The sequence below is a fragment of the Hyperolius riggenbachi genome, chromosome 3 (assembly GCF_040937935.1).
Source record: "Hyperolius riggenbachi isolate aHypRig1 chromosome 3, aHypRig1.pri, whole genome shotgun sequence".
Classification (NCBI taxonomy): Eukaryota; Metazoa; Chordata; class Amphibia; order Anura; family Hyperoliidae; genus Hyperolius; species Hyperolius riggenbachi.
The window spans coordinates 155,865,757-156,072,111 of record NC_090648.1 but is presented as its reverse complement, the minus strand read 5'-3'; the positions used below and the strand labels follow the sequence as shown (position 1 = coordinate 156,072,111).

The 206,355-nt window shown below is 44.2% G+C and overlaps 1 protein-coding gene, 1 long non-coding RNA gene and 1 other non-coding gene across 5 annotated transcripts; all 3 read right to left on the bottom strand.

Moving 5' to 3' along the window:
- Positions 1-65,026: 65,026 nt before the first annotated feature.
- Positions 65,027-172,067, bottom strand: CHD2 (chromodomain helicase DNA binding protein 2). Of its 3 annotated transcripts, XM_068275145.1 has the most exons (39): positions 171,579-172,067; positions 171,107-171,251; positions 146,417-146,639; positions 142,821-142,907; positions 139,294-139,352; positions 138,093-138,230; positions 132,938-133,084; positions 132,042-132,175; positions 127,168-127,393; positions 125,475-125,575; positions 122,779-122,823; positions 121,485-121,663; positions 120,452-120,576; positions 118,505-118,721; positions 118,297-118,386; positions 117,345-117,535; positions 115,666-115,854; positions 115,303-115,465; positions 114,252-114,404; positions 112,520-112,591; positions 112,226-112,375; positions 111,590-111,738; positions 110,401-110,497; positions 109,865-109,957; positions 109,535-109,708; positions 105,534-105,709; positions 104,336-104,377; positions 104,106-104,245; positions 102,448-102,586; positions 98,194-98,344; positions 94,568-94,687; positions 94,299-94,424; positions 90,007-90,129; positions 87,337-87,471; positions 84,032-84,210; positions 80,762-80,861; positions 73,894-74,083; positions 73,289-73,547; positions 65,027-72,482 (listed from the first exon to the last, which is right to left on the bottom strand). In XM_068275145.1, the coding sequence occupies exons 2-39, from the start codon at positions 171,169-171,171 to the stop codon at positions 72,170-72,172; spliced, it is 5,460 nt and encodes a 1,819-aa protein (XP_068131246.1). In that variant the 5' UTR covers positions 171,172-171,251; positions 171,579-172,067; the 3' UTR covers positions 65,027-72,169. The 3 variants fall into 3 exon arrangements, with proteins under 3 accessions (XP_068131246.1, XP_068131245.1, XP_068131247.1); XM_068275144.1 differs by having other exon boundaries at positions 171,107-172,067; XM_068275146.1 differs by having other exon boundaries at positions 146,561-146,639; positions 171,107-172,067.
- On the bottom strand, positions 76,217-76,346 carry LOC137564868 (small Cajal body-specific RNA 14). Its single transcript, XR_011030931.1, has one exon. It is a non-coding gene; the product is annotated as a small Cajal body-specific RNA 14 (non-coding RNA).
- Positions 172,068-173,374: 1,307 nt separating the features above from the next.
- LOC137561197 (uncharacterized) lies at positions 173,375-205,880 on the bottom strand. Its single transcript, XR_011029920.1, has 5 exons — positions 205,479-205,880; positions 204,061-204,116; positions 203,915-203,959; positions 194,468-194,498; positions 173,375-173,633 (listed from the first exon to the last, which is right to left on the bottom strand). It is a non-coding gene; the product is annotated as an uncharacterized lncRNA (long non-coding RNA).
- Positions 205,881-206,355: the final 475 nt, after the last annotated feature.

Below are 206,355 nucleotides of genomic sequence, written 5' to 3'. Positions count from 1 at the left end.
CAAGGGTTAAAGTGGATCCGAGATGAACATTTACTCGTTGCATAATTGTGTTCCTTTCCTATTGTTTATAGGGCATTCCTCAAGCCAAATACTTTTTTTGTTTTTGTTTTAATACTATTAATTCCCTATAAACTAAACAAGCCACGCCCACAGGTTTTCAGAGAGCCAAGGCACTTTCAGACAGTAGCAAGGGCTCATGGGAGCTCAGTCTGGGCAGGAGGAGGGGGAGGTATTACTAGCCAGAGTTTTCAGAGGAGGAGGGGGGATTAGGTTTTTTTGCTCAAGATGCAGATAAGCATGCCTCTGTGTAATGTTTACAAACAACATGGCCGCTGTCATTGTATCACAGGAAGAAATAATCCTATTCTATTGAAGCTGTGTGTAAAGTATCTAAACTTTAGATAAGATATATAGACAAGTTACTTGTTATAGTTAGTTTTTCATCTCTGCAGTCAGGATAGCATAACTCTCACTGATAATTAATTACAAGTCATAAAACTCCTGTGAGGCTGAGAAAAGCACGAGAGCTCAGAACAGATAATGGGTTCAATAATTCAAGATTTGTCTTAAGAGCTGAATAAACATCACTTGCCTGTCAAAACTTAAACACATTTAACCTTTCAAACCAAAACACTATGGGTTACCAGGACAGTCCTATTTAAAGTGGATCCGAGATACAATTTTACTCCTTACATAATTGTGTTCCTTTCATATAGTTTATAGGGCATTCCTCAAGCCAAATACTTTTTTGTTTTGTTTTAATACTGCAATTCCCTATAAACTAAACCAGCTTCACCCACAGCTTCTTTTGTGCCTTGGCTCTGTAGCAAGGGCTTATGGGAGCTCAGTCTGGGCAGGAGGAGGAGGTTACTAGCCATTGATTTCAGAGGCAGAGGGGAGGAGGAGAGGGGACTGAATTTACACACAGGCAAGCTGATAGCATCTCCAGCCCTCAGGCTGTGACAATGTGACAAACAGAACATGGCTGCCCCCATTGTATCACAGGAATAAATAATCATACACTTTTGAAGCTGTTTGCAGCTAGATATGCTGTGTAAACTATCTATACTTTAGATAAGATATATAGACAAGTTACTTGTTATAGTTAGTTTTTCATCTCGGATCCGCTTTAAGATTAAAGCTATAGATGCGGTTTGTTTCTCATCTGTTTATTTTTACTTCAGGTTTGCTTCAAAGCACTAGGCTCAGGCTTCAATGGGAATCCAAAGTGAGTATACGGTGGCTGCCATCCTAATTCCCTTATAAACAATGCCAGTTGCCGGGCTTTCATGCTGAGCTTTTGGAAGTAAGTTCTTTAGAGTGACACCTGCAACAAGTGTGCCGCCAGCGGAGTCAGACCAGAGTCACAGGGCCCATTATGCAAATGACTTTCTCCTGAGTTTTTTTCCTTGGCGATAATGTTTCATCTTCTATTGAAAATAACTTTTCAGCACTTTGTAATTGAAAATGTACCCAAAAATAAGTGATAAAGTACCATCAAAACTATTCAGTATTTTCTTGCTTGCTGGTGATTTGAAAAGGCATTTTATTGGCAAGTTTGAAAATATCACTTAGCAGAGAACTCTGAAGTAAAAGTGACTTCCATATGGGCCATAGCATCTGATTTAGCTATTAGGCGGCCAAGGAAGGAATGTGTTCACTCCAGTTATGGACGCCTTTTGCGGCCGTTCGTTTTGGCCAGAGAAGATCATTTGCCACACAAATGGGTTTTACCAGCTGAAAGGAAACCCAAAGTGAGAGCGATATGGAGGTTGCCATATTTACTTAATTTTAAACAATACAGTTGCCTGCCAGCCATTCTGATATTTTTCACTGCAGTAGTGTCTGAATCACAATCCTGAAACAAACATGTGGCAAATCCAGCCTGATTCAGTCAGAAACCTCTGATCTGCATGTTTGTTCAGGGACTATGGCTAAAGGCATTAAAGGCAGCGGATAAGCTGGACAGGAAAGGAAATAAATATGTCAGCTTCCGTATTCATCTCACCATCACCTGGTAAAGCACTGCATACTATGCTTTATGCTGTTCATTGTTTCTCACGGCAGAGGTACCAGTGTGATAGCCCCCTTTGTGATGTGATTATATTGCCTGTTGCCCCATGATGCAACAGGTATAGGTTGTTATATTACAGTGCACAAACAGCGCATGGCAATATTACCATCACTACTGGCAGCATGTACCCTGAGTTACGCTATTAGCGCAGGCGTTTACAACAGTAACACGCATTACTAACAAGCGTTACTGTTGGAATGGTCGCACTACTCAGGGACCGTGGGTCATGCTAATGATTATAATATTGCTGTGCGCACTTTTGTGCAACAACTTCATTGTGTGAAAGAAGCCTCTTAAAGTGTACTTGAGTCAAAGCTCCGGTGTAAAATCACATACCTGAGAAGAGGAAAGCCTCTGATCCTAATGAGGGTTCCCTGCTGTCCTTTCACAAGACCCTCCTACTCAGGCTCTCTTTAACCACTTAAGGACCGTGGTGTTAACCCCCCCCCCGTGACTACGCCATTTTTTTTACCAATTAGGCCACTGCAGCTTTAATTAAGGCCTCGCTGCGGGGCTGCATAACACAAGTTATTTTCTCCCCCCCCCCCCCCTTCCTGCACACCAACAGAGCTTTGTGTTGGTGGGCAAAGATCGCTGCCAGGATGTGTTTTCTTTTTAATATTTGTTAATATTTTTTTTAAATTCTATTTTTTTATTTTCATAATGCCCCCGCCAGCCAATCAGTGCGATGGGCTGTCATAGGCTTTGGCCTATGACAGTGGATCGCCTTTGTGCCTCTGGAGGGGACAGTCGAGTGACACAGCTTTCCTCTGTACAGTGCTGCCTCAGATCGCAGCGCTGTACAATGCTAATAGACTGTTTTGCCGTCTTAACAGTCTCCGAGCAGCGAACCGCATTCCAGCGGGGATGCATGCACATCGGCGCACACGATCCCCTGCAATCGCCGCCCAGAGCCATTCACTCCAATTGGCGTGGAGCGGTCCTGGGGCTGCTGCCGCGTTCACTCCAATTGGCATGGAGCAATCGGCAAGAAGTTAAGGTAGGTACTTCCATGTGGTGCGATTTTAACATTTTTCTATGGCAGGAGAAAATTGTCAAAGCCTTTACAGAGAACCTGAACTGAAAATGAAAAGTCAAAATAAACATACACAGGTCATACTTACCTCCCATGTAGTCTGCTCATCAATCTTTCTCCTCTCCTGCGTCCTGTTTGTTCACTGAGATCAAGAGAATCCTCTGTCCTCCATTTCGAAAATGGCCATTACCCCATAACAGCTTCCTGGTCAGCACACTGTTAAACTGTAATATCGCCCACTTGAGCCGTAGGGAAGCATTGACATTACCTTGCACATTCAGTTGTAACTGACAGCAGCTGATATACAACTGACAGCAACAGTATATTTCAGTTGTGACAAAATATTGTCACAACTGGAAGGGATCACTGTAAGAAGAAAATGGTGAGCTTCTGAGCGGAACTGACGGTGAGGTAAGTATGTAATCATTTGCAGCTACATCTTGTGTTTTATTTAACCACCTTAGCGGTATGGACGAGCTCAGCTCGTCCATTACCGCCAGAGGGTGCCGCTCAGGCCCTGCTGGGCCGATTTGGATCAAATAAAGAGCAGCACACGCAGCCGGCACTTTGCCAGCCGCGTGTGCTGCCCGATCGCCGCCGCTCTGCGGCGATCCGCGGCGAAAGAGGGTCCCCCCAGCCGCCTGAGCCCTGCGCAGCCGGAACAAATAGTTCCGGCCAGCGCTAAGGGCTGGATCGGAGGCGGCTGACGTCAGGACGTCGGCTGACGTCCATGACGTCACTCCGCTCGTCGCCATGGCGACAGGAGAAGCCAAACATGGAAGGCTGCTCATTGCGGCCTTCCGTGTTACTTTTGGCCGCCGGAGGCGATCAGAAGAACGCCTCCGGAGCGTCATCTAGTGGGCTTTCATGCAGCCAACTTTCAGTTGGCTGCATGAAATAGTTTTTTTTTTATTTACAAAAAACCCTCATGCAGCCGCCCTGGCGATCTTAATAGAACGCCAGGGTGGTAATTTTACTCAGTTCAGGTTCCCTTTAAGACTTCTCATACCCCCTCATTGCATTTATCATTTGTGAATACTTGCGTTAGACAGTGTCCTGGCTCTCGCCCAGATTTTCTTACAGCTTTGAGAATATTTGTAAATGTACCTGTGAAGATCTTTACAGTGTTTTTTAATTTTTTTTTTATTTTGAAGCAATCTGCGCCTCATTTGTCTGAGTGCCTGAGGTAATAGTAGATGAGTGAGAGAGACTAATGGGCTGCTTTAGCTAGCGTTGGCTGCCTAAGGCAATTCTTACCTCGCATGCTTTGACAAATGAGGCCCTCTCTTTCAACAAGTCTATCTTTCTTTAAGGTTTTTGTGAAGTAGTGAACACATTTATTTAAAAAGAAAACTCTGGGATGTGTAAAATTAAAGTACAGCTAGTCCCTGACTTATGCTGGGTACATATCATGCGGTTTCCTGCTTAATCGGGATCGATTCGACTATTTCCCACGTGCTCGATTCGGGCTTCGATCGTTCCTGCCGTCTATTTGCATGTTAAGTATGCAAAATCCACTGCAGGAATGATCGAAGCCCGAATCGAGCACGTCGGAAATAGTCGAATCGATCCCGGCGGATCGAGCGGGTAAAACGCATGGTGTGTACCCAACATTATGAATGGCACAAAAATGGGAACAAATTAAAAAAAAAAAAATTCAATAAGAACTTTTAGTTTTAGACAATCAATTTTAAAAAATTCAAAGAAAAAATAGCTCTGTTAAATCACATTTTTGCTCCAATACACTGAGCATTACAGTAGGTTCTGAATTGTTACACGTTAGTCCCCACGTCCCCAAGTTCGGTCAAATACTGCCACTTCCGCAGCCGAAGGGAGCTTTCAGAAGCCTTTGGGAGCACTCGGGCTCCTGAAGACGGGCCGCTCCATACTACGCATGCGTGAGCGCCCTCTATGACGCTCTCGCGCGTGCGTAGTATGGAGCGGCCCGTCTTCGGAAGCCTGAGTGCTCCCGAAGACCTCCGAAGTCCCTGCGGCGGCGGACGCGAACGGGGGAGCTAGCGCAGCACCGAGGGCCCCGGGAGAGGAGAGGGAAGGCTCATTAGGACCGAGCCTTCCCTCTCCTTAGGTGAGTATCTGACTTTTTATTTTTTAATTGGTAACCACTGGCTTTAAATATCAGGTATGTAAGTGGCTGACTCAGACAGGAAATGACTACAGTGTGACCTTCACTGATAAGAAATTCCCCTTTTTATCTCTTTCTTGCTCTGAGAAACTATTTTCTGCTAGGAAAGTGTTTTATAGTTAGAATGTCTTATCAGTGAGGGCCACACTGTCACTTCCTGTCTGAGTCAGGACTGAGTCAGACACTTACATAGCTGATATTTAACTCTTTCAGGCAGATAAAGAAAAAAAGTAACAGCATAGTTATTTGTGTGTTAGGCACTGTACATACACGTGTCTATCTCATCATGTCACTTTGGGTATCCTTTAACATCTATTAACAGAAGGTCGGGACTAAATAAATATTTGATATTAATAGTCCTGGCTGCAGCTTGTTCCTCTGTGTCAGTGAATGTGAAAGTGTTAGCTGTAGGAGGGTCACTGGTTCTGAGCATTACTATCTTGGCTGATATGCCTTCTATGCAACAAGGAGATCCTTATGTAAGGCTAATACTACTGGATCACATAAGTTTTACGAGAAAAAAAAAAGTGTGCCCAATAAACTATGCATGCATTGTGATGGTGTTAGAGGACAGATTCCTATGTAAACTAGCATTTTAATAGCCTTTGCAATTTTCTGTGTATTCGCAGTGTGTTTTTCCTAGGTTTTTATCCAGCTTTACCAAGCATTCACTTCCCGACACTGAATTAGGAGGCCAAGATACATAATCCTGTACAGGAGATGGAGAGCTGCAGCTGTAAAAGGCTCTATACTCAGTACAGACTTGTAACACTGCCAAATGGTTAATTAAGTATATACTGTATCTTATAACATTCAGCAGCTTCCCATGTTCTAGTCTGATGGATATTGCCCTCTTATTCAGTGGTGCAGCAATAGGGGATGCAGAGGTGGTAACCACACTGGGCCCCTGGACCTGTAAGGTGGGGGGGACTGGGAAACAAGTATTAGTGGTAGGCACTGTGATGCTTGGATACGATAAGAAAGACACTAACTTTGTGTTACTGTAGTAGTATGTGACCACATTCATGTCTGCCAGGAAAAATAAGGACGCTCCCTGCTACCCAAGCTGGGCACATACTGCATGCATGATCTGGAGGGCCTCTCCGCTCTATGTACATCATGCCTGAAGATGCCCATTAGCTCCATGGGAGTAATAAACTAGCGGTAAACCTATCGCTGTCATCTGCATGTGTGAAGAATGGACCCTAGAACTGAGAACACTGAATGCAAGTGTACAAGCTAGCAAAAACTTAAAGATAGTTTCTAGGGAGTGTCTGCAACACCTCAACCAGATAACTGTGTGTGCTAGGGCTCAAAACAAGAGCAATTATATGGTAGAGGAAGAAAGCCCTTAAAAAATAGCACCTCCCACAGCAAAATTTGAAAAAGTATAACAAAAATGTTTATTCAACATTGGGTATATTAATAATCACAGTACTGATGATTCAATAAAGAATAAAACCATTTAAAAACCAAGCAAATATTCCAACATGATCCTTGCTGCGTATGAAACAATCACTCTAAATGCAATATATTGTATAATGACACAATGCTGCTGTCAGATATAAAACCCCACAGTAGGCTCAATATTGAGCCCAACAGGGGGAGAACCCGGGTTCAGTATACAACCTAGTGTGATGCAGGACCAATAAACACCTGTGCAATGAAAAAAAAAAAAAACACAAATAAAAACACAAATAAATATTGCATATATAAGATTATGAAATAAAGTGCACAATTGCTATCCAAGTATACAGTATTACTAGTGATAAGATGCCTAGTAAAAAATTAAGGCAAAGGAGCAGCCCATAGGGAAAAGAGCATAAAGTGGAGTAGTGAAAAAAATAGGAGATACTTAGCCCAGAAATGGTGAAGTCAATCTCAGCAGCACAGCAGGGAACAAGGAATCCCCTCAGAGGACAAGATCCCACTAGTTCCGCGAGCGTCACCTCGCTTTATCAAGGAGAGAGGATGCATAAAGCGAGGTGACTCGCGGAACTAGTGGGATCTTGTCCTCTGAGGGGATTCTTTTTTTTTTCTTCATTGCACAGGTGTCGTTTATTGGTCCTGCATCACATTAGGTTGTATACTGAACCCGGGTTCCCCCCCTGTTGGGCTCAATATTGAGCCTACTGTGGGGTTTTATATATAATCTGACAGCAGCATTGTGTCATTATACAATATATTGCATTTAGAGTGATTGTTTCATATGCAGCAGGGATCATGTTGGAATATTTGCTTGGTTTTTAAATGGTTTTATTCTTTATTGAATCATCAGTACTGTGATTATTAATATACCCAATGTTGAATAAACATTTTTGTTATACTTTTTCAAATTTTGCTGTGGGAGGTGCTATTTTTTAAGGGCTTTCTTCCTCTACCATATAATAGCAAAAACTTAAAGCACACCTGTAGTGAGAGGTATATGGAGGCAGCCATATTTATTTCCTTCTAAGCAATACCAGTTGCCTGGCTATCCTGCTGATCCTCTGCCTCTAATACTTTTATCCATAGACCCTGAAAAAGCATGCAGCAGATCAGGTGTTTCTGACATTATTGTCAGATCTGAGAAGATTAGCTGCATGTCTTTCAGACACTACTGCAGCCAAATAGATCAGCAGGGCTGCCAGGCAACTGGTATTGTTCAAAAGGAAATAAATATGGCAGCTTTCATATTCGTCCCACTTCCGTTTTCCTTTAGGGCCCTTTTACACTGGCACGGTGCATTGCATCAAATTGACGCACTGCTAGTGCAGACTAATGAAAGTCTATGGGGCAGATCATATTTCCCACGTTGCAGTACACTGCGCCGGAAGTTCCTGAATTAACGATAGGACATACCTATGTTACCGCGCAGCCCCTGCCGTGACCTGCAGCGATCTGCGTCAGCCCGGAAGTCATGTTAGTCTATGGTGACGCAGGCTTTATTAAAAACCTTGGTGTTGCGGCAAGCAAACGTATTTTTATGATACGCTTCTGTGCACTTCCGCATACCTGAAGCAGGAAGTGACCACAAGCATGTCACTTCCTGCTTGGCCCAATGCCAGACAGGGAACACAGTGTACTAATGCAGTGTTCCCTGATGGTCTGTTTTTGGCGGTACAATGCGGTGAGGCAGGCGCGACGCACCGCATCACTAATGCCAATATACAGTGTGAAACCAGCCTCAAGCCTCATACTATACGCACGCTAGACCAAGAATCTAGCATGAGTACCAGTGTCCAATGACGTGCCACCAGATCGACCTACAGATAGATCCCTCTCTGATCTGATCAAAGAGGTATCTAATTTTGCCCACACACTGCACAGAGGTTTGAATTGATTTCAGCATGAAATAGATTCAAAGCCTGTGGAGCCACCACTTGCCGCCCCCCCCCCCCCCCCCCCCCCCGGCCTCCCCCGGCCAGCAGCAATACATCACCTGTCCGACCAGCGCGAGTCCCCGGGATCTGTGCTGTCACTTCTTCCCTTCCTGTCTTGTCCTGTGACCAGCGGAAGTTCATACAGTAGAGGGCGCTTTACTGTTTGAACTTCGGCTTGTCACAGGACACGACGGGAAATGAAGAGGAGAAGAAGGCCAGCTGGAAGAAGTGAGATTGCACGTATCCCGGGGACTGGAGCCAGCCGGACAGGTGATATTATTGCTGCCGCTATGCGTCGGTGGTCGCCGAATCAAAAGCTGCTAGCGACACGCTCCGGACCCGCCGGCGATCGAGCAACATTTTCTGTCCGGACCGATCGAATGAATCGAGCGATGCCGGTTAACTATTTCACAGCAGATTCAATCACAGTGATCGAATCTGCTGTATATCGGCGGGAATTCGATCCAGTGTATGGGTACCTTGGCTTAAATGACACAGTATACTCAACCAGTCACTGGCATTTATACCTTAGGGGAGAGGAGACGGGAAGGGGGAATTTTCAGGGCAGCTGCAAGATTTTGAACATGCCAGATTGATTGTCATTTAAAGGTAATACACTAATACCAAAACACATTAATTCATTACCTACTGCTGGCAATAAGCAGCTTATCCGTTTCCTGCATATTTTTTCTCACTGTTTTTCTCAGCCCCTAATAAACAAACCTCAGCAGAACAAAGAATCAGGATCTTATCTCCCTGTGAGAGTTTCTCTGAACTCTGTCCCCCTCTGTACATTAGCAGTATCTTTTTCCCAGTTTGTGTTACTGCCTGGTGGTGGCCTGTCTACACCTAGCACAGAAAGCATGAAATCTGTCAAATCTTTTCTTAAAGCGGACATGAATTTCCTCTCTGCTCTAAAAGATAAACATCATAATAACCTTTAATCCAAATCCTGAAAAACATCTGCAGTGTGTCTACAGCCTGCTTTCATTGCAGTCATAGGGTTAACATCCTGTGTTTACAAATTAGGTGCTCTGCTGAGGCAGCCAGCTGACCGAGATGATAGATAATCAAATTACAGTTGTGATTAATAACATATGAGGGGGAATTAGACAGGCTAAACTCTCTTAAAACATACAGCATGCATTTCTCTCTGTTTTCCTTCTGTCCTTTGCAACAATTCAGGTCCACTTTAATACATCTGCTAAATGTTGGCTTTCCTGCAGAAATGAGGTTACAGTGGTTTCTTAAAATCTAGAAATTTTGACTAATTTTAAAAGAATCTGGAAGTTCCCTTTATGAATTGAAAGTTTAAACTATTTTGCTGATAAGTCGCCTTTTGCCAGAGAGTTGTCAGCAGCATTAACAAGCAGGTACTACACTAACACGCCAGTTCTTTGGTGGCTGCCACAGCTCACCATTAGATTCACTGTTTTAGCAAGCTAGTATCACTCTCAGCTGCTACTGAAATAGGAGTGATTACAGCAATTGTTGTGTACACATCCCCAGCATGGCAGATAGAGAAGGTCAATGTGAATCAAATATTGACTTGCTTAAAAATGTGATATAAATTGTATACAGATTGAAATGGACTAGAATCCAGTTTCAAGCTGCATACAATTTACAGGAAATCTGAATACAAGAAAAAAAAATGTATGCATCTCATTCACTATCTCTGATGACAGGACCTGGCTAATCTATCCTCCCTGTGCAGTAAATCAAAATTGGCCGGAAGTTACTTTGATTGGTCCATTTTCAAGTTGCATACAATTTACATGAAATCTGAAACCAAGTCTGAGTCTTTGTACCTCATTGATGATCTCCTCGATGACAGGATCTGGCTAATTTATCCATCCTGTGCAGTAAAAAAAGAAATTGCTAAGATTTGTATAGGGCTTTTCTCCTGTTGGAGTGAAAGTATTTGGGAGCTGCAGCCACTAAGCAAAGTAAGTAAATTAGGCCCATGGCCCGATGGCTAAAATAGGCACCACCATAGACCACAGTGTTACCTCGACTATGTAAATTGCAAGCTGGTAAACTGGCTTCATCTGCAGCGGTGAAAATGTTCCAGGGTTTGGCAATGAAATAGTCGAAGTTCCGCAGCGACGAGTGGCCACGGCGAGACTCCAGAACTAGTGACAATACTCTGGCTATATTAGGCAGTGGCTGCAGCGAGACTCCAGAGCTAGCGGTAATATTCTGGCTATAGGCAGTGGCAGCAGCAAGACTCCAGAGCTAGCAGCAATATTCTGGCTATAGGCAGTGGCTGCAGCGAGACTCCAGAGCTAGTGGCAATATTCTGGCTATAGGCAGTGGCAGCAGCGAGACTCCAGAGCTAGCGGTAATATTCTGGATATAGGCAGTAAGACTCCAGAGCTAGCGGCAATATTCTGGCTATAGGCAGTGGCTGCAGCGAGACTCCAGAGCTAGTGGCAATATTCTGGCTATAGGCAGTGGCAGCAGCAAGACTCCAGAGCTAGCAGCAATATTCTGGGTATAGGCAGCGAGACTCCAGAGCTAGCGGCAATATTCTGGCTATAGGCAGTGGCAGCAGCGAGACTCCAGAGCTAGCGGTAATATTCTGGATATAGGCAGTAAGACTCCAGAGCTAGCGGCAATATCCTGGCTATAGGCAGTGGCAACAGCGAGACTCCAGAGCTAGCGGCAATATTCTGGCTATAGGCAGTGGCTGCAGTGAGACTCCAGAGCTAGCAACAATATTCTGGCTATAGGCAGTGAGACTCCAGAGCTAGTGGCAATATTCTGGCTATAGGCAGTGGCGGCAGCGAGACTCCAGAGCTAGTGGCAATATTCTGGCTATAGGCAGTGGCGGCAGCGAGACTCCAGAGCTAGCGGTAATATTCTGGATATAGGCAGTGGCAGCAGCGAGACTCCAGAGCTAGCGGCAATATTCTGGCTATAGGCAGTGACAGCGTCGAGACTCCAGAGCTAGTGGCAATATTCTGGCTATAGGCAGTGAGACTCCAGAGCTAGAGGCAATATTCTGGCTATAGGCAGTGGCGGCAGCGAGACTCCAGAGCTAGCGGTAATATTCTGGCTATAGGCAGTGGCAGCAGCGAGACTCCAGAGCTAGCGGCAATATTCTGGCTATAGGCAGTGGCAACAGCGAGACTCCAGAGCTAGCGGCAATATTCTGGCTATAGGCAGTGGCTGCAGTGAGACTCCAGAGCTAGCAACAATATTCTGGCTATAGGCAGTGAGACTCCAGAGCTAGTGGCAATATTCTGGCTATAGGCAGTGGCGGCAGCGAGACTCCAGAGCTAGCGGTAATATTCTGGATATAGGCAGTGGCAGCAGCGAGACTCCAGAGCTAGCGGCAATATTCTGGCTATAGGCAGTGACAGCGTCGAGACTCCAGAGCTAGTGGCAATATTCTGGCTATAGGCAGTGGCGGCAGCGAGACTCCAGAGCTAGCGGTAATATTCTGGCTATAGGCAGTGGCAGCAGCGAGACTCCAGAGCTAGCAGCAATATTCTGGCTATAGGCAGTGGCAGCAGCGAGACTCCAGAGCTAGCGGCAATATTCTGGCTATAGGCAGTGGCTGCAGCGAGACTCCAGAGCTAACGGCAATATTCTGGCTATAGGCAGTGGCTGCAGCGAGACTCCAGAGCTAGCGGTAATATTCTGGCTATAGGCAGTGGCAGCAGCAAGACTCCAGAGCTAGCAGCAATATTCTAGCTATAGGCAGTGGCAGCAGCGAGACTCCAGAGCTAGTGGCAATATTCTGGCTATAGGCAGTGGCTGCAGCGAGACTCCAGAGCTAGCGGAAATATTCTGGCTATAGGCAGTGACAGCGGCGAGACTCCAGAGCTAGCAACAATATTCTGGCTATAGGCAGTGAGACTCCAGAGCTAGTGGCAATATTCTGGCTATAGGCAGCGAGACTCCAGAGCTAGCGGCAATATTCTGGCTATAGGCAGTGGCAGCAGCGAGACTCCAGAGCTAGCAGCAATATTCTGGCTATAGGCAGTGGCAGCAGCGAGACTCCAGAGCTAGTGGCAATATTCTGGCTATAGGCAGTGGCTGCAGCGAGACTCCAGAGCTAGCGGCAATATTCTGGCTATAGGCAGTGGCTGCAGCGAGACTCCAGAGCTAGCGGTAATATTCTGGCTATAGGCAGTGGCAGCAGCAAGACTCCAGAGCTAGCGGCAATATTCTGGCTATAGGCAGTGGCAGCAGCGAGACTCCAGAGCTAGCGGCAATATTCTGGCTATAGGCAGTGGCAGCAGCGAAACTCCAGAGCTAGTGGCAATATTCTGGCTATAGGCAGTGGCTGCAGCGAGACTCCAGAGCTAGCGGCAATATTCTGGCTATAGGCAGTGGCTGCAGCGAGACTCCAGAGCTAGCGGCAATATTCTGGCTATAGGCAGTGGCTGCAGCGAGACTCCAGAGCTAGCAGCAATATTCTGGGTATAGGCAGCGAGACTCCAGAGCTAGCGGCAATATTCTGGCTATAGGCAGTGGCAGCAGCGAGACTCCAGAGCTAGCGGTAATATTCTGGATATAGGCAGTAAGACTCCAGAGCTAGCGGCAATATTCTGGCTATAGGCAGTGGCAACAGCGAGACTCCAGAGCTAGCGGCAATATTCTGGCTATAGGCAGTGGCTGCAGTGAGACTCCAGAGCTAGCAACAATATTCTGGCTATAGGCAGTGAGACTCCAGAGCTAGCAACAATATTCTGGCTATAGGCAGTGAGACTCCAGAGCTAGTGGCAATAATTATGGCTATAGGCAGTGGCGGCAGCGAGACTCCAGAGCTAGCGGTAATATTCTGGCTATAGGCAGTGGCAGCAGCGAGACTCCAGAGCTAGCGGCAATATTCTGGCTATAGGCAGTGGCAGCAGCGAGACTCCAGAGCTAGTGGCAATATTCTGGCTATAGGCAGTGGCTGCAGCGAGACTCCAGAGCTAGCGGAAATATTCTGGCTATAGGCAGTGACAGCGGCGAGACTCCAGAGCTAGCAACAATATTCTGGCTATAGACTCCAGAGCTAGCAACAATATTCTAGCTATAGGCAGTGAGACTCCAGAGCTAGTGGCAATATTCTGGCTATAGGCAGTGGCGGCAGCGAGACTCCAGAGCTAGCGGTAATATTCTGGCTATAGGCAGTGACTGCAGCGAGACTCCAGAGCTAGCAGCAATATTCTGGCTATAGGCAGTGGCAGCAGCGAGACTCCAGAGCTAGCGTAGAGTGACCAGACGTCCCGGATTGCCCGGGACACGTCCCGGATTCGGGGTCCGCTGTCCCAGGCTTAATGAGGTCCCGGGAAACGCCCCGCTTTCAGCAGCAGGATGTCCCGGCCTCGGGACTCTGGCCACTCTCTCCTCAATGAACTGGCAGCGGCGTCTATAGACGCCGTCCCAGTTCATTGCCTGCAGCCCCGCTCCAGCCTCCTCTTCCGGTGTCTGTTTCCGACACCGGCAGGCGAGCAGGGCAACGGCAAGATGGCTGCCGAAGCCCTGTACTGGAGACCTATTTGTGTCTCCAGTACAGGGCTTCGGGCGCCATCTTGCCGTAGCCCTGTCAGCGTGGGAGAGAAGAGCAGGAGGAACAAGACGGTCCCGGGACGGAGCAGCGCGCCAGAGGCCGGACACTTCTGCCAGGTGAGTAAATCATTGCTTTCTTTTCCAGGTGAAATGTTTGCCCACATTGTTTCTTTTCTAGCGAAATGTTTGCCCGCATTGCGTTTCTTTTCTAGCGAAATGTTTGCCCGCATTGTTTCTTTTCTAGCGAAATGTTTGCCCGCATTGCGTTTCTTTTCTAGCGAAATGTTTGCCCGCATTGTTTCTTTTCTAGCGAAATGTTTGCCCGCATTGTTTCTTTTCTGGTGAAATGTTTGCCCGCATTGTTTCTTTTCTAGCGAAATGTTTGCCCGCATTGCGTTTCTTTTCTAGCGAAATGTTTGCCCGCATTGTTTCTTTTCTAGCGAAATGTTTGCCCGCATTGTTTCTTTTCTGGTGAAATGTTTGCCCGCATTGTTTCTTTTCTAGCGAAATGTTTGCCCGCATTGCGTTTCTTTTCTGGTGAAATGTTTGCCCGCATTGTTTCTTTTCTAGCGAAATGTTTGCCCGCATTGTTTCTTTTCTGGTGAAATGTTTGCCCGCATTGCGTTTCTTTTCTGGGGAAATGTTTGCCTGCATTGTTTCTTTTCTAGCGAAATGTTTGCCCGCATTGCGTTTCTTTTCTGGTGAAATGTTTGCCCGCATTGTTTCTTTTCTAGCGAAATGTTTGCCCGCATTGCGTTTCTTTTCTAGCGAAATGTTTGCCCGCATTGCGTTTCTTTTCTGGTGAAATGTTTGCCCGCATTGTTTCTTTTCTAGCGAAATGTTTGCCCGCAGTGCGTTTCTTTTCTGGTGAAATGTTTGCCCGCATTGTTTCTTTTCTAGCGAAATGTTTGCCCGCAGTGCGTTTCTTTTTTAGCGAAATGTTTGCCCGCAGTGCGTTTCTTTTCTGGTGAAATGTTTGCCCGCATTGCGTTTATTTTGTACCGACATGTTGCCCGCATTGCGTTTATTTTGTACTGACATGTTGCCCGCATTGCGGTTATTTTGTGCTGACATGTTGCCTATTGCGTTTATTTTCTGGTGTCCGGGGTAACTGTTACTACATTTATTATTTAATGGTCATAGATGGCTATGTTTGCTGCTTTGTGGTTACGGTATACTATTAGCATCACACAGTTTCTGCACACCCATGATGCAAAGTCTCGTTTGTCCACATCATGGCGTAAACACTGCTTTCTTATGCCTCGCTGTTACATCATTACGTTAGCTCCGCCCATACAATGTCATGGCCACGCCCATTTTTCGGCGCGGCGCGCAACCCCCCCCCAGTCTTCGCCGCTGCGCGCTCAGTCCTCCCCACTGTTCGACGCGGCGCGCACGCGCGCCGCCCCCCCCCCACGCCCCCCTCCCCGTCCCAGGTTGGACCCACAAAAATATGGTCACTCTAGCTAGCGGCAATATTCTGGCTATAGGCAGTGGCAGCAGCGAGACTCCAGAGCTAGCGGAAATATTCTGGCTATAGGCAGTGACAGCGGCGAGACTCCAGAGCTAGCAACAATATTCTGGCTATAGGCAGTGAGACTCCAGAGCTAGTGGCAATATTCTGGCTATAGGCAGTGAGACTCCAGAGCTAGTGGCAATATTCTGGCTATAGGCAGTGGCGGCAGCGAGACTCCAGAGCTAGCGGTAATATTCTGGCTATAGGTAGTGGCAGCAGCGAGACTCCAGAGCTAGCGGCAATATTCTGGCTATAGGCAGTGGCAGCAGCGAGACTCCAGAGCTAGCAGAAATATTCTGACTATAGGCGGTGGCAGTAGTGGATCTCCGGAACTAGTGGTGAAGGTGCACCGAGGTTTGGCTATCATATAGCTGAACTCCAGCTACCTGCAGAGGCAGTGGAAGGGGTCAGTAAGCAGCGCCTGGGATTTGTAACTAAGCCCAGAAGACCATCGGAGCTAGCGGCGAAGGTGATTAATCAGGTAATCACAAGCGGCAGGGATGGACAGTTGGCGCCCAGGGTTCGGCTTCTATCAGCCCCCTGTAGCAGTAATGTCTCACGTCGTCCTCCTCCGATCCGCCGTTCCCTGCTGCCAGCCCTGGTCTAGTGCGGCACGCCGTCCAACTGCGCTCGCTCCCGCCCACGTCACCAGAAGCTTACTGCGCAGGGGCAAGACAAGAAAACTTCGTACTGTGCAGTAAGCTTGTGAGGACGCGAACGGCAGCGCGCATTATTCGGCTATGTCAGACGAATAACGCGCAGTGCCGGCGGTGGGGAACGGCGGATCGGAGGAGGACGGCGCGGGAAATTACAGCTACATGGGGCAGATAGAAGCCCCAGGTAAGTGGCGGTTTTTATCCTCAGGTTCCCCCCACAGAACCCCTTTAAGGTAGGTGGGGTTAGTGTTATGGTGACCATACATGGTGCAATGTTTTCATCCAATCTTACCATGCCTATGTAATATAAGGGAACTGCCTAAATTATCCTTTCAGTATATTCACTTAATTTACCCTAATACTACATAGAAATGGTAAGATTGGATGAAAACATTGTACCATGTATGGCCACCATTAGGCTTAGCTAGGGAGGATTAGTATTAGGTATAAGGATGGGGGTGGTAGTGTGAAGTATAGGTAAAAGAAGCCGTTACTAGAATACTATTATCATTATTTTTTATTTATATTGCACCAACGTCTTCTATAGTGCTGTACACAGTGCAAACCAAATATTGAGGAACATATATACATGAAGAGTACTTAGTTAATGTGTGGATTTTCACTAAAATTGGTAATCCATGCCATGCACTGATGAGGATCAACCAATTTGATATGTCTGTGTGCAAGTTGGATTCACTTGGCTCTGTACAATTAACAAGCTGCCACATCATTGCATTCTGGCAGTTCTGGAGGTGTGTTTAACTGTCAGGGACAACAAAGAGATGATTTGCATATTGAGCAGTGATGCATTGTGGGACACCTCAGAGCTCACTCCAACCTGAATAATCACCAATAACTTCTGTTTTAAGAAGGCAAACATCTGTTTTTCATATCATTTTTAGTAAGGGCTTGTTCACACTTAAGGCGTTTTCTTTTTTTTAAGTGGCGGCGATTTTTAAAATCACCCTAAAGCACATGTGCAATGATTCCCTGTGAGAGTGTTCACTTATGAGCAGTTTAATTCTGCTCCACTCACCAAAACGCTGCCTGTACCATTTTCAGGGCGATTTGCCTATAATGGAAGGTATAGGGAAATCACAAAGCTTTTGAAAAATCGCTTTGTATAGCGATTTCCCAAGCGCTTTTAAGAATATATACATTGTATTTATTCTTTTCTGGGTGGAATTTGCCTTCTTAAAACAGATGGAAATTTGCAATAATTCAGCTATACGTGAACATTTGTGGATACCCACAATGCACTACTACTGAATATGCAAATATCCCTTTTCGCCCTTGTAAGCAAGGCTAGCATCCAGAACCGCTGGTGAATAGCAAGCCTATAGCTTTAAATATTACACAGCCACACCAACCCCACATGTAGACAGCCTGTTTCGGGCTTTTGGCCCTCATCAGTACATGGTAGGGATTGATATGGCTGTATGGTATAGGGCCAAAGAGTTCACTTCCTGACTGACGTCAGGAAGGGAAAAAACAAAATGCTCTGCAAAAATCCTTAGAAAAGCGCAGTACAAAAAAAGCTAACGCGCAAGTAAGTGCCGGGCGGCGCTAAAAAAACAAATCGCACACATAATCGCAAAACACTGGCGTCAGCGATGGTGATTTATGATGTGAACAAAGCCTAAGAGGGCTTTTTGATCTCTTTCAGCCTCTTACACACTCCTAGGAGTTCTGGCTCACCATGAGCTTGCTGGGCAATCTGTAACTCTGGTGTTACAAGCCCTACTCCATAGAGCCATATTAATCCATGCCATGCACTGATGAGAATCAACAAATCCGAAACAGTCTTAATGCATGTTGGATTATTATGGCTCTGTACGATTAACAAGCTGACACATCATTGCATTCCAGCGGTTCTGGAGGTGAGTTTAGCTATCTGGGACAACAAACAGATAATGTGCATATTCAGCAGTGATGCATTGTGGGAGATCTCAGAGCTCACTCCATCCTGAATAAACACTTTTTTTTTAGTAGGAGGCTTTTGGTCGCTTTCAGGCCCTTACACACTCCTAGGAGTTCTGGTTCACCATGAGCTTGCTGGGCAATCTGTAACTTTGTATAGAAAAGCTATTGAAGTACATTCAATAGATCATCCTCACTGGCGTAACAATAGGGGATGCGACCCCTGCCGTTGCGGGGGGGGCTCGGGGGCCCCCCAGGGCCCGCTCAGGGACTTTTGGGGGCAGGAGGGGTCGCAGCATAAGAGGAGAGTGTGGCAGATCGGTGGGGAGGGGGGAAATTCCCTCACCTCGGATTTTTTTTTTTGCAGGGGGGCCCGGGGATTTCTAGATACGCACCTGACCATCCTGTCCAATGATGACACCTACTGTAAGTGTACCATAGACAATGTAGAATCCACACACTTCGGAAGGTAGTGTCCAGAGCTTTATTCGTGCAACAATATGGCAGTGAAATGGCTAACGTTTCTCTGCATGTGTTAATCACAGCCCATATTGCTTAGGACATGTTGCACGACATGTTAGCCCTAGGGCCCATCCATCCACTATAGAAGTGCTTTTCTGAGCGTTTTGTGATTGATTAGCGTTTTTTAAAAATCGCTTCCATTCACTTTCATAAACATCACAAAAAAATCGTGATTTCTCTGCGATTTTTACCGCGATTTTAATGAAAGTGAATGTGAGTGATTTTAAAAAATGCTAATCAATCGCAAACCGCTCAGAAAAGCGCTTCTAGTATGAATGGGCCCTTACTGGCATATCATTGCATTAATAAAGCTCTGGACGTTGCCTTCCGAAGTGTGCGGATTCTACTTCCACTTGTGCTGTGGTAACTAGTTTCCTGCACCTGGTATGGGAGGAGAGAGTGTCACGGTTTTTCCTCTACTTACTCTACCATAGGCAATGCTTATTTTGTTAATGGACAGTTTAAGAAAAGATGGAAATCACATACAGGGGTGTAACTACAGGGGAGCAGCCCAGTGGCGTAACTAAGGAGCCCCAGTGTGGGTTTTACATGAGGCCCCAAGCACTCTATTGATATGGAGCCCCAAAACATACTGAGGACATCTGCAGTGTCAGAGAGGTGTATTTAAAGAGACACTGAAGCGAGACTAAATCTCGCTTCAGCTCTCATATATAGCAGGGGCACGTGTGCCCCTACTAAAACGCCGCTATCCCGCGGCTAAACGGGGTTCCCTTCACCCCCAACCCACCCCCCGCAAACCTTGATCGGAAAATGGTCGCTGGTTGTCTCTTCCTGGAGGCAAGGGCTAACGGCTGCAGCCCTGCCTCCCAGCGCGTCTATCAGACGCGCATCGCCGCCTCTCCCCCGCCCCTCTCAGTGAAGGAAGACTGAGAGGGGCGGGGGAGAGGCGGAGATACGCGCTGACAGACGCGCGTGGGGCAGGGCTGCGGCGGTTAGCCCTGCCCCAACCAGGAAGCGCTCCCCCGCATTACGGAGGGGGTTTGGGGGGACAGGGACCCCCGTTAAGCCGCGGGATAGCGGCGTTTTAGCAGGGGCACACGTGCCCCTGCTATATATGAGGTCTGAAGCGAGATCTATTCTCGCTTCAGACTCTCTTTAAGTTAGGAAACAGTTTGTTAAAGTGAATCCGAGATAAACTTTTGCTCATTGCATAATTGTGTTCCTTACATATAGTTTATAGGGCAGTTCTCAAGCCAAATACTTTTTTTTTGTTTTAATACTCTTATTCCCTATAAACTAAACAAGCCTCGCCCACAGCTTTTTACGGCTCATTCATACTTGCAAAACGCAAAACGCTAGCACTTTTGCTAGCGTTTTGCTCAGGTGATTTTTGGCGTTTAATGCAAAAAAAATCATCATTCACACTTGGCGATTTTTTTGCGATCGCGTTTAGCACTTCTATCAGGGAAATCGCCTGAAAATGGTGCAGGCTACAAATCGCCCAAGTGAGAACGGGCCCATAGGGTATTATTGCACTAGCGCTTTTAAAAGCGCTAGCGCTTGAGCATTTTGCCGAAATCACTGGCAAAACGCTCAAGTGTGAATGGGCCCTTAGAGTGCCTTGGCACTGTAGCAAGGGCTTATGGGAGCTCAGTCTGGGCAGGAGGAGGTGTAGGTCACTAGCCAGAGATTTAAGAGGCAGAGAGGAGGAGAAGAGGGGAGTGAATTTGTCAAATTACACACAGGCAAGTTGATAGCATCTCCATCCCTCAGCCTGTGACAAACAGAACATGGCTGCCCCCATTGTATCACAGGAATAAATAATCATAGACTATTGAAGCTATTTGCAGCTAGATTTGCTGTGTAAACTTTAGATAAGATATATAGACAAGTTACTTGTTATAGTTAGTTTTGCATCTCGGATCCGCTTAAGGATTACTACTATGCAATGCACATACAGAGGGGTTCATTACCAGCATAACACCAATGAAAAGCTAATAAGATGGATAAAGGAGGGACCCTAGTGGGCTCTTCTTCTCCAGGGGCCCTGATGTGGTCACAACCTTTGCATACCCTATTGCTATGCTACTGGAGCAGCCCCTGCAACCACAGGGGGCTCAGAGCTGTGAAGGGGCCCCAACCACTGCTTCACTACCTCTGATAAAGGGGTCTATCCTTCAGATCAGGTGCTTTTGTGGCTACAAGATTACGATGTCCACACTTGTTTCATGACCCTTGCAGGATGGGCCCCCAGCTGTAAGGCTGCTTTCACAGTGGGGCGTTACAGGCGCACGTTAGAGCAGCCTGTAACGCAGCCCAACTCACAGTAATGAAAAATCAATGGGCTGTTCACAGTGCCCACGTTGCGTTACAGTGTAACGCTGGACGTTCAATGAAGGTGCAGCATGCTGTGCGTTATATGTGGTTTTGGCTGCGTTAGACTGTTTGCACATGCTCAGTAAGGGGAGAGTCCGCTATTGTTCCTAGCCACATGGCTAATTAATATTCACTGCACTGTAGTGCTGTCCAGATCATGAATGATTCGGATCTTTGATCCGGATCTTTTTTGTGAGTCGAATCATCCGGATCATCACAATGAAGGACTCGGTTCACAGTGGATGTCTGAAAGAAACAGGAACTGCAGCTTCTGTGCACAAGCACAATCTTCCTGCTGCATCTCTCCCTTCCCCATTAGCACCCTCAATGTGCCCTCATTCTCCTGCACCTCTCACTCTGCTGCACCCCTGCTTCCTGCTTCCCTAGTAAAATGATTCAAAGATACGGTTCAAACATAGTCCCCAACAGTCCCGATTTGATCGGGACTGTCCCGATTTGGGGGGCCCTCCCACCATCCCGCGCTGCCCCCCCTTCTGTCCCGGCCGCTGGGCAGAGAGAAGGAAAAAAACTGATCGAGGCACCAGCCGCCGGGATCTGTATGCGGGATGGATTGCCGCCGCAATTTCTCTCTCTCTCCCTCCCTCCTAATGTGCCCCCAGTGTAGTCCCCCACCTGCCTGCAGAGCTAAATGCGGAGCGGGCTGTCATTTTTGATGGTCTTCCCAAAGTTACCATTGCCGTGCGTTTCATCTTCACTTCTCGGCTTCCTGCTTCCTGTGACGTCACAGGAAGCAGGAAGCCGAGAAGAGCAGATGAAACGCACGGCAATGGTAAGACCATTAAATGACAGCCCGCTCCGCATTTAGCTCTGCAGGCAGGTGGGGGACAACACTGGGGGGCACATAGGGAGGGAGGGTGGGAGAGAGAAATTGCGGCGGCAATCCATCCGGCATACAGATCCCAGCGGCTGGTGCCTCGATCAGTTTTCTTCCTTCTCTCTGCCCACCCACGGGCACCCACACGCCCCCCCCACCCCCCACCCACGGGCACCCGCACGCTCCCCTCCACCCCTTTCAGGAGTAATATTGAAAATATTAATTAAAATAAAAATATTTGTAAAAATTTTTTTAATGGTGGGCGTGTCTAGGGGCATTGGGGGTGTGGTTAGGGGTGTGGTCTAAGTGTCCCATTTTCTGTTGTTAAAATGTTGAGAGGTATGGTTCAAAGATCCGGATCTTTTCAATGATCTGATTTGAATCATTGAAAAGATCCGGACTTCCCAGGATAGTACCAAGAGCCTCATAACGCGGCTCAATCTGACGTCCAACTTCAACACCAGCATGCGTTGCGTTAGGGGCAAGTTATGCGGCCTTAACGTCCCCTAAAACGCAACATTTTGGTGTAAAAGAGGCCTAAGGGTCACCAGGGGAAGCCGAAGGGGAAAGGGTGTGAACATTGGGGGCCCATGACAGTTTTCCTGGGGAGGACCATGATTTGTAGTTACTCCACTGAGATTGCACATACCCTTCATTATCATTACTATAATCAAGAATTATTACCGAGAACCCACTAAGGCCCCGTTTACACTTAATCAGTTTGTATGCGTTAGTGTGTGTTAGTGCGCGTCAGTGCGCATTGGTACGAGTTTTTTCCATAGCAGTGCATTGGGACGAAGATTTCAGTTAAAACGCATTAAGTATAAAAGAGGCCATAGGAAAACATGGGCATTACTTTGAAAATCAGTTTTCTTTCAGTAATAACTGCGAGCAACTGATTAAGTGTAAAAGGGCCCTTAACCTATGAACCAGAGCCAGTAGGAGTAATGCATTTATATAATGCAGACACTTTCTGCAGTGCTTAGCAGAGAACACTGAGCAGTTCTCATATTTGTGTATATGGAGGACAGTAGCTAGAAACTGAGCCCACTGTGCTGGTAAATGGGCTGCTCAAACCCTTAAGAATATGCATGAAAAGAAAAAAGGATGCAGTATCAGCCTGAGGGCCAGAAACCACATCCCATGGTGGTGGTCATTGTAATGTGAATTCACAGAGCACAAAGCAGCTTATTTCTCCAGAAAGTAGCATTTCAAAGACTGACCCCTGTGTCCTGAGTCCCCTTCCAGCTCCCCCACTGGGGACAGCAGGAACACCTGCCCTGGCTGGGAGCTCAGAACTGATCTACACCAATCTCCTGATTATTCACCTAACAAATTACTCATAAGAAATATTTCTTGAATGACACTTCACATTATACAATGCTAAGGCTGTGTGATCTTTACAAATGTGCCCAGAGCCAATATATCCCAACAATCAATACATTTACGTAGCATTCATCCTACAGTTGGCTGCACACTACACCTTTTTTATGGTAGATCAGAGAGTCAATGAATATCTCCTTGATGTTGCTAATTTGTAGGGTTTACCTTAAAAGTACATATTGACCTCAATTCACTAAGCTTTATCAAACACTTTCTCGAACGTTTGATAATTTACCTCACGGATAAAATCTCATTTTGAATTCACTAAGTTGTTATATATTTATTATTATTATTATTCAGTATTTATATAGCGCCGACATCTTCCGCAGCGCTGTACAGAGTATATATAGTCTTGTCACTAACTGTCCCTCAGAGGGGCTCACAATCTAGTCCCTACTATAGTCATATGTCTATGTATGTATGTATCGTGTAGTGTATATATTGTAGACTAGGGCCAATTTCGGGGAAGCCAATTAACGTATCTGTATGTTTTTGGGATGTGGGAGGAAACCGGAGTGCCCGGAGGAAACCCACACAGACACGGGGAGATCATACAAACTCCTTGCAGATGTTGACCTGGCTGGGATTCGAACCAGGGACCCAGCGCTGCAAGGCAAGAGTGCTAACCACTATGCCTCTGTGCTGTCCAAATATTTTATTGATAAAACTGTCAATAAATATATAACACCTTAGTGAATTCAAAATTCGATTTTACCCGTGAGGTAAATTATCAAATGTTTGATAAAGTGTTTGATAAAGCTTAGTGAATTGAGGCCATTGCAGGCACTGCTGCATAACCTTAACCCCTATCTAATGCGTAACCATGAACTATTGTACTATGCACTACCCAGCACCCATTATCTCTTGAACCCTCTGCTGTTGATGCCTGACCCCCCTATAGGGGCCTATCCCTAAGCCCCCCCTCCCTCATCTAATGCCTAACCATGAACTGTTTTACTATGTGGCGCACCCGCACATGCGCAGAACATCCAGGCCACGAATTGCCTGGCTCAGAATTGAACTGCGCCATGGGCCCTAACAGACTCCTAAGGGCAGGGAGAAGCCCCAGGTGAGTAAAACCTTTTTCTTTTCCGTTTTTCAGAAACTGTTGTTTTTTGGTTTTCCAGATGGATCCTTTAACTGTCCTCATCATTTGATTTATTTCTCATCTATGTTGTTTAGTGAGAGATCAAGCCCGAGGGATCTAGTTTTCTGAGAGGCATTGTTTCCAGTCACTTTCAGCAGCTTCTCACTTTAGAAACAAACTCTTGTTGAAGCAATTTTGGAGTTTTGAGAATTGCAGGCACTTTCAAAAAACGCTTTACTAATGCAAGTCTATGGCGGTAAGCCCACTATAGAGCGATTGACAGTTTAGTAATCGCAATCGCAGAACATGCAGCATTTTGTGAGCTTTTTTGCTTCAATGCAAAGTATAGGAGCATGGGCAAAGCATGCGGAAATCATTGCAAGCGATTTGTATGTGATTTTAAAGCGCTGGAACTACCCATAATTCTCTTAGTACCCTTAATGCATCGAAAACAACATGTCACTTCGTTTCCTGTCTTCTGGACCGCTCTTGGATGAAGGACAGGCTTTTTAGAGCGATTTCTACAGATAAAAAGAGCAAAATGTGCCACTGCCTATATATATATATATATATATATATATATATATATATATATATATATTGTAAGGCTTGGTGGTGTATTCTCCACAGTCAGCATGCAACACATAAGCTGACGTGAAGGAGGTACACACACCAGCACAAGGGACCAGGCTATCCCTAGTATAGTGGAGGGGAGGACTGACTCCAATAGGAGATTGTGGCGCACAGAGCCGGTGCAGATCTGACAGCCACAAACAATGCTTTCGTTATAACGTCTCAGCGCAAAGTAGCGCTGAGCGCATAAACCAGAACTGAGGAGATCAGGACAGGTAGACAGAATGAACGCTTGCTAGCTAGCGGCTACTTAGCGACAGCAAGCGTCCAAAACCAGACAGACTGGAATGAGGCAGCCAGTGCGTTGCGGCGATGGCGTGCCTCACAAAGACAGGACAGGATAGTCAGGAAATAGCAGGATCGAGATAGATGAACGTAACACAGATAAATATACAATAAGTATGTTTTCCTAGCGTATTACAATTACAGCTATCAATGAAACTATTTGTAACGTCTGACTAACATATGTATATATCGGCAATGAACCGATATATGACATAAGCAGGAACGCTGACTAGGACTGGAGTAATACAGGGAACAGGACTCAGAAGGATTCGCTATCTCTTCGCAGAGATGAACGCAATCCACAAACAGTAACAGAACAGGATTCAGAAGGACTCGTTATCTCTTCGCAGAGATGAACGCAATCCACAAACAGGACCAGGAACAGGATAACTAGCTCAGCACGGGTGCTCACGGTACGCGCAAACTACCAAAACGTGCTGGAAAACTGACTAACTGAACACAGGAAATAAACAGTTCGTGTACGTATATATCAACGACACTGATGTATCAACGTAACACGAATACAAGGAAAATAATAAACGTGCTGGTATGCATATATATTGGCAATGAACCAATATATGATGCAAAACCAGCAAAGTATCTTTAGAACAAGAAACACGATCGGGGGCTGAAGCGACAGCAAGACGGGCTTAAACTGAAGCTATGAAAACCCAAGGAAACCCTGCAGGAAGCAGATCTTTATACTGAGGTCATCCAATGGGAGCAGACATGCAGATTCCCACACAGGTGAATGATAATCAGTCACAAGCTGACAGCAAGAAAAGGCAGACAAAGCTATGCAGCTTGCATGGAAATAGATCAGAACTGCCTGAGCTGCAGCACTACTACTTCCAGCAACAGCTGCTGCAGCAGCGATCATCACATATATATATATATATATAATGTATGTATATATATATATATATATATATATATATATATATATATATATATATATATTATATGTATGTAATGTATGTATATATATATGTATGTAATGTATGTATATATGTATGTATGTGTGTGTATATATATATATATATATATATATATATATATATATATATACAGTGGTTTGCAAAAGTATTCGGCCCCCTTGAAGTTTTACATTTTGTCATATTACTGCCACAAACATGAATCAATTTTATTGGAATTCCACGTGAAAGACCAATACAAAGTGGTGTACACATGAGAAGTGGAACGAAAATCATACATGATTCCAAACATTTAAAAAAAAAAAATAACTGCAAAGTGGCGTGTATGTAATTATTCAGCCCCCTGAGTCAATATTTTGTAGAACCACCTTTTGCTGCAATTACAGCTGTCAGTCTTTTAGGGTATGTCTCTACCAGCTTTGCACATCTAGAGACTGAAATCCTTGCCCATTCTTCTTTGCAAAACAGCTCGAGCTCAGTCAGATTAGATGGACAGCGTTTTGAGAACAGCAGTTTTCAGATCTTGCCACAGATTCTCGATTGGATTTAGATCTGGACTTTGACTGGGCCATTCTAACACATGAATATGTTTTGTTTGTTTTGGCTTTTTGTTTAGGGTCGTTATCCTGCTGGAAGGTGAACCTCCACCCCAGTCTCAAGTCTTTTGCAGACTCCAAGAAGTTTTCTTCCAAGTTTGCCCTGTATTTGGCTCCATCCATCTTTCCATAAACTCTGACCAGCTTCCCTGTCCCTGCTGAAGAGATTCAACCCCGAGCATGATGCTGCCACCACCATATTTGACAGTGGAGATGGTGTGTTCAGAGTAATGTGCAGTGTTAGTTTTCCGCCACACATAGCGTTTTGCATTTTGGGCAGAAATTTCCATTTTGGTCTCATCTGACCAGAGCACCTTCTACCACATTTTTGCTGTATCCCCCACATGGCTTGTGGCAAACTGCAAACAGGACTTCTTATGCTTTTCTGTTAACAATGGCTTTTTTCTTGCCACTCTTCCATAAAGGCCAACTTTGTGCAGTGCACGACTAATAGTTGTCCTATGGACAGATTCCCCCACCTGAGCTGTAGATCTCTGCAGCTCGTCCAGAGTCACCATGGGCCTCTTGACTGCATTTCTGATCAGCGCTCTTCTTGTTTGGCCTGTGAGTTTAGGTGGATAGCTGTGAGAATCCGCTCAGCTGCCTGCGCAGGCAGGCAGCCTTTTGACCATTGTTTAGCTTTGCTTGCTGCAGGACTCTGGAAAGGAGACCTTCTGTCAGTTGTGCAGCTTGTGTTGCTGAGGGATTTGCATACATTAGTCATGCAAATCCGTTACCTGCCTTCTTTTGATGACTGGCACTATAAAAGCATTCTGCTCCCAGAATGCTTTGCTGGACATTTCCCTTCCATGGTCTGTTCCTGATGGACACTGCTGGAGTGTCAGCCATTGCTATCTATTATAGTTAATTCCTGGGGGTTGCTTTAGGCTCCCCTTCTAGTCCAGTCAGGTTGTATTATCTGTTTTGCCTGTTTCGTCTGTCTTGTGCTTGGATCGTACAAGCCCTAGCGTTAGCGGCTGTGGATCCTTCTGATTGAGTCTGGAGTGTAGGTTGAAACAGCGGTTGTTTCTGCCTACCTCATCTGTTCTGTCTGCCGTGTGTTTGGATCGCACTCGCCCTAGCGCTAGTGTTGGGCGAACAGTGTTCACCACTGTTCGGGTTCTGCAGAACATCACCCTGTTCGGGTGATGTTCGAGTTCGGCCGAACACCTGACGGTGCTCGGCCAAACCGTTCGGCCACATGGCCGAACTTAGAGCGCATGGCCGAACGTTCCCCGAACGTTCGGCTAGCGCTGTGATTGGCCGAACGGGTCACGTGGTTCGGGCCCGAACGCGCTCTGATTGGCCGAACGGTCACGTGGTTCGGGTAAATAAATACCCGAACCACGTCATATCTCCGTCATTTGTCTGTGGGTTTAGCTTTGGGTAGGCAGGCAGGGTAGTTCGCTCTCCAGCCACGCTAGCCAGGGTCCCCCCCAGTCATTGTGTGTCGCTGCTGGGAACAGTAGTACACCGCTCGCTCAGCCACACTATATATAGCATTGTTTACTGCCACTGTGTACCTCGCTCAGCCACGCTATATATATAGCATTGTGTTTTCTGACACTCTGTGTACACGGCTTAGCCTGACTAATATAGCATTGTGTGTACTGCCACTGTGCACCTCGCTCAGCCACGCTATATATAGCATTGTGTGTACTGCCACTGTGCACCTCGCTCAGCCACGCTATATATAGCATTGTGTGTACTGCCACTGTGCACCTCGCTCAGCCACGCTATATATATAGCATTGTGTTTTCTGACACTCTGTGTACACGGCTTAGCCTGACTAATATAGCATTGTGTGTACTGCCACTGTGCACCTCGCTCAGCCACGCTATATATAGCATTGTGTGTACTGCCACTGTGCACCTCGCTCAGCCACGCTATATATAGCATTGTGTGTACTGCCACTGTGCACCTCGCTCAGCCACGCTATATATAGCATTGTGTGTACTGCCACTGTGCACCTCGCTCAGCCACGCTATATAAGAAGCATTGTGTTTTCTGACACTCTGTGTACACGGCTTAGCCTGACTAATATAGCATTGTGTGTACTGCCACTGTGCACCTCGCTCAGCCACGCTATATAAAGCATTGTGTGTACTGCCACTGTGCACCTCGCTCAGCCACGCTATATATAGCATTGTGTGTACTACCACTGTGCACCTCGCTCAGCCACGCTATATATAGCATTGTGTGTACTGCCACTGTGCACCTCGCTCAGCCACGCTATATATATAGCATTGTGTTTTCTGACACTCTGTGTACACGGCTTAGCCTGACTAATATAGCATTGTGTGTACTGCCACTGTGCACCTCGCTCAGCCACGCTATATATAGCATTGTGTGTACTGCCACTGTGCACCTCGCTCAGCCACGCTAAATATATAGCATTGTGTGTACTGCCACTGTGCACCTCGCTCAGCCACGCTATATATAGCATTGTGTGTACTGCCACTGTGCACCTCGCTCAGCCACGCTATATATAGCATTGTGTTTTCTGACACTCTGTGTACACGGCTTAGCCTGACTAATATAGCATTGTGTGTACTGCCACTGTGCACCTCGCTCAGCCACGCTATATATAGCATTGTGTTTTCTGACACTCTGTGTACACGGCTTAGCCTGGCTCTATAGCATTGTGTGTGCTGCCACTGTGCACCTCGCTCAGCCACGCTATATATAGCATTGTGTTTACTGCCACTCTGTGTACACCGCTCAGCCAGACTATATACCGTTGTTTACTGACACTCTGTGTACACCGCTCAGCCAGACTATATACCATTGTTTACTGACACTCTGTGTACACGGCTCAGCCTGACTATAAAGCATTGTGTGTACTGCCACTGTGCACCTCGCTCAGCCACGCTATATATAGCATTGTGTTTTCTGACACTCTGTGTACACGGCTTAGCCTGACTATATAGCATTGTGTGTACTGCCACTGTGCACCTCGCTCAGCCACGCTATATATAGCATTGTGTTTACTGCCACTCTGTGTACACCGCTCAGCCAGACTATATACCGTTGTTTACTGACACTCTGTGTACACCGCTCAGCCAGACTATATACCATTGTTTACTGACACTCTGTGTACACGGCTTAGCCTGACTAATATAGCATTGTGTGTACTGCCACTGTGCACCTCGCTCAGCCACGCTATATATAGCATTGTGTTTTCTGACACTCTGTGTACACGGCTTAGCCAGACTATATAGCATTGTGTGTACTGCCACTCTGTGTACACCGCTCAGCCAGACTATATAGCATTGTGTTTACTTCCACTCTGTGTCTGCTGGGCCTGGGAACAGTAGTACACCGCTCACCCGCCACTGTATAGCATTGTGCTCTGTGTCGCTGCTGGGAATAGTGGTACTGTATAGCATTTCTGTACTGCCACTGTACTGCTGCCAGTCAGCGTGTACTGTAAGGATAAGTGAAATGAGGAAGAAATCCGGTGAAAGAGGAAGGGGCAAGGGAAGAGGTGTTTCCCCTGACGGTTCACGTACAGGCCACAGGGGAGCACCCAAGAAAACCCACTCAATACCGCCCATGTTGTCCAGGACAACAACCCTCACAAATCCAAAAGAACAGGACCAGATAATTACTTGGATGACCTCTCAAGCGTCCAGCAGTGGGTTAAGCAGCACCAGCACATCACGCACGAGGTCCGAGTCCTCAGCCAGTTACAAGGAGCCAGTGGGCACAAAGCTGACACAACCGGCAGCGACACCACGCACACAACTGCCAGATAACCAGTCCTATGAATTACCTCAGGACACAATGGGGTATTCGCAGGAGCTATTCCCAGCCCAACAAACTTCCACCTATGAAAGGTCAATGGAGGAACAGCCAGAAATGTTGTGCCCGGATTCACAACCATTAACTGTGGGAAATGCACCGCGCACTGAAATACAAGGCGAGTCCGAGGAGGACTCGGAAACCCAAATCCCAGAGCAAGTTGGGCAGGAGGGGTTGCAATTGCAGGAGGTCGGCCGACAAGATCTGGAAGACGACGTTGGAGTGAGCTGCGCAGAGGTTGTTCTGGGGAGCTCTACTCCACGGCGGCGGCCCCCCACAATGACATATGACGAGTTTGAGGAGATGGAAGAGGAGGGTATGGACAATGTGGACAGAGACCCAGATTTTATTTGTGAACGAGAACATCGCCGTCGTAGCAGCAGCACAGATGAGTCTGTTGAAGAACCCACTGCTGCACGAGTTCGCCTTGTGCCACAAGGTAGGCGGCGCGCAATTTCAGGCACCACAAGCGTGGAAGTTAGAGTGAGAGGCAAAAGAGGAGGAAACAGAAATCGCCAGCAAGGAGGCAGGTGCTCCAAAGTCTGGGCTTTCTTTGAAGACTGCACTGAGGATGTTACCATGGCGATTTGCAAGGTGTGCAAGACTCGCCTGAGCAGGGGGAAAAGTATTAACAACCTCTCCACCACCAGCATGAGCCGCCACATGCTATCCAAACATCCCACTCTGTGGGCAAACGCGGCAGGACAGGGTACCAGCAACACTGCCTCCCTTGGGTTCACCAGACTCACCACCAGACCCGCCTCAGCAGCAGCAGTAGCCCAGCCATTGCGTGGTTCACAACATTCACAAACATCAGACGACGCTGACACTGTCACTTTCCGGAGTAGTGCTCTTGAGGTCTCCCAGTGTTCATCAAACACAACAACCAACAGCCCTTCCGTGTGCAGCGCTACGGTTCAGTTGTCTGTGTCGGAGATGTTTGAGCGCAAGAGGAAATTGCCAGCAAATGACCCCCGGGCCGTGGCAGTAACAGCCAGCATAGCCAAGCTTCTGGCCTGCGAAATGCTGCCATATCGAGTGGTGGAGACAAACAGCTTCAAGGGCATGATGTCAGTGGCCATCCCACGTTACGTGGTTTCCAGCCGCTACCACTTTGCGCGCTCTGCAGTGCCTGAGTTGCATGAGCACGTGGTCAGCAAAATAACCCGAAGCTTGAAGAATGCCGTTGCCTGCAAGGTTCACCTCACCACTGACACTTGGACGAGTGCGTTCGGCCAGGGTCGATACATCTCCCTTACCGCGCACTGGGTGAACCTTGTGGAGCCTGGCAGCGATTCCTCACCTGCTACGGCGCGGGTGTTGCCCACGCCGCAAACAGCTGCACCGCCGTCCCTCCCACTGGATAACAACAGCAGCACCTACCTCTCTGACTCCTTCTCCTCCAACGCATCTCAAAGCTGTACCTCATCCGGAAACGCTAACCCAGCAGCAGTAGGATCGTGGAAGCAGTGCAGCACAGCTGTTGGCATGCGTCAGCAAGCGTTGCTGAAGCTGATCTGCCTTGGGGATAAGCAGCACACAGGGGAGGAAATTTGGAAGGGAATAAAGGAACAGACGGATTTGTGGCTGGCACCGCTGGACTTGAAACCGGGCATGGTTGTGTGTGATAATGGGAGTAATCTCATTCGCGCTTTAAGGTTGGCTAAGCTGACACACATCCCTTGCCTGGCGCACGTGATGAACCTAGTAGTTCAGCGGTTCCTGAGGACATACCCAGGCGTGGCCGATCTTCTGTTGAAGGTGCGTCGAGTGGCCAAACATTGTAGAAATTCCAGTACTGCTTCGGGGGCACTCGCCAAGATGCAGGAGCGCTTCAATCTCCCCCACCATCGCTTGCTGTGTGATGTCCCTACGCGCTGGAATTCTACGCTGCACATGCTAGCACGCTTTTGTGAGCAGAAGAGTGCAGTGGTCCAGTACATGACGGCGCAGTACCGAGGCGCATCCGGACAGCTGCCAAGCTTCTGTGGATCCGATTGGGCCAACATGTTGGACCTCTGCCAAGTCCTCCAAAATTTTGAGCAATCCACGTTGCTTGTGAGCAGTGACAACTCTTCAGTCAGCATTACCATACCACTGCTGTGTTTACTGAAGAGGTCAATGTTGAAAATCAAGGAAACAGCTGTCATGATGCAACTGGGGGAATCTGAAGGAGAAAACGATCAGCGTGATGGTACCAACATCAGGCCATCCGCCTCAGGGAACGCTGGCCCCAGCAGCTATGACGAAGAAGAGGAGGAGGAACAGCTGGAGTTGGAGCAGGAATTTCATGCCACCACTGACGAGGGCCAGAGCGGTGCACGTTGGACTTCCACAATTCAACGCGAATGGTCAGCAGAAGCAGACCAGGAGGAAGGTGACGACTATGATGCATCACAACAACTATCACAACGCTCACAAGAGGATGATGAGGATTCTGGTAGGACTCTGGCACACATGGCTCAATTCATGCTAGACTGCATTGAACGTGACCCACGCATTGTGCGCATTCTGGACAACACCAATTACTGGGTTTATACCCTTCTGGATCCACGGTACAAACACAATGTTCCAAAACTGCTTGAAGAAAGAGTCAGACAGGTCAAAATGGAAGAATACCAGCAGGCCCTTGTGGAGACTTTAGAGAGGAGATTGACATCCTCCCCCTCCTCTAGCCAGTTGTACGCAGACAGACTGACTTCCGCAAACCCAGGACGACCAGGAGGGCAGCAAACAACGCAAGCCGCAGCTAGTGCCCAAAAGGGAACGGTATCGGCAGTGTCCTTGGAGTGGGAAAATTTTCTGACACCCATGCAGCAGCAGCCCACTGAACAGCAAGCGTGCAGATCCACCCCCAACACCGATCGCCTGGAGAAGATGGTCAAGGACTACATGTCAGATGACGTAGCTGTGTCGAACAATCCATCTGCACCCTTCAACTATTGGGTATCGAAGCTAGACACCTGGCACGAACTGGCAATGTACGCAATAGAGGTGCTGGCTTGCCCGGCAGCCAGCGTTATGTCGGAACGTTGTTTCAGTGCTGCCGGAGGCATCATCACAGATCGGCGTATCCGCCTCTCCACAGAAAATGCAGACCGTCTGACTCAAATTAAAATGAATCAATCCTGGATTGGAAATGACTACGCAACACTCCAGGACCCCAACCAAGTAACATGACCAATGAACATCTGGGATGGTGTAGCATTTCCGGTCCCTGTTTATTGAACCTCTCATCTGTATTACATTTATGACTGCATGGCGGCAAAAAGCATTGCTGCTATATCCGCACGCTTTTTGTCCTCATGCAAGGCCTAGGTTGTTGTGTCTCAAAAACCGTGGCCTTCTCCTCCTGCGCCTGCTCCTGTTCCATCACGTCTGCTGCTGCTGGGTTAGCGTTGCCACGTGGTCCCTGTTTATTGAACCACTTATCTTTATTACATTTATGACTGCATGGCGGTACAAAGCATGCTATCCGCACGCTTCTTGCCCTCATGCAAGGCCTGGGTTGTTGTGTCTCACAAAGCGTGGCCTTCTCCTCCTGCGCCTGCTCCTGTTCCATCACGTCTGCTGCTGCTGGGTTAGCGTTGCCGCGTGGTCCCTGTTTATTGAACCACTTATCTTTATTACATTTATGACTGCATGGCGGTACAAAGCATGCTATCCGCACGCTTCTTGCCCTCATGCAAGGCCTGGGTTGTTGTGTCTCACAAAGCGTGGCCTTCTCCTCCTGCGCCTCCTCCTGTTCCATCACGTGTGCTGCTGCTGGGTTAGCGTTACCGGTCCCTTTTCCTGGAACCTCTTATATGTATTACATTTATGACTGCATGCCGACAAAAAACATGTTACCTGTGCAAAGAAAACAGACGTTTCCCGCATTTGAAAGACAGTTTTCCCTTTGAAACTTTAAAATCGATTTTCTCAAAAACTATAAGCTCTTTTTGCTAATTTTTTTTTCCTCTTGTACCCACTCCCAAGGTGCACATACCCTGTAAATTTGGGGTATGTAGCATGTAAGGAGGCTTTATAAACCACAAAAGTTCGGGTCCCCATTGACTTCCATTATGTTCGGAGTTCGGGTCGAACACCCGAACATCGCGGCCATGTTCGGCCTGTTCGGCCCGAACCCGAACATCTAGATGTTCGCCCAACACTACCTAGCGCTAGTGCTGGGGATCCTTCTGTTCTGTCTTCTGGGATCACGCTAGCCACTTTTCACTAGCGCTGGGGATCCTTCTGTTCTGTCTTCTGGGATCGCGCTAGCCACTTTTCGCTAGCGCTGGGGATCCTTCTGTTCTGCTACTCTGTACCTGGATCACGCTAGCCACTTTTCGCTAGTGCTGTGGATCCTATCTCTCGCTTGTCCCTGTTTTCGTGTGTCTGTCTTGTCTGATTCGAAACGCTTGCTGTAGGCTCGGTGAGGTAACCGTTAAGCAAGCGCTAGCGTTCTCTGTTTCGTGTTTGTCTGTCTATGGTTAGTTAGGCGTGCTTGTCTCTATTGTGCTTATCACGTGGAGACCGCGCATAACCGCGTGCACTGTTGCGAATGAGTGCGGTGTTCGCGGTTAGCTAGCGTTTGTTATTTTCCGTATTTCCTTATTGTATTATTTGCTCTGCCTTTGCTACTCTCGTGCTCCGCCTTGCTGTACCTTGTGTCACGTCTGGCGATCGCACCTCTCGCGATCGCGTTTCTGCTTCTTATCTGCTGTGGTGTGTGCACAGTCGTGGGTTGGCGACTAATTTTATGCACACACGCACAATCTGTCTCTGTGCTCACTCTCAATCGCGTCTCTTGCGATTGCGTTTCTTCCCTTCGTACAATTCCTGTCTGGCGTGTGTGGTAGGGCAGAGGAGCTGCACTCCACAGCTCCACCTGCCAACAGGAATTTCCCTCTGCAGGTGCATAGCACCTAGCCTGGGTGTCCTCAATTATACGCTTGTGGAGGAAATCCGCCGCGTCAGCGCACGTCTGGTGCGCTGACCACTGAGACGATTCCGCAATCGTTACAATAGCCTTGTCTTGGTAGGTTTACAGTTGTGCCATACTCCTTCCATTTCTGAATAATCGCTTGAACAGTGCTCCGTGGGATGTTCAAGGCTTTGGAAATCTTTTTGTAGCCTAATGGTGTGTACACACTTGAAAGATAAATGAAAGATCTTAGACCAATTTTACCACCTTCCATGTAGTATGCGAGCCATACTCTACACAGTCTATTCTATTGAGCTGAACTCCCCATCAGATAGAAATCTTTGCAAGATGCTGTACACAAAGATGCTGTACACATTCAAAAGATCAGTACCTGCAAAAAATCTGTTCCTGCAAAATGCATTCATTGTCTATGATATCTGCAGATCCTCATACACACCTTGTTTAACAGACATTCATCTGCATTTCTGACAATCATCTGCAGATCTGAAAATCCATCCTGGTAGATCTGATCTGCAGATGAATGTGGTAAAATTGGTCTAAGATCTTTCATTTATCTTTCAAGTGTGTACACACCATAAGCCTGCTTTAAATTTCTCAATAACTTTATTCCTGACCTGTCTGGTGAGGACTGGACATGGTGTTGTGCTTTCACTATTCTCTTAGACAACCTCTGAGGCCGGCACAGAGAAGCTGTATTTGTACTGACATTAGATTACACACAGGTGCACTCTATTTAGTCATTAGCACTCATCAGGCAATGTCTATGGGCAGCTGACTGCACTCAGACACACACACACACACACACACACACAGGGGGAGGGGGGCATGGCGGAGTGGGATACACGCCAAAAGTCCCGGGGAAAAATCTGGATGTGAAGCAAAACAGCGTTTTAAGGGCAGAAATCACATTGAATGCTAAATTGCAGGCCTAACGTGCTTTCAAACATCTTGCATGTGTATACATCAATCAGGTAGTGTAATTAGACTACTGCTTCACACTGACGCACCAAACTAACTGTGTAATGCACCGCAAGTTACCAGCTGTTTGTGTAGTGACGGCCATACTGGACTACTGCGCAACATGGCGAGATTGCTCTTCCTCACTCAGTGATGTCAGGTAATGTGTGACTGCCTTCTCAACTTTCCATGGCATTGTTAACCACTTCGTCCACAGGTCAGTAGATATACGTCCTCTGGGACTTCATCTAAGCCACAGGTCAGTAGATATACGTCTTGTAGCAGAAGCAGTGCTGTGCAGGATTGGGCTTGCTCCTGTGCACATTTCTGGCACTATCTGATGCAGCACTAATTGGTGAATGGGAATATAAGTTTCCTGAGCTAATGAGATTGATTTTTACTATGAAAAATACTTGTATTTTCTCATTTCATAGTGAAAAACACACTCTGTAGCATTATTTCAGAATCAAATATCTTCACCATAAATTGTGACAGGAACATAATCTAAGTTTTGTGATAAGCAGTAAGAATAGCAAAACAAAATTTGCGTTTTTAATCTACAGTAGCACTTTTTATTTTTAAACTGGAATTGGTAAAACTGAAAAATACATGTTTTTTCTATTTTTTTCTTTGTTTTCCCATTAAAATTCATAGAAAACAAAATAGTTTGAGGGAAAAAATGGCATACAATGAAAGCCTAGTTTGTCTTGAAAAAAACAATATATATTTCATTTCTGTGTCATAAGTAGGGATAAAGTTATTTCTGATTAAATAGGGACATAGCTAAACTGTCAAAACTGCTCTGGTCAATAAGTACAAAACAAGGTCTGGATGCGAAGTGGTTAAAAAGCTTACGTTTTGTTTTTAAATTACATTTTCTACTTGTAGCGGTACTTGTTCAGTACCGCTACAATGAGAATCCTATGGAGGCGGGCAAGTCTGGCATTGTGACCCCGGGTAATGGCCGCGGAATGAGGGATGGAATCCGGTGTGGAGCCTGAGCAATGGCTACCACTACACATCCAAGGAGGGCAGCAGTCAGGCATGCACGCCCGCCCCGAGGTAGTGACCAAAAATAACAATACAGGAGGACTATCGAGGGCTTGCTGTATTTGAAATGAATGTACTTTAAATCCTTTAACGAGAACCAGTTATGGCGGGCAAAGATGACACCACATTCCTTTCACGAGAATCATATGGAGGCGGGCAAGTCTGACATTGTCACCACGGGTAATGGGCGGGAAATGAAGGTTGGATTCCGGCCCGAAGTGGGAGCCTGCTGAGACCCATGCTGTAGCTGCCCTGACCGTGCTTTGCAGACCAGGCATCTGTGATCAGATGGACCCTTGACCCAGCGGAAGACAAACCAAGTCGAAAGCATTTGCCAAGAATGTTTTACGGAGGGCAAGTTTTTTGCCTTTTTTTCAATTGTTTGAAACTGTAGATGGTTGTATTTTTAAATTGTTTGAAAATGTAGATGGTTGTATTTTTAAATTGTTTGAAAATGTAGATGGTTGTATTTTTCAATTGTTTGAAAATGTAGATGGTTGTATTTTTCAACTGTTTAAAACTGTATCCATTCAAGTGCAAGTTATGCACTGACTGCCAGGTATAATGTGCAGTCACAGATTATTATTATTATTATTATTTAGTATTTATATAGCGCCGACATACTATGCAGCGCTGTACAGTGTATATATATCTTGTCACTAACTGTCCCTCAAAGGAGCTCACAATCTAATCCCTACCATTGCCATATGTCTATATTATGTAGTGTAAGTACTGTAGTCTAGGGCCAATTTTTTATTTAGGGGGAGCCAATTAACTTATCCGTATGTTTTTGGAATGTGGGAGGAAACCGGAGTGCCCGGAGGAAACCCACGCAGACACGAAGAGAACATACAAACTCTTTGCAGATAGTGCCCTGGCTGGGATTCGAACCAGGGACTCAGTGCTGCAAGGCGAGAGAGCTAACCACTACGCCACCGTGCTGCCCACAGATGCAGTGAAAGGTATGCAGTGACTGCAAACAGCCGTTTGTGTAGTGACGGGCGTGCTGGACTGGTGCGCACCATGACGAGAGTGCAGGTGATGGTGGCTTTTCAGCCCATATGGTCGCCCGGCTGATGTAGCTGAATGACAGAACAGTGACTGTCCAGCTGATCAAATTTGGTCTGACCACAATGAAACGACGACCTTATTATCTTTGGTGTGCCACCCCCACCCGAGACACTCATATAGCCGGCGGTCATTGCTTCATTGTGATACGCAAGCCCCTTCACTGCGGCAAGGTAATGATCATGAAGGGGGATGGGCACATGTACATGCCTTTTGTTTTTTTGTTGCAGCCGCCTGCAGTTCAGCCAGAAAAATTAGGCAGGCATGTGCACGCCCCAGAAAAATTAGTATAGCGGCCGCTGCTAGCAGCGGCCTTAAAAATTCTGGAATCCGCCTAGAGTCCTGGACCCTGGTGGTGGTGGCGGAGAAGGCAATCAAGCGGCCTGCAGGCAGAGATGCTGTGTGTGGGGACTGACTTAGTCTTCGGTCGTGCAATAGCCCTCAGGGATCCATGCCTCGTCCATTTTGATAAAGGTCAGGTACTGAACACTGTCATGACTTAGGCGACTTCTCTTCTCAGTGACAATGCCTCCAGCTGCACTGAAGGTCCTTTCTGACAGGACGCTTGCGCCACAGGTCAAGCATGCGCAACCAGTAGAGCAAGGGTTCATCGTCGCTGCTCGCAGTCACAGTGTGTACATCCACACTTAAGGCCAGGTAGTCGGCTACCTGCCGGTCCAGGCGTTAATGGAGGGTGGATCCCGAAGGGCTACTGCGAGGCGTTGGACTAAAGAATGTCCGCATGTCCGACATCACCCCGAGATCGCTGGAGCGTCCTGTCCTTGCCTGCGTGGACTGGTGAGGAGGAGGAGGAGGAACACTGCCAGTGGTACCTTTATTTCGTTATACTGTCACATCACCCTTAAATGCATTGTAAAGTATCATTGACAGCTCGTTCTGCAAGTGCTGCATCCTTTCCGCCTTGTGTTGAGTTGCTAACAGGTCTGCCACTTTGTGCCTGTACCGAGGGTCTAGTAGCGTGGCCACCCAGTACAGGTCATTCGCCTTGAGTTTTTTGATACGGGGGTCCCTCAACAGGCTGGACAACATGAAAGAGGCCATCTGCACAAAGTCGGATCCAGACGTACTCTCCATCTCCTTTTGCTCTTCCACAGTGACATCACGCAACTCCTCTTCCCCCCCCCCCAGCCACGAACAATACCACGGGAACGTGGAGCAGCAGAAGCCCCCTGTGACGGCTGCTGCAGTTGTTCTTCTGCCGCTGCCGCCTCTTCCTCCTCCACAGAAACACCTTCCTCATAATCATCCGAGTCTGACTCCTCTCCTTCCCCACACGACTCCTCCTCTTCCTCCTTCTCCCCCCTCTGTGGTGCAACAGGTGTTGAGGAAACCTGTGGTTCGGCTGAAAATTGGTCCCACGACTCCTCCTGCCGTAGCTGTTCCTGTTCCCGCTCCTCCACAGCTTCATCCACCACTCTACGCACGGCACGCTACAGGAAGTAAGCGTAGGGGATCAAGTCGCTGATGGTGCCTTCAGCGCGACTCACCAGGTTGGTCACCTCTTCAAGCGGCCGCATGGTCCTGCATGCATTTCGCATCAGTGTCCAGCTGTTGGGCCACAACATCCCCATCTTCCCAGATTGTGTCCTTCTACTGTAGTTGTACAGGTACTGGGTGACGGCTTTCTCCTGGTCTAGCAGGCGAGAGAACATGAGCAGGGTGGAATTCCAGCGAGTCGAGCTATCGCATATCAAGCGTCTCACCGGCAAGTGGTTTTTCCGCTGAATGTCCGCAAAGCGTGCCATGGCCGTATAAGACCGCCTGAAATGCCCACACAACTTCCTGGTCTGCTTCAGGACGTCCTCTAAGCCTGGGTACTTTGAGACAAATCTTTGCACGACCAGATTCAGCACATGTGCCATGCAGGGTACATGTGTCAGCTTTCCCAAATTCAAAGCGGAAAGGAGATTGCTGCCGTTGTCACACACCACGTTGCCGATCTCCAGCTGGTGCGGGGTCAGCCATTGCTCCACCTGTTTGTTAAGAGCAGCCAGGAGAGCTGCTCCAGTGTGACTCTCCGCTTTGAGGCAAGACATGTCTAAAATTGCGTGACACCTTCGTACCTGGCATGCAGCGTAGGCTCTGGGGAGATGAGGCTGTGTAGCTGGAGAGGAAGAGGAGATGGCAGCACTGCTAGAGTTCAACTGACACTCAGCTGAGGAGGAGGAGGTTGACAGCGAAGAGGATGTAGCTGGAGGAGAAGGAGAGAAGGTGGCAGGAGGCCTGCCTGCAAGCCGTGGAGGTGTGACAAATCGGTCTGCTGAACAGCCACGTACTCCCTGCTTGCTGCCATCGGTCACCAGGTTGACCCAATGGGCTGTGTACGTAATGTAGCGGCCCTGCCCGTGCTTGGCAGACCAGGCATCCGTGGTCAGGTGGACCCTTGACCCAACGCTCTTCGCAATAGATGACACCACTTGCCTCTGAACTGCACGGTACAGTTTGGGTATGGCCTTTCGTGAAAAATAAGTGCGGCCTGGTATCTTCCACTGTGGTGTCCCAATGGCCACAAATTTACGGAAAAGCCTCTGACTCCACCAGCTTGTATGGTAATAGCTGGCGAGCTAATAGTTCCGCCACACCAGCTGTCAGACGCCGGGCAAGAGGGTGACTGGCCGAAATTGGCTTCTTCCGCTCAAAGACTTCCTTCACTGACAGCTGGCTACTGCTGTGGGCAGAGGAGCAGGAACCGCTCAAGGGCAGAGGCGGTGTGAAGGAGGGTGGCTGTGAAGGTTCAAGGGAGAAAGCGGATGAAGACAATGCACCTGAAGGTGGAAGAGGAGAAGGAGGGTGGCTTGTCTTTTGAGGGGTGCTGCTTTTCCTCAGGTGTTCTTCCCATAGTTGTTTGTGCCTTCTCTCCAGGTGCCTTCGTAAGGCACTTGTCCCTACGTGAGAGTTGGCCTTTCCACGGCTCAATTTTTGCTGGCAGAGACAACAGATGGCTTTGCTCTGATCTGAGACACACACGTTAAAAAATTTCCAAACCGCTGAGCCCCCCTGGTGTGATGGCGCTACGGTGGCATCAGCAGCTGACGTTGAAGGGCATGTTGGCTGGCTGGCCATAGCTGGCGATACATGGCGCCGGACACTGCCCCCAGCTGTTTCTGAGGACGAGCTCCCTCTGCTTCTATCATGGAGTCGTCTCCTCCTACTCCTCTCTGGCTCCCCCTCTGAACTGTCCCCCTAGTCATCTCCTCTATTGGGAACATACAGGGCATCCGTATAATCGTCATCATAATCCTCCTGCCTAGCTTCGCATTCCTCAAACAACTCCACAACTGCACCAACTTCAGGTGGTTTATCATGCCCCTCCTCACACATTACGTCCATACTATCGCCACCTAACTCAGACGTATGAGGTGGTGTACCTGCGCCTTTTTCTTGTTGTTGCAGTAGTGGCTGTGAATCAGTGATTTCACCACCACCACCACCAAATAACTCCTGCGAAGTGTCAAATGCAGCGGATGTGGTGCTTGTACTAGCGCTGGTAGCACTGGCTGCGGGAGATGAGGTCTTCTGTGTTAACCACTTCCCGACCGCCCAACGCACAGAGGCGGCCGGGAAGTGGACCCCGCAAGGACCGCCGCATGCACAGAGGCGGCGGTCCTTGTAGGGGCATGGGCGGCGCGATTGCGTCATTTGTGACGCGATCGGCCGCCGGGACTGGCTCCGCCCACCTCGCGCTGTAACCCGCCGGCCGTTCGGAAGCGCCGGCGGGTTACTAGCACCCGGATCGCCGCGTACAAAGTGTATAATACACTTTGTAATGTATACAAAGTGTATTATACAGGCTGCCTCCTGCCCTGGTGGTCCCAGTGTCCGAGGGACCACCAGGGCAGGCTGCTGCCAACCTAGTCTGCACCCAAGCACACTGATTTCCCCCCCCTGCCCCCTGATCGCCCACAGCACCCCTCAGACCCCCCCCTGCACACCCCCCAGACCACTGTTTGCACCCAATCACCCCCCTAATCACCCATCAATCACTCCCTGTCACTATCTGTCAACGCTATTTTTTTTTATTCCCTAAACTGCCCCCTGCTCCCTCCTGATCACCCCCCCTCAGATTCTCCCCAGACCCCCCCCCCCCCCCTGTGTACTGTATGCATCTATCCCCCTGATCACCTGTCAATCACCTGTCAATCACCCATCAATCACCCCCTGTCACTGCCACCCATCAATTAGCCCCTAACCTGCCCCTTGCGGGCAATCTGATCACCCACCCACACCAATAGATCGCCCGCAGATCCGACGTCAGATCACCTCCCAAGTGCAGTGTTTACATCTGTTCTCTACCCTAAACACCCACTAATTACCCATCAATCACCCCCTATCACCACCTGTCACTGTTACCCATCAGATCAGACCCTAATCTGCCCCTTGCGGGCACCCAATCACCCGCCTACACGCTCAGATTGCCCTCAGACCCCCCCCCCCTTATCAATTCGCCAGTGCAATATTTACATCTGTTCTTCCCTGTAATAACCCACTGATCACCTGTCAATCACCCATCAATCACCCCCTGTCACTGCCACCCATCAATCACCCTCTGTCACTGCCACCCATCAATCAGGCCCTAACCTGCCCCTTGCTGGCAATCTGATCACCCACCCACACCAATAGATCACCCGCAGATCCGACGTCAGATCACCTCCCAAGTGCAGTGTTTACATCTGTTCTCTACCCTAAACACCCACTAATTACCCATCAATCACCCCCTGTCACTGCTACCTATCAGATTAGACCCCTATCTGCCCCTAGGGCACTCAATCACCCGCCCACACCCTCAGACCCCAGCCCTGATCACCTCGCCAATGCATTGCTTGCATCTATTCCCCCCTCTAATCACACCTTGAGACGCCCATCAATCACCTCCTGTCACCCCCTAGCACACCTACCCATCAGATCAGGCCCTAATTTGCCCCGTGTGGGCTCCTGATCACTCGGCCAAACCCTCAGATCCCCCTCAGACCCCCTTCTGATCACCTCCCCAGTGCATTGATTGCATCTATTTTCCCCTCTAACCACCCCCTGAGACACCCATCAATCACCTCCTGTCACCCCCCTAGCACTCCTATCCATCAGATCAGGCCCAATACAACCTGTCATCTAAAAGGCCACCCTGCTTATGACCGATTCCACAAAATTCGCCCCCTCATAGACCACCTGTCATCAAAATTTGCAGATGCTTATATCCCTGAACAGTCATTTTGAGACATTTGGTTTCCAGACTACTCACGGTTTTGGGCCCCTAAAATGCCAGGGCGGTATAGGAACCCCACAAGTGACCCCATTTTAGAAAAAGACACCCCAAGGTATTCTGTTAGGTGTATGACAAGTTCATAGAAGATTTTATTTTTTGTCAAAAGTTAGCGGAAATTGATTTTTATTGTTTTTTTTTCACAAAGTGTCATTTTTCACTAACTTGTGACAAAAAATAAAATCTTCTATGAACTCGCCATACACCTAACGGAATACCTTGGGGTGTCTTCTTTCTAAAAATGGGGTCACTTGTGGGGTTCCTATACTGCCCTGGCATTTTAGGGGCCCTAAACCGTGAGGATTAGTCTAGAAATCAAATGCCTCAAAATGACCCGTGAATAGGACGTTGGGCCCCTTAGCGCACCTAGGCTGCAAAAAAGTGTCACACATGTGGTACCGCCGTACTCAGGAAAAGTAGTATAATGTGTTTTGGGGTGTATTTTTACACATACCCATGCTGGGTGGGAGAAATCTCTCTGTAAATGGACAATTGTGTGTAAAAAAAAATCAATCAATTGTCATTTACAGAGATATTTCTCCCACCCAGCATGGGTATGTGTAAAAATACACCCCAAAACACATTATACTACTTCTCCTGAGTACGGCGGTACCACATGTGTGGCACTTTTTTACACCCTAAGTACGCTAAGGGGCCCAAAGTCCAATGAGTACCTTTAGGATTTCACAGGTCATTTTTGTTTCAAGACTACTCCTCACGGTTTAGGGCCCCTAAAATGCCAGGGCAGTATAGGAACCCCACTAATGACCCCATTTTAGAAAGAAGACACCCCAAGGTATTCCGTTAGGAGTATGGTGAGTTCATAGAAGATTTTATTTTTTGTCACAAGTTAGCGGAAAATGACACTTTGTGAAAAAAAACAATTAAAATCAATTTCCGCTAACTTGTGACAAAAAAATAAAATCTTCTATGAACTCACCATACACCTAACGGAATACCTTGGGGTGTCTTCTTTCTAAAATGGGGTCATTAGTGGGGTTCCTATACTGCCCTGGCATTTTAGGGGCCCTAAACCGTGAGGAGTAGTCTTGAAACAAAAATGACCTGGGAAATCCTAAAGGTACTCATTGGACTTTGGGCCCCTTAGCGTACTTAGGGTGTAAAAAAGTGCCACACATGTGGTACCGCCGTACTCAGGAGAAGTAGTATAATGTGTTTTGGGGTGTATTTTTACACATACCCATGCTGGGTGGGAGAAATATCTCTGTAAATGACGATTGATTTTTTTTACACACAATTGTCCATTTATAGAGAGATTTCTCCCACCCAGCATGGGTATGTGTAAAAATACACCCCAAAACACATTATACTACTTTTCCTGAGTACGGCGGTACCACATGTGTGGCACTTTTTTACACCCCAAGTGCACTAAGGGGCCCAAAGTCCAATGAGTACCTTTAGGATTTCACAGGTCATTTTGCGACATTTGGTTTCAAGACTACTCCTCACGGTTTAGGGCCCCTAAAATGCCAGGGCAGTATAGGAACCCCACAAATGACCCCATTCTAGAAAGAAGACACCCCAAGGTATTCCGTTAGGCGTATGGTGAGTTCATAGAAGATTTTATTTTTTGTCACAAATTAGCGGAAAATGACACTTTGTGAAAAAAAACAATTAAAATCATTTTCCGCTAACTTGCGACAAAAAATAAATTCTATGAACTCGCCATACTCCTAACGGAATACCTTGGGGTGTCTTCTTTCTAAAATGGGGTCATTAGTGGGGTTCCTATACTGCCCTGGCATTTTAGGGGCTCTAAACCGTGAGGAGTAGTCTTGAAACAAAAATGACCTGTGAAATCCTAAAGGTACTCATTGGACTTTGGGCCCCTTAGCGCAGTTAGGGTGCAAAAAAGTGCCACACGTGGTATCGCCGTACTCAGGAGAAGTAGTATAATGTGTTTTGGGGTGTATTTTTACACATACCCATGCTGAGTGGGAGAAATCTCTCTGTAAATGGACAATTGTGTGTAAAAAGAAAATCAAACAATTGTCATTTCCAGAGATATTTCTCCCACCCAGCTTGGGTATGTGTAAAAATACACCCCAAAACACATTATACTACTTCTCCTGAGTACGGCAATACCACATGTGTGGCACTTTTTTGCAGCCTAACTGCGCTAAGGGGCCCAAAGTCCAATGAGCACCTTTAGGCTTTACAGGGGTGCTTACAATTTAGCACCCCCCAAAATGTCAGGACAGTAAACACACCCCACAAATGACCCCATTTTGGAAAGTAGACACTTCAAGGTATTCAGAGAGGAGCATTTTTTTTGTCGCAAGTTAGAAGAAATTGAACCTTTTTTTTTTTTTTTTTTTGTCACAAAGTGTCATTTTCCGCTTACTTGTGACAAAAAATAATATCTTCTATGAACTCACTATGCCTCTCAGTGAATACTTTGGGATGTCTTCTTTCCAAAATGGGGTCATTTGGGGGGTATTTATACTATCCTGGAATTCTAGCCCCTCATGAAACATGACAGGGGGTCAGAAAAGGCAGAGATGCTGGAAAATGGGAAAATTCACTTTTTGCACCATAGTTTGTAAACGCTATAACTTTTACCCAAACCAATAAATATAGGCTGAATGGGTTTCTTTTTATCAAAAACATGTTTGTCCACATTTTTCGCGCTGCATGTATACAGAAATTTTACTTTATTTGAAAAATGTCAGCACAGAAAGTTAAAAAAAATCATTTTTTTGACAAAATTCATGTCTTTTTTGATGAATATAATAAAAAGTAAAAATCGCAGCAGCAATCAAATAGCACCAAAAGAAAGCTTTATTAGTGACAAGAAAAGGAGCCAAAATTCATTTAGGTGGTAGGTTGTATGAGCGAGCAATAAACCGTGAAAGCTGCAGTGGTCTGAATGGAAAAAAAGTGCCTGGTCCTTAAGGGGGTAAAGCCCACGGTCCTCAAGTGGTTAAATACTCAAGCACGTCCTCACAATTTTGGGAAGTGATGGCACGTGCCTTCTTCTGAGCACTGTACTTCGGTCCAGATCTGCACGAAATCACAGCAACACCACCTCGCACAGACCTGCCAGTGCCAGGTGGCCTTCCTCTACCTCTTCCTCTACCTGGTTTGTCCATTTTGTCCATCTCGGGGGGAAGCTAGGTATATGCAGTGAGGTGAGTTCACTCAACAGAAAAGGTAGATATGCAGTGAGGTGAGTTCACTCAACCCAAAGGTAGCTATATATGCAGTGAGGTGAGTTCACTCAACCCAAAGGTAATTATATATGCAGTGAGGTGAGTTCACTGAACACAAAAGGTAGCTATGTGCAGTGAGGTGAGTTCACTCAACCCAAAGGTAGTTATATATGCAGTGAGGTGAGTTCACTAAACACAACAGGTAGTTAGATGCAGTCAGCTGAGTTCACTCAACACAAAGGTAGTTATATATGCAGTGAGGTGAGTTCACTCTACAGAAAAGGTAGATATGCAGTGAGGTGAGTTCACTCAACTTAAAAGGTAGTTATATGCAGTGACGCAAGTTCACTCAACACAAAAGGTAGTTATGTGCAGCGAGGTGGGTTCACTCAACACAAACGTAGGTGTATGCAGTGATGAGGTGGGTTAACTAAACACAACAGGTACTAGTAGTAGGTAAATGCAGTACTGGGTAGGTAGTACAATGTGCAGCTCCCTGTCACACACACAGGTGTCACTGAATGTGCTGCTGAATGCTGGTGGGCTGCTGGCAGTGGTACACACACATTATGAATTAGCAATGCTGTCTAAGCAACACAAGTGTATCACACACACAGGTAGTAGTCACTGAATGTGCTGCTGCTGCTGGCAGTGGGACACACAGTGGCCTAGTGCACACCAGAGCGGTTCGGCTGCGTTTTGCGATCCGCTTGCGGATGTGGAAATGCTTGAGTAATGTATCTCAATGGGGTGGTTCACACCAGAGTGGGAGGCGTTTTGCAGAAACGCATACTTACGGGCGGCTGCAGATTTTGGATTGCGGTCGCGTTTCTGCCTCAATGTTAAGTATAGGAAAAACGCAGACCGCTCTGAAAAACGGCACTTCAGAGCGGTTTTGCCAGCTTTTTTGTTACAGAAGCTGTTCAGTAACAGCTTTACTGTAACAATATCTGAAATCTACTACACCAAAACCGCTACACAAAACCGCAAAACGCTAGCTGAAACGCTACAGAAAAAGAAGAAAAAGCGTTTCAAAATCTGCTAGCATTTTGCGGATCTGCTAGCGGTTTTTGGTGTGCACCAGGCCAGTATGCATTAGCAATGCTGTCTAAAAAACACAAGTGTCTCACACACACAGGTAGTCACTGAATGTGCTGCTGCTGGCAGTGGGACACACAGTATGAATTAGCAATGCTGTCTAAAAAACACAAGTGTCAGTTTCAAACACAGAAAAAAAAATTGATCACACGAGCAGGATGAGCTCTGAAAAGAGCTTTTCTGGGGCGCTATTATAGCAATAAGATTCAGCTAAGCAAGCTAAGAAGGCAAGAGCCTGACTAATCTGTCCCTAGGAGAACAAGTCTGCAGCAGCTGTCCCTATTCTGTCTCTAGCAGGCACACGAGTGAGGCTAATGGCCGCCGGAGCCTGCCTTATATAAGGGGGGGGGGGGGGGGGCTCCAGGGCTTAGTATAGCCGGATTGGCTACAATGCGCCTGCTGACTGTGATGCAGAGGGTCAAAGTTGACCCTCATAGAGCATTATGGGGCGAATTGAACTTCCGGGAAAGTTCGCCTTCGCCGGCGAAGGCGAACCACCCGATGTTCGCCTGGAAGCGTTCGCCGGCGAACCATTCGGCCCATCTCTAACACACACACACACATATAATTTTGATCTTTGATTCACACCAAATGAATGCGTCTGTGTGAATATAAAAATAGCATTCTTCCTAGGTTGTGTTTTAGCTCTCATTACATGCAGTTGATAAGATTGCAATATCACTATTGTGTAATTAGTGTGAGTGATAGTCAAATAAGTATGCTGTAGTTTGTGTAATAAAACATGTTTGATCCAGGACATTTTTCAAAAGGAAATATATTTTGTGAGCAAAGTAAATGACATAACAGGACAGAGCAGCAAAATAGATTCAGCACTTCATATAGAATCATTTTGCAAACTAAGATCCATGTGGTCAATTTACCACTTCCTTACCAGAAGACTTTTTGGTTAAGAAACGGGGCTCACTGACGTCACGCTGCACTTCGCTCATCTTTCTTGCCATTTGCGTCACTCTCCTATTGCTGCAGCCCACTCACTCTGTTGTCAGTATGACAGCGGAGCTCTGTAAGCCGGTCAGTAGGGATGATCGGAAGGAGCAAATTCCGTTCCGCCGGAATTCGCAGATTCTGCCAGAGCTGAATTCCGTCGCTATGAACATTCAGCCGGATTTTTACGAAATTTCGCGGAATTCCGGATTCCGGCGGAAAAATTAAAAATATCACAAATGGAACCTTGTTTATGCTATATAGTAGCCCTTAGACCCTATTGATTGTTCCTTTAGTCCCTTTTCTCCCTTCCTCGTCTTCCAGGGAATTGTAGGATTTCAAAAGCCAGCTCACATACCTTGGCCGGGAACTGAACCCAGGTCTTGGCCGGGAATTGAACCCAGTTCTAGTGCTTGGTAGGTAGCTCTCTTCACCACTATACCACCACCAACACTACATGCTGAAGCCAGCCTAGCATGTACCATTATGATATATCCAAGAGAAAAATTAGCTTGCTTAGGGATTTGTAGGATGCCAAAAGCCAACTCACATACATTGGCCGGGCCCAGGAATTGAACCCAGGCCCACCGCTCTGTAGGCTGCTATCCTAACTATTATACCACCAACACAACACACTACAATGCTACATGCTGAAGCCAGCCTAGCATGTACCATTGTGATATATCCAAGAGAAAAATGAGCTTTCTTAGGGAATTGTAGGATTTCAAAAGCCAGCTTAGATACATTGGCCGGGAATTGAACTCAGGTCTAGTGCTCAGTAGGCTGCTATCCTAACCATTGGTTAGGATAGCAGCCTACAGAGCGGTAGCCCTGGGTTCAATTCCTGGGCCTGGCCAATGTATGTGAGTTGGCTTTTGAAATCCTACAATTCCCTAAGCAAGCTCATTTTTCTCTTGGATATATCACAATGGTACATGCTAGGCTGGCTTCAGCATGTAGCATTGTAGTGTGTTGTGTTGGTGGTATAATGGTTAGGATAGCAGCCTACAGAACGGTAGGCCTGGGTTCAATTCCTGGGCCTGGCCAATGTATGAGAGTTAGCTTTTGAAATCCTACAATTCCCTAAGCAAGCTCATTTTTCTCTTGGATATATCATAATGGTACATGCTAGGCTGGCTTCAGCATGTAGGGTTGGTGGTGGTATAGTGGCGAAGAGAGCTACCTACCGAGCACTAGACCTGGGTTAAAATCCCAGCCAAGACCTGGGTTAAATTCCCGGCCAAGGTATGTAAGCTGGCTTTAGAAACCCTACAATTCCCTGGGAGACGAGACCCTACTCCCTCCGAAATTCATTTTGTTCCGCGGAAATTCTGAATTAGGGCTATAGCAATTCCGTTCCGTCGTTTCGGAACTGGAATCACCAAATTCCTGAATGACAGTCTTTACAAACCTGGACCTTTGACATTTGTTTTAGAGACTATAGCAAGCTCCTTTCACACTGTGCAGGTTGCATTACAATACGATTGCACTGCTGAAAGTCACACCGCGTGGTAGATGCATGGTGCGACTATTTGGTAAAGGATAGGGATATATACCGTGTAAATACGGGGAGAGGCAGCACACGGTTGTACAACATAGCACAAGGTTATACATGCAAATAGGGTATAACATGCATCATGCCATTTAACAGGGATCCAGAAATTCAAGTCGGAGTTGGTCCATGGGAAGGGTGTCATTGTTGGTGTTGTAAGAAGGACACACTAAAAAGGGACACATAAGGTAGGGCTCTAGAAAAGTTGCTCGGCTGAGCGAGTTAATGTGTGGTAGATGGGTTGATAGGCCATTTTAAAGGAGGTGTGTTTTAAGGACTTGCTTGAAGGTGAGGAAGGAAGGGGCGAGTCTGAGGGGGTTGGGAGTTCCATAGGGTGGGGGCAGCTCTTGAGAAGTCCTGTAGGCGTGCACTAGAGTGGAAAATGTGCAGGGCGGTCAGGCGGAGATCATTGGAGGGCCAGAGGGAGCGGGCATGCATATATCTGTGGACGAACTCAGAGATGTAGGTTGGGCAGGTCTTGTGCACAGATTTGTAGGCCAGGCACAGAATCTTAAAACTGATCCTGAAGCAGATAGGGAGCCAGTGTAGGGCTTTGCAGAGGGAGATGTGGAAGCAGAATGGTGGGAAGAATGGATGAGTCTAGCTGCTGCATTCATGACTGATTGAAGGGGTGGAATGCGGTTTAACCCCTTAACGACTGCTCAACCCCAGTCGGCGTGAGCAGCGTGGCAGCCCCAGGACCACTCCACGCCAATTGGCAGGAAATGCTAGTGGCGGGGATTGCAGGAGATCACACACGCCGATGTGCACGCATCTCTGCATAAATGACAGAGCTCCGCTCCGCCATCAGTCTCCCAGAGGCGATCGCCGCTAGGAGACTGTTAGACGGCAAAAACGCCATCTATTTACTATGCACAGTGCTGCGATCTATGGCAGCGCTGTAGTGGGGGCAACCATGTGACACAGCTGTCCTTCTCGGCTGCAGGGAAGAGATCCGCTGTCATAGGCTGAAGCCTATGACAGCCGATCGCGCTGATTGGATAGCGGGGGGAGGGAGAAAAAAAATATTTTAAAAATAGCCATATTTATTATAAAAGAAATAAATCGTTATAAAAAAATAAACATCCTGGCAACAATCTTAGCCCACCAACAGAGAGCTCTGTTGATGGGCAGAAAAAGGGGGTGGGGGGAAATCACTTGTGTGCTAAGTTGTCCGGCCCTGCAGCGAGGCCTTAAAGCTGCAGTGGCCTATATTGCAAAAAAATGGTCTGGTCACTAGGGGGGTTTAAGAGGTTAAAGGGAACCTTAACTTAGAGGGATATGGATGTTTCCTTTTAAATAATACCAGTTGCTTGTCAGTCCTGCTGATCTCTTTGGCTGCAGTGGTGGCTGAATCACAGACCTGAAACAAGCATGCAGCTAATCCAGTCTGACTTCAGTCAGAGCACCTGATCTGCCTGCTTGTTGAGGGGCTGGGGCTAAAAGTATTAGAGACACAGGATCAGCAGGAGAGTCAGGCAACTGGTATTATTTTAAAAGGAATAATCCATATCCTTCTCAGTTTAGGTTCCCTTTAAAGGGAGGCCTGACATTAGGGCATTGCAATAGTCAAGGCGGGAGATGATGAGGGCATGGATGAGAAGCTTGGTAGTCCAGGGTCAGCAAGGGGCAAATTTTGGAGATGTTGCGATAGTGGAAATTGCAGGCTCTGGTAACATTTTGGATGTGGGGGCTGAAGCAGAGAGCAGAGTCCAGGGTGACACCCAGGCAGTGGGCCTGGGAAGTAGGGCAGATGGTCATGCTGTTGATCGTGATGTGAATATCCAAGAGAGATGATGGAGCGCGGGGCAGGAAAATCAGCACAGATTTATCCAAACTAAGCATCAGGAACCTAGTTGAGATCCAGGAGGAGTTAGTCGAGAGGCAGGGCGGGAAAGATTGTGGGTTTGGAGATAGATCTGAGAATCATGGTCATACAGGTGGTATTTGAAGCCCAGGGAGGAGATGACTTTGCAATACAGGAGGTGTAAATTGAGAACAGTAGGGGGGGGGGGGGGGCAGAACAGAGCCATGGGGCACTCCATCTGAGATGAAAGAGGGTGTTGAGGAGGAACCATGGAAAGAGGTTGTGAAGAGGTGATCAGAGAGGTATATTGAATAGTGTTGATCGAACACCAAAATGTTCGGGTTCGGTTCGGTTCGATCAAACGTCGCCCGATATTCAGCATGTTCAGGCCGAATTCCGAACCCAATGCAAGTCATTGGGGACCCGGATATTTCTGCTTTGCAGGCCAGAAAAACCTTAAAAATGAGGGAAACTTCTGCAAAATGGCTTGGGAATAGTGGGGGGCGCTGTCGTAGAACTACCAACGGGACCGGCAACGTTAACCCCGCAGCACACAGGATGGAAGAGGAGGTGCAGGAGGAGAAGGCCACGCTTTGTGACACAACCCAGGCCTGGCATGGCGACAAAATACATGCGTACAGCAAAGTATTTTGTCGCCATGCAGTGATAAATATAATAGAATGAGATATTCCTTAAAAAGCGAGCGGCAACGCTAACCCAGCACACAGGATGGAAGAGGAGGTACTACAGGAGAGCAAGACCACGCTTTGTGAGTGACACAACCCAGGCCTGGCATGGCGACACAATGCAGGCGTAACTGAAGCGTTGCTGCAACTTGGTGAGTGCGGCCGAAGCAGCACTGGACTTTAGGAAATGTTTGGCCACTCGCCGCACCTTCAGCAGAAGATCCGCCACGTTTGGGTATGTCCTCAGAAACCGCTGAACAACTAGGTTCAGAACGTGGGCCAGGCAAGGGGTGTGTCTCAACTTTGCCAACTGTAAGGCGCGAATGACATTGCTCCCATTATCACACACAACCATGCCTGGTTCCAGGTGCAGCGGCGCCAGCCACAACTGGGTCTGTTCCTTGATTGCCTTCCAAATTTCTGCACCGTTGTGCTGCTTATCTCCAATGCAGATCAGCTTCAGTAAGGCTTGAAGCTTGCTGATGCATGGCAACGCTCCTGTTGCTGGGTTAGGGATGCCGGATGAGGTAGAGCTTGGAGAGGCAGTGGAGGAGAAGGAGCCAGAGAGGTCGCTGTTGTCATTGACTCGCAGGGAAGCAGGTCCGGCAATTTGCAGCGTTGGCAACATCTGTGCCGTAGCAGGTGAGGAGTCGCTGCCAGGCTCCACAAGGTTCTCCCAGTGCGCCGTAAGGGAGATGTACCGACCCTGGCTAAACGCATTCGTCCAGGTGTCAGTGGTTAGGTGAACCTTGCAGGCAACGGCATTTTTCAGGTTTCGGGTGATTTTGCCGACCACGTGATCATGTAATGCTGTCACTGGACAAAGTGGACGGTCAGTGCGGCAGCACAGAAGGACCATGACAACTCACTGATACTGATAGATTATATGCATCCGTGGACCCAGGCAGTGGGAACGCAGATTTTAGTACCTAAACACACGATACAACATGTTTTCCGGGGTCTGAGGCACATACAGATCGTCCCGATCATCATCATCATAGAACTCTCCTGACCCCCCCACCTCTGCCACCCCAACATCCCCAGACACAGACCCCTCATCGTCCTCAACATTAACTTGAGATGCTGGCCTGAGCCCAACCTCCTCCTCCACATCAGGCCCCATCATTTCCTCAAAGGCAGCCCTGAATAATCACCCTGGCACCGGACCGAGGGACACAACGCTCTCGTCCGGGGAGGGCTGCTGTTGATCACTGGCTGCTGGAGTGGATGTTAAAACTTGCGGGGCGTTGGCTGTTGCTGTTGTTGGGAGTGCTGCTCATAGCGGAGGTCTGTGAGGAACTCATGGTGGGCTCATATGTGTGCGGTGGAGTACAGCTCATCAGAACAACCTCTGCGCACCTGGTGGTATGCAAGTGATCCCACTTAGCAGCACTGAAAGTGTTTTTTTAATAAACAATACTCAGCAAAAGTCACAGAATATATTTGTGGATTGGTGGTACGCAAGTGATCCCACTTGGCGGCACTGAAGGTGTTTTTTTTAATAAACAATATGCAGCAAAAGTCACATGATAATACGTGTGGATTGGTGGTACGCAACTACGCAAGTGATCCCACTTGGCGGCACTGAAAGTGTTTTTTTAATAAACAATATGCAGCAAAAGTCACATGAAAATACGTGTGGATTGGTGGTACACAAGTGATCCCACTTGGCGGCACTGAAAGTGTTCTTTTAATAAAAAATATGCTACAAAAGTCACTGAAAATACGTGTGGATTTTTAACAGCCCTGTGGGTGCTGCAGCTGCTGTCAGCGGTGAGGCTGGGGCCCTGTGGCTGGCCTGGCTGGCAGTGAGGCCCTGTGGGTGCTGCTGTCAGCGGTGAGGCTGGGGCCCTGTGGCTGGCCTGGCTAGCAGTGAGGCTCTGTGGGTGCTGCTGTCAGAGTGAGGCTGGGGCACTGTGGCTGGCCTGGAGAACAGTGAGGCTCTGTGGGTGCTACTGTCAGCGGTGAGGCTTGAGGCTGGGGTCCTGTGGCTGGCACTGGCAGACAGTACGCTACGCTAAACTCCCTACCTACCCAAAGCAAACCCCAAAGCAAATGGCGCCGATCACGCGCGGTCGGGTATTTATGCACCCGAACACGTGACCCGCTCGGCCAATCACAGCGCGAGACGTGCGTTCGACCGAACGTAAGGCCACGTTCGGCCGAACGTTCGGTCAAGGACAAGTTCGAGCCACGTGGCCGAGCATCCATCACGGACACTGAGGTGTTCGGATGGTGTTCGCCTCGAACACCACAAAATTTGCCGAATCCCGAACAGTGGCGAACACAGGAATAAAATAATACAGTGAGCTTAAACCATGCATAACTCCTATTGCCATGATAGGTAATTATATAACACATTTTTCTTAATAGTAAAATACACTATAAATTATTTTTTCCTATGTCACTGCCATTTTAAAAAAAATAGGTAGGGAAAAATCTAACAGATCTGAGAGGTTTTGGACAAGTCTATCTCCTCATGGGGGATCCCTAGGGCCCATTCACACTTGCTGATCGCAAAACGCTAGCGATTTTACTAGCATTTTGCTCTGGTGTTTTTTGGCGATAAACGACAAAAAAGTAGCATTCACACCTGGCGATTTTTTAAGCGATCGCGTTTTGTGCTTTTATAGCACTAAAACGCGATTGCCGGGAAATCGCCTGAAAATGGTGCAGGCTACGCGTTTGCGTTTAGCGGTTTTGGGCGATTTGCGGTGATTAGCGCAAATTGCCCAAATGAGAACGGGCCCATAGACTTTTATTACCCTAGTGCCTTGAAAAGCGCTAGCATTTGAGCGTTTTGCTGAAATCGCCAGCAAAACGCTCAAGTGTGAATGGGCCCTTAGGATGCCAGTCTAGTTGAGGTGACCCAGTAGGAAACCACATAGGGAAATGTCCCTCCTCACAATTACTTGAGGTAAACAGGGACAGCTGCTGATAGGAGGTTTGTACAGAAGGGGATGTGTCATACATTGATGAGAAACTGTACTTTTACTCTAGAATCTAGCCCTAGTTTATTTCTAATCTTGCCCTAATGTAAACCCTAAAGTTCAAACATGACTCGTTCCTGCTTAACGTAATTTAGGCTGTTGCCAGAGCCCACTTTATGTTAAGCAGGGATATGTAGTGTTCGTCCAAATCTTTTCAGTTGTCAGATTTTTACTACGACTTAGGATAAATGTAATGACTGCATTTTACACTGGTATAAATGTTCAACTTATTTGAATGTAGTTTAAATTTAATGATATGTATATATTTTTATTTTTATTTGCGATAGCCCTTTAAGTACTATGGAACAATTGTTATCATCACTGACATTTTTTGTACCACTTCACAGAAGACTAGAGTAAAAATATAATAATAATTACGTAATTTTGTTTCGGTGCTTAACTGGATGTTGCAGATTAAAATACCTTTTAGAGTCAGAGGATCGTATGTGTTGTTTGTGCACAATCAAAACAAGTGCTGTATGTGATATTCTTTTTGACAACTTTTATAAAAGTGACTTGTCTACATATTAGAGCAACTAAATGCCTCCGTCGCCATCTTATGGATGCAATCAATGTTGCAGCTGCTGTTGAGACAATGTGCAACAGTAGGCCAGGTTTCATACACCACAAAAGAGGGAAGGCAATAGTACAGTATCTTCCTTTTATGTGGATCTTGGCCATTACCCCTGATAATACCACTATAACAACTGCAATCAAAACAGGAAAATGTGCCACGTCTTTCCAGAGGAACAGCATCTCCCCTCCACGATCTGATGTCCGACCTGCTTACCCAGCTTTTTAACTGATTTGCCCTTCCTGTAGACCATCAAGGGTGGCTCCTCAATTGTCTATCGGCTGCTCTACGTGATTGGCGCAAGCAGCGCAGCAGCCCCAGGACCACTCCACGCCAATTGGCGTGAAGTGCTGGGGGCGGAGATTGCAGGGGATCGCGCGCGTATCCCTGCTTGAATGACGGAGCTCCGCTCCATCATCAGCCTGAAAGTGGTGATCGCTGCTAGGGACTGTTAGACGGCGAAACCGCCATCTAATAACACTGTACAGCGCTGCGATCTAAGGCAGCGCTGTACTGGGGACAGCAGTGGGCCACGGCTACCCCCTTGGCCGGCAGAAAAGTGATCCACTGTCATAGGCTGAAGCCTATGACAGTCGATCACGCTGATTGGCATGAAAACATCCTGGGAGCATCAAAGTCCACTAACAGAAAGCTGTTGATGGGCAGAAAAGGGGGGGGGGGTGTCACTTGTGTGTTGAGTTGTACAGCCCTGCAGCAAGCCATTAAAGCTGCAGTGGCCTATTTTGTAAAAAATGGCCTGGTCACCAGGGGGGTTTAAGACCGTGGTCCTCAACAATTCACCATAAGTGGGGTCCTGGCATTACCTTGATTGCAAGCCTTTCGTGTGTCATCTCCATGATTTCCTATTATGTTTTTAAAGAGTACTAAATAATCAATTTACAGTGTACCCTATGTACTTCTAAGGTACAATCAGCTATTACAAATTAAATGTACTCGTCACCCATAAATCTATATAGTTACATAGTTATTTTTGTTGAAAAAAGACATACGTCCATCGAGTTCAACCAGTATAAAGTACAACTCCAGCCCGTCCCCCACATACCCCTGTTGATCCAGAGGAAGGAAGAAAAAACCCCACAAGGCATGGTCCAATTAGCCCCAAAAGGGAAAAATTCCTTCCCGACTCCAGATGGCAATCAGATAAAATCCCTGGATCAACATCATTAGGCATTACCTAGTAATTGTAGCCATGGATGTCTTTCAACACAAGGAAAGCATCTAAGCCCCCTTTAAATGCAGGTATAGAGTTTGCCATTACGACTTCCTGTGGCAATGCATTCCACATCTTAATCACTCTTACTGTAAAGAACCCTTTCCTAAATAAATGGCTAAAACGTTTTTCCTCCATGTGCAGATCATGTCCCCTAGCCCTTTGAGAAGGCCTAGGGACAAAAAGCTCATCCGCCAAGCTATTATATTGCCCTCTGATGTATTTATACATGTTAATTAGATCTCCTCTAAGGCGTCTTTTCTCTAGACTAAATAAACCCAGTTTATCTAACCTTTCTTGGTAAGCGAGACCTTCCATCCCACGTATCAATTTTGTAGTTCGTCTCTGCACCTGCTCTAAAACTGCAATATCTTTTTTGTAATGTGGTGCCCAGAACTGAATTCCATATGCCAGATGTGGCCTTACTAGAGAGTTAAACAGGGGCAATATTATGCTAGCATCTCGAGTTTTTATTTCCCTTTTAATGCATCCCAAAATTTTGTTAGCTTTAGCTGCAGCGGCTTGGCATTGAGTACGATTATTTAACTTGTTGGCGATGAGTACTCCTAAGTCCTTCTCCAAGTTTGATGTCCCCAACTGTATCCCATTTATTTTGTATGGTTCTAGACCATTGGTACGACCAAAATGCATGACTCTATAATATTTATAAATCCAGCATGCCAGCGTGGTTTTGCCAACGGGAGTCTGGGTTCAAAAATATTTTAGATTTATGGGTGAGCGCATTTAATTTTTACAGCCAATTGTTCCTTATATGTACATAAGGCACACAGTAAATAGATTATTTAGTAGTACACTGGTCCTCCTTAAGGCATGGAACCCACTAGCAGTATGTTACTAAGCTGTTACTAAGGGCTTGTGATTCAAAAAGCTCTTGCTAATGTAATGTACACCCACCAGAGGGATGTGATTTTATAAAAATCCCCCATAGCATTGCATTAGCAAGAGCTTTTCAGATCACTAGCCCTTAGAAAAGGCTGCTAGTGGGTTTGAGCCCTCAGATGTAAAAGCCTGTCTTACTATATTTGCATAACCCTGTGTGCACACTACAGCCTAAAACAGCCAAATTAATGGAACGGACCACAACCAACATGTTAAGCATAGAATCAGTTAATCTATCTCACTGCAGTGCCAGAATGCAAAGCCGACCTGTGCGATTTTTACGCACAATGGATGGAAACAGTTGGACATGTAATAGCAATGCTTTATAATAGCAAAGCCAGTTTGATCAAGGGGGGTCTGTGCTGTGGACAGAGACGATTTATGCTCGCTCACCGTCCAAAGTCCAAACAGCACAATCCAGCTTTATAAATACTCACTGTACATGCATTATTTGTCATGAGAGAAGTGCTGGAGCGAAGGAGCTTTGGGCCCCAGTGCAAGTTTTACATTGAGCCCCTCAAGCATTCTATACATAACAATTCATATGGTGCCATAAAACCTGCCAAGGACATCCGCAGTATGAGAGGTGAAGGCAGAGGAGGGGAACAGTGTGTTAATGATTACCAAAAACGTATATAGAAGTGATTTTTACCAGCATTCAAGAGCTAATAATGTGAAAGAGGGCCCCTCTGGTCCAGTGCAGTGCACTCGCAACCTCTGCATACCCTTTTGTTATGACATTGCACGAGAGCTAATCATAACCCTAGTTCAGCATCCAATTTTAATGCGCATGCTAGTAGATTAGAATTGAGTAGCACTGCACAAGCCATCGCATGTCACACAAAAGGAGACAGCTCCTGTGTTCATTGCCTGAAAAGTTTAGGAATCTTGTTATGAAAATGTGCATTTTTTTTTCTCATAGTAACATGGTGGTTTTATACAGTATATTCCATGCAAATAAAGGACTCTGCTTCCATCTTGTGGACAAAACAGGGCATGCAAGAAAAGCATGAGCATCTTTACAAGAAATCTGTTTATTTCATGCACTTGTAATGCCAGCACATCATGTTCTTACTCAAAGTGAAACAAAGCAAGGATCACTTTATTTCATGTGCAAGGGCTGGTTCACACTGGCAATCGCTAAACGCAAGCGCAATCACCTAGCGATTTTGTGATTTTTTTCTAGCGATTTTCTAGCGCTTTTGGGGAGATTTTGTGTTCAGTATAAAAGCGATTTTTGAACGATTTCAGAGTTTAGCAATCAGCAATTGATTGTTGAGTAGTAGTTTTTATTTGAAAAATGCGCTCAAAAATTGTTGCACTTAAAAAGCGATTTTGAACATTGAAAGTATTATATACGTTAATGGAAGCGCTATCGCTTCAAAAATGCTGCACGCACTGCGTTTGCGATTCTTAAAATTGCAAATTGCTTAAATGAGAACAGCTCCAGTGAAATACATTGCTGTAGCACTTTTCCAGCGATTTGCCTGATCGCCAGCGATCCGAAACGCTGCCAAACTTACTGGAGCCTTCAGACCTAAAACAGCTGATTAGATGCAACACAATCACCACCTGAACCTGTAGGGATTTTATGCATACATCAAAAAGGGCACCTAGAAAAGCCAATAGAAGTAAATTTACTGATATTCTAGTATTAAAGTGGAACTACAGATATTTTACTGCAGCTAAACTTAAGCCTACTCTCACACAGTACCCGCTCACTAACTATGCCTAACCTTAACACTCCCCCATGACTAACACCTTCCTACCTCCCACACTAATGATGCCTAACCTTAACACTCCCCCATGACTAACCTTAACCTTCCTACTTCCCACTGCTAACCGTATCCAGGCACCATCCATGGCCAACCTTAATCTTCCTACCCCCACAGCTAACCTTATCTGTCCTTGCCGCCGCAATTAAAAAAAAAAAAAAAAAAAAAAAAAAATTAAATTTTTGAGTTCTGTCTGCGGCCCTGACATTTATTGAGTACCCAAATTTACCCTTCTTACCAATAATTCAATGGGAGCCTATGGCAGCACCCAAACTTCCACCGCTATCTGGTACCCAAATTTCTGTTTCCAAATGTTATAACAATTAACAGAACACATTTGTTTTCAGAATTTCTCATCAAAAATTTCTTTGCTGCTGCTGTACTGAAATTGCAAGTAAAATAAATCTGGCCAGTTGCTTACCTGTGGCTTCTTCCAACCCTCTGAAGTCCTCCTGCTGTCTTGCAGTCATTCCACGCTGCTCCATATTTCCACTCTCGCGCTCCAAACACTGCATGCACAGCCCCTGTTCCGCACATGTCCTCCATCGCGCTCACATAGCCGAAAGTATTCTGTGCTTGCGCACTATGTTAAAATTACTGTGAGGAAGAGGCGCACTGCCGGGGCCACGCATGCACAGTGCCCCACGACTGGCTGAGTCGGCCAGCTTACGCAGGAGGACAGAGCCTCAGCAGATTTCGTTTATTTAATACCTCTCTGGTCAACCCCTCTCCCCCTCCAAAAAAATGGTAGATACAGCACTCTGAGTTAAGCCACATACACACGCTCAACAAAAGTCTTCTCCTATAAACATCTTTAAAAACTACGATTTAAAAAGTTGCAAAGATAAGTCTTGGCGTGCAAACAACTATTATACACACTGAACAACTTGATGAACAACTACAAATTTGCATATTGTTACTCAACTGATGAACAACCAATATGTTCTAGTTAGTAATGGAAGTCATTGAAAAGTCATAGCAGACTTCTGTACACATTGCAATGTTGGACACAACTTCTCTCAGTTGTTCGTCAAATCAATCCAACAGTTGGACTGACTTGAGCTGCATATTATCAGTTGTTGGTCGCCTCTTATCAGTGATAATGCCTTAATGCTCGGCGGATCAGTCAAAAACAGTCTTATCAGTCTGCCGACAGCTTGTACTCACCTGCAACTGTCGACAGAATGACCGCAGCGCGGGAGGGTCTGGCAGACCAGTCGTTTGAAGAAGTACAGCGTGTGTACGTGCCTTATGAGCCTTTATAATTGTTTGCAGAGCTCCTGTTTTTTGGCAGGTCGGAGAGTAGGATTTTGGAGGTAGTAAAAATGAGAAATGATTAGGCATACACAAGCATGTTAGTAGGCTCTTCTGTATAGCTGGTGATTGATTATTTCTAGTCATCACACAGGGGGGATAGTGGTCCATTGGTTGTTATTAAACTCTGCTGGTCACATAAGCACATTCTGAAGTGCTGACAGGGGTCTTTGCACCAAATGTGCTTTTTATTGTCTTATTACAGAGAGGTTTAAGGAATCTGTGATAGGAGACTGTTCATGGAATAAAAGGACTTTAAAGGGACTCCGAGCAGTAACTAAAATCAAAATCTGAACTTACCTGGGGCTTTCTCCAGCCCACCGTAGGCCCCTCGGCGTCCTTCTGGCTCTGCTCCCAGGCCCTGCTCAGAAATGGCTCTCGGCGGCTCCCGGCGACACTGGGCCCGAGTGTCAGGCTCCTTCTTCCTGAAAGATGACGTCAGTCGTCACGCCAGCCGCCTCGCGTCATCGCGGCGGCCGGCGTAACAGTATTGCACATGCGCAATTAAACCACGCATCTGCAGTACTGTCATGCCGGCCGTCGTGATGACGCGAGGTGGCTGGCGTGGTGATGACTGATGTCATCTTTCAGGAAGGAGGAGCCCGACACTCGGGCCCAGTGTCGCCGGGAGCCATTTCTGAGCAGGGCCTGGGAGAAGAGCCAGAAGGACGCTGAGGGACCTGCCGACCAACGGTGGGCTGGAGAAAGCCCCAGGTAAGTTCAGATTTTTATTTTAGTTACTGCTCGGAGTCCCTTTAAGCATCTCATCCAGATTGGAGTTATTTAACCCATTCGCGTTCCGTCGTTTTCACGTGAGAAATGTTCACCTCCCATTCATTAGCCTATAACTTTATCACTACTTATTACAATGAACTGATCTATATCTTGTTTTTTCCTCCACTAATTAGGCTTTCTTTGGGGGGTACATTTTGCTAAGAGCCACTTTAATGTAAATGCATTTTAACAGGAAGAATAAGAAAAAAATGGAAAAATTAATTATTTCTCAGTTTTCAGCCATTATAGTTTTAAAATAATACATGCCTCCATAATTAAAACTCACGTATTGTATTTGCCCATATGTCCCGGTTATTACACCGTTAAAATTATGTCCCTATCACAATGTATGGCGACAATATTTTATTTGGAAATAAAGGTTCATTTTTTCCATTTTGCATCTATCACTATTTACAAGTTTAAAATAAAAAAAATATAGAAATATTTCATCTTTACATTGGATATTTAAAAAGTTTAGACCCTTAGGTAAATATTCACATTTTTTTTGTTTTTTTATTGTAATGTTTTTTTTTTATAGTAAACATTTTATTTGGGTAGTTTTGGGAGGGTGGGAGGTAAACAATAGATTTATAATGTAAATGTGTGTTAATTTTTTTTTTTAACTTTCAGTTGTAGTATTACTTTTTGGCCACAAGATGGCGGCCATGAGTTTGTTTACATGACGTCACTCTAAGCGTAACACACGCTTAGAGTGACGCATCGGGGAGGGAACAGCCAGAAAAAGCACAGCTTCTGAGAGAAGCTGTTGCTTTTTCAGCGGGGGAGAGGAATCAGTGATCGGGCACCATAGCCCGATACATTGATTCCGTGGCTACCGAATCCGCGGCCGGGAGTGCGCGTGCATGCGCGTGATCGGCCTCGGGAGCGCGCATGGTTCCTGGACGTAGTTTCTACGTCCAGGAACCAAAATAGGTTAAGCGATCGACTCGACTGCTTTCTGAGGTGGCTTTTATCTGGTGAGCACATTGGGAGTAGGGGTGGGAAGTGAGAGCACATGTATTGCACCCAATGAGTGATTGGACTTGTGTTACAGTAATGCACTACATTGATTTTAGTTTGATGCAGATTTTCCTGTGGACTGCGCATTGAGTCACCGGAACCTAGTCTATTTTAGATACGTATTATAGCAAACCCACACACATCAGATTGGATTAGTTAAGACATTGCATCAAGAACTAGTAGAGCTATTCTAACACGGAGGTGCAGCCAGACCTAATATATATATATATATATATATATATATATATATATATATATATATATATATATATATACACACACACACACACACACAGATACTACTTGCTTTGAAACACCCCATTACATCCCATAATGCAATAAGGTTCAAAGAGAGCAAACTGTCACGGGCCATGGCCCTGACATCAGCGTGGGTGGAGTTTTACCACAGTATCAGCCATATAGAGGATTCCTCCTAATGACCTCTTTGAGGAAAGGTAAAGATTTCTCATGGGAGAGGGGATATTAGCTACTGATTGGGATGGTGTTCAATCTTGGCTTAAAGTTCCTCTTTAAAGGGAACCTGTACTGAGTAAAATTATTTAAAATAAACACATGAGGTAACTTCAAATGAACATTAAATAGTTACCTTGCCATCAGTTTCTTTCAGAAGCGCACCATTTTCTTCTGACAATGATCCCTTCCAGTTCTGACAACATTTTGTCAGAACTGAAATATATCAGTTGCTGTAAGTTATTTATCAGTTGCTGTCAGTTATAGCTGAGAGGACAACTGATGTGCCAAGTAATGTCTATGTTTCCCTATGGCTCAAGTGGGCGATGTTACAGTTTAACAGTGTGCTGACCAGGAAGCTGTTATGGGGTAATGGCCATTTTCAAAATGGAGGACGGAGAATTCCCTTGATCACAATGGACAAACAGGATGCGGGAAAGAAGAAAGATTGTGGAGTAGACTACACGGGGGATAAGTATGACTTGTGTATGTTTATTTTGACTTTTAATTTTCAGTTCAGGTTTTCTTTAAGAACTTGTTTCAGGTACATTTCAAAGCAAAACTAGGCTGATGTTGTTAACCCCTGATATACTATAGCAACTCATAAAAGCAAGATCTTTTGGACTTCTGAACATGTCTTCCCCATCTAGAAGTGCACAAAGGAAGCCCTTTCTTCCACCATTCCCAAGAGATAGATGTACAGATCTGTCATCAGAACAATCTGAGATACACTGCAGTGAAGTAGAAAGATAAAATGTAAATACTGCACCATCCTCTATATACTCACACAAAAAAGCAGCGTTTGAAAAATTCAGGACACATTTTAATATACAAGAATGAAAAGTACAACAGTTTTACAATGTAGGAAAATTTAATACATACTATATAAACAATCTATTTACATGGGAAAATCACAAAGAGAAATAGCCTTTTCACAAATATAAATTAATAATTACACGCCTTCCCGTTCACATCTGTACAGAGAGATCAGGGTGATTGCGCTGTAAGATTGGTTAGCCTGTAGACTTGTGCCAAGGACAACACATTATGAAAGAGGGATTCCCAAACTGCACACGCTTAAAGAAAGAAAAAACTAAAGAAAGTCTCACGCACCACAAAACTTTTAGCTTTGGAGAAACAGCCCATCATGTTTCAGACATCTAATGCACATCTTCAGCAGACACAGCCTGGCTGCAGTGGTGGTCCCAGCATGCCCTGCCAGCCAAAGGAATAGTCAGACATACCTGCCTGACTCATATTTAAGGTGCATACATACATCAAATTTTGATTGGCCAATCACTGACCAATTTTACCACCTCCCTGTAGTAAGAGGTCCAACAGATCCTGAACACTATGAATAGATGGTGTCGGTAAGCTCACAAGCTGCATGCAAGTGGTAAAACTGGTCAATCAAAATTGCATGTGTGTGCCCAGCTTTATGCTCATCTCTCTGACTTGAGGGCAGTGAAGCGGAGTAAAGCCTGGTACACGCCTTCCATTTGGATTGGCTAATCACTGACCAATTTTACCACTTTCATGTAAAATGAGAGTTTAACTACACAATCTGCTCATAGTATTCAAAACCTGTTGATTCTCATACTACGTGGAAGTGGCAATATCAACCAGTCATTGGCCAATCAAAATTGAAGGAGTGTGCAAAGCTTTAGTTCAGACTCTCTTCTCTGATACTTGTACACAAGCCCACAACAGGTCCGGAGTAAAAAATAAAACAAAAAAAATGTCTACTGACCTGGGGCTTCCTCCAGCCCCTGGCAGCCTATCTGTCCCTCACCGCAGCTTCGCTTCCTGCCGGTGTCCTGGGGTCCCCTCCACTGCAGATGCTGACGCCGCCAGTTTGGCTTCTTCTGCGCCTGTGCGAGTGGCCGTGCCTCTTGCGAATGCATTCACATAGCCTGGAGTGTTCTGCGCAGACACAGAAGTATTGCGCATGCGTAGAATGCTCTCGGGAGCGCGGATGCGAGCAACACAGCCGCTAACTTGCGCAGAAGACATCTGCAACGAAAGGGACCCTGGGCCACTGGCTGGAAGCGGAGCTGCGGTGAGAGACAGATAGGCTGCCAGGGGCTGGAGGAAGCCCCAAGTAAGTAGATCTCTCTCTCTTTTTTTAAGCTTCAGATGTGTCCTTTAAGTGACATAAGCAGCCTTATGCTTTCATGATTTAAATACAGTATTTAATCAAGTAAATGAAAAATCATCATGATTGGATATTTAATTACTCATAATTCATGGGTTCAAATTGCATAAATAATGTGCAAATGTTCGAGGTGGAATATAGAATAATATAATCTACATTTAAAACACAGGTGTGCCAATTGCTCAGTAGAGATGATCTATCGGTTGCAAATTTGGTTGCAATTTGCATGCAGGTTGAAATTGGACCTATCAGAGGAACACAGCATTTGGTTGTGATCTGTTCAATGTCAAGCTGCATAAAAAAATACAACCAAAATTGGCATCAACTCAATCCGAACATTTGTATAACGCTTTTCTCCTATTAGACTCAAATCGCTCAAGAGCTGCAACCACTGGGACGTGCTCACGACGAGGCCACCCTGCAGTATTAAGTAGTCTTGCCTTAAACTCCTTACTGATTAGGTACTGACCCTCACCAGGATTGGAACCCTGGTCTCCCATGTCAAAGGCAAAGCCCTTGACCAGTACACTATCCAGCCATTGCAGAAATCCAGCAACTCAGAAATGTTAGAATCTCATTAAACAAATCTACTGCCAATCAGTCAAGTTAAAATATATTATATATATTATTTCTTTAGACGTAAATGTTCTGCATCCTGATCTGTGTCCAATTCGCAGACCTCTGGCGAGATGATGTAGAAGCTGTGGTCACAAGTGGTCTTCTGTATAAAGTGTCTAATGCCGGAATATTTTCTGTCTCCCCTAGCAACCAATCCACTGGTCCCTTTGATGTTACTATGGCACATAAGAACATGCAGGGGGAGCACACTGGTTACAAGGAGAGCCTAAAGACAGAACAATCCATATACAGGCTGCAGAGGATGATTCACTAGTAGTAATTCTAGAACTGTCTCTATTCCCACCAGGCCAGGTGATAAGCTTCAATACTGTCAGATGTGGTCATGCGTATGGCCAGTTCTGATACAGCCCAATGGGTGAGTAATGCTGCCTGAGCTACTAGTGTATAGACAGTGTAAACACACGCTACTTGTTTGATGACTAAAATGACTAAACCTATCCCTGACCACTTCTGTGCAAAATATCAGCTTTGGTCTTAGACAGAAAGTGCATTTACTCTTCTACCACTAGCTGATAGCATTTCAGGGTTATTTTCTCAAAATACAACCTAACATTGGGACAGTACAGGCTACTTTTTGCAGTTGATAATGCTAAAATCATGGCACGTTCTCTGATGAAGTAGCATTTGCCTATTTAGTGATTTGCCCAATTCACTGACTCACTGTAAGTCTGCAGAGGAAATGTACAAGTCAAAGTAACTTCATAACTTAGAATCAGATGCAACATACAAGAAAGATCATCTATGCAGCTGCAAGCAACATAGCTGAATTTAGAAATATGTAGAACTGTCTGCATTACTTTAAATGCTAGAGAAAGAAAGAAAGAAAGAAAAGAAAAAAAGGGAAAAAAACATTATTCTTAACAAATGTCTAACAAAAGTATATATACAAAAAAAATTGCTGAAAGAAGATTAGTGAATGACTGTGACAGCATAGTGTTTTTATAGAGTTAAGCATGTAAACATTGGAACATGTTACAGTAACCAATAGAAAGAAGTCCCTTTCTTGCAGAGGATGAATGGTTATGTACTTGGGGGCAACGACATGTGTGGTTTGTGAGATTGGCAAAACTGGTCGGCTCAGGACCAAACAATCCCTTCCCTTTCAGAAAGCCAAAATGATAAATAGTGGTGATGTGGCAAGACTTCACAAATGATTACACGGTCATCGTATGGCGTGTTTTAGTTGAAAAATTAAACCAAAATTAAACCAAAATATGCAAAAACTGTAGGAACACAGAGACTACAAATAATTTGAGCAGGCAGGGCTGGGCCGAGGCTCCAGCCTCAGGGCGCAGTGTAGGAGGGGGCAAACTCCCTCAGCTATCATTCCCCTATGTTATTTAAAGCAGAGAGAGAGATTAGAAAAGGGGATACATGGCATGACTGCAAGCCAGATAACTGGAGATTAAGGTGTTGGGGGCCCTGTGGTGCATCCTAATCTAATAGCAATCAGTGTGGGGTGGCTGGAGTGGGACACGTTGGTGTCTCCAGTGGCGTAACTAAGGAGCTGTGGGCCCCGATGCAAGGTTTACAATGGGGCCCCCAAGCACTCTATACATAACAATGGATACGGCGCACCAAAACCTGCCACTGGCAACCACAGTGTCAGAGGTGCAAGGAGGGGATGGAGAACAGCTTGTTAATGATTACCAGTATTCAAAGCATCTATAGAAGTTATTATTATGAGCACCGGATCAATAGAGAGCGAATACTGTAGTTGAGGGAGGGCCCTTTGGGGCCCCTCTGGCCCAAGGGCCCCGATGCGGTCGCTACCGCTGCAACCCCTATTGCTACGCCCCTGGGTGTCTCAGCCTTGGGTGTTGGAGGACCTTGTCCCGGCTCTGTGAGCAGGGAATGGAGCTTCTTCACGCTGCAAGTGTTTCCCAGCATTATATGGCCTTCTAAATAGCTCTTAGCATTACCTAGCTTTTCTAAAGATTCTGCTGCAGGCCTTTTGGCACCAGTGAAGTCCCTAGCAAGCACCAATCAACACCTGCTGAAAATGCCAGGAAGTATTGTGTGCAACTGTAAAATGTTGACTTACAAAGACCAGAAATCATGAATAAGAGGCTAATAATTCTGGTACGCATACTAATTTCATCAATTTTTATGCAGCTTGGTAAGCCTGGCCAATCAAAAATCAATTGTCCAGTAATGCATTTCATTGGCCCATGTTACATATAATTTCAATTAGATTAGCCAGCATGTCAGAAGTGGCAACATTGGTGTCATTCTGCACCACTAATCAGGAGAAGCTGCCGGACTTTAGTGGAGAAGTTGCCCATGGCAACAAATAAGAATCTTACGTTAATATGGTTGCTCTACTACTGATCCAGTCTTCTCTGCACCTTTGTTGATAAATCAGTCTCAGGGCTGGTGCACACCGAGCGGCTTTTTCAGCGTTTCTGCAGGATACGCTTGGTCAATGTATCTCAATGGGGTGGTGCACACCAGAGCAGGAGGCGTTTTGCAGAAACGAAAAATGCCGGGGTGAGGCATTTTTTGGATTGCGGATGCGTTTCTGCCTCAATGTTAAGTATAGGAAAAACGCAAACCGCTCTGAAAAACGCCTGTTCAGAGCGGTTTTGCAGGCGTTTTTGTTACAGAAGCTGTTCAGTAACAACTTTACTGTAACAATATATGAAATCTACTATACTGAAATCCGCTGCAGCAATCCGCAAAACGCTAGCAAAGCGCCATAGAAAAAATAAAAAAAGCGTTTCAAAATCTGCTAGCATTTTGCGGATCTGCTAGCGGTTTTTGGTGTGCACCGGGCCACAGTGTGTGTGCGGGATCACTGCAATTTGTGAAAATAACCATTTCGGAAGATCATTTCTCTGTTGTGATCAACTAAATTGCTAAGGCACTCAGAAAGTGAATGTGAAAACATATTTATGGGTACGGGACTTTACATAAATACATCAGTTATACCATGTGATAATTCATGCTTATATTTTTACCAATGTGCAAATCCTAATTATAAACGACTTCCTGAAATAGCTGGAGCACATAATACTAGTGCTAATGACTTCTAGTCATTAAAGCAAGACACAAAACGAATTTCATCATCCCTCATTTTAAAAGAGTAACATTTCAGATGCCTATTACATTGTATGTGTCACATGTATTCAATGAGGTGTAACCAATACATTTGCCAAAGAGAACCCCTCTGCAGAGCCTAAAAATGGACTGTACTGTTCACAGCCAAAACTCAAACATGTAATGAGCCCCAAAATGGCTAGCTCCATGGTATTTAGTTTAAGGGCCTGTTAGTCACACTTATTTAATTCCACGTGCTTTCTGCTGTAAAAAACAAAACAAAAAATATTTTGCAAAAACTACAATTTTTTACAAAATTTTGTTGAAATGCATATAAAGAATCTGTTCAACGGGGGTTTTAATCTAGAATAGCGTGGGAAGGAGGTGTGAACCATTTTTTTTTTTTACTAGTGAGTCTCTACCATGGGGAACATTTTCCCCTCATTTTCCATCCCTGGGGTGCCTCAATATCTTAACCAAGATCTCTGTTGGCCTCAGGGACATAAAATCTTGATAAGCAGCAAAAAAACAAAAAAAAAAAACCTGGGTATGCTAGATTTGCCCACTTCCTGTCAGGAGTCAGATAAATTCTTCCAGGTACACAGACAGTGATCAAAGCAATATAATTTCTTGTAGATGGGTTTAGAACTGTGGATGGGTTTCGAACTGTGGGTGGGGTTTAGAACATGTGTGTCTCAGAACCATTTCTAAGCAGAAGAGGATTCTGGGAACATGGATCCCAATATCACACCTCTGAATCTTGGGCATTACCAAGTGCCTAATACTGATATTCTCAGTCCTCCTTCTTTCAATAAATAATCATTTTGGCAAAATACAGAGACAAGAGCGCTGGAAGCAGCACAAATGTTATGGAATATTACCAGCTAAAGACTGTATATAATGCACTGGCACAGCCTAAACAGCATAAAGCATGAACTGCCCTCGATAGATGTGACACATTTTAAAATGTTCAGTATATACGTTTCTGGCGAGACGTCATAGGGCTCCACTCCGAAGCATAACAGACCACAAGTCCGTCTGACAAGGGAAATGCCTGGTAAGAAGTTCTTATTACGGGAAATGACCATAGAAAATATTATTGTGATGAGTTCTAAACGATTAAAATCTAATAATTATGCAAAAATGCATTTATATTTATTACACTTCCAATATAATAAAGAAGTATTAAATAGTGTAATCAGTTGGAACATGGCTGATACTGAAATGCTACACCCCGAATGGTATTTTTGGTAATTTAATAAACACTGAGGTGGTATATGGCAACTGATCTTAAAAGTGCCTGAATAAATAGCAACTTTCAAACAGTATGTACAAAAATACATGAGGGGTGTCCTTTCTTCCATTGCGTCACCTGCTTCCAACTACGTATGAGGCTTACAAAGGAGACATTACACTCGGGACTACAAGCATTCCTTGCTTTGTGATCGGGCTACCATTCTGTGCATCAAAATGAAGAGACATTTCAATCTCTCCATCTGCCGAGTTCTCGTGTGGCAAGCTAGAGGATTTAGTGCAGCCATACATTTCCAGGCAGAGACTGGTAAATACTAAAAATAATAAAAAAAATAAAATAAAGAAGGTTGTTGTCACCAGGTCATATCGCAAACTTTAAACCAGATTGTCCCCATCTGCCGTTTTGGAAGTTCTTATGCTGCGTAAACCTCTCCGAGCCGCAACCACAGAGGGCCTTCTCTTTGTTGAATTTGGATCCAAGAGGATTTGCTGCAGTAGTACTAAACACTGACATCTGAGCTACAAAACTGCATGACACTGCACTGTTTTTGCAGCATTTACAGATTCAACGTGAAAATGAACTTATTTCTTAGCATTCCAGATACCCCCATTGTGTCAGAAAGAGGAAGTATTTGAAATGATATAAAATTTTCAGCAAGTGTATGCAGGAGAGAGACATCTGATGGATCCACACACTTGGCACAGATGCTTGAAAAAGGAGTCATACGTGTATGCATCATGGTGGGTTATCCAGAACCCATAATTCTCACACAAGTTCAGGCTATAGCAGCACGGGCCACTTTCAGCAAGTGGCCATTGTGGGCTTTCATTACAATTCAAAGCAAGACATTGTCGTCTTATGTTTTCCGATTTGTCCAATTGTAATCTGTACTTTTTGGATCTCCTGATCTGTCCATTGGGGATTTGGAGTCATGAGGGGATCTTTGAGTGGGAGGAGAACGAGGGTCCGAAAGAGTAGAGGACTGCTGGGTAGAACTTTTATAGTCCCCAGACTTTTCTGAATGGAATGAGCGGTAATGATCAGAAGGTCCTTGTCCATGATATCCCATAGGTGGTCGGTGGTCAGACCCCATTCTTCTAAAGTCCTGCTGGTGATACCCCTGAGGACGAAATTCATCTGATCTTCTCCTCTTGTTATCATGATGATGTCTTCAAAAAATAAAAGTTAAAATTTAACTGCACTTGCTTTAACAAAATCAATTATGTATATGTCAAAGATAGAGAATATTATTTTGTAACTTAAAGCCAATGGGTACCGTTCAAAAAAAAGGAAAAGTCAGATACTCACCTAAGGAGAGGGAAGGCTCGGTCCTAATGAGCCTTCCCTCTCCTCTCCCGGTGCCCTCGGTGCTGCGCTGGCTCCCCCGTTCGCGTCCGCCGCCGCAGGGACTTCGGAGGTCTTCGGGAGCACTCAGGCTTTCCGAAGACGGGCCACTCCATACTACGCACGCGCGAGCGCGTCATAGAGGGCGCTCGCGCATGCGTAGTATGGAGCGGCTGCGTCCTCGGGAGCTCGAGTGCTCCCGAAGGCTTCCTAAAGCTCCCGAAGGCATGCGGAAGTGGCAGTATTTGACCGAACTGGTCGAATACTGCCTCGGGGGATCCTGCGCGGGACCGGGCACCAGGAGAGGAGAGGGAAGGCTCATTAGGACCGAGCCTTCCCTCTCCTTAGGTGAGTATCTGACTTTTCCTTTTTTTGAACAGTAAACATTCACTTTAATGTACATTTTCAGTTCAGTCTACAGCCAGCCAATCTACAGCCAGCTTGGTTTTTTTTTAGACCTGTTGAATTATGCTTCCTTGAAGCGGTATCACTAGCCAAATAAACATCCTACATGCATAATTTTACTGAAATGAAACAAACTAATTAACTGATATAACTAGAGGGGTACTTTTATTTACTTTGCCTCAATACAATTAGTTTTATTCACATCCAGTACTCTTGTTGGGTATACCTGTCATAATAATCCCTGTGACCTCGATGGTCCCGATCATTGCTGTACTGGTCATAAGGCCTCTTGCGGGGCATAGGGTTTGGCCTGTAGTTCCCTGAATTCCTCCGAGGATCACCATGAGGAGGACGTCGTTCAGAATAGTGGTGATCTTTGTACCGATGTTGATCATACTGGTGGTGGCGGTCTCCTCCCCATGGTTGGTTGTTGTTACTGTTGCCACCATAGTTAAATTTTCGCTCCCTCCACTCACCTCCTCGATCTGAATGGTAAAAATAATCTCTGATAAGACTGCATCTTACAATCAAATTGTACAATTTTCAAATAACGTGCCAACAATTGAACTTGGTTTAATTACACAGCTTAAAGTAGACCTCTGCCTAAATTCCAAGTTTACATCCATTAAATTATGCTTTAATGTCATAATAGCACGTATAAAATTATTTTCCTAGAGCTAGATCATTTTACTAGCAAAATGCATCCCTGGAGACTCTGCTTGGTTATTTTGTGGACACAGGTCTATTTTACCTAAGGTAAAGTAACTTTAAAAAAGTGCTGTGGAAGACAGTGCTATTATCAATACAAAAAAAAATAAAAAGTGAACTTGCCTGCGTTATTGAATGGTCTCTTGACATAGTTTTCTCTTTGGTGCCCATGCATTTGCGGCGGATGTGGTGGCATAGCGGGAGGCTTCGGTGGCACATGAGATCCATGGGAGGTGCCAGACTCTCGGCTGGACACAGAAGGCTCTGGTCGAAATATCTTCTTGTTGGGAGGTCCATCTTTCTTTTTATGCTCCTAATATAATGAGATACATAAAATAATCAAGTTTCCATCATTAATTAAAAATGTTACAAATAAAAAAATCAGGTTTGCGGAGTTGACATTTGTTAGCATTTGAACTGGTCACATCTCTTGGCATGTGCCCTTACCCTATTTAATGCTTTATTGGGGACACATCCACAAGGTATCTGACGGACGGGCATACCTACACTTGCTTGGTAGGATATTGTGGCCTGCTCTCCTGCCACTACAACTCAATATTTTACATGGTGTAGGTGTCAGAGTTTGTTGCTCCTTGAATAGTTGGTTGAACCTCGTGTGTATTTTTTTTATATAAAATAATAATCTGATAAATAGGTGTTATGGGTTCGGAGTATGACGGTGCAGGGTATGACCACACATCCCAAGTGGAGTTGGGTTTGTATTTTCCATCAGTTCAGTGAATGGTTGCTTTATAGGAGTCTTGTGAGTGTCCAAATCCTGAACTATTTTTTTTTTATACTACTACACTAGAAGTGGTTCTCGGTTGAGTATTTGAGTGCATCGATCTTTATTTAATGGTTCAAAACCCTAATTGCACCCAGTCTGGATGCATGCAGTATCTGCTTGCTTGGAATGGTGTGGGAATTCAGTAGAAGGCAGTTGGAAAGAAGGAAATTGGCTTAATACAATGTTTTTTTTTTTGGAGACAAACCCTAACTTCTCACTGTTAATTACTTTTGCCTGCATGGATGGAAACTTTACCCCTTGGGAATCAGACCCACTACTAGCCTAGAAGCTAGTGACATGTCTGTTGCTATGGAGTGGAGAGGAGGGACAATGCACAACATAGCATCTTTCGGTAGACGGGGCAAGTAGGGACCCAATGTGCTTAGGGAACGCTCTAGAGTCAAGTGTAGCTAGATTTCTGACATGCCAGATCTTTATGCTGGGCATAGACGGTATGTTTTTTTCTTATCAATCGAGCCGCTGATGACTCGATTCCTGGCTCGATCCCTGCGGGCGGACAACAGGCAAAAACGAAGCGCTGATAAGGAAGTGCCCGCGGGGACGAGCGGGAATCGATCCGCGGGCACAAGCGGTGACGCGCCGGCATTGAGCTGCTGGCTCGATTTCGGCGCATAAACGTAACGTCTATGCCCAGCATTAGGCAATGCAAGGGGGCTTTCGTGCACATGCTAGATTCTCGCCCAAGGAGGAGACAAAAGCAGAGTTTAATCCAACAAGTGTATGTTGCTTGGTACCCTCTATGTACCATCTTTAGCGTTTATCCCCGATTGTGTCAAAGGTTGCTTAATGTATGACATATAAGAGCAAGGGGTTTGCATTGGATTTGGCCACATCACTAAAGCTACGTACACACATACGACAATGATCGTTTGCTGTGAACGATGAACGATCTTTTAATTGACGAAAGAACGACCTAAGTAAAGTTAGCTTTTAAAGGTGTGTAACGATCTGATCGTTTGTTAACGAACGATCCGGAACATCAACACATACTGTTCCTGGAAGTGACATCATAGCAAGTTCCGTCCGCACGTAACGAACGGTTCAAAACGTATGTTACACTGTAAAACTAACGTTACGCATATGACATAACTAAATTTCTATTTCATACTGTCAGTATGTAGTAGAGCATCTAGATAATATAGGGTTGACAAAACATACAAAAATACACTTTGTCCTGTTAAAATAAAAATGATGGTATAATCATGTAGTATACAACGTGTCACTGGGCACAATCATAGAACGAACGTTACATCGCGAGGGGAAAATTTAATGTGCTGCGACTATAAAACATGTCTTGCCTACTACTACGAACGACCGTTTCTTAACGATGTACTACTTTTGCTAACGATCGCCATTTAAAAAAATCCTCCAGGACAGATCTTTAGTTTTTAACGATCTAGCTCATCCATCGTTTGACTTAATGATCGTTGGCTGTTTTTTTTAAACGATCGTCGTTTGAAATGATCGGGGAACGTTCGTTTCAAACTACTATAGTCGCATTTGTGTACGCACCTTTAGCAACTGCCCCATTTCTGGGCTTCAACTGTGAAATCTGCCAGAGCTCCTATTATAATTTTTAACATTACATTAGTCCAACAATCCTCAAACACCAACAACATAAATAGTATTAATGCCAAAACTGTATGGAGCCATCGCACAGGGAGCCCGATATCTGTACAAGCCCTGTCGGCAGGAACCATATTAATTTATGTGGTAGGCTGAAGTCACATCAAACTGCTAATTAATGCAACATTGCAAGGTCTACCACAAATGTCTGAGGGTGGAATTGAACCACAGATCTACCGTGCACAGTACACAGGACTAACCAACTGAGCCACAACAGACACTGGGAATTCACTGAGTCACCAGATCACACAATAGAAGTATACAGGCTGCACTGCTCAGCTAGAGCAAAATGGTCTAAACTGCAAGTCAAAACATTTTATGCATCATTAATATTCTACAAATGCATAAAAAAGGATGCCTGAAGCGAACACTCTGAAACCAGCGCAGGAGATTTGGGCACAGCCGGTGCCACCATAGGCCGTAATAGGAATTACGGCTATAGCAGGCACAGGGAGTAACTTCAGAGCAGTCAGAAGACGAAGCTGAAGTTGCTTTTAAAACATAATAATTCAGCTTCCAGCAATTGCTGGAAGCCGAATTATTTCATTCCCCCACTATCCATGGCGGCCTAGAGGGGGAATAGTATGTAATGCGGCCGGGACTTGTGCGGCAGCAGGATCAGCCATATACCGGCTGAATCCTGCGCCCAAGTCTCCAGCGCCGTTATCTCTCGTACGCGCCTGAAGTTGGTCTTTAAAGAGGAACTCCAGTGAAAATAATGTAATAAAAGGTGCTTCATTTTTACCATAATTATGTATAAATGATTTAGTCAGTGTTTGCTCATTGTAAAATCTTTCCTCTCCCCAATTTACATTCTGACATTTATTACATGGTGACATTTTACTGTGGGCAGGTTATGTAGCTGCTCCTAGCTGTTTTGGCTGTTAGAGACAGCTGTAAACAGCTAATTTCTGTCTGTGAACCTTGTTACATTGTAACAAACTGCCAAAAGTACTGCAGTCCCAGAGCTTCTTGTGGGAGGGGTTTCAGCACAAAATCAGTCATACAGCGCCCCCTGATGGTCTGTTTGTGAAAAGCATTTTATTTCTCATGTAAAAGGGGGTATCGGCTACTGATTGGGATAAAGTTCAATTCTTGGTTGGAGTTTCTCTTTAAACGTCTGTTTCTATAATCCAGGCAGTTAAAGAGAGTCTGAAGCCAATTTAAAAACTTGTTTTACCTGTTATTTAGGTTAAGGAATATGGCCAGTGCTAAAATGGTGCAAAGAAGTTCACCTATAATTCAAATTTCATGTAAATTATATGCAGCTTGAAATTTGACCAATAAAAATTGGCAGGAAGTTATTTTGATTGGTCCAATTCCATGCTGCATATAAGTTACATGAAATTTGAATTGTAGGCAAACTTATTTGCATCTCATTGACCATCTCTACTTGTGTACAGCTACCTTAACCCCTTTGGTGGAATTCCTGAGTGTAGCTCGGGGTTACTTTTCACTGCAATTAGCAGTAAATCCCGAGCTACACTCGTGAAGACCACTGGGAGGGCTGTATGCAGAGATTGCAGCAGAGCTCTCGATCACTCACCTCCCGATCTAGCCACAGCAGCCCTTCTCCGTGTCCTCCAACGCTCCCAATCTCTATGCTGAGATCACTGTCTGTCACGTGATGACGCAGAGATAGAAAGTGCCCCAAGGAGGACAACTTGCAGCATGCGACTACATCCAGGGGAGGTGAGTGATCTATGGGCTCTGCTGCGCACTCTGCATAGGCCTAGGGCATGAGGCCCTCTGTCAATCTATTAGGGGGGGTTGGACCACTCCCTGGCTACCCGCACTACAGGGCTCTCTGGTTACCTATAACGGGGAGAGCACCTTCTGGCTACCTAAACTGGGGGGCACTGCCTGACTACCTATAAAAGGGGTGCCTACCTACACTTTGGCTAGCTCTACTGGGGGAGGGGGCACTTTCTGGCTACCCATGAGGGGCACAGTCTGGCTACCTGTACTGAGGCCACTCTCTGGCTACCTAAACTAGGGGAGTACACTCTGGCTACCCACACTCTGGGGTCACTCTCTTGCTATACTTAGGGGTCTGATTCTTTCTGGAAAAAATATTGTACCACTTTTAGAAACTAAAATCTGGAAAGAATCATACAGCTAAGAGGTGAATATGAACCTACAGCACAAATCTGACATTGTAGGGAGGCTGGTGTTAATGGCCAGTTGCATACAGGGCATCCTTTGTGACTGGGAGAACCATGGATCATCCATGGTGCTTACTATAAACACTTCCTATTGTGCTGATAATTGCCTGACAATCCCAAGGTAGCTATAAGCACAACATTCCCATTATGTATTTAGACAATAACACAAAAGGTACATTTCCAACTGTGCAGACTTGTCACACTGCAATGTTTTCACAACACTGGAAAATTACAAGGTGGCTGACTAATACAATGAGAATATACAAAAGAAAGCAATAATGAGATTAAGTTAAAAAGAATTAAAGAGAACTTTCACTCTTGCTAACATTTTTCTGTTAACATGTATCAGTGATGCACAAAAGGTTTTATAATTTAACCCTCCTGGCGGTTAATTTTTTTTGCCACTTAGGCAAAAATCCTTTTTTTTTTTAATTTTTTTTTTTGTTTCATGTAAAGCTACCAGAGTGGTAGCTACATGAAACACCACTAGAGGGCGCATGTGTCCCTCTAGTGCGATCGTCGCCGGCATCAAAAGCAAACAGGGGAACGCGTATATAACGCGCTCCCGTTTGGCTTCTCCTGTCGCCATGGCGACGATCGGAATGACGTCATGGACGTCAGCCGACGTCCTGACGTCAGACGCCTCCGATCCAGCCCATAGCGCTGCCCGGAACTCATTGGTCCGGGCAGCGCAGGGCTCTGGCGGGGGGGCCTCTTGCGCCGCTGCGTGCGGGCGATCGCCGCAGAGCGGCGGCGATCGAGCTGTACGCGCGGCTAGCAAAGTGCTAGCTGCGCGTACAGCAGTTTAAAGTGCGCAAACCTCCCCACCAGGGGCTGAGATATCTTCCTGCGCGGCACAGCCCGAGCTCAGCTCGGGCTTACCACCAGGAAGGTTAAAGAACCACTATATAAAAAAAAAACTAACTTAAAATATAAATGTACACAAACCTAGAAGATTTCTCCCAGAGTAAAAAACACTGTAAATAACTTTTCCCTACATAGCTGTCACTTACAGGGAGGCATTATTCATCTGATCCAGCAGGTTTTGGACCAGTACATATTCCCATGGAGGATTTTTATTTCAAAGCACTCTCTGAATAGCAAGAGATGTCCATCTGCCAGAATAACGTGTACATAAGTAGATAGTGCTTTTCATATTTAAACAAGGAAAACTTGGGAATCCTTTATGAGGTCCAAATCCTGGCAGAGAGAGGTTTTGGGCCATCAGCTTAATAATGGCCACAGTAAGTAAAAGCTAGCTACACAGAAAAAAAAGTAGTTTGCAGTGCATTATCTCTGGGACAAACATATATATATATATATATATATATATATATATATATATATATATATATATATATACATACACACACACACACACACACACGTGCACACATGCATTTTAAATACAGGCAGCAAATTGGCATAGGTGGCACAGCACTACACTATCTGCACTGAGTTTGTAAACCCTCCACCTCCTGTATGTGTGGGTTTCCTTCAGGCACTCAGGTTTCCTCCCATGTCCCAAAAACATACAGATAAGTCAATTGGATTTCCACTACATTGCCCTAGGGTACGATACATACACTACATGATACAGACATATGATTACGGTAAGTGACAAGACAATAGTGCTGCAGAAGTTTACAGCTCTAATACTAAATATTAAAGGGTCACTTAAACCAGAAATAATAAAAAAAAAAAATCAGTTTTACTTGCCTGGGGCTTCTACCAGCCCCCTCCAGGCGTCCCGTGCCCTCGTAGTCACTCACAGAGCCTACGGTCCCCTGCTGCCAGCTAGTTTCGTTTTCGCTGACGGGCTCTGACAGGGAGTCGGTGGGCTTTCTGCGCCTGCGCAGGCCAGGCCACGCGTATCCTTCTTCATGTTCCCATCCTCAGTAGCGTCCTACTATTGTGGACGGGAACGCCCCAAAAAATATGCGTGGCTCGGCCTGTTGGGCCTGTCAGCGCAAACGAAACTAGCTGGCAGCGGGGGACAGGAGGCTCCGTGAGTGACTGCGAGGGCACAGGACGGCTGCAGAGGGGGTGGTAGAAGCCCCAGGAAAGTAAAATTGATTTTTTATTCCTGGTTTAAGTGTCCCTTTAATCTACAGTTCTTTGTCATAGTGTCCCTGTAAACACATTTCTATTTCAATTTCCAGTGAGCTGTGAATTTCCAAAAATGACTAAAGCCAAGCAGTCTGCCTTTTCTTGTCAGTCATTTGGAATATGTGCTGAGCTAATTTTCAGTACAGACAGCTCAGTTATCACTTCTTCTGCAAATGACAAAACTAAATGGCTTGAACAAAAAAAAAAAATCAAAAACATTTTTTAAAGTCATGCATATCAAGTCGACAGAAGCGAACAAAGGAACAGAGAATGCTATTGTTACCTCTTCTTCCTGGGACCTCTTTTTATTTGCCATTTTGTACAACTTATGCAACTTCCTGGCATCAAATTCGGTAAACTTTGAGACAAAAATCCAGAGGTTTCTTGGGGGGAAAAAAAGTAGAGTCAATAATCCACATGGAAGCAAACTGTAAACTATACATGGATCCCTTCTACTCTAGATGTGATTCCATGAAGGAACACACACTTCTCACAAGTGAAATTGCAACACCATGAAGAAAAGCACATAGCCATATGCAAATCACAGAGCCAGTAGAAGACAGAGTCATATGCAAATGATTATGGTTTTCATACATATCAGGTCACGTGACAACCAGTTTAAAGTGTATAAAAGATCAAGGTATAGTCAGAATCAATACTTACCCGGGACTTCCTCCAGCCCCATAAACACGCGAGTCCCACGCCGTCCTCCCGCAGTCTGCTGTTCAGCTGCGATCAGCCCCAGTAACTTGCTCAATCGCGTCCAGTCTGGGTCCTTTGCACATGCGCGGACCTACTGCGCATGCGCAGTAGACCCGGACTGACGCCATTGAGCAAGTTCCCGGGGCTGATCGCATCTGAACGGCACACCACGGGAGAACGGCGTGGGACTCACGTGTTTATGGAAAAAAAATGCATATATCCAGGCACATCACCTCTAGTTAGGACATTAAATAAGTTATTAAGGAAAGGGAGGTGCTGAAGGGGGTGTGGCCAGAAAACAGCAAAAATCTATTAACCCTTTGCACTCTCGCATGCAAATGTTCAAACAAATGCATTCACAGATTCACTCATCCAGGCACCACTGTTATCCCTACAGCTAAGTTCAAAGCCGGGGTCTTAGTTCACAGAAGAATGCATTCTTATGCTTAGTCACCAGTATACTGCGCAGAAGTACCCAGGTAAACATAGGTGTCCTAACTCTGGCCCTGTAACATGCATAGTGCAGACATGCAAACATTCATTGCATCAAACCTATCGAGAGATTAGGAGCACACATCCTGACGTCATCTCCTGGGACAGATAGTGCATCTTACCAATCGAACAAGGGAAGGAGGGAGTGCACTGAATTAAAACCCTAGCCACAGGCGTCAGTAACAAGAAAAAAATAAATATATCCAGGCCTTGTTACTGACCCCTGTGGTTTTAATTCAGTGCACTCCATCCTTCCCCTGTGCCTGGATATATGTATTTTTTTTCTTGTTACTGACCCCTGTGGCTAGGGTTTTAATTTAGTGCACTCCCTCCTTCCCCTGTATGTGTTTGTCAGCATGCACACAGCTTATGCTGGTGTATGTGCATGGTGCGCATGGATACATTATGTTAGCTCCCTTGTGCGATTGGTAAGATGCGCTATCTGTCCCAGGAGAGGACGTCAGGATGTGTGCTCCTAATCCCTAGATAGGTTTGATGCAATTAATCTTTGCATGTCTGCACTATGCATGTTACAAGGCCAGAGTTAGGACACCTATGTTTACCTGGGTACCTCTGCGCAGTATAGGTGACTAAGCATAAGAATGCATTCTTCTGTGAACTAAGGCTTTTAACTTAGCTGTAGGGATAACAGTGGTGCCTGGATGAGTGAATCTGTGAATGCATTTGTTTGAACATTTGCATGCGAGATTGCGAAGGGTTAATATATTTTCACGTGTTTATGGGGCTGGAGTAAGCCCCGGGTAAGTATCGTTTCTGACAATACCTCGATCTCTGGTTTCCTTTAAAGTGAGACAATATCCTGGAGCTGTGTGCAATAGGCACAAGTGTTGGGCATGACCTGAGAAACATCAGAGAACACGCTAAAGAGGGAGTGGATCAAACAGGCGCATGACAAAGCACACAGACCGGCAGATTCGCCGGTTTGCAACAGCGACATCAACAACAACCTGCCACCATCAATAGTTGCACCTGTGTGCAAACCAAACCATCTACCCCACACCATGATGCCCCGTGTGAAGGGCCAGATTTACCATTAGGCATTGTAGGCTTAATAGCACACCAGTTGCTTGCCACTGTGAGCATGCAGCCTGTTGTGAATGGTTTAGTTTCACACAGGTTCAACCGTTGATGGTGGCATCATAGTATAGGGGTGGAGTTTTTTTTCCCTAACTTTACAAGCTCTTGTAAGTAGGGATGTTACCCCACCAGTGTTGTGTTCCCAAAGAAAAAACAAAAAGAGTGATTTTTTTTAATAAAACAAACTAGCTTGTGTAATCTTAATGCTAGTTATATCAATGTCCCAACCACGAACAGCTTTCCTTTAACCACTTAAGTGGTCTCTGCCCCTTAAGGACCAGAGACCACTGGTACAGGAACGCGGAATCACGATGAATCGCCGCGACCCCCTGGACATAGACTCTGCCGTCTCTATGACGGCAGAGCCATGTGAGCCGGTCAGGAGCCGCTTTCATTGGCTCCTGACTGTGTCTATCAATGTAAGCCAATGGGAGTGGCTTACATTGATAGACACGGCCAGGAGCCAATAAAAAAGGCTCCTGACCGGCTCACATGGCTCTGCCGTCATAGAGACAGGCAGAGCCTGTGAGATGCGGCGAGACTCGTCGGGTTTGAGCGGCACGATTGGCGGGGAGAGGCGGTAATGGCGGATGTGAGCAGCGACGGCTAATTTAAATCTACGCCCTGCCAGCCAGGAGCCCACCAAAACAGGGCATAGATTTCAATTAGCGCGGTCCTTAAATAGTTAGGGCCCGTTTTCACTTTAGCGTTGCGGAATCGCCGGCGAATCACCGCAGGCAAATCGCATGCGGGTGCGATTCCACATGCGGTTTTTGCCGCGATTTCGCATGCGATTTCGCATAGGTTAGGGTGATGCGATTTTAACCATGTCACTGCCTGTGTGAATTAACATGGGTACCTATGCGAAATCGCATGCAAATTCGCGGCAAAAACCGCATGGGGAAAACGCATGCGATTTCCCTATTAAATACATTGCGTGCGATTCGCCTGCATTCCACACGCAGGCAAATTCTGAGGGCTGTGCCATGCAGAAAAATCCTGCACAGAAAAACGCACAGCAAAACTGACAAGTGGAAACAGGCCCATCCACTTGTATTGGCTGTGCGAATCCGCATGCGGGCAACGCATGCGGATTCGCGATAGTGAACACGGACCCTAAATGTTTTAAAACTTATTCAAAGGCTATTTGTGTTGTGAAAAGATTATTCTGTAGGTAAGTCTGATATTGTAAGCAGAAAATTATACAAGGACTGAAAAGAAGTTCACTGGAGTAATAACCATATTATAAAACAATACACACCTTCTCCACAGCTTGATTTGCTCCTGGTCAGAGTAAGATTTAAGGCACTCAGATATACGGTCTCCAATTTTTAGTAAGCAGGTTCGCGTGTGCTCCAGCTGATCCTGCACTGTCAGACCTTTGTCTGGTTTATCCAGCTGCTTCAGAGCTTTTTTTACTGGTCTCATTCTCTCCTTACACTAAATGAGAAAAAACAAAAACACAGACCTCTTACCAATGCTTAGTGTGATTTGCCTTCTTAAAACCGAAGGTATTTGCGATAATTCAGCTTTAAGTGAACATCTTTAGTTACCCACAATGCACGGCTACTGAATATGCAAATTATCTTGTTATGCCCCTGAAGACAGGCTTACACCCAGAACCGCTGGTGTATAGCAAGCCTATAGCTAATACATTTTTACAGAGTCACATCAACCCCACATAGACATCCTGTTTCGGACTTGTGGTCCTCATCAGTGCATGGCAGGGATTGATATGGTTCTATGGGATAGGGCTTAGACCAGTACAACAGAATACCTCAGCAGCTCGAGGCGACCCAGAACCACTAGGAAAGTAGGAGGGCTTATCGGTCTCTTTTAGTCCCCTATACTTTCCTGGTGGTTTTGGGTCATCTCTTACCAAATGATTAAACAAAACTTATTACACGTTCCATCAAAAGCAAATCTGAGTAAACACATGCAAATTAGAAATTCATCTGATCTACTGTAAAGCTTTTTTTTTCCCTTTTGTTTTTGTAACTTAGGCCTTTAAACTTTTAATGTCGTTATAATGAGGCACTGATCAAAATGCAATATACCTGTATTATCAGGGTTTTGGGTTTTTTTTGCATCTATTCTAAATTGCAACCTTATTTGCTGCAACGATTACAATACAAAAAAAATAAATAAATAAATAAAAATAAAAAAAGGACAGAAGCAGCCTGTCCTAAAGGCCCATACACACCTACCAACAATCTGTCCAACTATCTTCCAAACTTGTTAGTTGGAAGATAAGTTGGGTGTGTGTACAGCTGACAAACAACCAGATGACCAACTGATAACAGGTTGGTGGATCAATCTGTCCAACTATCATGCAGGTTGTAACGTGTGTACAACTTTTTAACAACTTTGTTGTTTTTGAATGCAGGCATGTTGTGAAGTTTGTCATTTAGCTTGCACACATAGTATTTAAGTGAGTAGTTGTTGGTTGGTGTATGTGTACACACTTTTCAGGTAAACCATTTGCATGGTTGGTCATGTTGTGTGGTTGGTTGTGCATTAATCTGTTGCCGACTGCTCCACGCCAATTGGCATGAGCAATGCGGCAGCCCCAGGACCGCTCCATGCCCATTGGCATGAACGGCCGTCTATGGGGCTAGCAGGAGATCACGCGCATCTCCTGCTCAGGGGGCGGAGCGGCTTCAGTCTCCGAGCGGCGATTCTAATTACTTTGTACAGCGCTGCGATCTGCAGCAGCGCTGTACTGGGGACAGCCGTGTGACACAGCTGTCCCCCTGGGACACAGGGAAGGCTGAAGCCTATCACAGCCGATCGTGCTGATAGGCTGGCGGGGGGGGGGGTTATACAGTTAAAAAAAAAAAAAACACACTTGGGGGCGCGATCAGACCCCACCAACAGAGAGCTCTGTTGGTGGGGAGAAAAGGAGGGGGGAATCACTTGTGTGCTGTGTTGTACGGCCCTGCAGCTTTGCCTTAAATCTGCAGTGGCCTATTTAACTAAAAATGGCCTGGTCACTAGGGGGGTTAACACTGCGGTCCTCAAGTGGTTAAGTTGGACGTGTGTATGATCCTTTAGAATGTACATGAGATAGACATGCATGCAAGTGTGAGTACACAGCATTTGCAATTAAACAGAACTATGTTAATGGATTTGGGGTTCCAGTGTAAAGGTCCATAAACACGCTAGGTAAGAGTCGACGCAAACAAAAAAGAGTGACATCGCTCAAGCAACTTTATCCGGCAAAAATAAACGTAATTTAAACAACGTTGTTCATACAAAAGATGATGTCCTTCAAATACTGCGTGCGGAAGTGGTAGTGACATTCCACACAACTTGCATGCATGCTCTGAACAATGTTTGAATGACATTGTACACACCCAGCCGAATGCAGTATACAGTATCTGCCCAATAGTCATCTGAATTGATGTGCCAGTAGGATTGGGCAGAATACCTGATATCAGTCGCTCGTCGTTTAACGTCAGTTGGCTAAATTTTTATAATGATTGTCGTCCAATATGGGGATAGTTCGTTGGAAGTTTTAAATTACATTCATCTGAACTGTGTACACAGCTTAACCCTATAGTAGCAGTGAGGACAGCGCCAATGCACAATATTGAAGCAGAGAACCATACAGATTATAGCTTCCTTATCAGTATAAAGCTGGGAATACACGGCTCGATTTTGCCGCTCGATTCTGCGCCTGATCGTTTTCCGCGCTTGATCTCGCAGGCGATTCTCTTATATTCCGCTTGTTTTTCTTATCTTTTCCCATTGTTCTCCATGCAGAATCGAGCGCAGAAACGATCGGGGCGTGAGATCGGACATGTCGGAAATTATCTTTCGAGCCATCTAAATGGCTCAGAATCGAGCCGTGTATTCCCAGCATAATGCTAGGTACACACAATACAATTTTCTGGCAGATTTACCTGCCAGATCGATTTTTTCCAACATGTCCGATCTGAATTTCAATTTATTTTCCGATAGATTTCCATAAAAGTGAACGGAAATAGATTGGAAAATCAATTGAAATTCAGATTGCACATGTTAGAAAAAATTCGATCTGGCAGGTAAATCTGCCAGAAAATTGTATCGTGTGTACCTAGCATAACCGCTTATACTGTACATGCTAGAGTTGACATGCCTGTACCTTAAAAGGGATAAAATACATAATGCAAATATATTGCACAATTGATCAGTTAATGTAGTAGTAAGTTAATTTAAACACACTTTAGGTATAACTACTCTAACACTTCAAGAACAACCATTTTGCAAACAGTATTCCCATTCAACAAAGGCAAAATCAGAATTTCTCAGCATGAGCTCTATAGACTATAGCGTGCCATGTAAAGTAGCTGAAAATATACAAATGCGCAGTCCCACTAGTCCCAAGCCTACTGACACTCTTTGCCGTGAGCAATACACAGCTTGCCCTGTCAAGATTCCCACAGTTATGCTACCACCCACTCTAATCAATTATATGTGATCATCTCAGGTGAGAGTTTGATATTTATACAGGTATTCCCTGTCTTCTACACTCAACTCTCAGAGCCCCAAGCTAAAATCTATGCACAAAAAAAGTTTCCTTACAACGCTGAATGTGTCCTGGTCCAGTTCATCATCTTCCTCCTCTCCAATGGGAACTGGGTCATTCCCAGCTGTAATATGGACCGGTCCCTGGTTCTTCTTGCTACGGCCACCAGCCTTGCCTTCACCTGGCTTTGCCTTTAAACACAAAAAAGTATAAACTAATAAGACCAAAATTAATTCTAACAAGACACAGAACATTTATATCGCTTTTTCTCCTTGTGGACTCAAAGCGCCAAAGCTGCTGTCAGTAGGGTGCGCTCTATAGGCAGTAGCAGTGTTAAAAGATACCAAAGCCTGAAGAATATACTGAAGACAGTAGTGCGCAGGCGTGCGCCCAGGAGTGCGCCCAGGAGTTCTCACAAAGGCACAGTGACGTTATTGTGTCTTCGTGTGCAAGCACAGAGTGCTCCTGACCGCGCACCCCTGTGCACTACCGCCCGATTCTGGTGACTTAAGCTGAGCTGTGGAGGAGAATTTCTGTATAAAGGAGGCCGGGGGAGGGGTGGGCATGAGGACAGACCTAATACATGCCTGCTCACCCCGCTTTCAGTATATTCTTTGACTCTGGTATTCTTTATACGGACAACTGTAATGAAAGGGATGTAGAAGCTGCCATATTTATTTCCTTTTTAGGGTAGGAACACACTAGGCAGAATCGCATACACGGTTTCCACTATGTGCTATGGAAAACGCATATGCCATTCTGCCTAGTGTGTTCCTACCCATAAACACCACCAGTTGCCTGACAGCCCTGATGGTCTATTTGGCTGCTGTAGTGTCTGAATCACACCAAAAACAAGCATGAAGCTAATCTTGTCAGATCTGACAGAAATATCTGATATGCTGCATGCTTGTTCATGGTCTATGGCAAAAAGTATTAAAAGTAGAGGGTTAGCAGGATAGCCAGGCAACTGGAATTGTTTAAAAGGAAATAAATATGGCAGCCTCCGTTGTCCTTTAAAACCTCCCTAGCGGTATGGACAGATATATCCGTCCATAAAAACATGCTGTGAACAGTATAAACGTGCATACACCTGCACTGTATACTAGACCCTTGATTGACACATTTTGGCAAGTTACAGGAAAAAAAAAAAGTTTTAAAAACAAATGTTATCACTTTTTGCACAGAAATCCTGGCAAAATTGAATGCCAGGGAGGTTAAGGAGTCTTGCTCAAGGTCTCCTACTGAATACGCGCGGTCTTACTGAACAGGAAGAGCCGAGTGGTGGCCAGTGTCAGTGGTGACACAAGGCATTATTATCCTGAATTATACTTCCATAGCAATACACACAAATAAGATTCAAAGAAAAGTGTGAATACACAGCATAGATCTGCAGGAAAAGAAATGCCCTGCTCTTAGGGCCTGGACACACTTGTGCACTTTACTCCACTTCTGTGCTGACTTCAACAACACATCAATGTTGAAACAAGCGTGCGCCTAATGCATTCACACTTCAGTCATGCTTGTTCAGGGTCTATGGCTAAAAGTATTAGAGGCAGAGGATGAGCAGGACAGCCAGGGAATCTGCATTCTTTAACAGGAAATAAATATGTCAGCCTCCATATCCACTTTACTTCAGGTGTGCTATATAAACTTAATTTAATTTTAAAATAGGAACAAATCAAATAGTCATTATAAATGCTTACAAGTTCATGGAATTAAAGTTAATGTGCATCAGCATTGCAAACAATGTTTTGAAGACACAGGGACAGATTTATCAAAATAGGAATAGGGAAAACTGCTGCAATAACAGTATAAAAGAGAAGCAGCCACTCCAAGGTGACCAATCAAAATCCTTGAAATCAGCATGTGCTTCACTTTTGCTCCAACTTTCCTTGCCTTGACAACTAGAATGGCAGGACAGCCAGGCAACTAGTATTGTTTAAAATAAAATAAATATGGCAGCCGTCACATCCCTCTCACTTCAGGTTCCCTTTAATTAACTCTACTCTATGGTTTTCTCTAATAATAGTTTACTGCTTTACACTTTAAAAATCAATACATTAGGTGTTGTCAAAAATGCCCATATAAAACTGTTAGGATGAACCATAGCTTGAGGCATGCAGATCTAGTTTCAGGAGTAATAGCACAGTTTATATTATGTTTGTATGCATATTATAGGACTGTGGACAGCACACTGGGTTTGCAAAATGAAAATTCTTCAATCTTCATGCTAATCTCAAGCATGAATGGGAGATTTGGAAAATCCTAAAGGCAAACAGTAACAGCGGCATCTAGTGGTGGACTCAGTGTGGTACATCCTCAGGCTAACATTGGAAGGTATACAGTATGTCTGATGAGGAAGGAGGTAACCAGTAGAAGCAGTGGAAAGCCTGTCCTACTTACTGAACTGTCAAAAACGTATTCATATCTGAGCCCTGTAAGCACACACAATTTTTTTTAATTAACGTACATTCCATACCTTTTTCCTTTATTTATACACCATATCCCAAAAACATACAGGCAAGTTTAATTGGCTTTCCCCTAAAAATGGCCCTAGACTGTGATACATACACTACACTATACACACAGACATGTGACTACGTATTACGTATTATTAGATTGTGAGCCCCTCTGAGGGACAGTTAAGTGACAAGACTATATATTATGAACAGTGCTGCAGAAGATGCCGGGCGCTATATAAATACTAAATAATAATAAAAAAATACCTTGTCCTTTGCTTTCTTCTTTTCTTTAGCCCCATCCTTCTTCTGGTTTGGTTTATCTTTATTTTCCTTGTTATCTTTTTTCTTCTGCTTTTTCTTGTTTGGACTCTTCAGAGTCCCATCCTCCTGAAGAAGAATATGGACTTATAATTGTGGATAAACTGAAAAATTAGAATCTTTGATGCACCATGAAGACAACTTGATTTGCTCTTACTTCCTGGAACAAGTTCTCTGAGAGGAAGTGTTATGCAACTGGGCACCTTTAAAATCCAACCAATGGAAAAGGCTATACCATGAGGAACCTAGAGCTTTTACATAATGGTCTGCTGTAATCAGCAGCTCTTGTGTAAATAAAAATGCCAAAAATATAGTTTTGCACACACTTGAGACTTTTGTCGCCTTACACAATATGAAATGACCTGTCAAGATAATTTCATGTGTCAGTTTTTGAATGATTACTGTACAGACATGGTTTGGTTACCAGTCAAACAGAATGTACTGATCTATGAAGGGAGGAAGGAAGCAGAGGCTGAAGTAGAAAAATGTTATATGAACTTACTCTGAAGTTCCCGCAAACCAACATATGCATCAGGTGAGGCAATCTTTCCTTGTGGACTGAGGACACCTGAATTCACTTTAGATTTTTGTCTTCTCAAAAACATTGCATTATTCTTTATTTTTTTTTAAGACTTTTGCTTTATAATTTTTTTTTCAAGATGTTGTCTTCAGGAGTTTTTGGGGAGGCTTTGGGAGCACTCGCATATGTTCGAGTGCTTCCAAAAACGGGCGTCTCTGTAGTCCGCATGCACATTATGGAGCCATTTGCCTTTGCAAGTACTTGTGAGAAACGGGTGCTTCCGAAGCCTTCCAAAGGCTCCCAGAGGTGGCAAGACAGAGCAGGGACAGTGCTGGAAGAAAGCCACTGACAGAGGACCTGGAAGGCTCTTTGAGATCCAGAGCCTCCCCTCCTGTAGGCAAGTATCTCCCTTTTTTTAGGTATTCAGTATTGCTTTAAGTTACCTCTCTAGGTGGCTGTTTATATTTGCTTGTGTTTAAAGCTGCGTAGACAGGCACTGCGGCCGTCAACGACGGGTCCGTCAGACCCTCCCGCTGGGCAGACGTTCAGCCGACAGTAGTGCATGTGTATGCGCTGTCGGCACACTGATAAGGCTGCTTCTGAACGATCCGCTTAGCGGGAGGGTCTGACGGACCAGTCGTTGGCGGCCGTAGTGCATGTCTGCCACATCCCAAAAGCAAACAGATAAGTTAACTCGCTTTCCTTCAATTTTGTCCTTTTTTATGCTATGTTATGTTTTATGCTAAACATATGACTGTGTTTTGCTAGATACACACCATACAATTTTCTGGCAATTTTACCTGACAGATCAATTATTTCCAACATGTCTGATCTGAATTTTGATTGATTTTTCAATTTTCCGATTTCTTTAAAGCGTTTTTTCGATTGATTTTCGTTAAAGGACAACCGAGGTGACATGATGAGATAGACATGTGTATGTACAGTGCCTAGCATACAAATAACTATGCTGTGTTCCTTTTTTTTTTTTCTTTCTCTGCCTGAAAGAGTTAAAAATCAGGTATGCATGTGACAGTTTCTGCCCGGGTTGGGACCGGGTCGGACAGGGTCACACTATAGCATAACCCTCACTGATAAGTAATTGCAGCCATAAAATACTTTCCTGTCATTAATTAAATGGCTTCTGAGAGCAGTAAAAAGATAAAAAGGGTCAATAATTCATAGATGTGAGCTCTAGCATACTGCAATGAAGGTGTCATTGAGCAGAGACAATGAAACGGTAAAAACTAGATTCAAATAGAAAATAAAACTGTGGGATATCTAAAAAGTCATTTTTAGGAGAAGGAGGATGGATACAATTGTTTTTCTGATCAGTTTATTTTCACCTCGTATGTCCTTTAAGTTGTATGAAAATCGGAAATGTTGGAAATAATCAATCTGGCAGGTAAATCTGCCAGAAAATTGTATGGTGTGTACCATTAGATTGTGATACCCTCTGAAGGACAGTTAGCGACAAGACTATATACCATGTAAAGCGAGGAGAACGCCAGCGCATACCACTAAGGCTGCATCTGAAATGACCACCAGCTCAGTGTGAAGCACCTAAATAGATTTTCTGCACACTTCGCATTCAATTCAGATGCAAATCATATGCAAATCTGCTACTACTTATCATGCAAACAGGAAACCTCAGATGCAGCCTTAGTGGTATGCGCTGGCGTTCTCCTCGCTGTTCAACCAAATGTAAGTTACACTTTTTTTTTGCTTAGTTGCTCCCAAGGTTTTAAATTTAGGTTAGGTCACTTGCCAGGAGGTATGCCTCACCGTGGCGCAAGTGTCTAGTATAATATACTTTGCATGTAAACCATATTGGAAGCTAAAGTTCCTCCTAGTTTAAAGGGATACTTAAGTCAAATAAAAAAAAATATGTTTTACTCACCTGGGGCTTCCTTCAGCCCCCTGCAGCTGTCCGGTGCCCTCGCAGCATCGCTCCGATCCTCCTGTCCCCACCGGTGGCTGCTTCCGGTTTCGGCAACAGCCGCCGACAGGCTGGGAAAGCGAGTGATTCTTCACGTTCCCAGCCACAATAGCACCCTCTATGCTGTTATTGCGGCCTTCTTGCTGCATTCACAGCATAGAGGGCACTATTGTGGCTGGGAACGCGAAGAATCACTCGCTTTCCAAGCCGGTCAGCGGCTGTCGCCAAAACCGGAAGGAGCCGCCAGCGGGGACAGGTGGATCGGAGAGATGCTGCGAGCCCACCGGACAGCTGCAGGGGGCTGAAGGAAGCCCCAGGTGAGTAAAACTCATTTTTTTATTTGACTTAAGTATCACTTTAATAAATGTTAGCACTTGTCTTGGATGCAGGGCATGTATTTTTCAGTCTGGCAGAGGCGGTGTATGCCTGTGCGATTAACAATTCAATTGCAACATGTGTTTAGGGATGCGCAACCTTTCCCCCCCCACCTTTCCTTATACCATGTAAAGCGTTGGGGAATTTTTCAGCAGTATACAACTACAAAATAAATAATCTTCTATATCACATCAACGTTTCTTCCAATTTTCATTGTTGAGAATTTAAAGAGGAACTCAAATGAAAATAATGTAATAAAAAATGCTTCATTTTTACGATAATTATGTATAAATGATTTAGTCAGCGTTTGCCCATTGTAAAATCTTTAGGCCCGGTTCACATTAGCGGTCGCCGTCCGGAATCGCCGTGCCGAAGCCGGACCGCATGCAGAACGGACGGAACGGACGCACGGCATAGCAATGAAAGCCTATGCGTCCGTTCACATGCGTTCGTTTCGTCCGGACCGGATCCGGACCGGACTCCGGCATAAGACCCAACATGCGCTATTTTTTGGTCCGGCTCCTCCGGCAGCCGTATCCGGAGCGGAGCCGGACTGCACCATCCGGCCAATACAAACCAATGAGAACCGGAGAGCGCACAACACACTGGCTAAAAATCCGGATGTTCTACCCCACTTCCTATGCGTATTGAAGCGGCGATTTTGGATGGGGACACATGGGCAAGCATTTTGGAGTGGAGCAGCAGTGATTTTAAACGTGCTGGAGATGTTGGCAGTATGTCGGAGGTGGAGGTGAGTGCTAAACAGCGGATGGCCTGATTCCACAGGTCCACCTTCTGCTGACCTCCCAGACCCCAACATTTTTATTCTATTTCTACTATCTTTTGCCAAACGGATCCGGATCGCATCCTGATGAACACCTGATGCAACCTGACCGGATCCGGATCAGAACCGTACGGTTCCGATCCGGATCCGGTCAGGTCATCCGGTCCGTTTGGCAGAGAACCGCAAGTGTGAACCGGGCCTTATTCTCCTTGATTTACATTCAGACATTTATCACATGGTGACATTTTTACTACTGGCAGGTGAGGTCAGTGGAAGGAAATACTGCTTGCTTTTTTGGCAGTTGGAAACAGCTATACACCGCTGTTATTTCCCACAATGCAACAAGGCTCCAACAGTGAGATGTCAGAACCATGGTCCTGACATCACACTGTGGGAGGGGTTTTCAGCCATACAGAGCCCCTGGATGATCTGTTTGTGAAAAGGAAAAGATTTCTCATGGGAAAGGGGGTATCAGCTACTGATTGTAAAGAAGTACAATTCCTGGTTGTTTGTTCCCCCCCCCCCCCCCCCCTATTTTTACAATCTACTTACAGAGGACAATCTGGAAAATAATTTGATGCAAACATTTTACATCGAAAGAAATAATCCATGAGAAAGCTCACCTTTGTGTCACCATCTTCTGAATGGTTGTCAGAGTTTTTGGGAGAGGAGATCTCATTGCCTTGCTCATCCTTTGCTTTGCTTGCTGCTTCTTTTTTGGCACGGGGCCGCCTCTTCTTTACCTTTACCTGAAACAGAAAGGTTATCTTTATAAGATATAAAAAAAAACTAAGGAAAGTAACACTATTGAATAGCCAAGAAAAAAAATATACACTAATGTTAGTAACAAACATTCTAAACATAAAGTTCACTACCTTAGCAGCATACCTACCTCATCACCTTGGCCACTTTCTTTCTTCTCGGTTTCTTTTTTCAGAATCTTCATCAGATAGTCCGCTCTGGTCTGTAAGTGCTTTCCTTGAGGTTTTTTCGATGGATCAACTGACAAGATCTAAAGAAAATAATATATCATATTATGTTTGTTCTGTTTTTTTGTTTTTTTTTTAACCCAAAGCGTAGTTTATTGAGAACAATACAGCGAAGGTTACAACACTGCCTGGTGCAAGGCAGAATGCACATATAGAAGTTTATATGGAACATATATGCAAAGTATCAGACAAGGTGTATAATTACATAGTGAAAATAAGGAGATACACAAGTCAAATGTTGTAATTTAAAGGTTTAGATCTTTTACATGGTGTCAAAGAGTGAAAGCATTATCATGCATTTGAGGCACAGATTTCTGATACAACCTAAATGGTATAGTGGGTCATGTTATTGAAGGTCAAGTGGGAACGTGGATGTTTGTTCTGTTTGAAAGGAACAAAGCACAGCTACATTTTTGATGATTATCAGCTTAAAGGGAACCTGAATTGAGAGGCATATTTATTTTCTTAAAGTGTACCAGAGATCACGATACGTAAAGATTCGATACTTACCCGAGGCCTGTTACCGGGGCTGATCGGCAGACTTCGGGAGGACGGCGTGGGACTTGCACTTGTTTTTGGGGCTGAAGGAAGCCCAGGGCAACTATCGAATCTTTACATATCGTGATCTCTGGTTTACTTTAAGCAATACCAGTGCCTGGTGCCCTGCTGATCACTTAGCTGCAATAGTGTTTGTTAACCGGTTCAGCACCGCAGTGGCGAAAATCTCATGCATCCGAGCAACGTTCACCTCCCATTCATTCGCCTATAACTTTATTGCTACTTATCACAATGAATTGATCTATATCTTGTTTTTTCTGCCACTAATTAGGTTTTCTTTGGGTAGTACATTTTGCTAACAATTATTTTTTTCTAAATCCATTTTAACAGGAAGATTAAGAAAGAAATGAAAAAAAAACTCAGTTTTTGGCCATTATAGTTTGAAATTAATATACGCTACCGTAATTAAAACTGATGTATTTTATTTGCCCATCTGTCCCGGTTATTACACCGTTTAAACGATGTCCCTATCACAATTTATGGTGCTGATATTTCATTTAGAAATAAAGGTGCATTTTTTCAATTTGCGTCCATCACTATTTATAAGCTTATAATTTTAAATAATATAATAACATACTCTCTTGACATGCATATTTTAAAAGTTCAGACCCTTGGGTAACTATTTATGTTGTTTTTGTTTTGTTTTTTATAAAAAATGTATGTGGGTAATTTTTGGTGTGGGAGGGAAACTGCTAATTTTAAATGTAAAATAATATAATTGTTTAATTAAAAATGTATGTGGGTGCAGTTTACTATTTGGCCACAAGATGGCCACAGTCAAAAAAGTCCTGGATGCGAACGATCTCGCATCTAGGAATTTAAAAGCAGAGGAGAAGTTTCCTGGGGGCAGAAATACCACGCTCTCTGGATAGAAAGAGTCGTTTTTTTCTGCAGGAAAGTTAGATCAGTGAATGGGAATTATATTCCCATTCACTGATCGGGGGGCTAGCGGCGGGAGCACGCACCATGCGGCGGGAGCAGCAGTGCCTATCTGGACGAGGAAGCTCGTCCAGATAGGCCGAACTGGTTAAAGTACAAACCTATGACAAGAATGTAGCTAATCTGGCTAGATTTTTGTCAGAAACATCTGATCTGCATGCTTGTTTTAGGTCTATGGCTAAAAGTATTAGAGGTAGAAGATAATAAGCACATGAAAACATGCAATTTTCATGCATCTAGTGTCCTGGCCATTATCTGAACGTGGGGCGCTAGTGCACTTGGCCACCAGGTTGACCAACATGATCTAGGTATACTCCTTTTGTTGACATATGAAGTGTAAATTATTAAATGCCAGATATCATGATAAAATAAGCTTGAATTGGCTACGCAAGCACGGTTTATCCTATGAAGGCAATATTAGAGAAAAGAGATCTACCGCCACACATTATCCCGGGGATAAATATATATTTTTTGTTCCTGGTGCATAGTCAATTAACAGAAAGGCTCTAAAACCTAAAGATAATTTCCATAATAATCTGCTGACTGGTGTGCAGATAAACATACATTATTCTTCCACATGATCAGATCCATGTGTACCTGAAATAAGTCATGTACAGATATCTTGGACAACAATACTGTAAGGGATCGCTCCTCTTGGCCGCAGTATGGTCTGAGGCGGCGACAGAGGTAGAGTCAGCTGACACTTAGGCAGGGGTTTATGTAAAATAGTAATATATGATGCTGACCCTGGGCTGGTATTGAACCCTGGTTTCTCACGTCAGAGGAAGTGCTCTTAACCACTATGCTATAGCTGACACAGTCAGGATGTTTTACTGGATACTATTGGTTACTCAGCTGACATGTATTGTCACCCGTGTCAGCTGATCTCTCTCTCAGCTGATACTTAAACAAGATTAATGCCTGCGTGTGATTGGCTGTTGTGTGCATGTGACCGGCCACTGATTGGATGCTGTCAGTATTTAAACTTTGCTGTGAAACTTGCATCTTGCCCGTGATAGCTTCTAGCTTGCTGGATGTGCTGTTACTTGCTATTTATATTGGATTATCTGGACTTTGACCTCGGCTTTGATTACTGGACCTCCCTTGTCTGCTGTCTGAACTGACCTCTTGCCTGGAATATCGTGACGACCTTTGCTGCCTGGTTTGATTTCGGAAACGTTCTTTGACTACTCTCTGCCTTGCCCTCCGGTACTGTGATATTTCTGCTTACCAGTGTATGACCCTGGACGGTTGCTGGACTTTGCTTACTCTGTTTCCTTGTTTGGCCTGGAAGTTTATTTGCTTACCCTGCATTCAGCTCCAATACCTTGCGCACTAAAGGCCTGGGTGTAACCGAAGTTGTGCAGGTGTTGTCTCTTCACCTACCGTTCAAGCGGGGACGCGCCACATAGGGTGAAGCGTGTGGAGTTAGATTGGGGGCATTGGAGCTGATTCATGAGTAGATATCCCTACAGGCCTGACAAATACATCTATAACTTTGTACCAGAGAGGTTTTATTTTAGAATGACTACTTCTGATTACAACTAGGTAATATAAATCAGGTAATATTAATTACAGATGATATTTTTAGGCTTTGTAACTGCTTATAAAAATGAGTATATCATTGGTATTTCAAACTACCTGTACTCAAACTTTTTACTGTGAAGTTGGTTGAATTTTATTACAACTACCAGAATATTATTATATGTATTTTGTAAGTCTGTCAGATTTATTTAAAGGATTACAGAGAAAAAGAACAAGGTAACCAAGCAGCTCGGGGTGACCCAAACCACTCGGAAAGTATAGGCGGCCAAAAGAGGCAGAAAAGTCCTCCTACTAAAAAGCAATGCTTGGTGCGATTTGCCTTCTTAAAACAGAAGGAAAATTGCAATAACTCAGCTTTAAGTGAACATTTGTGATTACCTACAATGCACCACTACTGAATATGCAAATTATCTCTTTATGCCCCTCTAGCCAGGCTGCTGTATAGCAAGCCTATAGCTTTAAATTTTACACAAAGAAAAAGTAATACCTTATCAGCCAACTTTAACTCGGGGTCATTTTTAATTAGCTCCCAGTTTCCGTAACCATGTTCAACAATGCCCAAGAGTAATTGGGAATCTTCTTCTACAGTCCAGTCCACATCAAAATGAGCAGCTTTGACTCGACTGGTCAATTGGAACCTGGAACAAGAAAATATGTCATCAAAATGAATCAGTAGTAAACAGTGCTGTGGAGTCGGAGTCAGAGTAATGTGAGTACCTGGAGTCGGGAAAAAATGCACCGACTCAGATTCCTAATGAATTTAAACTAATTAAAATAGAAAATATGATAAAATGTTCTATTTCTCAGATAATAGTCATCATAAATAATTTATATATATACAGTAATAGCGGTGCTTAGTCCACAAAAAGGAAATAAACCAATCAAAAAATAGTTATTTGTGTGCTGCAGTCCCCGTATTTTTAAAGTCAGATATACATATTTGATTGTGATTGTATATATAATGTGTACACAGGAATCTTTTATACATACTAAACATCTATGCTGTAAGAATAAAGCCTGATGTGTAGCTGTGTCACTAATAGAGATGGTCAATGAGATGGAAATAATTCTGCATTGATGCTGGTTTATGCAAATTTATGCACTTCCTTTGCTCATGAAATTAAATAATTTGATATGTTAAAATTTGGTTTGTTGACTACGAATTAAAGTGTACCTGAGACGTATGAAAAGAAAAGTTTTATACATAAATGGGGCTTCCTCCAGCCCCCTTCAGGCTAATCAGTCCCTCGCTGTCCTCCTCCGCCACCTGGATCTTCTGCTAGGAGTCCTGGTAATTCAGCCAGTCAGCGCAGTCCGGCCACGTGCCGATCCCACAGCCAGAAGCATTCTGCACCTTGCGCAATAGTGCTGCGCAGGTGTAGTACGCTCCCAGCGGCGGAGTGTGTGCATGCACACTACACCAGACTGGCTCAAGTACCTGGACTCATAGCAGAAGATCCAGGTGGCGGAGGGGGACTGTGAGGGACTGCTTAGCCTGAAGGGGGCTGGAGGAAGCCCCAGGTATGTATAAAACTTTAATTTCATCTGTCTCAGGTTTACTTTGTTAGGCACAGTTCACATTGGCGTTTATTTGCGGACCACAGCCGGACCGCAAACGGAACGGACGATTAAGGGTCCATTGTTAATCAATGGACCCGTGCACACTCGTCCGTTCCTCCGGATGCGGTCTGCGGTCCGGAATTTTTCAACATGCTCCAATTTTCCGGACCGGTCCTCCATCCACCGCCGCCGGACCCGGACAAGAAATCCAGCACAAGAGGAACTGAGGGGAAACGGAAGTGCACAACACAGTTCCGGATGAAAGCAGGACGTCCTACCCAACTTCCTGTGGGGTTCTCTATGGTGCAGGCGGCCATGTGGATGTACCCAGCGCCGGACAGCCCCCAGCCTCTCCACAACACAGCGGAGGACGGAAGGACCCGACCATCCAGACGCAGGGCCCCGCGGGACGAGGAGGATGATGTCCACACAGCAGGCTCTCCCAAAGAAGGACTCCAGCGCTTTTCCAGACCTTCCAGGCCCCTCTTTGAAAACGGAAACGGATCCAGGACGCATGAAGAACGGAAGAAGATCCGGATTATCTGAATGTGACCTGGCCAGATCCTGATGGCCTCCTGATGGCGAACGGATGTTCTCAGAATGGACCGGACCAGAATGGACCCGTGCCACCGGTAAGTATTTCATCAAAATGCAAGTGTGTACCGGGCCTTACACATTAGTACTATACTCTACATATGCACTCCCCACAGAGCTGCAGGGAATCCACTGAGAATGTTTTGCACATTGAACCCAGAGATGTTGTCTATCACCCATAAACCTGGTTCAGATTGTACATGAAGAATGTGTAATAGAGGAAGAATCTCCTTATTCCCCTGCAGAGTACCTGCACATCACTCTTACATATACCCACAGTTACATTGCCTAGGGCCTGATAGATGTTCTTTGTTCCGGTCTTACCTTCTACAAGTACTCTTTACCAAGGACTAGTTTTAGTCTATTACTAAAAGTAAAGGCAGAAGATCAGCCAAATAGCCAGGTAACTGGTATTGTTTAAAAGGGAATAAATATGGCAGCCTCCATATCCCTCCAGTTGTCTTTTAAAATTCCTAAGCATTGGCAGTTAAGAGACACATTTTATGTTACAATCAACAAGACTGTAATATGCAAGTTAGAGGAGTCGGAGTCGGTGGAATCCTAAGCTGAGGAGTCTGAGTCGGTGGATGTTTGTGCCGATTCCACAGCCCTGGTAGTAAATGAGTATAAGAAAAGCTACAAAGTGGACAAGTACCATCCATTGATCAGTTATAAAGTTCTTATGGTATTTTAAAAGAAAACTCTGAAACAATGAAAAACAGTGGTACTTTGACTGACCAGTAGCATGCAACCACATGCCACGAATTCAACAAGATTCTACTCAACACTGGACAGTTACAGCAGCAGGGCAACTCTCACACACTTCCAGGGACTTCCGAGGCGAGGGGGAATAAACAGATTTTACTCACCTGGGGCGTCTTCCAGTGCCTAGCAGCAATCTCAGACCCTCGCTGCAGCCCCGGTCCTCCGCGTTGTCCCACTGGCCGCCGGAAAAAGATCACAGCCCCGCTGTCGTGTCGGCTCTTCTGCGCCTGCACCGGAATTCGTACCACTGTCAGCTGGCGCGTACAGCGCCTGCACAGTAGGGCTGCGGCAAGTGACTGAGACTGCTTGCTAGGGGCTAGAAGAAGCCCCAGGTAAAAAAAAAAATCTGTTTAATACCCCCCTCGCCTCAGAAGTCCTTTTGATTTACAAATACTGGAGAACCTAGATGATTCAGCAAACTTGGTCTACTCTTCAAGACCCAATGAAGGCACAAATGTCTTCTCAGACCTGTGTAGGAAATTAGTTGTAGTGCTTATTTTTGATAAGTGGGAGCTACTCTGCTTGTTGATGTCAAATCACTCCGGTCCCCGCCCGCGTCCCTTCCCTCCCCGCTGATTGGAGGGAAGGGACGCAGGCGGGGACTGGAGTTATGGAGGAGGCGGAGGAGCGGCGAGACTGACAGGTGCAGAGGTAAACAGCCGGCTGCGACACGCTGTGTCAACAGCTCGGCGTATGATTTATGGGGGGCAAGCAGAGCGCAGGGGGGCCTGTGGGGGGGAACTGTATAGCAACAGAGGCTGGGCAGTATATGCAAACCCAGCCTCGGTGTGCTGATAGCATTCTTAGAACCCACCTCGGGTTCTCTTTCAATTACCTAGCCAGACACTAGCACCAGGACCTGTCATTGTTCTAGGCTGCACTGCCATCAGAGCTTCAGTTTGCTGCTGTGCTCTTGCAGTATGAACAATGAGGGTGATGATATCCAAGCAGAAGCAGTCCTATCCACTGAGCCTGTAAACTGACTCCCAGTACCTATTGCTTCTCTTCAGCTCTCGTCAGAGTTATAGCAGGCCACAACAAGTAACCAGTAGTACTAGTGCCACACTGCAGCTAGGTGCATGCTCCTGCAGCGAGAATCCAGACTATCTTGAATTTATTACTGCAGGAATATGCATAAAAATGCACAAATACTAGTTCAAGGAATGGGGATGGGGCTATGGTTCCTTATAATTGATCTCTCCAAGTGAGAAGGCAAGCTGGATCCTAAAGCGGTTTGTCAAACTCCACAAACTCAAGAGCTTTTACTACAAATACATTATTTTTTCCATTTAAAGTAAACCTGAGACGAAGGGGGGAAGGGGGGGGGGGGGGTGTTATACACATCTGGGGCTTCCTCCAGCCCCCTTTCAGGCTCATCGGTCCCTCGCTGTCGTCCTCCTTGTTCTTCTGCAATTGGCACCAGAAAGTCCTCTGGTCTGGGGCCCATTGCCTGGCCCTGGTAGGTTGTCCACTGCTGGACAACCTGCCAGGGTCGACTACGGAAGATCCAGGAGGCAGTGGAGGACAGCGAGGGAGTCTGCCTGGAGGAAGCCCCAGGTATGTATAATTTTTTTTCCACTTGCCCCATCACAGGTAGACTTTATTTAATTGACTGTCCTATCATCCTGGCCTACTGGAAACAAACAATATATTTTTTACATGAAGACAGCAGCTAGGTTACTAAGACCTTGACAGCTTCCTGCATTTTTAAGGAGAAAAGCCAAGAAACACACATGTATAAAAGAATGACAATTGTAATCTACCACAAAAAGAAAAAAAAGCATCTGTACAGAGAGCAGAACTAAGAGAGCAGCACACTTACTTTTTCTTTTCCTCTGCATCCTTAGGAATGGCTTTGTTGAGAATCTCAAACTCTTCCTCATGTTGAATAATGGCTTTCACATTCACTTGGACACCAGAGATTTTTATAGTTGGACCTCTCTTCTTGCCTGGGGCTTTTCCTATTAGGAAATAAAGGAGACTATATGACTTTCTGTAATACCGTAACTTCTGAGAATGTGGACAATCTCATACAGGAAGAAAAACAGGAATATCTCACAATGTACACTAGGCAACATTTAGACAAAAAAGCTCATATTTAATTTTGCCCTTTTCACAAAGGAACTGGTAAACTCTTGCATATTAACAGTAAGTACTGTATACACTTAATAATTGCTGAAAATTAGTAATCGCTTCAGGCACCTGTTTAGAAATGAGCGCTGTACAGACGTACTTTCTTGTGTCTTGGCTTGGCAGTTTTATAGTGAAGTGCAGATGAGCAAGAGGCACCCTGCTGCAGGAATCTCAAAGGAAGAATTAAATGCAGTTAGACAAGGACCATTCATTTTACAGGAATGGTGAAGGGAGAGGCCAATGATATTGGGGGGACCTACACTTTCTGTTTAGCTGATTTTTTAGCTGAGATGATCATTAACCCACATTTCAGCTGAGAAAAATCTGAATTGTATGTATTCGTAATATTAGTGCCCAAGTGGTTTCAGATTCACTCTCTCCAGAATTATGGACAAAGCGTGACTACTTAGTATCCAGGCTATGATGAGTTTACATGTAGAGGTTTTGAGAAGAAAAAAACTGCCCATAGACAAAATACTTTTAAATGCCAATTGGCAGGCTAGCCAGTGTATTGTAGCAGGTGGTGCACACTTATGAGAACTGTTGCTCGCAGGGATCAGGACTTGAACTCTCATGGCCACAGATGTGTTGTTTTAATATGGAAGGGTGAGGAGAGCCAGTAACACGCTGTACAACAATGCAGCACAGAGCGGCAGAGAGAAAAACAACGCTCAGCCGAGACGTCTGTCCAGTCTGATCACTTGCTGGCGCACTGAGGGAGATGATCCAGGGCTGTGGTACATGTGCTAGGTTCTGAGCAGAGATGACCCTCACCAGCCGCCTCAGCCAGGAATCATCTAGTATGTGTACAAGGCTTCACAATATTGGGGTTTGGTGAAACTGTAGCATGATCAGACAAGTTTATGGCATGAAAAAGAAAAATGTGGGAAAGCCTGTTCACCATCAGCCAGCGTTCACATGGTACCGGATATCAAATCAAATTGTTTTTCCCTTACCAATTATCTGTTTGGAAAGATGACTAAAAATGTTCTTATATAAATTGTGTATCAGTGTGAAGTTTAAATGGACTCTTAGAAGGCAGAGTCAACCATTCTAGTATTTACATATAACTATTACCTTTTTATCTGTAAATCTGTGTCTCTATTTATTGATAATTTCACATACAGGTGTCACGTTTATCCTCCTCCAATAAAGTGAATAGGATTTCTTAGCCAGGTGTATTTTTTTTTCTGGTAACCAATATTGAAAAGTCACCAAGAGTAGGCATTAAAAAGCGTGCATGTGATGTTTGGTATTGTACAGTGGTATGGTACTCGGTCTATTTTACAATAAAAGCCTACTTGTGTTCCATATACAGGGCATGACATAATGATATAGTAAAAGTACCTTCAGCTGGAGTCTCTTTTTGCTGTTCCTCAAACTCCTGCATGGCTGATGCACAGCTGGAGTGCAGTAATTCTCCCAGTCTCTTCAGGTCAGCTATGGACTTGTCCACTAGCTCTGAATCATGAGCAATGCACTCCAGTCTGAAAGCAAAAATTAAAGGGAATTGAGCTGTGTTCTGAAGCAGGTTCTTTCCTTATTCTTAGCCCTCAAAGATGCCATATCCAACATACCTTTCTAGAGGAGTCGGGAATTTCTTGTAGGCCTTGATAAACCTAGCACAAACAACAGCGTTATCAGACGTTAGTAGACAAACATTTGCATGGTATAGGCCTTAACAGTAGAGTTCACTGCATCATGTATACTGAAGTCTTAAAGGAAACCCGAGGTAATAATAAACTGATGAGATGAAATAATTGTAGCTATCCTCCATTTTCTGTGGATCAGCTACAAAAGTAGGTCTAATGTAGTATTGTCTGAACTGAATGATATAGTCTTTTGCAAAGTCTGAGGCCTAAGTCACACTCGGGTCATTTTAGCCTGCATTTCGTGCTCTACTGATCACCGGTGATCAGCTATGTGCTGCAGCACAAGTAATCCTATGGGATTAATTACAATGCTGCACCATTTGCGATTTCCAATGATTGCAAAACTGCTGCATGTAGCATTTCCTGGGCAACCGTGTTGCGATTCTCATTTACAGGAATGAGTATCACAAAATGCAATCACTGAAAAATCATTGAACAGAGCAATGCAAAATCGCAATCGCTATTTGCGGTTCCAAGTGTGAACGGGGTCTGAGAGAGTTTGAAGCAAGGATATATTAAATATTGACCTTATTTTTCTTTACCCTGCAATCAGAAGCTTTCTCTTCCAGGAAGAGTTTTATGGCTGTAATCAGTGAGAGTTACGCTATAGTCGGACTGTAGAGAAACTGTCACTTTCATGAAAAACAAGAACAGGAACACAGTAGTTATCTGTATGCTTGGCACTGTACATACACAACATGTCTATATCGGGTAAATTCTAAGACAGATCTAAGTGCCCTGTGAGCTCCTGACATGCAGGCAATAAGTTTGATTATTTTGATACTATTATTTTTTATTTGGTCTTCGCTTAGTGCATTTAGCAGAACAGAGAAATCTTGTTCTACCTCCCCACCCCACTGTAAGCTGCTACCAGGAACGTTTAGGACCTTTGTTCCAGAGGAAGCCTTCAGGGAAATCTACTGTCAAGCCATATCTATACAAGTACGAGTCCCATTTTAGATGTGGTCCGACACTAGTGTAGGAACCATGAACCTGATGCTGGATTTTGTGGCTTCCCATGTATCCATGAACATGTGTAAGTCAAGTCAGTTTATGTTGATGGTGTCATGTTTGTCTGCAAGCTTCATGCTGGTGAGCACTGAACCTCTCTTCACAAACATACCTTCTAATCTCTGCGTCCGTGAACCCCTCCACTGTGTCTTTACGAACACTGCGTGGACGCCCTCTGCGCTTGGGTTTCCTATCATCATCAGAGTCATCTGAATCGCTTTCTGATCCAGACGACCGCTGTGCTTTCTGCTTTGATTCAAGGTCTGACTCGCTGTCATTTGCTTGTGCCTGTCAAGGAAAAAGTGAGGATAAGCTTGTTCAGATGACTTTTACAGTTTCTTATGACACAGATAAACTAAACATAAATCAGTAAACCAGTAAAACAGCACTACTGAAAGTCTGTAGGGCTACCTGTAAACTATTACACAAGCACAACTTTAATGCAAGAGAATAGCTTTATAAAATATGAACACAGCGATTAAAGTTTCATATTACACCCCACTCACCACTGCGGCTAACACTGCTAAAGTCATACTACTAAATTAATTATCACGTAGAAGTTTTGCTGAAATTGGACAACACACCTCCAGCTAAACATGCCTCTACATATAATAGTAATATTCAGAGGACCTGACCAGGCTCGGCCATTTCAGCTGGAGCCCAAGGGTAAGCTGGTACTACACCTGTGCAGAAGTAAATTTTATTGCTGTGTGCTGCTTGCAGGGCCGTTTCTTGGGCAGTACGACCGCCCTAGGTGCAGACCGGCAAGTAGAAGAAGGGGGGCGCAGGCAGAAGGACAAACACTAGAGAGCTGGTGACGCGCAGTGCAAGGAAGAAGAAGGAAGATTACCAGCATGATCACCTTCCTTGACTTCTTCTGGGCTGCCTAAGTCTGACGTCAAGTTATCGCGTCACCACCGCATGATGACACCTGATGTCCTGTAGCGGTACTGCAGGCTGTCAGTGTGAGGCACCCATGGAGGAGTCGGCTTTCCAGGCTCTCTTCGCCCTGTGTGTTTTCCTGGTCCCTGATTCCTCCTGGATGAGCGCCTGGTCACTAGTATGTAGGCAGATCTACTTGTGACTTGCAGCTGCGTGACTATCCCTAAAGAGTAAGGGTTCGCGAGTCCGGGAGGGGGGGTTAGGGGAAGGGGGTGCAATTTTTACAGCCTTTCCCTCGGTGCAATTCAGCCTAGAAACTGCCCAGGGGGAACCAGCACTAGAATAAGGCGGCACAGGAGGATGGGGATGCTTCATTAGGATCCAGAGGCCTCACCCTCCCAAGGCGCGTATCCCCCCCCCCCACTTTTTAGTTTCTCACCGGTTTACTTTAACCACCTACCCCCCCATGGTAAACTTTAACCCCCCCCGGGCTATCCTTAACCACCAACCCCCCCCCCCCAAGCTAACCTTACCACCACCACTAGCCTGTGCAAATCTTTAAAAAAAAATTGTGATTTTCTGGGCGCCAAAATTTCCGTTTAAAATCGATTGTAAGCCTTTGGCAGGGCCCTTGCCCTTGTGCATCATACTTGATTGTACACCCTGGGTTTTGTGTGGGGTTGTTAAAGAGGATCTGTAACCTCAAAAAATCCCCTGGGGGGGTACTCACCTCGGGTGGGGGAAGCCTCCGGATCCTAATGAGGCTTCCCACGCCGTCCTCTGTCCCACGGGGGTCTCGCTGCAGCCCTCCGTGCAGCCGTGACGTAATATTTACCTTCCTGGCTCCTGCGCAGGCGCTCTGACGGCTGTCGGCTCCGAACTACACGGAAATACCCGATCGCCGTCGGGTCTGCTCTACTGCGCAGGCGCAAGTTTCCGGTGCCTGCGCAGTAGAGCGGACCCGACTGAGATCGGGTATTTCCGTGTAGTTCGGAGAGGAAAGCAGCCACAGCGCCCCCGCTGGAGCCAGCAAAGGTAAGTATTGAAATTAGTCGGGCCTGTCGCCAGTTGTTCAGAGGGCTGCAGCGAGACCCCCGTGGGACAGAGGACGGCGTGGGAATTCTCATTAGGATCCGGAGGCTTCCCCCACCCGAGGTGAGTACCCCCCAGGGGATCTTTTTCATGTTACAGAGTCTCTTTAATATACATGCATTGTGAGTTTGGAGAAGAGTCTGACAGACAAATGACCTTTATCCCCATCCCAATGTATCACTGTTTACACTAAGGGGTAGTATAATCTGTTTGAATTAGCTATTTTAACCCGACTTTCTTAAAAGCTATGTTTTATTAATATTAACCAATCTCTGAATAAGGATTATCTAGTGTTTTTTGGTATTGCAAATCAGGTGTGTGTTTTTTGTTTTGTTTTTTAATTGTACTCCCTACTCAGAATTTTTTATCCTATTGCTTATTACCTGTATTGTTGTATCTATTGTCTATTACCTGTATTGTGCTTTTAGTCACCCCTGTTATTGCCTGTAATGCTATGTATTTATTGGATTTATATAGCGCCAACATATTACGCAGCGTAATATGTTGGAGCTATATAAATCCAATAAATAATAATATTTGAACAGGCATCTATGGGGCGTCCAAACTTCCGCCGATAGTGTGCGCCCAAATTTCTCGGATCAAAGTTTGGGTAACTGATAAGGCACTGTTAAATGTTTACAAAACATACTTAACCTCCCTGGCGGTTTGTTAAAATCTGCCAGGGGGCAGCAAATACCTTTTTTTCAAATTTTTTTTTTTTTTCATGTAGCGAGACAATGTCTCGCTACATGATAGCCGCTGCTGAGCGGCATCCCCTCAGCCCCTCCGATCGCCTTTGGCGAAAGGAGATCAAGAGATCCCGTTCAAAGAACGGGATCTCTTGGAGGGCTTCCCCCGTCGCCATGGCGACGGGGCGGGATGACGTCACTGACGTCAAAGGGGAATCCGATCCACCCCACAGCGCTGCCTGGCACTGATTGGCCAGGCAGCGCACGGGGTCTGGGGGGAGCGGCTGCGGCGACGGGTATAGCGGCGGATCGGCGGCGATCGGAGGTTACACGCAGCTAGCTGCGTGTAACAAAAAAAAAATTATGCAAAATCGGCCCAGCGGGGCCTGAGCGGTGCCTCCCGGCGGCATAGCCCGAGCTCAGTTCGGGCTTACCGCCAGGGAGGTTAATGTAAATAGCATCCTTTTTTAGGCTGAAGACCCTTGTCTTATTTACTTGGCTGTGGCCAATCCAGGTATCAGGGCCGAATTTACCATAAGGCACTGTAGGCACTTGCCTACAGACACCGGATGATGGAAAGGCGGCTCACTCCCCTCCCCAAGCGCTTCCCTCCCTCCTTCCATATGCAGAGCCCTGAGGAGAGTGTAAATGAGGGGTTACTCACCCGGCACTCAGCATACCACTGACGAGTTCTCCCTTCAGTCAGGGGCACTAACTAGCTGGGTCTTGACCTGGATTTGTGCAAATTATAGCAAAACTTTTTATTAAGCCATAGCAGTAAGAAACACAACGTTTCGGCACAAGGCCTTTTGTGCCAAAACGTTGTGTTTCTTACTGCTATGGCTTAATAAAAAGTTTTGCAATAATTTGCACAAATCCAGGTCGAGACCCAGTCTTCCTTTCTACATTGCATGGCTATTTATGCACCCTGCTGGATCCTGGTGCTGACTGGTCGACTCCCTGGTGCTGATATAACGTTCAGCAGTTGAACTATTGGACTTTTTCTTCTACTGTGCACGAACTCTAGCTACATAAACTTGGTACCTCTAGCTACTTAATATTGAGGGTACTTCTGGCTACCTAACTGAGGTTCCTATGGCTAACTAATACTAAGGGGCACCTGTAGCTACCTATGAACTATAAGCTCCTGTAAGATAAATCCAGGCCTGCCAGGTATCATCCTCTGGATCCACTTCCCAGTGACCTCACACTTTTATCCTGCTCCCTTCCCACCCATATGATCACTAACTGCTCTCTCTGCATTGAAGCAAAGTGGGAAGAGGTCCCAGAAGAGCTGATCAGTCTTTCCTCTATCTTGAGCATGCACAGTTTTTATGTTGAATCATGCTGAAGTCCCTGGGGTAACGGTCTCCTACACAGTGGAAAAGCTGGATGTAAATCTACCATGAACCTTTACTCACTGCTGTCTTTAGTTTGGATAAGCTCTCACCTTCTTGTTTAAACTACGAATCCTGGGCAGCATGTAAATTTCTTCCAGCTCTTTCTGACGCTCCTCGTCTTCTATCTTCTTTCTCTGTTCCTCAGGAATAATATCGTCCCACTCCTTTTTGGCTTGGTCTTCCATTTCAGGCTCAACCTCCTCCATGGTGGAAAAGTTGGCTACCTGAGTATCAACATTAACAAATATTTTGGTTAATGAGAAAAAAAAAAAAAAGGATTACACTTTATGGAAAGCTTTAGTATGCAGGCTGTTTGTGCCTGAACCAAGTGGAATCAATTATTGTAATCCAATATGAATATGACATAGGAAGCCGACTACCTTGAACTGAGAAAGCAACTCATCAGTGGCACTGCTACTTGGCTCATTCTCTCTAGTCTCAGCCAGACGCAAGATCTCATCAATGTCCATTTCCTGTTAGCAGAAAGCACAGAAGAAAAAAAAGAAAACAAAAAAAAGTTCATGAACCGATCATACATAGTAGATGTTAATTTAATCAACGAACAAAACTCTTTGGGGTTTATTCCCTAAACTACGCTAAGCAGGATACAGCACTGCACGATGAGTAGAGTGTAATGCAACTTAGTACATGCAACGCATTACACGCTACTTACCGTACGGTAAGACTTTACGCACGTTATTGTGCTTATCGCAGTTTTGTGAAATGCGCTCGTTTTTCCCACGTTTGCTATATTTAGAGTATGTTTTCTTGTTACATTACATGTATTATATAAAATAGTGAATGGACAAGACCCACAAATTAGAAATAAATTAGATTAGTCTTGCAGGCACAGCAGTCTCTAAAAAAAGAAACTCTCAAATGCAATGCCCAAGTTTCCGCATAAAATAAAACAAACCTGAGGCTCAGATTCCTCTCCTTCAGGCTCCTTAAAAAGATCAGCAGCTCCAAACTTCAAAATGGCAGCCAACTCCTCTTTATTAAAAGGATTGGAACTGGAACAAAACACCAAAAAAAGCATTAGAAACAGGAGGACACGCTTCGACCTAATGTAAAATATCGACCTAATTGTTTTGATATTTTTTTTACCCCTATAGTCATTTATTACGAACACAACAAAATCCTCTTCTTTATAAAGCAACAGAGCTGCCACTTCACTTGTCTCCCAGCACCTCTGCCCAAACCAACAATGCACAATATAAATTCTGGCCTAATTATAAAAAAAAGTCAGATTTTATACTGTGTAAAGAACACGGCTGTGATCTGCAGTGATGTTCTTATTCCTCACTGAAGTGTTCTTTCTCCTCCCTCTGCCAAACAATTTATTCTTGTGGGTCCCATGACCAGGGCTGTGGAGTCGGAGCAATTTTGGGTACCCGGAGTCGGAGGTATCATAAACTGAGGAGTCGGATGATTTTTGTACTGACTCCAAAGCCCTGCTTATGGCTCAAAATAAATAAAAGAAAAGAAAAAATGATTCAGGTGACCAAATAGAGAGCAGGAGCATTTCTCCTTCCCTCTCATTGAAACAACAGTCATAATTGACAGTTTAACCTGAAGAATGGTAAGGGGACTTTTAACAAAGCATGCTTTGATTTGAATAGCTACTGCCACTAATTGGTCATGCTATTCTATAGTAAAGATCTGATGCAGTAATAGTAATGTGCCCGTCACACATGAATATCCCAGGAAGCAGTAGTTTATGAAGTGTGCAAACTGTCATTTAAGATTATCATTTTTTCATGTTTAAAAAAATAACTAAAAAAAATAAACTAAAGTGTGTGTGCCTGCAAGTTTGCTGATGTGGATAGTGATCTCCCTCTTCACTCATCTCACTGCAATGAATGTGTGTTCAGCATCTATATGCAGAGAAGTGATGGCTGTTGCAAAACTGTTTAACTATAGGAGGCCAAGTAAGGAGCATTCAGATATTGAAAAGTGGCATTCATGATCATTTATCCAATGCCAAGTGTACTGAGCAAAAGTATTGAGGATTGTACTCTGTTGCTATAACAATGATGATAAAATATTAAAATTTTCACTACAGTGGAGCGTCACCTTAATTCAAAACTATTCCTCATTCTTACTTTGAGCTTCCAGAGTTGTTGTCCAGCACAGTGCGGCCTGTGGTGTCCATACGCTGGATCACAAGGTGGTCCAGCACCATCTTTTTCTTTGCCCTTTCTATGATCTCTTCCTCTACTGTGCCCTTTGTGACAAGGCGGTAAATGTTCACCTGCAAGGAAAATAGGGAATAACAATAGAAAAGTTTATATGAAAACATTATATTTGTAATGGAGAGTAGGTAAAATTGCAGCTTTCCAAGCAAATTTCCACTAACTTAGAATCTGTAATCTGAAAGAAGAGAATCTGTTCTATCACTGAGGATGTAAAGCATCTAAAGTTACTGAACATAGGGCAGGATATGAGAAAGTCACAATGTTAGTGTTTCAGCTCAGAATGAGTGCCAGATGACATCGATCAGGTGAGAACCACACATGGCCAACAACACCCAGACAGTCACAGGCACCCTAGTTTTGGGTCTATTCAAGTAGGTAGCGGTCTCACGTAGCACCCAGGACACACAAAACAAAAACTCTAAACTGAAAAGCGCAATATAAATGTTCTGTGTCTTGTCACTACACAGTAGCGTACTTAAACAAGAAGATGACGAAAAATATTTTTGCAGTTTTCGGTCATTTAAATCTTGTTGCATAGCTCACCTGTTTCTTTTGACCAATCCTGTGGGCTCTGGCCTGGGCTTGCAGATCATTCTGAGGATTCCAGTCAGAATCAAAGATCACAACTGTATCTGCGGACGCCAAGTTTATCCCAAGCCCACCAGCACGTGTGGACAGCAAGAAACAGAAATCCTAATCCAGAAGAAAGAGGAATTCTGTTAATAAATATTGGAGTTTCGCAGCTAGAGAAGTTCATAGCTATACACATCGTAAAAATATGGCACATTAAACTACAACAGATCATACTCACAAGTAAAACACAAAGATAAGTCTCACCTCCGAGCCTTCAGCATTAAAGTGATCCAGTGCTTGCTTACGAATCTCTCCCTTTATTGAGCCATCCAGCCTCTGTAACAGAACACAAATCAGAGGATGCTGAAGGAGCAACTCAATATGATCATATCCTTAACCACTTCCCAACTGAGGGGTTTTACCCCCTGACCACCAGAGCAATTTTCACCTTTCAGCGCTCCTTCCATTCATTCGTCTATAATTTTATCATTACTTATCGCAATGAAATGAACTATATCTTGTTTTTTTCACCACCAATTAGGCTTTCTTTAGGTGGGACATTATGCCAAGAATAATTTTATTCTAAATGTGTTTTAATGGGAAAATAGGAAAAAATGTGGGAAAAAAATTATTTTTCAGTTTTCGGCCTTTATAGTTTTTAAATAATGCATGCTACTGTAATTAAAACCCATTAAAATGTATATGCCTATTTATCCCGGTTATAAAACCGTTTAAATTATGTCCCTATCACAATGTTTGCCGCAAATATTTTAGTTGGAAATAAAGGTGCATTTTTTTCAGTTTTGCGTCCATCCCTAATTACAAGCCCATAGTTTATAAAGTAACAGTGTTATACCCTCTTGACATAAATATTTAAAAAGTTCAGTCCCTAAGGTAACTATTTATGTATTTTTTTTAAATTGTAAATTTTTTTTTTTTTTAATTACAAAAAAAAAATTGGGGAGTGTGGGAGGTAAGGAGTTAATTTTTTGTGTAAAACAAGTTTATTTGTGTGTAAAAAATGGTTAGGGTGTAGTTTTACTATTTGGCCACAAGATGGCAACATTACCAATTTGTTTCATGCGACCTAAGAGGCTGGGACTTTGTTATTTTTTCACAATGATCGCGCTGCTCAGCCAAGCGGCAGCAGATCATTGCGGGGCTTAGATCAACGAACGGGAATGGATTTTCCCGTTCGTTGATGTCTGGGCGAGCGGGCGGCGGCGTGTTTACAAGCGGGAGCGCGGACAGCGGCGGGAGTGCGCAGAGTACGGATTTCTCTGTCCCTGGGGGTGAAAGGATGGAAAAAGGGGTGGAGAAATCCGTACGCGCGGGGGTAAAGTGGTTAAAGCTCATAGATTATAAATAACATGACTGCCGGGAGCAATTTGTGAACATACTCTGGCGAGAATGTGCGACGGCGGAGATGTGAAATCTACACTGGCAGGTATAACAGCATCAAAACAGGGCGTAGATTTAAATAACCGCCATCCGGAATTGGTTTATGTAAAAGTGGGTACCTTGAATAATTTACTACATTATACTGTGAGTCACTAGAGTTCCTCTTTAAGGATCTGAGCACACTTGTGCGCTTCCTTACATTTTACAGCATCAGTCTGTACCGTTGATGTGTTGCTGAAAATGCAACAGAAGTGTGCAAGTGTGCTCAAGCCCTTAAAGTGGCCATACATCTCTCGATCTGCCACCAGGTCCACCATCAAATAGATCCCTCTCTGATCAAATCTATTGCCTGCCCACACACTGCAGGCAGATTTCCAATAGGTTCAAGCATGAAATCTATTGGAATTCATCCTAGCACCGCCGCCTGCCAGGCACACTCAAGTGGGAAGTGCACTGGATTGGCCCAATTCCGAGCTGCATACAATTTGAATACAAGCTGTAATTATTAGCATGTCATTGACCATCTGAAATCATAATACCCTATATGTCTCTAGAAAATCATTGCTATTAAGGATTGGTTGATCCTTTTTCTTACCTGGAAAGGGTAGTGCCGTATAGTGAGGTACTCTGCAAGGATATCCAGCATGCGCACCATCTGAGAGAAGATGAGCACCCTGTTACCTCGCTCGTGTAATCGTGTCAGCAGTTTGTCTAATAGAATGAGCTTTCCACTGCTTCTAATCAAAGCCTGTGAAGAAAGGGGATTATTATTAAAACAGATACTGGAGACACATCAGTAAAGAAATCACTCCTCAAAGGGTCTACCACTAGCTTCTATCCACAGCTATGGCGTGCACACATATAATATACCTGCAGTGAATAGCCACATATCCCCTCAGTCCTGACCTGGGACAACTGCCAGATTGCCCTCTGCCATAGGTCAGTTCTGCTGCACAAACATTGATGGACCCCAATAACAGCTTGTTCACAGCCAGGTTACGTCCTCTTCAATACTGTAGAATGCCTTTAAAGCACACCTGAACAGGCTGAAAATTGTGACTTACTTACCTTCCAGCCCCTGTAGTGTGTCAAGTCCCTCTGCCTCCTCTCTGTTTTCCTGCTGGTAGCTCCAAATTATCTGCGACTGGAGCTCCAATCTCTGCAACTGTGCATGCGCAGTCACATCCACATGCTCCAGCTGCATTCTACGCATGCACAGTTCATTCTCTTGTGACCCGCGGATGGAAGTGCGATCGTGGAGCATGCACGGACGGGACTGCGCATGCGCAGTTGCCAGATATTCTGAAGTGGGTGGGACTGGTGGGACCCAGAGGACACCAGAGGGTCCTGATTGACTATGGGGTCTGGGAGAGGACCCAGGTAGGTAAAAGTCACAAGTTTCAGCCTAGCTCAGGTGTGCTTTAAGTGAAACTATATAAAACTACTGTAAATTCTTCTAGGCAGAACAACCACTTTCTATAGTCTCTGAATATGCTAATCAAGCTGTCTGGTTGAATTTGATGGACGTATGTCTTTTTTCAACCCAAATAACTATGTAACTATGAGAGTGCGGAGAAAGTAGGGAGTTTGTGGAACATTAAATCTTTTTAAGCTGAATGAGAAATGTTAAAAAAAAGGTCACAAACCTGCAGTCCATCTAGCCTGCTTTGCTTTTCTTGGTCTTCTGGGGGCTTAATGAGGAAGCAATGGTTGCAGCATTTCTTCAGTTCCATTACAATATTGAGGAAACCGGATGTGCTACCCCTTGTGCCTTTTGACAAAGCCTTGTAATTTCTTGTTAAAAGCCACCTAAGATAAATGAAAAGGTATGTTTCTGTAAAGAAAATGTTTGATAGCACATGGAATATATGTCTTCCTATAGACAATATTTTTAATGGACATTAATGGACTGCAACCTTTCATGAAATGTAGTTTTAGCCAATCTACAAGCTGCCTTTCAGTGGGAAACAGTACATGACTATTTGTTGCAATGGCCATGTAAGACTTACTTGTAATACTGTTTCTGCGTTGCACACATCTCCACACGCAGGATTTGCTCCACCTTAGCTGGAAGAGATTTCTCTACGTCTTTCTTGACTCTGCGCAGGAGGTATGGTTCCAGGACTTTGTGGAGACTCTGATAGCCATTGTCTCTCCCCTTTCCGTGCACATCCTCAAAGTCTTCCCAAAACTCAAACCTGAAAGCAAACACAGACAGCTTTTGGTGTGAGCAAAGAACAAATTCATCCATATACTACTAAAAATTCTAAAGATTACTTTGGAGGTCCCCAACCCTTGTCAATCTAAAGTTGGTCACATACGCAACCATCTTATCCAGCCAATTCTGCTAGTTAATCAACTTTCAATCGATTTTGGGCATAATTTGATTAGACAAATTTGAAAATCTCCAGTTGAGTAGGCAGGGGAGGAACAGTGGGACATCAGCCACCACAAATTGCTGTACAACCTTGAGTAGCATAACAGTAGTGGATCAATCGCTTCTGTGAGTTCTGCTAAAGGCCCGTACACGCGCTAGTTGCCCAATGGGGATCGGGACTTGATCCCTCAGACAACATAGCTGGATCGAGGTTGTACAGACACACAGCTAGCCTGCAGGCTAACAGCATGTGCTGTTTCAATTAAGGGGTGCAGAGGGCAGACAGAGCGGGGCAGATGTGACAACACATGGTGGGCAGGTTGAACAAAGCTGTCATCAGTCATTTGGCTGTATTGATCTGCATGGCAGATCGCTGGCTAGGTGGCCGTAAGGGGTTGCTGTAAACATGCCGAATTATTGGCAGAGGTGGTCATTATCAGACTCCTCAGAAGACTTTAATCTAGCATGGGCTTTTAAATCTAATGGAGATCTAGTAAGAACAACCCAATCAATTGCCTAACACATTTATGCCATTATCAAGGCTACTAAATACAAAAATTGTGATCACTAAAAGTTTTTAAAAAACAGCGTTCTACTTTAACGTTATGAAGCATGTTGCTTATATCTTGACTCCTGCTTACTAAAAGTGTATAGTGGAGCCCCTGTTCAGCTAAGCAGCAGTACAGCAGCTACTAGTGGTACAGAAGGCTTCCCGTACATTTCTGGAAAATTTTGCTTACATACAGGCTTCACATCTATGAAAAATGTACAGTATGTTATACATGAAAGGAGATGCTGCACGTAGATGGGAGGATGTAAATTGGGCTGTTATATACAGAAAAGTAGCATACATTTGAAGGAGGGAGAATCTGTATAAGCAGGGTTACCATGGAAAAGGGAGGTTGCTGTACATGAAACGGAGGAGAGAGAAAGCGAGCAAGGCACCTGGCCTATGGAAAGCTAAACAAATTATCCAATTCGAATTGAAAGCTGTGTCAGCCGATAACCAATCATCACTCTACAGCTAATGACAGGGGTGACTGAGGCGCTACACCTGCTATTGCCAAAATTCTGTTTTGTCCCCACGTTTATTGCCTGATGAAGCAGGCTGGGCCTGCGAAACGCGTTGCACTGTTTTTGGGGTACCGTATAATAAATGTATTGATTTATATGAAGACAGGACCTCGTGTCTGCTTTTGGGAGGCAAGCCCACCACTTCCTCCAAGCAATTTTTTAAAATTTTATTGACTTTTATCCTGCTGGTGCCTCTGTTCTACATACAAATAGGGGTGACAGGTAGGAGATCCTTACTTCTCTGGCATTATAAAGTGCAGGAGTGACCAGAGTTCCTTCAGTGAATTCTGGAGAGGAGTCCCAGTGATCAGCAATCTATTATTGGACTTGAAGTCTATCAGTGTCTTATACAGCAAGGAATCATCATTTTTCAACCGATGAGCTTCATCAACTCCGAGGAAAGCCCAGTTAATACTGCTCAATACAGCCTGCAGAGAGAGGAAATGGCTCAGTCAGGTCACTAGTGGTATAGTTAACATTTTCTATTACGTAAGAATCAAACTGCAAAAGATCAAAAATAAACATATAGCAGTTTTTTCTCTGAAATACGTTTATCCTGCAGTAATCCACTGTTATACATGGAGGAAAGAGAAGAAAACCACATTTAGGTCACCAAAGTTTGGTTTCCTTTTTGGTGGATTTGCTTTCACACTTTCGTTTTAGAGGATACTAGAGCTGATTAAAATGGGAGGAGCAGGCACGTATAGGAAGCAGTCCTCTTGCCCATTGCTCCTCCCCTCACCTAAATGGCCCTCCTCAGCCTCTTCTGGGTTGGGCAGTAGTGCACAGGTGCTGACCCGGTGGCACACGTCCTTGATTGCGCCAGCGGCTGGAAGCGCTCTGTGCATGACCTCAGTTGTGATGTCATGTGTAGAGTGCTCCCGGCTGCGTGCCACCGGGTCAGTGTCTGAGCACTACTGCCCAACCAGGAAGAGGCTGAGGAGGGCATTTACGTGAGAGTGGAGGGGGGCGGAGGAGATAAGGGGGAGTGGTGGGCATAAGACCTGCTTCCCATACATGCCTGCTTCCCCATTTTTGTCAGCTCTAGTATCCTTTAAACTGTCAGCTTTTTGCAATTTTACACAGCATTTTAGCATTTAAAGTTTTATAAACTGAAAAGAATATGAAAAGAAGAACACAAAGCAGATTCAATAAGTTTCCTACTCCTAGGGCTGTAGGAGATATCTACCTTGTCCTTTAGTAAAATTTCATAAGTTGTTAGTAGTGCATTAAACTTCATCTTCTTGCTCTGTTGATGAACCCATTCATACTCCCGTATCTAAAGAAGAAAGTTCAGGACTAGATGAGTGACTGATGCGGATAACAGTTCAGCACTGTATGGTTTTTATGCAAAGCAGGTGACTTAAACACAACATATAATTCTGTATAAAACTCACCGTGTTTCTGCTGTTCATATCGCCTATATAAACCACCACATTTATATCAGGAGCCCACACATCAAACTCTCGCTGCCAGGATGTCAGAGTGGATAACGGAACCACCAAAATGAAGGGTCCATAAAGCAGGTGCTGGTGAAACAGGTAGGACAGGAACGAAATGGTCTGGATTGTCTTTCCCAAGCCCATTTCATCAGCGAGGATAACACTGTTGTTTCTATGATCACAAAGCAAAAAAAAAAAAAAAAAAGAATTGCTTAAAAAGGGTATCTAAGTTTTCCATCAAACTTTCACAGCTTTATCAACAACAAAAACTCAGAAAAGACAGCAGAGCCCCCTAAAGGTGGCAGAGTTTTATTGACTGTTGTCCTCACCCTAGCTACTCGATGGCCAAACACTACACTGATGATCATTCAGACTGCTCCAAAGCATTCATGCTACTTTTACACCCTACTTAAACACCGGGCACTGAATAGCTGCTATGCCATGTGAATCAGGATATAGAAGTAACATAATGCTTATGCATTGCCTCTGTGATCACCAACTAATCAGATATAATGGGCTCTATTCACAAAACTCATGAGGTAAGGAGCAGAGCAACACAACAAAGTGAGCGATGCAGGAGCGTTAGGCCGCCACCAGGTTACCTACCCAAGTTCCCCAAGCCAGTACCGCCAATAAACGCCGCAGCCACCCTGAATAGGGTCTAACGCGTGTGTCGCCGCTCGACTGCTGGCTTCCTTAGAGACTACTAGTACTGGTTCACTCTTGGCACTCTAGCTATAGGTCTATTGCTAATAGACGGTTGTTATTACTATACTTGCACATTTTGTATTTAGAAGGTCGGATTGTATTCAATATTGCACATATTTTTATATTGCCTACTGTTTCATATTGGTATTGTGACTTTATTGGAGATAAACAGGAACACACTGCCTATATATACACTTTTTATACGCACATGTACTTTTTATTCCCCAACACCCAACCATATACTTATTATTGGATCATTATCCGCAGCCACCCTACCCTTATTCCAGGGTGATTTTATTAATTATTGTTTCGTCTTCCCTATCCTGTGTTTGTCACAGTATTTGTTATATGTATTTTTTATTGCATTCGTCATGATTAATAACTAAATTAGTATTATCTTTTGGCAATTTGGTGCGTTGTGCGATCTATTGTCTCTCTTTCTTTGCCAAAATGTGCAGAGTCATCATGCAGAATGTCAGTTTTTTTTTCTGCACGCGAAAAACATTAAGTGTGAACTATAGCCCATTAATTAACATGAGTTTGCAGTTTTTCTGTGCAGAAAACGCGCACGAAAACAGTCAAGTGTGTTCCCTGCCTGAAAGCATCTAATCACTGCCAATGCTTAGGAATTTTAAAGGAAAATGACCTGCTCCCACTCAGGAATCTGGCAGTCCCAGAGGTGTGAGAGAGCAGAACTCACAGCAGCAGTGACCACTCAGATCACTGCCAGGATAAATACTCCTGTGCCCACTTCAGAAACTCCTCACATTCTGCCTGCTGTCATCAACACAGCCAATGGAGACCAGCCTGACCAAGCTGTGTCCACTATACAATGGGCTCTCTGCTCCTGGCAGCGATACAGGTACTCTACACTCTTTTACAAGAGCTATGCAATCAGCAAATCACCATACAGCTTCTATCCCAGTTGCATGATATTAATGTATGGGACAGAAGCCACATGGTGATTGGCTAGTTGCATGGCACTTGAGCAGTGTAGAGGACCTGTACTGCCACTGGAAGGAGGTAATGCACATAAAACTCCCCTGCCGCTATGCATGCATAAAGGACCAGACCCCCCCATCCTCACACTAGGACCCATTGCTTAACTACACCACTGGCTACTAGTTCTATCAAATTAGTATTCAAATATGTGACAACTAGACCGCTAAAAGCAGAATGTCAAAAGATACGTACTTGCACCAAGAATGAGCCAGCCAGTTCAGACCCTCCAGCTGATAGTCCCGGAGCTCCAGCCCCTCTCCACCAATATAAGCAGGCTGCTTCTTCAACGTCACAAACCTGGGCCTTTGTCTCAGGACCTGTGTGCAGTATTCAAAAATGGTAATCACTACTAAATAGTGCAGGATTTACACTACACTATTTTACACTTTCAGAAACTACATCGAACATTTTCCATTCACTGTTCCACATGCACCACTCCTCCACTATTACACAAAGGTTTGGAAAATTATTATTACACAAGAATAATAATAATAATAATATTGGCTCCATAAAAAAAACACTTAAAATGTTGATGTTCAAGTCATATTAAAACACAAATGGTACAGCTAATCTGTCAGTAATGCACTTGAGACTTAAAGTGAACCAGAGACGAAGCACCCTCATGTATTTTACCATATATATCAGTGGGAACATTAGAGAAAATGCCTACCCTGCTCTCTGCTTCATCCTTCACTGCTCAGCCTGCTTGTGATCAGCCCTGATAAAATCCTTGACAATCATTCAGTCTGGCTTTGCTCAGGAACCATTATAGCTGAGTCATTATAACAGAGCCACAAGGGGGCAGGCTTGGGCTTGAAAAGACATCAGAGAAGACAGACTCAGCTATAATGATTCCTGAGCAAAGCCACAGACTGAATGTTCAGGCTGAGCAGTGAAGGATGAAGCAGAGAGCAGGGTAGGTGTTTTCTCTAATGTTCCCACTGATATTTATGGTAAATACATGAGGGTGCTTCGTCTCTGGTTGACTTTAAATGTAGTTTCTATAAGAATATAAACAGAGATGGGTTTGCATTCCAGATTTCAATGCAAATTTCAGCTGAGCTGAATGTAAGCCAATTAAGCTTAGTAGCTGCTGGTCAATTAAACAAACAGACGGCAGCGAATTGATGGATTTGATTAACTCAGTTTAAAATCAGAGAAAACTTATATGGAAAGTCAGAACTGAAAATCCTCTGTAAGTACAAGTGAACATTAGAAGCAGTACCTTGCAGTCCTTCACTGGGGTGGTTTTGGAGTTATTGCGGCAGTTGAAGCTGTCTATGCAGTGCTGAAATTTTTTCCCAATAAGTGCTCCATCTTCCCAGCTACTGTCAGCATATGGCAATCCCATCCACTTGCACAGATACTCTGGTTCAGTGGAGGAAGAGTTCCTCCGGCTGTGCACTAGGATATAGAAATAAAATAATCAGACATTATTAAACAGTTCTCAGGTCATTCTATTGGATATATAGAACTATATGAAAGTTCAGTTATGAGAGAAAACCTACTGTTATAATTTCCAAATCCTCCTTTTTACTCTGTTACTTTTATTTACCTTTAACCTCCCTGGCAGTAAGCCTGACCTACGCTCGGCTAGCCGCCAGGAGCTCAATGCAGAGTATAGCGCACAGCGGGCATTTTTACTCACCTCCCAGGGAATCCAGACGTTGGTAGCCGTTCTCCTTCCTGTCCTCGGAGGCTCTGAATCACTCTTGTGAGATTGCCATCAGTGATCTCACTACAGAGTTACAGCGCCCCCCAGAGGACGGAGGGAAAATTGCAGCGCTGGAGCCCAAGAAGGTGAGTGAGTGCTGAGGCAGCTGCTGGCTTTCTGGCAGCATGATTTTGTCTGATTTTAGGGTCTAAATCGCTTCAAAAAGACCCTAAAATCCAGAAATAATCATACCGCCAGAAAGGTTAAAAGCGAATGTGAATTAGGAGATTAATAAATACTACACACACACACACATTTTTGGTTTTGGGCTACATTCACAGTGGGCGTTGCACTGCAATGGAACAAAAAAAGTGGCACCACGTTATACGACCACTGCTTTGCATAGTCAATTAAAAATAGGCTTCACAGCCACTGTTAATGCACGTTATGCAGTAACACTGCATGCAGTGTGTTGGGATGCAGCACTTCGTTAGATTGCACTTGCCACACTGTGAATGTTGCATAGGTTTTGCAATGCGACTTTCCTGCTACAATGTGACCATTAAGTTGTACCAACATAGCCTTATGAGTTGCACCTGCTGGTTTGTCCAATTAAAGTTCTGTGCGCTGAAAGAATCAGTTTTATTACTGTTGTACACAAGTCGCTACATTACAAAGCTATTCAAATCAACAAAGCTATTCAAATCAACAGGTTAGGCTGCGCACATCAGAACTGCATTCAACACTTCACATTCCCAAAATTATTTTATTTAACCATTATGACACCTAGTTATAGTGCAATACTTGATATGTAAAATAAAACACGCACACACTACATTCATCTGAAAACAGCACAAAGCATTACCTGGAAAGTCGGAGTTTCCAGGGGCAGATTTCCCAGTCTTTACAGCTGTAATACAAAGAACAAGTCTCATTAGTACACACTATTTATTCTTCTGGAAAGTGAACAGGCATGACCACCTTTGTAAATGCTCATTTGTAATGAATTAATCCTTGGAGGCGTTATATCACTGGCCCAAGGAATGAGAACACACAGCTGTAAAGTTTCAGTAGTAATAATAAGTCCCACACCTACATGCTTATTCACAATCAGTTGAGCCCTCCTCTGTTCATGCACAATCTCAACCAGGAAGACAATTTTTACTGCAACATTCATGCAATAATGGTATTACAAACTGAAGACATTTTGAACCGCTAGCCTTTATTACATGCCCTAGATCTCACCTGCTGACAAGTCAGTATGTGTTGAACTGGGTGGCTGGATTAGTGTACTGGTTAAAAAGGCTCTGTGTCTGACACAGGAGACCAGGGTTAGAGTCTCGGCTCTTCCTGTTCAGAAAACCTGCACCTACTCAGTAAGGAGTCATTGGGCTTGACTCCTTAAAGGCTGCTGCTCTGGCGCTTTGCGTTTGCCAGGAGAATAGCAACCATATAAATGTTATTTGTCTTGTCTTAAATGGTAATTTGAATAGTTTCTTCTAATTCTCTGTTCAGCAACTACTGGCTGTATATCGTCCAGTCCAGTGCATGCCACTGCCGCCATCATTACCCATCCAACAGGCCTGGAACCCTCTACAAAGCGCTATCGCTAATCGCAATCGCTAGCGTTTTTAATGAGTGTTTTGTAAGTGATTTCATGAGCGTTTTCTGGCGATTTTGGTAGCGATTTTAAAAAGTGTCAGCTTTTTGCCAGCGATTGTGTAGCGATTTTAATTCTGATTGGTCCTTTAAATTAATTTTCAAACACAAATTCTAAAACAAGTTTAGTCTAGCCAACCCATACCCCAATTAATTAAACTGATCATCTTTCCTTCTGAGATTACATCGTTTACTCCCATATCGTCCCTAAAGAGATTTCTTGTGAATCACAGCGAGATGTGGCAGCTGTGCATTAGCCAGCGTAGGGTAATCACTCCCACGGGAGTTAATCATTCTCCACATCTTTCCACACTTCACAAACTATATACAGTACTTAGGTATAGCAATACTGGTATTAGATTTAGGGCCTCAATAGGGTGAATTTGTCAAGTGAATCCAACAAAGTATGGTGGCCCGCAGGCAGCACACACTATTTTATGGATTACTCAGGGAGTCCTGGGTCATCAGGGGTACCACCAGCTCTGCAGCAAACAGCCCAATACCCACAAAGCATCGACCAGAGCTCAACCATATGGATACTTTGCCGTCTTTATTGCCTCATAGCAGAATACACAGAACTGGTAGCCACAACGTTTCAGGCTCACACTATCCTTCATTGTGCCTACTGAGTTATTTAGATTGGTGTCCCTTTAATAATTGGCCATCGACTACAATGGACAGATGTCTATAGTAGGGATTAGATTGTGAGCTCCTCTGAGGGACTGTTAGTGACAAGACAATGTACTATGTATAGCACTGCTAAAGACGGGGTTATATAAATACTAAATAATAAGAATAATAATAACAACAATAAAAAAATATCTAGCATAAACTGATGGATACACAAAAGGCAGAACAGTTCAAGCCCTTTAACCACTTCGCCATATCTGGACGCATATATCCGTCCAGATAGGCAGTGGTGCTGCAGCCGTGTGGTGCGCGCGATCGGGCGCGCGCCCGTGCACGCTCCCGCTGCCTCCCGCTGCCCCCCCGATCAGTGAATGGGAATATAATTCCCATTCACCGATCTAAGTCCCCGGCAGAAATACCGACGCTTTCTCATCAGAGAGCGTGGTATTTCTGCCCCCAGGAAACGTCTTCTCTTCATTTTAGTTCCTAGATGCGACATCGTTCGCATCCAGGAATTTTTTGAATGTGGCCATCTTGTGGCCAAATAGTAAACTGCACCCACATACTTGTATTGAATAAAAAAATACATTATATTACATCTAAAATTGGCTATTTACCTCCCAAACTAAAATTACCCAAATACATTTTTGTATTAAAAAAAAAATAAAAATAATTACAATTAAAGAAAAAAAAAACTACATAAATAGTTACCTAAGGGTCTGAACTTTTTAAATATACATGTCAAGAGAGTATCTTATTAAATTTTTTAAAATTATAAGCTTGTAAATAGTGATGGACGCAAATTGAAAAAATGCACCTTTATTTCTAAATAAAATATCGGCGCCATAAATTGTGATAGGGACGTAATTTAAATGGTGTAATAAGCGGGACAAATGGGCACATAAAATGCATGGGTTTTAATTACTGTAGCATGTATTAATTTTAAACTATAATGGCCAAAAACTGAGAAATAATTATTTTTTTCCATTTCTATCTTAATCTTCCTGTTAAAATGTATTTACAGTAAAGTGGCTCTTAGCAAAATGTACTACCTAAAGAAAGCCTAATTAGTGGTGGAAAAAACGAGATATAGATCAATTAATTTTGATAAGTAGCGATAAAGTTATTAGCGAATGAATGGGAGGTGAACATTGCTCGGATGCATAAGATTTTCGAAGCTGTAGGCTGAAGTGGTTAATTAGACACAAAATGCTCTTACAGCTCACACAAGCAGTGCTTTATCCTTCAAGAATAATAAATGTATACAGTTACCTATAACCCTCTCCACTATTTGATACTGCTTGTTCAGGTCTGATGCCAATTCCTGCTGGCAGTTATAATACTCTACATCTTCAGGAGTAACTTTGGATAACCTGCAAATGAAAAGTAAAATGAAGGAGCTTAGACAAAATAACCCAAAAAAGAATATATGGATGGATGGATGGATGTATAGATAGATATAGATAATTATAAATACACACAGAAGCGATATTTAAATATCTAGTATCTAGTATTTACTTACATATAAGCAGAATTTTAAAGCACCCAAAATGTGCTGACAAATTAATCCTCCGCTTATATGCGAGTCACCACACGACAGCCATCCAAAGCCTATACTGCAAGGCTGTGTGTGGGGCACAGTTCAGAGTCACTGCTGCACACTCTGCTCTGTAAAGAGCTGGGGGGGGGGGGGGGGGGGGGCACAGGTCAGTCACCTACTGCCTAGGTTCTCAACGTGTGGTACATGTACCCCGGGGGGTACTTCTGATGGTTCCAGGGGGTGCTCAGGCTTGATATAGATAATAGGATAACAGAGGCGCCAATAGGATAAAAAACACTAAAAGAACTTAAAAACCCATTTTGGTAATAGAGGAGGCAGTGGTGGACTCACCCCCTCCAAGCAGAACACACGACTGTGGATTTTCAGTCAAAACAATTTTATTGGATACTCCAAATAAAGTGCAACGCGTTTCACGGGATACAAACCCGCTTCATCAGGCAATAACAGATAGGAGTAAACAGCATCTGCCAGTATCATCAACACTGAGCGCCTCTGTGACAGAGGCGCTCAGTGTTGATGATACTGGCAGATGCTGTTTACTCCTATCTGTTATTGCCTGATGAAGCGGGTTTGTATCCCGTGAAACGCGTTGCACTTTATTTGGAGTATCCAATAAAATTGTTTTGACTGAAAATCCACAGTCGTGTGTTCTGCTTGGAGGGGGTGAGTCCACCACTGCCTCCTCTATTACCAAAATGGGTTTTTAAGTTCTTTTAGTGTTTTTTATCCTATTGGCGCCTCTGTTATCCTATTATCTACATCAAGTCCACCCTTGGTGGAGGGTTGTACCCTTCCTTCTTCAACTACAGAGAGCGACTTTTTAATCCTGAGTGGGGTCAGGACAATCTCCCCACCTGCTTTGACAGTGGTTGCCTACTTGGTAACCCTGGTTTGTGAGTATTAAATTAATATTATTACTCTATCAATTATACCTTACCAGTACATACTACACTATATTGGGCTCTTGGTGTTCTCTCTTTTTCTCAGGCTTGATATACTTAACCAAGAACAACAAATTTAGAGTTTTAGAAGGTGATAAATCTTATTTAAACAACATCAAATTAGTATTTTGGCTAATTAAAAGCAATGATGAATGTGTGTAAATTGGTTAGAACCGATTATCATGTACTAGGATTAAACATTTATCAAGGGGTACTTGTGATAATGTTTACCATGCTAGGGGGTACTTGGTGAGTGAAGGGTTTTAAGAAGGGTACATACCAATAAAATGTTGAGAAACCCTGACCTACTGCATGCTCTGCTCTACATGTGGGGGAGGCTACCTACTGGGGGGCATATCTGGCTATAGGGAGGGGTTGGCTTATAAGCAAATAAAGTAGAACATGTACATAATGATTACTGCAGCCTGGTAACCGAGGTCTAGAAAAAGTTATCAGCCCGTACCATTGCTTGATTTCATCATCCCGCTTTTTAAAGTTTTCCAGCTTCTTCAGGCCTTTGACCTTCTGCTGTTGGAGTGACTCCTCACTTTCCCACGTGCTGTGGATGTAGGACCAGCCCTTCCATTTGATGAGGAACTGTTGTTCCCCTTCATCCGTTTCTGGGTTGAAGTCAGCACATGGATCCCCATTTGCTTCTGTGGCATACACAGTTGTAGAGGCTCCAATAGCTATAAAAAGGACAAGCCAAGTATTTAATCTGTTAGACATAGTAAATGTTACAATTATAAACCTACAAAAAACTCATAGTAAGGTTATTTCACTACATTAGCTGGTAAATTAAGTTCACATGACCTTTCACTTCTTTGCCAACAATTACAGTGGGATGCGAAAGTTTGGGCAACCTTGTTAATTGTCATGATTTTGCGCACGCTCTGTAAATCCATTTTTTTAACAACCAACGATTTATACAGGAAAATCAGGCCCATTAACAAGGTTGCCCAAACTTTCGCATCCCACTGTACATAGGATATACATTCTAAGTATAATTTTTGAGTCATACTTACTAGTAAAACAAAATGGACATAATGTAGCAAAATACAAATGGCATAATGGTGGCCACCAATGATCCAATATTTTTGTCCAATCTTACCAAATCTATATAGTAGAGGGGTAAACTGAATGAATATATTGAATTGATACTTTAGTCAATCTCTTAGGTCCCATTCACACTTAAAGAGAGTCTGAAGCGAGAATAAATCTCGCTTCAGACCTCATAGATAGCAGGGGCACGTGTGCCCCTGCTAAACCGCCGCTATCCCGCGGCTTAACGGGGGTCCCTGATCCCCCAAATCCCCTCCGTAATGCGGGGGAGCGCTTCCTGGTTGGGGCAGGGCTAACCGACCAAAAATTGAAGTTTATCCCAATCAGTAGCTGATACCCTTTCACATGAGAAATCTATTCCTTTTCCCAAACAGACCATCCGGGGGGCGCTTTAAAGAGGAACTCCAGTGAACATTTTAGTGTTGGCAGGTGATGTAGCTGCTGCATGGTTTTTGGCAGTTGGAAACAGCTGTAACAGCTATTTTCCACAATGCAACAATGTTCACAGATAGGAAACTGCCCAAAAAACAGTACGCACTTTTCTTGTGGGAGGAGTTTCTTGTGGGAGGGGTTTCACCACAATATCAGTCATACAGCGCCCCCTGATGGTCTGTTTGTGAAAAGGAATAGATTTCTCATGTAAAACAGGGTATCAGTTACTGATTGGGATAAAGTTCAATTTTTGGTCGCAGTTTCTCTTTAAGCGATTAGTGGGCGCTTACCGCTAAAGCTTTTTAAAGCGATAGTGCTATGTATCCCTATGGCAGTGTTCTCACTGCCACGATTGGTGTCGATTGCGGGCATTTTGTGATTAGCGCCAATCGCAAACACGTTACTTGTAGCATTTTGGAAACGATTCTGCAGCGATCGCGGTACAGTGCTTATAAAGCACTGACCGCGATCGCTCTGGAATCGCGGAAGTGTCCAGTGATTTTTACCGCGCTAATCGCGGTAAAATCACCATAACTGAAGCGCAAAGCACTCCCGCTTTGCCTTTTTAGATGTAAACAGGACCTTACATTACATAGAAATGGTAAGATTCGACTGTTAGCGGCCACCTTAGCTATAGTCATAGCAAACTATGTGACTACTATGAGGACCAGCAGCATAGGAGAAAGCCTCATACTGCCAAGCTACACACTAATTTACAAGGTGGAAATCAATGTTTATAGTTCGAGGAGTTCCATGTAATGACTGTGAAAGTAATTAGTATTGTATATTCTGTAATGTTTGTCACCGTAATGATTTTGCTAGGATGTTCTCTCACACCAAGTTACGCCTTTACTTTGAGAAATAATACGTCCTGCAGCATTCACAACGGCAATACGATTATTCTGTTTCTAACAAGGTACCCATTACAGGCACATGTATTTTAATATAGTTCAGGCGAGAAAGAAAGAGAGAGAACGTGTGTGTGTACAGGTGTGTGTGCGTGAACTTCAAATTGCTTTCCTTAAAGAGACCCTGAAACAAAAAAAGTTTCCCAGGGGGGTACTCACCTAGGGAGGGGGAAGCCTCAGGGTCCCAAATGAGGCTTCCCACTCCCCTGTAGCTGCAAGCAATCCAGCGCTGGCTCCCTCGAAGTGGCCCGGAATCCTCCCTCGACAAGCCTGACTAGCGCTGATTTATTTACCTTTCCTAGCTCCAGCGGGGGCGCTGTTGCGGCTCTCCGCACAGAGATATTTTCAACACTAGGACAACGAGCAAGCATCACTAGGTAACTAATGTTACTCTAAATGCCATAATAGGCTATTCAGGGGGAAAAGGGTCACCGACCCGAAACAATATACAACCAAAACAAGAAAACTAGAGATCCCCCCCTTTTTTTTTTAAAAGTATAACAATGGAGAAATGAGCAAACTACAATGATACAGGATATTTGAGAAAATGCAAAAGTCTTTATTAATGAGCCAACCACAAAATTAAAAACAATTAAAAACAATGCAGCCAGACCTGGGCCATGAGCCCCTAGTAGTACAATAATATGAGCGAAGCCCTGCGTAAATATTGATAATATTAGAATATGTGACTCATCCAGGAGTCTCTGCGAAAAGATATATCTGAAGGAAAATTACTGGACAGTGCCACAAGACCTAAAATTCAAAAATATGTGATAGTGTGGCACTGTATCGCAGAAGAAATCCATGGAGAGTCACACACAAATTGATATGGAGATCAGCAATCACAATCACTAGCTGCCACTATTATAATAAAGTGCGTGTGCATATACAACAATTCATAACATAGATGGAACCAACAAACAAGGAAGGTGAAGTAGTGCAGAAAAAAGGTGAGGTAGATTGGTGGAGGTTGATAATAAATAGGAAGTAAAGGAGGGAAGATTCCCATAAGGTGCAGTCATGAAAAATATTGTAGTAGCAGCAAGAGAAAGAGAAAGCGAAGCAGGGTTCACCTAATGTAAATGATCTAGTTCCGCCGAAGCTGCGACTAGTTCCCCCTCGCAGCTTCGGCGGAACTAGTCGGACGACGCAGGCAGCGCCCCCGCAGCCACTCCTGAGACCTTTGATCATTTACATTAGGTGAGCCCTGCTTCGCTTTCTCTTGCTGCTACTACAATATTTTTCACGACTGCACCCTATGGGAATCTTCCCTTCTTTACTTCCTATTTATTATCAACCTCCACCAATCTACCTCACCTTTTTTCTGCACTACTTCACCTTCCTTGTTTGTTGGTTCCATCTATGTTATGAATTGTTGTATATGCACACGCACTTTATTATAATAGTGGCAGCTAGTGATTGTGATTGCTGATCTCCATATCAATTTGTGTGCGACTCTCCATGGATTTCTTCTGCGATACAGTGCCACACTATCACATATTTTTGAATTTTAGGTCTTGTGGCAATGTCCAGTAATTTTCCTTCATATATATCTTTTCGCAGAGACTCCTGGATGAGTCACATATTCTAATATTATCAATATTTACGCAGGGCTTCGCTCATATTATTGTACTACTAGGGGCTCATGGCCCAGGTCTGGCTGCATTGTTTTTAATTTTGTGGTTGGCTCATTAATAAAGACTTTTTGCATTTTCTCAAATATCCTGTATCATTGTAGTTTGCTCATTTCTCCATTGTTATACTTTAAAAAAAAAGGGGGGGGATCTCTAGTTTTCTTGTTTTGGTTCTCCGCACAGAGATAGGCGAAAATAGCCGATCTCCGTCAGGTCCGCTCTACTGCACAGGCAACTTGCACCTGCGAGTAGAGCGGGCCAAAAGCGATCAGCTATATCCGCCTATCTCCGAGCGGAGAGGCGATACTGCGCATGCGCTGGAGCCGGGAAGGTAAATATTAACATCCCCGCTGTTCCGGGAGCTTTATCCCCACCACCATGGGGACTGAGGAGGATGGGGGAAGCCTCAATAGGAACCGGAGGCGTCCCCCACCCGAGGTGAGTACCCCCCAGGGGAGGTTTTTCTCATTACAGGTTTTCTTTAAAGCGGGATTGTCACCATAAAAATCAAATTTCAACAGCAACTGGTCTGAGTGTAGAGTGATTAAGATGCTAATCCTGCATTCAAAACTTTTTCTGCTGTTATGGTTTGGAGTTATGACATACCCTAGGAGCACTGGCCCTTTAATTGCCATTGCCAAACAGTTGCATGTTGGGGGAGGGGGTCTTTATCTATAATATATTCCTCCTCTTCCCTTTATTTCCCCCTTATTCGAATGACATAAGACCATGTACTTCCTAGTACAGACCTCAGTGGGAGTGTCTGAAGACTCTGGGAGAGGGCGGGTAGCACAAATATATAATTAGCAAGAGGAGGGGAAAAAAAAAAAAAAGTGTGAGGGAGGAAATTATGTAAGGAGGTCAAAGGTAAGCAAAAATGGAAACTATCTAGATTAGGATTCTCTGCTTTTCCTTTATAAAATTCACAGGAATCATAATGTGGACAGTACAATACATCTGATATGTAACTAGAACTAGTATTTATCTACGTATATATGTGTTTTTTATTTCTAGGTTAGCATGGGTGTCACTTGTACTTTCAAGAAACCCTGAGAGGAAGACAAAGCATTTATACTTAGCTGGGGCTTCCTATAGCCCCTGTGCTCTCTTGCCGTCTCTGCGGGTCGCTCCAATCCTACACTGGCGCACGTGCCCCAGGCATGCTCCCATAAGCAGGAGCGTTCTGTGCCTGAGCAGCCCCAGGTAAGTATAAATGCATAGTTTGTCTTCCTCTCAGGCACACTTTCAATGTAGCTACAAAAGATCATACAATGAAGTTCTACATTTTCCAACATCCTTACCTCCCTTCTTCCCAAATCTAGTGTCCAGTACTTTTTCTATCGTTTCATGATTATCTTCTTGTTCCTCTACCTCTTCTCCAGCCATCTCTATTAGATCATCAGAATCCGTTTCAAAATCATCATCCTCCTTGTAGCTATAAGAATTAGACACATAGACACACGGTCACTCAAAAAAGACTAAAAGAAAAAATGCATACACTCAGCAAGAAATAATTTCCTCGATGTATCAAGTTTACTTTAATGTTAACTTATTTGAATTGGAACCGGCCAATAATCTGCAAACCTGACAGTAAGCTCAGACTGCCCTTCTTTGCAATAATGGAGACAGTGCTCTAGGTTGGGTGCAGATTGCTCCTGGAGTAATTAGCAGCACACAGCAGGAGACGCTGTTGCTCATTTCCAACAACTGCACAAATCCATTGCATGGCAGCAATTTCTAACACTCCCGTCTGCCAGATTTCGTCAGAATTAGTCAAACCGGTGGCATTCATGTTTCGCCGCACAGTATTTTTGGCACAGGGTGAGCTGAACGACGGTTCACCCTGATGCCGCACAAATTCCAGGCGGGGTTAATTACTATTCCCCCTGTGTTGTTGCAACTCAGAGGAAGAAGTAATTAAGGGTCCGGGAATCACCGGATCCCTGAGTTGCCCTTCTGCGGCCATGGACATCATAACATTTTGTCTATGGCAGCGCCCAGGTCAGGCGTAGCGCGGTACACTGCGCGCGCCAAATTGACTTGCTTCAAACTGGCGTGTTTTATATGCACAGAAAACAAAAATCTAAGTAAACTGAAATAAAAGTCTACCATTAATCCTGGCAATTTATACAGCTGAACTGAAAGCACTGAGATTGTGGGATTTGGGATTTCCATTTGGTATGAGAAAAGATCTTACCTAACTTTTGTAGCTCCTCTTCGTCTTGTCTGCCTTTTAGGCGTTTCATCATCATCATCGTCATCATCATCATCTGATGACTCGGTCCTCCTTTTCCTCCCACGCACTGGCTGCTTTTGTTTTTTTCCGCCAGCTTTATAGGAACTTCTAGAACACAGAAAAATAAGGTTTGCTTCCAGTATAGGTACCGTTGCCTTTGCCTAATGCAGCAAGAATGACAGAAAATAAAAGAGGAAAACTAAATATACAAAAGTAATCTGTAGCCAGGTGATAGTGGATCTACATGTGGTAAGTTTACTTGTATTGGTGTGCAGCAATGATTGCTGGGGGAACGGCGGTGGTGAGGTTGGAAAGTGTGTGTTCCCTCCTTGCAGCACTGTCTCCTATACTGTTATGTGTCTAGCCTGCACCGTCCCCATTCAATCTTTCACAGGTGACTTAGGCGCTGTTCCTTGCAGCACTGTCTCCTATACTGATATGTGCCTAGCCTGCACCGTCCCCATTCAATCTTTCACAGGTGACATAGGCATTAGAACAGCCTTGCAGTGGCGGCTATTCCTCACCAGACCGGCAGGTACATTGCCCTAGGGGTTATGTTAGGGAAGGCAGGAGGACACAAAGCAGTCCTCTTCACATGTTAAAGAGGAAGTCAAAAGGCTACTTGCACACTTGTCACCGTTGCCTAAAATAATGGTTTGGGGATTGTGTTTGAATGATAGCTGTACAAAAAGCCCTTCTAGTTACAGTGGTCATGTAAGAGGACACAATATACATCATTAAGGCTTCTCTGGACCCCTCCACTGATATGGAGGAGGAAAAATCAAGACCTTCACAGTGTTCCGGAAAAAAAGTCTTAAAGAGAACCAGAGATGTAGAAAAAAAACATTTTTTATACATACCTGGGGCTTCCTCCAGCCCCATAAGCCTGGATCGCTCCCACACCGCCGTCCTCCGCTGCCTCTATCCGCCGGCACTATCTACCTATACTGAGCACTATACTAGCTATACTGGGCACTATCTACTTATACTGAGCACTATACTAGCTATACTGGCTATACTGGGGCACTATTCTAGCTATACTGGGCACTATCTACTTATACTGAGCACTATACTAGCTATACTGAACACTATACTAGCTATACTGAGCACTATGCTAGCTATACTGGGGCACTATGCTAGCTATACTGGGGCACTATGCTAGCTATACTGGGGCACTATGCTAGCTATACTGGGGCACTATACTAGCTATACTGGGGCACTATACTAGCTATACTGAACACTATACTAGCTATACTGAGCACTATACTGGGGCACTATGCTAGCTATACTGGGGCACTATACTAGCTATACTGGGCACTATACTAGCTATACTGGGCACTATACTAGCTATACTGGGCACTACACTAGCTATACTGGGCACTACACTAGCTATACTGGGCACTACACTAGCTATACTGGGGCACTTTACTAGCTATACTGGGCACTATACTAGCTATACTGGGCACTATACTAGCTATACTTAGCACTATACTAGGGCACTATACTAACTATACTGGGCACTATACTAGCTATACTGAGTACTATACTAGCTGTACTGGGCACTATACTAGCTGTACTGGGCACTATACTAGCTATACTGGGCACTATACTAGCTATACTGAGGCACTACCTACCCATACTGGACACTATACTAGCTATACTGGGACACACTGGAGGGAATCACACGGCCAGCATTTCCTACCCCCGGCTTACATGAGGGTCAATCGTTTTTTCCTGTTTTTTCAGTTAAAAGTTGGGGGGTCGGCTTATATGCGGGTCGGCTTGCTTGCGAGTATATACGGTAAATGGGATTGTAAAATTATAATATTAATAAAATACAATTTGAGTGGCTGACCCGCTCACTCGAGTACATTTTACGCCCAGACGTAAGTACGTCTGTATTCTACGAACACCTCCGGACACGTCCAGCGACCTTTGTTGTACCGTGATCGCGCAGTGTTCTCCCCAGGCTCTTTTAGCCGGGTGCTCCACCCGGCTAGATTTGGTGACCACCCGGCTGTCATCGGCTCACCTCCTCACCACCTCCTATGCTGTAAGCACAGTTGCCCTGCATATTCAACTCGCCCCACCCGGCTACTTTTTCATGCCACCCGGCTACTATTTTATGCCACCCGGCTGGAAAAAAATTCTGGGGAGAACACTGTCGCAACAAACTTTTGTACACATGGTTATCTTGCATGAGAATCTTCCGGTTTCTAAAAACAAACCGAACTGCGGAACGATTCAACTTTTCCTTATCTCTCGTTTTACGACCCTTATCTATGTTCTCGCTTGGTCGTCTACCCATACACACGCATGTTTTGTCGTGCAACTTTTCGAAAATGCTTGTTAATGGCTAGATACTGGAGACTGTTGTTGAGCGTGTGTATGGGGCTTTAAACATGGACAGCTTGTGGACGGCTTGGAATCAGACGATGATGATCACTTTACCAATCCATGGCAGACTGCTTCCGTTGTCAGATCACTCAGTATGTTGTTGCTTGTGTACAATTGTTGCTGGTGTGAATTGTCCCTTAAAACTGCACGCCGCAATCTTCTGTCTAGTTCCTGCCTCACAGCTAAAGACATTTGTAAGCCGTGTGTATGTACCCACCGCAAGGACATACAGAAGAGTAATACATTATTCAGAATACCCAATTTTATGTTAATTACCCTGGTTTCAGCATCAGAAATACTTCCTATTGTTATATATTAGCATGTAACCAGAGTCAGATTTCTGGAAAAGCCACCAAGACCCAGGCCTTGAGCTGCACCTGGCCAGGGGGTGACTAGACATAGAAGAGAGATTGATGCATATGAGATAAGAGGTTGCAGTTAAGGAAATAGGGCTGCTGCCCAAGGGATCTTATAACTGAAGGGGGCTGCTGTACATTAATGTTAGACATGGAAGAGGGGGTTGCTGCAAACGTAAGGGGAGCCACAAGCAAGTTGGCTGAGGGACAGAAATAAGTCCTGCCTTGTATGTAAACCTGCCCTCCCAGTGAGGTTTAGCCTTGGCTATTTAGTTATGCAGCAGCTTTCTGTCTCAGAACACTCTGGGAGACCAGGAGTTGTTTCTGATCACTTCAGAACACAAACACACACTTCACAGTGATGCAGTTGCCAGCAGTAAAGATGTCACCACCTGTGATAAATTTAATAATGTAAATCAGGGAGAAGAAAGGTTTTACAATGGTAATTACAACAGAGAGAAAATGTGTGCATCAACCAAATTTTTAATCTTGGGAGGTGTGTGCGGGCGGCTCTTCCCGGCGCTGGCCACGCTGGGGAGATCGCCTGCACCCCCCAGCCTCCACCTCTGAGGTGCCGCTGTGTGGGTTCCAGGCAGTGAGAGAGCCTGGGACCCCCGCGGCCCCCCGGTTGTATGGGGGCAATGGGAAGCCTACTCGTGGCGCCCCTGGATAGTGCTATGTAGCATGAACTAATTCCCGCAGGGCGATTGTTTTGTGGTTTTTGACCCTGCATATTTAGGCATGCGAAAGCAAATGCATATTTGCATGAGCAATGTCTCGTGATTAGCCAATAGGCCAAATTTGCAAAGCCAGATTTGTCAGGTTCACTTGGTTGATGCACACATTTTCTCTCTGTTGTAATTAGTTTTACAATGGGCAACACTGACTTACCGTATATACTCACAAGCAAGCCGACCCGCATGTAAGCAGACCCCCCAACTTTTACCTAACAAAACATGAAAAAATTAATGACCCTCATGCAAGCCGAAGCCCTGGGGGAGCAGAGCAGGAGAAATGAATGGCCACCCAGAATCAGTGAGGGGTGTGCAGTGCGGACTAACCTGCTGAGGAGAGCGGCTCAGAGTGCAGCGGTGATACGGCAGTGATCGGGCCGAAGGAGAGCGGGCAGCTGAGAGATCGGGTGCGGAGGGCGGAGATTATAGCTGCAGCCGCGAGAGCAGAGCAGAGCGGATGGATGGCCACACAGAAGTCTTTTAGAGTATAGCTGCAGCCGGCCAGCCGCTGGATGTCCGCGGCGAGAACAGAGTGTATGGATGGCCACACAGAATAGAAACACAGCAGGAGCGCTCTTCCGTGTTCATAATCTCGCGCTTCCTGCTGTGTCTGCACCTTGTACACCCATTGGCTGGTAATAGCTGGTAATAGCCAATGGGTGTACAAGGTGCAGACACAGCAGGAAGCGCGAGATTATGAACACGGAAGAGCGCTCCTGCTGTGCTTCTATTCTGTGTGGCCATCCATCCGCTCTGTTCTCGCCGCGGACATCCAGCGGATGCAGCTATACTCTGCGCCCTCCGCACCCGATCTCTTAGCTGCCCGCTCTCCTTCGTGACTCGCAAGCAAGCCGAGACCCTCACTTTTGGGCCACTTTTTTGGGGTCAAAAATTCGGCTTGCTTGCGAGTATATACGGTAATTTCTAAATTGATATTGTAAAAAAATTAGCAATTTGAATCATTAAGTTACATTTAGAAAAGTCCTCCTTAAAGGCCTCTTGCACACTGCATACATTTCCGATTCCGATTCCGCTTTTTAATCTGTTTTTACATCCGATTCTGATTTTTAATCTTTACTGCATGCTGCGTTTTTTGATCCGTTTTTCTGTTGAATGTATTCAGGGAAAATCGGAAACGGAATCGGAAAACGGATTTGCAGTGTGCAGGGAGCCAAAGAGAGTCTTTGCTGGGCTTTTAGGGGTCAATTCCTTACAAATTGAAATTCATTTTGCACTAATCCTGCAAAAGTGGAAACTAGGTGGAAATGAGAAAACTACAATGTCTAAAGGTGGCCACTAATGATCAAATTTTTAGTGAAAAATCGTTTGAGCGATCAGATAATTCTGATCGGAAGAAAAATCGCTCACTACACTATCAACGAACAAATCTTTGCTTCCTATCACAACCAACAAGAAAATGCAAATTTTGGTTTGACCAAAATCCAATCGGACGACTATTTTTATAATCGTTCATAATTGATTGTGCCCGTTAAAGGAGATTATTTACAACCAATCCGAATTTCTGATCGCTCAAACGATTTTTCGCTAGAAATTGGACTGTTAGTGGTCACCTTTAGACATGGACACCATCATTTTTGATCAGTTCAGTTTACTCATGCATCATACTACCTTTTTGCTGCCATTCGACGAGGTCTGCTTTTAGGTTTTTCTTCTTCACTGTCTCCACTGCTAGCATCCTCCTCATCATCATCCTCGTCATCATCATCATCATCATCATCATCAGAAGAAGAAATTTTTTTCTTTTCTCTGTTCAAGGGAGAAATAAATAACACTGTCTTACTGCCATTTCTTCCAAACATTTTAATGTCTAAAGTGAGTGGCTCTTGGGGATCCCAAGGGAGCTATCAGTGTTGTCAGTGAATTATACTATATGGATAAATGGCTCTAGAGGCAGAGAGAAAGTGCACACACTATTCTCCCAACAATCCATTTATAAGCCGAAGGTAGATTGATCTCGCCTCTCTTGTAGGCTGGTTTGCCTGTACAGGTTAGCAAGCTAGAGCGCTTTGTCCCTCTATGCCGGGGACTTAGAATCTCAGGCAATAGCTCCTTGAACATCCTCCCAGATACAGATGATCTCCCCTGGAGAGTCTTAAACATATATGTAAATCAAATCTTTCTGGACCATATGCAATTCACCTTTTCTCCTGTGATTTCTCTTAGGAGATACGGTAGTTTTTCATCTTTTGTTTAACTAGTTCACCACTAAGGCGTTTTCCTCTTATGGACCAGAGCAATTTTCACATTTCAGCGCTCCTTCCATTCATTTATTTACCAATAACTTTATCACACCTAAATGAGCTATACATTTGTTTCCGTCACTAATAAGGCTTTCTTTGGGTGGTACTTTTTGCTAAGAAATATTTTAATTTTGTATGCATATTAAATGAGAATAAGAAAAAAACGTATTAAAATAATTGTTTCTCAGTTTTCAGCCATTATAGTCTTAAAATAAGATTGTAGGGACTGTAGATAAAACCCACACATTTTATTTACCCATTTGTCCCGGTTATTACAAAGTTTAAATGTTAAAACATTTCTCATCCAACAATCCATCCTGTAACTGCCGGTCACAAGACATGTATCTATGCCCTTGGGACTTTAAAATTAAGTCCTGCAGGGCGTAGATATACTGCTCCCAAAATTATCCTGAGTATTTTCTTGCTTGCTGGTGGCTTAAAATGTATTTTATGGATAAGGTGTAAAAATATTACCTAGGAGAAAAGTGAATTACATATGTGCCTCTGTATAAGGCAATTATAAGACAGGGGCGAATGTTAGCAACATTAGACTAATCAGAGCCACTCACCTTTTGCCGACATTTCTAAGGCTTCTTCTCCTTGGACTCTCATTTTCAGAATCTGTGGTCTAAAAAAACATTTGAGGCAGCCAATGAAACACCTAACAGCTCAACAAGTTATTTACATACGCAGTAATGTATGTACATATACAGTGAGTTGCAAAAGTATTCGGCCCCCTTGAAGTTTTCCACATTTTGTCACATTACTGCCACAAACATGCATCAATTTTATTGGAATTCCACGTGAAAGACCAATACAAAGTGGTGTACATGTGAGAAGTGGATCAAAAATCATACATCATTCCAAACATTTTTTACAAATAAATAACTGCAAAGTGGGGTGTGTGTAATTATTCGGCCCCCTGAGTCAATACTTTGTAGAACCACCTTTTGCTGCAATTACAGCTGCCCAGTCTTTTAGGGTATGTCTCTACCAGCTTTGCACATCTAGAGACTGAAATCCTTGCCCATTCTTCTTTGCAAAACAGCTCCAGCTCAGTCAGATTAGATGGACAGTGTTTGTGAACAGCAGTTTTCAGATCTTGCCACAGATTCTCGATTGGATTCAGATCTGGACTTTGACTGGGCCATTCTAACACATGGATATGTTTTGTTTTAAACCATTCCATTGTTGCCCTGGCTTTATGTTTAGGGTCATTGTCCTGCTGGAAGGTGAACCTCTGCCCCAGTCTCAAGTCTTTTGCAGTCTCCAATAGGTTTTCTTACAAGTTTGCCCTGTATTTGGCTCCGTCCATCTTCCCATCACCTCTGACCAGCTTCCCTGTCCCTGCTGAAGAGATGCACCCCCCGAGCATGATGCTGCCACCACCATATTTGACAGTGGGGATGGTGTGTTCACATTGATGTGCAGTGTTAGTTTTCCGCCACACATAGCGTTTTGCATTTTGGCCAAAAAGTTCCATTTTGGTCTCATCTGACTAGAGCACCTTCTTCCGTATGGTTGCTGTGTCCCCCACATGGCTTGTGGCAAACTGCAAAGGGGACTTCTTATGCTTTTTGTTAACAATGCCTTTCTTCTTGTCACTCTTCCATAAAGGCCAACTTTGTACAGTGCACGACGAATAGTTGTCCTATGGACAGATTCCCCCACCTGAGCTGTAGATCTCTGCAGCTCGTCCAGAGTCACCATGGGCCTCTTGACTGCATTTCTGATCAGCGCTCTCCTTGTTCGGCTTGTGAGTTTAGGTGGATGGCCTTGTCTTGGTAGATTTACAGTTGTGCCATACTCCTTCCATTTCTGAATGATCGCTTGAACAGTGCTCCGTGGGATGTTCAAGGCATTCGAAATCTTTTTGTAGCCTAAGCCTGCTTTAAATTTTTCAATAACTTGATCCCTGACCTGTCTTGTGTGTTCTTTGGACTTCACGGTGTTGTTGCTCCCAATATTCTCTTAGACAACCTCTGAGGCCCTCACTGAGCAGCTGTATTTGTACTGACATTAGATTACACACAGGTGCACTCTATTTAGTCATTAGCACTCATCAGGCAATGTCTATAGGCAACTGACTGCACTCAGATCAAAGGGGGCCGAATAATTATGCACAAACCACTTTGCAGTTATTTATTTGTAAAAAAATGTTTGGAATCATGTATGATTTTCGTTCCACTTCTCACATGTATGCCACTTTGTATTGGTCTTTCATGTGGAATTCAAATAAAATTGATTCATGTTTGTGGCACTAATATGACAAAATGTGGAAAACTTCAAGGGGGCCGAATACTTTTGCAACCCACTGTAGAGTTTTCCAAATATACTGTACATCAATCAAATTTAAAAAGTACCCGGGGGGTATCAGTGGGCACAAATGGAACACAGAGGCATGTTCCCATCTAAAGGACATGCATCAGTGTCCCCTGGGCACTGTTCTCTGTGCGGCCTGCTCACCGCTGCCCCTTCCTCCCCCAAATTTACCGACAGCTAGCTTGTCTGCAATCTAACAGGGGAAGGGGCATGCTTAGCAACAGAGGCACTCAAGCCAGTACATAAAACTGTAAGGAGCATTTGGGCAAGGCTCCTTAATGATCCTGGTCGCCCATGCATCACGCTTTAGGTGACAGCAGCTTTGGCGCTTAGAGTCCTCCAGGAGAAGAGCGCAATATAAATGTTCTGTGTCTTGTCTTGCATAACTCCCATTCCCTGCCACTTAGGCCATCTCACTGACTCTCCCCGATCCTTCCCCTCCTCTCTCAGAGGAGAGGACAGTTTGAGGGACAGTATGCCAGTAAATATTAACTTTGTGTTTTAATAATTTTTATTGATTTTAACATAAAGAGCAAGATCAACAGTCATAGTATTGTAACAAATAGTACAGCGCTGTATCCAGCATAGAAACAGTACAAGTACAATGCATATTATATCAGTAATTAGCATAAAGTTGGAGGTTTGGAAGCCGTGTAAGGGATAATTGTCCTAGACCAGGGAAATGAAAATCGTATGACGACATCTCCATAGGAAGGTAGTACCATGCTATAGGCTCAGCCTGTTGGGGGGCTTAGTGACACAGCTAGGGGAGATAGCCGCTGCCCATTTAAATATTAACTTTGAAGCATTGAATGATCAACTGTATAATAGAGGTTAGAGAACAAAAAAGGGGTACATTTGGCAGAAACGGAGAAGCTAAAGGAGACACGGGAGGCGCTAAAGAACTTTTATGCGTTTATGATCATAGATAAATGTACCTGTTCTGATTTGCATATGAATTAAACTTAAAGGACAACTGAAGTGAAAGGGATAAGGAGGCTGCCATATTTATTTACTTTTACGCAATACTATTTGCTAGGCAGCCCTGCCTGATCCTCTGCCTAATTACATTTAGCCATAGTCCCTGAACAAGCATATGCAGATCACGTGTTTTTGACATTATTGTCAGATCTGACAAGATTAGCCGCATGCTTGCTTCAGGTGTGTGAATCAGACACTACTGCAGCTAAATAGATCAGCAGGGCTGCCAGGCAACTGGTATTGTTTAAAAGGAAATAAATATGACAGCCTCCATATCCCTCTCACTATAGTTGTCTTTTAAGACAAACCTACAGACCCCATTTTGTTCTTAACCCGGGGACTGCCTTCAGTGTTCGGTTTCTGTGTGCAATCTGCATTCTGCCTATTCTCTGATAATTAAATCTGGGAGAACTTTTCAAGGGAGAAAAAGCAGATCTTTCAAAGTAGATTCTGTGGCTTTGTGTACACCCTACACAAAAGGTGTTGAAAACAAGTGATCCACAACCAATCATCAGACGTAATCGTTCCTTGAAAAGCAGCCTAATGACATGACAATCTAATGACCAATAAACGTTCTTGAGCACAACAAAATTCCTATGCTTGAAAATCCGTTTAGATGATTATCATTCACATGAGACTGTGTAAACATGTACAGCTAAATCATGAACATCCCCATACACCATGCATGCATCACTTCCACAACCAAAGCCGCATGCACACGCTCATTTGTTATTTTTGTCAAAGGAGATACATTTTGAAATTGTGGTTGACTTTCTTCTATTCTGCTCCTTACCTCAGCTTTAATATTAAATCTTGATGGTTCTTGCCTACTGCGATTTGACCTTCTCACTCCATAAACATCAGGGTATTCTTCCCACATCTGTAAAAAGCATAATCAAGAAAAGTCTGCTTTATATTCCTTCGGCAACAGGATGACTATTTTGGTGACAAAGAAAAACTGTGTCAAAATAGAGGGCAGAAAGGTAGAGTTTCTATAGAACATGAATGCAGATACAGCTCAACAGTAGTAATTATGTGATCTCACACAGGTCTTTGCCTTACAGCTACTTGAGTTATTCTTTCCTATGAACACACAGCAAGTGAAAATATTGACCTACCCATAACAACTAAATGTTTACTTTCATTCTGTAACCTACAACATAAACTGATAGCCGAATTTGCATTGGTGCCTTACATCCCTTAGAAATGTTTTGTGACTAGGGTTGGTTGGGTTAGGACAGAGGTTCTCGAACTGAGAGCACTACCTTGGGGTGGCCTAGGGATGTGTTGGCGACAGTGGTGAGAACGAGTGTTTCATAGGAATAGAGGGGTGCACTATAACACCAGGAAAGCTGTATGGGGGGACTACTACACCACCACAAAAGCTAGATAAAGCTGGGGGCGGGGACTAGACCAACAGAAAGCTATATGGGGATCTCCCTAAATATGTTTGGGGGACATGTTTACATCTGTTTGGCGATTTAAAGGGGGAGTCCTGCATAATTATGTTTGCCGATTCAGGGATTAGCAACATAACAAGGTAGACCCCTTCCCCTACATACCCATGCATAATAAGGAAGAGTCCTCGTTAAATGTGCAAACATAATTAGGCATAGCTCCCCTCCCCAAATATCATTGGGCATAGTCTGTACAGGATGCTGCCTACCTAAAGGAAGGGATGGGAAGATTCACTGGGGGTCATTGCCCATCTGCGAGGGATGCCATCTTTCTAAAGTTGCTACTGCCTACTTAAAGACGGGCAATTAAATAGAAGGGCCTAATGTAAGCAGAAAGGATGATGAAACCAGTCAAAGGATTTTTTTGTTTGGGAGGGTTCTGGCTCCCACAGAGTGGTTAGACACTTCTACTCAATTAGTCACCCTCATTAAGGACACCTGTCTTAACAAGTCACCTGTATAAAAGACACCTGTCCACAGAATCAATCAATCAAGCAGACTCCAAACTCTCCAACATGGGAAAGACCAAAGAGCTGTCCAAGTATGTCAGAGACAAAATTGTTGACCTGCACAAGGCTGGAATGGGCTACAAAACCATTAGCAAGAAGCTGGGAGAGAAGGTGACAACTGTTGGTGCGATTGTTCGAAAATGGAAGGAGCACAAAATGACCATCAATCGACCTCGCTCTGGGGCTCCACGCAAGATCTCACCTCGTGGGGTGTCAATGGTTCTGAGAAAGGTGAAAAAGCATCCTAGAACTACACAGGAGGAGTTAGTGAATGACCTCAAATTAGCAGGGACCACAGTCACCAAGAAAACCATTGGAAACACATTACACCGCAATGGATTAAAATCCTGCAGGGCTCGCAAGGTCCCCCTGCTCAAGAAGGCACATGTGCAGGCCCGTCTGAAGTTTGCCAATGAACACCTGAATGATTCTGTGAGTGACTGGGAGAAGGTGCTGTGGTCTGATGAGACCAAAATAGAGCTCTTTGGCATTAACTCAACTCGCTGTGTTTGGAGGAAGAAAAATGCTGCCTATGACCCCCAAAACACCGTCCCCACCGTCAAGCATGGGGGTGGAAACATTTTGCTTTGGGGGTGTTTTTCTGCTAAGGGCACAGGACAACTTAATCGCATTAACGGGAAAATGGACGGAGCCATGTATCGTGAAATCCTGAACGACAACCTCCTTCCCTCTGCCAGGAAACTGAAAATGGGTCGTGGATGGGTGTTCCAGCACGACAATGACCCAAAACATACAGCAAAGGCAACAAAGGAGTGGCTCAAGAAGAAGCACATTAAGGTCATGGAGTGGCCTAGTCAGTCTCCGGACCTTAATCCAATAGAAAACCTATGGAGGGAGCTCAAGCTCAGAGTTGCACAGAGACAGCCTCGAAACCTTAGGGATTTAGAGATGATCTGCAAAGAGGAGTGGACCAACATTCCTCCTAAAATGTGTGCAAACTTGGTCATCAATTACAAGAAACGTTTGACCTCTGTGCTTGCAAACAAGGGTTTTTCCACTAAGTATTAAGTCTTTTATTGTTAGAAGGTTCAAAAACTTATTTCACTCAATGAAATGCAAATCAGTTGCTATCTTTTATTTAGGCTTCTTGCACACCAAGACGTTGCGTTAGGTGCCACGTTAAGGTCGCATAACGTGCACCTAACACAACGTATGGTGCTGCAAGAGCCGACGGTAGAGTGAGCCGCGTTAGGCGGCTCGATTCCTATAATGTCTCCCAGAGTGGCGCTGATTGGCCAGCGGGACCACGTGATGCGGAGCGAGACACTCCGCATCACGTGGTCCCGCCGGCCAATCAGCGCCCGCCAGTGCAGTGAATATTAAGTAGCCATGTGCGCGGCTACTGTAGCTGGCTCTCCCGCCTCCTCTCCGCCCCCCCACTGCACATGTGCAAACAGTCTAACGCGGCTATAGCCGCTCCAACGCCGTAGCATGCTGCACTTTGCGGGGAACGTGCAGCGTTACATGTAACGCAACGTGGGCTGTGTGAACAGCCCACTTGTGTTACATTGCTGTGCGTTGGGGGAGCGTTACAGGCGCACTAACGTGCGCCTGTAACGTCTTGGTGTGTAAGCAGCCTTAAGGTTATTTTTTCGATTTTCCTTTTGATGTGCTATCTGCCACTGTTAAAATAAACCTACCATTGAAATTATATTGTTCTGAGACTTTTCATTTCTTTGTCATTGGACAAACTTACAAAATCACTGAGGGGTCAAATAATTATTTCCTCCACTGTATTTACAAATACAAAAACAGTGGTTCCTCAGGGTATGGTTACCATGGCTTAATCGGGTATTTCCATATTAGACCAAGTAGCTGACATAATTGAGTTTTTCCGGGCAAGCTGAAATTGGTTCCACAAACCCACTAGAGCTGTCATAGCTATCAAATTCTATGCCCCTTACTTCCTTACCATTTTCCCCTGCTTTGTCTTTCCTCATAAAATAACCACCACCAATACCTCATTCACAGGCAAGATTAGCCAAAAAGGAAAGAGGAAAAAGCAAAGAATAGATACTGTAGGCAATGACATAATAAATACACCGGCATGAGATTTTTATTCTTACAATTGTTTTTTGTCATACATGAAACTGAAAAACAAACATATGTACTGATATAGATGGTGTGAAAAGCTTTGATCTGGGAAGTTCATCTGACTGCCTGGTGACTAGGAAGACTTCTTCCAGTTGTGATTTCAAAGTGACCATAACAAGTGGAGCTGCATGATGCTGAAAAACCCACAGTAATCTCTCAGATGATGATACATCAACTACTAGATGGTTTCTGTTTTCTGTGGGCAACAGCATTTTGCGCTGCATCCCTTAAACATGCCCAGTACAAATACTACACTTCCCAAGATGCACTACATAAATCCCTTCAAGAAGATCTCAAGAAGATCTTGCCTTTTTTACATCCGCCAATCTCGTCTTTTTGGGAAGAGCCTTCTTTTTGTTGGGTGTGGTCTCCTGGCTTTTGGAGCCTGCAGATTCGCATTCTGATTCAGACTGACTCTGTGAGGACTCTGAGCTGCTATTGGATTCACTCGCCTGCTCGCTGGCTTGTTCACTCTCCGACTGGCTGCCTGATTCAGACGCCGAGTGGTTAGATTCTTCAGAGGCCGAATGGCTACAACAAGAGGGGGAAAAAACAAAACATTACACTGTGAACTTAGTAATTTTATAGGTTAGAAGGTATTATTTTTCTTTTTAATTTCTAAGATTTGGGGCACAAGTCTTCTTTAGGGGATCCAGCAGGAAACCTCATGGACGTGGTTTGGTGGACAGCACCCTCTGGAACAACTAGGTTTCCAATAGGCTGTAGTGAACTACCCCCACTATTTGACCAATAACAACACTCTGTGCTGTAAGAGGGTGCTGAGATTGGAGAACTGTTGGCTATGAGGTTTCCTGCTGGGTCCGCTAAAGTAGACTAGCGCCAGATTTGGTACTATAATATTTCTTGGGTGCTTGTGTGGTAAAACACTTAAATGATAGGAACACAGCAAACCGATCAGATCTATCAATAGAAAACAACATCACATTGGTAAATGATTTCACTATGAATGAGTTAAAAATAAAATCAACAGTGCAGCTCAGTGCAGAACAGGATTAAAAAGGAACTAATCAAACAGCTGAATTCCCAATGGACATTTAGAAATATGACTGATAAGGTATTCAAAATGATTGACCATCAAGTGGACACAATAGCTTGTTGGCAGTCTGTACCCCTTTATTCTGTAATGTTGGATACTTCAGCATTTAATGCAAGATGAAATGGCAAAAGAACAGAGATCATGACAGGACTCTGCAATCTGCAGTATTTACCTTTCCTCTTGTTTACTACCTCCCTTCCAATCACCGCCCAGGCCTCCTCATGGCTCCCCACAGCCATATCACTCACTGGTCCTACTGCATGACCACAATGGATGAAATATAGTGATGAGGCACCATGGAAAATCAGGAAGTGGCCCAGGCAGTGATCCGATGGCAGTGGAGCAGTATTGATGGGCACTACAGAAAGCTATGGAGGGGACTACAAGAACAATACAGGGTACTACAGAGGGCACATCAGGGGCCAGTATTGGAACCAGGGCTGTGGATTTGGGAATCAGATACATTTTCGGGTACCTGGAGTCAGAGCTTGGTGGCTTCATAAACTGAGGCATCGGGGTCAGGTGATTTTTTTTTCTTTGTACCCAGGGCTGTGGAGTTGGAACAATTTTGGGTACCTGGAGCCGGTGGTTTCATAAACTAAGGAGTCGGAGTCTGATGATTTTTGTACAGACTCCAAAGCCTGGATTGAAACAGGTGGTGGAGTTTCTCCACACTTAGCCTGCAATCAAGAAGCTTTCCACCCAAATCAGCTGAAAATAAAAATTTGTGATACATGTTTTTTTTTCAGTTAATGCCCTGGGTATGCTTTAAAGAGAAACTCCTACCAAGAATTGAACTTTATCCCAATCAGTAGCTGATACCCCCTTTTACATGAGAAATGAGGGTACTTATCCGTTAGCCTGGCGCATCCGGCAGGTAGCGCTAATTCCATTCATAGTTACTTCACGTAACAAAAGTGTGAATGTAACCGCCGCAGGTGGCACTAATTGCATTCATAGTTAACGTAACAAAAGTGTGTTCATGTATACGATGTAATTGTGTTTGAAGTGGCCGTCTCGCTGCGGCCAAATGTATTGTAAAGTGTGAGAGTTAATGGAATTAAAATGAAGCCGGCGGCAATGTAACAGATGAAGCTGCTGGCTTCGCTCTCCTCCCCCTTTGCCCTCTCTCTCCTATACAATACTGGCAGCCGGCGGGGACATGCGTGTCCCCCCAGAGTTGTTCGTCGCGGCAGGGAATTCTGGTTGTTTGCTTGTGACGAACGACTCTGGGGGGATACGCATGTCCCCGCCGGCTGCCAGTATTGTATAGGAGAGAGAGGGCAAAGGGGGAGGAGAGCGAAGTCAGCAGCTTCATCTGTTACATTGCCACCGGCTTCATTTTATTTCCATTAACTCTCACACTTTACAATACATTTGGCCGCAGCGAGACGGCCACTTCAAACACAATTACATAGTTTACATTAACACACTTTTGTTACGTTAACTATGAATGCAATTAGCGCCACCTGCGGCAGTTACATTCACACTTTTGTTACGCGAAGTAACTATGAATGTAATTAGCGCCACCAGCCGGATGCGCCCGGCTAACTGATAAGTACAGAAATGAGAAATCTATTCCTTTTCACAAACAAACCATGAGGGGGCGCTGTATGACTGATATTGTGGTGAAACCCATCCCACAAGAAACTGAGGACCGTGGAACTCCTGGCAGTTTCCTGTCTGTTAATCTTGTTGCATTGTGGGAAATAGCCGTTTATATCGGTTTCCACCTGCCAAAAAAGCATGCAGCAGCTACATCACCTGCCAACAGTAAAAATGTCACCATGTAATAAATGTCAGAATGTAAATCGGGGAGAGGAAAGATTTTACAATGAGCAAACACTGACTAAATCATTTATACATAATTATTGTAAAAATGAAGCACTTTGTTACATTATTTTCACTGGAGTTCCTCTTTAAGGGCTGGTTCACGTGTGCTAAAAAGTCGCATAAACGGAAATAAAAACGTCATGGCATGGAACCGTTCACGCATCTCAGTTCCATTTAAGCCATTCTGTAAATTGAACTAAAAGGTCCGAACGGCATCATTCTTCCGGACCTGAAACAAAATGGCACTGGATGCTGGGCATTCAGTGGGAACAGTCAGTAGCTGTGTGTGTGTGTGTGTGTGTGTGTGTGTGTGCGTGTGCGTGTGCGTGTGCGTGTGCGTGTGCGTGTGGAGCGTTACACAATGGAGTTAGAGGCATAAGGGGTTGAAACAATAGAGCTATGTCTGGAGCTGGAATGTGCTGATCCAGCAGTGTTCATCTCTTAACAATGCCCTGGGGGTTGCCGTATACACATTAGACTCCCGGAAGAGGCAGCCCTGTCTGGACTTCAACCATTTGCACAAGCATGAGGGCTGTTGCCTGGATCAGGATTCAATCCCCCAGAGTTCCATACAGTCACATCACTAGCCTGTATGCTAGCGATTCTGTTTGTTACTATGGAGGGGGAGGAGGACCGATGGCATGGTGTGCATGGTGTACAATGGAGAAGCACAGAGCAGAAAGGGTGAGCAGTGGAGAATTAACCTGGACAAGTGCTCAGTTGAAACAATCCGCTAGGCTGAACTCTCATCAAAGCATCGGGTTGCTCACATTACATTCTCAGCAGAGGTTTCGCCAAGAACTATCTAGTGCGTGTAGAAGGCTTAGTTATCAGCCACCAAGTGAGGTTGCCATGCTAATGACCATACACCATAGCATTTTGTTCAACTTTAGCACATCTTTGAAGTAAAAGTGCTCATATAAACAATCTGCTAATCGTATTTTACAGCTAGCATTGGAGGTTTCTGCTTTATCTGCTAACCGCTGTGTGTCCTTCCCTAAAGCCCCGTCTACACGGGGAGAGATTGTGGCGATCCGGCGGCTCGAGTAGCCGCCGGATCGCCTCTTCCGCGTGTCCGCCGCGTCCCCGCTCGGCGCGCGTGCATCAATACCCGCTCGTCCCCGCGCCGCTCGATTTCCTGCCATTGTCCCCTCGCGGGGAACGAGCAGGGAATCGGCGGTGCTAAGATCCGTCCTGTCGGATCTTATCAATCGAGCCGCATCAGCGGCTCGATTGATAAGGAGCATCGCGGCCGCATCTACGTGTGTAGATGCGGCTTTATGTCTCCTACCCACTACCCTCTAGATTGTAAGCTTGCAAGGGCAGGGATCTCCTCCTAGTGTTTCTTATTCTAATGTAATTTATCACATGAACATGCACCAGTATTGGTGGTGTTTACACATAATGTGTGTATTTGTAATCATTGTATATGTATACATGCTCCCCACTATTTGTTCTGTACTATGTACAGCACTACATAAAAAATAATGTTCCTTTAGACTGTAAACTTGCAAGGGCAGGGCTCTCTCCCCTTTTGTGTCTTGGAATACATTATACATTGTATTCATCATGTTACTTCTGTCACTGTAATTACCAATTCTGTATGTTGTATCAATTCTGTATTGTCACCACTGCAGTATCTTGTATATTGGTGTACACCATTGTCTGTATTATTATGTACCCCATGTTTGTTTCTTACGTTGTACAGTGTCTCGTAATATGTTGGCGCTTTATAAATCAATAATAATGTGGTGATAATGAACAATCAATGTTGTATGTCGTATTGTTTAGTAAGACAGTAAAGCAATAATATCTTCTGTGAACAAAAGATTACCAGGCTAATGTGCAGGAGGCACACAAAAAATATATAAATATTTCCTATTTCTAATTAAAAACATTTAAAATGTTTAGTATTAGTGCTAAACCTAAAATAAAAATAGCATACAGTTCCTTCAAGCAAGTCTGACTTGGTCCTAAAGGTGGGTACACGCATCAGATAAATGTCTTTAGAAAATGAAAGATCACAGACCAGTTTTACCACCTTCCATGTAGTATGAGAGCCATACTTTACACGGTCTATTCTATTGAGCTGAACTCCCCATCAGATAAAAAGCTTTGCCGGATGTTGTACACAAAGATGCTGTGCACATGCAAAAGATCAGTATCTGCAAAAGATCAGCTCCTACAAAAGATCAGTTTCTACAAATTGCATTCAAGTCTATGATATCTGCAGATCTAATGCACACCTTAACAGACATTCATCAGCAGATCAGACAATTATCTGTAGATCTGAAGATCCATCCTGGTGGATCTGATCTGCAGATGATTGTCCGTTAAACAAGGTGTGTATGAGATCTGCAGATATCACAGACTATGAATGCAATTCGCAAGAACTGATCTTTTGTAAATACTGATCTGTTATGTGTACAGCATCTTTGTGTACAACATCCGGCAAAGATTTGTATCTGATGGAGAGTTCAGCTCAATAGAATAGACTGTGTAGAGTATGCTCTCATACTACATGGAAGGGGGTAAATTTGGTCTGTGATCTTTCATTTTTCAAAGACTTTTATCTGATGTGTGCACCCACCTTAATGCGGTATCGTCACCATAAAAATTAAATTTCAACAGCAACTGGTCTGAGTGTATTAAGTGATAAAGATGCTAAGCCTGCATTCAAAACTTTCAAAAAAAATTTTGCTGTTAAGATTTGGAGTTATCACATACTTAAGGAACACTGGCCCTTTAGTAGTTGTGCTAAAGAATTGCATGCTGGGGGTTCTTTTTATCTATAATCTATTCCTCCTCTTCCCTTTATTTCCCTGCCAGCTTCTTATCTGAAACCTAATCCCCTACTCACTTGTGTTTACAAGCAAGGCTGAGGCGACTCAGCGATTGGAGGAGACAAGAAAAAAAGTAAAGGGCAGAAATGACATCACGAGTTAGCCTTAACTGTGGGCAAAAGACATGGCCCCCACCAGGAACAGAATTCTCGTAATTTACTATATAACATTCACTGAAATCAAAACGTGGACAGTACAATACATGTGTTATGTAAGTTGATCAAGTATTTATCTACTTATATGTGTTTTTTTTTCCCTGGCATAATATGGCTGATCCTACTGCTTTAAGGATGTGACAGACAGCAGATAAACTGTGTTACCTAAAGCATTATACACCCTTTAAAGATGAATCTGTACCGACAAACAAGTGTACGTTATTTGTAATGTTGCATGGAGGACCTACTCGAATAGCAGCTACAACCAAAGCCAACTACCCAGCAGCTGCTGCTAGTTTGATAAAATGTAAACATCTGAGCACTATCAGCAACTTACTGCTGCAGACATGTACTGCTACACAGCATAGTGCATGTCACCGTCTTTATCTGAAACACCAGTACATTACTGGTGACAAATAGACATTAGTTCAAGTAAGGATAACACTGCTTGTGACACTGTTTCCTTCCCAAAGGTACCCATACACTTATAGATTTCCAGAATCCATGTCTGGTCTCTTCACTTTTTTTTTGTTTTGTTGGTAACCTGCAATAAAAAATAAAAAAGCAGCTTTGTCTGTGAATGAACACTGTTCAGATGGCTACAGTGAGATTGCGTTTTACACCAAGTGTCAGTAGAGGGCAGCAAAAACTGCATAAGTATTTCAAGTGCTGTCAGTAATACTCCATTTTGTAACGTAATCTGCTTGCTTGCTGGTTTCCAGCTGCTGTTCCATTGACCCAAAATGGAGAATGTTAAAATGACATGCATATAGCCACAAGCTCTTGTGTGTAATATCAAAGCAACAGATATTTCCCAAGAAAGAGCAAGATAAAACAGAAAATCATTCCTAGCACGAAGTGTATTTTATCTATGAAATATGGTTGTTTGATGGAATTTATTAATAAAGCTGGGTAGTATGATTCAAACTATAGCTTGGAGAAGACAAAAATAGTAAGTGGTGTCAAAATTCACCACTCTGTGGAGGGGAGGGACACCTAGATCTAACTTGTATGAGTCCCTTACTGCGCAATATACTGCCATAGCCTTTAGGGACAAATCCTGCATCACACAATAATAACGACACAAAAAAAATATGTACAAAAGGTATCTATCAGTTTTAAAGAGACACTGAAGCGAAAAAAAAAATGTATGTATTAATTTGTATGTGTAGTACAGCTAAGAAAAACATTAGGAGCAGAGACATAAGTCTAATATTTTTTACAGTACAGGAAGAGTTAAGAAACTCCAGTCTATGCAAAAGAGCCATTGAGCTCCTCAACTTTCAAAGTAGCAGAGAGCTCTGTCTTCTGAAGCTTATCATCTCAACTGTCAGTCATAGGCCCATATGCAATTAAAAGGCATTTTATTAACAAGTTTAAAAATATCACCGAGGAGAAAACTCAAGAGAAAAAGTGAATTGCATATGGTCCATTGTATCTTCTTTTTCTCTGCAGAGAACAGTTCAAAAGTTCACTGGCCTGCTCTGTAAAATCATTTAGAGAATGATGCAACGTTATAAAAAAAAAAAAAAACTATATAACTGAAAAAAAAATAAAGGATTTTTTTTCAGTGTCTCTTAAATGAGTTTAGCCATCCCAAAGTATTTGACCGCAAGATTAAAATGTCCGTTAAAGCTATTATCTTAACTGACTGAGGCCAGGGTCACATTATGCAGAATGGCATGAGTTTTCCACTATGTTCTATGACCCTGGCCTTAGTGCTAGAAATACATATGCATAGCATGCAGCTGGGGCATTAGGGCTGGTTCACATGGGCATTTTTGAGGCGTTTCGGACGCTGGGTTTTTTGGGATCTACCACCATCCCATTCAAGTGAATGGGAGCGTTTAGAGCTGGCTTTTGCGAGCTTTCATGAAAGCCTGGCAGTAGATCCCAGCGTTGTGTCTTGTCTCGAAAGCAACATGTGGTGTCCACTTTTCCCTCCCCTTCTCCTTCATTGGTAGGAAGTTATGTTGGTAAGTATCCTTGCCCTATCATGGTTCCTACTAGACTACCAGGGGCAATATAAGGCTATAAGGGGGAGGGAGAAATCACTAGACTTCAGGGAAAGCTATGGTTGTGGTGTTTGTGGTGGAGGTACCAGGCTCAGCTAAAAGAAGCTATCCTATATAATAATACCTAAGTGTCTCTGCATCCTGTCCTTGTGTGTATGTGTCCCAGCTTCCAGACCTGACAGTTTGCTGTCTGTGAACCTCATTGCATTGTGGGAAATAACAGCTTTTTTCAACTGCCAAGCAAGCAACATCTCCCTGTGTGCATATACTTCAGACAGTGGTGGAGGACGGGCGAACTGGTTGCATCTGTGCTCGCGTTGCTGGGGGAGTGGGTTGGTGGGAGGGAGCGCCCGTAGCATAGCGCCCATTTTTTTTAGTGGGCAGGCTTTTTTACTAGTAACTTATACGATTTGTAAGGTTCTGATTTGCTATGTCGACTCCCTGATTTAACACTGAATCATAACTAGCAAATCAGATAAATCTATCAGCTGATCAAATGCTTCTCCATGAGTTCTCCTAGGCAGGGCCATCCCTTCTGACCAGTATTAATTGACTGCTTTATTGATTACTAGCTGATGACCTGGCGTTTTCCGGGTATGTATTTGGCTGGTGTTGGCTCAGCCCCACTTTTTCTAATCCTAACACACAATTACTCAATGACCTAGTTTGTGAGCTTTGCAGTCTCTGGCATCAATAATTTGCATTGAAATGAAACAAATCTGATTGGCCGTGTCTCCACCCCCTTTTCTGAATTTGGACCCCAGTCACCCAATGACCAACTGTACCAGGTTTGAGGCTTGTGCCATTAATAGTGCAAGAATGGCAGCAATTAAATATTCCCCCTGAAAATTAATAGGTGAATTTTGATTGGCTTTTGTAGGCTCCACCCACTTTTCTGAATTGTAATCCTTGGTACTCAGTGACCATTTGTGCAAAGTTTGAGAACCCTACCATTAACAGTGTAAGTATGTCTGCAGTTTACATTTTCCCAGTGAAATTTGTATTTGTCTCCGCCCACTTTTTGATTATGGGGATAAAAAGTATCCTATATGTTATTCCAGGTAATGTACTATGTGTGTGCCAAATTTCATTCAAATCTGTTCAGCCATTGTTGCGTGACCGAGTAACAAACGTCTAAACTTTCGCATTTATAAGATTAGTGAGATTTTGGAAAATCAAAAAAGGAGGCGGTGGTCTTTAAAACTGAGTTATGTTTACTATACAGTAAAGTGTCTTGTTAATAAATAAAAAAACAAAACAAAACCAGTACCAGGATCCTCCTCTTATCCACTCTAGATAAAATAAGATTAGTGATCATTACTGATCTTCTGTTTAAAGGCGCGTACACACAACACACTCTTGCAAACGACGGGTCCGTCAGACCCTCCCACGGGGCGGTCGTTCTGCCGACAGTTGCACGTGAGTACAAGCTGTCAGCAGACTGATAAGACATGTTTTTGATAGATCTGCGGATCAGTCAAAAAAGTCTTATCAGTCTGCCGACAGCTTGTACTCACGTGCACCTGTTGGCAGAACGACCGCGGGGCGATGGGCTGAGGGACCCGTTGTTTGCAAAAGTGCGGCGTGTGTATGCGCCTTAAAAGTGAGTACACACAATCGACTGATGTAGCCCGTCTGAAATCTGGATCCAATCTCTCTGCGATATTGCTGGGCTGAACAGAAGTGAACCATACAGCTGACACCGCACTGCGTGGAGTGGGGGGGACGAGAGAGCGGCGCGTATGTGATGTCACACGGTGGGTGGGGAGGCAGTGTGCATAATGAGGTTAACCATCGCTTTGCCAAGTTGATCCACTGGGCAGATCGCTTGCATGGTGGCGGTCGGGGGCAGAAGTACACACACATGGTCATCATCTGAGGCCTGGAACCCATTGGGTGCGATTTGTGATTTGAAAAGCTCTTGCTAATGTAATGCTACAGGTGTGATCCCACTAGAGCAGGCATGGGCAAACTTGGCCCTCCAGCTGTTAAGGAACTACAAGTCCCACAATGCATTGCAGGAGTCTGACAGCCACAGTCATGACTCAAAGGCAAATGCATTGTGGGACTTGTAGTTCTGTAACTGCTGGAGGGCTGAGTATGCCCATGCCTGCACTAGAGGGATGTGATTTTATTAAAAAAAAAAACCCAACCCCCCCCCCCCCCCCCCCCCCAAAAAAAAACCCGTAGCATTGCATTAGCAAGAGCTTTTTCAAATCACTAGCGCTTAGAAAAGGCTGCTAGTCGGTTTGAGCCCTTAGACAGTTAAAGCTTCTGCACAAAGCATACTACTGCTCTCCCACTTCAAGCATGTATAGAGAGCAGACAATGCAGTGCCGCACAAATCAGAGGCAAACCATTGCACACCTCAGTCCGGGTACTGCTCATCAGGAAGTGTACGTGGTCAAAGACTAAGTATACTGCATGGAAACTGCAGCTTCATGTGTCAGTAATCGGGGTTTAGCTTATTTTGTACAAAAAAGGAACAGATAGTGATAAGTGGAAACACACTATACTAATAATAAAAAGATCATACAGAGACTTTCTTTGGGCAATTTGCAGTGATTTCATCCAAGCTTCACTTCCATAATAACAACAATTTTTACATAGCATGCTTTGTATATATTTAAATACATGACTCCTGGCTTCAAGCAGCTCTGTACATTTACATGAGCCGTTCCACTGATGAGATACACAAAATATATCCTGAAGGAGGCCTGAAAACTGAAGCTATGTATGGAAATGTCTGCCATCTCTGTTCATATCAATTTCAAATCAGGTACTCCTGCATGTGCAAATAAAAAGAAATGAAGCAACACTATACTTAGCATATGGTAGGCTCTCGTTTGTCACAAACAGCTAATCAATCATCCCTATTCCCTACCCTGGAGTAGAAGTGGAGCATGGCAATTGTACAGCCTGTCCATCTTAACTAATACAGCATTGCTTCTGCATAGCGTGAAACCCACCTCCAGCACAAAGGCCTCAATTCACTAAGATCATGCTAGAGATAATAAGGCAAGAAAAAAATTACCTCCACACGTGAGAGAGTTATCTTACCTCTTCATTCCTTAATTTACCTCCTCTGTAGTTAATTTACCTCCTCTGTAGTTAATTTCACATGCAGCTAATTAACAGCTTGTCTTTAACTCTGGAGTTATTTTAAGGATTGGAGAGTTAATTTAAAGACAAAAGAGTTAACTTTAGGCTTGCCTGAGGTAAAATGTTTCCTGAATACTACATGCCTTATCACCATGGTAACAACTCTAGAAGAGTTATTAAAGACAGGAGATAAGTTTAGTGAATTGAGGCCTTGTCTACCTGAGTAGCACATGCACCTTCCTAAACAGTGTGACTTCTGCAGTCTGCTGTGAAGAGTAGAGTCCTTTGCTTGATCTTTGTCAATGCAGGGAGTTCACAGTTATAAAGGTGGCCACTAATGATACAACTCTCCAGACGATTGTTCAACCGTTTCGATCGTCATATCAATCGGAAACGATCATTTGGGCCCACTAGCCAAAGAAATGCTGCTTTCCTATTCAATCAGGCTGATGGAATCAATCCGAAAAAAAAGGATCAATCTTATTAATCTATGGAGTTGGATAGCAGCTTTCCTTCCATCAGTAGGCCTGAACGATCGTTTCCAATCGATATTACAATTGATTGTCAAAAAAAATGTTATCATTAAAGGCCACCTTAAGGAAGGATAAATAAAACCCCTGAATCTCACACAAAGCCTGAAAAGCACTGCTCCGAGCACTAGGCTAGCTAGAAGTGCCCGGCACCCCCTAATCCCCAGCTTATACATTACCCAGCCTAGATCCAGAAATTGGCGCAACATCCCCGGACAGCGGCGGTCTTCACTATGGAGAGGATTGCATATGACGTCATGCGCAAACCCGATCCTCCCCACAGAGAGACCGAAGCTGTGCAGGGAGGCTGCGCGATCGGGGGGTAATGTGTTAACGGGGGGGTGCCGGGCACTTGTGCTAGCTAGCCTAGTGCTAGCTAAAGGTTTTCCTGGCATGGGATCTCATTTCTTATGCATGGGGGGACTCCTGGGGCCGGGAAGCGGTATGCCCGACAGTGTCAGGCATACTGCTAAGGAGGTTAAGAAAGTTTACCTCACTTAGAACCTGGTACACACCTTCAATTTTAATTGTTCAATCACTGACCAATTTTACCACCTCCATGTAGTATCAGGGTTTACCTACACAATCTGCTCATAGTATTCAATATCTGTTGGCCTGATCTGTTGACCCTCATACTACCTGGAGGTGGAAAAATTGGGCAATCATTGACCAATCAAAAATTGAAGGTATGCACCAGCAGCCTTTATCCTAATGATGTGGCCACACGCAAGATCTGATTTTACCACAATTTTTTCCCAATAAAACTTGATTGGGAGTGGTGGAAATTTCTGTACAATTTTTCAGAAGATTAAATGGTGTAGGATAATTATCCATTTCTTGAAGTATAGACCCAAGCAATCATTTTTTTATTTTTTTTTCCATAATTTGATTTGCGAATTGCAATTTCTTGACATGTCTTTAGGTATTTACCGCTTAAATCAGTACATACCTCTTTTTCAGTGCGGTAACCGGTTTAGTTAATTGATATTTGGCAAGATGATTGGTAAAATCAGCTGTTTTATACATGTGGTCATGCTTAGAGGATTGAGGCCATTGTCAGCTGGGAGAACCTGCATATTTTGAGTGCATTTAACTTAGAATTTGGTACACACATCCAAATCTTATTGGCCAATTATATCACCTCCATGTAACAGAGAAAAAGCTTTTAAAGGAGAACTGTAGTGAGTGGTATATGGAGGCTGCCATATTGATTTCCTTTTAAGCAATACTAGTTGCTTGGCAGCCCTGCTAAGCTTTCTGGCTGCAGTAGAGTGAATCACACCAGAAACAAGCATGCAGCTAATCTTGTCAAACACCTGATCTGCTGCATGCTTGTTCAGGGTCTAGGGCAGGCATGGGCAAACTCGGCCCTCCAGCTGTTACGGAACTACAAGTACCACAGGATAGCCAGGCAACTGGTATTGCTTAAAAGGAAATCAATATGGCAGCCTCCATATACCTCTCACTACAGTTCTCCTTTAAATGCTGGCCCTAAAGCCAGGGACACACCATACAATTTCCTGTCAGATTGACGGGTCAAATTGATAATTTCTTACAGGTCTGATCAGGTTTTTAAATCACTACTGCACAAAATCAATAGGAACCTGAAATTATAATTTCGACTCGTCGATCTGATGTTAAATTGCATGGTGTGTGCCAGACTTTATACTACATGGACGGGGTAAAATTGGCCAGTTACATTTGATGTGTACATATGCTATAAAGTCATCTGAAATGCCTAAACAACAGATTTCACCATATGGGATGACAATTGTCGTGAACACTATAGCCTAGCGACTGATATCAGACTCTTTGCCCGATCCAACCGGCTGTTCAACAAATGTTGGGCAGATGTTGTGCAGTTGGCCAGGTGTGTACAATATCCTTCAAACTACAGTTTACCACAGCATGCCCACAATTCGCAGTATTAGAATGAATACTTTCTCTTCACATTTCCTTTAATTACATTAAATAATCATGTCACTCTCACCGTAGGGGTTGAGTAGCCTCTTCCTTCTTGTCCCAGGTGTTTTGTGCCTCCCACCGGGTCTCTGCTAACTAGTGGCTTGAAGGTGTAATGGTTAAGGGCTCTGCCTCTGACACAGGAGACCAGGGTTCGAATCTCGGCTCTGCCTGTTCAGTAAGCCAGCACCTATTCAGTAGGAGACCTTAGGCAAGTTTCCCTAACACTGCTACTGCCTATAGAGCGCACCCTAGTGGCTGCAGCTCTGGCGCTTTGAGCCCACCAGGAGAAAAGCGCAATATAAATGTTATTTGTCTTGTCTTGTCTAGTCTAGTTCTGGTGATCCCAGTTCAAACAGGAGATGCGTGTTCATAAAGTGGGTAGAACTTGCACACCTGCTACCAGGGCCGGGCAACGGCAAAAGAAGCCCCAGCCGTGCAGTGTAGGAGGAGGTGCACAACTCACTCAGCTATCATTCCCCTGTTGTGTGAAGCAGAGAGAAATAAGAGGGGCTTCATGGCAGTGACTGCAAGCCAGATAACTACAGATTAAGGTGTTGGAGGGGTCTGAAGCGCCTCTTAGTCTAATAGCAATCAGTGAATGATGGCTGGGGTGAGAAAGATGGAGGGGCGCACTTTGGTGTCTCAGCCTTAGGTGCTGGAGGATCTTGTCCCGGCTCTGCCTCCTACCTACAACAACATGCAACAGCTAGTAGAAAGCCGTACAGGGTGGTGCTGTACCAGTCAGCACTAGCCCTAAGGGTTGGGTACCTAGCGTGATATGCAGCCTTATGTAACCTTTGGATACAATTACACAGAAACTGCAGGCCCTGGAAGGTAAAGCTATGTCCACACGTAAGGCTTCTGTCATCTGAAATAATTATTTTGAATGACAGAGTAGCAGTAATTCTTGTACGGTCCTCTAAGCAGCACAATATGTGGAGATTGCAGGTTGGGACAGGGTATTCCTGCTGCAGGGGATGCAATAGCAATTTGGCAGTCACATTGTTTGGTCTAATTCTTGTACCATTAAAAGGGTCAACTTCAGATTGTCACACAAAATTATTTTTGGTTAAAAAAAAAACAAAAACAAAACATTAACCTTAAATACTACTTCCACAAAATTCAAGATTTGTATTGTGTGGAAAGAGGATTAAGGCCTTGTTCGCATTGCGTTCCGTCAGCGTTGGCTGGGTTTTGAAGCGTTGCGGTTTTTCACTTCCTGACGTCAGGAAGTGAACTGTTTAATCCAGAAAATAATAAATACAATGTATTTATTATTAAAAAACACCAACGCAATCGCTGCACAAAGCGATTTTGTGAGCGTATACCTTCCATTGAGGCAAAAATCGCCTCAAAAATGGCTCAGGCACCACTTTTGTGACAGGAACGCGGATGGAAAGCTCCAATCTGAACTACACCATAGAGAGGCATGGTGTAGCCGCTTTCAGGGCGTTTCAGAAAAAGCATCAGAGCTTACATTTGGCCAAACACGTCTAGTGTGAACGAGCCCTGAAAGTTTTTATTTCTATCTGTATTCACTTGTGGAAGAATTTTCTTCACTTCTATATGATCTGGCAGGACAGGAGTTAAAGAGCCTGAACCTGAGGCGTGTTTGTCAAATCATATTAGGACACAGAGGACACAGAGGAATGTTTTGGGTACAGTAACCCGCCTCTGTGTACTTCTATTGTGCCTCCCACACCCCCTTAAATAAGCATTAGGCTAGCGACACGCACGCAGATTTACCTCTGCCTGTCATTCATCGTCGCTCCACCGCCTGTGTCCCTTCCCTCCCTGCATCCGCTTCCGATTGGAGGAAGCTTAAAGAAGCGGGGCAGGAAAGGACACAGGCGGGGAGCCGCACTATACAGGAGGCGGAGGAGTGGCGATGAATGACAGGTAGAGGTAAATAGCAGGCTAGCAACAATCTGCTTTTCGCTAGCCTGGTGTTTTTTTTTTAAGGGGGGAGCAGCAGAGCCTTGGGTTCTAAAGTGAATGTAATGTGGCCAAATTGGCTTCTTCTAGTCCCATGTAGTCCTCCAGGTGCCTCACCTTCGTTTTGCTCTGTTCCAGTCAGGAGGAGCGTTCTGCGCTTGCGCAGTTCCTTAAAATTGCTACTGTGTATGCAGTGAACACTCCCAGGTACAGGAGCACAATTAAGGCGGCAGCAGCTGACAGGAAATAGTATGGTGTGTACCTGGCTTTAGGGCCAGCATTTAAAATATTTGGCTCTGTCACATGGAGGTGATATAATTGGCCAATCGTTGGCCAATAAGATTTGGATGTGTGTACCAAGTTCTAAGTTAAATGCACTCAAAATATGCAGGTTCTCCCAGCTGACAATGGCCTCAATTCATTAAGCATGACCGCATTCGGTAATGCAGAAAACAGCTGATTTTACCAATCATCTTGCCAAATGTCCATTCACTAAACTGGTTACCGCACTGAAAAGAGGTATTTACCGATTTGAGCAAGAAAAAAAACCCGATTGCTTGGGTCTATACATCAAGAAATGGATAATCTATCCTACACCACTTAATCTTCAGAAAAAGTGTACAGAAATTTCCACTACTCCCAATCAGTTTTTTTGGGGGGAAAAAATTGCTGTAAAATCGGATCTTGTATTGTGTGTGGCCACATCATTAGGATAAAGGTTGGTACACACCTTCAATTTTGATTGGTCAATGATTGCCCAATTTTGACACCTACATAAAGTATGAGGGTCAACAGATAATAAGCAGATTATGATGGGAAAACCCGAAAGCCCCATCTACACTATGGGACATTGCAGCGATCCGCCTCTTCCGCGTGCCCGCCGCGTCCCCGCTCGCCGCATTCGATTCCCCGCTCGTGCCCGTCGGCGCCACTTATCTTCTGCTCGGTTCCCTGCCATTGTCCCCTCGCGGGGAGTGAGCAGGGAATCGGCGGTGCCGAGATCTGTCCTGTTGGATCTTATCAATCAAGCCGCATCAGCGGCTCGATTGATAAGGAGCATCGCGGCCGCATCTACTCGTGTAGATGCGGCTTTATACTACATGGATGTGGTAAAATTGGTTAGTGATCTGTCAATCAAAATTGAAGGTGTGTACCAGGTTTTAATTGAGGGAAACTTAATGAAATCTTAATAGGATCACAGAAAGGAGAGGGAGGGTGAAAGGAAACCTCAAAAATGTTCACAGTGGTGTGTTGCAGTTGTGTAGCTGGTGTGTTGCTTGCCACACTGCAACGATCCCCCACCCCGATGTTCAAAAGGCGGCAGGTGCGGCATAACGGCTTGCAGAATGCAAAGCACTGCATGCACACGGTACCAGTGAAACATTTGTATTGAATGAATGTGACAACACGCATATATAACACGCGGCGCCACTTTCCCGTTCCGTTGCATTCCTGCTGTTAGAGTAGGTTCACACATTCTAAAAGCGTATCTGTGGCTCCGTTTTTTAGCCCTGATCTAAACTGGAACCACGGATACCAATATTAAAAATAGTAGCTGTCTTCACCTAAAAAAAACGGATCCGTCTGCATTCAGGGGGAAGTTTTGAAAAACTGAACGGACGGTCCGGATTTGCAAAATTTTCACGGACACCGGATACACAGGGGGGTAGTGAAAGGCAATGGCAAAACGGATCCCCCTCCACACAGGCATTTTTGGACACAGAAATCCGTTTTCTGTGTCCCAGTCCTGCCTTTGGGTGGGGAGCTGCCGGCAGGATGGGGGCCAGCGTGCATAGCAGTGGGGAGAGGGGTCGCCTCCCCCCTCAACTGGGTCACCCCTTTCCCGCTTCATTCATAAAATCAATTTGCCAGCAAGCGGGGAACTTACTTCCTTGCGCTACACCGCTTGCCGCGTCACTTTCTGCAATGCCGCCCTCTGTACTTCATTGGGTGGTATTGCAAGAAGTGATGCAGCGGTGGAGCGCAAGGAAGTAAGTTCCCCGCTCGCTGGCAAATTGATTCTAAACGTTTTTATGAATGAAACTAGCTGGAGGTGGAGCACCCAGGTGAAGGGGAACGATGACTCCCCCTCCCACCACTGTGCATGCTGGCCATCTTCTTGCCTGCTACACCCTCCAGCATGGTGGCCTCCTCTCTATGGGGCTACGTTTCCACGGACTGGAAATGTATGCTGCAAATTGCCATTTTGCGGAAAAAAAAGAGTGAAAAAAAAAATAGAAAAACCTAGCCTTACAGGAAATGCAATGCCCACTGTGAATTTAGCCTTACCAAAGTGTCCTATTGCGGTGTCTTCATAGAATAATTTTCATCCAACTTCTTGAACACTTTCCAGACAAGGGCCAGATGGCAACAAAAAGCTGACAATTTGTAACCTTTAGGCCCGGTTCACATTGGTCAGTTGCATTGCAGAAAAATTGCAGAATAATTCTGAATGTCAACTCGCTGCCCATACAATTCTATGGGCCTGTTCACAGAAACGGATTGCGTTATTCTAACTTGCTGCATGGATGCTTTGCCCAGTGTCTATTGCAGTTCATGGTCATAACATGAGTTATGCAACTGACCACTGTGAACCTTGCCTTAATGGGTTAAAAATAATGTGTATTGTGCACCTTGCATGAAATCTTTCACTATCAAACGTTTATATTTGCTTGTGCAGGTTTTGATTTGTTCCAGCCAGTCCTCGGGACCACTTACAGGCCATGCTTTCCGGATGTGCAAGCAGTTCCCATGTGTTTTAACACACTGCAGTTAAAGAAGCACTTGAATCATTTCACCTCCTGTGATTGTATTAGGAGACCTGGAAAACCTCACCTTTTGGTGATCCTTGGGCACTAGTGTAAGAAACACTGCCAGTCTACTAAATGGATTTGAAGAGAGTGTGAGTGTGATACAAAATGCAATGCTAGGTGCACACAATCAGATTTTCTGGCAGATTTACTGCAAGACCGATCTAATTTCCGATCACTTTTTCTGATCGATTTTTGCTCACTCCTATGGAAAATCGATCGGAAATCAGATCGGACATGTTGGAAATAATCGATCTGGCAGTTAATCTTCCAGAAAATCTCATTGTGTGTACCAGGCATAGGAGGAATCTTCTATGCAGGTGCTTAAAGGAGAACTGAAGCGAGAGTGATATGGTGGCTGCCATATTTATCTCCTTTTAAACAATACCAGTTACCTGGGTGTCCTGCTTTTCTATTTGGCTATAATAGTGTCTGAATCACACCAGAAACAAGCATGCAGCTAATCTTGTCAGATCTGACAATGTCAGAAACACCAGATCTGCTGCATGCTTGTTCAGGGGCTTTAGCTAAAAGTATTAGAAGCAGAGGATCAGAGGGTAGCCAGGCAACTGGTATTGCTTAAAAGTAAATAAATATGGCAGCCTTCACATCTATATCACTTCAGTTGCCCTTTAAATTGGACACACATCATCATTCCCTTGTTCTCTGGTTGCCAATGGTTAATCAGGCTCTGTAGTTGTCAATTAGGAACTTAATTAGCCAACAGCTGGCTAATTGCCCAGCAGCTTTGAACCAGTTTAGTCCCTAAGAAAATCCTTGCTTCTTGACAAGGACAGATCTGCATATTGGTCAAGTTTTTTTTCAATCTGTCCTAATAGTATTGAACACTATTTATACCCCTGGTAGACACAATTGGCCTCAATTCACTAAGATCATGCTGGAGATAATAAGGCAAGAGAAAACTTACCTCCACATAAGAGAGAGTTATCTTATCTCTTCATTCCTTATGTTACCTCCTCTGTAGTTATTTTACCTCCTCTGTAGTTAATTTACCTCCTCTCGTTATTTTCACATGCAGTTAAAGAGAGTCTGAAGCGAGAATAGATCTCGCTTCAGACCTCATAGCTAGCAGGGGCATGCGTGCCCCTGCTAAAACGCAGCTATAGCGCGGCTTAACGGGGGTCCCTGTCCCCCCAAACCCCCTCCGTGCAGCGGGGGAGTGCTTCCTGGTTGGGGCAGGGCTAACCGCCGCAGCCCTGCCCCATGCGCGTCTGTCAGACGCGTATCTCCGCCTCTCCCCCGCCCCTCTCAGTCTTCCTTCACTGAGAGGGGCGGGGGAGAGGCGGCGATGCGCGTCTGATAGACGCGACTGGAGGCAGGGCTGCAGCCGTTAGCCCTGCCTCCAGGAAGACCCACGACCAACTTGCCGACCATCTTTTGCGGGGGGTGGGTTGGGGGTGAAGGGACCCCCGTTTAGCCGCGGGATAGCGGCGTTTTAGCAGGGGCACACGTGCCCCTGCTATATATAAGACCTGAAGCGAGATTTAGTCTCGCTTCAGTGTCATTTTAATTAACAGCCTGTCTTTAACTCTAGAGTTTATTTTAAGGATTGAAGAGTTAACTTAAAGACAGAAGAGTTAACTTTAGGTTTGCCTGAGGTTAAATGTTTCCTGAATACTACATGCCTTATCACCATGGTAACAACTCTAGAAGAATTATTTAAGACAGGAGATAAGCTTAGTGAATTGAGGCCAATGTGACATTCATCTGAACCTACTGAATATCTAACAGGTAGAGTGTTTATGTGGTAACGTTATTTTACTTAAAGTAGTGATATGGATTACTTCTTGTTTCTGGTAAGGGCTGGTTCACCCTACAGGAGCTTTTCTAAGTTTGTGATTTTAAAATATCTTGGTAATGTAATGCTAAAAGTGTGCATTCTAACTTGAGCAATGTGATTTAAAAGAAGAAATCCCCCATAGCATTACATTAGCAAGAGCTTTTCAAATCACTAGTGCTAATTTTTTTTTTTTTAAAGCCATCAGGCCTAGGGCTTACTACAAAGCGATATCACAATCGCTAGCTCCGGCACAAAACAGAGTGGAGCCACTCCCAAAATACTGCACGTCCTGCGATTGAGATTTCCCTAATTTCAATTGTTTCAGTGGGTCTGCTCCTCCACTTGCATTGGCACCAGTGTTGCCAACTCATCCCTTTAATTACTGACACATAAATTATACAGGTTTTGTGGCTAGGTAGATGCAGTTAAGGCACTGATTATGTGCAAATAGCCCCAGAACCTGTATAACTCACATATGTCAGTAATTAAAGGGATGAGTTGGCAACACTGATTGGCACAGAGTTTTGGGAAATCGCTAGAGATTTAAAGGGGAACTGAAGAGAGAGGTATATGGAGGCTGTCATGTTTATTTCCTTTTAAGCAATACCAGTTGCCTGGCAGCCCTGCTGATCCTCTGCCTCTAATACTATTAGCCATAGCCCCTGAACAAGCATGCAGCAGATCAGGTGTTTCAGTGGTTCAGACTTATAAGTCTGATCTGACAAGATTAGCTGCATGCTTGTTTCTGGTTTTAATCAGATACTACTGCAGAGAAATAGACCAGCAGGGCTGCCAGGCAACTGGTATTGATTCAAAGGAAATAAACATGACAGCCTCCATATACCTCTCTCTTCAGTTCCCCTTTAAAGCATTCCCAAAATGCTCTAGTGGGTTCCAGCCCTCACAGTGTGAACCAGGCCTGATACAGAGATTTGCTCTTTTGACCTATGTGAGGTCCCATTTTCACTGCCTCGCATGTGATTTGAGTACAGTTACGGACATGCGTTTTTAATGTGAGATTATAAAAACAAATGCGTTTTCAATGCAAATTTTCACACCTGATTTTTCATCTCCACAGCAACATGACAGACTACACAGGAAACAGGAAGAAGCATGTTAGATGGGGGAAGGTGTGAAAATTCACATGGGAAAAAACACAAATTTGGAAAAACGCATTCAATGGAAATTACTGCATTGGTTTCAGCATTATTGCAAATATTTGCATTGCAATTTTGTTCTCAGTTCACAATCGGGCGCTCTGCAGATGGCCTTTACTGCCCAAGCAATCCTATGGGATTAGGGCTCATTCACTCTACAAGAGCTTTTCTAAACGCTGTGATTTTTAAAATCTCTTGCTAATGTTATCCTACATGTGTGTTCACACTGGAAAGATGTGATTTTGGAAAAGTTCCCCATAGCATTAACAAGCGCTTTTCGAATCACTAGCGCTTAAAAAGCTCTTGTAGTGTGACTCAGCCCCTACTCTGACTGCAGCAATTGCGTCACGTTTGTGATCACAGAGCACAAATGCGCTTCCTGCAGCATTTTCCTGGCGAATGAGTCACGATTCTTATTCGCTGAAAGGAGAATTGCAACTGCTGAAAAATTGCAGAATATCGAAACACAATCTCGCATTCCTGTGTGTGAACAGGGTCTTAGTGTGAGCGCCTGTGCCTAATGGTGCCCATACACGATACAATAAAAACTGTCAATTTTTCCCATTTATTCGATGTAAATTATCGAATCGAATGAAAGTTGAAATTTTTTTTCGATCAAGAAATTCGAACGATTATCCCTTTTTTTTTTTTTTAGAAAAATCAGATCGGACATGCTGGAAAAATCTTTATATTCAATCTAAGGGAATTATCGAACTAAATTATCTAAATCGGGGGGAAAAAAAAGAAAAAAAAATGTACCATGTATGGCCACCTTTACAGGAAAATACTCTATACAAGTAAAAAAACAACAAAAAAACAAAACACTAGACTCCAAGTCTTTAATATAAGGGCCCGTTTCCACTAGTGCGGTGCGATTCCGAACGAATTTGCATGTGTTTGTATGCAAATTTTAACACGAAAACGCGTTAAAATTCGCATCTGTAAGTATGCGAATTTAACCATATCTGTGCCCGTTTGCGTTTACATTGATTTTAAGTGAAAACGTACGTGAATTCGCATGAAAAATTCACATAACGAAAACACATGCGTTTTCCTATTAATTACATTACAGGCAAATCGCACTCTAACCTTGCCAGGTCCAATGCATTGTGCAAGTGGCTTCTGAAGCCTTATCTAGCCCTTTAAACTATAATCTTCACAGGCATTAGGCAACACATAAGAGAAATGAAAAAGCAAGGCCAATTCTGTTGTGCAAGAACAGATGCCAGGGACCAAAATGGGCTTTATATACTGACCACTCTTGTTAACGTCACCTTAGCAAGTTTTTTGCCTGCTGAAGCAATCATATCCTCTGCATGCAGGAAAGGGTGGGAGGCAAAACTGATAATTATAGTTCCACAGAAATACAAAAAGCTTCATCCTTAATATGTGATTTAGATAAATGGGATGTAGAAGTATGTATGCCAGTGAAATACTAAAGAGCCATTTGATAGCAGCAGGTATTTTTCTGTTGAATGAGAATGTGTTTAAAGTAAAGGCAGCGAGCAGTATTTGTGCTTCACATCTTTCCCCTTTCATGTGAGAGGAAACCAGAGCCAGTGCACACAGACTATTCCCAGCTGGGGAGTGAGCTGTGCCTTTCATGCCAAAAAGGGAGTGGTATGCTGCAGCTGATGTCATGTGGAAAGGCGGAAACAGCTTGCTCTGCTGACGCCCACAGTTACCAAGGGATCCAGTAACCAATCGGATTTGCAGCATGCACAAGATGGCCTTTGAACTCCTAGAAAGCAACTTCCTCCTCCTGCTAGTGGAGTGCACACAGAATGTCAGCCTAGCATTGCAGCACAAAGGAAAAGCCATTTTGTGACAGAAGCAGAGATCGCTACACTGTGATATTTTACTGTTTCTCGTCCAATTTTCCCACCTTTAATTGTTCTCACTGACACTAATACACAGTGCAAAGTATCTTTCACTTACACACCACTTCGGAACAAAAATAATTACCAATGTCTCAAATACAGCAGCTGCTGGTCTATCTGAGGCTTTTTCATAAAATGGCTGCCAGTCACAAAATGTAGTCCAAGCACATTTCATAAGGAGCTATTGCACTGCAGCAATTGTCTGTTTCTTTTTCTATTGCTTTTCTGCATAAAACACAGACAAGACAATCCTTCCCTTAAAAGGCTGCATAATTATTATAGCTGTGTGTTTTAACAACTAAAGTGTTTCAGCTATATTATTTTAAACCTCTTTGCACAACAAAACATGTTACGAATACCCAGATATGCGGACGTATACAAACCCCTGTTCAGATCTGCATTGCACTTGGTCTAAAATGGTTGACAAGCTGCAAAAAGCAGATTCAGATTGTGTTGTGCTATTAGATTTTAACTCTTTGGATGCATGCACATTCTAAACAATTTAAGCTTTTTTTTGTTTGTTTCCTCAGTTAAACATTTGACTGATGCGAATGTCTTTAAGATCACTGAACACATCTATAACCTTATTTTGGCTCACAGGAAATTAGCTTTCTTTCAAAGAAAAAGGAAGGAGCGAGTATGAAAATATACCACAAGAACCACAACAGCAAGCAGCAGCTTTAACTACTGTGTCACCAATACAAATGTAAACTTCTGAAGCATTTCTAAAACACTTAAAATCATTGGTACCAACAAAAAGCTGAAGACTGACAAAGAGAAGCCAATGTTTATTATTTATTAGCACACAAACATAGTTCATGTACTCCCACCACTGTAACCTTTTGCTGTAAACAACATATTTGCACACATGAAATCACAATGCAGAAATGTATTTGCAGCAGGAAGCTCTTAAATTGTCAAGTAAAATACTATCAATACACAAATTATGATCAGATGAACTCGACAGCTTCCTAAATAGGTACAGTGGGGTAATGTGTGATATTGATCTTCATGTTCACACTCACAGGAGTGAGTTTCAAAATGTCAGAATTGCATTATGCCATTTTTTCAGTGAAGAATACAATATTTTCAATGTTCCATGTTTAAAACTGCACGTGTGTGTGTGTATATATATTCCCATGAACGATTGTGTATAAATGGAGTCTGTATAAATATAGATGTATAAATAAATATATATATTCCAAATGTGGTTTTTACTGTGTGCAGTGTACAAAAATGCAAGCAAAATCAATCAGCAGCATGTTGGCAAAGAAACAAGTTGTGCATGGAGACTTGGTTTGTGTGCTAATAAGTAGTGTAACACTGACAGAATGGTGAAAAATGGAATAGCACTGAAACAATACAAAAAGTGAATAATTGAAAAATGCAATAAATCCTTTCAACCTAAGCAACAAGTTCGGTGTAATTAAAAAAAAAAAGTAAAAGTAAACAGCATTGAGTCTAGGGAACAAGGTAAACATTGTTCCCAGGGGATCCTTTAGAGGAATCATTTGAGAAAATCGACTCCCAGGCTTTATTGTGGCCTTGTGTGTGAAATAAAACTTCAGGAGTTGTAAAGTAAACTATAAGTGGTGCAATGCAGTGCAGACTAAAAAAAGGACAAGGTCATAATTGAAAAACCATAAAAAAATGATAATAAACCCTGGAATTTGTGTTAAAAGTGTTCTTTAGAAATGAAATGTACACAGTGGGGCTCAGTGGATGTGGGCCTGTAAAGACAAGGCAAGTTTGTGAAATGAGCAGGAAAAATCAGGGTGTGGCAATGAGAGAAGTGAAGGTCAGAGCTGGAAGCAGAAGGCTAGAGAGGTGCATGAGATGCCAGGGTGCCCGGGGGGAGAGGGGGTGCGGGGGGCACAGGGGGTCCTCAGCTGTCTGTCATACAGGAGAGCCGTACCTGGATGCATTGCTGCGGGCTGAGGCATCCTCCTCCTCCGGGCTCTTGTCCTTGCTCCTCAGCATAGCGGCGGCAGGGGGTGAGGGGCACACGGCAGGCAGACAGGGGGTGCTCCGGCAGCCGGGGGGTCCCCAGGTAGCTGCAGCTAATAGAAGGTATAAGGCAAGGTGAGATCCCTGCAGGTCACGCTGCTCTCCAGTCCTCCCGCATGATGCCCGGACACGGCCGATCCCGACACAAAGCACACAGCGTACAGCAGAGCGGGGGTACCCCGAAACCGGCACTGACACCCCAACTTCCCTCCCCCGTCACCCCCGGCCCGCCAGCCCAACTCCTATGGCCGCTCACTCCCGGAATGCCACGGCCACAAACAAAAATTACGATTGCGTCATCGATCGAAAAAGTGGCAGAAATGTCTAAAAATCGCCCCAATAGGAGAGAAGCGGATGCCGGGGAGGCAGAGGGGGCTCACCTGATCAGCCCAGGCAGCGGGCGGCTGCGGGACGCATTGTAAGTCCGACAGCGGGGAAATCCGCAAAAATGGAGAAAAAGGGTAAAAATGTGTATAAATAGGTGTACAGGGGATATCGGGGGGCTCCGGGGCAGCAGCGGGGGGCTCTGGAGCTCGGGTGCCGGCCTGCTAGCCGGGGAGGCTGCACGGAGATCACAGCGCACCAATATGGAGGGACGCCATGAGCTGGGAAAACAACGAGCTCACTCCTCGGCTCTCTCTCCGGCGCTGCTCGCCTCCAGGCTCCACAATCCGGGGCTTTCAGGGGTGCAGGGGGTCCCCCGAGCTGCTCCAGGTGATGGGGGGTCCCGGGAGGCAGACAAAACTTCCAATAAAGTGAAGTGAAAGGGGGAAGGCGGCGAGCTGAGTGCGCTCTCTAAGGCACAGCCGCCATCTGTAGCTCCTTCCCAGCTCTGAGCTCTGCCTGTGATTGACACTCTCTACATTTACCCCAGAACTCAGGTGATGTACTAAAGACCCACCCCTTGTTTCCACCATATTCTCACAGCACTTAGCAATGGGTCAGGGCTTGGGCAGACCATTATGGAGGGGACCCAGGACACCCTGATACATGGGGTCACCCTCCTCTAGAAGCTGGGGGTAGCACCCTTTAAGAGCCAGGCAGGAAAAGAAAACCTAATAGTCTTTGTCTTCACAGGCTAAAAATGCTGCAGTCATTGGGATAAATCACTTCCTCTGTGGACAGGAAGTAAATGAAAAGTTAGCCATTTTGTGGAGAATAATTTAAAATGGCTTCTATTATGGAAACCAACCTTGCTACCTAAGGGGCAAGTATAATGGGGGCACACTGAACATATAAGCCCATACACTCTCTAGAGTACCCCCAGTGCAGACATAATTTGAAGCAATGTCATCTTGTATGTAATCCTAGTAATCCACGTTGCTGAGGGCAGACATCTTTGACTCAATTGTGCCACCCTAGTGGTTGAGATAAAAAGCCAACTAATGGGTTTGGCTAGTATAAAAGGGGTGATCAGTTCCATTTTGTGATTTTATAACATTTCTTGTAAGTCTCAGACATCATGATAAAAACAGATCATATTTTCAGCCAAATACCAAGGGTTGCAAGCACCATGGTGCACCACACAAACAAGTCTTCCAGTTGATGCATTACAAGATTTTGAATTACATTTGAGGCCACCATTTTTTTTTTCAGTATACAATTTTTACCCCCCACCATCCCCCAAAACCACTGCTTTAGGAATTACTTAAAACCAGTAAAAGTAGAGAAACACATGTGGAGACTTCATACACCCAAGGTTTGGAGGAGCTAGCATGGTTGAGGTGAGCCAACGTGAAAGTCCATAGGGAGCAGTTCTCCAATCACAGCAACATGTAAAACTTGAAGTATTCTAATTCGCTGAATATTGTGGGTGTATTACTACAACCTATGTGAAACCTAGCAGCTTGAGAGAAAGTGCTCTCCCACCACCCAATCACATTAATGGAATTTCCCTATGGACTTTCTTGCTGGCTCAACTCAACCATACTTCCAAGGTTTTGTTGATATAGCATGGTTGAGGTTAGCCTTCCCTATGGACTTTCTTGCTGGCTCAACTCAACCATACTTCCAAGGTTTTGTTGATATAGTCCCACACGCAAGTGTAGTCACTAGTGCAGGAATGCTACTCAAATTTACACCTCTGGTGGCCATCAATGGCTGTACTCCAAGTATCTTTGTAGATAGAACACCAGTTTTTGTTTACACTTAACCATGTCACCAAGAATGAGACAGATTGCGGGCAAACTTTTTTTTCCTTTATTGAAAGTTCGAAAATTTGCATAAAAAATACCATCAAAATGCAAACACTTAAAAGAACCAAACACAAACTTCACAACAATTCAATCAACATTTGTATTAAAGTCAATTTTCAGATAAGTCTCTTCTTGGGTTGGGAAACCAAGGTAAAGTTTACTCCACTCCATAAAGCTTGAAGAAAATCAGTTGTTCTGACTTCTTGATAGGTTTCACTCCAGGTGGCCAGGAACTTGAGTCTTAGAAAAAAAATCAAAAGAGATTCTATTGGAATGGGTATTTTTTTAGTTATACTCACCAAGACAATTTTCAATAAAAACACCATACCAACATACAGACTCAATTTCACTGCATGACTAACCAGTTTTGTATGGTAGGATTCAAATATTTGGTATATGGTTTTAGTATAAACCCAAATTTAAAAAGGATAGGTATATCATAATGAAACATAATTGATATAGTATGCATTAATTTCTAGTAAAATTTATGTACAACTCCAACCTAAGCAATGTGTTGAGATGGATGTATTAACCAATGTTCTGTAGAGCATTTTGTGCCCTTGGGGTCACATGGTATTTAAAGGACACCTGAAGGGATATGGAGGCTTCAATATTTAATTTTAAACAATACCAGGTGTCTGGCTGTCCAATTGATTTCTTTAGCTGCAATGGTGCCTACATCACACACCTGAAACAAGCATGTGGCTAATCCAGTCATACTTCAAATACAAACACCTGATCTACATGCTTGTTCAGGGTCCATGGCTAAGAGCATTAGAGGCAGAGGATTAACATGACTGCCAATGAACTTGCATTGTTTAAACAAAAGAAACAAAAATGTCAGCATCCATACTTCTCTTACTTTAGGTGTCCTTTACAAAGTGTGCCTTGGTGAATCAATCAAAAAGAAAAACAAAAAAAATCCTCACAATCATTATTTCCCGTCAGTGCAAGGGGAACTGAACTCTTGCACAGTGCAGAAGGAAACATATTTAGCGAGTTTAGGCTTAACTAATTCCCCCTCATCAGTGTAAAAAAATCACAGGTTGTAATTTGACCTCTCCTGTGTCACCTGCCACAGCAGATAAGGCAAATAAGCTCATTTGAAAGCACTGGATTTTTAACAATATGTCTGCTAACACGAGAACAGGAAGTACAAACTGGAGATTTATTTTAGGATTTGTATCAGCTGTAGCAAATGTTTTTCTTTAAAGGTTATAATGCTGTTGCATATCTTATGAACAGAGGAAGGTCTGAGTTCAGGTCCGCTTCAAAGGATACCCGAACTGAAATGTGACAGAATGAGATAGACATGTGTATATACAGTGCCTAGCACACAAGTAACTATGCTGTCTTTTTTTTATTTCTCTACCTGAAAGAGTTAAATATCAAGTATGTAAGTGGCTGACTCAGTCCTGACTCAGACAGGAAGTGTCTACAGTGTGACCCTCACTGATAAGAAATTCCCCTTTCTTGCTCTCAGAAGCCATTTTCTGCTAGGAAAGTGTTTTAGGGCCCTTTTCCACTAGCAATCGCTAGCGTTCACGCTGAACGCTAGCGATTGCTGAATCGCAATTACCGGCGATTCCCCGACGTTCGCGGCCGCGATTTTGCTATGCTATGCACTGCATAGCAAAATCGCAGCAAATATCGCTCCGCCGCGCGTTCGCGTTCCTGGCAAAAACGAATCGCGGTAGTGGAAATGACCTACCGCGATTCCTATGTTAAAAAGCAAACCGTAGCGATTGTAAAATCGCTAGCAGTTTGCGTTTTTGCGATTCAGCCAGCGCAAACGCGCTGGTGGAAAAGGGCCCTTATAGTTGGAATTTCTTATCAGTGAGGGTCACACTGTAGTCACTTCCTGTCTGAGTCAGGACTGAGTCAGCCACTTGCATACCTTATATTTAACTCTTTCAGGCAGAGAAATAAAAAAAAGGAACACAGCATAGTTATTTGTGTGCTAAGCACTGTACATACGTGTCTATCTCATTATGTCACATTTCAGTTCAGGTATCCTTTAGGGAATTTTTTTTTCACTCAAGAACAAAGGCAGAGGGTGGGGGTGTGGTTTGAGGAAGAACATAAATATCAAAAATAAGTCTACTTCTGTGCCATTCCATAGATGGCTGTAGTTGACTAGTGCACATGCAAAGAGTGCAATAAGACTTCCTTCTGAGAACACCAATCAGGCAGGTTGGAATACTGAGGGAGAATCTCAATATGAGAACCAGGCACAGGTCAAGCTCCAATTGACAAAAGTGTGGCTCACCTGTATCAACACAGCTACAACAATCTCAGTTCACTCATTCCACATGGTTCAAGAAGCACATTAACAGACACTAAAGAAAGGGGTCTTGCCTACTGTATTTAAAGGAGACCTGAACTCAGAACTTCCTCTCTACTCTAAGTTACGCAACAGCATAATAACCTTTAAAAGAAAAGCATTTCTTTGTTACAGCTGATACAAATCCTAAAATCTCCAGTTTCTACTTCCTGCTCTCATGTTAGCAGACATAGGTTATCATTCATGAACAGGCTGTCGGTAAGGGGAACCCGTGCGGGAGAATACCGCCGTCGGTAGTTTATCCTTCTGGGTGGTCATTCATAAACTTTGTGCCTGGGGCGGTAGCAGTGCGGAGGTTTTCTGGAGAATGGTGTCGGTAGGCGGGCGGTAGGCATGCGGAAACAGAAAAGCTGGCCAAGTCCCTCCATGCGGTGCTCTCTCTGCTGATGTGTGGGAGGTCCGTCCCATTCACTTACATGTACTCCGCAAGCTTCCCGCTACATCCAGGGGATCGGTAATCCCCTTCCGCATACCGCTATGCGGAAATGTTTATGAATGAACATTTTGATACTTTTTCTGGATAACTGCGTATCCACACTGCACAAGGCGGTACGTTGTCACTCTGCACGGGAATGTCAGCTCCGCATACGGAAAGAGGCTTTATGAATACAAAACTTGCTTAGTGCTCGGTAAAGTCAGCGGTATTACGCATTTCCGCATGCGGGAATGCTTTATGAATGATAGCCATATTGTTAACATCCAATGCTTTCAAATCAGCTTATCTGCTGTGACAGTCAGGTGACACAGGGGAGAGATCAAATTACAACTTGTGATTAGACACAGATGAGGGGGAATTTGGCTAAACTCTAAATACAGCCAGGGTGTATTTCTCTAAGTTTTCCTTCTGTCTTGTGCAAGAGTTCAGGTCCAGATGTTTGGGTCAATGTGGAGTAGTGGCAAGAGGGTTACCCACTTATCTCCTTACAGGACAAGTATAGAGCAGTCTAAAACTTTGCATGCAGGTCTCAGTGTGAAAGTCAACATCTAACACTTTACTAAGGGCCCGTTCAGATCACAAATGCGGATGGCCATGCGTGCGGAACGCGTGCGGACCGCAACACGTACGAATGCATGGCCATCCGCGTTTGTGTGCATTGCGTGGCTGATCCCATCACTGAAAAGTGGGACAGCCACGCGTTTTAGCAAAATCTGCGTGCAGCATGCGTTCCCGGACCGCACAGGTCCGGAACGCATGCAGTGTGAACATCAGACATTGCACTCTATGCAATGTCTGATGTCGTGCGTATCGGCCACCTGCACGCGTTTCCAAAACGCGGCTGGAAACGCGTGCAGTGTGAACGGGCACTAACACTAATCAAGCAAAGATAAGCAATGAAATACTGACAAAATTACCCTAAATCCAAGTCTTCACCATTACAGCTGAGGTTAAACAAAAGACATAATCTAAAAAAGGCGCAACACTTAAACACTGCCAAATACAGGTCCTTCTCAAAAAATTAGCATATTGTGATAAAGTTCATTATTTTCTGTAATATTCTGATAAACATTACTTTCATATATTTTAGATTGATTACACACAACTGAAGTAGTTCAAGCCTTTTATTGTTTTAATATTGATGATTTTGGCACACAGCTCATGAAAACCCAAAATTCCTATCTCAAAAAATTAGCATATCATGAAAGGTTCTCTCAACGAGCTATTAACCTAATCATCTGAATCAACTAATTAACTCTTAACACCTGCAAAAGATTCCTGAGGCTTTTAAAAACTCCCAGCCTGGTTCATTACTCAAAACCGCAATCATGGGCAAGACTGCCGACCTGACTGCTGTCCAGAAGGCCATCATTGACACCCTCAAGCAAGAGGACAAGACACAGAAAGAAATTTCAGAACGAATAGGCTGTTCCCAGAGTGCTGTATCAAGGCACCTCTGTGGGAAGGAAAAAGTGTGGCAGAAAACGCTGCACAACGAGAAGAGGTGACTGGACGCGGAGGAAGATTGTGGAGAAGGACCGATTCCAGACCTTGGGGGACCTGCGGAAGCAGTGGACTGAGTCTGGAGTAGAAACATCCAGAGCCACCGTGTACAGGCGTGTGCACGAAATGGGCTACAGGTGCCGCATTCCCCAGGTCAAGCCACTTTTGAACCAGAAACAGCGGCAGAAGCGCCTGACCTGGGCTACAGAGAAGCAGCACTGGACTGTTGCTCAGTGGTCCAAAGTACTTTTTTTTGGATGAAAGCAACTTTTGCATGTCATTCGGAAATCAAGGTGCCAGAGTCTGGAGGAAGACTGAGGAGAGGGAAATGCCAAAATGCCTCTCAAGTCCAGTGTCAAGTACCCACAGTCAGTGATGGTCTGGGGTGCCATGTCAGCTGCTGGTGTTGGTCCACTGTGTTTTATCAAGGGCAGGGTCAATGCAGCTAGCTATCAGGAGATTTTGGAGCACTTCATGCTTCCATCTGCTAAAAAGCTTTATGGAGAGGATTTCATTTTTCAGCATGACCTGGCACCTGCTCACAATGCCAAAACCCCTGGTAAATGGTTTACTGACCATAGTATTACTGTGCTCAATTGGCCTGCCAACTCTCCTGACCTGAACCCCATAGAGAATCTGTGGGATATTGTGAAGAGAAAGTGGAGACACAAGACCCAACACTCTGCTATCAAAGCATCCTGGGCCTCCATAACACCTGAGCAGTGCCACAGGCTGATCGCCTCCATGCCACGCCGCATTGAAGCAGTCATTTCTGCAAAAGGATTCCCGACCAAGTATTGAGTGCATGACTGAACATAATTATTTGAAGGTTGACTTTTTTTGTTTTAAAAAAACTTTAGTGGTCGGATGAAATATGCTAATTTTTTGATAGGGATTTTGGGTTTTCCTGAGCTGTACGCCAAAATCATCAATATTAAAACAAAAGGCTTGAATTACTTCAGTTGTGTGCAATGAATCTAAAATATATGAAAGTCTAATGTTTAGCAGTACATTACAGAAAATAATGAACTTTATCACAATATGCAAATTTTTTGAGAAGGATCTTTATAATACAAGTATGGAATAAAATTCACACCCTTTCTAAAAGCAGAGCTTACGGTTACTTTCACAGTATACATGGTACATCCTGAAAAATAGGATTACAATGCAGTAGCCATGTAAACTGGCATTATAGCCCACCGCTGGGATGCAACCCGCACAGTGCAGCATACATAGACCTCATGCTTGCATCACGTCACCCAGTAACACTGCATGCTGTGCATTACTCCATCAGAAATAATCACACCACACCAGTGGTAAAAGGCACATTGAAATAATTGCATTACATGGCCATGTGATTATAGTGTCCGTCGTGGCACAAGAAACATAGTGTGAAAACAAACTGAGGCCTGGAACCTACTAGAGTTTTTTTTTATTGAGCGTTTAGAGAGTGCTTTCAATCGCTAGCAATTTCCCTAAACGCTCTGCCAATGTAAATGGATGGGGCAGATTCCACTAGAGCGATTGCAATTAAGGAAATCGCAATCGCAGAACATGGAGCATTTCCATTCTAATAAATTGTATAGGAGCAGGAAAATCGCAAAATGCAAGCACAAATCACTAGCATTTTGCTCTTTCAAGTGGGTTCCAGGCCTTAGGGTTTATAGGGTCAGGGCTATAACCCTGCATTTCTCATAAGTATTGGTGAAAGGTTCTAACAATTTCAAATGACGACTCTACTGTTAGGGCCCTTTTCCACAGAAAGTTGAACTGTATGCTCAGCAGGCAGTTACCAGGCAAGAGAATGCAGTTACTAGTGTTAGTAATTGCTCATGGAAAAAGGTCCTTAGGATTGTGATGTCCAGATATGTTTGCCATATAATAGCGTATTGAGTTGGTGGAGAACACTAGGTCATTGAGCTATACACAGGAACAGTAATATAAATAGCTGAGGTGATGCTACACGAAACCACCTAACTGTAAAGCTGGTACTTATTAATTACCACTTAACCGGTTCAGCACCGCAGTGCCAAAAATCTCATGCATCCGAGCACTGTTCACCTCCCATTCATTCGCCTATAACTTTATTGCTACTTCTCACAATGAATTGATCTAGATCTTGTTTTTTCCGCCACTAATTAGGCTTTTTTTGGGTAATACATTTTGCTAAGATTTATTTTTTCTAAATCATTTTAACAGAAAGATTAAGAAAGAAATGAAAAAAAATTATTATTATTTCTCAGTTTTTGGCCATTATAGTTTGAAATGAATATACGCTACCGTAATTAAAACTCATGTATTTTATTTGCCCATCTGTCCTGGTTATTACACCGTTTAAACGATGTCCCTATCACAATTTATGGTGCCGATATTTCATTTAGAAATAAAGAACACTGTTGAACACTGTTGTGTGCTAGGCACCGTACATAACCATCTCATGTCACTTCGGGTATCCTTTAAACAGTACCAGTTGCATAGCTGTCCCTGTTGCTTGTTTCAGGTGTGTGTCAGACACTACTGATGCCAGAAAGAGCATGTGGTTAATCTAGTCAGACTAGAGTCAGAGTACATGATCTGCATAACTCGTTCAAAGTGGCTAAAAATTTTAGAGACAAATTATCAGCCAGGAAATTTGCATTGTTTAAAATAGGTCAGCCTCTATAATTCTTCAGGTAAGGGCTGGGGCACGCCGAGCGGCTGTTTGAGAGTTTCTGCAGCTGCTTGCGGCTGCGGATACGCTTGGTCAATGTATCTCAATGGGGTGGGTCACACCAGAGCGGGAGGCGTTTTGCAGAAACGAATCCTCCCGGGGTGAGGCATTTTTTGGATTGCAGAGGCGTTTCTGCCTCAATGTTAAGTATAAAAAAAATGCAAACCGCTCTGAAAAACGGCATATCAGAGCGGTTTTGTTACAGAAGCTGTTCAGTAACAGCTTTACTGTAACAATATATGAAATGCACTACACTGAAATCCGCAGCAGCAATCCGCAAAACGCCTCAGAAAAATAAAAAAGTGTTTAAAAATCTGCTAGCATTTTGTGGATCTGCTAGCAGGTTTTGGTGTGCACCGGGCCTAAGAGAGGATTATGGATGGTGGGTGCACCCACTCTTCCTAAGGCCAATACAAAAACACACACACTTTTCATCTCTCATAGGTTGGGAATAATGTGTACATGTATGCAGGTGTATCAAGGCAGCCAATGAAATGTCTGCACACCAAAACCGCTAGCAGATCCTCAAAACGCTAGAGGTTTTTGAAGCAGATTTTCAGAGCGATTCTAGGCTTGTTTAGAGAGGTTTTTCTAAACATGCCTAGCGTTTTCTGGAGCGTTTTTTGTGTAGCAGATTTCATATACTGTTACAATAAAGCCGTTACTGAACAGCTACTGTAACAAAAAGGCCTGGAAAACTGCTCTGATCTAGCGTTTTTTAGAGCAGTTTGAGCTTTTCCTAAACTTTACATTGAGGCAGAAACGCTTCTGCAAACCGCAAGACTGCTGCAGGACCCACGTTTGCGGTTTCCTAAAAACCTCAAACCACTGGTGTGCACCAGCCCATTGAGATACATTAGCCAAGCGTTTTCACAGGCGGAAGCGGTTTGCGAAACGCCTCAAACTGCCCGGTGTGCACCAAGCTTTACACTTCTACATGATTTAAGTTAACCTGCTACTGCTTATTTTTAGAATCTGCCCATTAAAGTGGACCCAAATTAAAAATAAAAGATTTCAGAAATAAAATATTTTCTAAATTATAATAATAAATAGCAGCCTTTTTTCAGCTGCACGATGACAAATATAAAATATTTTACATTTATTGGAGGAACCCCTCCCCTCCTTTTATATTGCTGGGACAGAATCCGGCAGACTGGTGGAGTAGGTGGTATCTGGCAATGGAGGAATTGCTAATGGCTGCCATCTGTATAACCCTAGCTAAGGAAAGAGAAACTTATGCACTGAAATGCTCATAGGCTTTGGGCCTGGAACCCACTGAAATCAGCAAACACAAAGCGCAACCACTAGCGTTTTGTCTGAGCGGTTTGCAAGCGGATTCATGCGCGTTTTCAGTCGCTTTTTGCAACATTGTCTTTTTTTGCTCAGCGGTTGCGTAGCGTTTTGCGTTTTTATCCCGATTGGTCCTGTGCATTATTTTTCATTTTGTTACAGTGTGCTGAACCGCAAAACGCTAGCAAAACCGCTCAGTTTAGGTTTTGTTGAGCGTTTCAATACTGTACATTGAAGCGCTAACGCTCCCAAAATGCTGCACGTCCTGCGTTTGCGTTTCTGGGAAACGCAAACGCTCCTGTGGAAGTTGCCCCATCCATTAACATTAGCCCAGCGTTTTGGCAAAGTGCTAGTGTATCGCAGCTCTGCCAAAAGCACTCCTGTGGGTTCCAGCCCTCAAGGCGTGTTTGTCTTTGTATGCGAGTGGCGCAACTAAATATTTGGAATTAAAAACATTTTTGATTGGGTCCGCTTTAAGCATATAGGATAAAAATGCAGGTACTATTTATGTGTCACCAACTTCACATTTGTTCCAGTCAGCGGTTCCCCAAGTAGGGAAGCTGTGGGATAAGCATGGTAAACCAGATACTAGCAATGTGATAAGGATAGATATTTTCTTCCATATCACCTGCAGTTAAAATCCATCTTCTTGATTATACGAATACCAGATTCAGTCTGACAATTTAGATCAAATTTGTTGCCTAAAAATAGTGCACACAATTTTCTGGCATAGTTCACCCCATCTGCATAAGGCAAATTATGGTGGGCAAATCAACAGCAGAGTGCATAGGAGAGAACCATGGTGCATAATATATAACCAATGTGAAAAGTTTTCTGCTCTGTTACGAGTGCAGAAACCTCCATTCACTGGCGGAGACCTAGTAGAGGGGGAAATGACAGCTTAATGCAGGACTGTCCAACTCCATCCTAGAGGGCCACACCCTAGCCAGTGTTTAGGGTGGACCGAGGAATGGAGAGGTGTTCTACTTTAATCACACCTTTCCCGATTCAGTCCCATCAATTAATTTGAGCCGTGTCAGAAATGTGAGGACCTTGGCCCTTGAGAACTGGAGTTGGACAGCACTAGCTTAAAGGATATCCGAGATTAGGAAAAAGTGCATGTCAAAGTGATCAGCAAATCTAGACATAAGCTGTAGAAAGCGACATGCATCCACTTGAATGTGTGAGACAACTTTTTAGATCTCTGCATACAAATAGCACAATATCAAGAGTTCCATTTCTCCATTGTTAAATGTAATCCGCCACAAGCGTCCCCACATCAGCTACTGACATTTCCATCACAGTGACGGACTAATAGGTTGTCAGGCTGCATAAAAAGGGACAAGGTCTGAGTGCTGGTTTATACTGAAAATTGCCAAATGTAATAAGCAAAAATTCATTTTTGCTTTTTACAGAATTTCTCTACTTGTTGTAAATGATCACAATCACAGTACAAATGCTACATGCAGTGCTTTTGTGGATTAAAAAAAAAAAACCCAAACAAATCACTTTAGTGTAAAACTGGTCAAAGAAACGCCTTAAGGGCTAGATTATACATTTTTAAGCTACCGTGGGAACTTTTGGGCACTTTAAGACATGCAAGTGTGCATGCAGAGGCATGATACTAGTGGCTGGATGGTGTACTGGTTAAGGGCTCTTCCTCTGACACAGGAGACCTGGGTTCAAAACTCAGCTGTTCCTGTTCAGTAAGCCAGTAATTCAGTATGGAGCTCTTTGGGCGAGACTCCCTAACACTGCTACTGCCTACTGAGTGCGCTCTAGTGGCTGCCTCGCAAGCGCTTGGAGTCCGACAGGAGAAAAGCGCTATACAAAAAAAGATATTATCATCATCAGCCTGCAGGAACATTTACGAGGCCACTCCAACAATTTAGAGAAAAAAAGTCAGGCTAGGGGCCAGCTGTAGGAACATTGGCTACCTGGCACCTAAGATTTGTCCAGCCCCAAATGCCACCTTAGACGTTTTTATAAGTGCTTAAAGTTTTCAGAGTGATCTGTAGTAAGCAAGTTTTTACTTTTCATGTAGAAAAGGTCTTGTCCCATTTATCTCACATGACTTCCCATTGGTACTATGAGGCTACTTGCACACTGAGGCATTGCATGTCATGGAAAAACAGGATCTCTTGAGGTGAATAGTTACATTATGCATTACGTGTGCAACACATTCAGTACATAAAGTATGCTTCACCACTACTGTAGACAATCATCCAGTAATGCACAGGAAACCTCACATTATTCCAAAGGATTCAACCCGCTGCTCTGGTAACATGCTTGTGCACTTATATGATATATTCACATCCCGGCTGCAATGCAATTACATTGTCCGTTCCAACATCCCAATTAGGTGAAAAGATGGTTTCAGTCACCAACAGGACAATTCTGGAGGTCTACTCATTCTACTCTCAGTGTACAGGTCACCAGCCAGTCTCCCTCACTGGTGATGTTCCCTGGTAGACCTGGTTGTTGTGCAGACCTGACACTGGCAAGCCTCACCCTTGCCTCTTTTATAGAGCATTGCTATGGAAAATGTTTGATTGCTATATCTTTTACTATTGATGGGTAAGGCACGTTTACACTGGGATGTTGCAGTGCATTGCGTCTGACAATATAACCATATTGCCATTACAATATAATTGCATTGTGTTAGCGCATTCACATTGGCTAGTCAGCAGTGCAGTGAAATCAGTCAGCGTAAGGTTAGGCATGCTGTGAGGTATCAAACAACGCACACATTTACAGTTGCAGTGAAGCAAACCTTTCATTGACTATGCATCCGTTGCAATCCTGTTTTTACAGGGGATGCAATGCGTTGCCCCAGTGTGAAACTAGCCTAGTGCAACAACAGGCCTCAGAAAGAAGTTCTAAAGGAGGCTATACATCTGTAGATTTGGCTGCAGATCAACCATCCAATTCAATAATTACCATTGAATCGGATGAAAATTACTGCTGCCAAAAGAATACCCGACTAACGTTGCAACTAATTTCGGGCAGAAATTGGCCACATGAATGGATCAGACTTGCTGGGAAGTCTCGGGCTGACATGCTCAATCGGGTACGCAGCAGTAACAGTGTGAGATAATCCAGAACTGTAGATGTACACCCCCCCCCAACAATACTTCAGCTATCCGGTGTTCGCACACCTTTTTTGGATTTGCGCACCACTTGGTTGCCGGTGCAGTGACGCCAAACACGCTTTCGGAGGGGAGGCGGGGGGCCTAGGGAGGCGTCACAAAGCCAATTCCTGAAAGATTTCATGCTAAAATGAAATCAGCCCGTGGTTTATGGTGGCCAGCAGATCTTCCTCCAATCAGAGAGAGATCTGTCTACTCTAGTAGTAAAAATCGCTAGATGTTTAGGTACAGGCAATGTGTTTTGTCTTAGTGTTACTGCGACAACCTGTTCATTAATATAGACATGTGACCTATTTCTAACAAACATTTAGTGCAATACATTGGGGTGGGGTTAGCTAACCTTTACCACCTATAGCTGATGCGTTCCACTCACTTTCAACCTAACGCCACTACTTCCTCCTCTTGGTTTAAAGAAGGAATTAGTGGCGTTACGTGGACTGCCAGTGGCGTAACAATAGGGGTTGCAGAGGTAGCAACCGCATCGGTGCCCTTGGGCCAGAGGGGCACCATGGGGCCCTTCCTCAACCAAAGTATTAGCTGTTTATTGGTCCTGTGGTGGTAATAATCGTTTCTATAGATGTTTTGAATAGTAGTAATCATTAAACTGTTTCCTATCCCCTTCTTGCACCTCTAATACTGTGAATGACGTTGGCAGGTCTTGTTGCGGCATATCAAGTTTTAGCATAGAGTGCTTGGGGGGCCCAATGTAAAACTTGCAGCGGGGCCCATAGCTACGCCACTGTGGACTTTAGTGGAATGTTTCAGCTACAGGCGGCGTCATAGGTAAATTATCTCCCCCCCCCCCCTTCAGGGGCAATGCTATCCAATTTAAAATTTCGATTACGAGTAGCTCCGCACTTGTAGCCAACATTATGACTAGCAACGCCTCTGTGCAGAACTCGGACCCAAAATGTCACTTGTGGGATTCGTCCAGATTCCTGCAGATGACAGTAATTGAGTAATTGTGCACGTCTATGTACCTAGGCTTTAAAATGAACCTTTCTTTGACTGTTTTCTTTGCATTAAGCCCCAAGTTATAATTTGTGCTCGTCTTCTCACTATTTTCGTCTTACCCGAACTAAGAGCCGCTAGTGCGCCTGTGCAGGATCACGGTAGGTAAATATTGCCCGTGCTGTCTGATCAGCCTTTATTGAGGAGCTTTTGGGGGAGCCAGCGCTGAATTCCCCAAGCTACAGAGGGTGGGGAAGCCTCATTGGGCTTCCCCCTACCGAGGTAAGTATCCCCCAGAGGGGTTTTTATTTGTTACAGAGTCTCTTTAAAAGACACTTCATGCTGAACAAGTGTTAATGAAACCTGGAAATCTGGAAACCTATAATGGAAAAGACCAAGTGGAGGACCAGGGTAGTGCACCATTTTGTTGACAGCCACATGGCTAACAGAGGGGAACTACAGCTTCAAACCAGGCTCAGTGAATAAGGATCAAGAAAGCTACTGGGTCAGCTAAGCTGGGAGGAATTTAAAAGCAGTGTATAAAGATTGCAGCAAACATTTGAACCAAACATTCATTGACCAGCTGCAAAAAAAAAAAAAAAAAAAAAAAAAAACTGGTACTGCAATTCTGCATTAAGCTTTTTAAAATGTCAGCTTCATTACATTTTAGGTCTCAATAAAACGTTGTGGACACTCGCAGCTGGTTAAAGCCATTTGGTTTTGCTAAACACAAGTTATCCAAATAGTAGGAGGTTATCTGGAAAACATATACTGATTGAGGTTCAAAGGACAGGTTCTTGAAACAGGCAGGACATACATTTGTGGTAGATCAGGAAAATACGACCTGTATCCCTGGATTACTACCTTGCAATACTAAATATTTTGTCAAATTTTAGCCCCCTTCCCCCACCTGATGATCCAAATGGCCTTTCCTAATCAATGGACAATTAATAGAACGTTCTAATTAACCTAATCTGTATTATATATTCAAAATATTGACTAGTATATGGCTAGGTTAAATGGAATGGGGATTATAAAGAAAATATACATACCTGGGGCTTCCTCCATCCACCTCTGGCCTGATCTCTTCCACGACGTCCTCTTCTGCCTCTGTTTGCCTGCAACTGGCCCCGGAAAGCCCTCCGGTCCAGACCCAACTGCACATGCGTCGGCTGGAGGCTCTTCCGGGCCAGTTGCGGGCGAGTGGAGAGGCAGAAGAGGACGGCGTCAGAGCGATCAGGCAGGAGGGGGTTGGAGGAAGTCCCAGGTATGTATATTTTCTTTAAAATCACCGTCTCAGGTATGCTTTAAGGACCATGGCACACAGATAATACCAAGGCTGTGGAATCGGAGTCGGGGCAATTTTGGGTGCCTGGAGTCAGAAAAAAATGCACCGACTCCTAATGAATTTAAACTGTAATTAAAATAGAAAATATGATAAAATGTTCTATTTCTCAGATAATAGTCATCATAAATAATTTATATATACAGTAATAGCTGTGCTTAGTCCACAAAAATGAAATAAACCAATCAAAATTAGTTACTTGTGATGCTTCAATAAAGCAGTCCCCGTATTTTTAAAGTCAGATATACACATCTGATTGTGACTGTACAGTATATATGATGTGTACACAGGAAACACACACACACACACACACACACACACACACACACACACACACACACACACACACACACACACACACACACACACACACACACACACACACACACACACACTAAGAATAAAGCCTGATGTGTAGCCGTGTCACTAATAGAGATGGTCAATGAGATGGAAATAATTCTGTGTTGATTCTGATTTATGCAAATGTACTTTGCTCATGAAATCAAATAATTTGATACGTTGTTAAAAATTTGGTTTGGCGACTACGAATTAAATGGTACCTGAGAAGGATGAAAAGAAAAGTTTTATACATACCTGGGGCTTCTTCCAGCCCCCTTCAGGCTAATCAGTCCCTCACTGTCCACCTCCACCACCTGGATCTTCTGCTGAGTCCTGGTAATTCAGCCAGTCAGCGCAGTCCGGCCGCATGCCGCTTCCACAGCCAGGAGCGTTCTGCACCTGCTCAACAGTGCTGCGCAGGTCTAGTACGCTCCCGGCGGCGGAGTGTGTGCATGCACACTACACCAGACTGGCTCAAGTACCTGGACTCATAGCAGAAGATCCAGGTGGCGGAGGACGACAGCAAGGGACCGATTAGCCTGAAGGGGGCTGGAGGAAGCCCCAGGTATGTATAAAACTTTAATTTCATCTGTCTCAGGTTTACTTTGTTACACAGTAGTACTATACTCTACATATGCACTCTCCACAGAGCTGCAGGGAATCCACTGAGAATGTTGTGGACATTGAACACAGAGGTGTTTGTCTATCACCCATAAACCTGGTTCAGATTGTGCATGAAGAATGTGTAATAGAGGAAGAATCTCCTTATTCCCCTGCAGAGTACCTGCACATCACTCTTACATGCACCCACAGTTACATTGCCTAGGGCCTAATAGATGTTCTTTGTTCCGACCTGTACCTTTTACAAGTACTCTTACCAAGGACTAGTTTTAGTCTATGACTAAAGGGAATAAATATGGCAGTCTCCATATCCTTCTCACTTAAAGAGAACCCGAGGTGGGAATTACTTTTACTATTGGGGCACAGAGGCTGGTTGTGCGCACTAAGACCAGCCTCTGTTGCCCCGTCGTGTGTCTCCATGTCCCCCCTGCTCGCCGCTATACCCCCCGCATTGCTGGCGACACGCAGCGTGTCGCCAGCTCAATGTTTACCTTGCGCTGTCAGTCAGCGCTGCTCCCCTGCCTCCTCCGCATCGGCGCACCCGCCCGTGTCCCTTCCCTCCCGCTGATAGGAGGGAAGTGACGCGGCGGGTGGCGCCGATGCGGAGGAGGCGGGGGAGCGGCGCTGACTGACAGCGCAAGGTAAACATTGAGCTGGCGACACAGCCAGCAATGCGGGGGGTATAGCGGCGAGCAGGGGGGACATGGAGGCACACGATGGGGCAACAGAGGCTGGTCTTAGTGCGCACAACCAGCCTCTGTGCCCCAATAGTAAAAGTAATTCCCACCTCGGGTTCTCTTTAAGTTGTCTTTTAAAATTCCTAAGCGTTGGCAGTTAAGAGACGAATTTCATGTTACATACTTTCAATCAACAAGATTGTAATATGCAAATTAGAGGAGTCAGAGTCGGTGGAATCCTAAACTGAGGAGTCGGAGGATTTTTGTACCGACTCCACGGGAAAGCACCTGCTCAATCTTCTAATAGCCAGCAATAGGAGAATTATTGTTCAGTCACTATACAATTTCTTTTGGCCCATTTGGACATTAGATTAGACAAAAAGTCTAATTTACACAAAGTATAAGCTATCGCAGATTGAAGTGTATGCAAACATTTGCAAGATCGATATTAAGAGCTAAAAATCAATCTAAAGCTGGGTCTACACGTGAAGATTTGTCTTATCAATCGAGACACTGATGCGGCTCGATTGATAAGATCCGATAGGTCCCATCTCGCTGCCGCCGATTCCCTACTCGTTCCCCACGAGCGGACAATGGCAGGGAATCGAGCGGAGATCGAATCCGGGGAACGCGGAAGAGGCGATCCGGCGGCTAATCGAACCGCCGGACTGTTACGTCTAGACCCAGCTTAAAGAGAGTCTGAAGCGAGAATAGATCTCGCTTCAGACCTCATAGCTAGCAGGGGCATGCGTGCCCCTGCTAAAACGCCCCTATAGCGCAGCTTAACAGGGGTCCCTGTCCCCCCAAACCCCCTCCGTGCAGCGGGGGAGCGCTTCCTGGTTGGGGCAGGGCTAACCGCCGCAGCCCTGCCCCATGCGCGTCTGTCAGACGCGTATCTCCGCCTCTCCCCCGCCCCTCTCAGTCTTCCTTCACTGAGAGGGGCGGGGGAGAGGCGGCGATGCGCGTCTGATAGACGCGACTGGAGGCAGGGCTGCAGCCGTTAGCCCTGCCTCCAGGAAGACAATCCCCACGACCAACTTGCGGGGGGTGGGTTGGGGGTGAAGGGACCCCCGTTTAGCCGCGGGATATCGGCGTTTTAGCAGGGGCACACGTGCCCCTGCTATATATAAGACCTGAAGCGAGATTTAGTCTCGCTTTAGTGTCTCTTTAAAGATTGAACCCCAATGTTGGATTTTAGTAGTCATAAAATAACTGATTGTTATACTGATCATAATATCTACTGAAAAAAGTTAAACGGTAACTGAAAAGTGTATGGCCAACTACATCAGGCGACTTATGTTGGGGATACACGGTACGTCTCTGTACCGTGTATCGGCCAGCTGATAATATTCAGCTGGTCCGATCAAGCCGCTCGATCCCCGCCGGCGGACAATGGCAGGGAATAGAGCGCCGATAAGAAAGCGCCGGCGTGGACGATCCGGCGGCTTACTCGGCTGCCGGATCGACCCGTGTATTCCCAGCATTCGCGGCCAATCGACCATCCAATTTGATTATTATAATCGAATTGGATGAAAATCATTGCTGCCAAGTGCATGCCCGACCGACAAAGTGACCAATTTCAGGACAGAAATTGGTTGATTTGTCTATCGTGCATGCTGCAAGAGGTCGGGTCGAAGTTTCTTGGTCGGGTGCACGGCGGTAGAACAGCGATTTCCGGGAACGAGTGACGAGACGACCAAACCCCCGCCACAATGTATAAATGTGCCCCCCCCCATGTGCATTTATACGTTAATTGTCCTGTTGCAGCCTCCGCCTAAAGTCCCGTGACCTCCGGGCGACTCTGTACACGCTACTGGCGACTAGCGTCTGACGTTATGCGCCGACGTCAGACGCTATGCGCCAGTAGTGCATATGGAAAAATCACCCAGAGGTTACAGGACACCGCCCGGAGGCCGCATCAGGACAGGTAACTTATAAATGCAAACACGGGGGGGGGGGCACATTTATACATTAGGGGGCAGCGCCGGTGTGGATGCAGCGGGCTCAGCCGATTCCCTGAAGATATCAAGCTGAAATCGGATGGGAATCGTCCTGTAGTACATGGGCAGAATCAACAAGAGATACATTTGTGTCTGTCAATTATGCCCATAATCATCAGGTGCATGGCCACCTCTAGTTCTCATTTACCACCAGACCATGTACGGCCAGTAGGAGAGAGCAGTGCAGCGCCCACTCTGATGGTAATCTGTATTCTGGCTGTAGCCTGGGTCAATAACACAGAAGTGCGGTCTGCTTACTGCAATTGGGGTGGGGTCTGTTCTCAGCTCAAGTGAGAACACTATGGTCACCATTCCACTAATGGCAGAAGAGCATTTCTGCTATCATGAATGATGATGCCACAAATGAAATACATGCAAGCCTCACTAGTAACTGTCACTAAGAAATTGCTTGTGCCATAGCCCTTTGGTATCCTTAGTAACTACTCTGTATACCTCAAAGACAGGAGATAACTGATAATCAATCTTTGAAACACAAAAACATAAGATTGAACATCAAAACAAGCAAATATATAAAAACAAAATAGAGCAGATTTGAGAAACTCCATAATAAATTCATAAAGAAATTGTTATTGAAAGGAAAGCAGTTTATTATTCTGGTGCAGGTCTCCATTTTAAAGGAGTGCAGCCTGTATTTGTAGTTGAATGGCAGATTTAAAAAATAAATAAATAAATAAAAAGGAGCTCTACAAATCTCTGGAATCTTGTGACAAATGGGGGCGGGCGGAGTTGAACTTACCTGGGGCTTCTAATGGTCCCCCACAAAACGTACTGTGCCCGCGCAACCAGTCACCGATGCTCCCCTCCCTGCCACCGATTCACTTACGGAATTTGGGACTTTAAAGTCGAAAACCACTGTGCCTTCTCGGCCTCGCTCCCGCTGACTTCACCGGGAGTGTACAGTACAGGCACAGTACAGTCTGCGCCTGCACAATTCGCTCCCGGTGACATCCGCAGGAGAGAGGACGCAGCCGCACAGGTGCAGTGGTTTGCGGCTTTTAAGTCACAAATTCCGGAACTGAACTGGCGGACCGGAGCATCGGTGACTGGCTGTTGGGGGCTCAGGACGTCTGCGGGGGACCATTAGAAGCCCCAGGTAAGTTCAACTCTTCCCTCCCCCTCTTACCGCATTCCTTTAAAGACAACTGCCAAAGACAACCCAATAAAAAGAAAAAACCTCAGTGAAACAAAAAAAAAAAAAAATTGCCAATAATTTACTCAAATGTCTAAAGAAAAAGGTGAAGCCTTCTTTACCGCATAGGAAAACAGGTACATTAATTCAGTAAGTGAAATCAGTATAGGTGGCCATACATCTGTCGACTTGGCAGCCAATCGACCACCTGATAATTATTGAATCTAATGAAAATCTGTGCCCCCAAAAGCATGTTTAATCAATGATTCGACCAATTCTGGGCACAAATTGAATGTAACGATCCGACATGCTGGGAAGTCTCGGGCAGATTTGCTCAATCAGGTGCACTGCGGTAATGACGTGTAATCATGAACACGACAAACTCCTGGCCGTGTCCCCCCAAATGTTAGCTGTACCCCTGGTGCACATCCATTTATATTTTACGTGTCTCACCATGCCCTGAGTGTCCGCTCTGTACTTCCTCATTGGTGCTGCACGTCGTTTAGCACCTGTGGCGGACACATCATCAGACACTTGGGGGGCGGCGTGATAGGTAAAGTATAAATGCAGGGGACCCAGGGTGGGTACATCTAACTTTTGAGGAAAACGCTGCCAGGAGCAACGAGGCGGTGTTGCGAGAGAGATTTCCTGCTGAAATTGACCGTGGATCAGCTTGCGGTTGATAGTAGCCATCTCTCTCCAATCATGTAGAGATCTGTCTTTTGGTCGATTGGCCACCAAAATTGCTTGATGTATGGCCACCTTATCACTAAATAGCATTAAGTTACCCTTCATGAGATTTAACTTGGAATGACTGGTGTAACCCAAGGCTCTCCATAATACAAGCCCAAACATAATACAATCTGGTTGTACAAACTAACTACCGTATCTCAACGACAACCATGAAATAAGGACAGACTACATACAGATAAATTATGCATGATTTTGGTAGTTCTTCATATAACATACATGGGGTCAGTTTGGATAAAAACCTTGTACAGCAGATTGCAAAGTATACGGGTGCTATTACAAGCACTGAAAGCAGATCTGACCAAGTACCTAGTGTGTAGAGCTGCAATCAGATAAATACCCTGCTACACAACAGCAATCTTATCAGGGTTTTGGGAGAGACCAAAGGTACAGAATGATAGTTCTGTGCCACCATGATCTAAGTAGGCAGGAGTTGAAACAATTGACTCCCAACAATTGAGTGAGTTCTCTGTACCTTTCCACTAACAAGGTAACAAACAAGATGCGTCAGGTATAGATAAGGCTCGTACACACGCCGTACTAAAAGGCGACGACGGGTCCGTCGTCACTTCCCGCTGGGCGGGTTTTCAGCTGACAGTACAGCGTGTGTACAGTCTGTCGGCGGACTGATAAGGCTGTTTCTGAACGATTCGCCTGGCGGATTGTTCAGAAACAGCCTTATCAGTCCGCCGACAGACTGTACACACGCTGTACTGTCTGCTGAAAACCCACCCAGCGGTAGGGAACAACGGACCCTTCGTTGCCATCAGTCAGACGTGTGTACGAGCCTTTACTCTTGCATACAGCCAGTCCTAACTGCTTAGGAGCAGCTACACAGACCAGAACACTTTGTTTGACTGTGACTAGTAGACATAATAGCTGTAGTTACATAATTACTGCTAGCAAGAGAGTTTCACAAAACTTTTACTTTCTACTATTATTCTGCCTTTAAGCAACTTAAGCATGCATGTTTTTTAATGCTGGGAATACATGGTTCGTTTTTGAGCCATTTAGATGGCTCGATAGGACAGGTCGGTAATTATCTCCCGTTTGATCGTTTCCCCGCTCGATTTCTGATAGAAGTGAATGGACAAAGATAAGAAAAACAAGTGGAAGATAGGAGAATCGACTGCAGAACGAGGGGCAAAAACGATCGAGCGGAGAATGGAGCGCCAGAAACAAACCGTGTATTCCCAGCATAAGTGGAAGTGTTCCCAGAAGTTATTCTTCTAGTTTTGTGAAGTGCAAGGACAGATTATAATCTATCAGGCTTTACAGGAGTTAACGTTCGGTGCACCAGCCTTTGTAAATCACCCCATCAATTTCTAACATGACAACGTTCCGCATTTGACCATATTTAGAAATTTAAAAATTCAATAGTGCCCTTATCACAGAGTGCAATTTTTTTATTTTCTTTTGCCAATCTAAGCTGGTTCCCAGACATTCATTTTCAGCAATGTCCAGTATGCACATGGGAAAGTCAAATGGCTCTGAAATGTTATAGTATACATAGGGGTTTTAGCTTTAACCATACAAAGGTGGATTTTTTAAGACAAGCCACACAACCAGGTTAAATAGTAAAACAAAAAAAAAATAAAAAGTTTAAAACTGCATTAATTTTATCAGTAACCTCTATAAAAAAAATAAATAAATAAATAAAAATCAGAATGTAGCATGTTTCCTTTACTATTAAACTGTCAATTTGCAATATAATAACATTCACAGACTTTCCAAATGCCATGTTGAACACAAGTACTCAGAACTACGGTAAAAGCAAGAAGAGACAGACAAATAAAGCTGTACACTTACCATTGAATACTCTTAGTCTGGGTCAAGTGGCCTGAAAACGAGGGGAGGAAACAATGGTTACTAACGCAACATAAACCTTATCCATGCAGTGCGTTTTGTACAAGGAAAATAAATGAGGGAGTGCGCTTTCCTAAAATGACAACTTGTGTTTTCCAATCGTTTCAACTAGTGTAGTGTAGCATTTTGCGGTTTTGTGAAGCGTTTTTGGTGTAGTAGATTTCATGTATTGTTACAGTAAAGCTGTTACTGAACAGCTACTGTAACAAAAAACTCCTGGCAAACCGCTCTGAAGTGCCGTTTTTCAGAGCGGTTTGCGTTTTTCCTATACTTAAAGAGAACCCGAGGTGGGTTTGGAGAATATTATCTGCATTCAGAGGCTGGGTCTGCATATACAGCCCAGCCTCTGTTGCTATCCCAAACCCCCCTAAAGGTCCCCCTGCACTCTGCAATCCCTCATAAATCACAGCCACGCTGCTGACAAACAGCTTGTCAGAGCTGGCTGTGTTTATCTCTATAGTGTCAGTCTGCTGCTCTCCCCGCCTCCTGCAGAACTCCGGTCCCCGCCTGCATCCCTTCCCTCCCTGCTGATTGGAGGGAAGGGACAGGGGCAGGGACCGGAGCTATACAGGAGGCGGGGGAGCAGCTGAGACTGACACTACAGATGTAAACACAGCCTCACAGCACGGCTATGATTTATGAGGGATTGCAGAGTGCAGGGGGACCTTAGTGGGGTTTGGGATAGCAACAGAGGCTGGGCTGTATAGGCAGATCCAGCCTCTGTATGCAGATAACGTTCTTTAAACACACCTCGGGTTCTCTTTAACATTGAGGCAGAAACGCATCCGCAATCCAAAATCTGCAGCAGCCCGGGAGTATGCGTTTCTGCAAAACGCCTCCCGCTCTGGTGTGCACCAGCCCATTGAAATACATTACCCTAGCGGATCCGCACCCGCAAGCGGATCGCAAACCGCAGCAGAACCCGCTCTGGTGTGCACTAGGCCTAAAAGAGGTGTACACATACAATACATACATTCCTCCCATAATACAATGCACTATAAATTACTTTTTTTTTTTAACTGATGTTGCAGTCACTTATATTAGGCATTAAAGCTCTGACTGGTTTTGGACTAATTAATCTCCTAAAAGGGGATTTTCAGCAGTTCCTTTTCTCTATACAATAGCACTCCCTGGAAAAGAGATAGATAGATAGGTAGATATAGCGGCCAGACTACCAACTTTCTTGCACACGACTGCCAGTTGGACCAAGAAACTGCTGTTCAGTAACTGCTTTGGAAAATAACAGATTTCCTGAGAAAACCCCATAAGGATACTGACTAGTTCAAAATCCATCAGATCTGAAAAGAGCTTTACTACTTACTGTAAGTAACTGACATATGTAGTGTGCAAGTATGTGTATACACAGAATATTCAATCTTACAATATTTTGCAGTAGTGGTCCTTAAAGTAAACCGGACATGTTAAAAATAAAAATATATAGGTTAGGCCAATTGGTCCCTTGCTGTCCTCCACCTGGATTTTCTGCTAGGCAGCCCGTTACCGCCACCAATTGGGGCATACTGTGCATGCGCGTGCCCCGTCAGCATTCTGCACTTGCAGAACGCTACTGGCCTTGGATCACGTGCTGACTGGCGGAATTACCAGGCCATCTTTTGATGTGTTATGTGTCTATAACGAAACTAGTCAAGGACGGAGTCTCTGGCTGCGATTCTTGAAGTGAGAGGTGCACATGGGACAAGAGTGTGCAGCAGGGAGTGATACCACAGCGGTCAGACCAGGGGGACTGCACGGGGAAGAGCCCGTTGTAAAACTCAAAGCTCTGTGACACGTCAAAGAACCATGAATGCAATATATGAATAAACAAGACTGATTTTAAAGTAATGTTGCACAATGATGGTTTATTAGGATTATTGTGAGCTATTTTGCTGACCAGTATGTATGAGAAGATGTCTGCAGGAAGACAGAGGGTCTGATCGTGAGGTGAGGCTAACCAAGTTGATGCCCCACATGCGAGCAGAGACCACTGTAATAATGGTCCATCCCATTTGGCGAGTATCGCTGAAGGGCGTTGGTGAAGGTTTTGTAAGCCACATATGACAACGTGGGCGCTGTGTAGATAAAAGTTTGGAATTCACAGGCTGCCTAGCGGAGGATCCAGGTGCCTGGGAAGCAGGGATTGCTCATCACGGAATAATCACGAGTAACCACAGTGGTTACTCGTGATTCAAATTAGCTTTAATTGCCCCCAGCTGAGCAGGTATATGCGGCGGGTTAATTAAGCATAATGCCGCTCTCCGCCCAGTGTTTCAACGAACTTGCAAGCGTCTATTGGAGGCTTTGCAAGCCTCGCTATGGAGCACTTCCTCCTTCAAGCCGGAAGTATGAAGTGCGCCATAGCGAGGCTTGCAACACGTCCATTAGGACGCTTGCAAGCTCGTTGAAACACTGGTCGGGCAATTAAAGCGAATTTGAACCACTGTGGTTACTCGTGATTATTTCCCGATGAACATCCCCGTGAGGGACCGATTAGCCTGAAAAGGGCTGGAGTAAGCCCCACATATGTATTTTTCTATTTTTTAACATCTCAGGTAAAATTTAAGGTTGGCAGTCCACTTTGGAACTGTGGAATTTTTTCCCATTTTGAATTTTTTTTTTTATTAGCTCAACTGATGCCTCAACAAGCTGCTGTACATTATTCTAACTCCTCAGATACTGTCCATACTAAATAATGTGACAAGGTCTCTGTAAACAGAAAAGTTATGAAAGGGGGGGGGGGGGGAAGGGGGGGTGGGAAATCAAAAAGTATTTGAGAAAGAATAACTAGTCTGCATTGGAGTAAGGCAGGGACTAATTTGTACTCAGACATCAGCATCTGATGCACCACTTACCACGCAAATTGCAGATCTGTTTTTGACTTTTGAAACCCTATCACACAAGTTCTAGCAGTTTCCAAATAAAATTCTGTACTTGACTAGATTTCAATTATAAAGTGAAGGGGAAAAGCATTTGATCCCCTGCCCATTTTGCTTGTTTGCCTTTTGACCAGGAAAAGACCAGTCTAGAATTGTAATAGTAGGTTTATTGCAGCAGAGAGAATAAAAGAACCATCATAAACATAGTGCCTCAAAGTCAGAGCTTATTTACATTGTAATGAGTGAAATAAGTATTTGATCCCTAGTTATAAGACTTCGTATTTGGTGACAAATGCCTTGATGCCAATCACAGAGTTCAGATGTTTCTTGTAGTCGGCCCACTCCTCTTTGCAGAACCTATACAAGTTGTGGTTGATGTTTGGTAACAAACTTTCAGCACTTTATTTGATTAAGGTCTAGAAACTGGCGAGGCCACTTCAGAACAGTCATGAGCTTCTTCTTGAGCCACTTCTTTGTTGCCATAGCCATGTGTTTAAGCCATTGTCAAGCTGGAATACCCATCCACAACCCATTTTCCATACCCTGGCTGAGGGAAGGAGGTACAACCCCCCCCCCCCCCCCCAACATCGCTTTGATGTGGTGAAGGTGACCCCCAAAAGCATGTGTCCTCCATGTTTAATGGTGGGGAGGTGTTCTTGGGGTAACAGGCAGCGTTTCTCCTCTTCCATACAAGGTGAGTTGAATTGGTGCCAAAGAGTTGAATTTTGGTCTCATCTGACCACAACCCAGTTGTCTGGATCATTCAGATATACATTAGCAAACTGCAGATGGGTCTGTACATGTTCTGTCTTGAGCATGGAGGCCTTGAGAGCTCTGCAAGATTTGAGTCCTATATTGTTTAGCGTGCTACCAATTGTTTTCTTAGTAACTGGTCCCCACTGCTGTGAGATACTTGACAACTTCCTATTGTGTAGTTTTGGGCTGCTTTACCGCCATTCTTATGATCACTGCAACTCTACAAGGCGAGATCCTGCATGAAGCCCCAGAACCAAGGTAGAAAACGGTGTTTCTTCCATTTGTAAAATTATTGTACCAACTTTTGTCACCTTCTCACCAAGCTGCTGATAGTCTTATAGCCCACTCCAGCCTTGTGCGGGTGTACAATCTTGTCCCCACAGCCTTGGACAGCTATTCGGTCTTAGCCATTGTGACTATATGGAATCTGACTGATTGCATCTATGGACAGGTCTCTTTCATACAACAAACTGGGATTAGGAGTGCTAGCTTACAGGGCATACTCAATCTCAGGTCATAACCTTTGAGGCACTTTAAGTGTTTTGTTAAAGTGAAATAAAACTTATGTAACATTCAATTAAAAATGTGTTTTCCCTACTTTATTGCCCATAGTTACAATATTTGCTTTTGTGCACAAGTAACATTGTCTATTTACAAATGACAAGTTCCAAAAGTACAGTTTATCTGCTCTGAAAGCTGCCACTGCATTTTATTCATAGCTGTTAAAAATTATATATTAAAATCTTCTAGTGAGCTCTTCTGAATTGAGTGCATGTTTGAAGAAGAGAGAAATTTCAGACAGGGCTGTGGAGTCGGAGTCGAAGACATTTTGAGTACCCAGAGTCAATGGTTTTATAAACTGAGTCGGAGTTGGAGTAAGAAGATTTTTTGTACCGACTCCACAGCCCTAATTTCAGCACAGCTAAGAATGTAAACAATGTTATCTCCTCTTCAGATAGTTAGGATCATAAGATGAAGGAGCATTCCACTGCAGAGCAAAGTGCTGTGTTAGAATGCTGTTGTGCTACAATTTGTTTGTGCTAGTAGGTTTAAAGCTGCAAGAAATCTTTCAGGGCCCATTCACACTAGAGCGTTTTGCCGCAATTTCGGCAAAACACTCAAACGATAGCGCTTTTTAAAAGCGCTAGTGTAATAAAACCCTATGGGCCCATTTTTACTTGGGCGATTTGCGGTAATCGCCTGCACCATTTTCAGGTAGTTTCCCGGCTATCGCATTTCAGCGCTATAGAAGCGCTAAACGCGATTGCGGAAAAATCGCCGCAGTGTTCAGTGGTTTTTCCGCTGAAAGAAAAAAAAAAAAATCACTCACGCAAAATTGCGCTGTCAAGTGTGAATGGGCCCTTAGAGCAAAGAAGAAATGCTGAGTTTCAGACCATTTTAATCAGTCTCTCACGTAAAAAAAAAAACCTTACCAATAAAATTATACACTGGTCATATCTTGGTCAGAGGGCAAACAAGCGATAGATGGATAGTGAAAACAAGTGAGCACCGCTTATGAGGAGTGGTCTCACACAGAGCATAAGTGGACGATAATGTCAATCCACCAATATTCTTGAGCAGGTTAACAGAGATAAAATTGCGTTTAACAGGGCATCTTATAAAACACTATTAGCTTAAAGGGAAGGTCCAAGCAAAATAAAAAAATGAGTTTCACTTGCCTGGGGCTTCTCCCAGCCCCCTGCAGCCATCCTGTGCCCTCGTAGTCACTCACTGCTGCTCCAGTCCCCCGCTGGCAGCTTGCTGACCTCGGAGGTCGGCGGGACGCATTGCGTACATTTTTACGCATTCCCACTAGTGCAGAACATTAACACATACATTTTTACGCGTTACTGGTTCAATGCGTAAATTTTTACGCATTGAACCACTAACGCGTAAAATTGTATGTGTTAATGTTCTGCACTAGTGGGAATGCGTAAAAATGTACGCAATGCGTCCCGCCGACCTCCGAGGTCAGCAAGCTGCCAGCGGGGGACTGGAGCAGCAGTGAGTGACTACGAGGGCACAGGATGGCTGCAGGGGGCTGGGAGAAGCCCCAGGTAAGTGAACTCATTTTTTTATTTTGCTTGGACCTTCCCTTTAAGGTTCATTGCTTCTCACTAAAGAATGAACAAGCTAGAAATAGGAACTAAAGGCAGGTGTTAAGACTCATATACACTTCAAACTCACCTGGGGTGGGGGTGAACCCTTAAGAATTGCATTACGTGCAAGATTTGGAACAATTGATGTACTCACAAGTGTTTGACTCCAAGAAAAGCTGTACCTTTCTCTAAAAATACCCACAACAATAGGTAGTCAAGAGAAGACCTGCCATGATAAAGATCTAAAGGCGTGGCCTGTGACATGGGGCAGGGCTTTGAATTCACTATAGAGTCTTTAACCACAGGGAATCCATTCAGCATACATAGACTTATGCATATTACTTTCCAGAGTTCTTTTAAAGCCCCCCGCCCTAGGGCGCCGTCACACAGGTAAAAGCTGACAGATTTTGGACTACCCATCTTCTTATGAGAGATTATGATATTTTTTGATTTACCAAAGTGTTTATTAAAGTGCAGTTGATCAGTCCAACTGCTAAAATAAGGTGTACCTATCCAAGTAATGAATTTGTAAAACATGAAGTTAATGCTGACAATGTTCCACAAGGAACGATCATTACTGCCGACTGACAGCAACATCAGAAAAAATGTATTGTGCATTATACTCCTGGAGAAATCTATATTTTATGTGTGTATGTCACATTTTTCAGGATAAGCGGTGCTTTAATGTCGCCGCCCACTTCAACCACGTCAAAGTGCATCGATATGCATTTTTCTTTTTTCACTGGGTTGCATGGCACAGGATGTGATGGAAATGTTGCGATGTCAGTGAATGCAATTCCTGGACAGAAGCGGAGACAAAGCAACACGGAACAGTGTGTGGTGTGAAGAGGACCTTAACCTTGTTACATGGACGGTGCAGTCTCCAGCCAAATCTGGTTTACCACTTTGTAACTTAGTTTTGTAAAATATTTGCTAACACCAATTTTGTTTTAATATGCAAGAAAGTGGGTGGATGAACTGTAGGTGTTATTAAAAGCAACAGCTGAATTTAGAAGAATTTCTGAAGCAGCACTGAGTATTTAGTACTGATCTTTAGTTGAAAATATCAAATATTTACTAGCCATTCCAAACACAAAATTTCCTGTGCCTAATAGTGTAAGGAATAGTTCACACTAGAAGTGCTTTCTGATCATTGGCGATTGGCAAAACAATGTAACCGGTTGCACGAGGATGATCTTAATGCAGCGTTGCAATTTGTTTAAAACTACAATTGTCCCTCATGCAGCATTTTCTGAGCAACTACACTTAGAAAAAATGCTGTAAAATCGCTTAGCAATTGTATTTTGCAGTGTGAACCAGGCCTAAAGGCTCTAATGAAGCATGGACTTCCACAAAGCATCCCAACCTTTAAAATACCTTGCACCAATTTTAAGTCCAATAAGGTGTGAAGTGGGGCCTTCATGGATTGGACTTTTCCAGCACATCCCACCAATGCAAAACTGGATTGACATGTGGGGAATTAAAAAAAAAAATAAATATCAAGTCATACCCTTACACTGCTTCATGGTCCAGTTCGAACACTAGCCTCTTTTTTTGGCAGTGGGCATTGGTCAGCATGACCACTCTGATCCAAGAACATGCAACAAGCTGCAATGCACTGTTTGAATACATCTCATGCCAGCATCAAGCAATTCATGCTACAGTGGCTATTCTGTGAAATCATAGCAGACAGGATAGTCTTCATGTACATAAATAAGCCTTAGGTGTCCATCTCCTGCTTCACTGGTCATTCCTTAGAATAGGTAGTAACCACTGCACACCGGGTACATCCCACAAGACCTATTTTGGTAATGTTCAGTTTATTTAGCCATCAAAATGCATCCCTTCGCAAAGTAATTTAGATCAAAGTTCTTGTCTATTTGTCCTGATTTCAACACGTCACCTTTTAGTTGACATTGTTCACTTGCCGTCTTATAAATTAGACAGGTGCCACTGCTGAAACTTTTCCAATGTAATTTACTAAACATGTGAATGTTTTGTTTTTTTTAATTTGTGACTAATCAGTATAAAAGACTTCTAGCCCTAGATCGCCAACTCCTTTGAGGTTAAGTTACAAGAATTGCACATTGCTCTTTGGAAATTTGTTGAGACAAACGTGTCAGCATTTTGTAAAAGGTGTAATCATTTAAAATATTGCAAAGAAAATCTTTACTGCCAAGATTTTGTGCGTGGATGATTTGTTGGCCGGATGCGTTCTGAACAGGTGATGCCAGCTAACACCATCAAAAATACTGAGGAGTTTCAGGTGTACAGTATACTAGGAAATATTTCACTTTTCTATATTTTCTAATTAAGTCAAAATAGAGTCTCATTTTCTAAACAGAGACACGCTTTAGACTTAAATTGTAAAAATAAAAAGCCCTTTATAAGTATTGTTTACATACATTTTCATAGAGCGTGTAGGTAAACGGTATTGTGAGAGATTTTCGCATACTATGCCAAAGCGAAAATACAGGCTTACAACCTGATCATGTGTTTACATAATTTTGTTTGTGGGGATACAGTTCATAGCAGACTGCTAGTCTGTTCTGTGTTATGCAATGACCCCTTAAAAAGTAAAAAACAAATAAGCAAACAATGTTCACATTCATTTTTTTTTTTTGAACATTTTAACTGGAAGGCAGTGAAAAAAAAAAAAATATATGTTTTGATCTAAAATAAAAAAAACCTCTGATCTTACACTTAAAATGTTTCTGCTGAAAGTGCTTGAAAAAATTACAACATAACAAAAATAGGACATTATTCTTGTGATGCCATTCTTAACTTCCAGCAACTGGGCTACCAAAGTTTCCCAGCCTGGCACAATGAGCTTTTTCTTCAGTGGCAATTGTAGTTAAAAAAAAAAAACAAACAAAAAAAAAAAAAAAACTTATTTCAGACAGCCTAATCGAAGGATCTTAAAATATTCACTTTCAATAACTGTAAATCATTGAAAATGTGTTTAAGTAGTATATGTATCGATTACATGTGAAAACAGGAAAAGGCAAAAACAAATATATCACACACACACACAAAATCTTTGTCAAGTCTGCTAATATAAAATACAGCCAAAATTATGCAATTTCATTATTTTTCCAGGTATTCACATTATTAAAATTGTACTATTAAATCATTATTTAAAAATAGTCTGACTACTATTTGAGAATCAAGCTAGGATGTTTGTTTATACAAATATCAAAATATTTTAAGTATTTAAGACTTTACATTTAACAATACAGATAAAATACACAATAACTATATTAAATAAGTGATGAACTTCTATAAAAGGTTGTGCACTTGAATTCCACATATTAATTACTGTAATTGGTTAAACAAAATGTGGACGTTCTGTATATTTTACTTTTAAATTTGCTAGTCACACATGATATGCTTCCTATAGATCAAAAATGCACAAACTTCCGAATTGCAGATTTTAACCAGATTAAGATATTGTAAAGCATGAGGAAAATGTTTACTAACTGCAGCATAACTTCTTTGATGGCATTCAGGAATTTAAAAGACTTACTGGGAAGGTAGAGGGAGAGAAATTATGTACTAATGTTAATAATAATATCTAGGACCTTTAGTCACATTCCCCATAGTTTCTATAATTAAAAATACGTGTGCTACTCGTACTAGTAGTGAGGTTTCCGAATACTTACTTGTAAACATCTGTCATCCAATGTCTTTTCAAACAAACATAAAACCTAAAAGAGAAAGATTTTTTTTTATTTATATATATATATAGTGCTTCGAATTAAAAAAAAACAATCACCTTGTTTTTGCCATAAAAGTATTATAATCTTACCCGATAATACTGTATATATATCATGGTCTTCTCTGACAGTTTGTCATATTGGTTACCTGTAAACAATAAAAGAATATGATAAGGCATTTTGTAATTTACGGAAGTATTGATTCTGAATCAATACATCCAGCCTAAAGCATTCCTAATCATATTATATTAGAAAGAAACAAGCCTTTACAAAAAATATTGTACTCTCTTTAAATTGAAACTCTTGAGTCTCGAAAAAAACAGAATGGATACCTGCAAGCATTATATCTTATTTTCGAAATGGACAATCAAAATAAAAAATTACAAAAGCAAGGGCAACAGTTACTGTGCTTCATACTGTGTATATAAGCTAAAATATTAAGGGCATGCCATGCTCTTCAAAATTACTTAGAACAGCAAAAATTATTTTGATAAATTCCAAGCTTACCACATTTTAGAAAAGCTTTTCATTACTCAAGATAAACAGCAAAATCAATTGTGGCTGCAATTTTCAAGAGGCTTTCTGTTCCAACTATTTAGCAACAATACCCAAAATAATTATGCAAAGTATATAAAATGTTTCTATAGATTATCTGCATTCTCTCCAAATGCAAGATGGAATATAAAATTACATTATGGATACTGTAAACGTATCACTATAACACTTTGGAAGTGGTCTTAGCAGAGGAATAAGGTAATGACAAAACAAAATGATATTACCTTACGTCCTAACTTCACAATTTACATACCTTGCAAACCAAAAACAGCAAAAACCGCAGACAAGGTTATTACCTAAACTGTAAAAACAAGTCTACTTCTGCACAAAGCCACAATTCTTTCTCAAATCTATATGAAGCCATATTTACATAAAGTATAAGCTATGTTTACACAAATCAGAAAAGCTGTCAAAGAATGCATTATAAGAACTACAAACGGCAAGGAAATGGTTAAAAGACTACACCCTACATAAGTGAAAATATATGATTTACACCATATCCTCAAACTGCTTCCCAAAGAAACAAACAAGCAACCACACTATTCCCTATAGCTTTCACATAAATCACATACAGTTCAAACAGGCAATATGTATAATTTCTTATCCATGTCTGTAGATCTCAGGGGCAGAAAAAGCCCATAAAATGTGGGCATAGAGGAGCCCTGTGTGTGATGCACAAGCCAGGTATGCAGCTCTGTGAAGCCAGCATGGCAGACAAGGTGCAGCCTGGAAACATCTACAACACAGCAAATCTGTAGAAAAAGCTGGAAATATGCAGATAAATGGTATAAAGTCTATGCTGAGCCCCTGGAGGGGCAGGCAGAGGGCAGAGCCAGGATTGGGGCTCCTGGGCTGGGGAAGGGAGCCCAGCAATGGTCAGGATTCAGCTTTTTCAAGGACATTAGCTTGTTTTCTCTCCCCACCCCAAGGACAAAGAAGCAGCAGCCATACTCACCCAGCTGCACCGCCATTACAGGGAGGAGATGTCACTCGGTGTCCAGGGCCCCCCGAGCCCCTCAGCATCCGGGGAAGCCGCAGCCAGGCAGCCTGCATTGCTCCCCACATCACTAGACAGGAGTCCCCCGTGTTACCCCACAAGCTCAGCCCAGGGAGCCCCTCACCCCTGTCCTGCCGCCATTTTGTGCAGTCTTCCTTCTTGCTGGAGGAATACAGAGCGGCGCCTCTGCTCAGCCTGTGCGGCCAGCTCTCTGCGCTGCTGCTCGCCTAACCCTGGCATTATGTAAGCGGGGATACTCTCCCTGCACCCCGACTCTGCTCTCCCACACCCCGCCATCTCCCCCACAGCAGCTCCCTTCCTTTCTCCCCAGCTCAATGGCCACTTCTCTCTGCACAGCCGCCGCTACATGCTAGTCACTCAGCAGCCCGGTGACGTCACGCTCATGTGACTAGCACACAGAGGCGTAGCTAGCAAGTGAGGCGCAAGGCATAAGCTTGCTATGGGCGCGTTGTCTAGGAGGGCTGCTGCAGTTGTGCTAGCAGCTTTCTGCCTGTGTGAGAGCAGCCCCGTCCTCCTCCTGCTTCCTTTGGCTGTGCTGTGCTCTGCTATGGGAGTTCAGAGCAGGAAGACGGGCTGTTATTCCATTCAGGCTCCTCCAGGTCAGGGCCTTCTCCACTAGCCTGCGATTTGCTTCTGATCGCAAATCGCAAGGTACATTAAACTAATGGAAACTGCAGCAGCAATTTCCATTAGTGCGATCCGATTGCGATGCGATTTTGGACAAAGCGCAATCGTCGTCCTGCTGCGTTTTGTATGCGATTGAGCTAGACTATAATGAGTATAGTAGCTCAATCGCATGATGGAAATTGAAACG

What these genes read in the sequence shown, in the direction of transcription:
- CHD2 (XM_068275144.1), bottom strand. Translation starts at nt 171,171, where the DNA reads ATGCTGAGGAGCAAGGACAAGAGCCCGGAGGAGGAGGATGCCTCAGCC. An exon ending in GAGAGGAATCTGAGCCTCAG is followed by an intron (nt 109,958 to 110,400) that starts GTTTGTTTTATT and finishes TTCTGCTAACAG; the next exon opens with GAAATGGACATTGATGAGAT. An exon ending in ACCAGGACACATTCAGCGTT is followed by an intron (nt 84,211 to 87,336) that starts GTAAGGAAACTT and finishes TTTCTCATTTAG; the next exon opens with TGTAAGGAGAGAATGAGACC.